Raw genomic sequence first — 288,358 nt, 5'->3', positions numbered from 1 at the left:
AGATCTTCATCTCATCTCCCACAGACTTATACCAGTCCACTGATTTCTGATTAATAGATCCTTAGGGGGTGGGGTAAATTTTTAGGAAGAAAGTAAAACCTTTATTAAAGTGGCACGACTTGCCAAAAACAGCAGACACAATCTCCTTCTTGTAAAGGCAGGTAAACATGCATTTGGTGATGAATCAGTATGGTCATTAAGCATTGACCTTAACTACCTTTATACTGACAATCCACAGTTATGTGAGGTGAAATCTGAGCAGTCTTGAGGTTTCCGTTAAAACTTTCTGGGCCAACTTAAATAAATCACATTTTTTTTTTCCTTTGCACATACATGCCTGGGGGGAAAAAAAATAAAATTGCAGGTACATTTCATGTCACTTGGCTACTTAAATTAACACTATTTAAGGATATTCAGCACATTACATTCCATCAGCTGCGTGGGTGCAAAAGAGATATTGGCAGAATAAGTTTTTTGGGAAAAAAATGTGGTACTTTATTTCATTTTTTAAAGGAAGAGCTAAAGGGTTTTGATTGAGTTGGGTTTTTTTAGTTTGTTTGGTTGTTTTTTTTTTTTTCAGGTGTTAAAATAAAACATCTGGATATTTCTAGTAATTTTCTTTTTTGTGTTTAAAAAAAAAAAAAAAAAAAAAAAAGAGAGACAATGCAGCCACAATTTTTACTTAGTTTAAATCCTTAAATAGTTATAGTTCATATAAGACTGTATCTGAAAAATCTACCATTTGGTCCCTACATTTGTCTTATTGTAATCAAATATATCAGTTCAAAATTACAGTGTCTAGCTGTATGCACTCCTTAAAGATAGCGAATGTGAAATTAAGTTTATAGAATTATAATATAAGAAAGGGAGCCAGAATCAGAGTCCCACACAAAGTCAGACATCTGGAACATTCATAAGACTTACCCATTTTGTGAATTCTACAGCAGATATGTGATCTGGTTCTACATTATATGGCCCACTGGTAAATTTAGCAGAATTCCCAAAGAAGTGTTGGTCAAAACCATACATATTCAAGGAAAAGTGTGGGGGGGAGATACAGAGGATGATTGCATGAACTGGCCCACTCCTGAGGCCATGTTTTAGCCCTCTTTTCAACCATTTCCACAAACTGTGGAGTTGTCAATGAAGACCATTGTGCTTCCTCAAACATAGGTCTTTGGTTTCCCAGGCCCTCCCAAGGGGGCACAGCAGCCCTCTTTGCATGATTTCTTCCCCTCTCCCACTCTCCAGACACACCTGACAATGTTCTTTTACTCATGTGAGTACAAAACCAGTCTCATTTTTCAGTTTCAATAAACATCTTCAGCATGAGCATTTATATGTATTTTGCATTCATTTCTCTTCTGTTAGTTTGTTCAGTCCTCCCTTACACCTATGCCTATTTTCAATATCCAGAATTTTCTCAAATATCTGCTGCATAATGAACCACTTCTTTTTGTTCCTTCTGAACCTGTTTTTGTGTGGCTTCATTTGCTGGCCCTGTTCTTGCATGGGACAAGAACAGAGGTAGATGAAATTCCACCCTACATGACTTGCCTAAGATTGTTCAACAGATTAGGAACAGGTCTGAAGATCAGGTGCTCTCTTTCTGCAAAGTACTTTTCTACTTCTGCAGAAAGGCTTGTTTTACTTTTTTTCTGACTCATTTTTGAAGCTAGAGGAATTTTCTTCCCTATTTTCCATTCAGAAACCTTCATTCGCCCAAAGATGGTCTCCCATCAATTAAAGGACATGTAGCCCTCTTCCTTGCAGATGTTACTCTGGGACAACAAGCTACCCATAGCACTGTTGTCAGAAATTGCAGGCTTGAATTCATCATCTTGATAAAGCAGTAATTGCAGCAATATTCAAAGTGGATCTTGCTTTACATCCTCTTTTGTGCTTTTTCTCCAGTCACTCAGGAGTAGGAGCTGTCCTGATCAGCATCAACACAAGGCCCACTAGTGCTCTGGCTCCTCATCTTGTTTAATGCAGTAAAGGCCAGCAAAGACACTGCCTTTTCATAGAAGTTTCTATCCAAACATCTTATATTGCAGCCCTGCAGTTCACATTTCTATGTATTCATGTTTAAATGAAACCACTCTTCATCTTCTTTGATGGTGTCCTAGCTCTGTGTTGCTCACATCATAGTGCCATATGTGCAGTATGGATGTGTTGTTCCTAGTGTAGCTGTTAAACCCCATATGCTTCAGTCTGTGGGAAAGAAAATATTATATACGCAATCAACAGGCTATTTCCCATGTAAGTTTTCCTTCAATGCATTAAAATGGATTTTCCAGTGAGATTTAATATTCATCATTCTTGACTTATCCAAGAAAATCCAGCAACCATGCTTGAAATGTATTTATTTATTTATTTATTTATTCCCCAAAAGTCAAGGGCAGCATGTGCCACTATGATATGAAAATTCCACATAAATAACAACCAGTGCACAAGAGGAAATGAGGAGAACATGGACTCTACATTTAACATACGTCATCTGATATTTTAAAGTGTTATACATGCATGCCCTCTTTCTGAAGGTTATTCTGCTATTGTATATTGTGGAATTTAGTACAATCAAGTAGCAGATGATGTAACTTAATTCTGCAGTTCTTTACATCTGGAATAATGTTTAAGGTTAATTCCTTATTGTTCCAGAATCAAGCACTATGTAATTCAGAGATAACCTAACACCCTTCCTATGGAAAGAATATAAGCAATGAGACGACATTACAGTAGGGAAGTGATTGATATACATAATAAGTAGACTGTACTCTGTTCAAGTCACTTAATGATGAATTACCACTTTATAAAATGATGCCCTTAAGTAACAGAAGTTCAGGACTCTTAGTTGTCTTTCAGAGTGAGACCTTAGCTGCAGACAGATTTTACAATGAGGTTGTAATTCTAGCGTGTCTAGCATAACTAGTACTCCCTGTATGCCTTGGGAGTACCCAGGCTAATATAAATTGCTTCAATAATATGTAAAAGAACATTTGGGGATTTAAACTGTGACATCCATGTTCTCAGTAAAACCACATGTTTTTTTCTTTGCAAACCTGTTCTTGATTTACAGATTGTAGAAGGTACAATAAAATATTATTATTTAAATGATCACAGTCAGGTGCTTTTTTAAAGTGCCCACTAACTATTCAAAGATACCAGTGTCTATTGTGATCTTCAGAACAACCGAGTTATTCTATTTTTTCTTTATTTGACCGTCTTTGTTTTTTTCCTAACATTCCTCAGATATCTAAAGACAGTTGAAGTCTTCAAAACCATTCAAAGAGAGCCAAGAAGATAGATAATTATCTCAATTTTGTGTCTTGTAAACACTAGTATAACACAATCTTAATGGAAATGATCATTTATTTTAGCATGTCACTTTTGAACATTACTAACTCATGGATGATGGAGTAGATTTTAGGAGCCATACCCAGTCCAATGCTCTTTAACAGATAGTGGTAAGGCACATATATTCAAGCTCCAAAATGGTCAAATTAACTGTCAGTCTGACCAGAAAAAGGAGGCTGAAATACAGGTCTAGCCAAAGTCTGCAGACTGCTTGGGTATGTGTGGAGAACAAATCAGCTGACCACTTCTAGTCATTGTTTTCCTCTGCACAACCTAATGGTGTTAATTAAAACCAAATGAAAAGTAGCAGTGAATGAATCAAAAATTGTTCCTTAGTCTACATCTAGTAAACTTAAAGAGCATCAGAGAGCATTTAACTGCCCACAAGTATGTTCCCTGAAGTGATTTTTGACTCAGGTGAGCCAGGTAGAGTTCAGGAGTTAGCATGGGCCAGGCATCGTTCCTAATGGATAACTGCATATGGCACATCTTGTTTCATACATTAAGACCTTTAAGTAGCATGGTTGTGGCCAGAACAAACCAGTTGGCTTTCAGACTAGGGAACAGGTCCCAGAATTGTTTAGTTTGCATATCTGATTTTCAGTTTACCTCTGAGCCACCTGGAAAGCCTGATACACAGCACTAAGAAGAGAATAATGCAAGACATGATGTGTGAGTGTCTGTGTAAATTCATCTACCATTCCCAGGAAGGGGCAGAAAGGGAAGGGAATAAGAAAACAACACAGTCCTGGGGAGACCATCACTGAAGGGATAACATCAAGAGCACTTGCACAGAAAGGCAGTGATAGAGACTTCTGTCACTTGTTCAGCTTCTCACAGATGAAAAGGTCTGTGCAGCTCTCACAGTCTCTCTTCAGGCACATCAGCCAATATTTGTTCCCAGCACTCTACTGGAAAGAATAAAAATGGCTATTGAAAGTATCTGAATAGCAAGGAAGATAAAGGTGTTGATCTTCTGCCTCTCCGTGACACAGAGGTTTTCCACCAAACAATATGTCAACAGAAAGGCTGAAATTCAAAATGTAGTTTTATTTGGCTCATACTGATGAACTGATGCTTAGCTGTTGGGTTATTGGGGGGGGGGGGGTATTGTTTTTTACTCATCCAATTGCTGAAAACATAGTGGAGATATTTTTGTCAGTTTTTGTTTTTACTATCAGTGATCCAAAAAATCAGCTTAATGATGCAGCACATTCTGGGATTCTCTGGTACTTAGCAAGCTGCAGAACTAGTGAATCATCACAGCAAAAACACTACATTGTCAAAGCAGGTCCACTTGGGCTGATAACTCTGAGATCATAGTTCTGCAGTTAATGAAGGACCTGTTCTCTTTGGATGATGAGGCCAGATGGAGACCACGTGAGCCTGCTTTGGCAGGGACTATGGCCCAGATTCTGAAATCCGCTTGAATATTAGATAATTCTCCAGTGCCAAAGAAAGAAATTAAACCTTCAGTTTCAAATACACTTATCTATCTGTTACTTCTACCAAACTCCTAAATTCCCAAACTGACCTCTTTTTAATTTGGTCCCATAGGTAGAAGGCCTCCTTACTCTAACAGACACAGTGAGGGACTGTGCAAGTGAGAATGTACAGACACAGAGGCACACTCTTTGAAAAACACATTTATAGAAGACAGCATCTCAAGCTGTATGATAATACAGTGCATTAAAATGCACTCCTAATACATTACTTGTTGTGTGACTGAGTAGAAACAGCATATGCAAATTGATTCTAAGCATGCAATGTAATTCCCATGTACATGAGCTGTGCAAATGGGAATTCAAGTTTGTTATGAGCACCAACTGAGACACGATCTTTGGTTGTTTCATTTTTTTCTAACTCTGAGTCATCAGTCTCACTGCCTGATAATGAATTTGAATGTGAGTCTGTATAAGACTTTCTCATTCTCAATCACGTACCCTCCTGTCATCATGTCATTTCCAGGGAAATACAGTTCGAATCACATCTCACAGTGATGAGGCGAGAGATTGCTTTTTCTGGAAGAGGAGGAAATATTTGTCACCTTAATAACTTAAAAATTGATGCTTTCAAGAACTGTCCTCACTGAGCTTGGGAGAATTGTGCCATTTGTGTGGTAAGTTTCATCTTCATGGCAATGGAGAATGTGCCCATCAGGCTCACAGAGGGGGACACGACACAAATGAGTGAAGTGACATTTAATGGTATGCAGCCATGAAAAGCAAATAGAAGATGAATCATCCATTTGCAGGACCCAGTGTTGTCCACTGATGCAATTTGCAGCATGCTCTTCTTAAAATATTATAGTGTCTTGGAGTGGACTGTTCCCGTACCCCTCTCGTTATTCTATTTTTCTCCCACACACATTCTTTCAAGTGGATTTATGAAGTTATAAGCATAAAGACAATGTTTGGCCTGGAGTCACCTGTGGGGGATAGATGGCATCTTTTCTACTAGAAAAAGAATATTCAGGTGGGATGACAGATCTATGGACAGACTGCCTTTTCCCTGGAATAATCCTGAGTCTGCTGTAAAGAGAAAAAGGTGCTCAAGTAACAAATGCAGGATGTACTTCCAAGTCTTTGGAGTCCTAGGTTTGAGAAGCCATGAGAGGACAATAAAGTCTGTATGAACTGAATCCAGCAACTGAGTGACAGCTCTCTTTCTCCCTATATGCATCTCAAGAAATTTTCTTTGAGAACAGCTTAACCCATGACTAATCCCACACAGCCTAATCAGGCCATCAGCACAGTTCATAACATTTCTGATGGGATGTGGTGCTGAACAAAGGAGAGAAAAAAAGAAAAAAAAAATGGCATCCTCAAAGGGAGAAGCCTGATAGCAGCAGATCATGTCCAGCAGAACCAGAGGCACAACTTTCCACTCCTCAGGCACAAACCACTCCTGCCTCCTAATCACAAGTGCACTTCCTGCAGCTGCCTGCACACAGTAGAGAAGACAAATTCCTCCATCTGCCTCTGACACACAACAGTGAACATCTGTATCTGTGTGAACACAGAGCAGCCTCAAGCTGACGGATGGGGAAGGTCCCACGCAAGGTATTCTGATGTCTTCTCTGGAGTTCATGACCCTCAGCTCACTGCCAGTCCAGGACCTGACAGTCTTATCCATGTTCTCCTGGAAGCCCATACAACTTGGTATGGCAACCTGAGCAATTAGGCTGCAAAAGTTCTAGGCTTCGGCCTTTCTCATCCAGAGATCAAGCTGCTTTTAATTGCTTCTTAGATCATCACTGAACCAGTTAAGGACATCCTCCACTCCTGAAGAAGTTATGCTGTGTAACACTGAAGTCTAGTGATTGCAACACTCAGACATGTTGGGGAAAGCCTAGCTAGTGGTATCTATTTATGAATTATTTGTGTGCTGTACCATGGATGGATACTTTAGGCACAAATATCAGGACCCAGGCTTCTTTTTTTCAGTGCCCTAACCACTAGCACAGATGATAAAGTACCTTCTTACCTCTTATTTTCCTATCCCCATGGTTTTGCATTTTCTGAGAGCAGGCCAGGGACAGGATGCAGGAGGGCAGTGATTCTCTGAGAAAGGGGCAAAGTGGGCAGAAAGATGGATGGAGAATAAGTAAGATCAGAGAAAGGCCAGAGGCAAAATCAAGCATGGGAAAAGAGAAAGAAGATTCCTGAGGAGAATACAGTTGATCAGGAGTTGGAAACGGGTTTCAGATCAGATGCAAAAGGGCAGAGCATCAATCTGAAGGGCAGAAGGTAGTAGTATCAGGAAGAAGGAATATGGAGAAATACCACAGGAGTTAGGGGCCTGCAGTTTAATAAGCTGAATCCAGAGAGAAGGTATGAGAAAAGAAGGTAGTGGGGATGGTAGAACAGTAGAACATGCTTCCTTCAAGAACTTGCTAATTAATATCTTACTCCCCTGATTTTGCTTTCTAATAAGTTGCTGAGCCATACTGGCAGAAGTGTATGTCTCCATCGCCCTCTAGTGCCAGGTCCACTTTGGAGATGTGTGACAGCTGTGAGCCGCTTGGCCACGCTAGGAAGCAGGTCTGATGAGCCCCAAATTCTTGATAACCTACATAAAGGGATCAAGAGAAGGAAACTGGGAGATTTTTTTTCCCTCATTGTCAGAAATAAACATAGTAAATTACAGCAAAAATTCTAAAGTAAAAGATAATTGAGCGCAAAGAGGCACACACATGACCACTTAACAAAATGTCAACAGGTAATTGTCATTCAGTGCTGTTTACCTTGCTTCACTTTGTACTTGGTAATATTCATGTTCATTTAGCATTATTTGCATAGACACTGGACAAGAGACATGTGAGAGGTGGTCTCAAATAATAATAAACAATAAAATTTCCCACTTTATTTATTCATTTATTTTTATTGGATATGTAAGTTTATTCTCCTTCCAGGCTTAAAGACCAACTGAAGAAACAGAAGCATGGAAACTGGGCAGTGGAGGGAAAAAGATTTATAGACGGTTTAAAACCCTTTTGATCTTCATTTGGCCATGCTGCTGTGTTGATTTTTTTTATTTGGATTTAGTTTTACTTGTACAACCTTGGTGCTGTCAGAATACTGTGTATTCATGTAAAATGCAGAAATATGTACTTTCAAAATTAATGTTTATGGATTTCAGGTAGTGATGTGGAAACTTTAAGGAAGGTCCTCTATACTCAGGGTTTATTTCAACAGGTACAAATTCCTGGTATTAAACCTACTGCTGAGGTTTGGTTTAGTCTAATTTAGTCAAACCTCTGCTAAATCACAGCAATTCTCAAAATGCCTTTAAAACTTGTAGCACAACCTGTTCCTCAAAGCTGCCTCCTCTCACCCAGCTGTCTTACTGTGATTGCTTAACCCATTGCAGAGTTTTTCCACTTCCCTAAACCAGCTTAAATTCAGCCCCAGAAGTCCTTGGACTCTGAAGGAAGTTGTTGAATAATTTCTGCTCCTTCAAACCAAGAAGTAATTCAAAAATGTGTATCAGCTTGAAGTTCTGACCTACTATGACAGAGGGACTCATCTGGAAACCACAAAGTCTATGTGGCCACTCTGCAGGACCAGAGCTGATACCACTGGGGACAGAGATGGAAACGGACCTTTGTTCAACCCCATGACTCCTGTATTCAAAACAGGAATGAAAACATGTTAGCTGCTCTGGCCACAAAGGACCTTTCAAATGTCCATGGCTGACCACACACCTTACTATTTGTTAATCATCATTTATGAAAAGAAAAGCATGGGATTGATGGCTGGATGAATAACAGCTGTGGGTCATTTCTAGAGCCCAGGGCTCTATGTTCCCACTCATACATTGCAGATTAACTAAATACTATTAATTTCTGATCTCTACCACATCCCCTGGGATGCTGACATTTTTAATCATTCTGAAGCCATAAACCAATCTGGAACAAAACCAGCCTGAAAGCCACTATCCTTCCCTCTTTTTAACATCACAAACCAGAACAACTTAGGTGGAAAGACACCTATAATAATACCAAATTAGTGCTGCTTTTGTGTAAGAATTACCATGTTTTTTACAAGTATTAGGGAGTCATCCAAGCCTCAGTTACATTATGAAAAACAAGAAAAATATTTTTAGAGACGTCTCTCTGAAATCAAAAGACTGACAGGACTTAACTGTCAGAATGGCTGATGCACAGCTCGAAAAATGTGCACACTCCAAGTATGTGTTTTATAAAACTATGTTTAACACTTTATAGAGCTTGAACTGGCCATGCACACTTTATTAAGTATGTGGAAACAGCTGTTCACAATTAAGTTCTTTATTCTTCAAATACCTACTACTGGGCACAGAATAGACTGCCATGTGTAAACCAAGTCAGTGATCTGTATCTCCATATAGACATACTCTACAGTATCTTTAAACTGCTTCTCTTTATAAAAATGTTAGTTTTCCTGAATAGTAAAAAATGGAAACTCAGAGCTTAATTCTCCTCTCATTGTCACCAACATGAATCAAGGCAATGGAGCTGTGTTGATGAAAGCAGATGTAAAACAGAACAATGGTCAGATCCCTAGAGCCCATTTTCATTTTTTGCAAGTTGTATATCTAAAAACTAAAACAAACACCTACTAAGTCTCTACCAGTAAAAAAGGTCAATATTTCAGAGAGCAGAATAGGTTCTCTTTCTGACAGATATCATTTCCACAGCAAGGTGGAATTGTGTCACCACTGTTACACACAAACCATGGGAACGGGCAGCAACAGCCTGGTCAGAAGAAAGCTGCTTTCCTTGACTCTACATACACCTTTTCCCTTGGCATTATTAAAATATGCAGGAATGGAATATTCTGTTACTTCTGCAGAACAAGATACGCAAAGGAAATGGTTTGGCAAGCTTGTTTCCAAGTGTAAAGGGCTTTCTTAGTTCCCAGTAGCCCTGCCAACAAAATTAAAGCTCTTCAAACAACACTCAAGTTGGTCTTTCCTTAGGATGCATTTAAATGTTCCTAAATCCACTAAGGTACTTCCTTTCTTTAGAATTCTTTGTGTCCAAATGTTAAGTAATTACTAAGGATGAACATGTTCCAACAGATGCTTAATACAAAGCTCAGGAAAGTAAAATAACTCCTCATGTGTTGGGAGCCTCAGACATTTGAAGCTGTCTGATACAGCAAGATATTTAAACAGGTGTTCAGTTTGAACAAACACCCAATTCTGTTGGATGCAAAAAAACAGAGTGAAAATCTGAATCTACAGTTTACAGAGGACATGTGTGCTAATGCCCACATTAGTAAGCGAAAGTTCAGTCACTTGTCTGCTTGTTAACTGTGTCCAGCCCTAAGACAGCAGTGACACGGAGCACCAGAAAAGCAGGTTTTGTGGCATGCCTTTCTTTCTGGGACGTGCAATAGGCCCTGCATGCAGCTCTCCTTTGGAACTTAATTTCACCCAGACAGGATAAACACAGCGAAGACCAAAGGAGAGCCAGTATTCAAGCAGTATTCATTGAAAGATATGTTTGGTTGGGGTTTTTATAATGGGATGTGACACATCAAGAAAAGTCATCAGCCAAGAGCATTTGGGATTTTCCATTGCAGCCTGAGCATGTCACTGTAAGGATGAAGATACTTGAAATAATACTGATCACAGATATGTAGAAATCTAGATTAAAGAAGATGTACAGTGGTCATTTTCTTACTATAATATATCACAATCACATATACTTGAATGTGCGATAATAGTTTAATAGGTAAGGGTTTAATACTAGCCATGCGTTAAGCAGCATAGATACAGCTGCTAGGAGACAAGTCTAGGCACAGGGACTGAGTCAGTCAGTGTTTGCCAAACTCATAGAATTTAGCCACGATAATGAAATAACTAGATGTTACCTTGTGTTTTTCATATTAATTTCCTTCATGAAACTATGTTTTAGAATGGTCAGACTAATTCCTCTTTGTTTGCTCTGATGGGCTGAAGTCATGTGAAAACTAGTGTTTCTTTGAAAGCTAGGAAGAAATTGAAGATTAGCTTCAAGGTTCTTGAAAAAGCAACACAAATCTTCATTATGGCAGTAATGAGCATTAATGCACTGTAACTAAAATGGTCTGTTACTTCTTCTTGTTAGAAACAGGATGATAGATGGAGACCATTTCCTTTTTCTGATTACCATTGCAATTCTAATGACTTTGGTGAATAAATACATGATTGAACTGATCTTAGAAAAAAACAAGAGCATAAGGCAGTGATTTGATCATATAACTACCTTTCTCAATCTAGAGACAAAGCTATTTAATTTTAATGGCTAAGGACATGGGTGTTACATAATGGTGAAAATGTTCATATGTCTTACTATGAATTTTGGAGGGAAGTTTTTTGTTGTTTTCATCTCTAACATTACAAGACCTGTTCTAGACAATGGACCTTAAAGGAATAACCTCCACTTCCATGTTTTTGCTCTTCCTCTAACTATTTCTCATTTTCTACTATCTTCCTGGTTTTATTTCAAAATAAGTTTCTAGTTGCATCTTACAAGGATATCTGTTAGTGTCCCAGACCTAGTATCATGCACCACTAGTGTGCAGTGCTTTCATGAGCTTAAGAAAATTATGGGGGTTTGGCACATGACAGTGGTCTTCAAGTTATTGTTCCTTTATAATAACTTTTCCACAACAACTGGAAGAAACGTGAGCTGTGAATTAAGATATAAAGATATACACATATTATCAAGCAAAAAACTACCCTAAGACTGTATGCATATCGGTCCCTTAGGATAAAAAGTGTTCTTCATTTGTTGTAACTATCCCATTGTTGAGTAGTCAAAAAATAAGGAAGTAAAGTTTTCCTGGAAAACAACTGAGGCTCTAAAGCATTAAATTGTATAGCAAAGGCAGTAAACAGTAGCCCCACTATCCAGCTGCACCCTGTGATTAACAAAACAAAACAAAAAATTATTATGATATAGGATTTTTAATATTTATGGTGCTTCTTTAAACCATTTCAAAGATAGATTCAAATTGTTTTAACTATTTTTCTTCTCCAGTACAATTGTAATATCTTAATAACATGTAAAATATATAAGCTAGGTTACCTGCTTTTAAAGGCAGATGATAAAAATGGAAACATTTCTTGCCTCCTTTATGTTTTTTTGTAAATATTTTCTAAATTACCTTCCAAAATATGTGATCAAGATAACATACCTAAGGTTTTCATCAAAACATATTACTGGCATTCCTACGTGAACAGTGGGAAGCTCCATGCATCCCAACACATACACAAAAGTACATAAATCAAATGTATATCAGTTCTTTCCAGTATGATGTCTTCAGTCACTTCCAGCCAAAGCACATTGCAAGTGGACAGGAATTCTGGCTTAGAGGTAAGGTGGAGGAGAAGGACAGCACAAATTAAGTTGTATTACTCAAGTTAGGAAACTTCTAACTCCCAATTTCCTCTCTATCCTATCATCTTGGCTGAATATGAGCCGGCAGTGTGCCCAGGTGGCCAAGAAGGCCAGGACCATTCTGGTTTGTAACAGAAATGATGTGGCCAGCAGAACTAGGGAAGTGCTTGTCCCCCTGTACTTGGCACTGGTGAGGCTGCACCTCAAATACTGTGTTTAGTTTTGGGCCCCTCACTGAAAGAAAGACACTGAGGTGCTCCAGCATGTCCAAAGAAGGGCAACAAATCTGGTGAAGGTTCTGGAACACAAATCATATGAGGAGCAGCTGAAGGAACTGGGGTTATTTAGTCTGGAGAAAAGGAGGCTGAGGGGAGACACTGTTGCTTTCTACGACTACCTGAAAGAAGGTTGTAGCAAGGTGGAGGTTGGTCTCTTCTGCCAAGTGACAAGTGATAGAAGAGGAAATGGCCTCAAGCAGCACCAAGGGAGGTTTAGACTGGATATTGGGAAAAATTTCTTCACCAAAAGGTTTATCAAACATTGGAACAGGCTGCCTAGGGAAGTGGTTGAGGCACCATCCCATGAGATATTTAAAAGACGTGTAGATGTGGTGCTTAGGAACATGCTTCAGTGGTGGACTTGGCAGTGTTAGGTTTACAGTTGGACTCAATGATCTTAAAGGTCTTTTCCAACCTAAATAATTCTATGATGCTATGATCTTTTTTCTGTTTTGTCAAAATACAGTAACATGCGCAAGTGCTTTTAGACTTATCTAATGGTCCATTACCCTACTTTCTAATTCTCAGTCCCGTAGCAGGGTTGCCAAGGGTAGCAATATCAGGAGTGGAAATAACCCCTTACCCAGCCAGACATTGACATTTGTCACATCTCCAGCAATCTCTGTATGCCTAACTGCATTTGATGGTTATGTCCTGGCACTGTCCCTTTAGGCCAGGTAACATACCTGTGGGTTTGTCCTTGAGGAGCCATGTTGAAGCCAGAGTGAAGAAAGAAAGTGACTTCGCACACCTGTATACAGATACCATTTAGGGAACTTTTGTACAGCTCCAGCCAAAGAAGGAAAATAACATCAGCCTTTAGATGTAGAATTTTGTATCAGAAGAGGCATTTAATCCTGAAAGATTTTCACTAAAAATATATATCTTGGTGTATTTTTTGTCCCAGCATCTCACACAAAATATTTAATGGAAAAATCCCTCTACACGTAAATACCTGTTCAGCAATGGAAAATTACATCTCTACAAACAGCCACTGTTGTGGAGTTAGTTCTTGAAGTGATCAAGGAAAGTGTGACCCAAGTGGGACTAATTTGGCCCTTCACATATGGTATATAAACCTATGCATAGGAGACCACTAATTTGGGGAAGAGGCCAGCCTAGCATTAATTGTGTCTCTAGGCTACACATTCTTCAGCTGATGCAAGTGAAAAAGTACAGATGTCATTTTGGCCCATGGACAGATCCCATATTTTTTTACTAATGCCACAGAAAAGCTGATCATGAACAAAGTGGCTAATAAAAAAAAACATATAATATAAAAGCTCTCAAGTTTAAACAATTCACTGTTTCACACCAAAATATCCATACAAATAAAATAAAGAGCAATGGTCAAATTTAACTTGCAGCAAAGAAGTTGCCATATTTTGGCTATAAACTTCTTCATAAAAATGGCACCTATTAATATGAATTTTATATCATATTAAAGTACAAAAAACTCATAAAGAATTATACCATGCAATACAATTTTCCTTTGTGTTGTGTCTTTCCTGTAAACTATGTCCCCAAATCATTTGCAGAATGAAATCATACTATTTAATTTTATGATTTATATTATTAGTTCATATAACTATCAGACCATGTACCTGGGGTTCTCTGTAGAGCTAGTTGCAATGGGCCATGCAGTCACTTTGTCTAGTCTCAACTGGCTAAGCAGACAGAGGCTGGGCCAGCATGAGTGTTCAAGAAAACCTTTTTTGTCCTTTATGTCTCCCCTCTCTCTTCCCCCCAACTTCAGCCAAGAATTAGTCACAGCTGCCTTTCTTCAGGTTTTATAAGCCTATCTTAAGCCCTGCTTCCAAAAGGGAGAAGTCAAGCTCGGGCACTGCAACCCATTTAAATTCCACCAGCACTTACTATTAAGTGCTGTTTAATCATTTATTAAGGGCAGAGTTGTGGAAAGAGGCTGAGCCTTGAAATCCTTCTGCTGCTGTTGCTGCTAGGTAGGGCACTAACAGGGACACATGCTCAGTCTTTAGGACATTTTGCAGAGTGCTCTGTTGCTCTTCTGTGGCTGATTAAAGGAGTCCTGCTGTGACTCCTCTCCTGCATTTGCAGAGCTTTTTGGTGGCATGTATACATGGAGTTCTGAGACTCTCCGTGCTTCAGAATGTATTCCAGTGCTATTGCCCCTCCAAGTATCACAGGAGACAGGAAAAGAGATTTTGCTCAAATTTCATTTTCTCTTGTTTGTCTGACAAAGCCCTTGTTTCAGCTGCAGCACGTAGCAAATGTTTTGCTATATGGGCAATCCAGGACATGCAACACACAACACATCCTTCACCACAAGAAGCAAATTGCAAACTGAGATACTAACTCGAAGAATACCATGCCTGTCCTATCTCTCAGCTTGCTGGCACAGAAGACAAAAGCAAAATTCCCGCTGCTTTCAATGCCAGAAGGCATCATGAACAACTTTTAAGGGCTTTCACCTGGCTGGTTGACCTGATGCTATTTGGAAAAAGAAGACCTTTTATTTCCTAGCTTTGTGCTGCAGAGACAGCTGGATGAATTATTTACTTCCTACCCTAAACCATCCTACGGCGCTGCTGTGCGCTGCCACACAGCTGCCGCTTTCACCCCCAGCGCCGCGGGAAGATGAGAGCAGGATCTTTGGCCGGCAGCCACGTGGTAGCGGACGATGGGCTGTGGCATCAGAGGCAGCAGAGCCAGCAGTGGCACGACGCACGCATGGTCGCACAGCCCCTGCCATCTGCCAAGGGGGCCGAGGCTGGCTCACACCGCTGGAGATCAAAGACTTTGCAGTGGAAGAGTGAGAAAATGGGGCTGGGGGGAAATGCTCCATGGCAGGGGGTTGAAATTTTGGGTTATCTTTGAAATTGTGGCCAGTCTAAAATCTGTTGGGTTGCTCTGATTCCTCCCTTTTAAAAGTATATCTACTTCAGTGGAGTTGAGTCTGAAAAATGTCTCTGCCAGAGAGTACAGACATGAGATGATAATGCCACTACTGAAAAGTAGCCGCCTTACATAAAAGAGAATTATTTTTCAAATCCTCTGCAATCCTGAGCCATTACAATCACGTTATATAAATGTATGCTAATATTGTGATTTATTCAACTGTGCCTCTTTCTCTTTTGCTCTCATTTGCCTGTCACCTGCAAGAGCTTAGTATAAAATTTTGCAGCTATGTTTGTGATTCACAAGCAATAATTTAACATTTTTTTTCTTTTTTTTTTTTTTTTCACTCACACTTCTGGCTCACACAATGATACTGAGTAAGGGTTAGTTTCCCCTGGTGATGTGCAGATCTGCCTAAAGCCCTTGCCACTGCTAACAAATATTCAAGTAATGGTACAGAGATCATCTCTCAGCAACTGCAGCTTGATTTAAATTCACTCACTGCAGCTCCTCATCTCAACTGGTGCCCTGCTGTGTTTAATTGGCCCTCTGAAAGTACATCTTCCTTATATCTTGATTATTTTGAATAGAAGGTGAGAGAGGAGGAGAGAAGTGAGAGGGAGATCTGTGAGGAGTGGAAGAGGACAGAGGAGCAGCAATAGGCAAGTGTTGCAAGCAGTGGTGTGAGTTATTGCAACGTGCTCCTCAGAAATATTATAGGGCATATCCTCAGACAGGGTAAATAAATGTAGACAGGAATCCAGGTAATTGCACTCTTCCTACAAGAAATTGATTAAAAAGTGCTTTGGAATAAATTATTCAGTAAAGTTCATCAATGTTAGTAAATGAAACAGTGCCATGGTGTGTCCTGAAGATATGAACTTCATTGTGTCTGTTGATAAATTTTAAGAATGGCCCTTTGCACAATTTTGTCCTGAACCAGGTAGAATTCATCCAAACAATTCCCAGTTGGGAGCTGACACAGTTCTGGAATTAGAAAAAGCCAGGGTCCATCCCCAACAGTCTGTCTGGATGCAGCCACCTATTCTAGATGGCCACTGAGTTCAATAGGATGAACTCAGCTAATCCAGACCAGGACCTCATGCTCAGAAAAGAGGCTCTAGTGCCATTCTGTTTATAGATGTAAGTGATGGAAACAGTAAATTCCATCTTGAATGGATACTGTGTTATTTAGGACTAGAGATGTCTTTATAGCTCATCAAGTTCACAGACAATTCTCAAAAAGATCAAATTTACAGTCATAGTCTGTTTAAATCTCCCCCAGATTGACAGAGAGCACAAATCTCATTGCACCATTTCCTGGGCAAGTGCTGCAGCCAGGAAACTACTTTTGAAGAGGAAGGGCAGAAATTCTTCCCCCAGAGATGATTGAGGAAAGGTGATCCCTCTGTAAGATAGTGTGGAGGAGTCACAGCCCCAGGAGTTGTTTGGCTGGCTCTCTGCATGGGCTCACCTCTCTGCTCAGCTTGGACTGTTCATGAAGACTCTTCAGTCTGTGCATATCCCTAAACTTCAAGGGCTGGATCCACCTGAGGTACAAACAATACATCTTCCACGGGCTTCAGTGGGAGTACTCACATGCTTCTACACAAGATCTTTAGGTGATCTGTAGAGGTTTGGTGGACTTCTTAACAAAATAAAGCCCCAAGTCCAGCAAAAAATCATATTTCTATGTGCAAAGCCATGTACTGGCACTGTATCTTCATACTACAGGGAAAATCACTACTATAATTAATTTAAGAATGTGTCCTTTCTAAACCACACTTCAATCGGGTTGTATTTTTGAATAATTAAGCTTTAAAAAGAAAGTCTAATGAGACTAATGGCTATCAAATTACTAGATTTTGAAAATCATTGATTATCTCATTTACACTCATATATGGCTGCTAAAATTAATTGATTTCATTTGCATATAGATATTGCATTTTCTTTGACTTTCAGAATGTTTCTCTCCTGAGTTTCTCATCAAACTTTCAATATTCATTTTCACAAAAAGGCAAGTGATCCTTTAACTATGCTCATTTGCATAGGAACTGAGACATTATCCTTCATCTAAATAAGCACTATTTTAATTATCCTTTTTGTTTGAATATGTTCTATCCCAGAGTGCTTAGATATTTCAGCTGTGCTCATCACCATGGTATCTGAATACCTTACCAAAATTATAATAGAAAACTCTAACATCAGATTATTTCAAACCTTTTGCTTTCTCCCTTTTCTCAGAAAAATGTTTCTCTTTTCTACCACATCAGCTAAACCAAGTAATTTTTTCCACCCCTTACCAACTTTCCACTTTTTGCCTCATAACTTTCCCTTCTCCTGCTTCTTCTTTAACTCCCTTGTTGAATGGGAAGGCTGAGCTGTTCATGTATTTGGAAAAGGTTAAGGTGCCAAATGACTCGTCTTTCCCCTACTCTAAAAAGTAGCACTAAGAAAAATAAAAATTCTTTCCAAGAGGACCTATCCCTAACAGCAAAGACAGAAATATAAAAAGAAAACCAGATAACGATATGTCAATATAATACAAATGAAATATGTTGTTGCTAACCATTTATCCAGATATGTCTACTCAGTATCAATAGCGAGCTTCTATCAACAAGAAAGATGCATCATGATCAGTACATTTCTCCCTATCATCTCTTCCTCATACCATATTTCTGATCATCTACTAAACTGCCAGCATGGTTTATTCTCTAATTTTGAAGTTAGAAATTATGCCCATCACTTTACAAAGTATATTAGAACTTTAAATAATAATTAAAGAGAGAATCTCTCTTTTATTGTCAGAATGTCCTCTTCCTTAGCCCTTCCTCCCTTCATCCCTCATTCTGCAAAGAATTGATTTTATTGGTTGGTTGATGTTGGAGTCTTGTCCTTTAATTTTTTTTTTTTTTCCAAATTATAGACAGCAGGCTAGATCAAATAAATAGAGTTAAAATTATGTTCTGAATTTGATGTGTTTGTGGTTATTCCAGTCTCTCCTCGAAGAGGGAGCCACTGCAGAAAAGCCTAATTTCTTGCAGAGTTACACGGACCAAATTGACTGTGCCCTGCGACTGTAGGCTGTAGGTGCCGTGGGAGGCTGTGAGCCCCTGGCTGAAAGAGCTCTACCAGAGAGGACTTTGAAGAGAATTCCTGCAACCAGTCATCAAACCAAGCTGTTCTGCATGAAAGGAATATTTTTCTAATGTTGATAGAGTGACATCTTGAACCAGTAGCTGTTTTTCTTCACCACAGTTTTATTCAAAGATGTAATTTATCAGAAGAAGATGCAGTGATGCCCTGACAATCTTAGTCTCTCCTGACTCCTGGTCCTGTAGTAAAAGAAGGCCTTATTGTTTGGCTATCCACTATTAACAAGGAATAATTCAAGTGTATGTCCATCCAGTCCTTTGCCTCTCTGCCAGGAAGAACGCCACTTTTGCTGGAATAGTATTTGTGATGTGAATACATTTTTCTGAGATCTCAGTGAGCCATGCCATTTTATGAGGTTTTGATCACAAGTAATTTGGATTTAAATCAGGACATGAGTCTATTTTGACTTTCCTGGGTGGTGATGATCTGTGAACTGGATGGCATTACTAGTGCAAATCATATGATAGCTACAAATGATCTACAGCACTGCAAAGTAATGTAAGTCCCAACTTCTAGCATCCTGATACACCTTTCATGTTTTGTTTTCTGTTCTGTCACTACTGGAAGTTACTCTTCTCAAGCAACATGTTAACAGCATGTATATGCTAACCAGGAATACAGCTAAACTAGAAATTAGGAGAATGTTTCAAACCATTAAAAGACTTCAGTTCTTAAAAAATCCATCCATCTGGAGAACTCGGGGTGGGAAACAGCAGGAAACTCAAGATTAAGTTGGTGGGGTTTTCCGGAGATTAGAAAATCCAAATGATTGAACCACTAAGAAAACTGGAGTATATTTAATCCAGTAGATGGTCTGCTGCAGGCTCAGATCAGAAACATATCCAAGTAGAATTACTTTGGGAAAAGTGTTCTGCTGTAGCATGAAGGCCTGAGCATGATTTCAAACATGCTGAATCATGGAATCCTGACTATTTTGACTGACCAACTGTTCATGTGGTTTTTCGGTTTCCAAATTTTAGCTATTATTCCCTTGCCCTTCGTATTAGTTTACCTATGGCTATGCCAGATTTAATGGAACCAGACTGGTCTCATCACAACTAGTTTTGTGTTTCACTGAGAGACTATCTGGGAATCCCTTGTGAGGAATCAGCCAAGGAGTCACGGTCATATATTAGATCCCAGAAATCAAATGACTAGGAATATTTGTTTGGCTGCATCATCTCTACTGAGATAATAGATGTGAACAGAATAAAATAATAAAACCAAAAATGTGTTTGCCTTGCCAAAGGACAACATTCTGAAAATTATTCTCTGTCACTGTCTGCACTGGTTTTGAGTATTATCATCTGTGCTTGCACAGTATTAGAATCGGAGCATGTAAAATCAACTTACCTAAGATGAACAATTATTAGTATCAGATGGTCATCGCATTTTAGATACACAGAGATTAGTTCCTAGAAAACCATGCATGTAAATGATATGCCACAAAGGCAGACTGTATGGACCATAACAACAAATACAATTAGATACCTGACCACTAGTAATTTCACTGGCATTTGGGTCACGTATCATTAGGAGTTGGAGTTGGATAACTTCTTAATATCCATGAGTTCTCCATAGTCTGCAAGAAATATATTTTGGCCTTTTTAGGTAGAGTGCAGAGAATATCAATTTGAGTGGCTATTTATTTCTTTACAGAAAAAAAATGGGGGGAAAAAAGTTTAATCCTATAAATATAAACCCAAAGTCTTCATTCAACCAGACGCATGAACATATGTGTAACCTTAAGCTCATAATTCTTACTATTGACATTTAGTTTAAGAATATTGTTTAAATCAGGCTTTTAATTATTGGTTTTTTTCCCCCCACAACTCTTGTGTATCCTTACAGTGGTCTGATATACCCTAAACTAGATTTCCACTAAATCAGTTATCTCAATAAAGACACTGAAGAGTTATTAGTAATTTTTTTCAGTGGTTTGGGCTGTATTCTTACTCAAAATTCATTTGAAAATCTAGCCACAGAAAATTCTAAATGTACCCCTGAAGAAGAAAGGGGAGGGGGGGGCATTAATCATTTAGCAGACACAAATACACTTTCATGAAAACACTGTATTAGATTTCTCCATAGTGATGATAGTTAAAGGAGCAGAAATATTTTTTGTTGTTGATAATGATTTTCTTTACATAGCTAATAATAAAAGGAGAGGATTACTCCTTTACATGCATGTGTACACATTTATTTGAACAAGGTAATTCACCCTTAAAATAGTTGATTTTCTGTCTGGTTTGTGAGGACATTCCAAAAGAATGAGGACTGACAAAACTCACTGCTCATTTAATGAGAAATGCTGATTATTATAAGTAGTAGAAAATATTTTCATTTTTGTGTGTGAACAGTATGATAGACTGAAATGTATGCAACTTCATCATTTCTAAACAGTAATGCCTCAGATAGGTTTAATGAAGTAAATCATTGGCCAGGAGAGTATCAACAGGCAAAGAAAGGGATGTAGAACAATGAAAAAACTCTGCTTTTTCAGACCAGAATCCTAATCAGAATTTCATCATTACAATTTATAATTTTGATAACATGTGCTGATATCCTAGAGCCAAACAAATTTGGAAAACAGATTATTATCCAATTTACAGTCAAAGTCTAAATATTGCAGATTGATCCCTTTACTTCAAGAACAGCAATATTGTCAAGAAAGCAACCTGAGGCTTCCTGCTTAAAAAGAAAAGACCTGCCTTGGGGTTGCTGGGTTGGTTGTTTTTGTGAATGATAACATTTTCTTATCTTGAAATTGCTCCTTTTCGGAAAGGAAACTGTTAAATCCTGAGAATGTTCATTAGAAGCTCTTGGAGAACTAAATGCAGAGCTAAATGAAGCATGAATACCATCCAGAAATTGCTCTGAGGATGTACTGCGAGCCACAGATTTTAAACAGGCTTTGCTGGTTTGGGTGCAATCCTTGTTTAGGGGTTTGTTTGGGGTTTTTTCAAGTGGAATTACATGAAGGTATCTAGTGGAGTAATGAAGCAAGACATTTTAATAAATATTTCACTGTATGGCATTGATCATCATGGCCAACAAAATTTTTATGTAGACAATGATTTTGGCATGCAGAAATCACCAAAAATGCATGATTTGTCACTGTAAAATGAAGAGGGTGTTTTCTGAGTTCATTTATATGGTCATGTACTCTGCAGTAATAATAATAACATTTAACATGTCTGGGTCATTCCATTACAGAAGTGCAGGCATTATGGACTGTAAATTGTGTCTTTAAAGCACTGGCTCAGCTAAGAGAAAATGTAATGGTCCAGTGTTCCTGCAGGACCTCATAAGGGCGATGTGTCTAAAGGCATCACTGAGGACAGAAGCACAAACCTATAACTGAAGGATTTTGAAAACTGTAGCATGTACTCCCCCTGGCTACTCTATGCTCTGTCATTATTGTATCTAGTGCACAAAAGAAGGAGATTTCTAGCAAGGGCAGCATCATTAAGGACCCTGGCACTGGTTCAGTGCTGCTCAGAAACTTGAGTAGTGTTTTATTGCCACTGAAGGGATGAGGAAGTGCAGACATCTTGAAAAGGTGCAGGAAGAGCTAGGACAACACTTGATTTTTCTTTTCCTTAAGACCTGGATGAAAAGGATAAATGATTTAAATATTTTAAAATATATGACCATTATTTTTTTAATCTGAAACTAAGTGAAAATATTGGAGAAATCCATTTTGGATCATTTATAATATTATTATAATATTATTTATAATATTATTTTTTCCTAAATAAAGATGATTTGTTGCAATTACAATCAAAAAACAATACCTTCTTTCAAATATTTTTAGGTGAGGAAAAGACTAATTTTAGCTGCAAGAGAAAACTTATATTCTGAAAATGTTGAATCAGGCCTAAGAATTAAGGAACAATGTCACAACTACAGAGGCAAAGGGTCTGCCTGTGCCCTCACAGTTGCGAAAAATATAAGAAAAACTTCCTGTACCCTGTAGTCATCATTACTTAATCTGGTCTCAACTATTGAACTAATTGCTAATTAATATTCTGCAGCTACCAAGAGATACCCTGGGTCTCACAAACAGGTCTTTCTAATAATGAATCATTAACCAAAGTGAGACATTTAATCTACTGTAAATTAAATCAGCGCCACTGCTGGTATGGACTCAAAAACTGGTTTCGATCTCTCTTTGGTTCCTAGAAGTGTGTTCTGTTTAATATACAAGCTCACCATGGCTCACATGCTATGGTTGTTCCAATTCATAATAATTAACACTGGGGTTCTCTGAGCATAGGCCTGAAAATAATTTACTATGTGGGATTTTCCATGTTAGAGCAGATTCTGTTCCTGTGCTTGGGACACCAGAAAGATCAAGATACATCCTAAGTAAGAAATAAAGAAATAAAGCCCTTACTTTTCTTAACTCTCGTCATAAAAGGGTCCAGTGTTCAGAGTCCTCTGTGCTCTGCGCAGCAGATGAAGAGAGCTCATGTTTAAAAAAATGCTCCACAGAAAGTTCTCTCTTGATGGGAGCTTCTGCAAACATTTCTGTAGGAAATGCTGAGAAGGATTTGTATTAAAGCCTACTTCCTAGGACTGAGGTTCTGTGTTCTGGGCTGGGACCTGGGAAACCTGGCTACAGTTCTCTCTTCTCCATGTCGGAATTACACTGGGACTCAGCTGTCCAATTCAGCTCTCAAACTAGGACTTGATTACCTGAACACAAACATCTACTGACACTTTATGAGTTTGAGAGTATCTTAAAGCCATAGCTTTAGCCATAGCCATAGCCATAGCCATAGCTCCAGAAGGATGTAGGTCTCCCACAAGTCCTTCATCTCATCTGTGATCCCTGAAGATTCCTGTAATAACAACAGAGATAACAACAGAGCTGACCAGAGTGTGGTAAAACAAATTTGTTATAAGCATTCATTTTATTAGTTTAATAGTCACTGGTCACAATGTTGCACTTGTTCTCACAGTTATGTTATGTTACGGAACACCTTACTTGCTGTATAAATTCCCTGTTTTGCTGTTTATCACCTCTGGGGGATGGATTAAGGTTATTCTTTTGCCATACTGTGTAACACTGGCTTATGATAGGATAAAATTACTGTTCTTGAGACAAATCTGGTATTTGTACTCAACATTGCCGTCATCTTTGTGCTTCGGGAACCATCTATCAGAAACTATTAATAATTACACTCTACTTTTTCTCCTTGGAGAGACAATCTATGAGGGAGGTGAAGGGGACACTTTCCTCCATTCTTTCATCTTCCCTTTCTCCTCCAGGCTTTTGAGAATTTTGAATATCCTTGGGATGTTCAAACCAGTATGTTCCTATTGTTATGTCTCCTGAATATGTTTCATGTCTTTTTTAAAGTTAAACAACTATTTAAGTATACCACCCAAACATCTGCCCCAAGGTGGGATAGTTATAAGTGGCAGTGTGTCGGGGATAGTATGGGCAAGTGCCTAGGACAATAGACACCGTCAGTCTTTTGGAACTTCACCCCTGAACAAGTGTAGAATCATGAAAAACTTGTAAAATGTTTGGAAAAAGTATGCAAAGAGACACAAATCACTGCAATGTGCTGGGACTGGCCCATACCTACTGAGACCTGTACAACACTATTTAGTACTCTCAAAGAGAAGAGAAGGTCTCTGGATCTGATGACAAAATGACAGGCACTGCAGCCATTCCAACCCCAGTGACAGGCACTGCAGCTGAACTTGAGAACTAACCCATGCCAGTATCAGTCATCCCTACACACAAAAAAAAAAATATTGGATGCAAATGTCAGCTCGTTTAGTAAGGGAAGAAAAACCTACTAAGAAGGGGAAGGAGGAAGAAGCGCATGAGGCAAGCTACTCTGAAGCAGGGACATCATGAGAAAAGGAAGAGGAAGAGGCAGAACTCATAAATGAGTCAGTAACCACCTGATCCCTATCCTTGACTGAGTTGTGAGGTATGTGAAAAGATTTCAGCCATTGTCCAGGTGAGTACACTGTCATCTGGCTGCTCTGATGCTGGGATAACAGAGTCAGTAGCCTGGAATCAGAGGATAGGGAAGCCAAGCAGCTGGGATCTCTTTCTAAAGAAGGAGGCACTGACAAAACAATTGGAAAAGGGGTATAAGCCCTCAGCCTCTGGAGGTGACTCTTGTCAGGCATGAAGAAAAGGTAACCCTTCAAGGAAGATGTGATATATGACCTAGGCAAGTGGACCACCACGGAGAGAGGTATCCAGTACCTGAGAGAATTAGCTGTGCTGGAGGTGATTTATGATGACCTGGACAATGAGCAGTTATCCAAAGACCCAGATGAAATCAAGTGCACATGACTCATGTGGCAGAAGTTCGTATGGAGCACACTGTCATCATATGCCAACTCAATGGCAGTAATGACGTGGAAAGACAGAGAAACAGTGGATGAATTGGCTGGTCAACCCTGACAATATGGAGAAAATCTTTATTATTCCCTATGGGACTGCATCTTGGCTGTGCAGAAAATGTCCCAGGGGTTTCAGCAATTCAAAGAGGGTATACCCTACTCCCCACTTGTATGGATCAGTATCTCAGCTATTAGGAGTAAGCATTCCTCTGTTCAAGAGAGAGGATATAGTGGGAACACACCACGGGCCACCCTGTGATTTTACCAGCGTGACCATGGAAAGGACATGAAGAAGTGTGATGGAAAATCTATCTCGACTGTAGAGGCCCGGGTATGTGAGTTGCAGGGAAAATCAAGCACAAAAGGGGGTCCTTCTGGGAAAATTGCTGCTCCAGTTTCCAGTGGGCAGGTCCCTGGACAGAGTAGAAGGGCTGATCTTGTTTCTAATCTTAATAAAGGGACTTCTGATTTATATTTACAACAAGGGGGTAACAAGTACTATGACCAGGACTAGAGGAGCCCTGCCTCCAACCAACTGGAAGAAGGGGACAACCAGATTTACTGGACTGTGTGGATTCAGTGGCCTGGCCCACATGAACATAAGACTCCAGTGGAAACTGGTACACAGTGTACCCTAATGCCACTAAGCTATAAAGTGTCAGAACCCATCTGTATTTCTGGAGTGACAGGGGGATCCCAACAGCTGACTGTATTGGAGGCTGAAGTGAGCCTAACTGGGAATGATTGGGAAAAACACCCCTTGTGTCTGGCCCAGAGACTCCATGAATCCTTGGCATAGACTATCTCAGGAGAGGATACTTCAAGGACCCAGAAGCATACTGGTGGGCTTTTGGTTTAGCTGCCTTGGAGACAGAGGAAATCAAACTGTCTCTCTTGCCTGGTCTCTCAGAGGACCCTTCCATTGTGGGGCTGCTGAGGGACATAGAACAATGGCTGTCGATTGTTACCACAGCAGTGCACCAGCAGTAATATCACACAAACCGAGACTCCCTAATTTCCATCCATAAGATGATTTGTTGTCTGGAGACCCAAAGAGTGATCAGCAAGACTCACTCACCCTTCAATAGTCCTATATGGCCAGTATGAAAATTTAATGGAGAGTGGAGATTAACAGTAGATTATCATGGCCTGAATGAAGTCACACCACCACTGAGTACTGCTGTGCCAGACATGCTAGAACTTCAATAGGAATTGGAGTCAAAGGCAGCCAAGCTGAATGCCATGATATCCTTAATGCATTTTTCTCAATCCCTTTGATAACAGAGTGCAGGCCAAAGTTTTCTTTCACTTGGAGGGGTGTCCAATACACCTGGAATTGACTGCCCCAAGAGTAGAAACACAGTCCCACCATTTGCCATGGACTGATCCAGACTGCACTGAAACAGGGTGAAACTCTGGAACACCTGCAGTACATTGATGACATCATTGTATGGGGTGACACAGCAGAAAAGGTTTTTGAGAAAAGGAAGAAAATAGTCCAAATACTTCTGAAAGCTGGTTTTGCCATAAAACAAAGTAAGGTCAAGAAACCTGCACAGGATGTCCAGTTTTCAGGAATAAAATGGAAGATGGGCATAATCAGACCCCAATGGATGTGATCAACCAAATAGCAGTCATGTTTCCATCAACTAGCCAAAAGGAAACACAAGCTTTTAGGTATTGTGGATTTTTGGAAAATGTATATTCCAAACTACAGTCTGATTGCAAACCCTCTCTATTAAGAGACCTGGAAGAAGAACAATTTCAAGTGGCACACTAAGCAATCGCAAGCCTTTGAAAAAATTAAATGGAAGACAGCTCAGGCAGTAGCCATTGGTCCAGTCCAAGCAGGACAAGAAGTTAAAAATGTGCTCTATACCACAGCCAGGGAGAATGGCCCTACCTGGAGACTCTGGCAGAAAGCACTAGGGGGGACACTGGAGGTCGATCTCTAGGATTCTGGAGTTGGGAATACAGAGGATTCGAGGCTTACCATACTCCAACTGAAAAAGAGATGTTTGCAGCATATGTTTGAGATGCTTTGGAAGTAGTTCGTACTGAAGCACAGCTCCTCTTGGCATCCTGAATGCTGGTGCTGGCCTGGATGTTCAAAGGGAGGGTCCCCTATACACATCATGCAACTGACGGTATGTGGAGTAGCACTGATCACACAGCAGACTCGAATAGGAAACCCCAGTCACCCAGGAATCTTGGAAGTGATCACAGACAGGCCAGAAGGCAAAGATTTCAAAATACCATCATCAGAGGAGGTGATACCTGTTGAAGAGGCCCCACTGCATAATAAACTACCAGAAAATGAGAAGCAATATGCCATGTTCACTGATGGTTCCTGTCATATTGTAGGAAAGCATCGGAGGTGTAAGGCTGCTGTATGGACTCTTATACGACAAGTCACAGAAACTGCTGAAGGAGAAGGTGAATTTACAGAATTGAAGACCATCCAGCTGTCTTTAGACATTGCTGACCAAGAAAAGTGGCCAGTACTCTAGCTCTAAACTGACAAATGCCCTGCAGGGGTGGTTGCATCAATGGAAGTAGAGCAACTGGCAGTGCAGAGGCAAACACATCTGGGCTGCCCCATTGTGACAATATATTGCACTTTTTTTCTTTTATCCTTATTATTCTTTTCCCTTCCTTTTATGTCTGTTAAACTGCCTTTACCTCAACCCACAAGTTTTACCTTTTTTTCCAATTCTCTCCCCCATCCCACTGCGAGGGAGTGAGTGAGTGGCTGCATGGTGCTGAGCTGCCTGCAGAGTTAAACCACAACAGTACTCAAGCTCAAAGAGCAGTTCAGAAGGCTCTTGAGGTAAATAAGGATCATATATTCCTGCCTAAAAGGAAAAAACATTGTCAGGGTTTCTTACTTTAAGATGTAGATCAGTCTGCCACAGCTAAGTGGAATGGTCAAGTAAGAAAATTAAAACAGAGAGATCAGAAACATTAAGATTAGGCAAGCAATGCAAAATACCTTAAGTACTCACTTCTACAAATAATCAGGACCTGCTAATTGTCTCTGCTGTTTTTTAAATGGTGTTTCTGTCTGAAGAAGTAATCCAATTTTAATTGGACAACTTTGTTGTTGGTGGTTTTGTTTATTTGTTTTAAGTTAGGCTACAGATCCTTGTCAGCTGCTCTTAGGAGCAAAAGAGAAATGTTGCCTGCTTAACATCTGCTGTCAGATTATGTTGCCTCTGCTATCAGAAATGAATGCAGAAGACCAATTCAAGTTCCTGTCAGCTGTGATGCCTTTTGGACATGTTTCAATCAAGCAGCAGGCTTTTCTTTACACTTAAAGAATCATTAGAACAGCTAAAGTCTTAGGGAAAACACATTTTGATTGCAATTGTAAACTAATGTCTAATTCATTTAAATTATCATGTATTAAGTAAATATTTGAACTACTTGGAGATCCATCACACATAATTGTAGCTCTATCTTGAGTTTAAATATTTCTCCCTCCTCCAAATTCTAATCAATAGAAAGCAAAACATCTTTTAGAGTTAGTGCTGCAGCAATCCGATATGTTAGTGGATATGCCCACAAATTCTCACTAATGGTTATCTGATATTTTGCATATTAACTATTGATGGTTTCTACATCTCACTGCAAACTTGGTAAATGTTAATGATAAGCCTGAACATACCTCAGACAATTCATTTCCATTTGATGTGTCAGCTAAGTGCAGATTCTGCTGATCCAATATCCAGGCAAATTTTTAAGGTGTGCCTGGACCCCCTGTGTATGGCATAGGGAGTTGCAATGTGACTCTATCTGAACTCTCTTCATGTCAAGCAATTGTAACAACAATCTGAAATCCCTCACAGTGATGAGTAGGGATGAATCAAACTTGATGTTTGAGAAAGGGCTGTATGGGCTCCTGTGTGAATCACCTTTTTCCTATCCAAGAACTCGTCAACAACTGCAGTTCTCTCATTTTCCACACAGAAAGAAACAAAATGTTATGACACCTATTCTAGTAATGTAATTACAACATTTGGTGTTCTCCCAAAGCCTCTATTTCTAGAGCCAAGTGATTAGCCAAGTATCTCAGTTTTCAGTCTCTTTCAGAGAGGCTTCCAGGAGAAAACTTGGAAATGTTTTAGTATGTTACCCCTGCAGGCTCATAAACCGAAGGCAAGTAAAAGTAGTTAATAATCCTTCCTCATTTCTAAAGCTCACTATTTTAAGCCAGTCACATGTCTTCAGATAGCCTGTCTCATTATATGGTTTCAGTGATACTGGTTTCAGCTCTAACGTTGATGTTAATATCCACTTCCCACATCTGCAAAGGGAACCCTCCTACTGTTGGATTTTCTGGGCTAAAAATCTGTAGTGCTGCCTCATTTGAAATCAATTAAGCTGTTAAATCTGAAGTACTCAACCAAATCTGATTTCTGGTTAAGTAGTGTCCAGCTGATCCCAGCACAATAGTGTTGCAATGTTATTTTCTTTTTAGCTAACATCCGAAGTTTTTCATCAGACCTACTTCAGATCTACTACCTTCAGCAGACTGGATGTGTCAGACCTAGTCTACGTGGCTTACCAGGAAAGAATGAAAGAAAATGAGTCATATAGACTGGAGAGTGAGCAGCCTCAGAACACCTGTGTTCAGATGCAGAAAAGCAATTGCGATGAGGAAAGGAGTATTCTTTTCTCTGTGTCTAGGGGAAGAAAAGAAAAAAGCATAATGAACTTAAATGACAGTGCAAAGAAGCAGCAAGAAAGAAATGGTGAGTCTGGCATAATAGATTGCCTGGGAATGTATCTTTAGCAACAGGCTACCCTAATAACTCACAAGAATCAAACACGTTGGTTATCTAGGGCTGGAAGGCTGGAATATGCAATTTCCTAAGATCTTTTCAGCCCTGATTCTCTATGATTTTATACACAGGCTGTCTGTGAACTGCATGCCTGGTAAGTGGGGCATGTTCCAGGTACAGTGGACTAACAGAACAAGTGTTAAGGGTGCATGTGAGGGTTGTGCTGATTGATCAACTCTCAGGTATGAGAACCCTACTCTTTGCAAGCCTAGACTGAGATTTCTGGAGCTAGTAACAAATATTCTAAACTAAATCAAAAGTATTTAAACATTGAACTGAATTTTGATGCTCTGCATTGTTGTTTGGGGCAGAAATCCAGTAAAAAGCCACCTATGTGTTATGTACCACAACACCCAATTTTTATGTACATGACACATAGGATGGAAAATATGTCCTTCCATTAGGCTCCCACCATTTCTACCAAGTTTTTATGTAAAAACTAGTACATCACAAAATAATTTACCTTCTAAACTTCCTGTTAGAGGCAGAGATAGGTGAAAGGAAATATCAAAAACAAAACAAAAAAACAACCAATCAACCAAACAAAAAAATTAAAGAGAGAGAGATTTAAACCTTTCTAAACTCCAGACCTTCCTCAGAACTGACGCAATTCAACTTCTCAGACATAAGTAGCGTTTCCCCTCCGTGTGGGAAGAAGGATGGGGTAGAGGAGGGCAGCATGCCATCCTCACACCTGACAGTGTGGTTCAGTGGAGAGAGCATTAGGATGCTGCCATGAGTATGTTTCGGGAGCAGGCGGGTGCGACGGCGTGTTAGGGGTCCCTGACCAGCAGGCTGGCCCTGTGGGGTGTGGGTGCTGGGTGCTGCTCTGCCCTGTGCCCCCCACCAGCCCCTGCCTGCTCTGGGCAGGGACCTTGTTGGGCACACAGCTGCACAACACATGCAGGGCCACACCGGCTGAACAGAGGGGTCTGCAACTTCAGTGGACTTGGGTTAATAGTTTTTATTTAGTTGGGTCACATTTTTTTTATTTAGGCTTTTCATCTTCACTTAGATCTTAAAAATTATTAATCTAAATCTCTATCGCTGCCTCACAGACATTAAGACCTCAAATCCACAGTCTGTTCAGCTCATTACAAAGAGCTAACAGTGACATGTGTATTCTTTATTGCTTTTTTCTTATTCTAACCACTGTCTGTCCTTAAACTGTGATGAGTAAAACAGGAACTCTCTTTCCAGGATAATGGGGAAACATCTAGAATATCCCATGGATAAATAAAGCATTTCTCTGTAAATTTCTTGAAGAAGATGGACAAAGCAGCAAAACAAAGAGGTCTTTTTTTCTGGTGTGGGAGCACTTTCATTTTCTGAGCGCCATAATCTCACTCCACATATTGGAAAGACACATTATCTTGTTCTCAACTCGGATTACCAGCTCTGAGGTCCTGCTGCAGCAGAGTGGCAGGGTAGGTCATAGGGAGAAGCCAAAACAAACTTCTAAGACAAACTCATTTGTAACCTTAACTATGAAGAATCACTCCTCAATAATGTTAAAAACAAAATCAGTGCCAGTGAGTGGAAAAAGACAGGATAAATACTGTATATGCTGGAGAACGACGTCTCTCTGCTCTGCTGACTCACAACTCAAACATCATAGAAGTCAGGTGACATTACCACAGTGATAAATCTGATCTGTATCTACAGGAGAAGGCTCCTGAGCCAACCCTTTGTTGAATACTGAGGAAATCATTGCCATATGTGAACATTTTTTAGTGGTTCCTTCTGACAAAATACATATTTTCCATTCTTTATTGAGCTGTTTATCTAGACTAGAATTATGATAAACTTCTCAAATGGTTCATTTTCCCAAGATTCATATGGAACAAATTAAGTTTCCATAACAGAAATTACTTAGTAGTAGAGCTATGAGATCCCTCTCTCCTCCTCCTCTCAGACAAGCTTCACAGCCAGACAGATGCAAACGGTCCTGTTTGTGGCTTCCCAGCACTCAGCTCCACGTGCCAGAGAGGCAGCCTCACTCCCCTACGAGGGTGCACAAGGCCGGGTACTGCCATTGAGAGGCTCCGAACCACAACTGCAGTGTGCTGAATCCAGCAGGATCCCATATATTCACTTCTTCCATTCCTTTTAAGGTGGTTTACTCCTCAGTGTACAAAGGAATCTGGATCTGACTCCTAAAAAAGACGCTGAAAGATGGGGAAAGGCATTTGCTTTGTATCTACATGCCTGTATCATTTCAGTCTGAGTACTTGAGTACAAGGACTAGAGATAACACAACTGACTTCTAAGAAAATTTTTGGTTAAATAAGGTATGGATATGAACATACATAGCAGGCCCATTTGTTCTTCAACTTGGTGTCTATCCTTTCATCCCAGATAAGGCTGCCTGACATTTCTTTTTGTATAACCATGTTTTCATTTGAAGCTTGGAGAATCTTTCTGAGATTTCACACTTGTCATCTCTCATGTAACCTTATTTTGTAAAAATTTCTAAGACTTTTTCAAAAACAAAAAGCAGGGAAAAAAAAGTAAAACTGCTAAACAACATTTGAAAAAATGTAGTTGCAAAGCTTTGGAACTCTGTGTTTTGCATGAACCCTATGTGAAGGAAGAGCGTGGCTTTTGTGAAGAATAAACTGTATTTATTCATTTTTATTCCTTGTGAAATACATCCACATCCTAAAAATGTACAAGTCTTTAACAAGTAGTAGTTTATACATACTACATAAAGATTTGCCAGAGTTTCATAGTTGAAATCCCCAGGCAGTCTGTCTTCACTGAGCACGTCCCAGCTCCTTACAAGCTCTGTATGTGGCTGAATCGCATGTGCTTCGCAGCCATTGGAAAAATAAAGTTTTTTAAAAAAAGGTATTGTGCAGCATAGGGCTACAGGAATGAAATCAATTTTCCTCTGCAATGTCTGTCCCCACACGTCCTGAGCTGGAGCAGCCTTGGGCACTGGATGTGGCACCAGAGACCTTGTCTCTCTTGCACCCACAGTCCACCCACTGCTGAAACAGCATCGCAGAGAAGGGGGTTACCTACCTCCTGCTGGACAAGGACAAGAGGTAGATCAGGGCTTTTACAAAAAGGAAGTATATAGAAAAAGGTGGATTTTTTTGGAGAACACTAGGTCTAGATGTTGTCAGGTAATAGAGATGGGGACTAAATCAGGGGAATCATAGAATCACAGAATTACAGAATGATTTGGGTTGGAAGGGACATTTAAAGGTCACCTAGTCCAACCCCCCTGCAATGAACAGGGACATCTGTAACTAGATCAGCTTGCTCAGAGCCCCTTCCAACCTGAGCTTGAATGTTTCCAGGACTGGGACATCTACCATCTCTCTGGTCAACATGTTCCAGTGTTTCACCACCCCTATCATAAAAAATTTCTTCCTTATACCTACTCTGAATCTACTTTCTTTCAGTTTAAAACCACTACCCCTTGTCCTATTGCTACAGGCCCTACTAAAATAGTCTGTCTCCAAGTCTGTCTGGGAAGTACCCAACAAACTGGGAAACCTAGAATAGGAATAGGGGGTAGAGCCTGGGAACAGCAAGGTGTGTCACAGATCCAGCCAGTGGGCATGGCCATGCTGAGAGAAGAGGTGGGGCTCTGTGTGTGCAAATAAACTGTGCTCAGGAGTGAACAAGAAATGGGATGAGAATCCCATGGGCAGAGACTAAGTGTTAGTGCAGAGGAGTGATGCTTACAGAAAGAAATTTGAAGGGTGACTGAAGATTTAGTGAGGGAAAAGGAGCTTTGGGAAAGGAGAGGAGTGAGAATGGGATAAGAATCCCTAAATGGGGCATACTTGGACTTTCTGAGATTTCTGTGATGGTCAGTGAAGAGCTAGGCATGAGACTGAGATAGGACTGAAACAAGAACTGGCAGCCTAAGAGTTCTGCTTAAGGGGCAGAAAAGCTGAACACAACTCTCCTCAGAGCTGCAAACTAAGCCCCAAATCTTTCAGCTCAGTCCTTTCCCTGACTATGTGTTCCATGTCCTGTATATGCATAATCTGCAGCATCCCTATTACATCAAGCTGCCAAGCTCTGCCAGATACAGTACTGCTGATGAGCAATGAGGTATCTCCGTGGGACAGCACAAGGGAATTTCTGGGAAGAGGAGGTCAGCTCCAACCTGTTTAATGTGAATAAAATCTGATATTATTTAGTTCTCAAAACTGAGGAAAACGTCACAAGGTTGGTGAGCTAGGTGATCTTCCATTGGTTGTAGTGCACAGTCTGTACCCCAACCTCTCCTAGGACACTTCTGCCCTATCCTGAGTAATTTTCAGAACCCAAAAGCTTTGGAGGTGTCACAGACCCTGTAAGGTAATTGCCAAGGTCCTGACATGGTCCCTACTGGGTGAGGGGACTCACTCCCTAGTATGCTAGCCAGAGTAAGGAAAAAGCTGGAGGGCCCGAAAGCATTTGGTTATAACAGGGAGATCCATGAAGGAACTGAAATTCATACCTGGGTAATAGGAACATCAGAGTATCATTTCCAGTTGTTCATGACTGGAAATAACAACCCTGGTTTAAATGATTTGCTCAGTTCCTCACTTGATCTTTGTGTCAGAGGCAGGGATAAAATCCAGTTCTACTGAGTGATATTCATCTACTTCAGCCACCATACAACCCGCTTTCTCCCTGCTGTCCCCCGCCTCATTCATTTCACATCTTCCAACTTGTGCAACAAATGAGTCAGGGGACTTAACAGACAACAGATGCTTTCACAGCACAATTCTGATTCATCCCCCTGGCAGAGTGGGAAAAATCATATGTGACTATTTAATTCAAGACTGTAACCTAAGAAAGTGAATGAAAAACCACAGACAACGTTAATTCTGGTATTTTGTTAATTTTGAAATCTTTACATCCACAACCCTAGAAATGCTCTTTTAAGAGTTGTTAGATACTGGGTGGGTTTTTTTGCTTTATTTTGCTGTCTGGTACAACCTAGTTTAGGCTGCACCACATAGAATCAGTTTTATAATCCCAGGGCAACCAGAGCACAGAGATTCACTTGGATTTAACTTTTCTGATTCACTATAGTAAAAAATATGAAAATACTAATTTACTGTGGTGCTATCCAAAAAGAGTCATATCCATACAAAAAGATACCCAAAAGCCCTAGATTAATTTGTACTTCTATATGTACTTAAGATGCTTGTACTTGTTTTGTATATATAATTACATCTTTTTTCTGACACGTGCTTTTACAGGAGCCTTAGTCCTTAAGGAATTTGGAGATCTACAGTCTGGACTGGTGGCAATTGTGATGCACAGCCCATGGAACAGTTCTGATACTACAGATATTCAAAATAGGCTAGATTTGTTATGCAAAGTATACACACACATGCACACACACTAAAATGTCCCAAATGAGTCACATGTTTTCACTATACATTCCAATGGGCTGCAAACATTTGCCATGGAAGATAATAATGCAGTAGATTTCCAGCAGAAAAGTTCTCCGCAAAGGAAGAAAAACAAAGTTCTCAGCAGAGTACATCACACAAAACCTGTCAGTCATGCAAGGGTTCATAGAACTGGAACATTCAGAGCAGATGAGTGTTCATTTTCATACACCTCTAATCCTGTTTTGTTCTCTTGAGTTATTATTTGATGGGGATTCTGCATTCTCATTATCTTCTCTTCCACACTCATGATACACCCCAGAGAGATACAGAGGTTCTGGATAGCAAAGAAAGTAACATCAGCAGACATTTCCTTCCTGACTACAGATATATTCACTGGATTTGATGAACTACAAAGATCTTCCAAGTATCACTGACAGGATTATGACTTCTAAGTAAATCCTTAAAATGCCTCTAATTTAGAGACTCTCTCCCCATACTGCCATTGGTTTTTCAAGGCTATAGAAAATTCTCCATAAAATAAATATGAATAACATTGAAATATTGTGCTCTACATGATATGGCTAGGCTTCTTGAACTGCTAGATGCTGAAGAATTAGAGACAGGGAAAGGACTGTACTGACAAGATCAGCCTCAACCTTAGCTAGTGGTTCCTACCCTGTGACTGACCTACTGAGACAGGGGCTGATTTGGATCCAAAGTCCCATCAGCCAGTTCACAAAGACAGCAAAGATCAGAGCACAGTAAGCAAACGAGTCTTCTCAGACTGTATGATTTTGTCCACTCTTTCATTATGAAAGGAACAGAGGAGTTATTCCTACCATTATTCATCCTAATTTAGCTTGCCAGGTTTATACATTCTTAGTGGTAAACAGAGAAGGAGAGGCATTCATTTAGAAGACCATTCAAAGCAGAAAGCTGACTTACATACTCAGATGAGATCTGTATCACCCTTCATAGAAACGCTTGTGACCAAAGTGCCTGATGCAATGGTACAACCAGCAGGCTCAGAGCTTGGAGAAAGCTCGTGAAAGCTCCTGCCTGAGTTGTGCTGCCTGGAGAACCTGCCAGCTCTCCCCAAACAAGTCAACACAGAAGCCTGTGCAGATTGGACTCAGGTGTCAGCTCACACCCTGAGTTTATCTGACAATACTAAAGGTGGTTTATGAGCATCTGAGTCAGGTTTCACCTCTGATTCACCTTCTGGAAAGATTTTCCTACCACTGAGAAGAAGGAGAGGTTGAGCGATTTCCCAAGTAAATCACACTTGACTTTATGACTACCCTCTCCCTTCCACTCACTCTTATTTACAAGTCAGGCATGCTTTTAGCACAGAAACCAAGCCAGAGAAGTTCAGATTCAGATATCCTCAAGGCTGTTAAACAAAGGTTTGAACTTCAACATCTCTTTAAGTATCATTTGATGGGTCTTCAAACTCAAACAGATTTTTTGCTCTATCATGCAGTGTTTTATTACTTCCAGCAAACTGCTGTATTTGCTATTAGTTGTTTAGTTCTGCTAGAAATATGCATACATTGTCATAAATATGATGCAGTTAAAAAAGGGCCATCTTCTCATACATATTCTCCTCATTATAGAAAATGAAATAACAAGGAAACATCAAGTCAAGAGCAGAAAAGGATTAGGATACAAATTCTTCAGCATGCCTTTCACCAACTCTTACATTTTCACTTTGTAGGCACACAGTGTACATGAAGTACAAATGTCATCAATCTACTGTTTACAGTTTTTCTAACCTGAATGGCTAATAAGTTTAACACATTCATTTTTCAGTACAAATTAAGCCTGTCAGAATGACTCACACTTCTATATAAAGGAAGTTCTAAACATATTTAAGGGGAAATTTAGCTGTCAAAGTCAGTTAGCTTGTCAAAGTTAGAGGAATCCCATGTTTCTTTATGACCTTTCAGAGAACATGGTATTTGGCAGATGCAGACCTGTGCAAGATAAGTCGCTTTTAAACTTGTTTTTGTATGTATGTGTGTGTGAAAGAGAGCAATTACAGACTCCGGAGAGCAATTCTGGAGTAGTTGAAGACATACTTCTTTGTCCTTTACTACTAGCTAGGGCCTTTCTGTAAGTTAAGCTAGTGAGGTCTGAGAAAAAGCTTGCATGCCCATTTTCTCCCTCAGTTATATAAGTTGATATACTGAAAAATATTACTCTCCCTACAAATCTTGCTTCACTGGGGTCCTGAACTATAACAGTACTGTTTGTTGCATTTCAAGATCATCTTTCTTCACTAGTTTCTGAAATGTCTTCTATACATATTGATGCTCAGAATGATCTTTTCCTGAAAAAAAGATCTAGCAAAGCAAAGATCTTGTAAGCTAAACAGGGCTGAAAGCCAAACAACTCTACTTTATAATTTTTCCAACCAAAAGGGAGAAAACTTAGAGTAATGCAGAAGTTCACCAATTTCATTGGTCAGCTACCTAAGAGCCTGATTTTCTATTCAGGCATCATTTCAGTGGAAATATTCTGAGCAACACTTAATGAGTCCCCTCTCCTCGTTGGTGAAAGGAGACTTTAGAAAGACAAGACGATGTGCCAAGAATGCAGAGCAAGTTTGTTGCTTCTCCTGCCATTAGTATACCCCATCTTCCACAAAAAGACATGGAGATACTTCCCATGTCTCTCTGAGCTCACTATGCTGCAGTCAGTTCCTCATTTCCCTGTTCAGGCCTGGAGGTTCACACATAGGATGAATTGTTGCCTAAAAGGCATGCCAGTAAATGCCAGTATGTCTGTCTCCAAAACTCAGGCCCCTGTTCAAGACCAAAAATCACAGTTTTAAATCCTGTTAGAAGGTAATAACATAATTTGAACCGTAAATGCAGAAAGCCTGCAAAAGCCCTGGGCCAAAAAGAAAAAGTAGAAAGAGGAAGTCTAAGTCCAGAGCACAGTGATGAAAGCACTCAGCGAGGAGGAGGAGGGTGCTAGTATGGGAAGGATTATATATTTCTGTAGCAATAAAGGAAAAGGGACCAGTATCCTTGCTGATTTTCAGTGGATAATGCTGCTTCATTCTGGAGGGGTTGACAAGGAGAGTCCCCAGCTCCTTCCCCCAAACTCCACTCCTGTACTACAGTCCACATCCCTGAACTGAGGTTATTTAAAAAAAAAAAAAATCTGAAAAATACAAGAAGTCTGATGTATCTGGAAAGAAGTCTGGTCTACTTTCTAAAGACAGGCTGCCCTCACCTCCAAGTTATATACACAAGCTTCTTCAATTCACTGCCCTTAGGAAGCCCAGGCATGCCCCTTAGGCAAGTGGGATCATGTAAAACAGTTGGAGCCTTTCCCTAGATGCCTAGAAAACTTAACCATTGAAGGCATAGTTCATGCAGAGTATGGGCCCTGTGATTTGCATTTTTGGTCTTTAAACACCAATAAGCCACCTGAATCCTTCCTTAGCAGCCTGTGACCTTTTATGGATTCCCACCCTTGTTTAACCATTAACGCAATATGTCTCAGCATACAGCTGGAGCTGCAGAGAGATGTCACTCTTTGACTTTTCTTTCTTCTCAGCACCCCCTTTCAAAGAACAGAATATTTTCAACAAAAAAGTTCTTCACTTCAGGATCATGAGAAGATCACCTTTTAATCCAATAGACGATTACAGTAAGATGCATGATAATGATGAGGCTAATTAACTAAGTTGATAAGGATCAAAGGAAGTTTTAACATGGTGCTGTCCACTTTATCTGTGGGGAGGTAATGCTGAATTTACCCACTACTGGAATTCTTGCATTTTTAATGGCACAGTTGATCACTTCCATTCAGAAGACACTAAATCAGATGGTGTCCTGAGATGGGTGGGCACAACATCCTTTTACAAGGATAATTTTTGGTTAAAATTGAAGCCCACTTTCAAGCCTACCTTTTTTTAAACTCTCTATTTCTTCTGACTGAGAGTGTTAATAAGCCACTATGGCATACAGCAACAGGTTGTGAGAGATTGCCGTTACCTAATCAAAAGAAGAATTGCTTTTCCAAAAGATTAAATTTAGTTCCTTTTTGGGGGAAGGGAAAGGAAGCTCAGAATCAACTGAACTGTTTCGGGTCAGGCCAGTCACCATGGCAACAAATTTTTCTGATATTAGAAAGTATCACTTGGGAAGTGTGGCTAGTATAATAGCATCATGGATCATATTCATATATTCACTTTAGACGTAGGGCTTAAAGGCACTATGTCCTTTTCTTCTGAAAAAGACTGTGACATAATGCACAACATACAGATCATAGGTGCAAAAAATTATGTATAGCAAAGAAACCAGGCAATCTCAGCTAAATATAGACCTTGAAAATTTTGGCTGGCAGAAACCCAGATTTAGCTACCTAGTAACCTGACTGACACACGTATCTGTCCCAGCCCCTTTTTTCCCCATTGACTACAGTATAACAGCATTTGTCTGCTGTTTAGCTATAATTAGATGTACAAATGCAGATTATTTCTGAGCAGCAGACTATTACCTTGAATAGTGACTGTACTTGAATTGTTTCATTTCTTGTCACATTAGATTGAACTGTATTTAAAATATGCTGGTTTTGCTTTTAACAGTAAGGATAAATATGTAATTCAACTACACTTGGGGATTTTCAGTCTGTAATGTCATTCGTTTCAAATTTTCTCTCTGGAGGTAGGTACGTAACTTCTAAAAGTGCTTGAAAAGAGCTGTTTAATGATATGGTGGATTCATAAATTAAGTCTTTTGGAGGATTTGCTCTGATGACATGAGAAGTATTGGATTCAGTGCAGATATTAGCGATGAAATCTGATGTGTATGAGACAGAAGGTCAGACACACCTATAAACTGCAAAAAAAAGTATTGAAGATTCTTCCTTGTGAGGTAAACAAGTCCAAAATCGACTGGACCAAAGAAGCCTGTTACCTTAACTTCACCAGTTCAATCTAAACATTAAACTGCAGGACAAAGCAATGCACTGCAAATACATAATGTCGTGGTTTAGGCCTGGTTGGCAGCCAACCACAATGCAGCAGCTCTCTCTCCCTTCCCCTCAGGCAATGAGAAGGGACAGAGAGCCAGGCTTGGGGTTCAAGATAGGACTGGGATGGGGGAAAATCCCCCTTTTATGGTCACGAGCAAAAGGCAGACTCGTTAGGGGAAGTAAAAAAGGAACATACATTTATTACAGACACTAACAACACATAACAGAGTAAGACAGTGAGAAGCATTGCCACATCTTGAGAACACCTTCCCCCCACCCCTCCTTTCCTCCCGGGCTCAGCTCTGCTCCCGATATCTCTACCTCCTCCCCCAGTGGCGCAGGGGCAGGGAATGGGGGGTGCAGTCAGTGATGCCACTTCCTTTATCTTCGGTGAGGGGAGTTTCTGGAACTTCTTCCCCCTGCTCCATCGTGGTCCCCCTCTCACAGGAGACAGTCCTCCACAAACTTTCTCCGACATGAATTCCTCCCATGGGCCGCAGCGTTCCCCACACTGCTCCGTCATGGGTCACTAACTTCCTCCGACTGGATTCCCTCCCACGGGCTGCAGCCCTTCCCGAGCTGCTCTGGCGTGGGACTCCCCCGCATGCTGCAATCCTCCCAGCGCTGAATTACAGCAACGGGGCTACCTTTTCCCATGAGACCCTGGCCTTCTTCGGGCACAGAACCTTGATCATTCGAGCAGGAACAACAGGCCACAAATCAATGTCTGCTCCACCGTAGATCTTCATGGGTGGCAGGGGGGGCCGCCCTGCCGTCTCACCACAGGATACAGGGGGGTCTCTGCTCTGGCACACCTCCCCCCCTCCTTTCTTCCTCCGTTCCTCCACTGACCTTGGTGTTCATGCAGCTGCAGCAACTCCTCCTCACAAGTCCCACTGCCCGTCACCACGTCCCTTCTTAAATACGTTATCGCAGAGGCGCAGCCGATTGGCTCAATTTCCCAAACAGAAGTGGAGCTGACGTGGAGCTGGGGGAGCTTCGAGAAGCTTCTCACAGGGGGCCGCCCTGATAGCCCCCTCCCCTGCCACCAAAAAACTCCACCACTCACTCAACCCAGGACACATAAATATGTATCTTACAATTTTTTATACAGGGGAGTAAAGCAAACTTTTCACTGGATACCATATTGTGAGGAAAGGTGAGCCAAATTCTTATTTCTCTTTCATCCATGTAAACCCTGATCTGCCAAATGAAACTCCTCAGAATTTACAAGCTAGTAATGTGAGCTCAGGATACGGCCCAGTATATTGCATGAGGTAATGTTCACCCACGTAGCTGGCTGGAGAGTTTCCTTATGGACCAGGGAAGAACTGCTGGGTCTGTGCAGGAATCACCGGGTGAAGCTCCACTGCTTCTGTTCTGCATGAGGTCAGACTAGATAATCTGAGTGCTCCCTGTTGGCCTTGAAATCTATGAATCTATTAAATGAAAACAAATGTTACAATTAATCAAGATGATTTTCCTCTGCTTTAACCCACAGGGTTAGTCATGAAAAACTGACCTCTCAAGGCATAGCTTTTTATGTCTATTTTGACTGTTGTTTGGTGCAACACTGCCATGAATTAAAGCCACAAGAGGTGTCAATCTTTTGGCTTCAGTTTTGCATCAGTTACCTGACATAGCTGAAATCCCGAAATCCTTACTCTCTTCAGGCTTAGCTGAAGCTCAACTCGAGTTAGACCTTTAGAAGGTCTGAATCAGTAATTTCAGGGACTGGATGCAGTGTTGTTAGGCTGGTAGCATACAGCTGTAGTGGAGACATAAAAGTGTCTGTCAGCTGCAGCCTGCAACAGCAGGATGCTGAATAATAACAAAAGGCATACATCACACATGTGGGCAGAGTTTAACTGCCTAAAATGGAAAACCTGTTGCATCATTTTTGTGTAGAGGATTAAATTATAATAATTGTGTAAGTGTAAACAGGATACACATCATATATTTTTACCCGATCATGTACTCATCACATATTTGGCATGACCATAAGCCGTGTCCAATGCGTGCTGCAAAACACAAGACCCATCTGTGGGAACATAAAGTGCACAAAAATAGAGATGCTTCCATCTCACAGTAAAAATATGACATCTTAACAATATTACCCAATGATTAAGCTATCCTGAAAGTAACCATTCTCAATCATATTAGTTGCTCAGTATAATAGTTCAACTTCCTTCTATGAATTTTTTTAAATTGGAATTGTTAGATCTATTTATCATCTGAGATGTTGAATAATTTACCAACAGTTGAAACCAAATAAAACATACAAGCTGCAAGATATACACACTTTGGTTACAAAATGTGATCTTCATTATCACATAAACCCTTGGAAAATGGGATTTTTGGAGCTGAAGTTTTGGTGTATGCAATGTAGGTTGTTTATTGTGCTTGATACAATGATCTGAGTAAAGATCTTTGCTCTGAGGATAATCTTTTCAAATAAATTTTCAGAGCTTATTTTCCAGACGAGATATAAAGTAAAAATACTTTCTTCATCCTTTTTTCCCTTCATACTTTTATATCTACCAGCCTGTACTATTTTGAATCTCTATAATGGAGTAAGAAATTAGAAACTTTCAGTTATTCCGAGAAAAAAGTAAAAAACAACAATTGTAAAATTGGTTGAATATGAAGAAATATGCATTATATCATTTTTAAATATATTATGGTTAGCTTTTGCTGTCATTCTTTGGGCTTAAGCGTGTGAATTACAAAACATGCTGGTAGAATATGATCTGACAATTCACAGGGGTGAGTTTTAAATGGCAACATCTGCTGTGATTATCAAAACTAGAAATGACTGATACAGGCTTTCCTACCAGATTAAATAAAACCTTCTAATATGACTATCAACTAAATGAATGTATCATTACATAAATGATTCAGAGAATTTTAGCATTTGTATCGAAGTGACTTCATGTATTGCAACCTACAATCTGTGAAAAAAGGCTGAGCTTTGGTGCCCACATGTAGCAACCTTGCAATTTTTTTAGGTGTCATAGGATGTCTGAAACATCCACGTTGGGCTGTCAGAGATGACCTGCCTCTTCTGAAGATAGAGCTGGAGGACAGCCAGGATACTCTAGAGCATCTACCATGGCAAAGACATCAAAGTTTAGTCAGGTGAATTGAGTCTGAGGCATCCAAGTTCGCACTGTATTAACAGAGATTTACTCAATACAGTCACCAGAGTCTGGAGGGTGACTCAGCTTGTCTGATTGTAGACAGATAGTGGCTAAGCAGCCAAATCACTCTCTGGGTTTCAGTGACTGCATTAACTAGATCTCCACTATTACAGGAATCTAGGTACCTCGTTTATGAGTAGATGGGTATACATGGGCATGTAGATTCTTAATCTCAAACGGATTTCCAACCATAAGGCTCGGTACAGCTGCCCAAAACATGTAATGTTGTTTCAGATACCCAGGGCATCACTCATGGCATCTAACTACTTTTCAAGAAAGGCAAAGATCTACAGTATGTCCTGCATTACACCAGCCATCATTACGGGGATGTCTCAGACATATTTTCACATATCAGCTGGTATTAAGAACATAAATTCAGGCAACTGACCTAAGTCCATAATGTTTTGTCTTCTTTCCATGACATCTTCAGCAACTGCCAATACATCCCAGATTGCAAAGACTACAGCCTCTAATAAGGACTAAGCATGTTTAAGGTAAAATTATATGCAGAATTGGACAATTAATTAACCGACTGCTCATCCAGTCTAAGTGTTGGGAAGAACTCAACTCACTAGAGCCTGTAGCCAACGGCAATCACCATCCTCCCTGTCTCATCATCCATCACCACACTCATTTAGTGGTATTTTAAATCTTTCCTGTCCATGACTGCACTGACAAAATAGATTATCAGGGGCAACGAACCTCAGACTGCCCATAAGATGGTCAAATTAATAACTGGGAGGGGGTGCTCCAAAATTGTCAAGGGCAATCAGAATTAATGCTTGAGAGGAAATAAAATCAAGCAGATGAAAACCAAGAAACCGGGACCTTCCCTGAGGGATGACGAAAACACTTTAGAATAATGGCTCAATTATTTAATTCTGAATTTCAGTGAAAATCCTATAAAAGTACTTAAAACACCCCCATTAGCACTAAATGAGCTCATCTTGATTAATGTTATTAAAACAATTGCCAAAGGGTTTAGTAATGATTAAGTCTTTTATCTCAGGTGATAAATTCTTAACATTCTACTAGCTACATTAGAATAAAGCATAAAAATAAAAGTTTATTTTAATTTTCATTTTAGTTTTTCTAATTTATTATCTTCTTTCTTCACCCTCCAATCAGGCCCAACAACACATACACATTTCCACTCTAATCTTAGTAAGTGTTGAACAGGAAATTTATGCAATAATTTTCCCACTGCTTCAAATGGGTACTTAGGTGTTCTTCCCACTAAGTTTGGGTACTATTCAAGGCACCATATTAGAGGATTCCTCTCTCTAATGACTTTTAACAGCTAACAGCATGGTATGGGCTCAGTCAGATAGTCTGACCTGCTGTCTGACTGCATCTTTCTCTTTACACTGATCTACATTAGACATCTTCATCAAATACCTACATTTAGGTGGATGAATTCCAGTCTTCAAACCCTGAGTAGGCACACAATTAGAGTAAGAATCCAAGCCCAGCCAAAGCCATTAAAAAGACCCCTGTTGACTTCAGTGCTGAATTTGCCTAGACTTACTGCACTGGTAATTGAGAATCGCATTGGATAGTTTTCACCTCCATCCCACATTGTCCTGGCCTTTCCCTCTCAGGAACCTCAGAACAACAAAACTGAAACAAGGTATGGATTCTGTGTGTGGCACACATGTGAAAGAGCTAGGACACGGGGGTCCTGCACCATCCAGAATCAAGCCTTCTCATGTGTGGAAAAGGTTCATCCTTGCCCACCTTCATCCCCACCAGGACAGCAGGGAGATAAGCCAAGGGACACAACCATGGTGCTGCCTTCCTCTTCCAGCACCAGTTATGGGCCATGGCAGAGAAAACCATGCTGTCTTTCCAAGCTAGCTCTGCTGCCGCTGTGGATCATGACAGCCAGGGTAACTCTAGCTGTGCTGTCTACAGGAGTTGAGGTCTCACTCTCAGATAATATTAAGTGCTCAGAACCTTGGTATGTAAATGCCATTTCCAGAGGACAAAATATGCAGGAAGTTTTTATTTGCATGGGTCAAACTTCAAAGTGCATAGCTACTCACCTTCTTTGAAGAACTTCAGATGTTCTAATTCCTTTTCCTTCTATATGTGTTTGCATATGCTAAATCCCTTCCCATCATCCCAATTATGAGTGCATATTGGTGTCACCCTGCTGATGCTGGGTAACAGTTTTGCTGCCCTTCAGGTTCAAATGGTGTGGTGTGCATGTCAGAACACCTTGAGAAGATCCTTAGAGTCCTTATTTTTCTCAAGTTCCTTTGACATATCATCAGGCATTTTCCTTCAGTCAGGGCTGAGAGCAAACTGTGACTCATGAGTACTCAAGCTGTGTTGCACTGAGAATGATAGCAGGCTGCTTTTCCTTATCTTCTCTGTTACAGGCTCTTCTGGCTGCATCAGGGCACGCTGAGGTTTGCTCTTGAACAGACATAAAAGGGAAATTTGGGAGGCTTTCTTCTCCAGCGCAGTCAGATGAACTGCAGTCCTTATTACTGAGTGATTATACAAGTATCTCTGTGAAAGCCCTTGGAGACAGCATCATTGCCTTTCTTACTGGTCTTTGTATACATGGCATCTCTTCCTCAGGTACTGGGAGCATGGTGCCTATGTGGCAAGGAGATCTGAGAATCTCCCATCCTCAAGTAAACACAACAGACAGAGCTATAGACAACCCATGAAAAGCAGACACAGTGGACTTACAGCCACCAACTGCAAACCCACATCCTGCATGAACATGTACAGCCTCTGGTGAAGCCTGCATGGCCACAGATGGGCTGTTCTACCTGGTTACAACATGTCTGCATGGACCTCTGTCACACCTCTGCAACATGCTGCAAACCTAGCTTCACACCACACAGTGACTTCAGCTCTTCATCCAAAGCCAGGTAGACGTTGGTACTTCCTTGTGTTTTCACAAGTGGCACATACAGGGCAACCCACCATGGATGGATACAACAATACACAGGATGAGGGTCCTGCTAGCAACTCCCTTTAGTGGCACCAAGAAATAATGGAATGGAAATCTAAAGGTGACCTCAATCCTCTTATGTCCCTTGGCCAACCTGCTTCCACATATTGTTATCAGGTTGTTAGAGATGCTGACCAAGACCTCACTTGATCTGAAGTGACCTTTGCTCAAAGAAGGTTTTTGGTGCTATTTGCGGGCCTGTATATGGAACAGCTCTTGGTCTGTACAAGTGGAAGTGACAAAGAAACCTGAGCCTGTAAATGCAGACCTGGGAAATAACACCAAGGAATTTCATGAAATAAAAAAAAAAAAAAAACAAAAAAACAAATAAGTTTTAATTACTTTCTCTGACTTGAGTACTTCTTTAAAAAGTTACTCATAAGTTGTGCAAAACCTCTGGTTTTCCACTTCCTGACATTTCTTCAACAACTTGAAAGATCTGATGAATTTTCTGGAAATGTATAAAGCGTGAAATGTCCTCAAGTTTCACAGATCTTTTCTTTTCATCCCACGTTTTACAACATGTAGCCATTATTGGATAGCAGTTTGCAATTTGCCTGTTTTCACCAAGACTTTTGCAAAATGTCCTTGTTTGTTGCTGCTGAAAAAAAAAAAACATTGAAATTTCAGTAGTTTCTCCCTGTGTGTCAATGAACTGGCAGCAACATGTGCTTTCTTGCAGCTTTCTGGAAAATTTATCCTACTCTAGTTCACAAACTTTAATTCTTAAGTACTCATTTGGCCTCTGAATTTATTTCTCTCTGGCTCTGTTTAGGCTCTTACTGAAGTCCAGACACTTTTCTCTTTCTCACCCATCTCGCCCCTCTCCAGTTTCTCCTGCTTAAGGGTGGTTTTCTTCTATCCAAAATGAAGATTCCCAGTCCTATGGGTGAACCCAATACAGCCCACAGGAGTCTGTCCAGCCACATCCACACTAACAAGTTAAGCAGAGCCAGGACACAAACACAGACGTCCATCATCTGAACTGGAGGATGGTTACAGCAGTGCCAGGACCATTCTGACCTGGGCCAGCCAGCATCCTTCAAGCAGTTCCTGGGCACAGCTGGGGAGGTCACACAGTGCAAGGACTGGACTAGGTCAGGCACTATTCACTAGCCAAGTTAGATGCAGCCATCATGTTTTGAAGGCAAAAAGACTTTAACAGTACGGATGTTGCCAGATGGCTTCAGGGACAGAGACTGAGACCTCAACAGATATACTCTTGGGGTCCCAGTAGTCCCTTCTCAGAATCTCTGCCCTGCTGCATTTGTGCAAACCAAGCAGGCATACTAGAGGCTGTTAGCCTGTCCTGCCCATTGAATGTGTCTCCATCCTTTGGAAGGACATGTGCCCACATGAGCCTGTGAACAGGTCTGTGAACACTGTTTGAAAAATGGAGGTGTTCTTTCAATTCACTCTGGCATGGGTATTCCTGAACCCTCCTCCCCATCCAGACACTCCCCACACCAACAAAATACCCTTCAGTGTGGCTGGCTGGATTGTGTCAAGTGACTACTGTACTCAGGTGCTGGTAAATTCCCATTGAGAAGTAATGCTGAATTTGGCTGTAGGTGGTTTTCCCCAATTAAAACTAGTAGGTCTATGATTTCTGCACAGGGGGAAGGGAGTGTGAAAAAAAATAGAAGAGCCCCATTCAATTGCACAAGCTTCATGAGCAATTAGTAACTCAGAAGGGAAAGAAATCATGAACCAAATCATAGGAAATGGCAATGGAGCTGCAAAGATGACATCATAGTTTATTGGAATTATTTAAACATCTTAGACATATGTGCAAAGCTCAATGGAGAACTCCAGTACTACATGCCAGTGAAAATCGGCTTTTCATTCAGGATCAAGACAAAAATCCTTCTGACTTCATATTAGAGTGATTTACTCATCTTTTTATACATAGCATCTAAATAAAGCCTCTGTCACAATTAGCTGCGCTGAAACAACCTCGAGTATCACATGATGATGCATATACTTGAGCTGATGTGCATCCGGAGAGAAAGCTAACCAGAACCACAGGATATTTCAGACCTTGGGGGGAGGGAAGTGAGCAACTCTGCTGTGGAAAGTAGCTGGAAGTTATCCAGCTTCCCCAGGCCAGTCAGTCATGAATATCCTGCTTTGGCCGCAGAGGGGTTGTGGAGGAAGCAGGCTCACAACAATTGGGAAAGGTTTGTAACCACAGGAGTCAAATGAATGAAGCCAAGAGGCCACCAAGTGATGCAATTCATGGAAAAAAAAAAAAAAAATAAAAAAAAGGAAAAAAAACCCTTCCTCAGCTCCTACACAGGAGCATTCATCATTCACTGTGACCTTCCAGGAATGTGCTGACAGACACAAAGCGTTTTGTGTGACATTGTGCCAGTGAACTGGAATGACTGCTGCTCGCAGCATTGTTTCCTAACAGCAGGGCACCATCTTCTGGAGGCTGCAGAGGCTGTCTCCGCTGCTCCTGCGGCAGCAAGGAGGGGGGACTGATGCACCATCCCTTTGAAAGCTATTTAGGATCTAAAAAAAAACCCCAAACTGTCTTCAGACCTCATATTAAAACCAGCCGCTGCCTCAGTTAGGCACAGGCGCCTGAGTGCCTGAGAGGGGTGTTGGAAGGGAGGGGGGGGTTGGTTCTGTGCTGGAACCGGTTGGAGCCTGGGGGGAGAGACCTCTCAAAAATGTCATATCTGTGGGGGTGGCCAGCAGATACTGTTGTGCTGCTCATTGGCACAGCACAGCCACTACTGGACAGATGAAAAAAGAAAAAATGTGTATTACAAAGAGAACAAAGTACATTTCTTACCTTCATTGGGCTTTCCTTTATTTTCCAGGAATGAAGATACATCTGTGTATTTGTTGGCCTAAAGGAGGATTAATTCGACCCATCACCTCCAGGTTTGCTGTCTTTGCTGCTGCTATGGTACTTGTAGCGCTGGCAGAAATAAACTGGTATCTCCTTAAGCCACCAGGACCTGATATCAATTACTACTTTCTAGAAAATTTCAGAGTAAAATACACTTTAATTTAGGTGTATTTTATGACAGGGAAAAAAAAAAAACGTGTCTTATATACTGGATACAGTCATATCTGGTGACTTACAGTGAAATTTAGAAGAGAAATTAGAGGCATTAGGATACCATTTTCCATTGATGTGTCCATTAGACTCTTTAGGCTGTTTTGTCTTATTTCTGTTTCCAGAGCTGTGCAGTGCTGTGCCCCTACCACTGCAGCATCACCTGAGAAATACTGCAGTCCTCACAAGCCCACAGACACGTCCCACTCCCCACTCATGGTCACCTGTCGGGAAAGAGGGAAACCCAGAGCTGTGACATCCCGCAGGGCTGCGGGGCAAAGGCAGCGAGAGGAGGAGGAGCACCCAGAGTCACCATCTTGACAAGCAGCCACTTCACCAGCTTTTCATATGGATGGAAATGACTGATGAAGGCACAGTGGAGGGACAGGTAGGGTGACCAAAATTCCCCTGAATTTTCATTGTAAGAAGATCCTTAGGGTGGCCCCAACGTGCCTCTATGCCATAAAGACACAAGCGGTGCTGTACAATAGCACTGATACAGGCACTCATGCAAAACCAGTAGCCAAATAAATATGAAAATATCTTCTGTGAGGCAGGGTTGGGGTGGCAGGCATTTTCCCTTCAGCTGTGCCTCTCTTGGGGACTTTGCTGTCCTGGGTGCTGCCAGTGGGGCTGCAGCAGCACAGGTTTTATAGAGACTGCACTGCCAAGACAAGCTCTGCTTCCTTACGAGCAGAAGATGTGGCCTTGGAGGGTTAGAGGTCATATCAAGCCATGTTTAGTGCAGGTAACAGTGTCTCATTCTTCAGAAATACCTCCAGGGCCCTGTTCATTTCCTTATAGATGGGGTAAACTTTATTCTCTGGTGATGAGCCAGGAAACGGATTGCTGGTTTGGATATGCCTCCAGTGTCATCTCTCAGACCCTCTTTGTAAGGTTAAATGCCCTCCTTTTTCTACCCAGTCCAGACACTAGCTCAATATAATGTCCATTTGCCTGTGTACAAGTAGAGTACATTTTTTTCTTCCCTGTGCAGTGCTGTTGTCCTAATTCTTAGATCATTAAAAAAAAATTAAAAATTACCTGCTCCATTTTATACCTGCAAAACTCATCATTCCCAAGCCCTTTGATGTCTGACATACATGTCTTGCTATTCTGCTCTTATTAAAGCGGAAGCCACATATTTTAGCCAAATTACAATGCCATAGGTACCATGAACAGAAGTGTATCTGTGTATGTCCAGGAGCACAAGCTGCTCACGATCAGCTGAAGGGTGGCTGGGCAGCCAGGTTTCCCCACCCTCATTTTCTATTACCTTCCCTGCAACCCTTCCATCACATCAAATTGTGCGAAGAAAGAGGGAGAAGAAGGAGTAATGCCGGGGCACATGGCATTAGGCTGCCCTCAGCACCGTGGTGTCTGCCTTGCTGAGGACTTTACCTGCCAAGCTGGCCATTCAGAGGATGCAGGACAGCAGAAAAGATGCTGACATGCTGCAACTATGGATGGTGCAGCCTTCGCTGCACAGCGGGTCTGGTTGCTCATGGCCAGACCTTGCGCCTGAGCAGACCTGGGGCTCAGCAGCCTCCCAGTTGGTAGGAGAGGAGTAGAGCCTGCCCAACAGGATGAACGGACATGGGTGGCAAGTTCCTGGGGATCCTGGCCAGGGCTGGGGTTGCATACTGTGGGATTCCCATGTGTCTTGCTGGATTTCAATATGGCAGACTGGAATAGGATCATTTGAACATGAAGAAATAAAATAAACAGTTACAATAAGAGGCACAAGGAGCTCCTGGCTCCACTGTGTCCTCCACAGAGACAGTGGGTCACCTGGCCAAAGCCAGGGAGAGGACACGACGAGGTGATATGAAGACAGAGACTGGGAAGGTAAGGAGTCAGTACAGGAATTGAGTGTAGGATTATAGTCCCGGCTCAGAGAGGTAGGATGTGGGGAAACGGAGGAAATAACAGATGCTACAACCCTCTAATAAAAAGAGAGTAGGAGATGCCAAGATAAACTTACTGTTCTGTCCTTGCCTGGAGCTAAATTTTCAGGGCCATCCAGGTGTTGAAATGATCAATCAGGCAGAGGTAAAGGATTTACAGAACCTCTGTGTAGCACTGTCACTGTAAAACTGGGTGCTCCATGATGTCCAGTAAGATTTAAACAAGCATTTGGGTTGTTCACTTCAAAACAACACATGCTGCTTCATTTCTCACAGTCCAGCTGCAGCCCTCAGCCTCCCACCGCTGCCACTGGCTGCGGTCACAAGGCTGTTCCCATGCCCCTTGCTAGCTTGTTTCTTGGCATCCACTTCTGGGAACCTCCATCCCTGTGCCCTGGGTATCTGGAAGCATGTGATCCTGGGCAAGTGCCTTATACCCTGCATGCCATGGATCAGACTTGCTGGGAACAGTTCCCAGGGACTTCCGCAGTAATTGCCCAGTGGTCTCTTACAGTGTTTATTGGAAAATGGGGAGACAATCAAAGCAAACCTGTAGGGAAGCATAAAAAGATCAGATCTAATCTAAGCTGTGGGTAACAGCCTGGATAGACAGAGTAAAAGCTTCCAGTTACAATTCATTTAAGAGACTAACTTCCTCCTATTGTGTTCCTGATGCAATAGCTGATTTTTATGAGATAATCAGCCAGAGCTCTCCAGTTATCTAAGGGAAGGCTTTACCTCCCAGTGAGCAATGAAATACGAAGCCCACCTGGTGTCAAATGGCATAATTTAACTGGTAGTAGTTTGCACCAGTGGGTATCAGAGAAAGATCTGACTCGGTATCTGCCAAGGCAATGTTAGTGAAAGGTGATATCTGTCCACTACGTAACTATGGGTTGTGGTATCACGGCACCAGAAAGTCTATGAAATAATGAGTATTGTCAGCTTGCATAGGACTTTCATCCCCAGGTATCCCAAGCCTTTTGGGCTTGCTACATCCCATGAATCATTCCTCCCTATGTAAAAACAGCAGAGTTGTGTCTATCTTTTCAAAACAAAAACTATATTCCCACAACCACTTCACTGATTTATGCTGAAGATCTAGAAAACTGACAAAATGCTTTTTAAAAACAAGGTTATGGATATTACAATTTATCAGAAAAGCAGAGCACCACTCTGTAGTAAGGGAATGAACTCTATGTTTTCTTTATCATAAAATCAAAGCACATTGCATTCAATAATTGCCAATTTCTTTTTTCTAATTCCACACATGTTGGGACATGGAAAATTGGGTATGGGGAAGCTTTTAAGGAGGAAATTGCATCTTAAATTTTTTAATATATTCCCATAACTTCCAAGCTTTTCAAGAGTTCCTGATGAATTAGAGGATCTCAGTGCTGAGAGCTGAATTTTAACGACCATAAAAGGACTTAAATTTCAGATGATAGGTGCTCAACCATTCTGAAATTCAGGCATTATTACAATGTTTCCAGTTAGGCACCCAAAGTTATTAGTCACTTCTGAAAACCTTGGCATAGAGTAAAAGAGAAAATCTCCAACTGAGCTAACATCCTTCATGTACAGTCTCGTAAAACAAAAACTAGAAAAAATGTCCTAAAACCCATGAGTGAGTCAATCTCATTCATTGTGACTGTGGTGAGCTGTAAATTATTTTCATTTAATAATAGCTAATACCTGGCTTTTATACAGCTTGGTTTTTTGTTTTGTTTTGTGGTTTTGTTTTTTTTTTTATCAGTGGGCTATAAATGTATTATAATCTTTAAATGCAGCATCATGGAGCCATTAGTACAAGAATTTAGTCTGTGTAGACAGACCATCATAGCAAAAGAATCCAGCTAAACAAAATATACACCAAAGTATTTGCTCCTTAGAAGACAATGGGAAATTTTAAGCAGGCAAAAATTCTGATGTCTTTCTCACATATTATTCTTGAGAAATCATTTCTCGGTCAGATCAAAGACAGTTGTGTTATTATTTACTTCTCTGGTTTCTTTTGGTTCCTCCTACCAAGCCAAAGGGAAGGAGGTTGTATCACAGATCCCAGCATCAGGTTTTCTATCCTGACCTCCAGAGCAAAAAGGCAGGAGGTTGCACCACGGTTTCACAGTGCCTCCCAGGATCGCTTGCAGAGCAGTTGTTTAGGCATTTACCCAAGGCTGCATCTGAAACAATCTCCTGGCCCATAAGCCACGGGAATTGACTCAACAATCAAGGGGCCAAGATTATCTTCAGCACCACTCTCAGCCTGGGGTATTTAAATATCCTGGGGTACTTATTGGGGTACCAGTAGTATGGCTTCAGGAGCAGACTCATTCAGGATGTGTCAGCATCGTGTTTCTGCTGGCCAGGCTTGTTTTACCATGAAGCAACGCGTTGCCAGCCGAGCTACCACATGCCTGCATGGACCTGATCCACAAAGAGGAGCCCTTTGGCAGATGGGTCAGGCTTTTTCAAATTCAAACGTTTCAGCTTTGCACAGCCAGCAAGCACCAGCGCTGGGCTGTGATGCAGAAAAGCCAAAGCGGTGGTGGTTGCCCAAGCAAGGCCACCTTTCATCCAGCGCAGTAGGTCTGTGCCAGATCCATCACCCTGTGGCTTAGATAAGCCCCAAACTGAGCCTAAGCTGTGCTGAGCTCTATTTCTCTCACCACAACATTTTTTCTGTCTGGGGCCAAGTTTCCTGAACAGTCTTACACGTGGTTGAAAGTATGCACAAAGCCACGCTAGAGCTGCAAAAGGAGCCAGTCATCTGGCTTCTCTATCAGGGCCTTACAAAGGTCACTTTATAAGTATTTTTGTAAGTGATGCTATACAGATTTTCTGCACAAACCTGTTGCATCGTAGCTCCTAGCTAAAACCGGTTGCTGGACTAGGCAAGCTGAGGGTTGATTTAGGTGGGGCAGCTCTGTCAGTTTTCAAGAGGTTAATAAATAAAGTCCTTGTGAAATCTTTGCAGACAGACTTGGTGCCACAAGCAGTTATCATTTTGTTCCTGCCACAACCTTATGGCCGAGCCTCCTGACAACAGAGGCAGATGAGCATGTAGGCAGGATCAGGCCCAATGCAACGTCATCTCATAGTCCATCTGAAATAAAAACAGATTCTGACACTGGCACACACAACAGGCAGATCTTAAGGAAGGTAAGAATAAAAAATTTAGGAAGGGAACACAATTTGAAATGCAATCCAGGAAAGAAGGAGGGAGAGGTGAATGAGAAAGAGAGAAATACATAATAGGCAATAATCCATCCAAAATGCCGAAGTAAATGTCCTGGATAGATGCAGCAGTCAATATCATTTTCTAGATGATTTTTTTCTAGCCCAATCTTAGAATTCTGTGGTTATGTGTTAGTTTTATATATTCATTTAGCAGTCAAACCAACCCTCATTTTTACCTAGCTTTAGAAGCTGGAGTTTCATTTGCTTTGCAAATAAGATTTTCTTTTAATGTAAAATGATTCCAGATAAAAAAAACAAGCCCACACCTGACAAATTGTCACATAAAAACTTTAAAAAGCATTTTAACGAGTTAAGGACTACAATATACTTGTATAGCCCATCGTTAAAATAAATAATATTTTTTCATCCCTAAGTGCAAAATATGAAATAGTCACGACAAAATATTTCACCAGAAAGGAACATAAAAACAATTATCCCACTCCTGAAAATAGGCAATGGTTATATTTGACTTATGTGCTTATACCTATTGAATTTAATAAGTGTTTGCTTACCACTAGGGAAGGTCATGCATGTGGTTATTACTAATACATATCAATCAGTTTCACAGGTAAATCAGTAGGTAGCTATTTTGACCAGACATCTGATATTCTCCTTTTTTTTTTTTTTTTTTCAAATTAATAATTGCAATCAGAGTATTATTTTCAGGAACGGTTATTGCTACTATCTGCAGTATTCCCCACTGAACACTCTCTCTTCAAAGGCAATGTTTAGAAATTCACATTAGCCAAAACTCTACCCCCGTGTTTGTCACCAGTACATTTTGGAAATGTTATCCCTGGGTCAACACTCATCTTGCTGCATTTTAATGAATGGTGTGAGCCTTTCTGATTTGCATAATAGCCGATGTTTTCAAATCTAGCTGGAGCTAAGACCATATTATCCCCTTTCACAGGAGTACCTGGATAGCAGTAACCTGGACACCTCACCATTGTCATTATTCAGTGGATGTGATAAGTGCTCAGAGCCTCTGAAAACCAGCCTGCATTTAATAGGTAGCTAAAAATACATAGGCACAGGCTTACTTATGAGCCAGAGCCCTTTAGCCTCCCCACCCTGCCTACACGCCAGTGCCCTCAGCTATTTCATTTTCTTCTCGGTGATAGGGGTTTGGAAGTGCTCTGATATAGAACTGCATCGCTGTCACTTAGCAACCTTTGCTATGTTCCCTAAATTAAGTGTTTTATTGATGTATTCATGTAAGTTCGGCATTTATATCCAAATCAAAGGATTTTTCCCTCTGTCACCAGATAATTAAAGTATAATAATTAAAGTCTAAAATAAACCTGTGAGGACTGTTTCTCACTGATAGAAATAGAAACTAGGGAAAACTGATCTAAGGTTCTGCTGCCAGTTACTGAGATTGCATTTACCTAATTTTTAACCTCTTGCCTGCCTGTTGTGAAAGGACATCACCGAGAAGGGGGGCTCACCCAGAACAACCACCTTGGAAATTGCCTCTTGCCAGAGCCTCTGTCAAGTTTTAGCTACACTTACAGTTTAGTACAGTAAGAATGACTTCAGTGGGGCATATGATTCTTTCCTGACTTATTTGTATCAACATAACTTTTAGGTTGGATGAATTTCGGCGTTATGGTTATTCCCTTTTTTAATATAAATAATAATAATAAAGTATTTTCAAGTATACATGAGAAAATTTGAAGTACCATAACTGCATAAGAGGCTTGTACAGCTTTTAAAATACACATATAGGTAATGCAGTAATAATTTTGCATTCACCAATCCAGTGACTATTTAAAAATATGGCTAGTAGCCCTGAGTGGCTGAAAATGGCTAAAGAGCATGCTCCTCTGCTGAGCAGATTGTGGTCGGTGGTCCTCTGTCTGAACCTCTTGACCCGCTCCACCAGCAACCAGCCCACCCTTGGCTGCCTCTACCTTGACTGGTAGAGACAGTTCAGGGTGGGAAGGGAAACTGAGGCAGGGCTGCATGTGGCTGGAGACCCCTTGTCCCATGGGTTGTCGGGCAAGGAGGGCCTCAAGAGGACCACGGGTGCTGGGTGTACGAACCAGGATGTTGGTGCTCAGGTCCATCAGCAAGGGTCAGGCTGCAGCTGGGACTGAAAGCCAAGAGCTGGCTGAGCTGCCTGCATGGGTACAAGTCCTGCTCAGCTCTCCTCTCAGGAGGGGGTCCCCATCCCCATGAGAACTTGCTCCCGAGCGGCCTGGGGGGCACCAAGCAGGAGACACAGGTGTGGCAGGCTCTTTGAGTGATTTTTTTTCCCACAAGACAACTCTAAAAAAGGAAATGAGAAGCGGTCTCCTTCATGGCTGAGATTCACTCTGGAGGGCTGCTTCTTGCCTGCCGCTCTCCTCCTATGTTGCAACACAGGAAATTTGCTTCTGCTAACACCTGGTGTTGTTTCAAACAGCCAGATGGTCCTAACCTCAGTCTCCTGTAATTGATGGCCTACTTGTCTAACCTTGTAACTATCTCTCACTTTAGACACAGATGCTGCATCTCTCTAAATACTGTTCCACATTAAAACATCCTACCTTCCTGTTTCGCATATCAATCAATGCAGCAATTCTTACAGAAACCAGCAATGGCCTGTGTAAACCAGGAGACAGTGGGTGTAAGCAAGCAGAGATAAAATTATGCAGGCTTAAATTACAAATTGGATGTGCAGTTGAAGGATTTAGACTTGCATTGCAAAATTAGCTGGGACACAACCAGCAAGCAAACAAATATTATTCAGTGACCCCAACAGCAGATCTTCTGGCTATTTGGACTTAGCCCACAAGGGCCAGGATGCCCTCGTATATACTACTCTCTGTCACAATGACTAATGTTAATTTGGTGTTTCTACACACCGCCCTAACTCTCTGCCCATTTCTAGACAATCCAAATAGCCTTATACTTGCAATATCAATTTTCTGGGTTCTTCTGGCAGGTGGTTCTCTCCAGGTCTCTTACTGCAGGGATAACGATGAGACATCCTAGAGGCCACCACAGCAACAGTAGCCACTAGAAAAGCTGTGACACTTTGTGAGTTTGAAGGCCAGAAGCTTTTTACTTGACAAATTAAGGTCTGCCCTGATCTCCCCACTTCCTCTCAACCCTTGTTCTGAACAGACCAGAGGCTGACACAGCACCTGGGACCCTCACAGTGGACTCAGGAAAATGAAGCTGAATTTACTGAGGATACCTTTTGTTTTCTGATGTTAAATGGAGTGTTCTTCCCTCTCTCATGGGCCAGCAAGGACAAAACTTGACTGTCAGGTGTTCAGAAGCTGAGCGACTGGTGGTGGTTCAAACATCTTTCTTGCATATCCCCTCAGTTTCACATTGCAGCATCTCATAGACATTAATATCTTATCCTCAGAACACGCCTGGGACAGGGGAACTTCTATCATCCCCATCTTGTGCATGGAGAACTGAGGCACAAAGCACATTGAAAGATTCACCTTCAGAAGATGTCTGTGTCAGGACATGGGCTAGATCCTGTTCCTGAGTTGGGACCAGGTTTTTGCTTCCCAATAAGTCCTTCTGTCTTGGGCAGATGGTTTTGATCCTGCAATTCCTTTACTTGTGGTATGTCACCACTCATGGTCTCATCTGGATGTGGTTATGTTCTCAAGTTCACTGACAGACACCAGACATGTCACTTTATAAGGTCTGCCCACAGTTATATGACAATTACTATGAGAATAAAGAGATCAGGTGTAGGATGAAGATAGACGTAGTAAAATTTAGGTTTCATGGGACATAGACAAAAGCATAAGGACCTGATTCCCTCTGAGCCCATTTAACTCACTAATGCAGAACAAAACTATCCTGGGAGTACAGCAAGGGGGTAGAGTGGAGAATCAGGAGATGCAAAGGAGGAGGCAGGGAGAGTGACTTTTTCCTTTGGGAAGTAACAAACTGGTAGATCAGATCAGCCGCCCATGAAACTACAGCCTTGGTTTACAAGAATTTACTAAGTCAAAAGAAAATGGAAGTGATTCCACACCAATGATACGTGCAGAGGAACAATCCAGAGCGAGAGGAGAAATGAGCCCTGCAGGGAGGTGTAACATTTGTGCAGGCTCTCAGATTGTGCAGAGAGTGCATTAGAAAACAACATGGCTGTGAACAGCTGAACTGCTCCCTCAGTCACTGTATCTCAATACAATCTGTTACTGACACAAAACAAACAACCCCTCAAAAAAAACCACCCCACCCCATCATGCTTTGAGAAATAAAGAAATTTCTCAAATTATTTCCAGTCACACAGTACATGGATCAGAAATTAAGTCCACAAAAAGGGGCATTGCATTTTCACATGATGTCTGGATCCCTACAGGAAAGTGAGTATGATAATATCAGGACTCCCTCTCTTTCCTCTCAAAATTTTCCCAATACAGATGCTTCAGTTTCTGAGCCTCACAATTTTTCCTTCCAATTGTGGTCTCTGCCAGCTTGAACTCGACAGTTGAGATGGGTAACTGAAGGTTCATATTTTTAACATGATCTGTTGAATTTCTGCTTTCCCAACGTGTGTGTTTGCTCTCAAGTATGATTTTCCGTACATCCACATCCACATTTTATTTCTAAGAAGCCTGTGTTAGCAGAGCTTTTAGATTTTTTTTCTGGCCTTTTTTGCAGAACTGCAGAGATGAACTCAGCCTCCCTAACATGCTTTAATATTGCACAGGCTTGCACTAGACAGAGGTGAAAGCAGTTCAGGACCAGATAGTGCCTCCTCTTGGGATCGAACTGAACTACAGAACTGAATCGCCTCCTCAAGCCCCTAGGAAGAGCCCAGCTCACCCCACAGCCTCTGGAAGGAGTGGTCCCCGTAGCTCGTTATCCGGCCAACCGGGATGCACCCGGGGAAGGGAATTACAGCCTGAACCCAAGACCCAGACGCGGCTCTTCCCAGGTCCATCATGGACACATCAGCAAGCCGGCCGGGCGCAAGCCCAGGTTCCAGCACACAATCGCCTCTCTGGTACGCTGCCAGCACGGCGCGCGGCGTGAGCTCGGCCGGGCCAGCCGGCGCTCCCCCGAGCCACGGCTGGGCACAGGGCGAGGGGTGGCAGAGGCCAGCGATCGCTCCGAATTGGCGGGCGGGCAGCTGGACACTCCCCAGAGCCTGCCCGGTGGCGAGGGGGCTGAAGAACAGTCCCTGCCCTTTACTGGGCGGCGATTTATCTGTGCAGACGTAGCCACTGAGCCTGAAATATAAATAGTTGTATCTAGCAATGGGGAATGGAAACTTTCCCGGTCATTGGTTTTGATGTATTTTTGGCTGCTTTTAACGTAAATCTAAGTTTTCAGTGCTAACGGTCCAAGCTTGCAGAGGATTTTCTCCTTCCGCCACCATATTTTTGGCAAAAGTCAGAAACAAATACATCTGCATCTCCTACCTCTTTGCCTCCAGTATCCTAAAGGTGTGAGAAGGATCTGGAATTGCACGGAAAGCTGTGGCACTCGCTCTTCACACTTCAGATTGCAGTTGTAGCTGTGCGCATCTGAGCAGCCATCCAGATGCTAATGGAGCTGCTCCTGTGTTAGTAAAATCAGAGAAAGGCCTCCACTGCTTAGTTTTTGGATATTTATTGGCTATAAATCAAAGGGCCAGCACATATTGAGGTATCAGGGAAAATGTCTTTTTTTTTGCCTGTGTTAACTGCAATGTTCTAAGATAAAGCTGTTATTTTAAAACATGACCTATTTTCACTTTGCACTAGTCTTCTTAACTGTCCTGAAAAGAAGGATGTTTATACAATTTTGCAAAGAAACATGTCTAATCCATTTACATTTCTTTGTTCCAAAATGTATTCCTCTTGTTGAGATTCCAGCAGACAAGGAAAGCAGACACAGCGGTTACTTTCCAACGTGAAACTTAAAACCACAATCTCCCGCTCAGAAAACACAGAATGAGTCACAGGAAGGGGCCACTTGCTTGCAAAAGTCATTAAAAGCAAGGCAAGGCAAAATGGATTTCCTGTATCAATAAATAGATTGCTGGCAGCAGGCAGAACACCTGACAGTGCTGGAGGCTAAAAACTGGTCTGAGGGTGACCATTAGAAAAGCCAGATCAATTCTTCAGCTCAGAAACTTATCTCCCCAGCACACAGTTTTCTTGGCAGTCGTTGGCTTAATCCAGCAAAGTGCTTAAGAATATGCATAAATTTCAGTCCAGGGAGGGGTGACTTAAGCAGGTTGATAAATTAGGTCTGTATTTATTTTCTGAAGCAAGCCTTATTAAAAAGGATGCACACATGGTACCACAGAGGTGTATATACCGCAGGCGAAAGTTTTGTTTCCCAAGTTCATGAAAAAATAAAGAACCCCTAGTCCTTACCTAAGCTCAAAATTTAGCTGTAATCGCTACTTTGCTTTGCTGTTAGCAGGACCCCTTGGACACTTGGGCTTAGATTTCCCTTTGGTCAATGTTATTCTCTCCTGTTTGGAAAATGAAGCCAAAATGGCCTTCCCACCTCTTCTGTGCAATGCAGACATGTGGGATTTCAGGCAAGACCGCTTAAGAGGCAAAAGGCAGAGCTCCACACCTGACCTGGTATCACCTAGGTTCAGCATGGGGGTGGAAACAAGAAGCTGCTTTTTGGACCCTCTGTTTTTGTTCCCTTTCTCTAGGTTCCTCATAAAAGAAATCTCATTTCTCATTTTACCTTTATTTTTCTCCCTCACATCCCAATGGCTGGAAAGGTCTTGGTGAGGATTCTCTTCCCCAAAGCATCCAGCAGCTGCAATTCCTCTGTACCACTGCTGGGTTTTCCATAGAGCCAGTCTTTCATCTCTCACAACTAGCCTTTTCCTTGCGCACCTCCAATATGCTACAAAATAAAATGAGGGGTTGGATTTTAGTGCAAGCAAAAGAGCTAGGATTAGCTGAGGTTGTGACACTGAGTACTTCCTTTACCACCGTACTTTGCTGGACTTTTATGAAAACAAAAAAGAAAACAAAAAAACCAAAAAAAAACAACAACAAAAAAAAAAAACCACAAAGAAAACAAACAAACAAAACAAAACACAAATACACACACCAAGAACAACCTCCAGGTTTCACCCTTTTATGCATTCACAAGAGTTATGTTAGTTACATTTTTAAGCACTAGCTCTTAGCATCAATGGCTTTCTGTCTCTTGCAATGAACTATCCCGAGCTACTTAATTCAATATGCATTGCAGTTGACATCAAGACTATTTATTTATAATGAAAAAAATTAATGTCTTATTCTGGAGATATTCCTCACCTTCCCTATGGCATCAAAAAACCCCCAACAACTTTATTGTCTTCACTCCACGGGAGGCTTGCTCCATCAGATTTTTCTATCTCTAGTGATAATGAGATACTCCAGGAGCAATGAATATGTCCTTATAAAGTTTGGTTTGCTGATGCAAAAGCACCATTTCTCTGACTTTTAATTAAAAAGGCACCTTCATTTCAAAGCCTGTCTCCCGAGCTCCAGTGTAAATGTTTATACAAGCCAGAGACATACAGAAAATAGAGAAGATTGGGCAGCCTGCAGTCACTGATTCTTCAAATACGGCTGCTCTTGTATTTTTAACACAGAATTTGAGCTGCCGCAGAGCCTTATCAACCCCAAACATCTTTGTTTTCATACCAGCTAACACAAACCTGGCAGTATCACTATGCTGCAGTTAGTTTGCTCAGCAAACCCGGCAGAGGGAGCAAAAGGCAGCACTGTGTTCGCACAGGCAGCAGGAAAGGGTGTTTTCTTCTCACCAGCAGAATGGCCAAAGTGAAAGAAGAAAAAAAAAACAAAACAAAAAAAAAAAAACACTATCTTGTCTCATTGCCATGAATGACAACATTCCTATTCACAACAGATAGTTTTTCCTTAGGTCACACTAGGAATTAGTCAAAAGGAAGATTCAAAAAAATTTGGGGTGGGGTAGGATTCCTGACTGGTCCGTGTTGCTCCAGTCCCCATCTGGTTGCTCTTGGCTTTGAGGTGCTGTTCCCACACCCCAAAACAGACAGAGCCCAGATCCTGGCCTCATCTCCTTCAATAAACTCTTCTGATTTGAAAAGGCTCTGGATCAAACACTGTAGCTGAAGAGCAAAAGTGCTGCACCAGATAGCCCCGGTAAGAGACTGGCAGATCAGACTGAAGCTACAAAAGCCACACTTTACAGAGTTTCAGTAGTTGTGCAAAAGAACTCTGCTGTTATCAAAGCATACAGAAAAATAGAAAAGTCAGAAAAAAAATTGTATTTGCCTTTATTACAATATATATTTCTACCCTTGTTGAATTCAGCGGATCAAAATGTGTTAAATGATTTTTATCATTGCAGTAGCACATACATATACAGAGTAAATACTGTATATAAATAGGCTTTGAAATAATAAACCATATCTCCAAATAAAAAATACCAATACACTGTTTCTTCTCCCTCCCCAAATTAGAACAGTAACATTTTATCTTCAACATAACTAATGCAACAAGTATGGTATTCTTTCCCTCACATGACACAGCTGGAACGGTAAGGTCATCGGCTTCAAGAAAATAAACATTAGTCACTCCTCACTGCTGCATATTCTAGTTTATGTGTATTGTATAAATAGAATATACTGTGATTTAATATGTCTGCATATTTATGTTAGCCAAATATTCTTTCTGTAACAGAAACCAGGATTACACTGCAAGCAAGGCTGAATTTTTTTTTCTTTCACAGAAAGAGTAGGAATTTGTTAAACCATCCCTTTTTCTTCTACATGAATTAACAAAGCAGTTTAAATATTATGCATAAAATTGCTCGGCTACCAAATCAGTATGTCTTACACTGAAAAAGTATGGTGATGTTTCTAACAGGTCTAAACTTTGATTTTCACAAGCATCTTTTCTGTGAGCAAATCTGATAAACATAGTTATAGAAACACACATTCGTTCCACTGTTCAGCTATATTTCAACTTTCAGATACAAAGGGGTACACAGTATGTCAGAAGTAAGGCATTTAGCTTCACAGAATCACAGAAATGTTGGTGAGAAGGGACCCCTGGAGGTCATGCAGTCCAACTTCAAGCTTGAAGCAGAGGATTGCCAACACTAGATCATCAGCCATAGCTCTGTTTAACCAAGACTTGAAAAACGCCAGGATGGAAATTCTGCAGTGTCTCAGGGTTACCAGTGCCACCCTACAACTACAAATCTGATGGAATTAAAATGACCACTCACTCAAACTAACATTTTCATATCAAGTACTAATGGAAACAAACCACCCCGGATTAGCTATTTATTAAGTTATAAATAAACACATCACAGGCTTTAATTGTGGAGAACTTTTAGGGACCATCTTTTCTGCTAGAAGCTACTGTGTGGGGTACCCTAGTAAAACAAATTCTAACTATTGTTAACCCACAAAACTGACAGCCTCTTATTGCAGAGAAGCGTTGGTTTGGGTTTATTTTGCATAATAAATGGATTGAAATAGGCTTCTACCAAAACTAAATTAAAATAGGATGCAGTTAGTATATTCACCCATTTATTCAATCATTAATGACAAATATTAATAGATACTTAAAGGAAAGTGCGGCTATATTTAGAGATGCAACCATCTCAGATTGGCAACCTGCAATCTCTACTGATTGTCTTTCAGAAAATACATACCACGTTTCTTCCACCTTTAAGTAAAAAACTTTCAAGAGAGCTTTCAATCTTTCAATCACTCTGGGTTGATAAACATATATTTCTTCCTCTTTGTCTAATCCTGCCACCTCCAAAATGGGCATACACCTTGCCTGAAGCAGCAATGTTCATGCGATAAGAAAGACCTAGAGAGGGCTCACCCCTGCAAATTTCAGCCATATAAAAGGATTGCACTTATATTCATTACTATTGAAGGCACAGAGAAATCATAAATTGGCCCCCTGATATCCCAGATAAAGTCTGCAGCACTAACAGTTAGAAAACCCTTACTACAGAATTACCACCCTACCTACATTGCTATCATTCCTGACATGCAAACCCAGAATTTGTTGAAACGGAACAAATATGACACAGAGCAGCTGTTCCCAATCTTTTGGGTGCTAACTGACCACAACCACATCTTAAAATTTCTCCTGGACCACTCTGCCTCCCTATTATTATTAAACTCTTAACTGAAAATACGTACCACAGCATCACAGGTCACAAGCTGGCAGAGACCACAACTTGTGAACCACTGTTTTAGCCATATTGAAATACAATATACATGGAATCCCATTATGCCATTTTCAGTGTTTCAGAGAACAATTAGACTTTTAAGGTATTTTAAAAGGGAAAAAAAATAAAGAAAATAGTTATTTCCTAGCTACACGCACATTTGAGAATCATTTGGTATACGGTCACTTGATGTCTACATCAAGTATCGCATTGTGTAAAGGCAGACCATTTGGAAAACATTATCAACTGATCTGCAGTATTGCTTTTAGCACACACAGTTGAGTCTTAAGGCTGTCAAAAGCAGGCAGCAAAAACAGTATCTACAGATTGTGTCTGGACACATAAGAAAAAAAAAAAAGATGAAAGAGGAGATTTAATTAATCTCGGAGGACAGTAAATTGCACTAAAAGTATCCATTCTTTATGATACAAAACCAAAGAAAAAAATCCATACAGTAAAAACCTGAGATGCATCATTCACCAACATCAAAGTTCACATTTTAGACAAAATAATGTTTCAAATAGAAATACTCCATTTTGACAAAGTCCTCAGTGTTCCTGGCTCAGTATCAATCTTGAAACTCTGCACATTCTGTGGGCAAGATGTGTTTATTGAAAAATCACTGACTTCAGTGAGATGGGCACTATGTACAGTAGGCTGTATCTTCCACTTGCACACTTACCTTAATTCAAATAGCTACTCTTGAAGCATGGCATGTCTCAAATTGAGAAAGACTGCCAGAATCTGGACGTCTTATTTCATTTGCTTTCTATTTAGATTACATATCATTTATTTCCTCAGAAAAGTGTTACCATGTCAAACCACTAGGCTGGAATAAATCAACACAGCGCAACTGTCTTTGATAGCTACACTGATTTACAACAGCTGAGGATCTAGACCAGTAATTAACTCTTAAACAAACAGTAGTTGATCAAATAACAGGAAAGAGGAAGAATCATTTGCTCCTTCAGAGAAAGGAATTTTGACATATGGATTGCAATCCCTGTCCATGTCACCAGACAGTATCAGGAATGGTGAGCACCTTCGGCTCCCTTACTAGCAGGGTGTTCTGATGAGACGAAAGACGACTTCAGTGATACAGAAAAGATACAGAGCCACTTTACAACCTTATGGCATATTTAACTGCAACTCCAACATCACTTCACTTTTATTTCACCTTAAGTAATGAAACTGTATGGCACAATTTGAGGAGCTGGGTGAAGAGCTAGAAACCTAACTCCTATTCCTATTAAGACTCCTTCTTGACATCTGGAAACGTGACTAAGTATGAAAAAGCATTTCTAAATGTGCTTACAGCAAAGAATACAATGCTCACAACATCACAGATTCCAGTTGAAATGTCAACAGCAAAAGTCAATAGATGTCCTTTCAATATAAGCTAACTCATTCTTCAAGCTGAGGCCAACAGTTTGGAGATGAAGTTAAGATGAGGCTGGATGTACATCCTGAGTTTCAAAAGGCTGTAGAGGTTCTCTCCAATAGGTGAACTGACTGTAGGTATCAGAACAAGGGAAATCTGACGAATGGCTTCTTTTCAGCAAAGGGAAAATGTGATCTACCACTTCACATAGTCTGACATAGCTGGAAAATAAACAAATAAAAAGAATGCTGAGCCATTTCAGATCTTACTTTGAATTTTTCTAAGTCCCCAACCACTAAGGCATGGCTACTCTTACCATGGACAAGCCACCCTCCTCAAGTGAGTAAAACTAAACAATTTTGGTATCTATTTTCCAGAGAGGATTCACAGTTCAGATAAGAAATCCATTTATTCTGAACAACGATACTTACCTAGGAAGAAACAGATGCCATTTTCTGCCCAGATCACCTGCTAAAATATTCAAGTCCCATATTTTGCTTCTCCTTTTCTGTCAAGCTTGGCTCAAGCAGCTCCCTGCTCAATTATTTGTATTTTATACACATATAGCTCCCTTTCAATTAAGGACACTCTGAACATTACTAAAGGCCATTTCCATTCAGTGTTAAGTGCTACAGTGCCTAAGCATCTTGCTGGAATCCCTGATACCTATTTTCAGATTTTGTTTTCTGGCTCTTCTAGATATGAGCTCCAGGAAAAGGAAATTTTTGAAAAGGCCATGAAAAGGCAGATGGTTTCAGGAAACTAGCTAGCCACATTTTTACACAGACTAAATTGTACACTGATAATTCCTTTACATGATTAAAGAAGATGGAATTTATTAAACTAAATACTAAACAATTTCTTTCTGTCAGTTTTTTTTTGTTAGTTTAGCTGAAGGCAAATGGAAAGTATATTTTACTCTGAATTTTTTGTTTTCTTTGAAATATTCTAAGGAACCTTTCATTAGTAAAATCAAATGCATCTTTGGGCAACTTGAGTCATACATTAGAACAGGAAACTAATTTAGTCTGTAACATACTTGGGATAAGAGATTACTTACGATGAGATGTTTGTCTTTGCATGCTCTTGTATAAGTTCTCCTTTAGGGTTAACTGTAAATATCCTGTTTAAAGAAACCCCGACCTGTTTGTATGAATAAACATCCTAAACAGAAGAGGGGGATTAAAAAAAAAAAAAAAAATCATGATTCTGCCTTTGCACAATAATGTTGATTCTTGCTGGAATATACTACACAGAACACCACAATTGCACAGTAATGGTACTAAATTTACCTAGTTATTGTGCATCTTAAATTCTCCATTATGTTACAAACTAGGTCAGTCTAAAAAAAACACTCATGAAACAGACAACTTGCAGCTAGTTAAGGAGTTGCTGCTTCAGTTTAAACTATTGATCAAAATCAAGTTCATTTTTTCAATAACTTCCCTTGACAGAAAAATAACATTAAAAAAAAAAATCTAATTAAATTTGGTGTAAAAGCACTTGCACTTTCATTTTTCTTTCAGAGAATATTTCATTTCCTGAGTGCTTTCTACCAAGTATCTCGCAACAGTGTACAGAGGTCAAAACATAACTGACATGTAAAACAGTGATTAGTTTGTAAGGACAAGGTCACAAAGGAAGTCGTAACAACCATGTCTACATGGAAACATCTCTTAGCTCCTGAGTTCGGATTTGTGCCATATCCATACATTGATGTTATATCAGAGCAAGGGAGAAAGAAGGGAAGAGCAAGGAACATATGCATACATTTTACAATGTAAACAAGCTTACATTTTACTAATATAAATCATTGGATATGGCTTTAAAAGCTGAGGTGGTGAAGGCTTGCATGTTAATGAAGATATAAAGGTTATTTTTATTTCTAATATTGTAAAGACTGTCCCCCCAAAAATTAAGTAATTTAACAAAAGTGAACAGCAGTCACTTCAAGAATTTAGTATCCTGGCAGTCCATGCACTATCTACACCTGAGACATGCACGAGTACAGAAATTTCACCGAGTTTGTTATCAAACAACAAAACAATAAAACACAAGCAGTACATAAAATTGAGAACATGATGATCTTGATATTCACAAAGTCAATGGCACATGTCACACCTGAAGACTGCACTCCAACAGTAATGAGAGGAGTGAGTTACCAGTAATTCCTTTAGAAACATTATGTTACTGATTCACTTGAAATTTTATTGACGTACGCATGAAAATAATGATTTTATTTCCCTGAGATTCAAAAAAAAATGGAAGTAGAAGTAGACATCATCCATAACACAGAATCACAAAAGCGTTTAAAAAGTTATTTCAGAATCATATGTGTAAAGGTACCTTGATAATACAAATTAAGCTGTGTATTATTACATAACAAGTTAATATAGCAATTGAACAGTGAGGAACTCCTGTCCTCTCTGACGTAATGCTTTTAATGTAATTTGCTAAAAGACTAAGCTGAAAAAGTTGCAATTATAAATGTCAGCAACCCTAACAAAAATATGACAACTGTAGAAACTCTCTCTCTGTCAAACAACACATCGCCTTACATGCAAAGTAGAACCTTTTGATTTCAGTGGGACATCCAAGTTCTTCTGAGTGTACTTAGAGTTTGAAGTCTACATCCCACTACTATACATCTATAAGATTTTCTGTCTGTCCAGAGGTATCTCACTGACAATGTATCAGGGTGGAGTAAAAGGAGATCAGTGTTTTCACACAAGCTTAGGGATTCTTTTACGTAGTTAGGATTTCAACCAGTATTTACTGTTATGCTCATTTAGGCAAATATAATGTAGTTATTTTGCTGCTCTTCCATCTCTCTTTATATCCTACATTGTGAGGTCTTTGAGGAAGAACCTTTATATTTTCCTTTGTACAGGGGCTAATAAAATATTTTTAACTCCCATTTAAAGCTTCTAGGTTCCGACGAAACAGAAGTATGAAACAACAGTAAGCTTTCTGTTCTTTGCAACAGAAATAAATACAGCTGTTACTTACAGCAGGTCTGTTTCCAAAAGCAGCATAAAAAGGTTCTGTGTTAGGATAAAACAAATTTTTTATGTCTGTCAAACACTGAACTTTAAATTTTTCTGGCTTCTTTTCTATCACCTCCCTGAAATGATAAAAAAAGGGAGGCTGAATAAGTACACATGATATACAGCAAAAGCCATTTAATTTTCTTTATTCAACACCTGCTAGATGATCTTACAGAGCCCCCACCCACCTCCAATAAATCTTCATTTGGAAATCACAGTGCCCATGAAGACAAAATAGCATTCCCAAGCTTACATAATGGGCACAGTAAATAAATCCTCTGAAATAAGAGAACTTCCATTGAAACTTATGTTGTAAAGATGGCTACTGAGCAAGGATGGTTGATTACAGGGAATGGCTCCTAAATAAAGACTTATGAAACATAAATTGTCATCAAGTAAACTGCTTCCTGAGAACTGCAGAATGATTCACAGATTATACTACCCTTCACTGCGTATAGCTGCCCCCCCCCCCTTTTTTTTTTTTTAAGGACTGCAATTACCATATGTGCTAGAAGCACCTCAGCCTGTTAAAATACTTCTACAGTCAGGGTTCTTCATCACTGCTAATTAGCAGAAGTTAAGGAATAAAGGAATCTTCTATTTCTCTTCAGTTGCTCTTACAGAACACAGAATTCATTAATGAACAGAGGAGTTCTCATCTCTGGGCAAAAGCCCTTTCACAACAGCTTCTCTTGGCAAGGAGACTGAACAGGTGGCAGAGTCTGGAGTTCCCGTAACATAGGAAGATGCCAGCTTGACACAAAAGCCCTTAAGAAGCTCAGAATCCCACATCCTAGCACCAACACATATGTCAAGGAAGATGTGAATAGTACAGAAGCTCTATAGGAGTAATACAGCCCTTTAGTACAGCAGCTCCATGTATAAACCAAAGTTTGAGAATGTGCAAAAGAGGAATAAAACCATCTTTCCTCAGTCTTGCATATATCTGATCTAGGAGCCCTCAAAACCGCAGTAATTACATCTATGGATAAAAATTAAGTCATTCATTGCCCACACATCACAGCAGTTACAATAATGTACACTGAAAGATGGGCATTCTTTAGTCTAAAAAAGATACTAAAACAAATATCACTTTAAATATATTTCTAGATACGAGGAGCATAAGATAACAGTAACCACCCTTTCATTGCATTTATTATTTAATCAGCTTAAGAAGTGCACTGTAATACCTCCACAGTCTCTTATATTTAGAACATGACTGGTAAGACAGCCTGTAGCACGTCACTCAATCAGGAGAATATCTGAACAACTTTCCATTAAAAATTCTAATGAAATATATCCTGTCACAGCAGCTTTTAACAGCTTAAAATATTTTCAGTAATCACTTGACATGCTTCACTGAATTAGGGAAGAGGTACAATATTCAAAATCTGTGGTACTGTTATTCATCTATTACAGTTCAACACCTAGAAAGAAAAATATTGTCCACATAGAATACCACACTGCAGTCAGGTGTATAAAAAGTTAATGTAAAGTTAAGTACTTTCTTCAAAACCCACCAAGTAATATTCTTCCACAAAAAAATATTTATGCCAGTTGGAACACCTTACAAATCAAGACAAGAGTGATTGTTATTAGCATGTAAATGTTTTTCCCATAGCTAAATATTAACACCCCATGTTAAATGCATGAAGCCAACAGACAATAGCTACTGGTAAACAGTGAACACAGATGTATAGAGGCATGTCTAAGATAAATTAAGCAACATGACCATCTAGTGAATTTTGGTCTTCCTCTGACAAAATTTTTCTTAGTTAATTTTGCACTGGTATGCAAGACAAAAAAGCATTATGAATGATTCCAAGCCCTCCCATAAAAAAAGCTGAAAATTCAGCCTCTACCAACCTGTGAGTTACTTTCTGCTTAAAAGTGAAATTGCATTACCTGTGAAAAGCTGAGAATAAGCTGCTTGGACTCAGCAACACTGGCCCTTGAGGCAGCACAGTTCCTCGTTCATTGACCCAGTGCAAGTATCCTCTGGTCATGTCTGCCATTCCAATAGCACGTGCTGAGCAATACAAAAATTTATATCCATTTCTGTGAACAGAAATAAAAGAATAAATTACTGTAAAAATAAAGCAGGTATTTTGACATTAATAATTTTGTGGATTTATTTTTACATGAATCAAATTATGACTGTTAAACAGACTTCTGTTTAACTTAGACTTATTTAAAAGGAATAAAAACATTTGTGCCAGAAACTTGGATAATTAAAATCTACCTAGTTCCACTGCAGTTAGTGATTTACACCTAAAGAGGGTTCATTTATCTGTGGTTTTCTCAGGATTTACGATTTCTTATGGTTTTTCTACCCACTCCTGCATAGTAGAACCATACTCCTTCAAATTAACTGCAACGGTATCGCACTTGGCATAAAGCAGGCAGTGGTATATTAGCCTTTGCTGTACTAACAGTGTTATACATCTGCCTCTTGGGCTTCTGAAAAAAAAGACTAGTCTATGTACAACAGTAACATATTCCTTCAAGTCAGAGCAAATTTGAACTTCAAAACACAGTATGAGAATTAATTTTTGACTTGACACTGAAATAAAGTTTCAGCAAAACTCACAGGTCACATTTGGTTCTGTTCACGATAGAACAGAGTCCAGTGATGGTAGTTCAACTTAATAGCAATTTACTCTGCAAGTCCTATAAAGAAATTATTGTTCATAAAATAAAGAAATACTGTATTCAGTGCACGCATGGTCATTAAATCTAACTATTGAACATTGATATGGTGTTCAGCTGTAATATGTAGCCACTACATAATTAACTTGGTAATTTGAAAACCAACATGACTCAAATCCATTTTTTTCCCCTATGATTATGATCACTAAAGCTCTAACAATTGACAGAGCTGGCAGGCATAGAAACAACAACTGCAATTAAAAAAATTAACTAACATTTTCACCACATGTAATGCAGAGGTTATACACAGAACTAAATACTGATCAGTATGTGAATTCCCAGGATGTCCTATCTTTCCTGTGACCACATACGTCTATGCAGAATAAAAGCACAGACAAGTGTCTCTGGCATAATTTAGATTCTATCATCCATAATTTATAATTCATCACCTACGTAAAACTAGAAGTAATAAACAAACCTTAGCATAACTCTAGTACACAAAACAAATCATATTGACTAAGAGGGCAGCTGTGATGTGTACCAAAGGCTCTTCAAATATTTATGGTAATTTGAATATACAAGAACAGCTGAATTTAATATAATAAAGGAAAACCAATTTTATTTTCTGTGTAAAGCATAAATATCAACCTGAACAGACAGCAATCAGTAATCCTCCTTCCAAAAGTTAAGATCAGATACCTTATCTGATCCCATTCAGACATTAATTCATCTCCTCATTTCCTTTTTTCTCTCAATTGCTAATCACAAAATTCACCATACTCTGTCTTTGAGACTCCAGTGTACACAGTGGCATGACTACATTGCAAAATGTATCCAGGGAACCAACATTACACCTGTACTCTTGCACTAGCCTTGCTCACCTAGAAGCACTCCCACACATCACTGCATGTGAGTTGCTACAGTCTGATTGTTTTTCCTGTTCATATTTGGACAAAATATTGCCAGTTTTTTGGAATATATTGTTCTAGGTCATACCACGATACTCTCCCTGCTAGTGACATTAACTGACCTAAATCACAGCTGATCTATTCTTGCCCAATATTTCTTCAATAGCTAGTGGAAAAAAATAGCATTTTCAAAATGTCATTAGATCTCAGGTATATTGAGCTATTTTTTGAAGATGCCTGTCCTTCTCCATGGATTACACACAGTATACAATCCACAAGAAAACATGATGAATCCAGGTCCTTCCACCAACACTGGCACAGAAGGTATTTATTGTGAATGTGAATCAACAGGCAACAGTACAAGTCAACTACTGAGTTATACTATAATAGCTCACACTGGCGTTGCCAAGTAAAAGCCTGTTCTTCATGCTCTTCACATGTCTTACTTTCAGTGCCTTTAAATTGCACTATAAGCAATGTTTACTTATCACCTACTCTAAAAATTAACCAATGACACAAAAATATTAAGACTGATCCTTCCTAACTTTGTAATTTAACAATGGAATAACAATAAATATTTTTATACAGAAATAACAAAATAAATTGTATAACCATCAGTAGTAACGATCATTATCAGTATCTCTGAACTTCATCGTTATTTATACAACAAACAAAACAACAAGAATATTAGCAGTGAGTATTCAAAATGGTTCCATTTCTACTCAAGCTAAGACGTTGTTCTGTGCTTTAAGGGTGAGATTTATCTTGCTTGGCTAGAAGCCTAAGGTTTAAACAGATCAAGTCTAAGCTATTTCACTAAACTCCCCTTCTACTCACTGGAAAGAGAGGAACTCCCCCAGATTCATCCCATTTGTTTTAGATTCCATCCCTACATGACTCCAAGAGTCAAGTTTGGCAAGCACAACTCAACCTACAGCGACCACTGTAAGCTAAGCAGTCATTATGTGTTTCGCAATCTCCTCAATGAGAAGAGAAGGTGTTAGTACCTTATGAATGAATGCTGCTGCAACTACCAGTCTGCAAAAAAGTTCCACTTGCTGCAACTGCACAACTCATTCAAATTACTACAGTTTTTGGAACTAACTGGAGCTATCTGTTTGGGACAGTTGGAAAAGCAAATCAATAATCATTGATAAGGGGCTTTTGCTTTTGATACCATAAAGCAGATTTTGCTCTGGATACCATAGAGCAGATGTTTACACTGTGTAAGCATCACTGAAGTGACAAGATTTTGGTGAAATTGTCACCCTTATAGGTCAAGAGAAGTCTAGAGAAATTTTAATTTTTATGTGCAAATGAATAAAGACAAACAAGCTACAGATGCATGAACAGATTTACTGCATACTCACTGGCTCACTTTGTGGTACAACTTTGCGATCCCTTGGTGTGTCCAGTCTTTGCCAAGAGTTGGTAAAATATGACCTAAGGTATCTGACCTGAAGAAAGTAAAAACAATATAACTGAACTGAAAAAAAACCCAGTACTTATAATAACAGTTGAGGCTAATACAAACCCCACTAACTTATTTGGCCAGCAGCAAAGTAAGGTTTTCTGTAGGGTAGTGATTGCAATCAGGAGAGGATGATTTTATTCCCCTTTCTTTTGAAATAGACTGACATGCCCATCCTTGGCCATGTTGTTCTAATTACTCTTATGCCCCAGGAGTTATCTTCATGGATAAGGTTGTGATCCATAAGGTAACATGGAAGTTACAGCTTATAGGCTATCAATCAGATCTGTATAGTAGACCATCCAGTATTAAGCATACTTTTGAGGTTTACATTAAATGTTTTCTAAATAAACCAAATCTACCCATAACAGAAATTTATGGGAAATTGCAAACATGAGATAAGTCACATTCTAGCTTACTTCAAACTAACTTCTCCACATAAAGCCAGAAGCTGGTCAAGTACAAATTATTATGAAACAGTTATACTGGTTTCAATTTATTTCCTGATTTATACAAGAGAAAATTATTTACACTATAATAACATCTAGCAATTCAAACAAATGAGCACCTCACTTCAGAGAGGAAAACATCACGCAGTGGCTTAGGATGGATTTGAAACGGTATTGTAAGGTGAAGTGATTCAGTAACTCTTTGGGCAACAAAACAGGAGAGAGAAGAATGGATCCCATTCACTTCATTGAAGCTTAAGAAAACAAAGGATGGGGGGCAGAGGGAGGTATTAATTTATGTTGGCATCAAAAAGAGTTTGCCCTACAATGGATAAATCACAATGAAGAAAACCGTTTCAGTTTCAATCAAGGATTTTAATTCACCTCAGACTGCTCTTGGAAATAATTTTTCCTTGTTCTTTTTTCTAGTAAGATATAGCGAAGTTTGATTTGGAAAAAAAAAAAAATATTTTTAAACAAAACTAAGCATTTAATTTTAAAAGGTCAAAAGACAATGCTTATATTTTTATTAAGGATTTCCCTGTTTCACTCACAATTGTTTCCCCCAGTGTTAAATAAATAAATAAATAAAAATCAGCAAGTGAATGAATCATTTTGGTCACTCCAAAATTGTGGCATTTACCCAAAATACTAATCTGAAACTTTCCAGTAAATTCTAATTCTGACATTGATTTTGGAGTCTTGTCTTCTAAAGACTAATGCCTCTCACTGAAATGCCCCAGTAATGCCTTTTAAAACCAAATTCACATGTTTCTGCTTTTTAATGTAGCCAGTATACTTCATAAATGTGATGCAGTTAAAAGGTTATGATTTTGCAGAAGGTCCTCCAATACTACTGTAAATACTAGCATGACACACCAATAGGTGACAAATAATGGGCACATATGGCATGTGTCTTTATTAAATTAAGAATTCAGCTAATGATTCTTGCACTGTTTGAAAGCCAAATAAATAAAAAAAAACAACACCCTCAAACACTAGAATACGATGATCCTGTGACTCGAAATTCCCTAATACTTTTTCCTTTAGTCCAAAGGACAACTTGTCCTTGCAGACAAAGCCTCTGCCTGTGCATGAACTCACCGTGTGATTGTTCCATCAATGTCAGAAATAATAACTTTATCATCCCAATTCCACAGGTAAATGGTACCTTCACAGCGGCAAGTGCCTTGATACTGTGTTGTAACACTAAAGGTCACATCATTGGGGCCATTCTTGAGCTTTAAGCTTTTCTGCAAGACATTATCAGCAAGATAATAGGCAAACTGAGCATGTAAAACTGACACAGTGCAAACACAAAGCCACATATGATCATTGCCTTGGTCACCCTGAATCTTATTGCTTTCAGCAGAGCTACTGTCTAAATAACAATAGCAGAGGTTTGCCTTGTGTGATAGACATCAGGCATTGATTTATAGGGCAGAAAAAAACAACAACAAATTTTTCTTCACAGTCAGGGATATTAATTAAAAAAAAAAAAAAAAAAGTAAGAAAAGAATCCCAAAAAGTTCACATAAACTAACGAATTATGGAATAGGGACTATCTGTGGGGGTTTTCCATTCTGAAATACAGATACATATGCAGAAAGAAATGTGGGAAACAAGTAGTTTCATGAACTCTAACAGCATTCACATGGGGATCTGTGTTCTATGGTATTACATCTCTTTCCTATAATAACCCACCTCTCATACCATATGATCTGTTACCTTTCAGTCTCCATCAAATTTCCTTAATTCTCCCACTTCTCTGTCCTTCCCTCACAGTCTCCTGTGTCACTTAGCAACACATTGGGCACACTACTGATTTGATTCTATTTGTGGATTCAACTAAAACCTGCAGGAGTTTAATACTTTAAGTGTCTCTCTTTCTTTGTTATATTTCACTGCAATTGTTCAGTGAGTTAAGGAGTAAAAAGGAGGTGAGCATGAAGAACCACTAATGTGTAACTGATGAGTCTCACCCATTCACAGTTTCATCAAGAACCCATCTAAAAGTAGTTTTTGCTTCAGCTCATTTCTGCAAGGCTTCTGAAGCTGAGAAGTATCAATATATTTCTGTAACCCTTGCTCTGTTTGCTATAGAAGGTACCAACACATCCCATCTGTCTCTTGGGAAAAAAAATCCACATTTCCTACAAACTATTCAGGCAGTAAGTGATGGGCTGTTTAATGCTGTATGCCTTGTTTCCTTCAGAAAATTAATTGGCTGTAGATAAGACGACAAAAAGTATTTCCCTAAAGTAGCCCATTTTTCCAGATCAAATTGGAAGATACAGTACACAAAACTAACAGTTTTGTCACCATTAGTCAAAACACCTCTGTCACAGAGGAAGAGAATTGGCTCCAAAGAAATTAATAGCCTGGCCTCACAGTAAATTCACAAGCAGCTCTTTCAGAAGCTACTAACAGTATTTATGTAAAATGTGACTCTCTGCCCATGAATGAGGGGAAAGGAGATGAGGAAAAAAGAAAAAAAAAAAAAAGAGCAGAGAGGCCTGTAGGTTAACATATACACATTCTACATAATACAAAAAAGGACATGGTTCTAGTACACTTATTCCGGTGACAAATACATACTTCGGAATTTAATTTTGTTATTTTTCTAAATGGGATCCCACGTCTCCCAATATCTGAACCCCAGCACTTCCTGCAAGGTACAACATTCATGCTTAATACTGAAAAGAGAAGGAAAAATATTTTTTAAAAAAAACATGACGAGAGAGAATGAAATGCAAGCTGTAAGAGCCAATTTAGCTTTGCAAGCCTGAGTAACAGTATTGTTCATGTTGTATTAGAAATTACATTTCAGGTCAAGGATGTAAAATTAACTCACGAGCTGGTCAGAAGTGAGTCGAAGTGTTTTTTTGTAACTGATTCCAGACAATAACGAGAGATGACTTGAGTTGGTTTGTAATGACCCGAGGTTTTGTTTGGCAGCTCTAGGGTCTTCATCACTTGAAGAAGATTCATCTCTTATTCTGAAACATTGCACACACAGAAAATTATGTTATCATGTCAGTAAAAGCATCTCAGTATCCATTAAAAATGCATTAACAGTGAGTCACCAAATAAGTCATTGATTCTCTGCTTCTAAGTACTGCCTCACAGGAGGTTATTCACATTATGGCTTTAAATATATCAATGAAGTGCCAAATTTTCATTCACACATGCTGCCTATTACTCATACTTAGATTGTTCTAGTCATTCACTTGTCTATAAACTAGTTTTCATTTCTTAAATTTAACAGATGTAAATTAATGTGCTGTATTGACTCAAAAATCACATACTGGTAAAAAAAAAATACCCATTAGATAACATAACTACAAAAGTTCCTCAGTTCTCAGAAGAAAGAGGTGTTTGTTATGCTGGTTTCTCCTCCCCACCTTCTCTCCTCCTCCACAGGATTTAGCAATTAATTAAAAAAAAAAAACAACAACATGTGATGGAAATTTTATTATATAAAGTAACTCCTCCTCTTCCAATGAATGACTTCAGATCACTGGATTAGTCTTCTCCAGGATTTGCAGGATTACCCCATTCAGGATATGATGATGAAAAGTCTTAAAACCTGAGCTCATTTACAAAATCATGTTTAAATACACATCAGTATAATCTTTTTTTTCTGCTATAACTATTTTTTTTTTTTTTTTTTTTCAGAAATTTGTTAAGGATATTTCTCTTCAGAGATAAAGTTTTCCTGCAGTAAACACATCCATCACCTTCAGTGGAAAGTAAAACAACCTTTCAGATCCTACAAGTCTCATCTTTAAAACAATCAGTGTTTGGCTTCTTATGTCAATTACACCTGAATGTCGTTTAATGTTAGGAAGTCTTGACCCAATAATCAAGGTACTGTATATCATGACTAGCAACATTTAAAAGCCTATCTTATCCTTAGTAACATTAGATATCAAAAGCTTTACACAACATCCCACTTGTCATATTTTGCTTGCAAGCAAAAAAAAAAAAAAAAAAAAATCTTAATGACAGATTTCTAAGGTCAGTTAAAATTTAAACAAAGAATGCCAATTACAGAATCTAGTCTGCTTGAAGTCTTAATCCCATTTTAAAGCTTAACTTTAAACAACCATGTAAGAAACAGACCTATAACGTCGCTTATCCCTAAACTGAACATCAGCCTTTCCAATCTATTCTGTGGCTCTTACAAACTCAGAGAGGCAACTGAGAGAACAGCTAGTCTCCTACAGAATGAGGAATCCTCCTTTGAGCACATTTGCCTGGACTGCAACTGCTGACCTCTAGAAAGAATGACAGTTAGTGCTTTGTTTCATAAAGGTGATCCTTGAACCTAACTTAATGAACATAAAGCATATTTGAATCTGGCTCTTTCAGCTCTAAGTACAGACAACACACAGATAGGCTGTCTTTACAGTAGAGATCAGTATGTACAGAAAAGGGGAGAGAGGAGAGCTGTCCCTGGCTAACTCATCCTCTCCAAAACAAGTTAAAGCTCATGTTATGGAACCCTCCTTGAAGGAGAGATTCTGCCCGTATAGTCTGGAACACGAAAAAGAGACTTCTGCAATCCTTGAAAGAAGTAACAGAAAACCATGATTATTGCCTGTGGAAAAAAACCCCGGAAAGTCTTAGGCCCCTGAACTTTCAAAAATATGCAGCAACAAATTAAGTTGTCAGGCCATAAGTAAAGCAGAAATTTTAGCAGCTGCGATCCGACAACAGCACGGAGTCATCTATAATGTTCCCTTGAAAACTCTGGAGAGACACATATAGCTTCAGAAAACTGGTCCAATTACTGTTTGTTTTCAAGGGGCTGGAATGTGTGTCACAGAGCTGCCAGCCAAACCACACAAACGCCAGAGCACACTCACAAGGTCTTGCCATGGGTAGGGCCTTCTTATCTGCACTTATTTGGTGCAATGAATATCAAATCAAACGTATTTCACTTGCAGTACCTCTTTGTTCAAATATAGGAGGTAGCTTGCTTTTATTTTTAAACAGTAACTTCTGGTCATTTCAGGTACAGATAATTTTGGGGTACCTGTTTGACATGCTCATCTGTGAAGAGTCTTCTCTTGTAAGTCCACTCCCACTCATACCTTGCTCTGGCTTTGTTTCCTGCAAAAATACAAGCATGAGAAGCTGTGCATCTCCTGTTGGACAGAGAGCAAATGTTTTTAGAAAAATATTTGAAAACCAAATTCTCTCTCATACAGACTTGTTAAAAATCTGTAGCATGCTTGTAGGCAAAGGAAAACTTCATGGTTTTCGTAGAGAATAAAGGCTGATAAAAAACTGAAAATTGCAAATATAACTCAAAAGAGAATTAATCTTAAGTTTTGCATAGAAGAAGTACAGAAATATCAGATTTCACATCTAGTACTGTTGAAGCTCTGGGATCAATCCTGTAACTAATCAGTTCATGCACCTCAAATAGCTAGATTTCACCTGAAAAAGCAAAGTATGACTCTGGAGAAGGAAAAAAAATAATACAATTATCTTTCATAGAATCATTAAAATCTTTAATCTAATAAAATTTTCTAAACTGCTTTTACCTTGCACAGATGCTAAGATTTATCAGTTTCATCTCACAAGATTTTTAAATAGTGAATGATTTTCAGACACACAAACAACAGCAACACCTCCCCTTTCTATTTATAGCTGCCACAGCTCAAGAGATAACCAAATACTTTCACTCAGAAATTCTAAAAACTTCAAACTGTAAAAACTAAAATCTCACACTCTGAAGCCCATACCCACAGATCAGTAGAATGGTTATTTCATGCAAGACCACAAAGTTTTAACTGAGGCACAACCATAAAAACGTAGAAGTAATTTTCTCCCCTCAAGTACTAATGCTTCAGTAGTATAAATTAATATGAAGAGGTTTTATTAGTCAACTTTAAAGATTAAGTATGTCTAGACAGGAGATCAATATTGCATATAAAGCTGTGCTTTTTTCAGTGTTCTTTTATGTTCATCCATGGCTTTAGTAGTGTTACCACAAACTTTTAATGCTCAGAAAAGAAATTCAAAAAGACTTTAAAACTAATATATAGTCAATTTTCCATCTTAGATTTTGTTGAATTTTACAGCTTACACTACTCATAAATATGTCTCTTCAACTATCAAAAGAAAGCTGTAGAAAGGTAGGTAATCTGCACAAAAACATTAAATTAGTGGCAGAGCTCTTCAGTTCTAGGTTCCCAAACACAGATTTAATCCATTAGATAATACTGCCTCAGGTTTGTGTAATGAAAACAAACGCAGAACCAAAATACTGCAGGCAAATGTTTCAGGTAGGGTCTGATCCAAAGCTTTATGAAGTCAACAGAAATCAGACTTTAGACCATTTAAACATTTTTTTAAAGTGTATATCCTCAGTCAAATTGAATATTGAGTTACTGTCAGAAGCAAAATTCTGAGGGATGAATATGGAGGTATCCCACCTTCCCACTGCAACCAGAAGTAAATGCTGCTTGCTTCTTAAACTTACCTCTTTAATAGTGCTGTTCCTCCCACGCCATGAAAACCACCACCTTCCACCTTTTTTAGGCATCTTGTCCCTCATTATAGATTCCACAGTGGCCTGTGATATATGGATGGTAACATAAAAAAAAAACCAAACCAAAGGACAACCTGATATACATAAATGAAATAAAGTGCCAAACACACAATTTTAACTGATAATAAATAGAATAAAAGTAAACATACTGTCTGTGGACCATAAATTCTACTAAAGCAAAATCTAATGGTATCCAGAGCTGCTCTGAAGTAACTTAAGCATGAATACTTATGTTTTTTTAAAACAGAAAATGGAAAGAAAAAAAAAAAAGAGATAAAAATCAAAGAAGAAAAAGAAAGCATAAATAGATATTAGTATAATGTCTAGAATGGAGAACCTACTGTTTGGAAGCTGGAGTTACTTAGTGCAAATTATATTAAAAAAAAAAAAGAAAAATATCACTTTATCAAGGAGCTCTCATGCAAAACAGTAACAAACCCACATGCAAGATTGTTATTCTCATTTGAAAATAACTACGAAGTTCATATTTAATCACTGGTTTGGAAAAAAGCAAAGATGTTACCAGCCTTTATGAGTTTAGTATGATGCTATGAATTTGACTGACAATGTTAGAACTGGTTTTTTTAAACCCTGGCTACTTTTCATTTGTTATATATACTAGACCTCAGTAGAGGAAAGTTTCTTTCAATACCTGTACTGACTGGAGCCTTATGCATCATAACAAGGATTGCTGAATTCTTTCACTCAGAGAGCAAGCAAAAGACAAAAGGGTAAAACATTACAGTAAAGGTCGTCACAGTGTTTAGTACGCCCTAGAGTATCTTAACCACTGGCTTTCTGAGATGATAGCTTCCACCATAAGCAAAGTCAACAAAATAAAACTGTGATGTTGACTAGTGATTTAAAAAACAAATAATATATTATTCCAAGAACTCTTAGCAGTTAAGAGAGATGGCTGAGTTCAGCTAACATATGGGAGAGTACATCCCTTCTCCGCTTTCCAGAGCTTCTCCTCACTATACTATCTAAAGTATATGAGAAAAGAAAGAAATGACAGAGGAATACAGTTGAGCAAATAAGCTGAGAACTTTAACAAAAATAAGGAAAACAAGGAGCAGATGGAGCTACCAAGAACAGAATGCCACTACTGAGAACAATGGCTACAATTTAAGGAGGTTCTCAAACATACGGACAAATTCAAGCAGATGTCCTACTGACTTTTAATGAGCTAATACACATATTTACAATTAGACATGCATTTAAATGTATTTTGCAGAACACAAATGGATTTTTTTTTCAAAACCTCCAGTTTTCAATCAATTCATAAAGCCTGTTTTGATAAAGTATCTTAGTATAAAGTATCAATTCCTTAGTTCCATTATTACAGCAAATCAAAACTCTAATTAACAAGTCATTAAGACAACCAGTAAGATGACTGGTAGCATAAATGAGTCATTTTAGTTTCAAAGGTACAGTTCAGCCAAGTAAATCTTCTCAATTACACCGACTGTTTCAGCTATATATAAACTGGCTTCTCCACTAAAATAAATTTGCACTGCCTAGAAAGTTATCTGATTTAGCCAATAAAAAAATATGAACACGCTGAATTTCACACTCATAGAAGACTTTTCTTAACTGATAACCTATATGAATAATGGCATAAGCATAATGCTGTTGAAAGAATTGCCATTTCTCTTAATGTCAAAAATACTCCATACCAATTCTTTCCATTTACCCATCCGAGGCAAAACTCAAAACATCTGGCTCAGGCATCAAAGTGTTTAATTAAAAATGCAGTTACCTTGCATTATCTTTACTGCCACTGAACACTCAATAGGCCCCTATAAAGGTCTGCATCGCTCTGTGGAATTGCCTGACAAATACTGCGTAGGATAACAACACACCTTTTGTAGGCATTTGAGTTCCATGGGATGAATCCCACCTTTGATGATTCCTAGAATATTTGCAGTAAAGCACAAAGCATCTGGCTCTGACATCCTTGGCATTCAAGCCAGGTTTACCAAATGTTTGGGACTTTTAGGATCAATTACTTTATATTGGGATGCTACAGTGCAGCTACCCATGACTGCATACATAGGTAATGTGGCACCAAGAAAGAAATCAATGGTGGAGAGTATTCTGGGCTCTGAAGAAATTTGTATTCCATGCTAATGGCAATAGAGATATCATTTGAATTCATATAGATTAAACCCAAAGACATGTAAAGTGCTGCATACAGCAGAAAGGAAGTTTAGGTTCTAAAATTTATTAAATCCATGGCTAACCAGGATATAAAATAGTGCTGTTGGTGATACTACTTCATTATATACATTTACAATAGTGTGTATTTCTGTCCTGAGCATCTATGTGGCACCAGGTCACATAGAATTGGACTAAACTCATCAATGCATTTAATATAAGCTGACATATACAGCTGTCACATAGTCATAGCTATCTGCCACTACCTACCTGGATTGGTTATGAACAGAAAACTAGTAAGCTACAGGCCTTCCTTACCTAGTAGTTAAAACTTACTCACTAAGGTTAAAATTCTTGGCTTCTGTTTTTATTTGATAATATATGCTGTACACAGATAAAATAGAAAGCAGTCACCAAGTATTAGTGATTAGCCTAGCAAATAAACGCTATTCACAGACCAAATTTAGTCCTGCTTGTTTAGCCCTTATCATAAACTAGGTGAATGGTTATGCGTGGATAAAAAAAAATACTGATGTGCAGATTCTCTTGTACAACAACTCTCTTCCCTGCCTTCATAAGTGGCAGAATGTCACAACTCCTCCTCTGACTAACCTTCATGTTCAATCTCACCTTTGGAAGAGGTTTCTGGAATGCCTGCATTGCCAGCAGAAGGGGACCAGCTGTTGTCCAGTTGTAGTACCTGGGCATGCAAGAGAGACAATTACTATATTTTGTAATCCCAAGATTCCAATTCACAATCTACCTATTATTTATCACCTAGCAGGTCAAAGCCATGAAGCCACAACAGGTCAAACTCTGGCCTGCACCAGTAATAGCAGACCCACCTTATTCCGCAGTATGTTCACAGGTATTTCCAACATATACTTTTCAATGTATGCAAGAGAAGCTAGGTTCTTAAGTAAAAATGGTATTTGTCATGCATTCCACATGTCCTTACTATACCTCATTATCACAGCATGAGCTACATTTTTCACAGGCTAATTTCACTGTTTTTCCATCAAGGCACTACATCAAAATTAGGAGCCGTAGTCTGTAGGATGTCAAACTTTTGCTATTATGTGCTGAACATGGGTCAACTCATACTACAGACAGGAGGACAAATACAGTATTCATCCATCTGTCTAGGGAAGCTGAAGCTCACATGACATCCAGAGACTATGACAGTAACATCCTTATTAAGTACCACTCTCTTCTCAACATATCAGTAGGCAGGTAAATGTTACTATCAAATTCAGAGAACTGTGGCAGGGAAGCAATAAGTGACTCGCCTCAGACTACAGAGAGGATCAGGTATGAGGTTGTAAAATATGCGATACGAACTATCACATAAGGACGCACCAGCCATGTCAGATCTGTATGAGCTACACCTATGACTAAGGGTAGCCTAACCTCAAAGTGCAGCACAATGCCATGATCCCTCCTCTACTCTGTAACATTGTATGCCAAGTGCAAGGAGCAACCAAGTTAAAACATCCTCCAAAAAGCTGCATCTGGCATAGACTATAGTGCTGCACTGCTGCCAGCAGTATGAGCATATGAAATAATGTCACAGCTTTGCAGAAATAGAAGTCTCATACTCAGTGAGTGAAGTTTAACAAGTCTTGAAAAGCAATGTCTCCACAGAGGCATATTAGCAAAATATTCATTATATAGAGACAAACTGCTAGGTACAGAGTGCTTGCAAGCAGACTGCCATATCCCTGTAAATATTAATTATTCAAACTGGCTCAGGGAAAACCTTAGCAAGTTCACATCCTATTTTATTTTTATTCTGCCAATCGAGTGTGAACACTACTAGCATTTAATACTAGCTTCTTGAAATTCAAACTGTGTCAGTTAGCTGCACAGGTTATCTGAAACTGCTCCTTACTTTCAATTTAAAGGGGGAAACAAAGGTAACTAGAAGACAGTTGACTCTTTCTGGATGACTCTCAGCTATGAACATAAAAAAAAAAAAATCTATTTTTCAGCTACAGTTAAGCTCACCTAATGTGCTAAAGTGCCATAGAAGTTTTTTTGTTACAACAGTGAAATGTTTTTTTCCTGAAATATACTTACTTATTTCCAATCTTAACCACAAGGTTAGGGTCATCAATGATAGCAGGATTGTCCACAAACTGCTGATATGTTACTGCATGTTCTAAGAATTCTTCTGTGGGGGGGAAAAATTGCATATGTAAAGCATGCATTTACAGATGCCTGGAGTAGGCCAACCTAAACCTCTTAGCATCTCTCAGACACATATGTTTCCCATTCAGGGTCAGCCCTTTATTACTAGCTGAGATTAGCAGCAATATGGAAGGAAGATGTTCAGAAACTCTCAATTTCAGAAGATGCTGAGGGTTTCTTTGTTAGCTGCTGGGCATCTTTACTGTTCAAAATAGAAGCTGAGTGAAGGCTCAGGAATGGAACTGTTAGGGAGGGAAATCAGGCTTCTAGGCAAGGCAACAAAGTACTTTGTCATGCCTTTCACTGATTCTTTGTGAACTGATGGGCTCAACGTATATGTAAACTCACAGCCAGAAACTTAATAATCACTTGTAAAGCCTACAGCAAAGTGAAAACATCTACAAATAAATATCCTATCCACTGGCTGTGACCCATTTCACAAAGGCTATGTCATTTACAAGTGATTCAGATAACAACACCACTCCAGTAACTCGGAGTAAATTTGATATGTTTTAATAACTACCTCCTGAACAGCAATCAGCATAGCATCAGGTTCATATGATTTTAAGATACCATATAACTGCAGAAAGTGCAAGTCATAACACATTTTCCTCGCATTATGCAGCTGGAAGTCTAAGGTACAAAGAATTGTAAATGATTTAGATAAAAGTCACAAGAAACTGGAGGTAGAGCAGGAACTCGGGTTAGAGCTTCCAACTCCCTCTCCCAGTGTCCCCATTTACAGACAACTTTTTTCATTCCTGACACTGACAGCTGTGAACTTCCTAGCTATACTCTGTACCAACTAGCAAAACTACCATTAACACTATTGTGATACAAAACATAGTACTATCAGGAAATAAAAATACCAATAAAATACTTTTAAAAATGTAGTATATAGTGGATTATTAAATGTGTTAAAACTCGTAAATCCTATAGAAGTCTATTATTTTAAGTATGAAAAATTCTAGGAAATCTATCATTGCAGAGACAATATTTCTCAACACATTCTTGAGTGCAGCCACAGGAGGGCACTGCTTCCACGGTCCAGGATGCTAAAACTTGAATGACAGCACATACCTGTCATTCAGAAAGTCATTCTGTACCTTTGGTTATTTCTTTGTTGTCAGTAAGGCCTCCGCAGAGAGAAATAGCAATGGAGGGCAAATCTCGAATTCCATCTGAGGTGTTTTCGACTCCACTGTCAACACCTGAGCTCCCAACAGACTGCGGAGACTGGCTGGCAGACCGGCTCCCTGTGTCGTTCACGTTCTTGCTTTGGACATTATCCCCACTGGAAAAGAAAAATCAGGAATTCAGTCTTCATATATTCACTCCCAAATTAGCTTCCTTCAACAAGCACCATTTCCAGCTGACACACACTTAGTAAAAAAGAAACAAACAAACAAAAAATTGCTTGGCTTCACCAGAATATTTTAACAAAGTAGCATAGGCATCCTGTACCTTCAAATATTAGATTGCTTCTACTTACTTGCCTAAACTATGCATGTATAATTACAACTTCACTTATTTACAAGCGATAGGAAAAATAAGGCACTAAACTGTACAGTCTTAGTAGACAAAATAATGCTACTCTAGGCAGAGTTTATACTAGTAGAACTATTTCTATAGGAACCAGAATAAACATATTAGTTTATTATTTAATTTATATTAAATAAACTGATAGCTAAACCCAAAGCAAAGAATGTGTATGTTTGTGTATTTACATGTCATGTACATATAAATAAAATACTCTACATATAAATTATGAGGATTAAAATTTTAAGAAACAATAAACCATTATACCCACTTAAAATCTGTGTATAGACGAGATCATTATTACAAAGGGCAGGCTCATCAAACTCTGCTTTCCATTCCAGATTTATATGAATGTATTTGAGAAAGGAATTTTCAATCCAACTTTTTTCTCCATATTACTAATCTTTCTCAGTTTTATTGAAATGCTAATATTACAACAGCTGAGTTTAAGCAAGCAAGAGAGAAAAATATGTAAGCTACTTCAGTTGTTGCTCAATTACTTTAGTCAAATGACTAGAGTACGATGTGGAAAGAGGACTATAAAATAGAGGCTCTAATAAAGATGGGAACAAGTCGGAAATTGTATATTCAGGATGCAATATTTTCATAAATAAATCTGTCATATGTCTTCCAAAAATTATTTTCTAACATTCGTATTTATAGGCGATCACTCAGAGTAAAACAACACTAGAGCAATAATTTTGTGCTAATACTGTTAATAGTAAGATATGTTCTTCACAGTATTAAGCTAGGACATGAGGACAGATATATCCCAAGGCCAATTGCTCTCCCAGGGTATGTAACACTCAAACATCAGTGTACATTACATAACAATCCAAAAAATCGATATATGATGCTTAATTGACCAAAATAGAAAATCAGTTTCAAGCACACATCTCAGGTCCAAATGCAGAGCCTTCCAAAAGCTCTAATACTCTCTTTACAGTGTTTTATTTTTCCTTCTGCCTTCACCTCTGCTTGGACTCTGAAACAGACGTCTTGGAAATTAAGAGTTTGGTTGGAAATTAAGAGTTTGATCTAAATCTGGAAGATGACAAGAGCTCTTTAAATAGCAAAAATATAAGCAAAGGACTTATACTTCTTGGGGAAATAAAGTGCAGCAACTTCTGGATCCATATCAGTGAGGTCATCTAAATAGACACCATCAGCACCAAGATGTCGGCTTCGTTTGTCTGTAAGGGATGGCACAAATAAGCCTATTAATGAGCATTTTCTGAGTAACAAGGCAGAACTGTTATTAGTCTTTAACTATTCATTTTAAGATTGAGAAACCAGACAAGTTATAACAGTTTGTAAATATATTTGTATAAAACGGTACTGCCAAAAATTTCAAAACAAGTTGCTCATATACATTGTTCAGACTTCGAATACACAAAATGGGACAGCAGAGAACTAGTTTTGAGATATGTTGAAGCCTCCCTAACCCAGACAAAACCGATGAGAATTAGAAGTCAGTGGTAGAAAACAGATGTAGAAAAACAGCAAAATTAAAACTGAGTATTTTCACGGGCCTATTAACACAGTAAGACAATCAGAGCATTTTATCTCTGAGAACTAATCTTCAACCCCCTTGGAAAATGAACATGACACAACAGACTATACTATAGGCACTAATACACTACAACTGGCTTGTTATGGAGACAACTCACTGTTCAACACATAGAACTGATGTGTTGTGTGTGCACATGCACCACTGCAGGAGACAAGACAACCCTCCTAGGTCTTTCACTAGTATCAACATACAGAATCATGGTTGTCTAGATGTACCAGTAACAACAGGACAAGTAACCACTGCAGGGCCAAAACCTAATTTGGAATTCATTCTAAAGCCCACGACTTCTCGCTGTCCCAATTTCCAACGTCAAACAGAAAAGCAATCAGAAAAAGAAGTTATGTAAAGACTGAGTAGTAAGCAGAATAACACTGTCATTTTTGTCTTCAAAGACAGTGGAATGCATGGGAAAGTGGCTAAGAAACTTGTGTGTTTACTGATTAAAAAGCAGCTGCCCAAACTAGGCTTATATATGGCTTACATAATTATAGAATAATCAGAGCTCTAAAACATAACATTTGTAAGCAAATAAATTTCATGTGAAGACTATAACACTTATTATAAAATACCATGGATACGGAGTCCAGAAATTAAGAAGTAGAAAAGCAGACGAAGTTAAATTTCAAATTCAGGACAGAACACGTACCACACAGAACTGAAATTGCTCATGTGAAACAAATGCACCTTATTTTATGGCAAATCTGTTGTTTGTGCAAAAGACTTAATACAACTTTGTACCAGAGCAGAGAGGTTCCACAATCACCAGTGACACGTAACAACTTAGTAATCAGAGAAGGTAAGCCAGCAGACCTACAGTGTGATTGTACCAAAAAGTGAAATCTCTGAATCTGTCAAATATGGATGAATTTGGAGCAATTTTTGCAGTCTTGCTCATACACACAGAGCTGCCAGAAATCCCAGACCAAGGAGAATCTTCTACCTTAATACATGGCTCCTGTGAACAGCCTGCTGCACAGCTCAGGTTTTGAAGATTCTTTCCAAAGATTATTCCTTTCCAGATCTGAAAGTGCCTTCAGAGCACAGATTAATTTATATGGCAATGAGATGCTTTATCACCATGAAATTTAAAGACAAAATCATACATATAAAAGTGCAATGTCAACACCTTTACCTTTCTTTCTGGAAGGGGAATCTGTCTTGCCAGCTGGCTGAGCTGAGCAGGCTGCAGCTTGTTTTATTTCTTCATTGGCAAGCAACTGTGGTACAGCTGCTCCTGGAGACTCTATCTCTGGCTTATTTGTCTCAGCTGGTAAGGGGTCACTTTCATCAGCAGTTGCTGCATCTGCTTGTCCAAGGGCAGGTAGAGGAGACACGGTGTTAAACTCCTCTACAGAAGAGCTCTGGATGACCCGAAAGTGAGTGCTTTCAGAAGGACTGACTTCCACCATGCTGGGTTCCTTTGCTTTGAGCAGAGAACTCGCCTGTGAGGAAAAATAAACAGATTGCTGTAAAGAAAAGCTCCTTAAAAATGCAAGCCAGAGTTTAACCTGTTCTGTTCACTCCAGTGCGATCAAATTCTCAAGGCAACCAACTACAGCACAAAGCCACCACTAACTGAGAAGGAGTCTACAGTGTACAAAAGACCCCTCTACTGTGTATTTGCTTGTGCAGAATTCATCTCTATCTTGGGGCCAGGAAATATTTGTTCTGCAACGTGCTCTACAGACTTCATTTCCCACTCACCTGCCTGGGAGCAGATTACAGCTCCCACCCTGCCCTCCTCCCCTCCTGTGCAAATCTGAGCTTTTCTTCAGAATGTAACCCTGACAAGCATGAGAAGGCAGTGCAAACTGGAGTCCTTACACAATCAGGATGCTCTCAGGGACCAGGACTGGGGTGCACTGTCATACATCTACACTCCAGATTTAGATTTTAAATCACTTTATAGAAACAATCCTAGATCTTCTCTGAGTGTGGGACAGGAGGTGTTCTTACAGCAGGAAGCTGAACTCCTAGAGCAGCAGCTGTATAGCTGCTATAACCTTCACGTCATAAAACAAACAAACTCTTAGACAAAGATCAACAGCATCCAAAGCAAAACTCTTGGTTCTGGTATGGCCAGATCAACTCTGAATGGCTTGGATAGGGTCACAGAGAGGGACTGCAGAGGGAAAAGCCTCCAGGAATAAGATTTGCAATACACACCATGCTGTATGACTAGAATAAAAATGAAACACCCAACTCTACTAACAGGAAACCCTAAATTCTAGACTAGAAATGCCAATTTGAAACTCCTGCCTGGACCTGTGCACTTAAATCAGTTCTCTATGTACAGAAAATAGCTCTCAATTTTCTTGTAATATACATGAAGAGGCGAATAATGCAGATGTGATGGGACAGCTCATCTTTGGCTTACTAGAGAAGAGGTCAGAACTCTTCTAAAAGAATTAAGAATTCTGGATTCCCATCCCTGCTTTTGTCACTAGCTACCAACAGTGACTTAAAGATAAATTATAATAGTGCCATTATAATTCTGGTGTCAGAATTATAATGCAAAAGTCTTCTTTCTGAAAAGGATACCCACTTCCTTGGCCTGCAAAGCAGTAATTTTCTTTCTTTATACTCTTCCTGACCCCATCACTCCTGCAGTCCTTTCTGCAGAGAAGCCAGGCTTCAGCAGAAGGGGCCAAACCCTGCACCACCCCTGCCCCCCCAGTTGCAGTATGCCACTGGAACCTGACCTTTATTTCTCACACCCTGAGGCAGGTGTAATCACTAAGTCTTCCCTTTCATGTATGAATGCTCTGGCTCCATAGCTGTCACAAGGAGCCGGCTGGTACCGGACTGACCTGCAGCATACGCAGCTGCACATGGCTACTGTGCAGCAGGGAGACAATGCTGCTGGCACGCTACAGATCCTGCCACCTAACTGGGCCAAATGGCTTCAGGGAGGAGACGGGCACCAAGCCAGTCTGCTCAGCCAAGAGAACAGCATGTCTCAGCATGCAGAGATACAGAACTGCAGGTGTTTCTGGATGCTTATGTACTCAAGCAACCGATTTTAGTTTTTGTGAATCACACTGCTAACACCAACCACCTAATTTCCATCTAAGATCATTTACAAATTCCAATGATTTACCAAAGGACATTGGGTTTGATTTTATATGTTATTTAAGCTTCTAACTTTTGCAAGACTAGGTCTCAGGTACTTCTTCATTTTCTACTGTGTATCATCAGTGTTGAGAACATCCATGGCACAAGGTCCTTTCCTGTACCTCCTAAGGAGCAAGATGCAATTCTCTTAAACAAAACATTGCAATCTGATGTAAAAACAGGATCCATTCCTCCTTTAGCAGTTTGCAATAGAATAAGCACATGTGCCCCACTAAAGCGCAATAGATGCTGGCAGGAATTAAACAAATTACACTCTATACCTTTGCAGCCTGGGGTAGCTCTCCCCATGCCCAGTGCATGTGGGGATTACTCTTCAATCCGCTTCTGTCTGTAGGTTTACTGACTAATTCTGAGTCACTTTGAGGGGTAGGAGGGCGTGAACCTGATGGGCTGAAGTAAAACAAACAAAAAATATTACAAAGCAAACAGTAACCACAATGCACTAAACACTTTCCAAACCAATACCCACCAACCCAAAGCATTTGGAAGTGTGTAAGCATGGAAAAAGTTTAAACAGCTCAGGATCATCTTAGACTAGCATTCAGAGATCTCATCCATTTTTTAGTAAGTGCTGTCACAGGAGTAGGATTTGAGAAGCTGAGAGAGATGGAACAAGAGCACTGGACCTGAACATCTCAGGAGGATTTTTGTTTTTCTATGTGGAAAAGAGAATGGGGATGGTACCAGCAGCAGTAGATGAACAGATTTTAGTATTGTTATAACAGACGTGAAGTGCAGAAATTACTCGCTCGCATCAACAAGACACTTTATGCTGACTAAGTAATAAATTAGTCTAAGGAATCCAGCTGATTTCTTCTTTCTACAGACTTGTTCAGTTCTACCCTTTCATGCACATTTATAGGGAAATCAGCTACGCAAAGAATTTGAGCCCTTCCAGTTAAAAATTATTTAACTGTTTGTTTTGCTGACTACTTAATATAAAATATTTAATTGGTAAATTATCAGTTTGTAGCATATTTTTAATGGGGTAAAGTCACTAATGTGATGTCAAGTCAGCCATAAATAAGTAATGATTCACAGATTTCAAGGACAAAAGTAAAAGTTCTGATTATCTGCTCTGCCTTTCTGCATAAATTAAGTCATAGGATTTCACCCCAAACCCCCTGAACAAAGTCCATTAATTTTTGTCTGAGTCATAGCATGTCTTTGGTATATTTGTACAATCCTCATTTAAAAACTACAAGCAACAAAAGAATCCACAACATTCCTTAATCAAAGGTCTGAACTGAGTTACCTTCACTCTCAAAACCAAAAGACTTCCTATATTTAGTATAAACTCTTCATGTTTGATTTATTCTTTACCTTCTTCTGGATAAAATGAATACCCAAACCAGTTCTGCTCTTTCAATGTAAGGCAGTTTTGCAGAGCTAGCTGGTAAGGAATTCATTGGTCACTGGAAAATAATTACTTTGCACTAACACAAAGCAGCTTTCAAATATCTGTAAATTTCACACCTGGAAAAAGAGCAACCTAATTATCTACATTAGTCCTTGTTTTCATCTACGTTGCAGTAAGATATCCTTTGAATATGGACAAACGCTATGACTTTTTAGCTACAGATAATTATGTCATCCAACTAAACTATAAAATTTATAAGCAATACCAGTGTGGCATAACTTTTTTGGTCCTAAGAATTTCAAGTTTTTATTAGTCCTACCATTTTGACAGATGAGGAAATCAATACAAAGTGATTTTTAAAGTCTTTTTAAACTCTAAGGATTCAAGAAATGTCTGGTGGGTTTTTCAGCAACTTCTACATCACACTGACAAGTTTACAGGATTTACAGCATTTTCCATGTATCTAGGGCCCATTGAAACTGTGGAAGTCAGAAAATTTCAGTAAGCAGTAGTGCTTCTACTGCTGCTTTAAGCCAAAAACATCTAGATTTAAGGAAGTGTTGTCACTGCACAAGCTAATCTATGCACTACACACATTTTAACCTTCAAAATACCTACTGTTTACTTAGAAAAATCTCCAGTCTGGGCTCTGGCTTACGTCCAGCCCAGGTGCACTTACCTAGACAGACAACCTGAGAGAATACAGGCACTGCTTCAGTTTGAGCTAGAACCTCTGTTTTGCAGTGAGAACAGGGATCTCAGGTAGGGGGGGAATCCTTCCTTTTCCATAATTTTCCCTGAAAATACAGTTCCCTTGTGCACACAACCAAGTGGGGAAGAAGCCCAGGCTGCTACTCAGCATCAAGACCCATGGTTTATATTCCCAGACACATACATGCAAATGCCAGAAATACAGCACTTGCATAAGTGTGTATGTTAAAACAGGCAGAGTTCTGCTCTGAGAAGGATCTTGCTGTGAAAGGCTGCCTGATGATCCATGCACACGTCTGGGTTATTGGTTCAGAGTAGATATAGCTACAAGTATAACCATGGTAAATCAGGAATGGGGTGAGCATCTAATCCCCAAAATACTACCCACTCTCCCAAAACAACATTCACAAAATACACGCTGTCTGCTGAACATTTGTCACAAGCACAATGGAAACTTCATAATTCTCATTCTATAGACACAACTTTTCTATACAATAAAATACCGATTCAGTATTTACAAAATGTTAGATCTTCAGAATTCTTTTCAGCTGATTTCTCCTCCCTGTAGATTGGTGTATAAATGCTAATAGAGCCTCAGGGTAGACCAGAATTATCACTGCAATGTCATCTTAATTTAAAAGGCCCAAAGACTGAATCAAACTGCAAACATATATCCACAAGGCAAACGGGGTAAACTATTTTGTTTGTATAAAAGGATACCAAAGCATTCCCATTCCTTATATCATCTGGAACATAAGCTGGAATATTCTATGCCACCCACAAACATTAACACAGGGTTGGTGGCCTCCTGACGAGAGCTGATTTTCCATTACCGAGAAATACATTTACTCTTTTCTTCATATGACATATTGTTGTTTAGTACTAAATAGCTACTCTCACCAACTAATATTCCTCTGGAACAGCAACAATAATCTTGTAGTTTACACTACAAGACACAAATGGCAATTATGCCTACTACAGTCCTGTTTGTATAGTTCTGCTTCCATATGTAATGACAAATGTCTTCTGCTTTACCCACACTGGGACTATTGTGGCTGCTATTCACTTCATAGTACTGCCACCAAAGCAAAATGAAGACTAACAAAGCTCACAGTCACATTCCTTTAATTTTTTTTTTAGCCCAGTTAGGTCAAATTAAACCCTGAATTAATGTTACATTTGCACTAGGGGTCAATAAGGCTGAATACCAAAACCATGTAGGATTTTTAACTCAGACAGTATCCTGCAAATGCATCCATGGACCAGACTCAAAATGGGTTCGTTATTCATTATACCACCAAGACATTTGGGCTGACATATGCCCTACAATTGCCCTGTCTGTAAATGAGACACTCACCCAGCCCAATTTAAGTTCTCTTGCCTTACATAGATTGCTGAGATATTGAAGACCAAACTAGAGCCACCCATCCTGTCAACACTGCACAAGAAGGAAGGGAAACTTCACTTCAGGAATTTAGATCAGCATACATGATTCACACCCCATAAACGCTGAGTATTTGTGTCACAGACCTATGTATTCTTAACAGCTATGATTGGCATTGGATTACAGTAAGTAACTTGGTCTGTAGTTGGCAGGTCTGCAATAACAAACCACCATGATCTTTGTAGTGTTTCCCACTGAAAGCAAAGAGCCACCTAAGAAAGCAGCAGTGTGACTTGAGAAGAAGTCCTGTCTTGAATGAGGCCAAATAAACCAGGGAAAGACAGTCAGAAGCAAAGAGTTCTACCTCATGTACATGTCAAATCACTCACTGAGAGCCTCTGAACCTCCTTTGAGGTGGCCATAATAAAAGTTTCTTGTTTCACAGAGGAAAACAGTTGCAGACACAGAGAGGGCCTTACTCAGACAAATTACTACAGCACTTTAGCTGTGTATCTAGACTGCAGGACAGGTAGAGTCCAGACCAAGGTTCATGGAGCCACCCAGAGCATACCACTGCTCCATCTGAACCTGTGTGCCTGCCCTTCTTTCCAGGAAAACACTGAGGAGAACAGCCTTGAATGTCCCAGGATCTCGCCTTGACTTGGTGCTGCAACATGGTCAGGTTAAAGAGGGCAGATGCAGAAGCTGGGAAAACCTCAAGATTATTAGTTTTGATACAGCCTTAGGCATCCAGTATGGCATCTATGTTGAGATAAGCTATGAGCAATTTAGCTTGATTTATTACTCAAAGCTTCCTCAGCATTAATGGAGAATTACAGAGGTCATATTCAGACAACTTCTTTTAATTTTTTAGCTGAATTGCTGTGACTTCTCTCCATTTACTTAATGGAGATAAAGGGCCTAGTTGCAGAACCTTAGACATCTCAAATTTAAGGTATCATTAAAAGTGTCTGTATCTACTTTTAGCTCTGTAGACAAGAGTCCAATCAGAAGAATCCTATACCACAGCAAAGAGTTAAGTCTGGGTCTCCTAAACCTTAGACATTATGCCTTATCTATTGTGTCATCTTTACTGTACAAGATGCTCCCCCACTGCAATCCAGCAGAGTCTTCCCTTCCCCCAAACCAGGGAACAAAGGAAAAAAACCTCTTTTGGTACTGTGCTCCTCCCATTACAAATTTTGCACTCATTGTTCACTTAACCTGAGGCCTTTGCTTTGCTTTTACTTTTGAAACCTATGCACAAGCAAACAACTCAGGAAAACCATGGGATAAAAAGGTCATTGAAATATACACTGACTGTAAAAAGCCACGTGGAAATGTACATCTCCAGAGGAATGTAAGTTTTCACTAGCTAAATTCTTTCTTTCTTTTTTCATCTTAAGCAACTTCAGTTTTAACCCAGATTTCCACTGGCCTGCTTATATACTAGCCATCTTCATTCAATGGACGATTCATCAAGGTAACTTACCTCCAGACAATGCCCACAAAGAAGCAAAGGAAGTGGGTTTCAGTGTCACTTTCTTTCTAAGTGTCTGGGTTAGCGATAAATGGCAGTTAGAAATTCAAGGAAGTTCACATACTATGAATGTGTTAAAAGCGTAGTAATGTGTTAAAAGGATTAAAGAGCAGCCCAGAAAAGAGGGAGGACAACTGTTCTACCTGTCTGGAGGAGAAAAGTGAGAAGATTGTTGAGGACAAGAGTTAGACAGGCCTCCGTCTGCTGGAACAGTGAGGAGAGAGGATTGCCCTGTGCAATCTATAGGTTTACTGGACAGCACAGCATGTTGGTAGAAAGAAAAACAGGGTGTCATTATTCACAAGTGCTGATTAACATAAGATCTTTGTGCATTAGCTACATGAATGCTGAATTTACATCTAGAGTTTTCAAAATCCAGAATACTGCAATCAAGAAACAAACAGAATGTACAGTTCAAACAGCCATCAAAGGGGCAGGGTATTGACAAATGCTGCCACCAGACTGGTGAAGCTAATCGCATTAAGCTTCACAGTCAGTGGAGAAAGATTCTTCCAGAATGCAATTCAAAACATTAAAATTCGGCTGTTGCTATGAAATAACCTCCTTGCTCTCCCTTCTTCTGTCCCTCAACTACAGAGGCAGTATATTGAGATTAGTCTTCTTAGGATAAGGTCTTGTGAATATTGCTCCACTCCAATAGTCTTCACAGAGGATGACAGGCATGTGCACGGGGCCACACATGTAGAGACTTCACTGGAATTATAATGCAATGCACATTAAACAAAAAATTGTGCCTTTTTTTACACTGTTCCATAGACACAAGAAAGGAGGTCCAAACTGATCTGTTTTGACATCAAAAGTATACACATGGACACAAATACACATACAGAAAAAAGTAAGCTATTTACTATATGTGTTGTTTTCACACAATAAATATGTCTATCTAACTGCAGTTCTATAGATTAGCTTTGAAATGGACACAAAAAGCTCATAGTCTCATTCCTTAAAAAAAAATAATCTTATTTTTATACATCAACTCAAATCTTGTAAGTTCTTAAAAGGATTACACCCAAAGTACTACAGATTTATATACCTGCATTCACTGAAGTCCTTACAAGGTGTGTGCATCAGGCAAAGACTCAGATTTCACAAAATGTTCATCCTCTCATACAGTTGTATGCAAACAGTGACATTAACAGATATAAATATTCTTTAGCATTTGTAGGCTTGCATTTGTACGCGTGCATTTGTTGAATCAAGGACAAAGCTAACCTGAAGTTTTTGTACACTAATTTCCAATATAGAAGGCATTCATCTAGTAATTGACAGTGACCACGTTTGATACCAAAATTTTTAGTAAGACTATATAGCACTAGCATATAAGACAGTAATGGAAAGAGGAAAATTATTTAGAACTGTACTACCAGAAAAAGTACCTTTGAAGAGGTGACCATTCTCCTTCTGAATGAGGGTAAGATGCAGACTGAGAAAATGTAGAAACTGCAGCAGCCTTTATGTCAGATACATCATCAACAAACACATCTGGAACAGGGATCCTAGGTATAGGGAAAGATGTGACGTTTAAAACCATACTTGATTACTGAACTGTCACATACTTCAGATAACAAAAAACCCCTACTGCAGAGAATTAGTATAACCTGAACTAAAAAGAGATAAGAGAAACGTTATCTGACTCACAGCTTCTAGTTCACAGCATGATGGAGGACTGCTCTTGTGTTTTCAATGTCATTTTCATTACTTTTGTTGTTAACATTCCCAACAGCTTTTTAGCCTAAAGTTTTTTCTTAAAGAAACATGTTCATCAGCCATGTTGATAGAAATTACTGTTAGAAGGTATGAAATGGAACATTAACCCAACAAGGAGGTTTCCATTACATATCTCAATTCCACTGTGATACCTTGAATTGTCCAATGGTTCTTCTTCTTCCTCTGAGCTAATCTCTATAGGAAACATGTCTTCATCTTCTGATGTGTCTCCAATGTCTTCTCTTTTTAAGCTGTCTATTTTATGTGTAGACTTCCTTCTCTTTTTCCTTCTTTTTTTCACAGAGCTACAGACTGGAGATGTCTCAGTAGAAGGCTGGGATCCATGGGCTTGGGGTGGTACTTGTGAGGATGCACTGGTGTCCAGGTTTCTTATCCTGTCTATGGAGTTTCTCTTCAGCTGAGCTTCCATTAAAGCAGTTCCCTCAGACAGAATGGGAGATGTGGAGAGATGATAAGGAATCACCTCCTGAGAAAGAAAAATTCAAACCATCCAACATATTAGTTCCTCCACCAGTCATAAATATAATTCTAAAAATCTATGCAGAATTGCCAAAATCTAAGTAATTTATTCATCAGCAAAGTAACAAAGATCGGACATCTGGATGCTAAGTATGATCCTATAGCATATAAAAATTGTTCCATAGCTGCATCTCCTTAGAAAAGCCAGGAACAATACTCTTAAAGAGGATCCTCTGCACATCTAGTACTGGCCAGATTATGGCATGAGTCTCTATCCACCTTCTGCTACATACAGGGCAGAAACAAAATCCCAGTTTATAAACTGAACATTTTGTAAAATACAGTTCTCCTTCACAACTCAGCAGATAGCAGTCAGACAGGTTTATAACTAGGTCACACAAACAGTGTCTTATTCAATCATATATATATACATCTCTAGACACTCACACAAGTATTTCTAGCAATTTTCAGTCACCAAATAATTGTTACCACATGGAAGATTTAAACGTAAAGATATACGGATGAATACTGCACATCCACACATCTCTCACCTGAAAGTAGTAATATAAGAATTTGAAAACTCATCCCACGCCGGACAGTGACAAAAACTATTGGGAACATGTGAAGAGAAATGCCTGTAAAAAGCTATTCTTACATTTTATTATGTGTGGAGTGTTCAAAATGATTGTGGCCATAACTTATATAGGCTAGCATTTAATCACACAGCTCAACAGCAGGCATTCTCATTTAAATGTAATCCCACATGAATAATAGTTGCAAGATCACATCTTTGGTGAGTACCAAAATTACTGTGTACACAGACATTTACAGGGCATGTGCACTTTTACTGGCAGTCTGCTGAATGCGTACGTTCAAAGAAAAGATTTCTGAAAAAAACAGGTCCATGGACATACTAACCTCTGTCGTACACACCTTCAGAGCATGTGAACTCTGTACGTGTTATTTCTGTTCACATGTTGGCACGCACATAAGCTAGGATTTATTTTTCAGTTATGCGATTACCTTCTCTGGATTTTTCCGTATCTCAGCAACTCAAAAAACAAAGTAACTGCATAGGATTGAATTTCCATAGCAGAAAATTGTCCAGAAGCTTTCAAAACTATAAAATGGGTAAAGGTATGTTTTTCAACAAAATTCCTAAACTCAAAACTGATTCTGAAGAGCAGGCATTGAATTTTTAACAAATTAAAATTAGTTTTGACTCTTACCCGATCATTATCCATCTCCTGCACAAAAAAGGCCTCTCCATTGTCTCCTAGTTTCATGTGCAAATCTACAGCCTCTCCATTAATTTCTATGTCAACCTGGAAGACAATAAATATATTTTCATATGAAAATAAAGTTATCTTAGGTACACTGTTCAGCTGTCCTTCCACTGACACTGGGCAAATGCTTCTCAGGGAATTGTAGAAAACCTTATAATAAACATAAAATAGTGAACTTCTGTTTCTCTCCTTATCTCTTCACAAGACCATCAACTGACAAAATATTTCTTCTAACTCGTTCAGCTCATTGTTGTCTTGCTCCTCTACTCAGGAAGGTTTATAGACATTGTATAAAGTCCTGAATCTTTTTAAATGCAATTCTGAATGCCTGACAACACAAATCTTTTTGCTCTTTCAATTCATAGCCTAATTTTGAATTGTGCAAGTACTTCTACAAGCAAATTCTTATATGCTGACTTTCAAATTCATTAAACAGACTTCTCTTTACACTGTGAGAAGCACAAATAAGAAAAACTGTTTTACGTTCTCAACATAATTCACGTGTCTATTTCTTCCACACGTTTATCTCACCACTATACAGCCCCAACTATTTCCATTGCTTCTCAGGAGGATCTCTTTCCTTGCCTATAACCATTCTTGCCACCAATTCCATTTTCACTGTAGTTTTGGGGGACACTTTGACAAGTCTACATTTATATTATATTTAAGGACACAGTATACTAATGGCACAGTAACATTTTCAACTTTTATCCATCGTAAATATCGGAATTCCTTTCTGATTTAGGTAAGAATTTAAGTATGTCTGTGATGACATTAAGATTTTCTGCTGAACAATTATAGCTACATTAGAACCTAGACTGTATGTAGTTACAAATTATTTCATAAAATAATCTGTCATACATTACTCACTGGCAGCTTTGCATCTGGTATCATACTGCCAGGTCATTCAGCCTGGTCACATTTATCTCAAGGTCCTCACTGATTTTTCTAGCTTTAATTAACCTCAACATTCTGTTAGCTGAATATATTACTTCATTATTACCTTCCTCTTTGTAACTATCATTGAACATGTTGAACAAAGAGATCTCAATACACAGACATTAAGGAAATCTAGTATAGGCCCAAATTAGCACATCCAAAATTTTGCTTTATTGAAAACAAACATTATAAATGTCATAACTTGTTTTGGCTTTATTATAGTCAAGCAAAATGGAAAAATCAGTAACAACCATTTTAATTGAACCTTGCCTCAGTTTAGGCACTTTATAAAGAACGTCTAAAGAAAACTTTGACCAGGACACCACAGGACATCCAGTAACTTTCATGTTATTAGAGTTAACCCACAGACAGCACATAGCAAAATTGTGAATTTTCTTACCACTTTCTCCCTAGAACGTAGAACTCCCATTTTCCCAAAGCGTACGTGAAAAGGGGAACACTGAAGATTTCCATCTGGCTGACGTACAACAATTATATCTATACATCCTGACAATGTGGCTGGGTTTAGTCCCTTATAGAGCTCCTTCACAGTTACAAACACTTGCCCTGCTAACTGTCCAACGTAATTCATGGTTTGGACCTGAAAGGTAAAAGATAAATAAGATTTTGATCTCCACTTTGTATTTTAGAGACATTTGAGAGATAGACTACAGCAGCGGGGTATTCTCCTGTTTCACAATTTAACAACTTCACATAGAATCAGGATTTCTCACCTAATTTATTTACAGATGATGCATGTTTGTAGAGAGTTATTAAAAGACAAAAGCGAAAGAGACCTTTTAAGTCAGAGAATTGTAACAACTTTCAAAAGTTCATAAAATCAACTGCATTCAAATCCACTGTCAGACTTTTAGACTGCAGTTCATAAATGTCTCCAATTATCTCTGAAGACAAAAGCATTCATTTCAAAATAACATGTCCTCCTATAATTTATTGTGCCCTCAACATCAAATACACTTTTTCTCATGTATTTCTACAGGCTTTTAAGGACAGTGCAACTGAATGGTTTTAGGCAGATCTAATTTTCCACTACACTGAAGTCAAAGACTATTTTCCCCCCTTTAAAAGGATTTCTCCCATTAAAAAATTATTATAATGCACACGCAGAATAGATAAGCATTGAGGTTCAACAAGCAACCTTCAAACCAGTGTGTCTGAACTTCAGAGTGCTTCTTAATGCAACTTTACCATTCTTGTTTTAAAACAGCCTCTTAGTATCAGCAGGTTTATTAAAAATTAGGCATGTGTTGATGATTGAAGTGATTGGCTTTCCTCCCCCTGCTTCTGGATTTATTTAGTACTTAGCATTCAGTGTCCTGATTCTACTCCATTAAAGCTGTTTATGATCCATTAATATATTTAGTCCCCTGGACGGGACAGCATGCATACTTAGACATACTTAAAAGTTCAAAAAGCCTTTTAAGGGCTCTCAAAACATAAATTAATGTAAGCAGATACCTTCCTGAACAGTACAGATTCTAGGGACTTCCAATGTCTATTGTTTTAATTATTTTTCCAACACCTCTTGCAGATTCTAAAATACTGATTTCAGCAAAGTCCTTGTGCACTCAGTAAAAAGCATATGCCTCACATACAAGTTTTTGCTAGGCTTTACTACATCACCTGGACATCAATAAGAGACACTTGAAGGGTAGGAAATGCTAAAACTCCCACTGATGGTGATGAGAACAGAACTGAGCTCAGAGACAGTCACTTCACTGAGCAGCACAGCATGTGTTAACCAGCATCAGCTGCTACAGTACTCTTTCACCTGTGTTCTTTCATAACCAACAAAAAGATGTGAGAAATGCTGTAAAAATAGCTCCAATTTTTAACTGTGATTTATACTTAGAAACAAAAATCTATTAAAAGAATACAATGAAAGAATTACAATAAAAAAATGGAAAATTAGGAAATGCTATCATTAAGGCCAGTCTCTTCACGTGTAGCTGTTCTAATGAATTAATCATCACCTGTGTTTTCTTCCAAAAGCCTCTCCACCTAGAATGGACTGCAGCTTTGCTTTCTTCTGTTTCTATTGCAATACATGGGTATCAAGACACAAACCATGCTCTGAAGAAAGAATTATATACGTTCCTTTGGACTTTATGATAGTCATCACTACATTGCCTCTGAAAAGTGATGGTGGTCTCCCCACATGACAACTGGGGAGCTGAATTGCAAAAAGATTAAGATTCAAACTAGGCACTAACTTCAGAAACCAAAGAGACTTTTTTGAAGTATTTAGTATACAAGACATTAACTAATGAAAGAAAAATCCCTAAATACTGTTTGGAGAATCATTTCTGCAGAGCCCTCAATTCAAGCATCTAGAAAGTACCACCTACTGAAAAGTCAACACACAAAAACTTCATGGCAGAAAGAGCCATGATTATATTCAGTTCTTCAGCATTAAACTGGTATTGGCACTTCTGGGCTCCAACTATACATTAGGAACATGCCTCTCTCAATGCAAATCTAGTGCTGAATGGTTTCATAGGGAACTGCACTTGAAACTCATGCTGCACCCAATGCTCTGTCATGGAACAAGAGGTTGAAACTGACCTGTAGAGGTCACCTAGTCCAAAAAGTCTGCCTGAAGTGGGGTCAACTTGGACCAGGATGCCCACAACCCTGGTCCTGATGAGTTCTCAATGTCTTCAAGGATGGAGATTTCTCAGTCTTCCTGCACTCCTGTTATGTTTGCCAGTTCTCACAGCAAAAGTTTTCTTCCCAATATCTAAACTGAATTTCCCTTGTTGCAACTTGTGCCTGTGGCCTCTTGTGCTATTACTGTGCACCTCTAAAATTGCAGCTGTGTTTCCTCTATACACCCCAACAGCTAATTGAATACCCTAAAGACTGAATAAAATGAGCTCTCCCAGACTCTCCTTTTAAGTCATAAATTCTTAGCATCCTAATTGTCTTGGTGGCCACCATATGAACTCTTTAAAAAGCTGGCACCAGACAGACACAGAGTTAAGTTCAGAAGTGAGCCTCCAGCTTGACAAAGGTAAGCAAACTTTCAAAATTACCCCTCTGCTTTGGAAAACCACTTCATTTTCTACTGGGCATTTTTCTAACCTAAAGCACAATAAGAAACAATATTCTTATTAAGCAAAGATTAAAATTAAAGATTGCTACAATTAGACTCAAAATTACATGGTGTAGTTCACCCCAGTTAACACTTGGTCTGCTGAAGCAACAAAATTTCTAAGTGCAAAATTGCCACAACTTCCTTGGTGGGGAAGGAGTTGCTGGGACAGTACATAGACCTCGCTGTTTGGGAGAATTATGGGCAAACAATCCAAATATGAGGACTCACACATCCTCTTAACAAGTTACACCAGCAGGTCTCCTAAGCAGAAACTTTTGCAACTATTCTTGTTCACAACAGATCTTAGTCACACTGCCTGCCCTGTCTTAGGACACAGATTATTTTTATACTCATGAATTAAAATTAAGTTAGACACCATCCTCAAACTCTGAGGCCAACTGGCACAGCACAGCTTGCTTCCATACAGTGAAAAACTCTTATTCTTTAAAAATAAAGTGCCTCATTCTGTCAGCTGGTGATGGACACTGCTTTCAAGATAGCCTGAACCTGACCTGTGCAACAAAATCACTGCAGAATTAAAAGACAAACTGGAAGACTAATCACATGAAACCAGACAAAAATGGTTTTATATTTCAAACGTAGCAAACAAAAGATGCTGTAGTTAAAATGGGGGAGAGTTCAGAAATTGGACTCCAATGGATGCAGGCCCTTTATCCTAACTTTTATACATGCCAACCAAAGCTGAGAGTGGAGTCTGAAGTTTGTTAGTTTATACCCCGAATCTAAAGTCAGTCCATTCTATGTCAGTACTCCAGGAAACCGACATTCCTCAAACCCCAAAGAGATTGCATGTGGTTCTGGAGCAACATTTCACTCTGGCCACTCCAAGAAGTCTTTCACTTACTCACCAGACAGCAGCAACTTCAGCAGTAAACATGAGTTTACGTCATGGGTTAAACCCCTAGTGCCTTCCTGTTAATTATACTGACTTTAGTAAACCTTTTGTTCTTATACCATACTAGTGGACATAGAATACAATATTTTCTGATGCTGGAAAAATTCAAAATCCTCTTGATCTAATATTGCAGCAAGTGAGAACAGTCTGTACTGCTTCTGTCAGGATTTTCAAATGGCTTCAGTATTGTTCTTTGCCAGGAAGCACTCCACAGCTCTACATTATGCATCTACTGTGAAATTAAAAGTATTTTCTAGTATAATTTTTAATGTCAGTTTAACTATCATCACCTGCCAGATGGCTCGTAAAATGTCCAACTCTTTTGATTGTTAAAGACAGCAGTAATTTTTCAGAATTGATCATCCTGTGGAAAAATAAGTGAAAAATGAATAGCTAGGTGTTCTCTTATTACTTACGTGGTTTATTAACTTAGCAAAAATTGACCTAACAATATTAATTATTTAAAGTCTCACTCTACTGGATGCCACAGTAAGACCAAATGCACTATCATCCAGATAATCCACTTCTTTCATACGTGTACACTATGTCCTAATTCCACTGAAAAACCTAGTAATTGTACCCTTCGTGGCCCATTTTTTTCAGACCAGCTCTTCCCCACACCATTTCATCTTTCTTTACTATATTTTGTAAAATAAAATACTGAAAGTCATAGGAATTAAAAGGTTCCTTTTTTCCTTTCACAAGATTCAGTGTCTCTTCAGCCATCACAACACAACAAATAACACACCAGATATCCACACACATCTGAATTACTTTGGGATACAAGTGCTATTCAACATGCTCTAAAGACAGAAAGTTTTCAAAGAAAAAACCCCATGATTTAGGTAGCATGCTGTAAGAGTAACTAAAAACTGGAACACATTTCCTTCAGAAGACACAAAATCTCCAGTACAGAAAGTTCTGAAGACCAGTACAAACATCTGTTGGGACTGGTTTAGGAACAGGCAATTGTAATCTTTGGGACTGAGGCTGTCACTGTGCCTGAGTCCAAAGCAGTAAACCAAAGCATATCACATCACAGACCCAACCATTACAGTTTGGTCATCTATACTGAATCTATTTAAATTACAAAATCTGCTTTTGGTATATTTTAGTCACAGGCCAACAAGCACTCTCCCAACATTCCCAGGCACTGCTAATGAGATAAGATGGACTGGGGACTACTCCCATGGCCAGTTTAGAAGTAGTTGCCTTCTTTTAAAGGTTAAGAGAGCTTTGCAGAATAGACATGAACAGATGATGCTAGCTGGTCAGGCCACCAAGAATGGACTTTGGCACCATTTCATTCACTAGCAGAGATGTGACATATAGGTCCTTTTCAGTCCCTTTTCTATGGTTGTACAGTTATGACTCTGCAATGATTCTGTAGCCCATGAGAGGAAGATTTGCAGCAATGGCAAACATAACACAAACCAAATGCTTAGCACAAAGAAAAACAACACATACAGACACCTCCTTCGATTATGCTTTTAATACCTGATGCCATGATAAGACCCTGGTCCACGACTGAAGTGATGGGCATAAGCACAAAACAAATTGACTTTCCCAAGAACTTCTCCATACAACTTGTGAAATGGTGAAAGGGAGCCAAAAATCGATGGGCTCTGCTGCTGACACTGAAACTATGACGATTTTACAAACCTGATCCATCTGGTCTCCTGATCTGCCCTCAGCTTGTTTTGTATATGTAAGCTTGAGAGAGACCGGACTATATTTGGGAATCAGACTGTGGCCCCTTCAAGAGAATTACTCCTCATTTACAGAAAAGTAAATGACAATATTTCAGAGACTCATAGGTAAGTGCTTACTGCCACTCTTTTATTACATATCAAACATTTATTTTCTTGACTCTGAAGCAATTCAGTTTTGTTTGCAGTACTGAACACCAACTCCCTCTACAGCAACTAATGGAATTTTACTACCAATATATTCTTTACCATGAAAAACAGTATCAGAGGTTATGTTCCAAAAAAGATTTATGATAAAAATGTAGTGAAGGAAATACTTCAGATGAAGATTCCCTAGATGGATTTTTTTCAAAATTAGGCTTAGCCTTCATGTCTGTACCACAACCACAGTAATGATGACTTCTTAGCTGCAAAAGCACATAATAAATATCATTCTATTATTTTTAAGAGGTACTTCTGTTTATTAGTAAATTGTCAACACACTGTGAAGTCACTAATGTTGTGTGATAATCACATTCAAACCTCTTAATGTTCTAACTCATTTAAGGTTGAAAACTGGAAATCATTAAGAACTTCCAAAAGCCTTTTTCTTAACTCCCATATCAGTCCAAACCAAGGTCAACATCATGAATTCCTATCTCACTTTTCGGAGTCAATTACCAGTCAGAAACCCAAAGCTGTACATTTCTCAGAGCAAAATCAGAGCCTGGATTTACTTTCTTTAGAGAGGCAGTGAAAGCACTGCACAGGACTTTAGGAGACCTCAGTTTAGGTCCATGCTTTCCAACAAGATTCCCACACAGTCTTAGGGAAGTTACTAAGGCTTAGATCTTAGAGGATGTTTAACTCCCTCCCACTGGCTTCAAGCAGGGTCTATCACTGTGGCTATATCTCAACTGCAGCATGCCAAGCTCATCAGAGTGAGACACAGACAGCACTCTCCTTGCATATTCATTTTTCCTGGGAAAGAAAACCTGGACACATGACCCGGAAGGGAGCCAGAAGCAGACATGACCCTGATTTGGACAAATTGTTGAGGGAGAACTCCAGAGCACTCTGCTGAGCAGCGTGATTCTTGTTGTTATGTAAACAGGAAGGTAAATTCTGTCCAAACCCGATTATGTTCCCATTTTTTCCAGACTTCCCCACAGTCACAGCAGCATGGCACAGGCTGTATTCCTGCAGGTGATTTGACAATACATCTGGTCAGGCAGGAGATGGATGGAATTCACTTGCATGTCCCAAATCAGAAAGCAACATGCAGCGTGTAGCTGGCTCTACACCAGACTAAGAGTATTTTGCTTCCTGCCACATATATCTCCAGAAATATTTTAGGGTTGGGACTATTCTGGGCTTAATTCTATTAGGAACTGTTTGACTCCTATTCCAAGTTAGCCAGGACTAGTGCCAAAAACTATGACTTCTTATAATGGCCAGAGAGTCAAATGGATCAAATGTCAAACATCTTCCAAGCTGCCAGTCCCTCCCAGAACCCACCCACTCACAGCCACTCACCCATGAGGACTGTGACTATGAGATGATCATTCAATTGGTTCTGGTGTTGCACTACCTTTCAAACAGTTGAAACGTTACTTGGTCCAATACTTCATAAAGTCCCCATAAAGGACAGAATATTTTCTTGAGAGCAGCTGAAACCAAAAATTCAAACTGAAGACTCAAAACCTGCTTGTAATGAATCCTCATGTTCAAATGCAGAGAGAACTAGCATAGTCAGGGCTGGCACTCAAGAGTCTAAGAGAATTATTTCACAGCCAATTGAAGTGTACGACCATGGTCCTCACATCAACCTCCCCATCGTACATTCCTAACCTTCCCAAATCTTGCCCTTGTGTCAGCACCGAAAACTAACACCACTAAAGCCATACAAAAATAATTTCCAGCTGGATCAAAAGGATGGTCTGATTCACCACATAGCCATACAATTGGCTAGCATCAACTAAAGAGGAAAGCTGAGAAAGAGTTGGTGGTGGGTAGTACCAGGGACACCTGTTTTGGCATTTCAGACAATCTTGAAATCATACCTCAAGACCTGTCTCCTCCTTTCCCAGAGATCTCCTGGGAGACCTTCCACATTTCCCTTGATCTCTCTCTTCCTCAGTTTCCCAACTGTACAGTGCTTCCCTCCTCATGGAGACACTTTGAGGGAACATATACAAGGACTGACAACCCTTTGGACTGATGCTACATAAATAGGATCAAACTTTATAACAAATTGAAACATACAAACTGATGCCTGAAACTCAGAACTTTTGAAATCACTGGAGAATATATGGTAGACCATGTACAGTGCTGGCCCGTGCTACTGTTCTGATGTCAGAGGAGGAACGTAAGTCAGACTGGATGAATAGCAATAGCTCTACACTGTGCTGATGCCTCATGTGACTTGGCATCTTTTCTTTCAGTGGGATTGGAAAACAAATCTGTTTGTTAGGCTGTAACTTTAAATTTTCCAAGTTTAAAGTAAGCTCTTACTGTATTTCAGCTGGTTTTGACTATTGCTCTGTGTGTGTGTGTTAATAAACAAATGTGTGCACCTGCACATCCTCATGGATGGAAAAGGGCCAAAGACTAAAACTTGCCAAACTCTCTTACAAATAGACCACACTGCCTCAGATAACTAGATATTATCGGGTAGTCTATAATCCTGATTAATGAATTGGACTTATCAGAAAGTACCTAAAACCATCAGAAGCTTTCTTCATGGCTTTATGTTTATAATCATACCATAATTACGTTCAGGGTTTCCCATCTTATCTCCTTCACTGTCTCCCCACTTTTTCTCCAGTTCTGTTTGTGGAATTAGGCTCCTTTTACTCTAACATGAGTACAGCCATTTGAATTCTAACTGGGTGCACTGATGACAGCAACACCTTACCTATGTACACTAAACATTTGCAGGTACTTGTTTCCTAAAACAGCAGAGACACGGATAAAGCCACCCAGAAAATAAAATAAACAAACCACCCTAAAATACCCTCCAGACTGTGAACCAAATCAGAAGTCAACAGATCTACTGAGGTCAATGACTTTACATGTTAAAGGAGAAATGATCTGGTAGTTAGTCTAAAACATCAATGCTGAAATCCTGTTATTACTACAGGCCTCTACATAATTCCACTTTCTGACAGAGATAACAAAAACACTGCACAGTTTTGCCTCCTCCCCACTCTCCACAAGATACATTCCCTTTTACTTTCTCTTGCTGAAGGCAGAGAAGGCACAATGGAAAAACTAATAGCTGTTCTGAGGCAGGGGGAGAATCATATAAAAGAAACCCAAAATATCTGAAAGCTTATCTTCATATGTAGCAATTGCACTTCTGCCAGCCAGGCTCTGCTATGACACCAAATCTCTCTGGCCTGTTACCGCTTTCATTATTGCGTCCGAGGGAAGGCACTAGCGAAGCAGTGGTACCAATGCAGCAATCCGCATCAGCCGTTGCCAGCCAAAGGGAAGCAAAATTTTATCTCGTGTAAAAGGGGAAGTAGCGCACTGAAGGGCACAGGACTGCACCAGCTCACACAGCTCGGCAGGAGCCGGGGCCCCAGACCGACCCCTCCCCGCAGCTGCCCCGCGCTCGCACCTCCCTCTGAAGTTGAACTAGGAACGCCTCAGATTTCCCCTTTCCCTCTAACCCCCTGCACAAAGCGCTGTCAAGCCCAGAACGAACCCAAGAGCTCCCCCACTCACCGCCGCTCCCAACAGCCAGACACCCCGGCAAGGACAAGAGCTCCCTCCTTTCCTTCCTCCCTCCCCCCCCGCGGGGGCTGCCCGGACCCCCGATACCCACCTCTGCCTCCAGCCGCCTCCCCGCGGGCTCCGCTCGCCGCCGCCGCCGCCTTTGTGCGCGCCGCCCGCCGCCGCGAGAAGAGGCGCGGGGGGAACGCAGCTGGGCGGCCGGTGGTGCCGCCCCGGAGGAGGGGCCGTAGCACCCGGGGAGGGCGCGGCGGGCGGGGAGAGGGCCCGGAGCCGGCCCCTGCCTGACCCTCTTCGGCCAGCGGCCCCGCGGGGAGGCCCGGGCAGCCCCCGCCCCACCGGGACCGAGGGCCGGACCCCGGCGGCGGGGCGGCGGTTGGGCACCTCGCGCGGCGGCCGTTGGTGGCGGTGCTGCGTCAGCGCGGGGCGGCGGCGCGCTGAGGGGACCGGCGGGTTGCTTCGGCAGCTCAGGGGAGTATTGTTTTCTTATTTAAGCCATTACCTCAACCTCGAAGTGATAATCGCAGAAAAAAACTTTTTTTTTTTTTTTTTTTTTTATACCAGCTCATTTCAGTCGATGTCAATAATGTTTAACAAAGGAGGGCATCTCCCCTCGGGTTTGTAGGCGGGAAAGCCAGAGCGCGGAGAAGAGACGCGTTCAGCCCGGGCGGGTGGGCAGGTCCCTGCGAGGCACCGGGTTCCCGGAGCACAGCACTCGTGCCCATAGGAAGCGCTTCTTTCAGTGTCATACGCTTAATCGCTGTAAATAAATGCGATGGAATAGGTTTTCCACCCGATCGATAGAAGCTCTCTTCCATTTAAGCCATAGTACAACCTTTAACACTGAGTGCCTTAGGCAGAGATGGGGAAGTGGATGTCCGTGATAAAAATTAACTGACACACGAACCTTCCAGGATTTTTTCAAGTCTGTTCACAGAAGGCAGAAGAGGGTGGTGCCAAATGCAAGACAAATGAGCAGGAAACAGAGTAATGTGAAAAAAAGGACAAAGAATATACACACACACAACAACAACAAAAAAAAAGGGATCAAATTTCATCAGCTGAAGAAGAATTTTAGAGCTGGATTTTGTGCATCTACATGTTCTAGTCCCCAAAATGTACACTCAGCTGAAGCCTGGAAAGCCTACCCTGTCAAGTAACTTGGCACTTAAGCCTTCTCTTTTCTGTTAACTTTCTAGATATACTGTAAAACAATCTAAATGCAATCTCCTCTAGATCATCACCTGATCGTAATCGTTCAGACTGTTTTTCTCCAGCACATCTTCCTTCTCTGGTTCTGTTATCTCTGTCCCCATGTTGGCTAGTCGGTATAGCACAGAACTACAACAGAACCGCTGGGTGACAGAGCCTGCTGCACGCTCACAGACTCGAATCCCTGCTTCTTGTTCTCCTCCATTCCCAGTTACACAGCTACACCAATGAGTTCACCTCGATTTTAGAATAAAAAAGTCAGTGAAGAAAGTTTCTGCCCAGGCACAACAAACAAGGGTGTTGACTTAATCCCAACATGAAAACAATATGCAACTGAGCCCAGAAATACCTACAGGTTTGTTTCCCAGGCATATTGTATCTAATCCCTTGTCAGTGGGCAGTCAGCAGACAGTGAGACACACTGGTAAATAATCCAATCCCTGATGTAAATACAAGAAGTTGCGTCTGTGCTGGCTGTGGATCCTGACCAGTGCTCTGCCCACCACATTCCTGTGGAATACGATCCTGTACTGTGTTCCGTCGAAGGGGGTGGTATCCTCCAGTCATCACCGTTCAGGACTCTTCTTGTTCCACCATGGTCTTTCACTACTATACTAAAATAAAAAGATGATCATAACACACTGAATCAAAACTATGGTCTTCCCACAGCCTCAACAATACCCATCCTTCTCTGCTTCTTTCAGAAGTCCAGAAGCTAGAGCCTCAGCTTTGAAAGTACTGTATTGTGTTTCATTATTCTTCATATCCAACCATCTGCTGCTTGACATAACCCACAAAATAATGCCCTACATTTTCAGTGGTTCCATGTGCAAGATCATATTTTCTCTTCCTATGGAGCAGTGTAAATATAGCCATGATATACACAAGATGCTGTGGAAAGTGCCAAATGCTGGCACAGCAACAGTAAGCTTCCATTAACAGCAGGGCACCATCTCCGTCCTGTGCTTTTTTACTCTGTTCTTACTGATGGTGTGACCATGGTGCAGGGCAGTGTTCCTCAGATTACTTCTCTGGAACAGCCTCTGGCAACTGATTCTGAAATCCTTGCTTATCTTGTGCTGCACCTCACCTCATAACTATTATCACCAGTTACGTCTATATGAAGGATCAAGCACTAGTACATAATCATCCATACACCCAAGCCTTAGTGTGGTTGTGGCTGTGGTTTTGGCTCAGCCCAGTGCAGAGTTTGGAGGACAGCATGGTCAGGGACAGTTCCTAAAATGTAATCTGGAGTTACCCACAAAACTATATGGCCAAGGGGATACGGTCAGGAGGCATACTCGACCCTTTCAAGAGAATAGTTCCTGGCAGTGTCATTTCCAAAACACACTCAGGAATGATGAAGTTCTGAACTATTACCATTTTCTTCCTGTAGCATTTCTCCCCTTGACAGGTTTCTTTCTGGAGGCATTGTGTCGGGCAACACAAGTTTGTTTCTCAAGGTTTGAATTAAAACTGTCCACAAACTTTTGAAGGACTTCCTCATGAAAGTTTTTCTTTCCACTCCTTTGCTGGTCTGTTATATCCATCCATTATTACCTAAATCTTGATTCCTGCCCCAAAGAGCTTATAGTTTACAGATTTACTCTGTGTTTGTACAGTTCTGGAACAGTGGAGTTCTCGCCTATGATCTGGACTCATAGTTACTATGAAAATACAAGTAAGAAAAAAGTTGAGCTGTGTAATCTTCTGTGAATTAATAAAAGTGGGTTAAAAAAAAGAGGTTTACAAGCACAGAAGAGTTTAATAAAACTCAAGAACATATTCCTAGAGAGCATTACATAAGATCATGTGGGGCGGGGGGGGGGGGGGGGGGAAAGGAGCCTTCAGTTCTAGCTTGGGACACTAGATTTTCCTGGCAAGTATGTTGCCAGTGAGCAAAATAACCACTCAAACCAAAATGTTCATTATTTAATGCATTATCAGTAATGTCTGGCATTTCCCCCACTAAAACTGGAGTTCATGTTCAGGCACTTAGTACCTGGGTTATGAATGACTGCAATTGTTAATGCATGCACACTGTGCATGTGAAAATTATTCAGCAAAAAGAAAAGTTGAGCTTTTAGCTTTTAATTTATAATGAACTCATAAGCAAAGGTGGCTCTTAAGTCTGGTGCTGACATTCTCTGTATTAGTATTAAACTCAGAGCAGCTCAGGCAATATAAACTACAAGTTGATCTAGTTTTATTCCAGTGTAAACATCAGAAAGTAGCTGGACTCTGATTCTGTAATTACCTGATTAAATGTCCCACCATCTTAACAAAGGAATAGTTCTCCTAACATAAGTAGGAATCTTTATACAATACTTACGGTTACCTGTGACAATCTACTGAATTCTCTGTCTGGTTCACATTAATTTTTCCCTTTCTTTTTCTTTTCCCTTCAGGTCTAGTTATCCAATGCTTCATTTTGTCCTTCATTTGAAGGCACAATAGTGCTGGCTATTGTAGCATCTAAATCCTGTCATTTAATCTGCTTCTTACTGCTTGATTTATTTGAGATTTTTTTTTAAAAAGTGTGAGTAGATGTTACATAGTTGCAGTCATTTCTAAAACGTTTGCCCCCCCCATGATTTTAACATCTTGACAATTCTGTCTGTCCTGCTGGTTTTGCTTTGTCTCTGTTCCTGAGATCAGCTGTTCCTGCTGTTTCAGAATCGGGTGCTTGAAGATCTGAGTAGTAAACAACTTTGAAAAGAGAAAGAATGCCATCCTTGTCCAACATAAAGCCATACAGGACAGACTTTATTCCATATGAAACCATCTTGCTTTTGGCAGTGTGTTCAATCTGTCGCATTTAGGCAGATGCCTCTGGCCTGCACCAGCCATCAAGTCTTCCCCCCCTGAGCTCCTTGCACTTTGCCAACTTCAGCTTTTGCGTTTTGCTTTCCATATGGTCACAGTTCCCGAGTATTGTAATTGTCTGCTGACACACACACACTAGCCAATACACTTCTGACATCATTTCTTATCTTCCTTCTTTGGCCTCTCTGTTAACAGGTGAGATGATGACGTCATCCTCAGGAGGACTGTGATGTCATCAGAAGTACTATAAAGTTTAAGTCATCAATGAGGCAGGGGAGTGACAGGTGAGAAGAGAAACTGAGAGGATTCTTTTATAAAATGATCAAATGTAGGATTGAAATTTTCCAGGAACTCTTGCAGCTGGAATTAGAGGCAGGATAGGAGGCAGTGGTCATGTGCCAAAATGCTCATCTGTAACATGAACATGCTTATCAGCTCCCATGCCATCAGCACTTGCATTACATAACCAAACTTGATTTTGAACCAAGTACTTTTGGACTTGGTTTTGTGACAGATACACTGTTTCCCCCCGCTCACTGAAAATATAGTCTCTGAAAGGGGATCTGTAGCTGACGAACTACTCGACAAGTTTTTTTTATATTCTTAAAATATAACAAGTCTTGATGATGATGGTTCTCCAAAGAGCCTTTATTTTTTCCTCTAGATCCACATCCAGCCTTACAAAATCAAGAAAACCTCAATGCTTCCTTTATATCTTAGCAACTCTTTCCACAGTCAGAACTCAGTTCTCTGCTACAAAATACTTGGCTACTGAGAAACAGAGGCATCTATTGACTGCTATGATCCAAACAAGGCCAAAGCAAAATAATGTAGGAATATTTAAATTAGGAACAAGAGAGGCTAAATATATCAGCCCTGCTGGAGGTCTACTTGAACCAGTCCAATCTCATCGGAAAGTAATTTAGCTCCAAATCTGTAAATAACCAAGCTTGAGCTCTCTAAATAAGCTTAGAAAATCTCGAGACCTGATAAAGCAAAGCAATCAGTGTATGAGATTAAGGATGTAACTGAAACCATCAACGTGTTCTTTTTTCAGCCAAAGCCCGGAATTCCTGCACAGGCGTGTTCAAACACAGACCTGTACTCTGCTCAGGCAAAATACATATTGATGCTTAAATGCACACACATATAAAAATGAGAGATTGTACTCAACTCCGTGGAAAACCCCTCCATCCTGTTTTGGACTGAAATGCTTTCCAGCCCAAAACATAGCTTTTCATCAGTCCAGTAAATCTATGCATGACCAGCAAAGCTTTTTCCCAGAATACTGTTTTCAGAGCACAGCAAATCAAAAGCAAGACAATCAGTATTATTTGTTTAGAACAAAATAGTACAAAATACACTTTGAGAACTTCAAACAAAGCTGTTCTACTTCCCACGGTATAATCTTTTCTTTATTATTCCTGCAACCTTTGCAAACTAAAATAGCAATTTTAATCCTGAAGAGGCAAATATACTTGGAAACCAACTCCTTCTGTTGAGACAATTGTTGCTTTCCTCTTAGCCTCATGTCTGAAATTTCTACATCAGACTGCCTACCGATATTGAATTACCCTCACAAACAGGTTCTGAAAGTTATTGCTTGGGGGTTGCAAAGTAGCACATCTCGATTAGTTCACTGTACTGTTACCTCCTTGCTATGCAAACTAGTCCCTCCTTCCTGTAGCTAGAAAAGATGTAACAGCTATAGCCAACTTAAGATAATAGGAAGATAAAGAAATATTTTGTATAAAGCTTTTTCTTATGGTAGTCTCAACATGAAGTGCTAGTAGATCTCAGCTTGAAGTTCATTCTGTAACTCCACTGAGAGAGTGAAGCATCTAAAATCAGTTTTATAATAAAAGTAACAATATTTGGTGCTTTTCACGGTGACAGAAAAATTCTTCACTTTTGTGCAGACCAGGATACAAAAGTGTTTTTTCTGTGTGTGGCTCCTGGCGAATGAAGGGTCACTCTGTCCCTTGCTTGTAGTTACAAGAAGCAGGTTTACTTGGCTTTGAAGTCAGAAAATTCTGCTCTATGTCAGGTACTGTCATTGATTTAGGCTGTCATATAAAATGAATGGAAAGGGGTTTAATCTCCCCTCAAGAAAGAGGCAGATGGAGGATTGTGAGGAGGCTGTCAGGAAGAGGGGTAGACCCTGGTTGCTTTCTTTCCCACCAGTGAACTGATGGGGGAGGCATCTGCAATCTTTGCCCAAAATTTCCCCCTCTTCAGCCCTGTTTTACTAATTTTCCGAAAAAAAAGATAATTCAAATCCTTGCTACATTTTTTTTTTTTTCTCTCACTAACACTCAACTTTCATGAATATTTGAAGTGGTAGAATGCAACCAAGTTAGGGCATTTTTTTAAACATCTCTGTGTATCATTTAAAAGGGCACTTTTCCATTTTTCCCAATTCAGCCTGTGCAGTAGGTGTGGATCCTGTGCCTCTGCCTGAAGGATGCCTGCTTTCCCTCCCAAGGCTTTCTGTAATGGTGAGACAGGTATAAGGGTTCAAGACCTTTGGCCCTCAGGTCTTTCCACTCTGTCTTCTCATTTATTCTCGTGTGCCATGCTGTGAGGACACTTTAATATGGCAGCACGGATTTCAGATCTCTCTGATCTTTAACCTCTAGGCTCAGTATCGTGATTCAGGGGGAGGGTGAGATATTGTTTTTGGGATAACCTGTCTCAGAGTCATTTTCTTTACAATTCCATTCTTGGGGATTTTAGTGATTACAGTTTATGCCAAGGACTGGGCTGGTTCTAGACTTAAAGTACAGTTGTGATGATTTCTCCAGGCAAAATTTGAGCTGTATGGGACAATGATAATGTTTAAAAATATATTTGGCTTTAGCAAATGATCTTTTCAGTCTTGCCTGCTGTCAGAGCTGACTTAATCTTACTGTTATGGGCTGATTTGGTCTCAAAAATATGTTGTTACTGATAAAGTTAGTGGTCAAGATTGTGTTGAAATCCTAGAAACAAGTTGAGGCACAGAATTAAATCCTGCATATTCAGTCACAGGACAATAAGTTCTCTTTAATTACTTGCATCAAGCCTGAGCAAAAAATCAGTAAATGTGATTGTTTACGACAGTCGTTCTTATTTAAGCAGTTCACTCTCCTGGTTTAGACTGAGAACTTGTATAAAACTGGTACTTCCAAGTCAGGTATGTTAAATCAGGAACATTGTCATTTATTTCAGTTTCGTAACTGCTATCTTTCTTTACATCTTCTGTAAGGATATGCATATCTATATGACATTATTTGAGGAACTGGCTTCATTTCTATGATTTCTACATGTGGAGTGCTAATAAAATTATTAGATGTGATTGGCTTTGCAAAATCATTAAAATTCATGTTCAGATTTCTGTGAGCAGGAGAGGTATCCCGGGTAACTCAGTAGTAAATCCTTCCCTCAGAATATTCTTGGTGTCAAAATGGTCTCTCCAGAAGTGTTATAGCACTACAATCCCTGAATATAGTAGTGAATGTTATTTTAGAACTGCAATTAAACAGCATTTCATCTCCATCAGTCTAAAAATAATTATTTGGAAAGCTAAACTTAGTTTTGCTGTGACAAAGAGTATATCAGCCAATTTGGAATTGGAAATTTAAGTATTTAATGGAGGAACTACACTCTGTGGATTGAAAGGAAGTATTTCCTTTTTCTGATTCTTGTAGTTGTGTTGAAAGCTGAGGAAAAATTATAACTTTACCCTAACAGAAGGGTTTGGTATTCAAATATTAATATTTGAACAAAGACTCTGAAATATAAAAGTTTTGAAGTATAAAATGCACAAAAGTTTTTGCAAGTGAAACACCTGTCTTAAAGGGGGGGTTATTATGGCTGTCTGGCTGGAAAGAATGATGTATTTGAATGGCTCTTAGAAGGCAATGATCCATTGTAAGGAAATCAAATTCAATATTCACCTGAGGAAGTTGAAACAATTTTAATCAGTCCAGTATTAAATTACTGTAAATGAACGTGTTAATCAAATCTACCAGCCCTGCATATCTCTAGATCCTGCCCTTACATAAAAGCCACTGAGGATCAACTCTGTGTCCATGTATTTCTGTTCACAATTTGAAAAAGCTTACAAGCATTTGCATATACATACACAATTTTTTTTAAACTCATGTTTCAGCGTTATCTTGAGAAAATGGCTGCACTGAAGAATTAACACAGTGAAAATCATTTATCCCTGTTTCATAAATTTGGCAGAGATGTTTCTTAAAACAAGCATTTTGCATAAATCTATGGAAATCATTTACTTCAGTGAAATTAGTGGAATCCATTTCATTAGGTCTAGCGTATTCGGGGGTAGAAAACCTTTGTTCTGACAGTCTGTATGCTTTACATATTCTGTTATGCAAATCTGAGAATTCATCACTTTGCTTCATTCCTGCTACCCTCATTACAGTTTACTGCACAGTTTATCTGCTGTAGACAAATCTACATACCATGAACACTCTCTCAAACCTAGCAGCTTCTGCCCACAAAAGCAACATAAGCTTGTTTTACTATTATTTGCATGTCAGTGACATTGTGTTCCGCGTATCATGCTCAAAGAGAATTCCCATCACAGTGAGTTTAGAGTCTGAAAAGTATCAGGCCACACAAAGCAACATAATCCCATTCAAGCCAGTGAACTCTGTATTATAAAAGCAAAGGATCTTGCTCATTGTCTCAAACAGGTGGAAATTTTTTTAAAAAAAGCAAGACTAGGAACGGGCAAGCAGATAGTGTTTTGTATCAAGCTCTGCCATAGTACAAGAAGAGACAAAGGCCTGGGCAGAAAATACAGAAAATTATTCTATTTAATAGAATAAAAATCAAAGTCATACCCACAGGTAGCTCAGAGTCATGTCAAGGTACATGGCTGCTTCTGATCTGAACTCTTCGAACACCCTGTTTTTCCCCATGCCCACCCCCACACAGCAATTTGGACACAAACAAAAAAGCCTCCCTGTGCAGTCATCCTGGTGATATCAGATGCCCCTCCCCTGCCGCCCTAGGTGACAGCCCAGCTCATTCACCCCGCATGTTTTGCATGTTGCCTGCATGGGGTTGGGATCATGCTTATTGCTCATCTACCTTGTCCAGGTCAGAAGTAATTTATCCTGTGTAATTCTACTTCCTGTGGCAGATTCCATTTGATATGGGTTCCCCACTTTCTGTTTCAGACTGCTAAGGTGTCTGTACAGACATAGGCACAGCTTAGCGCGAACATGTCTTTTGTCTGCAACATCTTCGGGATTTTTTTTATCATTAGTGGTTTGCTAGTTTTCCATGATCTTCCTTTTGTGTAGCATGATTTAAATATAGCGCATCCACATTACAAAATTATTCCTTCTCTTCTTCATGCATTTCTGTACTACATTATGAGAAATCTAGGACAAACAATGTAATAATGATATATAAAAACAAATTCAAAATTTTGCCCAAATAAAACATAACCAGATTCTTCTTAAAGTATAATCTTACTGCAAGAATGAATTATCCTCAGTTCTTTCAAAGTTGCAGTACAAGTTCATGTGACATATTTTGGTAACCCAGGAGATGTTCTTGTAAAGTTCAGAATCTCACCTGAATGCAGTTAAAAATGTTCCCAAAGTTTGGAGAGGAAATATCACATCTGTAGTATTGCTTTACATGTGTTTAATTTTCAGATTTTATGCTGTCCTTTGCTAATTGGAGTTCCTTCCCTGTTTATTTCACTGGCATTTTGAATTCCTGGGTACCTTTCTGTCTGCATAGCTCAGCTACTGAATTGGATGTCCAAACCCAACCCCTGACAACAGCAACCAACCTCAGCCTCATTTCAGACTGCCTTTTTGACTTACCCACCTGTCCAGTTTACATGGCATTACTAATATCAAATTCATCATAAAGGTTAGATCCTCAATTTGTAAAAGTTGACATACCATCAGGGGAATCTTGACCTACATCTCCAGACCCAAGCTGAAAAGCTGCCAGGCTCTGCCAACCAGCTGGCACACCGAGGAGCTATATATAAGTTACCATAGACTCCTGGATCGGGAAGGTTCCTCCATAAACCATGGAGTAAATCCTACACTGCATTGTGTAGGTTGTACGGAAACACCTGAGTGGGATCTACATGAGTATAGATAGCTATGCTAACATTATACTCCACCCAGGATAATACGTCTCCTGTGAGACCTATGCAGGGCTATACAGTGACTCCAGCAGTTCAGCTGAGCAGATGTGACTGCATGGATCTGCTCGGTGCTGGGTAGAAAAGCTGTGGTGCTACCTGTGATTTCAAACCCATCAGCTTCTAAATATTCTGCCCCACCATCACCATAAGAGTAGATCACTCTCAGGAATACAGTCCAGAGTCACTTAAGAATTCATCAGGTCGTTTCCTGGATGTGCCTCTTTTCCTTTCTTCACCAGTCATTTGGCAGTGGGAGTTCTATAAAACTGGGGTGGGAACTGCCATTTTCTCTCTCTCGTTACTTCTCCTGAGTGGTTCTTCTGTCCAATTCATGGCTGCGTCCCAAGACCACCACTTCACTTATGTGCTCTCTGCCTTCCAGGAGAGCAGCGGCAAGGGTGTCTGGGCATATTTTTCCTGGCTTGGGACCTGTCTCACCTCTCGCATTTGCCACATGTTTGCTGATTCTGTGCTCATTTCCTAGGTCAAGCACCAAATTTCCAAAATTTTGTGCTGTTTCCATCCTTATCCTGATAGGACTGTCCACAGGTGAGGGCCACCAGTCTCACAGAGACACCCAACCTTTCACAGCAATAATAAAACCACAGTGGACATATAATAACACAGTGTCCAAAGAGTGACACTTGAACATTTTGCACTGGGTACCAGAAGGTGGACAAGAATTAACCACTGCCTTATCCTGTTTTCCCAAAGACCCACCAGGCTTCAAGCTAGGCCTGTCCTAAGGCACTGGAGTTAAAAAGCAAATAAACAGTTAAATTCCTACGTTTAGATTGCGAGTCCAGACGTTTCGAATCCAACCGGGATCTTTCATCAGTGGAATCTGAAAGAAACAAAAAATAATGAGGAATAATAGAGTTAATTAACTATGCACAGAAGTTAATGTATCCAGGCCTCAGTTATGGTCTTTGAAACCCAGCTGGTCTAATGAATACCTCTCCTGTGTCTCCTTTGTAAGCCACATTGCCCTTGTGTCATCCTCACTTTTTATCTGTACTGAGGGATGTTCTCAACTCTCTCTTTCCGCCGTCTCAGTTTTCAGAGTTTTTGCAGAAGGATTTAATCCTCTGCTAGTAGGATCTGTACCATCAGCTGGAGAGAGCTTGGAAGCAGTGGATCCCTGTGAGCTCTGAATAAGCGTGGACCACAACAAGCTCTCTTCATTCTTTCGCAGGATGGGGATGCCCAATGCAAAGAACAGAGGCAGAACTGTGATCCTACCCTGCTGCATTGGGAAGAGGCCTTTCCATATGGCAACATCCCTAGATCTGTTCGTGCTACAGGAAGACCTCTAATGCCCAGTGGGACAGGAAAAGGAATTCTGTAGAACAAGAGCACATTTCAGCCACTTTCAAGAAACCTGGAGTTCAGAGTCTGAATAGAAGAGCCAGGACTTTATTCCCTGAGTAGTCCCCTGCTGACAGACATCACAGGAGCCTTAACAGCGTGGCTGTACTTTCAGAGACAGAGCCCCAAAGCTGAGCTGGCATACAGTTGCTGTGACCACCTCTTTCTTGATACACAGAAGTAGGAGTGAATGGTGACTTGATTTTTAAAGAAGCCACAGCTGCAAGACACATTGACATAAATTAATATATAGTAAAAAGGGTAAGCTTCCACTGTGGCTGGAGATGGTGGGATTCATACTTAAAACAAAAGGAACAGTTATTGAAGAGAAATTCTATATTTTTTATTTCATAGTGAAATTTTATACTGGAAGGACTAATTCTACAGGATTGATAAATATGATGATATGAGCAAATCATTTGAAAGATTTCCCTTTGGCATTTAGAAAAATTAACATTCAAATGTGGCCAGGTTTTCTGGTCGTGTGTGTTCTGAAAATATTCATATTCCCTCATATTAGAATCTCAGTATTTTTCAAGCACAAATTCCCACAGAAAAAACCAAACTCATTCTACTCTTTATCATTTTCAGGTTACGTGACACCCAGAATACTCTGTGGAATCTTACTGAGCAAATAGAAAAGGCATGAAATGATCCCCTTTCTGAACTTTTTCTTATTTAAATACATTTAAATGAAACAATAACTAATAAGGAGGAATTAGAAATAGAAAAACAGGCATTACAGAAATAAATTCACCCAATTCTGGTAGGTGCAGTTCTTAAGGGTTCCATTAATATTTGTTTCACTTGCACACTCTATTATATGTATAATTAGAATAACATTTTGTGTGGGTGATGTGAAAATTAAGTTTGGGGTGTTACCATCAGAAGAAGACAGTAGAGGTCTGGCACATAGGCCTTCTCTGTTCACAATAATACCTTGTACTTGAGCATTCCATTAGAGATTGCACCACACTATCACAACACAATTTACTGAGTCTCTCAACAACTTTATGTGCCAGGAGGTATTATTAATTCAGTTTTTCAAATGAAGAAACTGAGATACACCCTGATTAAATGACTTATTCTGCATTACAAAGGAAGTCTAGCATCAGAATTAGAAACAGATCTCTTTCCATATGGTCCATTGTTTCAACAATAAGTCTGTTCTTTCTATCATAAGCAGAACAAAAAATATTAGCCTTATTGCACCAGTAATTAAATGAACAGAAATACTCTTGCAGGATAAATTATTAATAGAAATACAGATGCATGTTGAATGCAAGTGCTGGATTTAATATCAATACATTTTCTTGTTGCATGTACCTATTTGGGTTTAAGAGGTATCTTGCTTCTTTGTTGACCAAGATGGTGGCTTGAAGCTATCATAGTAGTTGACTGCTCAGTGATAACACTAAACATTTTAGAACATGAAATATCACAGTTTCATCCCATTTTACACAGTCTGAGGTGTGGGTCTCAGTGTATGTCTTCAGTCTTTATCACTTTTTTAATTCTAGGAGCACTTCTACCTCCCAGGGAGAAGTGCCAGCCCCATCTATGTCTTGACCATGTAAGAAGAAAACTCAGATGTGCTAATTGGATACAGTGTTTGGGGAACAACTGGGTTCATTCCCTGGAACATTTCTGCCCCATAGTTTGGTTACAGCCTCTGGATTTCCCAAAAGAAATCGGGTGTGTAAGACAAGAAGCAGTTAGGGAACCAGTCTGCCACCTGTGTACACTGCTGAGTCCTGAACAGCTGCTTTGAAGATGGACTGGAAGGAGTGGCTGTGAGGGCAGGCTGTATACTAGAAAGTGCCACCTTCTTAGTCCCAACATCAGGAGCACAGTACCAGGGTATAAAGGGGGGGTTGTATTAATTCATCCCTTCTTCCTCTTTCCCCAGCCTTTGCAGTCTGGTCTGGAGCCCACACAACTAGAAAACAGCTCACATGAGTAGATTTATCTGTAAATAACTATATTCATCAAACGACTAGACTGACCATCTTTCCCTTTCCTCCCTCCCTCCCTCCCTCTCTCTCTCTTTCTTGCTCTTTCACTCTTTTGCCCTTCCTTCCTTCCTTCCTTCCTTCCTTCCTTCCTTCCTTCCTTCCTTCCTTCCTTCCTTCCTTCCTTCCTTCCTTCCTTCCTTCCTTCCTTCCTTCCTTCCTTCCTTCCTTCCTTCCTTCCTTCCTTCCTTCCTTCCTTCCTTCCTTCCTTCCTTCCTTCCTTCCTTCCTTCCTTCCTTCCTTCCTTCCTTCCTTCCTTCCTTCCTTCCTTCCTTCCTTCCTTCCTTCTTGTCTCTCTCATTCTCTCTCTTTTTGCTTCTATCTCCTCCATCTTTCTCTCTCTTTCCCTCACTTTTGTTCCCTCTTTCTTTCCCTCTCCTTAATTTTCTTCCTTTCTTAAAAACAGTCAAAGTTCCATGGTTAAATAAATACATCCCAGAAACACAATAATAGGAACTGCCACAGGAAAACAGTACGTTTCATTAGCAGAGAAGTCAACAGTGTATTGCAACAGAGTTGGTAATTGTAGAATAAATAGTGCTGCTGCCTGTGCATTCAGTTAGTCTGAAAAACAGGGATCAGAGACAGTCCTGTAAAACATTCTTTGTGTACTGTTGCAACAACCACTCGACAGTCCAGGATCCCTGCCAGCAGTTTAAAAGTGGAGTTAATGTTGCAGTTAAGTATTTGATCTTTAGAGCTGTTTAATCTCTGCTCCTGCTCGCATTTGAAAAACTACCCTAAGGAGGTTTCATTCAGTCCTGCAGTTAATGGAAAAATTTAGTATTTATTGAATGATATTTTATCCATTGTTTAGAGTGACTGTTATAAATCAACTGTCTGCCTTTCCTCTTCAGTAGTCTTGGAAATGCAAACTGACATGAGTAAGAATTATTTTAAAGCAGACACAACACATCAGATCTTTTCTTCAGCTGTGCCAGTCTCTGTAGCCACCCTGCTGACTTTAGAGAGCAAAGCTAAGGAAGGAAAAGATGACCTTGCACTTCAGCTAGTGAAATAGGACACAAGGGCTATTCCTGTACAAGAAAGCTAAACAGAGTCAAGGCACAGGCAGAGGCACTGGGTCGCTCCCGTCCGTGCCCTGACACTGGAAGAACAGCATTTGGCACGGCTGCAGCTCTGGCCAGCTAGCAGCTCCCTGCTTGGGAGTGAGCACAGAGCATTTCCAACAGGCATCTGAACGGGGCCAATCAGTTTTGAGGGTTGAAGGAGCTAAATAGCATGGAGATGACTAGATCACACTAGGTAGCAGCAAAGCTGGAGGATGGGCACTGTTGCTGTTTAGTTAATTTGTACCCATGTAGCCAAGAGATCCAGATCTCTGGATCTACCTCAGCTTTCTTCATTCCAGGGCTGTGAACATGCCACAAACTCTGTTGCTCAGTTCTCCAGATGTCTAACAAGAATAATATGTTCCTAAACTGTCAGGGTAAATTCATTAATATTCATAAGAAAACTGTAACTTTTGGTGCAAAGCTTGCCTTTTGACCCCTAAAGAGAGGCTTTATGACTTTATCTTGGCCAGTCTGTCAGCATTAAGCCAAGCTGTACTTCTCCCAGCTAAATATGAAGCGTTTAAGAATGAAGAGATTTCATATAGATGTTAGAAGATGGAGTAAAACAAGAGAAGATTCAGAGATAACAGATAATATGGCATGATGTCTGCAGGAGAAGAGATTAGTTTACAGTTCATGCTCTCACTAGAGTGAAAAATACATAAAAATATTGCAAGGAAAAAAATGAAAATATAACTGTAATCCATGTCTTCTTGTGAGAGTTATGGAGTTGTAATGAGCATGAAATGCAACAGGAAATATTTAGGCATTAGGAAAACTTTATAATACCAACAGCAGGCAAGCTCTGTTATGGCTTGCCGGAAAAGGTTGAGATCTTTCAGAGCAGGCTGAACACGCATTTGTCAGAAATGTTTTAATTACAATTGAATTTGCCTGAAGGCATAGAAATGCAATGGATGATCTCTGAGTCTCTTCCAGCTTTGTATTCTATTATTCTGTAACAAAGTGACATGGCAGGATGAGGCTGCATTTTCAGGAGCTCTTTCCTAGCAATGAAATCTCACAGTGGAAAAAAAAACAGAAACTGGTGGTGAAAACCCTGTTACATGAAATGTTTTGAATCTGACTAAGAAAATAGTGCAGAAACAAGTTGTAGGGAAGCATGGCAGAGTAGCCAAGGGACTGGCTGGGTGACCTAAGAGGCTCCTCTGTCTCAAACTTCCCACTCAGTCTCACGACATCACCTGACTGATGTTTAACTCATCACACTGATGCAACAGATGTTGTAAACAAAGTTACTCATTTGTGAATTACTTGGGTAATTTAAATCTGGCTCCTACAGTAATCATGCCTCTTAATGTAGCTAAGTACACACTGTATGTACGCTTCGTTGCTGTTAATACCAGATAGAAACATCATATTTCTTCCCTTGAGGAGCATCTGATTTTACAAAACAATTATAAGACCCATGTCTGATGCCCAGAGATGACTTACATTTTCTCTGTAGAGTGGGTGCCTAGTGCAGAGCAGCTGACCTGTTCTTTCACAGAGACTGAGAGCCAGTACCATTGATGAGGGCATGCTGTCTTCACTACAGAGTATCTTTTAAGAAACAAAGAGGAAGGAGGGCCACCTTCTTTTAAGATAAGATGACAGTCTTAAATTCAGCACATGACAAAATTACCTTTCTAAATGACCTAAAGAAAGAAAACCATTTCCTGATATCTGGAAGAGTCAGGTCTGACTTATAAAGTTTTCCTAGAGATGTATAGCTAGAGTTAGGTAAAGCTTGGGACATCAGTAAATAATGTCAAAGAAATGTAACATCAGGGAGCTCTGTTAGAAACTGCAATAGTGAGTTCCTAGTCAACTGGCCTGACATCTTAGCCCACCAAGCCAAAGAATTGCTGTCTGTATTTACTTCCTATCAAAATATAGCTGCTGGTCTGTAGGAGGCCACATGGGGGTCTACAGCACATGGAGATCAGCACAGTTTAAGCACTTGCAACGTGAAAACATTAGTCAAGCTTTATCGTATGAAGTGGAGGAGACCCAACAAGAAACCAGTTCCGCTTTATCACCTCACTCAAACTTGACCTGCATCATTGCTTTCAAGTTAAAGGAGCCATTATGCTCAAGCATTTTGGTAGCTCCTGGGTCCCAAGGCATCACACGGAGAGGCAGGCACAGGCATAGGGCTCCAAGCAGCTTGGAGCCTCTTTACTCGCCCAGCTCTCACAGCCCGCCTTGCTCTGGAGACAGCCTGGGAGCCAGGGCAGCTCCTGCAGTGTGAGTGCTATGTTCTCCCTGCCCCATCACTGCTGAAAATAGATAGCTGCATTTTTCACTACCTCAAGCTCCTAAATGATTTTAAACTCCAGACATATACTGAATGCTTTGTAAAAATCCAGCCTCTAAATTCAAAAAAGTGAGAATATCCACAGCGTTTCTTTTCCTGGTGCTCCAACCTTCTTGCTGAGTGTCAGTGGGAGAATAGAAACCGTTGAACTGCTGTGATCTGCAGACTAGCCCAGGCACCCTGGTTTGCTAACCACATTTGAAAATGAGTTTGTGTAAAGGTAAAATTAGGGACTGGAGGCAAAACACTACACAGCAGTTAAATTATTTAGACAGGCACCTTGCTGAGTATGTCCCAGCACTGGGTTAGCACACAAGACTCCAGCACCAGTCTTTGAAATACACCCGTCCAGCTTGGTGCCTTATGACAGGTCTGAATTCTTTCTGCCAAGCTCCTCCCATTTCTTAACCTCATGTTAGTCATTCACAGCGAGAATTATCAGCTGTTTATCTAAAATCTTATGACACATCTATTGACGGCTGATAAGGCTGTTTCTTCATCTCCACCAAACCATTCAGCTGGAGGAGCGTGTTCGTCCGCCGCCTCCATTGGCTGATGTGGTGGCCTCACCGCCACGCCTGCTGCTTACTTTTGGCGGATGTTTTAATGACTGCAGTTAACACCACACCTGGGAATGTTCCTCTTAGGAATTACCCCAGGCTACCAAAAGGTGTTTCATGAGGTGATGTTTTCACATCACCCGATCATCACACCCTCCCTCATGGCATTGGCCTTTCCAGACCCCGGGACCTCCCAGCCCTCTCCTTCACAAGGCAGCTTCACCATCAAGCCTGGAAATGGGGGCTGCCAGCTGCAGCCCTCCATCGGACCACCGAGGAAGGCCATACATGCCTTTCACCAGAGGAGGGTTAAAATGACTGCCTTCTCCTCACAGTTAGGGTCAGAAAACTGGCAGGTGCTGTTGCTGCACAAGAGTGGTATCTGCACTGTACACAACCTGGCATCGTGGGCCTACCTTTGTGGGAAGCTTTGGGTCGTCCAAACCACTGCTGTCAAATACAAGGCAGAGGAGTTCAGAGCTAGATCTGGCAGAATATGAGATTTGCACCCAGGAAGAATCTGGAAACTTTTGGTTTTTCATGAAAAATAGAGAACAGTCCAAGCTGGTTCCTGCCGTACTGGTATTCATTCTGAGACACCAGGTACGTGCTTAGTCTTGTACACAGAGGACCCTCAGGAAAGCAAAAAGGCAGGAGCTATTAAGAAGCTCTTGGATTAGTTCAGACATATTCTGGTCAAACAGGTATGGCAGTGGAGCTAAACCCAGAGCAATCCTGTTTACAGGCTTGAGAAACTGGGTTTGTGACACAGGTTGGATCCTCAGGCTCTGCAGCACGCAGAAGTACACAGGAATAAAAACTGCTATAACTGCTGTGCTGCTTCCTGCTCCTTAAATAACACCAGACACAGTTTGTGTGTATTTTCACTTGCTGGTAAATTTTTCCATAGGTCACATAAAAATACCTTACAGAAGCTTGTGGGGAGCTTTTGGAAAGGAGCATTTCCCTGATCCCATTTGTTTTCTGTGTAAATCCGGGCATGAGTTTCAGGGGTGGGGATGGGGTTAGGAAGATGACAGGCACAAAACTGAGTGCTACATGCTGAAAAGCTGTATGAGCCTTTTGTATTGTGAATTGAACCCTTTGTTTGTCTAAGGCAGCTGCCTCTGTAGCATGGCATAAATATCGTGGCAGCAAGTGGGAAGTAATGGTCACATCTGGGGCTGAACTTTAAAAATCAGCTGGACTTTTTATTCTGTTTACTCACTTTGTTTGCTTGTAGACTTTTACTCAGAGGTCTCCCCTATGGGTATGATAGCTAGTTTAGACTGCAGGTGATGCTTCCCATCCTCCCACTCATTGATTTGTGGTAGGACTCCCATCAGAATGCAATTTATTCAGAGCAGATTAAATTTTGCCACAGACGGAAATTTCTTCAAGTCAGTACTGATATCTGAGTACTTATGTATAAGTTACCATCCAAAGTCAGCAAGTGTACCAACAGAGTAATATGCACATCAGATTTCAAGATATGGCTTCATGACAGGTTTGAAAGAGTGATAACAAGCCTGCATTAAAGTGCAAGTGAATCAAAATACACATGGGTTTTTTTCCCACTCTGTCCATCTGGGAAAAAGAAAAAAACAACATAGTTAGGTTTGCTATGATTCTTTCAAACATTTCATGCAGTCAGGTCTTAAAGACTTGCATGCACATTACTAACTGTGGAAAAAAATGTATCATTGTCTCATATGTAGTCTTCATAGGTTTTTTAAAAGGATTTGCTAGCCACAGCCTTTCAGGGAGTAAGTTTAGGTCATTTTGTGGAATGTGGGTATGTTTGTAATATGGAGAGGACAGAACTTCTGTCCCAAGATCAGATTTCTGAAGTGGAAACAACAGGAGAGGAAAAACAATCCTACCTCTGAGGGGTGGATCAGGAAGTTTGGAAACTTCCATTGCAGCTGGCACTATTGCAGACTTTCTGTGCTCTGCTGTACAGCCCAGCTTGCCTCCCTCTGCTTTTGTTTTTTTTTTTAAATATAAAATACAGAAAGCAGTATCAACCTCAGAGTACTGTTATGAAACTGAATTTCTCAATGTTCACAAAGGTTCTGGGTTTCTTGGGTCAGTACACAGGGCTCACATGTAGTAAAGACGTATATGTAAAAGTAAACACAAGATCATAAATAGACTTTGGAAGCAGTTCCCTACTGGGTTTTATCCAGGAGGTCAGAAAATAAGGAGGAGGGGAAAGCTAAGCATGCCTTTCACTGCACGTGATTTGTTTTTCTTACTAACACTACACACTGTTCAGGACTATTTCTAGGAATAAGGAGGTAGTCATAAAAACCAATCAAAATACGCTACAACTTTGCTGACTAGTAGTTAAACAGCATGTGCAGAATGAGGAAGTGTTTGGCTCAAATTCTTCAGCAGAAGCATTGCCAAATGCAATGGGGCAGGAGCATATTATTCCTGTGGTGCAAGCTTAGTATTTATTCATATAGAAAGCTCTAAAAGTCTTTAGAAATATTTTAAAATATGTTAATAATCCCTTAGGCTTAACTGGGCTTTAATTAATACTAAAATAATTGGATTGGCTTTGAAATTCTTCCACCTGGTAATAATATCACGCTTTTAGAGGTTCCCTGCCTCTCTTCCTACTTCTCTCAGTATTTTGCCTAAACCAGGCTCAGTGGCCTGGCATCTGTCACTCTGTTTTGTTAAATGTCATATAGTTTTTCTCCAGGGAGTGCAATTCTATGGGTGAAACTTTACAGATCCCTGTCTGTAGAGAATGTATTTTATGTCACCAGCAGATGCTCCACACAGGGCAAGCTGACCCAACAGAGCAACAGGTCCTAACATTAACTACAGGTGTTTATTTTACACTCCTGAAGATGGCATTGCTGCTAGGCTGGTGGTGAAACAGAGCTGGATTGATACAGAAACAACCAGCTGCCCTCGGGAGTGCTTTGAGACTCTGTTTTCTGGATTTGGAGTTTAAGGACAATATGGAGAGATGGATCTCAAGACTGGCACCACAGACCTCCCTCAGCATCCAGCGACATGGCTGAGGATATCAGAGATCCACCTCTGTCAGTGGAGGATCCTGACTGGTGTTTCTGTTACCTACACAGGGCTTGTTTTCCCCAGAAGTTAAATCAGGGAACACTCAAAGCTCCATTTTGTGAATCATCTTTTATTGAGTGTGTTGGACTTTAAAGGTACTCCTGCATTCAGATGGGTGAAGGATTATTAGCTGCTCTGATACTCCAGACTGGCAGGATCCATTTTTAAATTAGCTTCACAGATTAGGAAGTCAGCAAAAAGTGAGATAGTGTCAAGAGATAATCTGTTCACTGTAGCAGGCTCCAGAATATTTACTTATTTTCTCTTCATTAATGCAATGCCCATAATGTAATTCTTTCTGGGTGAAAGGATTCCTGCAGAGAGCAAGCACATAGATCCAGCTCTTTTTGTTTTGCTTGAGGAGGCAAAACAGGACTACACGTTTTTCAGAGCCTTTCTCACCCAGGTCAGTTTTCATTATGTGACATCAATTGAGTAGAAGGATGTCCTGCCTCTGTGCTGGTTTCTTAGTTGCTTAGTGTTAGCAAGGTAGCATTAGATTTGGAGTTCCCATGGTATACAATGCAAAGATGTTTAATGTAAGAACCCTCTTATATTCAGCCCAGATGTACCTATCTGATTTCAAGGACAGAGAATAGTCCCTCTGACTTCAAGGCCATATTTCTTAAGTGGGATGAGATCCTGGGGCTGCCCCTCTTACCTTAGACATCCCTAACAGAGGTGGTTACATCTGGATTCCCTTTCTAATCAACATCCAGTCATGCTGGAGCATGATCCGTCTGAGCTACTTTCAGATGGCATGACATAGAGCATTCAAACACAACTTGTTTTCTGTAAATGGACCTCTGGCTTGTCTTGGGAAGACCATTTCCATAACTGCCCACTACTCTTTTTCCTTTACATTTTTCACCCTTTTCCCCCACAAGATAGATCTGCTTTTGTACCTTGCCTAAAACATACTGCTTCCATCAGGGGTTGCAACTCCATGAAACAGTCAAATTTTCTTAAGCAAAGCTCTCAGGGGCAATGGAAAAGTGAAAACAAATACAAACACATCCTGAAAATCAGTACAGCAGCCAAAAGATCTTCATTTTGTCAGTATTAAATTATCCCAGGGTTTGCAAAGGAAAAGAATGTGCGTTAAGACACATTTTATGCTGCTGTTTGCTGGTCTTCAGCAGAGTTTAGAAGCTTTAGTTAGGGCCCACTTTGCCACATGCTATACAGGGACAAAAGGAAAAGATTGTGCCAGGGTCTCTCTCTTGTGCAATCCTCCTTAATTTAAGAAAGTGAAGGGTTTCCAAATATTAACATTTGAAAGGCTGGTCAGCCATTCACTGTCTGCTGCTTGTCACCAGCTTTATTAATATCATGAGCAAGACATCATTCATGTAGGCAGTGTAGGATGAGCTGAAAAGTTTGCTTGATGTGTATGGCAGGGTGAGGAACATGCTGCCCAGCTGCCACAAGGTGAGTGACCGGTCAGGAGGTACGTCTGCTCCAGCACTCCCCAGGTCCTGGTTTCAGGGACTCTTGTCTGGGGATTTATAAAGGCCTTTTACAAAGCAGAAAATAAACCATTGGCATTACCGAACAAATAAGGCCACCGTTTTTCAATAGCTGTGAAGCGACACAAGCCAATTAAAGTGCAGAACTGCCTCTGCCATGTGTAAATGTTGTGCAGATCCTTGGTGAGTAGCATCTTCCCTAACCTTAGCCAAAGCCTAAGCAAGCTTACAGTTCCCCCTGTAGGCAGTGGAGAGGTAGAGGCAATATCCAGGATTGATTTACTCCAACAGGATTGTTGTCTTTAGATTGCAGAAATGAATCCTTCTGGGGGTTTGAACTAATCCTCTCTTTCCACTGAACACAAATGCTGTAAAAAAACCCTGCAGCATCTTATTTTGCTCCCTCCGATGTGGGTGGAGATGAAATGAGTCCATGGGAAAGCAGGAGGTGGGAACCCCAGGGAACCTGTGGGAATCCCTGGAGCAGCTGGGATTGAGTCTCCTTCCCAGATGCTGTGTGAGGAAGGGATAATGGCTGATGCCTCTGGCCTTTGGCAGCCATCCTCAGTGGAGGGTGAAGGCTCCCTCCAGCTCCTGCCAAAAGCAAAGGGGAAGCATTGCTGGGCTGGATGCAGCCCAGCTCATACATCTTATATGGGTGCTCAGTGGAATGGAAACCTTTTTGCCACCAGCCAGCACCCCCACCCCTCTGGATCTGTCATTCCTCACCCTCCAACTCCATTTTACTCTCACCATTAATCCCCCATATATTCCCAGACTTTCTTCCAAACCCGGCTCCATCACCACAGGCTGTCCTGCTAATAGTCCTTTCCTACTTACAGACTACAGGAAAAGTGCCGAGCCCATGCAAAAGCTAAATATCTGGGTCCTGCAGTAAGCACTAGGTTAATACTTAGTCCAGAATATTTTCATAGTGCCTCATCCATCCACCACAGAAACTTCCCTCTCCTACCCAGCTGCCTAGACCTCTGCAAAAACTGAGTGGGGAAACTTGACCATTGCCTCTCCTGCTGCACTAACCTGTCACCCATTAGGCACATACTGCCTGCAGGAAATTAGATACCTGTTTTGGGCTTCTTCTGGCAGTCATTAAGTGTCAGTATAGTATGTCTGCCAAACCCCTATTAATAAAGCACCTTTTTGTCTGTTGCAGAGTTATGCCAAGATAAAATGCCATTCCCCTTCTACGATCCATCGTCTTTGTGTTTCACAGGTCCTAACAGAACTTTCTTTTCTGTACCATTTCCTGTTCTGCTGAGATTTGTGCAGTGCTTACGAGAGGAGGAATAATGTAAAAATCAGTGAACTAGTCATATAAATAAGAATTACAGGAAAATACTTGTTCTCGTTTATACCCTTGGGGCCTGACTATCCACAGCCTACTACCCTAGGGGGGAAAAGACAGAAAGAGAGAATGTATATTAATTTTGAGCAAAATGTAAGCTTTATGGCACAGTTTCTATCCAAATGTGTTACTGCAGAAATGTTCTGTGACCATCTTGATGGGCTCCTACTTTACAAGTCTAATACAGCTGCTGGGGGGGTGCAGAAGGGACAGATGAAATGAAAAATAAAGCAAACTTCCTTCTTTCATCATTTAAAATCCCTTCACTTATTGTTACTTTTTAGATAGGAGAGGGGAAAGGTATTATTGTGTTTATAATCTGTTTATTAAATGCATTACCCCTCTCATATACAGCACAACCTCCATGAATCTCAAATTATATTACAAAAGATGTTATTAACATAATCCCCTTTTAACAGATGGAGCCACTGAAAGTTGCAGTGGGTTATTGAAACTCATCCAGCAGCACAAGGGGAAACAGCTTTGTCATCCTGTCTCAGGCCAGCACTGCACTGATTAGGGCAAGAGCTACAGTTCATTTCTCAATCTTAGCTGAGAGTCAAGTCTTACTTGACTTACATTCAAGTTTTGGCCTCTATTGCACATACAATATAAAATTTTCAGGGGAAGGGATTTATGAGTAACCCAAATTTTTTACCAAAGGTCATGTCTGTATTGCTTTAAATTATCTTGATTACAATGACTTTTGCATTCCCACTGACCTTCCAAAAATACCAAAACTCAGCCAGTGAACCCAATTTAACTAAGGACATTTAAATACCTATGGAAAAACTCTCCTTCAAGATTAATCTGTTTTGTTTTAAATTAAACTAATACAAATTAAGGAAACTGTTGTTTTTCAATGGAGTTTTCATACACCTATTTCTTGCAATTCATTTATTTATTAAAGAGTATATTTCCATCCTAAGTGTCCCACTGGAGAAGAGCCCCCCTTCAGATGTCTTTGACTCATAGAAAAATCTCTAAGCAACAGCTGGCAGACTGGAAGTGCTCAGACATTTATGATGAAAGGAGATCCCTGAACTCTAGAGATTGGTCAGAGATATTTACTGGGATAGAGATCCTACAAAACCCCCACTTATACCTCTGTCTCATGTTTCTCTGCCTTCAAGCACCCAAGAAATAATGAGTCCATGGGATCCTAAAATGTTTAGGAAAAGATAGGACAATCCATCATGATTTCCAGACTTTAAAGAAAAAGTAATTATTTTATTAGAAAAACTATGCAGAACTCCTAATTGCTCGTATAAGTAAAAAGTAACCTTGAGATGCCTGATGATACATTATTTGCTTTTTAAAAGGTTACCTCCATCCCACAGCAGATTGCTATACGGAGGATGTTAGCATCAAAGCTGTACTACATGCAGAGGATGAGCAAAGAGAATGATGCTTTATACCACTGCATAATACAGAAAAAACACCCCTGAGATGTAAAACATGGATGTAAAAGTAAATAAATGAAAAGCTTTCATGCTGGTCAGCAGGTATACAAAATATCTGGATGTAAGGATACATCCAGATTAACCGACTGTTTTTTATTTTTTTAAGGATACATCCAATTTAATTGACCGTCCTTGCTGCAGGCTGTTAATTATCACACTGCCTCATTTCTAACAAGAGGAAGATACATATACCAGGCATCAGCCATAAATAATGTGTGTGACCACTGGGGGTCACTTTTGGTTTAGAAATCCTCCACTTTAGAGTCCTTTTGCCAGCAGTACAACTTCTGCAAAAGCAGAAAGGAACGCAACTGAGGTTTGCAACAGGTTCATGAAAATTCATTGGAAAATATTTATTTCATTTTAGGATATTTTGTAGCCCAGAAGGGCTTCAGGGAATTCTAGCAAATTATCTTCATAAAACAGCGATTCTCATTATTTTTTTTTCCATATCACAGAGTTTTGCAATGTGGCTATTGTGTTCTGAAAGACAATAACATTAATAAATCAACAAATTGAAACAACTATAGGATTGGGTTAGAGTGAAAAAGAACATATTTACTGTCGTTGTGGCTAAGTAGACACATTACTGACACTGCATTTAAAAGAAGAAAATGTCAAAACTATTAATCTGATCCATGGATCAGATATCTACCGCTTAAAGGCTCCAAGTTTGTAGCTTTTGCCACTGAAGAAGGAGCGAAGAAAAGTGGCAATACCCTGTGTACTGGATTAATTTGTAGACTAATCCTGAAAATCTTACTCCTCTGAATGGTCATCCTTAGATGATTGATACAATTGACTTCAGAGGAAGAGTGTGTCTGAATAAAAAAGGATTTTTTTTAGACCAGCTGCCAATAGACAGCCTCTTTTTGCAGTTTTTTCTTGTTTGCTCAGGCCCTCATGAAAGGGGGCTGCTTCCTGGCCTCCCTTGCTTGGGAGCAGCCACGCAATCCCTTGGCCCCTTGTGTTCCCCATCTCTGCTGGGCAAAGGACAATTTGCTCATCCATTATAACAATGCATTTCAGCAGCTGTGCCACAAAACCAGCGTTACTCCAAGATCAAGCCAAGGTTTTTGCAGAAATCAGAAGACGGAAGGGAAAAAAGGAAGAGAGGTCAAAAGAATATAGAAACCACATAAATCCCTCCATCAAGCATTTTCTTTTTGGTCTTTCTGAAGGAAGGATGGATAATTTATTATGAATGGGCATGTCTCCATTGCTAGTAACAGTGTCTGCAATATAGTGCCTGCTGTGTTCAAGTAACTGCTCTTTTGTGCTGTGGTCTGTGGTTTTGATGATGAACTTTCTGAGAGACTGTAAAGATAAAAATCACAGCTTGCCACTTGCTGAAGATTTAAAGAGCTATAATTTCTAAGCACTACTACTGAGGGATAAGCGGGCTCCTGACTCCTGCCCCTGAGTGCCATGGCAGTGCCACAGAATTTCAGTTGCTGACACCTAAACAAACCTCATGTACAGGCACACAAATTTCCTGCCCATTTCCCTGCAGGACACAATGCAAAGAGGCTCTGCAAAGCTGACCAGAGACTCTCCTTTGCTGTCAGCTTTGCAGGGAAACCACCTCAAATACGTCAGTGACGGGCAGCAGTGCAGGTGTCCAGAGAGCTCGAGGACAGCAGTGAAGGTGTAGCAGAAGGCATCAGCTTCAACTGGAACAATACAGACAATAGGTTAAAGGAGAAACAGTTTCAGGAACTTATTTTTCTCTCTGCATTTGTATACATGACATTATACTGGTAATTTTGCATAAAAACAGCAGCTGATTTTCCTGTGAGGGTGGCTACTGGTACCAAAAGAGAGAAAATTAATTCTGAGTATGGTCTTGGGGTCACTTTCCTTCCTTATTTCATGACCTGCAATCCTAGTTGGGATGTGCCTTAGTTCTAATACACAGTAATTTAAACTGGGAGCATGGGGGCTTGAGCTGTAAGGCAGTGTGCTCTGTCAGGATGGGCATACGCAATACTTTGCAGTAAAATGGGCTCTTCTCTTTTTGCAGCTCCTTTACCCCACAGGCAAGCACAGATTTGCTTTCTTCTCCCACGCTCAATTCCACACCCATTTCTAGTCCTCAACATATGCAGCTCCATTTGCAATTTCTTAATTATTTCTAGCTCTGTGAAATCCATGAGATCCACAAGACCATTTGTTCCCATTTCCTTAACACCTCTCCCGTGTATATAATTTTGTGTGAAGTGGGAGACAGTACTGCATTTCCTGAACCATTTTGCCATGAATACTCTTCTCCAACCATCTCCCCAGCTTGTGCCCATTAACACCAGAGGATGCATGTTTTGGGATGCCAACACAATGGTCCCTTTTCAGGCGCACTCCGTTGTAGCACCTGCAGCTTTGTGTCTGCCTGGGTGATGGTGGTGAGAAGCACTCAGCTGATGACAGACCAGCCCTTATCTGATTGTTGATTTAGAGTAGACGCTCTCTGGGAGGCTGCAGTGTAAGTGCCAGACTTCTGCTGCTTTTCAGGAAGCCTTTTCTTATCTCTCAGAGACTGGGTACTTTAAATGGAAAGAAGTTTTAACCTTTGCCATGACTGGTGAAAGCTTGACAGATTTTTGAATGCAGATGTTTGAAAGTGGGTAGCAGGAAACAAACATGTATCGCTGCTTTCAAAAATCTCAGATTTTAAGGCAACCCTGATTCTTAGAGATGTCTTTGTGCTTTCTGTCTGTTTGGACTGGGGTTTTCTTATGTGCTCTGCTTTTAGAAGTGTTTTGCACTTGAAACCCAGATCTCAGTGTAGGTTTTGCCTAGTCACTCTGACAGGGCTGCTGAAGTTCACCCCTGGGCTGACCAGTCCTCAGACCATGGCCTTGACATGGTGCAAACTCCTGGTCCGGGTGAGACTCAGCTGTCACAGACCACTACAAGGAGTAGGAGAGTCAGAAACAGAGAGGTTAACACGCCACTAGCATTTATAGCAGCATAAGATAAATAAGTGTTATTAAAGCATTACTCATCATGCAAAGAAAGGTTATAATGCAAAGGCAGTGTAGGCAACAGGAATTGGGGGGTGAAGCAGCTGACAGCCTTGACACTACTTGCCTACCACTTACTGCCCTCACAGACTTTCATCCCCATGGACCAAGCTGAACTTTCAAATCTATATTAAGACAGGGCAGGCTTTCAGAGACACGATCTCCAGATACAGAAGGATTGTTGACCTCCAGCAATCTGCTCTAAATAAAGTGCAGAAGGACTCAGTCCCTGGCCAGTTCCCCAGAGAGGTGCTCTGGGAGCTCCTGGGCGAACCAGAGGGAAGGGTCTGGGTTCAATTTACTGTTTATTTTTCAGTAGGTGGCAAGGCAGCACACGTGCTTGATGCTGAAGGAAAGCAGATCTGCAGTGAATACCTTTGAGCCTTATTTACCCTTGCGAAAATACATCCTCCAGTTGCTGAAGTGTCAGCCCTCCAAAATGGGAGCAAGGGGCTGCAACCAGGCAGCATTTTCTCCCGGGGCTGCTGACCTGCCGGGCATGGCAGAGTAGGGCCACCGTGGGGGAAAAAAGCTCCTGCCTCTGAAAAGCCCAAGGTCTGCTCAGCAGATGGCTTCGAAAAGTCCCACCAAAATAAAACAGAACAGGAGCCCACACCGTGGACCCTGTGCATAGGGCAGTAGTTCAATTCTTGTGCCTAAAGTGGTCCAGATCAGCTGCAGGTCAGAAAGCCGGGCAGAATCAGGCCCCGTGTGAGAGACCCTTCTCTGGGGACGGTCCACGGGACGGGGCAGTCCCAGAGCACAGACCATTCCCATCTGCTGGGACGGCTGGGAGCAGTCCTGCTGTCAGAGAACTGGGGGCATCCTTGCTGTGAAGTGCAGGGAACTCAAGGTGACCACAACCGCCGGGTAAATGGGCTCTGACCTCCAGCTGGTCTGAGCCAGCACAGCATCAGTGGGGCGAGGGCAGCCTCTGGCCCCAGCCTGCTCCTTCCCCTTTATGCTGGGTAACAGTTTTCTTGCAGTGTAAGTCTCACAGTGAGAGACATGCAAATGTTTTTAGCTTTCCAAAGAAACCAATGCTAATTAAATTGTTACCCCCCACTGGAATTTGGTAAATCCAGCACTGCCTGCAGCCCTGGAGAAATGATGGTGGGTTTTTTATTAATGACACAGTGCTTTGGCCTGGGACTGGGCAGAGATTGGCAGAAACTTGCCCTTGAGAAGCCAACGAGTCCGTCCCCCATGACAGCATCATCTGCAGCTGTAGCACTGGCAGCAGATGGCAATTTAATTGCAGCAAAGCTTTGCATTTCTAGAAGACTTCTCCCAGTGGGTCTCAAAATATAATACAAGCTTCAGGTTAAATTAACCTAAAAAAAGTTGGGGAGAGAAAGGAAATTAAGGTTACAGTTTTCAAGTGTGCCCATTTACTTTGGGTACCTAGCACAAGTGGCTCATGGGGGGAGTTTCACAGATGCTCGGCCCTTGCAGTTCAGGTGAAATCTGTAGAAATTCCTCTGAATATGAAGGTCTCAAGCCGGGAACTCAGAGCAGAGCTACCTACAATAAGTGGAAACACTGGAAAATAAAACCTGAATTTTGCATAGAGCCATCTGGGAAGTTTGTATTTGATCTAGGAATTAGCACAGTTCTCCTTGTGTCTGCTATGCTTTGACAGGCCCAGTCTTGCTATAAAATTTGGTGATAAAGAGGGTGGGTGGGTACTTTCAATGTCCCTCCTAGATATTTCTGTAATTAAATATGAACAGCAGTGACAGCATCTGCTAGCTAAGCTACGCAGCCCACACTATTTTATTAGTTATCTGGCAAAAAAATCTTTATGGGGTCAAACTGAAAAAAACACCACCATATGGAGAGCTTGGAGATGTTTTAATAATACTCTATTTTCTCCAGTATGTTTTGGGGTTTTTTTTGCTAAACATGTTACTGGCTTTCAGTGCCCACTGCAAAATGTAACTCTGAAAATCCCCCCATGGCCCAGCCTCTGGGGCTGCTGGGGGGATGCGGCAGGAAGGCAGCAATGCCCAGGGACGAGGGGGTAAGTCAGGGAAGGCACCACATCTCCAGCTGAGACAGCCCTGTCGCCTTGCTGAATACCACTGCTCTTTGCCCCAGGCTGGAGGAGCAGAACCATTCTCCACACATGGCCCAGCAGTGGCCGTTTTGGGCAATATTTGGTTGGAAGAGAAGCCCCACAGCCACCCTGGGGATCCTCCACCCTGGCTGGTGGCTCTCCCTGGAAAGCAGCAGCCTGACGTGTCTTCCCCAGAACCACCCCCCACCATCCTTCACTGGCAAGACAGCGGCCAGCCCTATGCTGATGGTGAGGAAGGGACGAGTTCCTCACCAGTAACACATGGCCCACCTGTCAGATGCTTGCAGACACTGTCACTGTCTGTAGGTTGGCAGAATCTGTCACCAAGGGTTTGTCACCACGGAGAAGAGGGGAGTGGGGAAGAGCCAGCCTTGTTAAAACACCAGTGGCACAGTACTGCCAGGTCTGACTCCTCCATCACGGCCAGACCATTCCCCTGGGGTGGACATGTTATCTCCAACCCCTCTTTCTGTACACCATCAATTTCCCACCTCCCCAGCCATCACCTCCTCCCACCTTTGCAGAGTGCAGTCTGCGGATATTGCCAGTACAGTGCTTTCAAGAGGCAGGGATGGACTGGGGAGGCTTTAATCTGCCCTTCCTAGAGCTATCCAGAACTGGGAAGGAAGCTCTCCCCAATATGAGAAAGTACTGTAGCATATACCAGCCTCTCCCCAGTAGAGATATGGGCTAAACTGGTGCAAGAATGGGCTAGAGGTAGCCACTCTTGCATTATCCATACAAAGTTGTGGCAATGCGCTGTAACAATTGTGGAGGATTTATCATTACTTTACTTTCACAGGAGTTCTAGGAAGGCAAATACTTAAGAAAATGGATAACCTGAATAGTCCAGGAGCAACCTGGGCTTCAGATCACACTGCTCGGGTCAAGGCCTCCCTTCCAAACATTCCCATTTCCAACAACACAGATTAGCCACAATTTTCTATTGAAATATCACACACTGTCACATTGCCAATGACTGGTCAAAGTGGAAAAGAAACAGGGCTTATTATGCAGGTTTTTAAGGTAATCTTTTCTTGGTGCTTAATTTGTGTAGTTACCACAAAGCTGTCTTCCTAACTATCTTTCTGTTTCAAGTCTAAGAGCACTTGTGATTAAATTCTCATACCACTATCCCCATTGTGTTATATCGGCTTCTCTCAGTGGTGCATAGTTTATTTGTTATTTTTTCTTTATTCCTTCTCTAAAAAGACAGAAGTATACAATCTCATTCAAATCCTTAGGAAAAGAAAATGTCTGTATGAAATCATATTTGTGTGGTCCTCTTGCAAAATCATGGTAAATCAGAGGAAGTGTTTTGAGGTCTAGATACTTACAAAAACAAATGCTTCTGGAAGCACTTAACTTTTTAATCATATGCTACATTTCAAAGCCTAGGGTTCATATTTTTATCTTTGCATACCTAGGGAATCTTTCTATCAAAGAGCTCTTTACTATGAATTTTTAATATTCTCAAATATATGTATTCTGTTATCCTCTCCCAAGACCACAATTTTCTCTGTACTCTACAATATACCGACATGCAAAAGCACTTCAGGAAACCTATGGAGGCAAATGGTCCTTCTTTTCTGAAGTCTGTAGCAGAAGCCCAGAGTCAGCAACTCCTAAAGGCCAATAGCAGCAGTTTCAAATGATCTGTAGCACATCTATTTCTATCAGAAATCTAATATGCATTGTATGGCGAAGAACATTGTTTATTTAACTTGTAATAAAACTTACATATTTGTTGCAGAACAGATTGTTCCATGAAGCCGTGGGATCCACGGTGTCCCTTGGCAGTTTAAGAGACTTATATGAGAAGGAAACTTAATAATCTAAAGTATACATCATACAAATGCAATAGTCAAAATGTTGTGTAGGACATCTTCACTTTTAATAAAACTGATAGCCAGAAATCCACTGATGTTTGAAGTTTTTTTAAAAAAATATATCTACCTTCTTTGTTTATATTCAGAGTTTGGTTTATACTGAATGCAGTTTAGATGTTCCTTAACACTCCAACCATCTCCTAACTATTCAGTACCTGTCTCTCCACACCCAGCCCCCATTCTGCTCTGTCTGTCAGGGATTTTCAATGTCAATAGAGTTTCCACTTATGTTTAATTAAGAAGCCAACATCTATAAATTATCTTGCTACCCATCAAGAAAACATTCACCAACACACAAATACTGTTTCTCACCATGAAACCAGTGTCCTGATAAAACAACTGGTAATCCTTTTCATCCTCCCTGCATGTTCCTCCAAAGGTGAGACTATTTTAAATCCACATTCCTATCATCAGCTAAACCAATTTATTCTATGCCTTTTACCTTCAAAAAGCAATTGTCTCTGATAACTCCTTGGGTACTTGCAGGAAATATCTGCTCCATGCTTACACACACATTCATGACTGACCATAAACACTTAGAAACCATTCAAAACATTGACATTTCCAGAAAAATCATAGATGTGTATGTCTATAAAAAGATATAGAAAATTAAGGTTATGAAATGAAATCATAAATACTAATTTCAAGACATATAACTAGGTGTTAATCGCATGAATGCGTTTTCTGAAGTAATTTAAAGCCTTGATTGTACCCTTCCCTCCCCCCCTTTTCCTGAAACTTAAGAGAATTCCCAGACCATTCAGTAGAGCTGTTCCTACTTCCACTCAAAGCTCTTTCAGAGTGAATGTATCCTCTGTCTTACCATCAGAAAAACATACTGACCCACATCCTCTCTATCAGTATTAGGCATCAAGCCCAGATCTTAAAACACAGGACCATGCAACCACTGTTAATGGACCATCAGTGCAGATTGTCTTTCATTAAGGCAGTTTCTATCTTACTAAAATAACTATGGCAAGACACTTCTGTATCTGTAATAGGGGTCTCACTGTCTCTTTTCATGCAGACCTTCAGAACTAACATTTATACTATTGTTTACATCATTTTCCCTCCATTGAACCTAAAAGGTATCTTTCAACAGTGCTGCTTTACATGGCCAGTGAGACAGTGGACAAAACAGTACAGAATCAGCTGGGTTTTCTTGTAACATCTGACATACACAAGAGAAACAAAAGAAAGTTTTCTCCAGTCAATTATATATTTTTTTAAATGTCCACAGGTAGAACTAGAACAGACAGCCTAACCATTAATGAAATACAAAATTCAATGGGAGAGTAAAAAAGTTGATGATACTCAGTTCTATCTAGGTTCACACAGCACAGCTTGTTACTTTTTTCTAGAGCTTTAAGTGTTATTTATGCAACCTTAAGGCATAAGCTCTTACCCAAGACCAAGGGGAGCCAGTGAGGGTCTCTGGCTGGTCTTCCTCCTCAGATGACATCCTGAGCCGATAATTTTCCCCCATTCTTTGCACACACTACTGAAACCACTCTTGGTTTCAGCCATATACAAAAAATACTGTCTTCAAGATTTAGCTGTTGACAACAAAGCTCCAGAGAATATAATTTCCCAGCGATCATGTTTGCTTGCTAATTTTACCTGCTGAGGTTCTTGGAAGCACAGTCAGAGCAAGAAACCTGAGCTCAGTAAACCAGAGCACACTTTCCTTGCAATTGACTCTTCAAGTATCCTAATTAAGTCATAAGGTTCAGTGAAAAATTAGAGCCTGACAAACACAAATTCACTTCCAAATAGTTGATATCCTTACTTTCATATGAGACTTTATGGTCAGAAGGTTTGCTGAGTTATAAATTCTGTGAACAGAATATAAGGAATTTTCACTGCCAACATTTTATTACCATCATTAATCACATTTTGTAAGGATTTTAATGGTTTGATTTTGTTTCCAAGACGGGTTCTTAATGTCAAAATCTAATTCTGCCTTTCTGCACGGCTGCACAACTCCACAACCATAACTGCATGCTTGTGAAGGCAGCACAGCTTTTCTGTTCTGTGCAATCACCTTTGAAAGAGAGCCATTTTCTTTTCCATTGGTCCCTTTTGGTCTTCTGTTTCTGTTTGGTTTGATACCAGAGTGTAGAATCCAGTTATTCTAGATCTCACTCTATGCAACTTCAGACAAACTTGCCCAGAAGTCTAACTTACCTGTTAGACTTCTGGTTCTGTGAGAGGCGACTGCTGAGCCCAGAGTCTTGAAATGACTTCTGGCGGCTGACAGGACCGACAGCTCTGTCTCCAAGATCAGGCCTAAGGGAGGCTTTGTGCCTGAGCTGACCACTAATTCACAGCTATGATTCTTTCAAACTCACAACCTTTAGCATGAATTTTATTATTTATTAATCCTCTGTTTATAAGGCACCCGGCTGCAGTAGCTGGTGATACAAAATTGCTATCTAAACCCCTGAACCCTTCTGACACATCTCTGACTTTGGGCAAAGGCTTACAAATCTTTCCACTGAGTTATATAATGAAAGGGCCTATTTATAGCACTTCACTGCAGGAGAGTCCTAGCGTTAGCTACAAGCTGATAGTGATTATCAAATAAATAAATGTGCCCAGATATGTTTTATATTTAACCACAAGCTATACGAAAATTCATTAAGTAGGAAAATAATTCAGTGATGGAAAAAGAAAAGTTTGAAAATACAGCATTGAGTAGAGAAATAGCTTGTTGGCAGTACGTGATCTCTCATTGCTGTGAGTGTCACTAAGCTGGGCAGCATGTAAAGATAGAGAGGACTAAAAAGTGATAGCCCTCACTGATAGTTGGCAGCCCACCAGGCATCGTCAGCTTGAGGATTAGGGTATCGCAGTCACACAGGCTGTGGCTTGACAGTGTGTTGTTTTCAATAGCAACATCATCATCATCTGTACTTGCCTCTGACATCCTCCTTATCCCAAACTACAACATCCAGGCATTTTTAAAGTCTGAAACAGTTTCCTAAAACAATTTATTCTGGGGTCTCAAGAAGAACTGTGACATCTCAGGTGAGAGGGAAGCTCACTGCTGCATGGAGTTGCCTATAAGCTTTGGAAGTATTGGGAATGAGGTGTTATTCTTGTGCATCAGCCAAAACTAACACAGCTGCCAAACTGCTGCAAATGTCTGACAGGACAGAGGAAATGTCAGTTTGCATCACAAGACAGGCATCAGGTGGACACAATGCACTCTTGGCTCACTCCAGTTACTCACTGGGCCGATGGGAGGCTGCCGGGCTGCCCTCAGCATCTCTCCTGCACTGTCACGCAATGTCATGCTGCCAGCTCGGACCTGCTCCTGCCCCTGAAACTCTGCCTCTCTGCCCACTCGTGCCCGTCCCCATTGGACATCCCATCTGATGGGTGACTTAGGATCACAGGACATTGACTTGGAAGACATCTGGAAGAGATCTAATTTTCAGAAAAACTGATACTTATTCAGACTCTGTCACATTTCACATTAGAAACTCAGAATCTGAAGTGGTCCAAAAGACAAGTCACTCTCCAGTTGAAGGATAACGCTTCCAAGAGAAAACTGCACAGCACTTAACTTACCAAGATGCTCAAGTTACTCGTTTCTGTTGTACACCAAATGTTAAGACTGTGAGCACAGAAAGCCATTTATTAGCTATCTGAAAGATCACATTTATTTTCTGGAACAATTTCGGGGAAGGAAATTCAATACAATCTTTCTCATTTCAGCTAAACAGGGAAATACCACACCTAATGAATTTCAATGGCATTCCTTCTTCTGCTGAAAGGTCTATTCACTAAACTTAAAAGATAGGAACCACTGTTTGTTGGAGTAATTTTCCACTGTCCCACCCATTTCTTCTGTTAAATTTGCTTTCAAGCTGGGATGTGTAAGCATAACAATCTATAAGAAATACGGTTTAGATCAAACAATCTATAAGAAATACGGTTTAGATCACTGTAATACGTTGAGTAATGTTTATTTATAAAACTCTTCAAGAAGTGGCTGTGCATCTTTCCCAGCACGCTGTGTGTCTGAAGCCTTTGTCACATCCTGCACCACCCAACTTCTGGACCTTTCTGCTTTCACCCAGAAGCACTAATAGGCATGAGCATTTCTTCTGTGCAAAATAGGTGAACCCAGCCAACTGCTGTTCCTAGATCAATGCATCTGATTGTCTGGTATCCTATGTCCGAGGGTGACCAACACCAAACACTTCTGATCAACATGCCCAGAAATGGAATAATAACCAGATGTAAAAAGAACTTTCTCCATCATTTTCATAAATTAGGACAGTGGTTCCCAACCTTTTCCCAAGGTTGCCATTCCCACCACCGGCTCCCCTTCCCACCTCCCCTGATGCCATGCCCGTGCAGCCAGGTCACTCTCTCTTCGCCTCCTCCCCAGTGATCCCCCACGACCCCAGCAGCTGCTTTTCCCTCACTCCCTTCGCATTTCCCCACTCTCAGGACTTCACAACTTTGGTTGAAAACACCAACTGGGGAAGGAGCAGCAAAGACACATGTGGAACTTGGGGCTGACACAAAATTCGCAGAAAATATTCTCAGGCTCACAGCTCACATAAGCTTCACAATTGTTTTGGGGGGTTCTGCTCAGCTCTTAGCCTCTGTAAGATCCTGCAGCAAGGAGTTGCATTGGATAATTATGCAGTTTACACAGAAATCTTGATGTCAGTTTTAAACATTGCCTAATGATTTCACTTCATGATGACACAGGGCAAACAGGAGCCAACTTCTTTTTATAAACAGTGTTTTTCCTTCTTTCATGAGAAGGAAAAAAACATTTGTAATCATCCCAGAATATTTAAATATAGCAATATTAACTCATGGTAACCTTTGTGTGAACTTTAATTTGCTGAACTGATAAGATTATGTCATTTTTAGTAGAATAATTGTTCAAATTCAAGATTAATTTAAGATATTTTTAAATACAATCACAACTCTACTGTACTGGGACAGCATCACTCACCTAAAATAGTTTTAACTTTCTCCAGCCTTTTCACATTACTACAGTTGCTGTGGGCAAAGCGTATGGAACTGCTCTGATCTATTTTCTTTCTGTAGAGGCTTTTGTCTCAAAAACACCTATGGCAATTTATAGCACCTAGGTAAATGAAATAGGTCTATATTAAGAAAGCAAGAATAAAATCTACCTTACCCAGCTGCTGGGTTGTAACTCTTCTGTTTTGCATCTCCTGCAGAGGTAAGATTCAAAATGCTGCATGTTCAACCCAAACATGAGCCTAACAGGGGATTTCAGACTGGTACACAGTGCTGCCAACTTGCCCCAACAGAGATGCCATCTTGTCTGGGACAGACCTATGAGTTTTATGGCTGATAAAACAACAGTATTTACAATAATAATTTAAGTTCAGATAGAAGCAAATCACACCATCACCAAAAAACTGGTTCTGTGTGTTTGCAAAAGTATGTTCTGCAGAGGTGTCACATGGTGCAGAGTTAATGCAGCTGTTACCGCAATGCTCAGTGAGCCAATAGCTGTTCTCCAAACTGTTACTGGTCCCTATAGGTAGTAACAAGTAAAAAATCACTTTTCTATCAATCCTGCTGTCTCTAAGTATAAAGAAAATTGTTTAATTGCTGTTAACAATGCCACTCAATAGTTTCTATAGCACCCCAGCACCCACTGCCAGAATTGTCCTTAGTTTGTTCAGAGTTTAAGTGCATAATCAACACATTGGTCATGTAAAAAGTGTGAAGAAATTTCCTTCTGTTTATAATACTATGTAAAACTAAATCTAAAATTTCAATTTTCTTGAGGATTTTCATCAAAACCACATTTACATATGAAGCAGCTTTATGAAGCTGCTTTCTTAAAAGCATGGCAGTTGATTTCAAATGTCTTTTTCTCACTGAGCAGGAGTCTTGCTGTTATATCTGCTGCCCCAGCATTCTCTTACTGAGTATGTCAGCAACGGGCAATGACAGCAATTGGACTATTACATCAAATCTCCCAGATTTGTGTCCTCCACAATCATCAGTGGTTATTTGCGGGCTGTCAAAACAGGACTGGAAATGTTATAAAAGCATTTGCAAATGACCAGAACTACTGAGTATTTCTTCAAGTGAAAACAGTAGTAGCGGTAAGGGGTAGAAGACAGTCAACAAGCAGAGGACGTCTGGGACTAGTTCAACTTTTCCTCAAAGACCTGTGTCTGTAAGGAAGCAGGAAAAAGGAAAGGGTATAGATTTTATTTCACAGTGACGTAGCCACTGTATTTCAGTGACAGCTGATGAAATACCGAGGCTAGTTGCTGCGGGGTGGGGATGATGTGTGAGCAGAGGCCTCTGGCGGGAGCACGGCGAGGCAGAGTGGCGGATTGTGCGTGCGGCGGGGAAAGGCTGTGGTGTGGGGGTGGGGGTGGGTGGGTGCCTGCCAGCCAGCGGGACCGTGCTCGCTGCCGAGTGGCGCGTGGTCGAGCTTTAAGACAATTGCAGCGCGTTACCGCTGAGAAACAGCTCTGGCACCATCACTCCTGGCACCGTGGCAGTGGCTGGGGCGCAGACCCCAGGCAGGAGCGATCCCCTGCCCAGCCCCTGCAGCCCGCAGCCGAGGGCTGGGCCCTGCCGAGCTGGGTGCTCAAGCCAGCCACCTGAATTCCCCCCGCCGTGGAAATCCTGATTCCTTCGCAATGCACGCAGCCCCTGCCCGGGGTCCTTGTGCCCAGTGAATCCTAACGCAGCCAGGAGCCCTACTTGCCTCTCAGCTTCTTCCGTGATGCTGCCTCCATTCCTAGCCCCTACTTCCCTTACTCTCCATTTTCTACCCTGCAAATCTCTCCCCTGACCCTTCCTTTGGGTTGTTTGTCTATTACTTGTATCTGTTTATTTTTGTGTGAGTGACACATTTCATCACAGTGTCACAGATACAACCTTTGAAAAGCAGCTGCCCTCTTGAGCAATATTTAGCAACTGCTTTTAGATGCAGCGTGGGAGCTGAGATCTGTACATTCCCTATCACCACAACAGGAGGCACTTGCTAGGTGAGGAAGAAATCCCTTACATCCTCTAGTGTTCAAATCATCACTAATGCCCAGATGATTAGATACCAAACATTAGTGCTTAAGTGCTTGTGAAGAGTGGTTTGATAGTAGAGAGAGGATGGTAAGAAGGAGAATAATGTCACCTTTCCAGTAACCTTCTCTATATTTGGCTACTGTCTTTTGCAGAAGCTGAATCATAAAATACTTCTACTCTGACACACAATACAGAACATACTAACAATACTATCTGCAGGTGACAATAGTGGATGACTAAACCAGCAAGCATGGAAGGCACTAGAGAAGAAGTTAGAGGCTGTAAAAAGTCTGTAAAAGCATGCAGGCAATGCCTTTTATTTTGTTTGCTACTACATTATCAAGTCAATTCATGTGATGGAGAGCTCTCTCTTCTTGTCAAGTCCAAAGTCAGAAAGGAAATACTTAAAAGATTTGTGTATGTAATGGGCATGGGCCATGTTTTCTCACAAAGGTCACTGGGACTGAAAGCCAGTAATTGCCTCCCATGAAAGGCAAGAAAAGAGAAGGGTGGACCTGGGCCCTGGGTTCTCAGCCCTACACATGCACCTGTGGTAAACAACTGCAGCACAGAGGTGTTGCAGCACAGGATGCCAGTCCCACCCAAACAAATTTGCTTTTATTTATCATTCTTATTTATCTGCGTCACTGTATCACCTCAGAGTCCCAGTTGGACACAAACCCTAAGTTGTCCCTCTCCCTGAAAGCTTGTACTCTAAGGGACCTTACCTTGTAAACAAGGTCAAGGATGAAGAAACTTTTGGATGGAGCTCTGGAGAGTGGCTCTTCCTGACTCATTCACCATTACTTGTTTGGCATCCTGTGAAGAAAATGCCATATTTTTTTACCATGTCGGATGCATAGCTGGTTGTATGATTGGAAGTAACTGCATTTTGGTCACACAGTAAGTGCATGTCCTGTCTTACAACAGGATGTGCTCCATCAGACAATGCGCTGTTCAAGATTGTTTCATCATATACAATTTTTTATGTGTATATTGTATGATGCAGAATGATTGCTCTTGGTCACATGATAGACGTATGTCTGGTGAGACCAGGTCCTGAGATGACTGTCCTATAGACAAAATACACTAGGTAAGTCAGTCGTGGAGCAAAAGGTTAACAGTGAAGCAACACTATGGAGTATGATGGTTTCAGCTCCCTAGCAGCTGCATTTTGTCAAAGTTTTGAAGACTTCGTGGCAAATAAGAATGTTAAGAAAGGATGTGATTTATTTTTATTTATTTATTAGTATATGCTTTAGGCCTTTTTTTCAGTTTCTTGGAGAAAATGGATGTCTAAAGACTTGCAAAGCAAATCTCAGATCCAAAACACATGAAAAGTTAACAGACACTTGATATAAGTTGTTACAGGAAAGGAAATTTCAGCCTGTCATTTCTAGTTCTGAGTTCTTCTATAAACTCTTATACCTTTGAGGCTGAGTTATGTTAGGCCAGTAAGCAGTACGATACTTTCTCTTGATCAGTTCAGGGCATTCCTTAATGCTTTCATCCCTTAATCTACTAACTCTTTTCACCCAACTCTTTTTTCTTCCCCCCCTACAAAAGTGTACTTGATGGTGCTGTACATCACAAGACATGTCCATGCAGCATGAACTTTATTTATAAAGGATGAATTAGACATGAATGTCACACTTTAAAAAAGTTTAAATTAACTAATCAACTGGTGAAAACTGAACAGGTAATACTATTTACATAGAGCAATGCTCACCTTCCTTCCCAAAACTTAAAGTGAATTCTCACTCTGAAACAAGGAAAATGAAATAGAGAAACACACTGATTTCTAGCAGTTACTTTGTAAATAGCAATTTCAGTCTCTCAAACTTACAGAACTTATCTTTTCCCTGTAAATGAACCTAAATTAGCTCTTTGGTGTAGTCATACCAATGTCTGCATTTCAAGGCCAGTACTATAATGGACTCAGCCCTGTAATGGCATTTCATTAGTATAAAATCAATGATCCTCCCATTAGTGTATCCAGCAAGAAAGGACTGCCCAAATATTAGAGGTCTTCTGACAGTGTCCCGGATCATTCTTCCTGCACCTGGACTGAGTGAAGTTAACACTGATTCTATAAAGACAAACAAGAAGTTTGAAACTCAGAGGTTTTTTCCAAAAACCAGACAAAGACCATGGTCATTGACTTCACATTTAGAGCGTACAAAATACTGTGATGCCTAGTGCCATTTCAGAACATGTTTTCAGATTTCCACCTGAATTCCTCAGAGTCGTAGTCTCCATTTCTCACGCTTTTGAAGCACCGTGGCAAGAAAATATCCCCAGAAAGTGTATTGGGAGTGTTTCAGTCCTGTGCGCACTGGGCCCAGCTTGAAGTCTGCAGCCAACGCAACATTTTAATCAGAAACCAGAAAACATCACTGTTCTAGATGTAAGTCACTTGCAGGTCAGTCTCATCATTTGATCTCTGCAGTTACTCAAGGTAATTTCAGTTTCAGGTTTAAATGTTCAGATTTAATTTTAAAATCTACTTTATTGACTCTCTTCCTTATGCTAATAAATCCAGACATATAATTATGCTTCTATCCCAAGAGTCCTGTATGGTAAAACTATCCAATGTGGCACCTGTTCCAAAAATTAAGGCTCCAACTGAGTTCCCACTATTAAAGACATATACTTTACAAATCTGCATATAAAAAGCCTACCTGGATGAATCAGTAGCAGTATACTACAAAACTGTAACAATTCCTGCTGCCTTGTGCCAACTGTTAGATAAATAAAATTTGTAAAATAAAATCTGCTCCTAAATTTACATTTTCTATTTCTGGAATGTACCAGAAGTTTTCTAAAACTTTTGCTTATGAACTTGCATGTGGTCTTTTTTTTGTCACAGAAGTGCACTCATTGACCTCCCTTCTGATCCAAAATTATTTCTGCCATGCGGAGTAGTAAGTTTCTGCACCTTTCCCAGGGATTATGAATGACGTACACCAGACAATAGAATTATAAAAGTCACTTCAGAGTTTGGAAATATGAGCATAAATTGTCTGATTAGATATCATTCTAATAATTAAAAACAGTTCTGTTTCTGTAGAGCCTCTCAAAAGTCATTTCATGAGATGGTGGCAATTAGTCTCTTGTATCATTGAGGAAATGTGTCTCTTTTCAATTAAATATGTCGTCCAGTCAGGAAGAAAAGTGGTCTGTCCTCTTTTGCATTGGCAGTCTGGAATTCATCCCGCAGTCGGAACTGCCATTCGTCTTCCAGCTCTAGCCGGACAACAGTCTGGCGAAGGGAATTGCGATCTTGGCAAATCACACACAGTGTGGCACCTAAACAAACAGTTAAGTAGAAGCACATGTGAGTATCCCCACCACCCCTTCACATGTAGAACTCCACCACTTTCACAACAGGAGAAATAAATGGGCTTGGGAGAAAATTAGGACACTCACGTAGGATTGAGGAGAGCTATGTTCAGCTCCCTGTTTATCAGGGTCTTCTTGTGTAACTTGAGGTATCTCGTATTCATCTAGTAAACTGGACTAACAGTACATTCCCTACTCTTTAGGGTAAGGAAGGGTAAAGCTGTCAGGTCTAAGGAGGTGGTGATGGGTCCTGACAGAAAACAAGATAAAGCCCTACATTCATTACTGTTCTAGCCCTACTGATCATTACCTCGTTGAGTGAAAACCTCACTCAGCGAAACACTTATACCACAAGTCAATTGCCATGATGGCTAAGCCCTTTGTGCTTTGCTGACCAGAAATGGTCTGAACATGTCCTTGAAACTAACAACAAACTTCAGCGCTTTTCAGGTTTCTAAACTAATGTGCTGGCAAAGAAGAGTCTGGTCTGTATGGCTATGGACACAGACGAATCCAGAATGCCAAAGGAATATCATATTTTAGTAAACAATGCTGACACCATTTTAACTTGCTTGCATAATTTCCTGGCTTCTGAGAAAAGTGCTTAATTAAGAGGAAATAATTACCTTACCAGCATTCAATAATCTGAATGAGAAATGGTGAGGTAAGTAGAAATGCCCAAGACAAAAGAAAGCTGGGAATATAATAAAAAGAAACAAGAGAGACAGTCGTGTGGTGTTTAATGCTCATGTGGAGGGCTAGAAAATCAAGTGGACTGCCAAAGGAATTGGAGAAGTCTCGAATCAAATACACTTTGTGCTTTACACTATAAAAATTGTCTGGTTTATGCAAAATGAAATTGATTGACAGCCTCTGGTCACCCAAAAAATGCAGTAAAAAAGCACTGCTTTCATTTGCAGTTGCTCTGATAGCCTTGTTAGGGAAATTACAGGCTGATTAAAATGTGGCCACTGCTCCAGAATGAGCATAGACACTGTGGCTTCAGTGGTGTTCACAGGTAAAAGCGCTGTATACCCCAGTTTGCACTTTGCTACACATACCTACATGAAACTGTATTAACTGCAACAAAGAACACAGCAGTTCGTAACAACTCTGCCTGTTTCGAGAAGGCATTTGCCATGGTGTTCTTCCTCCAGTGACAGTTACAGCTGTGAGTGAAACAAATCCCCAGAGCGCTAAATGCCTAAAACAGCAGCAGAACAATCCAAAAGCAACTTGCAATGTGACTGCCTGCAATACAAATGGAGGTTACTTGTCTCCAATGCCATCCACCATCATAAGGACTACATGGAGAAACTGGCTGTTAGGAGTAAATTTTAAATGAGCCAGCTTCTATTTCCAAGGATAGTAAATAAATTTTGATGGAGGCTTGTCCATCACCCATTTTCTATTGAAAATTAGAAAACCTGCAAGAACACAATAAGTAAATGCTTCATATACAAATATTAAATACTCAGTTTCAAACATAAAGAGTTCTGCATAATGATGAAGATCCACCGTTCCTCCCCACCTAGAAATCTGCAGAACTTATAGCAGTTATATACTGGTTTACTGCATTAAAGATCCAGCATGATCAAGCATCAAAGATGGGTGGGACATATAAAGACAAATATGAATACATGCATTTACATATATATGCATGCATATTTTCATATAAAATAAATTTTCCCCAGGTTCCCAGAGACCAGGTCATATAATTTTCTGTAATAAAATTATTGCAGCTCACCTTTAAGAAAATGAAACTTCTTCAAAAAGCTAGCTACAACAAAGGAGTCACAGAGGTATAGCAGGAGACCACTGAATGTCAAACTGGAGGAACTGATATTCAGAGAATGAGGCCGAGAACTCACGTAGCAAACTGCAATCTGATTGGGAGAGGGGGGAAAAAATGAACATTTTTCAAGCTTCTATTTAAAGCTAAGGCTTAATACCAAGCTTTCAGTAGTTGTGCCTGATTCAACTTCAGACTTGCTTTGCAACTCCAAATACTGTGATCTTTATAGTTCCTTCCTAAACATCCCCCTACTTATTAAAAATCTACATAAAAGCACTATTCATAACTATATGTTAGTTGTTACTACTCGTTACTATTATTAGCATGTTTTAGATACCATAGGGTTTGAAAGCTGCAGTAACAATAGCTCCCCACAACCATAATGCTGTGACCTGCCCAGCACAGTTTATCTACACGTGAGTAAATATAGTAACTATGCAGTTGGACATGAAAAGAACACTTTAGAAATTACTAATTTCATTTACATTACAATAGGAATACTCAAGTCAGTAGTCCTGGGCATATGCATAAATGCATGAGGTTTCCTCTTGTCTAGTTTTTTTTTTTTTTTATGGCTACTCTCCAAATCCACTAGGAACCAGGAGTATTTATATCACTCTTTCATGATTTATAAATTTAAATTAAGGAATATTCCACATAAGGCTTTGTTTACAAAGTACCATTGTACTACTGAGTTGGGGCAGACCGTCATCTGGCATAAATCAGCATGGTTCAGTGGAGGAAGGTTGACACACAGCAACTAAGACTCTGACCCAGGATGCCTATATTTATCCATATTCCTTCAATCCTATTGTATCATATTCCAGCTCAGGTAGCAATTCCAGAACCAAATTGAACTCATTTCATGTGCTTAAATGGGTTAGAGTTGAAATAATGAAATGGATGAAGACAGTAACAGTACAGTGCCCTTCCACACAGTTCAGTTTTCCAAACATGGTGGAAACATAGACCTGTAAGAGCTCAGTCAGAAAGGAAATTAAAAGATACACTTCAAAATGTTCTGGGAGCAGCATATATGGGAAGGTCATTACACAGCTGTTTTGGTAAAGAAGTTTAGTAAATCCGGCAAGACTGAATTTCATTTAGTATTCAGGTCAGGTGAAAAGGTAAGAACAGTTTCTCTCTCCTGAACACCACCACCTTAGTATCACACTACTATCCAACCTACATTTGAGTTTAAGTATGACCTTGGCTTCAGATCCAAACTCATCAGAGAAAGGCAACAGCTCCTGAGATCTAATGTCAGCTTCCCCCATTCTGTTTTCTTGGTATTTGTTTCTCTGCCTCAGCTTATCAGTCAAAAGTGAACTAAAATATTTGTATTTTGAAGTGCTTTCTAAGGGCTAGCTAGTATTTGTAAAACTCTCTTGTGGAAGAAATTTGATGTAGGAAGGGCCAAATTATAGCAGCTGAGAAAACACTTCTTAAAGACAAATGTGCTCTGTGTTAATACAGAATCTAATATAATTCACAGGCTGTATTAGTATATAGGAGAGTTCTCCACGTACTTTATTTGAAGCCTCTAATAATATGTCTATGGGACCAAGAATTTTATTTTAATATTATAGGGATCTAATATCTGATTTTTCAAAGGCTATTTAACTAATATTAAGGAATGTATCAATAAACTCATCCAAAACATAGTCTGTACATTTCTAGAGCTGGTTGAAGATTATTTTGTTCAGTACCTGTGGTCCTAAGTTAAGGTAACAGTCCACAGATAGCACTGGATTGCTATAATTCTTCAGTGAGAGAGGGAAGAAGCGATGGCTGTGATACTGGAGGTATTTTTCAAGGAGCAGTTGAGCAGGTGCTGCCAAGAAGGTATGCTTGCTGTCAGGAGCACAAATGTACTGGGCAGGGGAGATTGAAACTGGAGTGTCAGATACCTATGAGGAAAAAATACTTCTGGTACAGATCAATCCTGAACAAGAAAGTTATACTTATCTGAACTTTGGTTTGTCTAAAATATATCTCTATCCTACAAATTTAAGATTTATATAAAAGCAAAGTCATTCAACCAAAAATATCTGCTATCAAAAAGGTTTCAGCCTCACAGAATTATATTTGTATTTATAGAGTCTTTAAAGTTTCTTCTTTGAACCCAAAGTACTCCTACATAGGAACTCATATGAAGATGAGCAATTCAATAGCTATAGATAAAAAAAAGGTGAATTTGCACCAAGAATACTGTGGATTTCAGAAATAAAAAAACCCACAAAACACAAGGCAGACATACCTCATTACTAGCAACCGGTGATGCACCAAGATACCTCACCTCTCCGGGTTACAGGGTACAAAAAAGGAAAACAGAGTTTTAACAACAATGAAGCAGAGATCTCAGTTCCCACCTTAGACTTAATGTGGAAGGATCGCTGTCCTCCTACTGCAATTTGCTTTTTCATGGCACTGAAGTGATTGAACCGACAGATGAGAAGGCCAGCACTGTGGACACGCAAGTTGAAGTCAACATCATCACATGTAAATCTGTAAAGAATAAAAGCATAGCAGGTCAGAGGAATATTTCTCATCACATACTAACAAATGCAAGGACTCAGGGTCTTTGATCAGCGCTGTAGAAAGGACAGGCATCAAATATACTGACCCTCCACCAGAACCTATCAGCTAGAGAAAGAGGCTTCAGCTTTGTAATAATAAACTGGGTTAGAATAAGTTCAAGACCAGAACAAGGAAAGGAACCACATAGGGAGGGAAAGGACCAGAGACACGGAGGAAAGTGGAAGGAGAAAGGTAGTAAATTGGCAGGGAAAAGACCTAGGAATTAAATTTTTTTTTTGCCTTTTATTACAATAATGCAGTCGTAGAAAATAGCTACATAGAAAACACATACAATACTATACATGTTACTACCCCAAATAAGGTCAAAGAAATTATTTCCTTTGACTTCCACAGAAATGGATGAGGCCCTACATTTGATTTGTCAAATGCAGAGGTCTCTGACTACTCGCTTTTCCCTTAGAATATGAATATCCATTAAATTTTTCAATGTTCCTCTACAGAAATAATGTCATTTTACATTAGAGACAAAAACTATTTGAAGACAAGGAGTCTTTTCTGAATACAACAGAACTGCTGAGACATAGGAATAAACTAAGCAGAATGAGGCCAAACACCCCTGAGCTAAATTTGACCCATTTTGAAAGTAAGATGGAACAGAATAAAAGCTAAACTTCTAAAGCTGACTAAATACAAATACTCTGGCCTTCGGAAAATTCATTCTCAATTCTCCATTTTGAATGTATACATTACACAGCAAACAGGATGATGTGCAGAACCATTGAATTAATATCCAGGGTTTGGCTTTAAGAGAGCTGAGAAACTACTGCAACAGTCAACATCAGTGAGAAACATGGCACTTAATTACAGGTTTTTAAAATTTTGTCTTTGATCTTAGTAATATTTACATGGATATTTGGTAGCCCTGACTGTCAGTGTCTCTGTGTTTTAAAATGTACCTTTTTCCTTGCCAGCGCAGGCTTGGAATGTCATGCAGTACTTCAGGCTCAACTGCACCCACACAGAGGATTACCGCGAGCCACGCAGGGTTTACAGACACAGGCAGGAAATGGGTGGTGTGATCCGGCATTCCTGACATTGTAACATTGCTGCCTGTGTTCCTATCACTTTGCTTTATTGTTGTTCTCTTCATTAGCCCTTCATAATGCTTCATAAGGTAATACAGTTAGACAGCCTGGAAGCACAGTTCTGTACTAGGAGATGCACGGGAGCAAACTTAAAACGCTCTTTTAAAGTGTAAGGCTGGTGATGACAGAAATTTAAGGCATATGTTTATCCACAGAATAATGAAAGTAAAATTGCTTCCCTTCAGTTATAAGTAAACTTGGACTTCAGAAGACATCTTCCTGAGTTGGGAGAGTTCTCCTGAGAAGTACAGTGCCTGATGTTCGGATATCCAAGTCTAGGAGTGTAAAGCCATTTTAGATTATCTGGGGTATCCCACTCAGTTTACTGAAAAACATATGTAGATTTCATGTCATACCTGTCAGCCCCATATGGACTTCTTGCATATTCTGAGGTGCCTAAAGACCGGCTTTAGACAAGTGAGTCCCACCTCTAGTGATGTTTACTTCATTCTGTTGTAATAAATGCTTGTCCCTCAGAAATGGGACCGAACCCACAGTTTATTTCACATAGATCAGTGAAATTCTGTGAGATGATGCACCTAGTGAATACAGTTCTGGTAACTGTGGTAATACTGTGTATTATAAACTGATATATCTTACGTGGCACAATAGATGAAGAAGTGGGATTTCAGAGAGAGCTGGATGTGCAAAACAACCATCCATGTTAACGAGGTTTATTTATTCCTTTCTTCTGATTGTCCTGAGGAGCACACATGCAGTATGCTCCAGTGTTGTGCTACTCAGGGTAAAAAGCCCAGCCATATCTCAATTCCATGTCACAACAAGACTTGGTTATGCACCATTCACCCATAAACCCGTTTCCTTTGAAAGGGAGTGCAGGTGAGCGGGCAGGAGGGGAATTACAGGGTTTGCCAAAAGGCCACTTGGACTAGACAACTGGGGGACCAGTGCTGCAGGGCACACTGCTGAGTGTGTCCCCTGTAATTGAAATATGACTGTTTATTTGGAACTATGGAAAATAATGTATTTTTAGAACCGCTCGCAATTTGGGAAGGATTTGCACCATCAGTAAAAAAACCAAAATCTGTCTTTGTCCCATTAACAACTTTCCCCCCCCCCAAAAAAAAAAAAAAAACAAGAACCTTTGTAAAACTTTCTTTATTTGGTTCATTATTTCTGTTGAAAGATGTTACCGATCCACTTACCTGTTCTGATTGTACTGTACATTCTGTGTCAGATCAACATTCAGCATAATGAAATCATGCACATGGCAGCATGAGAATGGTTCCTTGATCTCAGCCCTGTTTGTTTTACTGGACCATTTCCTCATACCAATTAAGGCATAGTGAGTGACATTGGGAGTTGCTTCAATATGTTGCAGAATTTGCTTCAAGGAAACATTTCTTTCAGTCCATGCATAGTCACTACAATAATTACAAAAATGTGTTAAAGTATATGGAGAATATTCAGAATCTCATTCAGCTGAAGAGCAATACTTAACAGTTGAAAGTAGTTATGAATATCAGGTAGATAACTTCAGTGTTGTATGTACTGTAACTTTGTCTCTCACTCTAATAAAAATTTAACTAGTGTTTATGTGGTGGGGACTGTTATGACAGATCTGAAACTTAGTCTGGATCTTTCAAAATATTCACTCAAATATGTAAACTTTTAAAGTTACCTGGATAATGTTACAAATGACCATGGGAGGGTTGCTGACTTTGTGCCATAACTTAAGTGCAAAGTATAAGATCCTCCTAGCCCACCCCTAGAGTCCATAAATCTCAGTTTTCATTGAGTTTAGTTCTCTTTGAAGGTTTGCTGTAAATCCTGTATAGCACCATTCTGGGAATAGATAAAAATATCTAGTACAAACAATGTCATAAAGTAATGAAAACAAAAAATACTTGTTTGGGGATTTGGGGAGCTAATAAAGGAGCCATAGAGACTGGGACTGTGGCACAACTTGCACAGAAATGTCTTTTAGCTTCCTTAGAAAAATCCTGTTAAAAATGTACATTGAACGCCCATGCTTGCCCAGTGTATCAGGGATTGTTTACAGAGTGTGAAATCTGCAGTCCAAGTTCCAGTTGGAACCAGAGTCAAGCTATACAGCAAAGGCTGCAGGGCACTTAAATCCTCACGAGACAGGAATGAAACCCAGACACTAAACTATGTGCTATGCAAAGGCAGATATCTGGGGAAGGTACTTCTCTCATTAGGAAAATATTATTCTCAGTTTGTACAGGGTAAAAGTTGTAGCATATGAAACGTAATTTTAAATCTGATATGCGGTGAAGGACTAAAAGAGATCAGCTGAATAAAACATATATTACTCTATTTACCTTTTTCTGTCTCCTGAACAATCAACTTCTACAGCATTCCACATAACACAGGAGTCATCTGAAATTACAATGAAAGGCCAAATATCCTGGGGTTTTATCCCCAGCTCCTCCTGCCGATTTCGTTCAAGCTCCAAGTTATGATAAGACAACTCTTTTATCAGGAAGTGCGCAGCACCTGAAAGCAATGACATAAACCATCAGATTAAAAGTAGGGGCAGAAATTGTTTGCTTTTAACTTGGAAGCCCTTTGAAGTGAATATTTCTGCAAACCAAGGTATGAATCACTCTGAAGATTTTAACATCCTAACACTCCCCAGAGCCAAATTACTATGTCACTTGCCAAGCACGTGACTTATCGGACCTCACCGGGAAGCACACAAAATGAAGCCTGACTTCTGTGGTAAAGATTTGCTAGGGTCTTAAGTGTTTAGTGGCTGATTCTTTTAACCTCACAGGTATTTGGCTCCACTAGCATCTCTTAGTGCAAATATCTAGAGATATTAATTGACCAACTGAATAACATGGGAACAATTTCCCCTGACAATCTACTTTGAATGTTTGTCACTACTGCTGTCTGTAAGATATACCACCAGTAAAAGCAAGCTGCTGAATATTTCACAGATATTATATTAGCAGAACCTACCTAAGAGATGTATCTAATCAGTGCATCACTGCCTATGCAAATAGTACATAATTTATTTCCATGATGAAACAGAATAGGCAACTCCTTCTGAATTAACACCCTCGGCTCCCTTTAAAACCAACAGAGTAAGTATTTCTAGGGTACAATTAATCTAACTTGTTTTGGGTGACCTGGATTAAGTGAATTGCATCTTCGACTGTGACACATTGTCTTCAAAGAGAATCCAGATCACCAGATCAGATACACTAGCTACAAGGTGTGTGTCTACATTTCACTGTCAAGTAACAACACCCCAAGGGACCAAGTCATGTGTCTGCATTTGTTGGAACTTTTTGTTACACTTACCTACTCCTGCACTGTTGAAAATGCTTGGAAGAACAAGCATGATGTGGTTGGGCCAATACTTCTTATATATGGCCATTTCATATTCCTTGACAACTAAAACATGCAAATGACTGGCTCCATCCATTGCATGATATAAATTGAAAAGCCCATGTTCATGACGACCAGTGGTGGGAGTAAAAGTGGGGCTTTTTATGTAATCTTCACTCTGTAAATAAAAGAAGTGTGAGCTTCTGTCTTGTTTAAACAAAGAGAACCAGATCCTTCAGGAGAATAAATCAGATTCACTGACACTGGACAAACTGCTACATTTTAAATCAGCTTAATAGGAAAATAAGCAACTTTTACAGAGCTGGGGAAAATAAAACTCTATCACTTAGCTTACTTGACTGGTGAGAGTGTGGTGGACTGGATAGGACTGATAACCTTGACCTGCCAAGTGCATGGGACCTTGAGGCTAGATCTGGAAAAGGATTTGGGTCCATAGGACATAAGTTGGTAAGAAACACCTTGCTCCAAAACTGCAGTACAACCCTTCTGACTGGCTATTACCCAGTCTTGAATGCACTGAAACTCACTAGGTGCCTCCAAGGTTGACAGTACAGCTTCTGAAAGCCCTGTTTCGACAGACAGCCAGGACTGTTCCAGTCTGGGCAACTGATTTTAGCCTGGTTCCTACTAAGGTCATTCAGGACTCAGATTGAAAGTGTGTCTCTTTCCAGAGACTCTCCAAAGGCCTGACAATTCAGCACTCCAGATTTAAGCTGCCAAAGCATGAAATGATGGATTTGATGCCAGTGGAGTTCAAAAAAGGGAATTTAAAGTGGATCAAGAAAAATATTTTATAATGGTTTAATAATCTAAGTCTATATCCCACATCACTTTTCAAGCTTGCAGTAAGATTTCAGGCACCATTTCGGAGCAAGTGAGCAAAAAAAAAAGAAGAAAAGGAAGAATAAATGGTTTTGGCAAAGCCTCAAAGCAGGTCAGCGGCAGAAGCAGGAAAAAAATTCACAAGGACCCAGTGCACTGTTCTGACTTCATAGCCAAGCACGGGTTTACTGGGTGAGGAAGAGCAGGAGGTTTCATCCTCACATTGCACAGTTGCTGCTGTGTTGCTGCCTGACTTCTCCTGTTTCAAGCTTGAACTGGACATAAAAGCCCAAACTGGAGGGTGGTATTGACTCATTATTGTTTTTTGAAAGCAGCTTATTTTCCCCAGGATAGAAGCTTGCTGCTATTCCACAAATTGCTTCAGTCCTCCAAGCAATGCGGCCTGATCACGGCACAGCTTCATCTCAGACATGGATATTAGGAGTCACTGTAAAGGTCAATGTCAGAATTTGCATAGCCTGTCAGATGGATGATCTTACAAAGTGTTTTCTACAAGCATGACATGTGATTCTTTGGACAGTCTTGAATCCATGACAGAGATTCTTTGAAAGCCTTTTTTTTATATGAAAGCAACAGAGCATTTATGCAGAATAAGACAGGATAATCCACTGCCTTCCTCTGCAGTAAAAAATTGCTTCCTCTTAGTAACTGTATGATAAACAAAACCATGTCTCTGAGGCTCATTGCTGAAACCACTCTCACTTTAACATCTTAAACCCATAACCAAAGACCTTTTGCCCCAGATAAGATTGTTTATACCAAAGGATCAACCCTGATAATGAGCAAAAGCAACAGCTTATGTGTGGCTTGATAGTTTTGCCTCATGTCTCTCTTTCTGGGAGAAAATACAAGCTTAGTATCAGGAAACCTTCATTATCTCTTGACAACAGGACCAGAAGTGTAAAGAATCCTAATTCACCAAATTTTAAATTGGGTGGTGTCTCTCTCCCGTATAAGGCCATAAATATAATTATCCATCTACCTTATCTGTGACTAGTGGTAGCCTCATGCTTTCCAATTGTCTTCCTGGTTGACTAAAGACAAAATGATGCTCCTTTGACTTTGGAATGATGAAATGCAGCTGGATCTCTTCTCCCAGCATAGAATAGGAAAAGGCAAATGCATGCAGAGTAGACTCATAAAGCTGAGGATAGGAAAAAATAGGGTAATTCCAGTGGTTAGACTCAAACTACAAGGTCGCAGTGTAGCAAATACAGATTTATAACATTAACAAACAAGACACAGTCACTTACTGTATTGCATTAGATTTGCATTACATTCACTAAGTGTTAAGAAATGCCCCTAGGCTAGAGCATACACTAAAAAAATTATAAATTAAACTATTCCCTCTTTTGAAACCATTGTTTCAGCTTCATCTTGCAGATGGTACCGATACTTACAGGACACTCTCTGCTTTCAGAAATATTGACACATAAAAAAGAGTATTTGCATTGCTAATGACTTCTTCCTCACATCTAATAGGCAGCAAATTGGAGAGTTACTCTGAGTAATAACAGTCTGTACGCCACATATAGACTAATCTATGATGGGCTACTCCTGTAGCATCTTTTGCAGTTACTCAGGTGAAAATGTAAGCAAGTCCCAGTGGGAAAAGTTTATTGGGAAAGTAGTTTTAACCAGTAGTATACGTGTAGAATACAGATCACAACACTGAATAAGCTAGAGTAAATGAGGCAACAATCAGTTCTCTGATGTCCCCAAACCTGCAGTCTGGTCAAGGCAGGCAAATCTCAAGAAATAACAAAACCTGTAAATCAGCTGTTTTTAACACATACTAACTTCTAAGCCAACTGAAATACGGTGAATGTACAGTGATGTTTGGGTCAAGTCTGCTTCAGTTTCTGATCTGCAGAGTAATATCTGGAAATCGTTACCTGGTACCTGGGATTGAAACCCATATACTGATGACACTGTTCACAGTGATGGTAGGTGTTATATGCTGCATACTTGGACAATCTCATCCTAGTTGTTTGACGGCGTGTATACATATCCTCCTGTCTCCTGCTCATTGATCTATCTATTAAAAAAAAAAACAACAACAAAAATGTAACATATATTCAAGGCCAGCATGCATTCCCTTGTGACAAACCTTCTGTCACTGTAATTAGCTTCTAGGAACAATGATGGGATTAAACACATGCAAAACGAACTATGAATTCATTTTGAGCATAGTATGTTTTATAAATTGCTATATACAGCAAAGGGGACTACAAAGAAGTATCTTCAAATTCATGATTGTGATAATTCTGTACAAATTTCACATAAGGCTGAGGTACAAACGAAGCCAGATTATTAGAATTATTATTGTTGCTGTTTTTATTATTGGTTGAATGCTTGCAAAACTAACAAATAGTAAAAAGGAGTCTTATGACAGACATTTGTCATCCTGTGACAGACATCACAGTAGATTATGTGAAATGAACTTGGCAGATTTAGTAATGTCGATCATTAGCAAATCTCCACATATTAAAAAAGAGTCTCCTTTGTGGGACACTGAAGCAAGATGAAATGCAATTTCTGCTGAAAAGGACTTTTGTTATGTTATCTGGCCAAACATTTCACTCAGATTTGCAGCATCAGATCAGGTTGTGCAATGTTGTTTCTTGTCCTCTCAAGTTTTGAAAATCACTAAGAGTGGAGTCTCTCTGGGCAGCCTACTCCATGGTTTGACCACTTTTATTCTGGAAATATTTTTCATGCTATCTAATTGTAATTTCCCATGTTGCAACTTATGTCGGTTGTCTCTTGTCCTTATGCTGTGTATCTATAATAGTTTGTGCCTATAAATTCCCATTAGGAAGTTGAAGACAGCAGTCAGATGCCCCTGCCAGACTTCTCCAGACTGAACAAACCCAATTCTCTTCAATTTTCTCTGTACATCATGTGCTTCAGGCCGCTATCCATCTTGGTGGCTACCCACTAGACTCATTTCTATACTGCCCTAATCTTGTATAGCTGCAGAAAATTATTCCATCCCAAGTGCAAGATCTTGGATTTACCGTTGTTGAAATATAAGAAGTTCCTGTTCCTCAGGTTCCTTCCTGGAGGTTCCATTGCTCCAGCCTGTCAAGGTCTTTCTCAATGTCAGTGTTATCTTCCTTCATATTGACTGCTCCCCCCAGTTTGGTATCATCCATGAACTTGCTGACATTGCATTCTGTCCCTTTGACCAGGTTATTAATGGCAATCTTAAACAGTATTTGCCTCATTATCAGTCTCTGAGTATTGCCATGAATATCCAGTTGTCAGTTAGATTTGTGCTACTCATCGCATTTTGAGCTCAGTGGTCCAGCCAATTTCCCACCCACACTACAATCCACCTATCCAAATCATCTCTCTCCATATTTGGCTATATGGATATCATAGAATGCAGTGACAAAAGCCTTGCTGAAGTCAAGATAAAACCACTGCTCTTCCTTTGTCCATAGTGCCAGTCATCTCATCATAAAATGCAATCGTGTTTACCAATTACAATTTGCCTATGATAGATCCATTCTAGCTGCTCCCAATCACTTTCCTGTCCTTCACGGGTCTGGACATGGCTTACAGGAGAGTTTGCTCTATAACTGTTCTGAGGACTGAGGGTAGGTTGACTAGGCTGTAATTTCTTCGATCCTCCTTCTATCATGTAGAGGAAGGGCATAACATTTTCCTTTTTCCAGCCATCAGGAACCTCCACCAACTGTCGTTACCTTTCAAAAATGATAGACAGGAGCCTCACAATGATGTTGGCCAGCTCCCTCAGCATGCTTGGATACATCCTACCCAGTCCCATGCGCCTGTGTATGTCCAGCTGGCTAATTCAGAGGACTAATTCACACCTCAATACTCCATGCATCTAGATCTGGATATATGCATCTCACACCTTCCAAACTTAAACCAAAACCTAAAAAATAAATCTATAAACACTTTTAAGTACATAAATAATTTTACCCACATAAGTCACTCCGTTGCAACAGAGCAGGACAATGCTACTACATAAAAACATTCAAATACACAAACTTTTTGTGGAATCAGAGCTTTTAAAATGAAAGACTACCTATGTAATATTCCATAAAACATTTATAAACCTCATATTTTAGTGCCTAATCTGGCAAACTTCAAATCTTTTTTCACTATTACTTAGTCAAGCGCAGTTCTGATAATTTCACTCAGTTTAAAAGTTTAACGGGATTCTCACATTAAAAGCAAATAAATACATATATATGTGCACCAATCTACATTTTTCAAATTCTAACCTTCACTGTTTATAGTCTGAAGCTTTGAACAAATCAGACTTGAATCTTCATATTTTGGGTCATGGATAGTGTAGTCAAAAGGCATCTTCTTAAATGTCTCCAAATCTGGCCACATATCTCCAGGCTGATGGTAGTATTGATCAGATTCTTCCTTTATGTCTATGATATTAGAAAATAAGAATTCATGTAATTACAATTTTTAAAGTTCTTTATATTGCTATATATGGCTTCGCTATGCCATTCTGAGGAAGTAATATTATGATGCATCAAGATGTTCACCTTTGAACAAATGTACCTCACACTTCAATGTAATTCTGGCTTTTAAACCGTTGTTTTCAATTTAAGATCTCTGCAATCCTACTGGAGCAGTTGGTGGGATGATGATGAAAACAATGTCAAAGATCTGGTAAGGCTGATCTACCTGCATCCAGGCATTTGGGATCTCTCCACTGACCACTGCGTTTGTGAACTCAGCTGAGGAAAGACATGTTATTCTCACTGAGGAAAAGAAGCCCTTTTAAAGCTTCAGAAATTGCAGTATTAAGTATAGTGCAGAGTTAAAGTCAAATGCTCCTTCCGGTAATAAGAGAGTAAGCAAAGGTAATTCACCCTAGGATAGGAGAAAAATAGTAAGTGGTATTGGTATAATGTGCAGTGAAAATCATGCCTTTTTCTGAAACAGCTTAACTGACATAAAACCCCAGATGTACACAAGTCCTTACAAAATACTTTTCTGCCTTTGTCAAGATGATGAAAGATCTGACAAGAGTAAAATGGACAGTAATGAGGAGTTCCGTTTGGGGGTCAGCTGTAAGCCGCTGTACAGAGCCGTAAGTCCATGTCTGTGAGTATAGATGAAATGATTATTTACAACAGGTGAGACCCTGCCTTCTGGCACCCAAAGTAAATATGAAATTCAAGTGGAATTAGTCAAATGGTGAAATTATCTTCATGTCCTGACTGTGAGTTACCTCTAAAATCCTGCCTAAAATACAAAGGATAGCTTGCACAAACCTCTCCTGTAGCAGACTAGCCACCTTTCCCAGAAGTTTTGCCATAAACCTTGGGTGATAGCTGCCTCTTTCTCGGGCACAGCTCAGTGTGGAGGAAGTCTCCTGGATACTGCCCCAAAAAGCCCTCAGAGACAAGAGCTGAAGCACAGTCCCACAGTAAAATGACTGAACGGCTTCCAGCCAGGGTCTGACGGAGGTAACACCCACCCGAGACTCTCCACAGCTGACTGTGGGCATGCTTTTAGCGCAAAATTAGACATATACCATAAAATATCACCCGTATTTTTCTATGTAATCCAGCCCTTAATTACAGAAATACATCTGAAAACATAGGGGAGTAACACTGTAAATAAAGGAAGTTTGACTAAAATTAGCTATTAGAGAGCAGGAACTGTTTTCCTCCCTCATGTAGTCTTATGTACTTAGAAAATATGACATTGCTCCTCATGGTATAAATCTGCCAGAATTTCACTGATTCTTTTTATATAATTTATCACAAAAATTCATTCCAATTCTAAACTCAAAAACAATGGCTGGTTTGATATACATAAATGTTGTTCACTACAAGAAAAAAAAAGGTATGTGATTTTCTTACTGTAAGAAGACTAAACTCTAAAATGATTAATAAAATAATAAAATACGTTGAAGATCACACAAAAATTTTCTTAAAATATTTCAATAATATAAATTAATTGAAAAGGTGAATGGCATAGAATATAGAGAATACTTTTCAAATTAACATAACAATTTCCTACAATTTCCAGAAGCAAATACTTCTATATCAAGAACTTACTGATGTTGATTTCTTCCTCATCATAAACATCCACTTCTGTCAGTCTAATCAGCATTCGGGACAAAATACTGAGGAACTGCAGATAGGCACCTGTTTTCCCTATCTGTAAATATATAAATTAGAAAATACGAAAGTAAACTTTCATTTTTCAACATGTTACTTTTCCACATATCTGGAAATTGCACCTGCAGTGAAACCAGATATTAATATTCAGCGCTTACATATCCCTGTATTTGTATATTCCTTGGCATAAACGAAATGCTTAAATGCTCAGCACTTTTGTTCTCTCTAAGCAGGAACCTGGTTTAGAAAATGAATTTTATATCACAGGTCTAATTTACAGGCCCACAGATGAGGATTTTCTCTGCTGATGTTGTAGTTTCTACATAGGCAATGAACTTTTAAAAATCCATACAAACTTATAAAATATTCTAAATAAACCTCCTCAAACTACAAGATAACTCATGAATTACCTCAGCCCTTTCATATTTCAATAATTGTCCAGTGCACTGACTGCTACTGAAGTACACTGACTATCCTGAAGAACAAAGTGGCATGCATCTATAGAACTCGTGCAGTCCACTTCCACTCCTGGAGGACATGGTATATATAACAATGGGTTGCTCCACCTCTTGTGCTGTAAATATATTCTTTTCCTTCCACTGTTTTAAAATTATCTTTTAAATGCCTATTTTAAAATTATCTTAACATTGTAACTTTCTCCTTTCTTTTTTACCCCACCAACACACTATACACATTTTCTCTTCATTACACCAAATAGTATTGCTGTCTTTTTACAGTTTTTTCAGCTGAAAGGTATAAGCCACAGCCAATTATTTACTCAATGGATTATTCTGTGTCTTCCACATAAAGTTTGCTGATGATAACATCAAGTAAATAATGTCATAACTAAGAAGACAGCTTTACAAACAATTACACTTGACCAGGAAGCAGTACATAATAGGTTTCAACAAGAAAAAAAGAGACCAGCAAGCTCATGTCACTCTCAAAGGAGATGAACAGGACGTGATTTTCTGTGTGTGTGTATTCTTCAGCCTCAGAATGGCACTGATGTCCAGTTGACAACTTAAGAATAATGTTACACCTGCACAGGGGAGGTTGACATGTAGATCAGTTATGACACATTCTGCTACAACTGTCTGATTTCACAAAGTGGTATCAGATTTTAGACTAAGTTTATATTAGTACTGAATTGAAAACCCAGCTTCACTACCATTAGTGCTAGGACATGGCAGAAGCACAGGGAGTTGAATTACTAAACATAGTACTGAATTTAGAATTTTCCATATCTGTCAAGTGAAATTTTCATTTTTTCTCAACATTTGAGAAACTGAGGCTTTGAAGGTGAAGCAAGAGTGGATAAAGATTTGTTTTGGTCAAAGTTCAGTATCCATTGTTCTTAATAAATCAGACTGCACTTTAAACAGTTGTTTGCCGAGGGTGGAAAAGGGTACCATTATCCCTACTGAGAATCAAAGAAGCCTTTCAGATACATGTGGTAGACCATATGTTGGCACACAGCTCTCTGTTATCCATGAGTAACAGAGAAAAAAAGTGACTTTGAATAGAGGAAATGATAGTATGGACCATAGTCAGCCTATGGACCTGATGTTTCTAACTCCCAGTCTGGGCTTTTATGTAAAACCCATTGAGACTAATGAGAATCTTTCCACTGACTCTGGAACAAGGTTATAAACTTGTCTGCAATGGCTACTGATTGGTAAGCTAAACAAAAACATCTTATCTCCTCATTTACAATCAATGTTTACTCCAGAAGGGAAGAACCTTGAACAACTGAATTTGTAGCATGACCAGATAGGTAAATGCACCTTTAAAAATAACTGTATTGTTTTCTGTATGTACCATCTCTAGGCAAAATGGAATTGCAGAGTGTCTTTGTTTGAAAATACTGAGTAGCTGTCAACAAACAGAGCTTCCACATCTCCCCAAAGAATCCTTGCGTCATCTGTCATCACCTCTCTTTTTGATAGTTTGGGCACTGTAGGTAGAGACAAAGAGATCCTACTATCAGGATACGTACAACTTTGAAGCATAAAGCCCCATATTTGTACATCCTCCATCTCCCAACTGCAACAAAATAGAAGATCCGCAAAGAAATTTTAAACTAGAATCATGATTGGGCTGTAGCTTTACACATCTATAGAGAAGCCTACCACAATGCTGTCTTGATCCTAATTAGTGCCTCTGGGCTTAAGCATGATATAATATATTAACAATTACAACAGCTGGTAAGGAAGTACTCTGAGCAAGGTGTTTTTCTCCATATCCTGTCCTTGCTCTACACGCAAAATCAGCAAACAAGAAAAAAAAAGAAGGAAGGAACCTGGAACTGGGCTGCACTTTTACAATTCCTGAAACAAAATGTACATGAGGGGTGCTGCTACCATAGAGAGCTGTGCTTTCCAGAAAGATGTTCCCCAAATATGTGGCAGTGCCCAGTGACCTAACAGATAAGGCACCTGGGGGGGCCAATATTCCCACATAACGGAAGTATTACTCTAATTTGTTCCTATCCACTTGAATTTGGAAGACAGAAGTCTGATGAATCACTTGGAAGAGGAAAATCCCAGAAGACTAAGAAGTAAAAATCTCAAATCTTATGAAAACTTATGATAACTAAGGAATTTGGGGCCTGCAAAGATTTAGTATTTCATTTTCTATTTTCATCCTTAGTGCAAGGGATGATTTGGCCCATAAAAAACTAAGAATATGTTTACCCTACAGCTCTTCATTCATGAGGAACATATCTGTAGATGAGCAAGAAGAAGGAATATGAATTCAAATTCTTCCCGCAGAAAATTCAAGTGGTACGAAGGTCTAGTTTTTGTGTCAAAGACATACATTATCTAAGAGGAGTGGAAAGCTCTCCAAAGATTTTGACCGCTGAACTGTATTTGCCATAAAAATCAAGGATAAACTGAAAGCAAACTGTCTAAGAATCTGAGAGAGAGATATTTCAGTCAGAGAAATTACATGAGTGCCTCCATGCTTATTCATGGAATTGACATCCAAATGTGAAGTTGCAGCAGGTCTAACAGTAATGAATTCCTTTTTTTTTAACTTGTTCCAGACACCGGACACCAGGACCCCTAGAAGTACCTTACTATTCTTACATGTTGCTATAAAGTGTCATCTTATGTCAGTGTTCACATTCAGACAAATATGGCAAAAGGGGAAATAATTCCATAAGGCTTTTCTATTTTAATTTCCAGGTGAGATAGTTCTTCACATACCACAGTAATGGCTTTCAAAATGGGGTCTGCAAACCAATGGTTATTCACAGAAAACATGCTGATGTCCACAGACAGCTGGTCAAATGGTGCTGTCTCTTCTCCTTGTTTCCACTTGCTACATTCTTCTAAAACACATCTAACAACAGATATATTAAATATTTCCCTAATATTTTTCCTACATAAGCTGAAGGGTATATAACTCCATTGTCATAAGATTTTAATAGGAGTAGGGGAAAACAAAGTAATATGGACAGCAGCTTTCTTCCTTAGAAAGTGTCTTAAGACCGGCTTGCTTCGTTCCCTGGATGTGATTCCAGAGGACTGAGCCATGCTCATGAGCAGCTTCCACACTTAAGGAAAATGGTAGTTCTAAATTGTAATATCCAGTTAAAAACCAAACGTACAAAACCTTGATTTGAAATTTGGGGAACTTTAAGATGAGTGTTTCTAAGAAAAATATTTTAGCCAATTTAGGCTTCCTTATAGACATTTTCTTGGATGCACTAGGGACTAGATTTCTAGCCATAGATATAATACATGTTGTTCATGGTGGTGCATATTTATTCATACTCACTAACCAATGGCTTAACTTCAATGATTTGAACTAACTTGCAGATAAATATTTATATTCTATACCTATCCAGTTTTCGTTGCATTTCCTAAAGCCTCTCATAAAAATAATGCACGTATTGCCTTCTAATGTACATAATTGCCTTCTAATGTACATAATTGTCCAGTTAATATTCATCAAATCTTCTAGCAAAACATTTTGAACAGTACAAAGGGTAAAATGTCTCTGTGAGAGAAGGGTGAGTGTACTTTATTACTAATTACCCTGACAGTGAGAATTATAATTTTGGTTCACTAATGGGCCTAGTTTTCTTCTTCTGCTGATTTCATATTTTTCATTTTAGCCAGCAAATTGCTTCCTGATTTGAATTTAAGTAAAGTAATTGCTGCCCAATAAAGAAAAGAACTACTTTCTAATTTTTGAAAAGATAGTACTCTGGCAGTCTTATACTTTGGCTGAGACATTATTAACACTCAGATAGGTGTTGTCTAATACTTGCCTGTGCTTCTGCCTATAGCTCTTCATTCATTAAGCATTAAGTCCATGTAAAATATTAATATTATCAAACACAAATATGAATAAAACCTATCTCAGGAAGCAAAATTATTTCTTCCTAAAAAGAGAAGGGCAACTCTAATTTATAGATATTTTCTTGTAACTATTCCCTAGAAGAAACACTGTACCTTAAACCAATAAATAGTCAACATATTTTTACAGCTCTTTGTTTGCTTTACAGGAGTTTTTAGTACTTTGGGGGGTTAAAATAGCGAAGAAAGCAAAACTGCTGTCTTTTTCTGCATATTGAAATTAATAGATTTTGATACTTAGGAAGAAGACATGATACTACTAACTTGATGCATGTGAATTTGTTCTGTGTGAAACAGGTATATTCCTCAGAAAGAACTGAGGAACATAAAATGAATGAACATATGATGAGTGTCCTTTATCTAACTGTATGGCCCAATGCAAGACTAGGAAATAACCTGCATGGTGGAGACAGCTGAAGAAGAGATGGAGTTTCACATAAAAGAAGTGATATCAAGGCTGAAATTCACCGCTGTACAGAGGGTCAACAGGAGTCTTATTCAATATATGAAAAAAAAAAAAAAGGTTCAATAGTGAAAAGTGGTGAATACCATTCTCTGGAATGGAGCTGATGAATAAATAAGCTGCCTGTTTAATTAATTAGTTAAATGGCAAGTACCAAGTGTGTGTAGTATGCTCACAGAATTCTCTAAATGACTCTTCTGAGAATCATAGATTTACATTTGTGGCCTATAACCAAATGAATAGCAAAGAAATATTTACTTATTGGCTAATCGGGATATTTAGGGTGGCTTTGCGAATAGTATCTTTGTGGAGTTTGATGCGTATGCATATGAAATTCTAACAAAAATTGCCACAGCCTGTGTTTTCCTTTGAGATGGAAATGAACATCTCTCTACCAGAATGTATTCATTTTTATGCTGCAGCTGAGTATGAAATTCAGTTTCTTGAGCACATAAAACCTCAGTCTTTGGCAAACATGGACAATTTAGATCAAAGGCATGGACAGTGAAAAACTGCTCACTAGAGTACTTTCTCGAATACTTTATTAATGACAGTAACATTTGCAGGAAGTCCCAATATGAAAAGGCCATTTATGCTCTTTCTACATTACTGCACCATAAATTTGGGTGTACAATGGATTACAGTAATTTAACAAATAGCAGTATGGAGTTTCCTTTTGCAATGGATGGGCATAGAAGATTGGATCATGTGGCCAGTTAAATCAGTAACTCTCTTCAGATGAATTCTTTGAGTTGGTGTTACAATAGCTGGCAACATGGGTCTTTGTCTTGGTTTGGATTTATCCTTTTTGACTTCTGAGGTTCACAGGACATATGTGTGCACTCAGTAGCCCTGGTGTCTCTTCCTATCCTGTTGCTTTGTGCTTCAGCAGAACATGAGAGGCACAATATTACCTTTAGCATGTAATGTGTGCATTGAACTAGGAGATACCTTGCTCAGAGATAAGTGCTAAATGTTCTTAGAGAATTTAGAAGTGAAGGATCTTCTTAGGACTATACCCATTTCCATGTATCTTTTAAAAGTAATTTAAAACTCTTGGGTCAGCTACTCATCTTGTAAATATGGCTCTGCTAATGTTGAGCTGACGTTCTTGCATGTATTATTTACAACAGCTTCTATTTCTGTCTGCTGTGCAGAGGAAAAAGAAAAAATAGCTTAATTACAAACTCTCAGCCATCTTCAGATTGATCATAAGAAAGTGGTTATGTGAAGATCTTTGATCCTTATTTAAATGTAAATTAATATTCAACTTTAACAAACTGAAATTATACATGAAATCTATACCTTAAGCAAGCTGTCTTTAAATGATTTAATGGAGAGGGACTGAGAGAAAATGAACATTGCTACAGCTTCATTGTCCTTGAACTGAGGCTAACAGTAAGGAAAGGAAGATTATTTTGCTGGAAAAGATGAAGAAATAAAGTAAAAGCAACTTATTCTCCACCAAAAAAAAACCCTTCAAGTATGAATAATAACAACTAATTTATTTCTTCTGAGATTATGGTAAAATTAAACAAAATAAATCAATAGTAATACCTTGTTCTTATTACACACCTGTGGTGGCCCACTCAGCAGCAGCCTTCTTGGATGGAAGGTGTCCATTCTGCCCTCATTTCTATTATTGTAGTCCATATGGATTGGCTTGGGAACTGTCCATTGGCGGTAGTATAGAGACTGCTCCGTGCAAGTCATCATCTTACTCATAAGAGGACGAAAAGAACTTGCCCACATAACAGAATGATAAGGCAAGAGGGAAGATGATTTGGGAAGTCCACTGCTGTCCGTAGAAGTAACAATGTCATAAACCAGTTTGGGCAGGAAAACTATGGGAGGCTGTTTTGATGCTTTGGTCATGGAGCATTGAGAGGTCTGTAGGATGAAGGAGTTATGAGTAGGTGCAGAGGAGGAAGAAGAAGAAGAGAAAGGTGAGGAGGAGGATAAGGTGATGGAAATGTGGGCACTTTTTATGTTTTGTTTCGTATCCAGCTGTTCAGTTACTGGCGGCAAGTGTTTGCTGATTGTTGTTTGTGCGCCCTTGTCTACTTTCTGCTTCTGCCTTTCATAGTTATTTGTAGTTTCTTCAGTGCTGTTGCTTAGGACTTGGTGGGGGGATTTTGCTGTATCCCCTGCTGCAATTAAAGGAGGAGATGACTCACTGCAGAATGCTGTAACTAAAAGAAAATTTGTATTTCAACACAGTGCAACTATCTCTGCTAGTCAATGACATAGTTTAACAAAAAAAAAAAAAATCATTTAGATAGAGTATCCATCAAACATTGTAATCCCGCTCCTGTTCTTGCTTTCAATGTTTTTCATATAAGGAGTCCTAATGGGACTAGTTTGGGGTATTCATCTTAATGCAGGAAGTGGCTTTTAAAGCACTGAAGTACATAGGAAAGATGTCAGTAATTGTCCTGTCCTCTACTTCCCTCATCCATTCCTTGCTTAAGGTGTTCATCAGATACTTTCATCACACAAGGCAAATACAAAATTACTGCAACCATCATTTAAAAGAGTGTAAGAAAATAAATATTCCCATGCTATTACACCATCAGACTACAGAAATGTCTACACGGACTGACAACTAGAAACAGTTCTCTGAGTCAGCTCTGATCTGACACTCGTGTCTCATCACCACAGCACTCTGAGACAATAGCACCTGGTTCTTAAGTCTCTGGTCCTACATAATGCATTAATGCATTCATACAGCTTTTGGTCAGCTCAGAGCACATCCTGAACTCAGAAGTGTTGGCCTTGAATATGTCACGTAGATCAGCTAATTGCTGATTTTCTGTTAAGAGGTATATTTTTCCTTATATATTCTAATTACTAAGATTTCTTGAAAGTTTAAGGCCTCATTTTAAGTGGTTCTGAGCAAATAGTAAGATATACACTAACTGCATATTAATCCAAAGTAGCTACTAAAGGACATTAGCAATAAATACAAAAAATATCACTGGCAGTATGAATGGTTATAAGTAAAACCACTGCAACATCTCTCAAAATACCAGTATTGAAGAGCACAGAAAGAAAACAAAGGAAAAAAGGTTTCTTTAACACAGACAATTTGAGGCTACAAAGCCACAGGCAGGCCACATGGACACTGTGGAACTGACAAACAGCCGGACTTTAAAGAAGAACAGAACATTTTGATAATTAAAGTGTTGATGAAGCTTATCCAAATGTTTTCAAGCTTTTTGTCCTTTTGTAAACACCACTGTGTTTCTACAAAATAAACCATTGACCAAATATGCATGTCACAATGTTGAAAACTAGAATTAGATCAAAAAGAATTTACTGTCGCTGACAAAAAAAACCCACGTTTTTAAAAGCTGCATGAGATTGCAACTTCTATGAAGTTATGGTACAATTTATATCCCCCACTTCTATTCAACTCTCCTCTTAATGTCACCTACATAAAAAGCATGTAAAGAAATTTATCAGACAAAAGAGCTTTAGTAGTTCTCAACGTTGCCTCATGCTTTCTACATCAATTTACAGATTAAAAAGAAACCAAAGATTTAAAAAACTATCCACCTCCAAAAGATCTTTCAAACAGTGAAAACTTAATGAGTGAACATTCCAGAGCAAAAACAAAAAGAAAAATACCAATGAGAACAAGCATGCTTTTTCTCCTACAGATTTTCAAAAGATTTTTTTTTAAATGTGAAGCATGTTTTCTTTTTCATAAATTGTCATGGCTTCAGTGAACACACTCAGCTATCACAGTACTAACAGGATTCATATCTCAGTGGCACATATAAAAGAAGTGCCCAGTTCAGGTGCCCCATCCAATGATTATTTTTCAAGTAAGAAAAGGTCTTATTTCTTACATTTCAGAAGTCAGTTCCTCATTTTTTTAAAAAGTTACCTTCAGTGATCCCATTAAAATAGGCTTTACCAAAATCTTAGTGATTTATACTTTTTATTATTTATCTAATAAGCTGAATAAAAGGTCTTTTTTTATGTCCTAAATGTAACTTAATAGAGATAATCTTAAGGTCTTACTGGAAGCTTTTGAAGAGAGAGATGACGATGCAGAGTCATGGGAACGAGATCTTTCTCTTTTCATAGGACTTCTCTTTTCTGAAGTAGAACCTGTTTCATGTATGGTAGTAAGGGAAAACAAAACCAAAATATTATTTAAGTAAGCCTGTAAGAAAGCACAGCTACATTGTCGAAGTAGGGAAAACTACACAAGACTTTGTGTGGGTTTTGTCCTCTTTCTGACACTGTTTTCAGTATGGAGAATATCTGTTCTTACCATGTAATATTGGACCAGCCTATGGTCTAATCTAACTATGGTGAGCTGCAATAGCTTCACCAAATCAATGCTGCAGCAGCCACGTAATTTCTAGGCATGTCTCAACCATGTTTTCTCTTTCTACCCATGTCTTACTTTCCTCACTAATCCAGTGTCGGGGAAACCAACAGGCAACGAGCTCTGTCAGTACGTTATGAAATTACCTCCTACCCCATACATTACAGCTTTATGGCCAGATTATATCTCAGCTTTTGGTGATGAAAATCCACATTTGGATGGCCACCAAGGATATTCACTTGAGGTTCCTAGCTCAGGCTACTGAGTTAAAATGCATATTTCTGTACAGTTTTACCATGATAAACAGAGACATAAGCACTGCCAGCAGAAAACTTAAGACTGTAAGTCTATCTCAAATGTTCTGAATTGGACTCTAGAAGAGCATACCATACTTCATGGACTAGGAAAGCAGCCTTGCTATTAAGATGCCTAACAATTTAGGAGCCTATTTGACCCAGATCACATATATTCTCAGCATACTTGACTAAATGGACAGAAGCACTTACATCTGAAGTAGGCCTCTACTGTAGACAATCTGAGTATGATCTCAGGTATTTCATTCTTCTGTGCATAGTACATATCTAATTAACGTAAATATTTTTGTTCTTCTTGTTCTGCTATCCTTATTATCAATGAATAAGAACTTAATAGGTGAACAGTAACCAGCTCTCTTCCTTGTCATAGAAAAGGAAATGAAGGCAAGCAGTTGAGATTTAAATAACTCACAGGGATAAAAATTGCTTGCTTTCCACATTTACAAGGCACAATAGACAGTGAAGAAAAATGTAAAGAACTTAATGATAACTGATAGTGCCCATCAACTATCACTCAAAAAAAGCACCAACAGTTCCTGAGTAAATTATTGTTGTTTGTTTACACATTTACAGGTTCCTAATTGCTCTCTTAAGAAATTATAAACTCACCAACTCTACACTGTTAGTTTGAATTCATGGACATTTTCAAGGAAGACACAGAAATTACTATGGTCAGATATATTTTCTAGCCATACTACTTAATACCTCACAAGGTAGAGACTACTCAGCTGTACTATACACATTTTCCTTGGGAGGAATCTTCATCATCGTCAGGGTGTAAGCCTAGGTTTGGCACCATCAGTCAGGGACAGTTTCGGTGGAGCTGCCCCTGGGTCACTGCTTCCCAGACGGCAAAGCGCACACTTCCCTGCGGCAGGGAGGGCGGCACAGCCCAGCCCAGCCCTCCTGGCAGTGAGCATCACTGGAGGTACCCACTCGAGCTCCACTCTGTGGCTGCCAGAACACACAGGATAAAGAAGGTACAGAGGCAGGGGAGAGAAGGGACCCAAAAAACAGCGAGAACAGACACAGCAGCAGGACTGCAAGAGATTAAAACGTGGCAGCAGCAGTCCCCAGGCAAGGAGGGTGAGAAAACAGGTTCAATGAGAAGAAGCAAAGCTGGGGAGCAGAGGTCACTCAGTGAGGCTAACTCCAGAAACTCTCACCAAGTAGGTATCCATACAATCATGCTTTTTCTAATACAACCCAATCATTTTACAGCTTCTTTTATTATCACTAGTAATAATACCTTCTGTCGCTATTTCTTCATCTTCATTATCAGTGCTGCTTAGTTTCTCTGGGTCACTTTCTAACACATCATTCACAACTGCTTTTTCTGTGTGAATTTCTGAGCTCACAAAGTATGCTGCCAAACCAAGTTCTTGCTCCAAGGTTGTCCTTACCAAAGACGACGAATTTATTAAACGTAGGTCACAGTATCTCAGTGATCTGGAGAGAAACAAGAGGGGCTAGTATGGAAACTCACTATCTATTCCTTTATTTCTTTTACAAACACAGCCAAAGGAGAATTTTTTCATAATCTGCTTAAACTATGGATGAGATAGAACACACAATATCTTTTGTGCTTAGTAAATTTACCACTGTGGTGCAAATACTTTTTTTCTTAATCCAGTTATGCAACTTCATCTAGTGCACTGAACATTAGAATCAGCATAGGAAAATGAATAATCATTTGGGTTCTAAGCCTAACACACAGAATTCAGTTGAACATACAAAAGCATTTAGGGCCCCAGGGCATCCTGTCCGGCTTGCAGTTGCCATTCCAGAAGGCACTGATCTCTCCACACATCCTGTAGCACATATGCCAGCGTCATGCAGATGTCTTGCCTACCCTAAGGTATCTAACATAGCTATACTTTTTTTTTTTTACATACCCTTATTATTTTCTCTAAACTGGGACAACTCTCATAGTACTTTCTGAGCTATTCATATCTTCCTATAAAGAGGAGGTTATTATTAATAATATGGGGGTTGTATTTATGATATAAAAGCTGCCAAAAAATGGAAAGAAACATCTTGACACTGAAATCTGTTTTCTTTCCCCACAAGTAATTACACAGTTAATCTTTAGTCATGTGGTAAGCAATGGATAAAAAAACTGCTGCTGAGAAAATACTGGATCTTCTTACCGTGGCAAAGACTCCCCTTGTGGATCCATACCACTAAAAATCAATATACAAGGCAAACCTTCCAATTCCAAATAGGTCTGTGGCCTCCAATCTACATCTTCAATTTTCTGCCAGACCTGTATAAGGTAAGAAACGTTGTTGGACATATCTATAGGGCACAAATAAAAATACAGAAATATATACTTTTATCATTCATTATATGAATCAAGTTGTACAATGGGTGGATGTTCCACCAAGGGAAGTCACAGAGCAGAGCCAATTTCAACATAGGTAGATTGCACAATTCCTAGAGCACTACAGGTAGCAATCTCTTAGGAGACTGGGACAATATGTTCCATTCTGAAAAGCCTCCCAGCTTCCCAGCTGCATAGCACACACTGAAGCCAGGGCACAGAGGGGTAGAGTGGATATGGTACAAGGGACAGTAAAGCTGAGTAGAAGCTTTGGGGGAGACGAGAGTACAGATGGTTGCTCTTGTGGCAGATAACGTATGGATATCTGAGTCCAAAAAAGAAAATGAGCTAGAAACAAGACTTTTTCACCTTAGAGGAATAAGGGAAAGCAGGAAGTATTCAACATACAAATACCACTGCCCTCACTTGCTACCCTCTGAAGTCTTCGGCTCTCCCCCCACAGCTATCTCTTTTCCTGATAACTTTCTGAGAAGTTCGATAACTAGACCTGTTGTTTGTCTGTTTAGCATCAGGCTATACTGCTTTACTCACACCAGTCAGTCCTTTTTGCTGTAAGACTTATCTACAGATAAGGAGTACACAGTAGGACCAATAGTATGACAACTCAGTCTCTGGCATTTGTACACGTACCACTATTATGTATATCAGAGAAGATAACCAGGATGTGATTCAGAACTAATACTGATTTTCAGAATAAGGTATGTCTAATTTATAGCAGTATTAGGCCCTGGATAACAAATTACTTCATCTAACATGTATTGAATCAGATACGGTACAGAGTGTATCATATATATTATACCATCCTAGAATGTAAATACCTTTTTGCTTTGGTGATCAAATGATGGTAATTTTATAAAAAGCAAGGGAGTATCAGAGGCTTTTGTTAAACAGATGACTCATGATTCTGGACCTATAGGATTTAAATTAATCCATAAACCAACACATGGTCCAGAAAGCATGAAGTCCTGAGCTGTGAATACCAGGGTGCTCTAGGACCCATACCTAGCATCACTGATTTGGTGCCTTCATGCCACCTGCTGGTGACAAGAATAATATAACTCAACTGGTCACTGATTAAAATCTTTTTGCACTATGATGATTTTGTGAGAAAATTCTGCTAAACCTGTGACCATTTTATTTGGCTTTTTTCCTTATTGGTCATGTTGCCTATAGATAAAAAAAGTCAAGCTATTTTGGAGGGTTGCTGCTGGAAGTCAGGTTCTAGCCGGATTAGTCAATACTTCATTGAGTATTAACCAGCAGTAAGACAGTAGAGGTGTCACAGGCAGTATGTTTAAAAGATAAAAGTCATGCTTCTTACAGTAGGGGTTTTTTTTACTAGTAAGACCCACACATTAGCTCATGACCATAACTCTCACCAGTAAAGTCTCCCCACCTACCCATCTAATGAAGCTTCCCAGTATGTGTTATTCTGCAAGTTACCTTTAGTTGCTCCACAAAGTGCTTCCCTATTGTGATTCCAGAATTAGGATTTCCCAAGATTATTTCAAAGTTATCTTCAAGAGCTAGTCTTTCTCTTACATTATACAGACGTTCATATGCCACTGCAGCTAGCGGAGTACATGGAATTCTCAACACTACCATGAGGCCATGGCCACTAGGACATTGTCTTGAAGAGTTTATTAGGTTTTGGGTGATTTCCAGAGTTTCAACTGAGGTGTAATTCTTCATCTGAGAAAGACCACACACTGCCATCATCGCTGCAGAGTAGTGTTGTATGAGGACAAAAGTCCTTATCACTGCACTGTGTAATCTGGGGAACCTGAAATAAATGGTGAATTAAATAGTGAAGTATTAAAAGTTAAAGTTGAAAAGCTCATTTTTACAAAATATAGTAAACTCAGGATTTTCTCCTGTAAAGAATCCTTCTTATCTACTATTCAACTGAATCTCACCAAATTGCAGTTGGGTGGTCTTTGCAAGGCATTATTTCACAATCAGAACTGATGTTGTCTCTTCATTTCTTAGTAAAGATTTACTAAGCAAGTAGTCAGTAATGTTACATCACTTTAAGTTAGCAAGACTTTACTGCTGTTATAAAATTTATCACAGAATATTTGCTAAGGCACTCAGTAATATCATAAAACAAAATTATATTCCCTTATCAATGAGAATAGTATTCTTCATTATGTGTGATTTTTAAGGGGTAGGGAGGGGTGGGGGGGTTGTTTCTCTTGTTTTCTTACTAAAGCCCTGAACCAACTTACTCTTGTTTCCAAGAGGGCTGAACATGTAGGCAGCATCCAATGAGCACTCCAAGTTCCCAAGCCCAGGTACACCCTGTCTCAGTCCCCAATCTATGGAAGGGAGAGACATGGATATGCAATAGCTTCCTGTGCTCTGATTTTCGCAGAAATGAAGCCCAGGTGCACAGTAAAAAGAGGAACTATGGCTTGCTCAGAAAAGTGCCTGATATGTGTGATCAGAGCTCTAAAGCACCCTGTAGGAAGCAGTTAAGTGTGGCCGTGCTCAGTCTCCCACTTAGCAACACAAATTCACAAGCTTTTACTTGTCCTGTCTCATTCATCTTACAGATCCCAAAATGTTCATCCACAGCTGCACGCATGCACATAATGTGTCACTACTCTTGCAGTGATTCTAGACTTGCTCCACAGGTACCAAGGAAAACTGATGTTCTACGTTCAAGATCTGATGATCCTCTGAAGTTTTATCGCTGATTTAAGTGTACAAACCATACTGATATGTCTACTTTTCTTTGTGGTCCAAGTGCAGTAAACACAAATTCTATACATCAAAATCAGGCAGGGTCATCAAGTGAAAACATTGCACAAAAGTAATAAGACATTCTAGATTACATGATGATGCAATGTTAGATTATTATAACATAGAAGTAGATACTGATCACAAGAAGAACATACTCTAAATTGGGCTAAACAGTGGGTGTGTTCATAGTAAGAGGTAGCCTAGACTGATTAGATTACAGGTCAGATATATACAAAAAAAGATCGAAGGAGAAAATAAGAACGAGTGAAATGCCCTTGCATACACAGATGATTTGTGAGACAGCGAGTGAAAAAAAAAAAAATAAGAAGGCTTCTGGTTAGTAACTCAAGTCACTAGAGTTCACCTCCTGAATTTCCTGTGCTAAATAGAGGGGGATACCATACCTCTTTCCCAAAGCCATGACAATTGCTTCAAAAGAGCTGTCATACCGAAGCAGTGGAATACTATGTCCAGAGAGGGTAGAGTCAATGAATTCTGACAGTCCAAAGTATTTCTTGTTTTCATGGTATAAATCTACACCCTAAAGCAAATGAAGCAATAAAAATATAAGGGTACAGTCTATCAATTATTAATTTACAATTGAATAACCACTATTAGCAATCACATTCTCTAATAACACTAATTAGTAATCACATTCTCTAATAAGCATACACCTACTCAGACATTAAAACAAGGAAAGAAACAGAATTAATTTTTTTGAGACAACAGAAGTTTGACCCAATTTTTCCTTGTTTCTTTCTCTCTCTCCTCACATATACACAGACAGAGCAGCTATGTATGGAATAAATATGCACATATATGAATAAAATCAATGAATGTACATATATTTATGCCATAATGCATTGGAGACAGATTTTCAGATGGTTTCCACTAAGGTAGCTCAAAGAGCTACTACAGTTTACATAAGATATAAAAGGAATAAAGAAAAAGGTGAGAAATAACAAGGCAAGCAAAGGGAAGAAGAATTTGCCATAGACTGAACAAGAAAAATATGCCATGCAAACTTCATTCTTGTTTACAAAAATCATGGGGCCTCCACAGTTTCATCAAGTATGTAAATATAAAATAACTTAAAAGCACCTCAAAGCATCCATCTTACATTGCTGTATGAAGAAGGCCAGTGGATCTCATTGTAAGGGCTGATATGAGTGTGCTGTGTCTGCAGCGCATAGGGGAAGGAAGTCACATGGAGAGTCACAATATTTGGCGCCTCTTTCACCTCTCTGCAGTTCAACAGTCTATCAACAAGTCCTGTAGACAGTTCTGTTTGAGGATAAAGGCTATGCATAGCACTGCAAAAAAGAAACACAAAACTCTCCAAAGTGATCAGCACAAGGGAACATTTGTGTCAGTTGAGTAGCTTTAACCTGGATGTGAAATCAAAGTTAAACTTGAACGAGGAAGTTCGCACTCTATTCTTTACCCTGATTCTGTTGCATAGAAGGATGGGAAAAGAAATGAAAATTATTTCACTGCAGCTGAAAATTTCTGTAAATCTGACAAGCTCCCTAGCCAGCAAATTACCAGTCCCTTATAGCTACCAGAATATGAGAGATGAAAAGAAGCTGATGTTTTGGCAGTTACCATCCGACACATAGTCCTGTAATAACTTTGGCCAGATTGTTAGTGCTGCCTTTAAGGAAATGTAACTCTTACCTACAAAAATCAAGGCAGAAAATGACACACAGTAAGTCAGTATAACAGAAAAAGAGAGGGAAACTATCTGTGATAGAACTATTATGTAAGGGAAGAATAGTTATTGTTAGGGCAAATGCCAGCATCATGGAACACCTACAGTCAATGCCTTGCTCCAGTGTAAAACTTCAGTCCAAATTCACGCTTTTACCTGCAGTGACTAAGTCACAAGCCTAGTCACTGCAAGCTCCTTCTGTTACCAGCAGAGAGAGATAAGTAACTCCAGAAATTGGTTGTGCCCACCCATGATCTCAGTCAGCCCCCAGAGATGCCGTGGCTCTGTTGTGACTATATGGGCAATCCCAAGCAATTACATTCCTGTTTTAGGCACCTCATTTAACTGACTTCAGTTAGGTGGCATGAAACCTGCTGTGAAGAATAGTCACTTAGGTATCTGTCATTTACATATATTTATTAGATAAGAGGAAAAAATACCGGAATTAAGCAGCAATACAGGTATTTCCCTACCGCCCAAGGATGTTGTATGAATAAGTGCCTTAAAGGCTGTGACAGCTGTAATAGGTCATGTAAGTTCCTAAGATACAGAGGAATCGAACAGGAAAGCCTCACATGCAACTGGAATTCAGTATGTTCTCCAAGCTCCCCAGTGCCTCAGGAGCCAGAAAGCAAAAGCAGACCAACTTCTCAGCAGGCAAGTTGTTGAGAAGCCAAGGAAACAGGACTCTGAGAAGGAAACAATGAGTTATACAAGTGAGCTGATGGGGAACTTGATAAACATTGGACAGAAACCTCCCTGCTTCTCTGAGGAGTCTACCTGACATTACTATGTATCCACAGAAGCTTTCAATTCTTACAAATCAGTGATTCTGGATAGAAAAAACATTGTACTGGAAAATTTCCAATGACTTTAAGAAATAAGCAGCAGTGTTGGCTCACTAGTTGTCTACTCACTGTGGAGGGGTTTTGAGTGTTTTACAGCCCAGAGGACACTGAGAGAGGATAATGAACTCTGTACTTTAACAGGAAACTTTCCTTTGAACAAATGACAACCAACCAAAAAAAAAACAATAGCTGTGGCTGAAAGAAGAATAATGAGCAAGAAAAGCTGAAATGTTCCACTGAGGCATAATATAATAAGCAGACTAAGAATAAATCATGACTGACCTTAAAAGAAAACATGTTTATTCAATGCATGGGAAGATAGAGTTAGCAGAAAGATGCAAACAAAGATGAAGGAAGGGATAAATCAGAAAGCTGATCTTGAGAGCTAAGGTGAACAATAATATTTTCTCTAAAAACAAGTTACAGTTTTCTTACCTCATTAGATCCCAGTGTGCGTGATCATGGATTAGGACAAACAGTGTATGTGGATTCTGCATAGAGTTTTGTAAAAAGACTTTGAACTTAATCTGGGCCTCTGCATCTAATTTCATAACATACTGTTCCACCCTCTGCTTTGTAAGATGTTCCTTTTCTAATCCGAGTTCTAATAAAATACCTAAAGAAATGGAATAAACGTCAGTATTTCCAGATACAAATGCATTTAACAATGTCCTGTAAATCTAAAATAAAGCTAACTAATGAGCACCTGAGTGCCAGAGATGAAACAAAGTCTGCTGATAAGTCACCTCGGAGGGCGGAACACAAATCAAGAAATCAATTTTCTCGAAGGAACCCAAATCAAGATTTTGAGTGCTGGAGTCAGCAATTGAGCAAATATGAGACAGCAATTTCTGAGCCACTGCTAGCTGGAATGGACGAATCTGATGTCGTTCAATCTCATAACCTGGAAAAAGCCAAAATTCTGTTTAGATACATGCCCAAAGTCTATTCTAATGCAAAATGTTAGTCTGGCAAAGAATGACTCTTTAAGGGACTTTGCTTATGAACAGGAGGTCCAGTTTATGAAAATCTTTATGGAACACGCAAAGAAATCTTTCTGCATTTGGGCATTTTGGTCCTATAAGTCTCTTAAATGTCTGAGAGCTGAAAGTGAACTTGTGCAATGGCATTCTGCTATTACAGAAGTAAGACTTAGAGCTTCAAAGACTACAATACCCAGTGGCATGAAACAGAGCATCCACCAATGTAAATCTGAATATCCCAAGACATCAGTTGCTGTTTGCCTCATGACCTTTGCCTTCAAGACCCTAGGACTCTGCCTGGATGGATCTGACTGCACACCCAGAGACCTGGTCTCAAGTACCTACTCTGTTACCTCTTTAGAAAATCCTCCTTACTTGTACATGCAGCTGTTCCAGTTCCATTCAGTGCTGTTGGTTTATTCACTGAAGCAGAAAGTGATGAAGAGATGTGCCCTTGGTGTTCTTGATAAAATTTCTCCAACAAAAGATCAATGTCACCCTCTATCAAAGTGAAGGAATAGTGGAATAAACATCCATGTTAATAAGAGCTGCACTTCATACTGATTTTGTTTTGTAGATCTTAAAGAGCTTGATATATGCTAGCTAGTTATCCTGCCCTTGGCCTACTGGCTGTTTCATACAGGAACCCTTTTGCTATTTTCTATTACATCTGTTTTTACAGCATATCACTAATAAAATGCAAATCAGCCCAGGGAATGATAAGACCAGCTCTGCAGACTGCTGGCTAGGGCATTTATGTAGGATGGTAGAAAACTTGCCTCAAGTCCCTGATGCAAATCAGCAACAACAAAGACATAAAACTGTCTTAGTTTACGTTCAAACCATGGAGCTATACCATCCACTAATAAGGATTACAAGAAGCTTTGGAAAATATTATAAATATTTTTAAATCTTTAACATTTTTGAGAGACAGAAAGAAAAATAATTCCCTATAAACCTGAAAGATAAATATGAGTTTTGTAGCTACATGCAATGCTGAAGCAAGCAAGGTATGTTTTATTGAACTATGTATATCTGTAAATATATCCTATTCTGTTCAAGAGGGGCCCTGCTTACAGATGAAAGCTATGCAGAGAATACAATATGGCTATCTTCAGTATTTAGTATTTTCTCAGCAGCTGAAAATGTCTGAACATTTCTGCACTGAGCTCGGAAAGGCAGGGTCTGCCCCATGAAGTGCAATCCAGTGGCTATAGATGGCAACTATTTTTAGGATGTTCATTTACTTGTTCTGCTCAAACAATAGCAACAGCAAAAGTGATTCTGAGAAAAATACTTTGAAGATACTAAGAGTAGAAACACTAACATAACTACGTGATGGTTCAAGGAAAATAAGCTTCTCTTAAGTGACTACTCAAAATATGATGACGCATCCAGAAGGGTTCTCATGATCTAAGTACAGATTTACCAATGTGATGTGAATGGCAAAAGGGACTGTGACATACCATTAACACTGACAAATATGCTGCATTTGCTCTAGTGGTGTGATAGTTTAAATTTCCATGTGGCTAGATCTATCCCCAGATAATCCTACCTGTAGTAATCCTCAGCATACTCAGTTAAAAAATGATCCAGTAACCCTGGCGCTCTGCAATTTTCCTCTCCTTCTGATGCACCATGACCAAGTTCACAATATAGCAAGTTGAAAGGGCAAATCTTACCTTTGATAAAATAACTCTGTTCTATCATGGCCTCAATGAATTCTCTGCTTAGAGCAAAAGAATTTATACATTCATATGGATATAGACTTGCACAGTACGTGGGTGGATTTGAATAGCTATGAATAATATGCTCAGCTATTTGCTGGCATATTTTTATGAAACCAAGGGATTTTAGAAACTGATACTTTTAGTAGGAATTTCAGTTCAAATGTACTTTCACAACTCTGTCCCACATTTTTTAATATATTTCTAATAATGTCTTGCTTCTGGAAAAGTAATGAGCACAGATATTTTCTCTGACTTAAAAGTTTCATGGACTTGGAAACATGCCTCTTTATAACGTGTTAGGTACCTGGGCAGAGTGTGCTAAAGAAGGACCCAAGAGTTTCCACTTTCCCTGTGACCAGCTGATAGTTAACTTCTTTCTGGTAGTCTGAAGGAGTGAGCATGCTCTCAGACAGAACTCTTGCCTGATACTTTCCTAAAAGACAAAAAAGGAATTTTGAAAGCACTTCAAACTAAAGTTAAAAATGTTCTAAGTCATAATAAAAATACTACCCAGCTAAATGAATACCACATACACAAAAATGGCAAAGATGAGTCTTTTCTCTCTCCTATACATGTACACACACCAGACACCCGTAAGATAGATTCATGGTTTATAATTCTTTGTGTTTCTTTGCTAGTTTAGGAAATATTTGTTGATGCAGTATATAAAAAGAACATGCAAATAGTCAGAGGAATTGTTAATTACCTTACACTCGATGAATCTTTGAATGGCTATTCAAATAATTTATTTAATTAACAGCATAGCCCTCAACAGGTTGTCAAAGGGAATGACATTGAAAGACCATCTTCGGAATCTAAACAAATGTTCAGTCCTCTGTTTGCAGCAGTATCACAGTCACAAAGAGCAGGAGAGCTTTATGCACTGTGTGTGCTGTAGCTCACTATTATTTGTTTGTAGTAGTGTTGGCTGGGATGCCTCGATGAGAAAATGGGTAACACAGGTTGTGATTTGCTGGGGAAAGACCCAGCTGTGCAACATCAGTTGGGGTTCATCAAAACCCATTACCTGTTGGTCAAAGCTCTGCTTTCTGAGGCAGCTTACTGCAACTCCAGCTAACCTCCTCTGCATTGAATTATTCTGTTTTGCCTGGAGGGATCCTTGGGATCTTACCTGTTATCACAATGCAGGAATCAATGGCTCGGTTTCTAGTGGCACATATGATCACCACGTAGTTTGTCTTTATTAATTTTCCTTCAATGAGTAGCTTAAACATTTCTGAAAGCCCTTCAGCCAGAGAATAGCTGCACTCAATGATATGGACACTATCATTACAGGAGCTAGCTGCCAGGCCCGCCAGCCAGGGAAGCTGGGCTGAAGTCACTGCTGCGATCTGGCTGGGCACCTGAGGAAAGGTCTGTGGAATAGCCTGTTGGTACTGGCGGATTTCAGACAGGTGTGATTCCCGCCATGAACGCATGAATATTTGTTCCAAATCCTCAATCAAAGGGACCTGGTCCGAGGCTAAAAAAAAAAAAAAAAAAAAAAAAAAAAAAAAATAGAGGGAATTACTATAAAACAAACAAAACTGTTGAGTTAAAAACATTTTTTTTTCAAAATACGTACTTTTTTTAGAGATGATCATGTTTCAGATTTATGCATGCATGCATGACTCCATTGCCTTTAGCAGATGTGAATCAGATTTTTCATTTTGAAGTGCCTTTGTGATATTCAAGTAAAGCTGCCCTAGTTGGAACCTGAGTAGCAGTAATTAGAAGTATTTAAGAGGTTGAGTGCTGCCTGTCTCAACATAATACTACTTCTAAACCAAAGACGGTATGCAAGAGCAGTGAATTGAAGCTCTTTTCCTTTACTTTTAACTGCTGAGGTCCCAGATTATAGGAGAAGCTGAACTTTTTTGTTTATATTTCAATCTGTCTGGTCTTCAAGAACTGATTATTTAGTTTCGTTTCATTACCACAAATGAAACTGTTTAATATCACGTCCTAAAACTGATATTTAATATTACCCTGCCCTAATGTTCCCTTTCTCTTTTGTCAGCATGTCATATATTCATTGTAGTCTATCTGGATGTAAAATAATCTTACCTAGTTGAACAAGGTAATAGACAGTCAGTAAGAGCTGCATTTCCTCTGAAATAGGCTGTATCGTGGAGGCGCCATATTGCTCATATGCTCTAGATAAAGACTGGGAATTTCTGTAACAGGTGTACAGCAAAGGACTCACTATCACATCATTAATGTTCCCACAAAGATATGGGAAGTTTCCATGACCTACAAAATAAATAATGTTTGTACACACCACATACATTTTATAATTTGCCATGTATGCATTAAACAGTTTTAACAGTAAACCTTTAAAAATTGACAGCTTTATCACTGGTTAGCAGTATAATGTATCTTTATATTCTTTATATCTCTTACTGAAAAGATCATCTTGTGGGGGGGGGGGGGGGGGGGGGATTTTTACCTTTAAAAATAACTGGTTTTGCTTTACAGATTTTCAGCAAGTTGTCAGGAACTGAGACCGGTTCTCCTGAGCCCACCATCGGAGATGAGGCTGGCCCCACCAACGCAGAATGTGGTAAAGATGATAGGCCTCCATCTAAGATTTTACACATATTATTACTGGAGTCAGGTCTAATAGTGATTTCCTCAAAGAAAAGTTATTTAACATCATCTCATACCCACATTTGCTCTAAGTGTTAGATGCTTTTTACAGTTACATCACACATTTCATGAGCTGTTACTACAACCCATACTATTATGCTAACTTTCTTGGAGGACTAATTATATCACTGTGACCTTGAACATCACACATGCATCTACAAATTTTGAAATGTTTATAGACAAACAGTTCCAGCTATGAATGCAAGAGTAGAGAGACTACACTGTGATATCAGTGCACAAATAGTTATGAATTGTGTGTTCTGTATGACATATTTAGCTTCACTCCTTCTGAACAGGTTTTCTTGCTATAGCAAGAAAGAAAAAATTAAGATTCAGCATGTGCTCAATTTTAACTTCTTTATGGTAATTTTAATATAAACAATAGGGTTTATTTCACTGCATGTTACTCTAATCTGCACCTAGACTATAAAATCCAAGTGCTGAAAACACTGTGACAAATAACTGAAACAATGGATGGTACCTTGACCTGAGTTATGACACTAGTTTTAACATCCCAAAGGTGTTCTGGTGTCTAAAGATGGCCAAGGACACTTTCTGGGATTTATTAATAATGACTTGATGACTGGATCTTAATAAGAATTAAGCTCAGAGCCTCAAAAAGAAATCAATGGAAATGAAGAACATAAATAATTCTGAACATGTAGGTATCAAACACCTTTCAAAACTCTAATGTGAATCTTCATGTGTCTTTAAAATATTGCCTCTCTTCCCCCATTATTTTCTGAATAATGAAACAAACATTTTATTTACCTTGGGTATAACTTACCATTTTTAATTCTGTTTGGAACCTGCGGGTTGAGCTGCAAGTTCCAAGTTTCAGTAGATGATGGAGATTCTGGTGACCAACCTTTATGGCGCTTTTTTGGAGGCCCTGAATTTGTTAAAGTGCCTGAATAACAGTAATATTTCAGAAAAATATTAGAATAAAATGTATTCTGGTTTGTGCATGGTAATTCAATATATTTTGATAGATTGAATGTGTGCATTAAGTACTGTGGTAGACAGGGTCAACTCCATGAATATAATCCTTTTTTATGGTTTTTATTTTACTTTGCTATGTCCTGCTTAAATTTCTAGGAACTTTGTAGTGATGAGAACTCTTAATTATCTAGGTAGACTTCACTTATTTTATACCAATGTTTACTCTGTTCTAAGAATAACATAGTAAGAATGAGGCATGTACCAAGAATGCTTTTAAGTGTTAATATTTTGAAGTCAACAAGGTGGGCATTTTACTCCTCTTATTTCTGAACATGTGACACAGTGTTTCATGTAACTTATTGCAAAATAAAATTATGAAGGGTTTCAGGATAATATTAATAAGGAGTTGAGTTCTTTTTAACAACCTTCCCATTTATGGGATTATTGTTGGTTACCACCTTTGGTTTTATGTTATTCCATATTAATTCCTAGCAAATTACTTCTGCACTTTCCTCCTATCCACGTATAGCTCCAACATATTTGTCTGTAAAAACATAACTTTCTTACACTTTTTCTAGAAGCTCCTGATGATTAATTTCTTGACTTTTCTTTCATTAATTTCTTGAATCTTCTTGTGCACTCCTGAAAACTCCTAGAATGATGCGCTTTCACTAACATCACGTATTTCCAATTACTGAAAGTCAACGGTCCTCCAGGAATTGCTCATCATCTTGCAGGACTGAGCTATTTCTACTTCTGGACATGACTATGCAGAGATCATAACACTATTTCACACTGGCAAGGCTACATCTGCTGGCAGAATGGTTAGTCCCACATAAAATTTAAGATGGAGTAAAAGAATCTTATATAAAAAATAAGGGGGCTAATTTTTCAAAAGATATTAAAATGAAAAATTAATCTGAAGCCTTCAGATCTAGAGTAATATTGCTCACTTGCAAAACCTTACATAAACGTTTTCAAAGACTTTGTCCTTTAAACTTTTACCACGTGAGGGCAGTATTTAGCCATTTGTTCTACTCTTTAATTTTCTGGCATAATGTGACAAAAGTTACAAAATAGAGCAATACAAAGAATTTTTCATTTGAAAATGCCATACTCTTTCCTGCAGATATTTTTACATGTGAAAGTAATCCATCTGAAATTAATTGGTAATAATATGTTAGTGTGTGGAAGAAAGAGATCAAGAACCTGAATGGGCAGAGAAAAGGAATTTGGCTGTGATGCCTGCAGGTAAACTTGGGAAGACTTATTCTAAAAACGAGCTATAGCATGTTTCTAGCCATAGTGAAGACTAACTTTCCTGCTGAAACAAGCCAGTGACACAGAATACAGTTTGTGACAGAAAACAATTAACAGAAATCATTATAATAATGGTGCAGTTAAGACAGTTTCTTCAATATGAAGCCAGCTGTCAAAGTCTAGTGCTCCATTCCAAGGTGTACACCCAAGGTGCAATATAGGAATTATCCTATGAGTGTTTACTTACAAATCTTTCCTAATTCCATTCAAAAAAACTGTTGGTGAGATTGATGCAAACTGACACATTCTTTGAGAACCTCAATTCAGAATCTAGTCTCTACTTCTATTAAAGGAATGAACTGTAAATATAATAATGAAAAATTCCCAATTAACAATCTGAACTGTAACAAAGCTATGGCTGAAAACAGATAAACATTTTTTTTTTCTGGAAATTAACACAGAGAAAAGTGTTATGTTCAGAAAGGACTTGGAACGGAACAGTAATTTCCATTCATACAGGGAATTACAATCATGATACCATTTGTTCGATGCTTCTATGATACCTATGGAATATAGCATTGAGGGTTATTAAACAACAAATCCATACAAATACCTAACACCGAAGGTCTTGTCAGAGCAGATAGGTTATTTTTCATTAACTGTTGTTTAGGTGATTCCTTGCCATTATAAACTGCTGAGTTGAACACTGCTGTTGAAGGGATGTGATCTGTGGCTACAGCTGGGAAGAAAAAAGCCAAAGTATTTACATTAAATATTTCTAGGTCAAGTTCACTAGTTCATATAATAAACTGATCACTTGATCTTTTACTTTAATAGGGCCATCAGGATCTGCTTAGAGAGAACTAAATGCTGAATAAAACAAACACACTTCTGATCTCATACCAGATTATTGTTGCCTGATGTCCAATTAAGTGCCTGGGTAAAATCTGATTCTGAAATTAAATATATATATCAGATCCTTTAGCTTCTTTGAAGGTGGACCCTACCTTTTACATGAAGCGTACTCAAGAACCCGCTAAAAGAGTGAGAGAGGTTGTTTAAAATTTACTAAAAATATGAAACTTCATTCCAATTTAACATAATTTTTCCAAGCTTTTTTTTAACTGCTGAATTAAAAAGAGAGGCTTTCAATTTCAAGCCTAATATGCTTGTAATTCGTGTAGCTTTTTTATATATTTAACCTCTGACAAAAAAAAATGCCAAACTGCTATTATAAAGAGATCGTTGATTTGTTCTGGAGGGGTACCAGTATTACAGATCATAACTGTTTAACAGGCTTCTATCTCAAGTTGCAGGACATTTATTTTATTATTTTCTAACCTTTTATACATAAACCTGAGGGGAAAAAATGGACAGCGACAAGCGTTCAAAGTACAATTCCTTTCTTTATTTGTAATGTATCTCTAAATCTATCCAACTTCTCTTATTTTACGTGGCAGTGTGCTTATTCGTTTGCCCTCCCACTCACACACACAGATACGCGTGCACAGAAGAGCACAAGCAGGTGGACACCCGGCGTGTTTTCCTTCCAGGCGGTACCTGTTTGCTGAGTCCCAGCTGGAGCACTGGGGTTTGCTGCGGGGAGCGGCTCGCTGACGGTGCTTCCCGAGGGGCCCGAACTTTCTGGCAGTTGGAACAATGTGCCCGAGCAGGTGCTGGATGAAGACTGCCGGCCTCTGAACTCTGAACAAAAAAGAAACTTCTTACCCCCCTGACAACAGCGGCATTTGCTTTATCTCTGCATATTTGATTTGATAATTTCACACATGAATTACTTGGAGGCTACAGCACTTGGGAGGGAGGAACCGATGTCTTCAGACATGCCATCCTCATGTTAGGTCGGCCAACCACTTTTTACAGCTGCTCTAGTAATCACCTAGCTTTAAAGAGTCTTTCTTTCAACTGATCTGTCAGGTTTTACACAGACGCCAGTCCCTGTGATAGCTAAGCTTGGATGATGAAAACCAGAGCTTGAGGAAGACAGCTTCATTATCTTACCTGCCCCTTTCCAGCAGATTACAGATCCTTTGGTCAGAGCTCCCTGTGCATTCCTGACGAGATAATACTTTAAGTGTTTCTGTTTCTTGGGCTGAGTGGTCAGTTTAAGATTAATGTGATTTGAGAATTCTGTAAAGTAGCAGAAACCCTTCTTGCCACAGCCAACACAATTGCCAGAGAAGCCTGATAAAATAAACAATACACATAATCCAATGAGATAGGTGGGTCACTATTAATAACATCCAAACATGATTCTTTGCTGAAGAAAAGCTGCATTTTTTTTTTTTTACCAGAGTTAACATATTATTAACATTTTCCTCCAAGAAAATACTACATCAAGTCCGCTGTATTGCACTTAGGCTACTAGATTGCAAGAACAGAGTCCCACGTTTATAGAACAATTCAAATAGGCCATATTTTTCATTTTCTCCCACCAGAAAAAGATCAGGATTCCTGTTTATTACCTACCTGTGAAACATTAAATCAAGAAGTTTCTGACTGAATAGTACTGAATCGCATGCTTAATCACAGCCCTATTCAACACCACAGAAAGTACACACTTCGCTTCTGTTTCAGCTTTCACTGAAATTAAACATGCAAATAAGTCTCAAGAAATTAAGTATTTAATCTATTATATTTAATTAGATCTAAGTATATTTAAGTACCAAGTTCCTACTACGAATGTTTTTATTTTACAGAGGAAAAAATACTGCATCTCTCCTGGGCTATTAATTTAAAGTAGCTTTCTCATTATGGCTAGACTATGTTAGGACTTCACAGCAGTTTAAACTATTTATGATTACGGAAACAAAGTGTCTGCAACTTTATAGACACAACAGAGACATAGTCCTTGCACGTAAAGAAGCTTATTGTACTCAGGCTTGATGGGGTATTTCCAGGGATACTGCCATTTCCTCTCTTCTGAGATACACAGTCTGAGCCTCAAAGAGGGGCCTGTGATGGTGATGTCATTATCATCGTAAATAAATGGCATTCCTTGCACAGCTGACTATCTGCCTTTTGATTCTTAAACAACTATTTTTGTCTATTTTCCAAAGCATCTCCTAAGAAATTTTCATCTTGCATCAGACCAATGCAACTGTCTGAAAATACTTATTATTTACAAAGAAATCCTATAGTGTGCAAAGAGAAGATAACCTTCCCCACAGAAATTTTTTCTCTGTACCCTACAAATGACCTGAAGCATGATGTTTTCTTATATTTTAATTATATCTAATGAACATTTTTATGTGTCATCACTGGAACTGAAATGGAAAGAGTATGTTCAGTGAATTGGAAGATGGCAAAAATAAAGGGGATATAATTCACATAACATATGGACAATAACATTGGAAATAAATAACTGGATTAAAGGATCAATAATGTGGTAGATAAAATTAAGGGCCATTTATGAAAATTATTATTTCAATCACATATTTCAAACTAATTAACTTTTCAAATTAATGGTCAATACCTTTTTCCTTCTGTAAAATACAAGCACTGAAATATAATGCTTTGTAAACACCTGTTGCTTGGTTTACAACCTCAGCACTTTCATTAATTTCCAAATGGCTCAGAAGAATTTATTAAAAACCTAAGTTCATGTGGAAATTGGTCTGGTAGCCATGGGAACAAGTGGCTAACAACTACTGAAAGCTGCCTATTATCTCTCTGATCCTAGTCGGTAGGATGATAAAGGTCATTATGACTCATAAAAATCAGGACAAGTCATGACTCTGCAGAATCCTCTGTGTTATATCAGTCAGCACAAAAGCATCTGTCTAACATCAGAGAGCCTTCAGTAGCTGCAATAAAAGCAACAACAAAAGGAAACAAAATTAGAATGGATGTGGCAAAAGCTGTAGAGTTTGCACGCATTTTATGCAAATTAAGAAATCATGAAAAATGCTTCTGCTAGTAAATGAAAACTTCCCATATGTTTGGCAGCACACTGAGCAAGACCAGCAGCATTGCAATTTTTGCCCGGTTGCCACTTAGAAGCCCTTACGTGTTTTCAAATACAAGCATAAAGGGACCATTCCCAAAAGTAAAATAGAATTACCTGTACATTTTCTAGGTTTTATCATTTTGCCAGGAGTGTCCAGCAACTTGCCAAAGCCACGGCTAGAAACATTTGTTTAAAAGAATTTGGGCAGTAGACATAAAATCTTTTAATGTGGACTTTAGATCAGTCATTATTGGTAACTTTTGTAAAATATAATCTGCCTAAACCAGATATAGCAATAACTTCTACATGAAGTAACCTTTTGCCTTAATCACCTATTTCTGACTCTGCGAACTCTACTGGAAAATTAGTTTACACCACATATAGCATACAGGTGAGGCCCAGTAAGGGTTAAACAGATCTAAATTGTCCACTTGTTTTGAAGAGTCCTTGGAGAACATTTAGAAGCTTATTTTTTAATTTTCCTTCTACATCAAACTGTCTGTCACCTTTCACCTCAAGCAGCCCCAGCTCCTCTGAGTCAGACTAAGAGTTCTTTCTTGCAAGCTCCTGCCAACACCGTTTTTCATCCCATTCATTCTGACTGACACTCTGATGACAACCATTGCTTCGTTGATACAGCTCAGCCCTGACATCACAGATAGAACACAGCATGATCTTATAATTCCGATGCAATAAACTGCTGTTCAATCATTACTCATTGCAGGGATCTGCCAACCTTGCTCACAGCACTTTAGGTAGCAGATTGAGTAACACGGAGATCCCAAACATTTCATCATCCTCCTTTCTCTGAATACCCCATTCACGTGCCATGGCCTGAGGCAGCAGCTGATAGAGGGGACTGCTTGTTTCATAAACAAGCTGCATTAAATATTCTTCCATACATTATAGAGAGGACAAAGGTCAGGGGAGTCAGGGCAGCCATAAGGTGACTCAATATATCTATGTCATGGGATTGATTTCACAAGAGAATTAGAAATCAATGCCTGGACTTTAGGGGCTAAAAGCCTTTCACCTTTAGGTCACCAGTTCATATCCAATTCAGTTCAGTAGTGACTTAAGGCTGTTACCCTCTGCAGACTGTTTAATCAGAAGGTGTTTGATTGTATCTGGTATTTTATCATACGGATTTGCTTGAATTTGCTCACATCACAATCATCAATTGACCACAATTTAAAAAGCTCTTCCACAGTAGGGACCCTGTGCTCAGAAGAAGGACCTTGGACTACAAGGTTATGAAACCTGACCTACTTTCTCACTGAGGAAATGGTTCCTTCGGATCAACAGTGAGTTTGTGCTAGGGATAAAGGACTTCAGGATGGAAGGATATCCATCTAATATTTCATAATATAATATTTCATAATATAATCTTTCATAAATTGGCAGAAAATTTTCTTCCTGCTTCTCTTTTAAATGGATAACAGGCTTTTAAGTGATGTTAATATTTTTGTGGAAAGTTGACAGCTTGCTTAAACAAAGAATGATTATATTTTAAACTTTTCAGCGAAAGTATTTTTTTTAGTTCTACTCACAAGAAAAAGCACACAAACATTGACAATGCTCCACATTTTTCCCACTTACCCAGTACCACTTCATTTGAAGACTGAAGTCCTAAATTCATAAGATAAATGAAATCTATATGGTCAAGCCAGAGCCCTCCACTGTACGGAAACTCACTACTATTACAAAACCCAGTAGAACATTGCATGTTTTAACAGAAGCAACCACAGTCTTTTATACTACAGTGTTTTCATCTTACACACAGTTTAAAATGCAAGCAAATTAATCTTTTCTTCTGTCGTTCTGACCTCAGGGACCCACTGAAAAAAAAAAAAAAAAAGGTTTTCTTATTCCCTGCTAGAAAAGTGGGCAGCTGTTTGGTCTTTTGGGAAGGAAAATGATGTGTGAATAGCTGCTTTGTTTATCATGAGAGACTCTCCTTAAGAGTGAGAACTGGGGAAAAAACCCAAAAGAGAATAAACCTTTGGGAGTGATACATGTTAGCTGCTTTTATTAGGCAACAATAAATACTGCACCATCACAGAAGTGCTTCCTCCATCTAAGCATTCCTTTAGGTCACATGAAACCCAAGAAACAGCTTCCTAAAGGCAAAAGGCCAAATCTGTTTTTCAGAGTAGTTAAATCTGTGATCTAAATTGATTAACAAAATCATATGAGGTGCATGCTCAGATACAGAGAACTTTTCGCTTGCCAAAAATACAGTCTTTTCCAGAGAATGGGATTTTTTTTTTTTCTATGGAATAATAGATCAATTGTAAAACTAAAGAAACTAAACAACCTCCAACAGAAAGGACTTTCAAATCACAAGCACACATGCCTTGATGGTGGGATAACTTACTAGCATAAACAATAAACTGGCACATGCCCCAGAGGCATATCAATAGTCCCTAATGGGAACAAGACCATAAGTCAAATCTGGTCCGGAAACTACCGAAACATTTCCTGTTTTCTTCTGGAATTTTTGTAAACTCCACAGGCATATTCACAAACACATGCAGGCAGACTATGAGAAATCAGGAAACTACTGGGTGATTCATTAGTGTCTTTTCCCTTCAAATAAATTGTTTTGGAAAAGATCTACAATACTGAGTAATAGCTGCCTTGCAAAACCACAGTATATTAAGAGAAAAAGCATGAAATTAAGCAAAAACAATGGGGTTGAAGGGTTACAAGTGATGCTCCTGTAACACCAGTAAGCCTTACTAAAAATGTGGTATATAATCTGACGCATAATGACAGCTCATTTAGATTCAAAATTAATCCAATTCCATTTCCCTCTAAACTTAGAAAGGCTTGAAGGGACCACTTTCCACGTTCTTTCAAAAGGCCAACATGTTTGAAGAGGAACAGCCTAAACTCAGAATACCAAAATTAAGCCTTCTATCCCATCTTTAACAGCAAGACAATAAAAGGAGCTTCCCTTCTTCATAGGAAATGTTTTCAATTTAAATCTATCACAACACAGAGGTCACCATGTTACACTAATAGAGAATTTAAATCAAGAACGGTTCTGTCTTTTATCTCACTATGTGTCAGAAACTGTAAGTCTGTTCATGTCTGCTTCTAATTTTACTTACTCTGATTTGACTTGCATCAGTGTATGAAAGCCAGAATCAAACAATCATTTCTATCTACCGTATGATCTATTGTATGAATAATATGCTATTCTCATGTCAATAAAACATAGTTTTCATTAGATTAGGGACCAGGAACATTATTTTCAGCTACCAGATAAAGACTTTGGATCTTAAAGTATGTAAGTTCTTTCATATTTAAGCTTATAGAATATGTAAAAGTCATCCTACACAATTAGTAAAATTCTTTGCAAAAGAACGTGATTCACTAGTGTTTACGTGTGTAACAACATTCAAACATAAGCATTTAAATAGTTTCAGGAAACTAAAATGTATTAAATAAGCAAGCCGAGGATGCAAGTAGCATTAAAACCTCCCAGTTATATTCCTGTTGCCTTTTTCTGTTCTTGTTTAGCATGCAATTAACAAATACACTACTTCCTCTCTGCTAACAGCCTAAGGAGCTTAAGCTGTTAATAGTTCTAGCACTGAATGACTTGAGTGGTACAACATTCCTGTCTTTATCTTTAAAATGACAACAAGTTGGTGATTTACAACCCTCTTAATTCTTTTACAATCACTGGTCAAATATACTGTGACCAATCCAACTCTGCAAGATCACATGAGGAAAAATGTTACTGTACATATAATTACATTATGCACCTTCACACTACACTGTCATCCCAAATGCCTTGAAGAGTTGCTCAAACTGAGATAACAACTGAGTTCACGTCATATCCTTCAGTGCTTGTGAAAGAAAACTGTTAAAAGACACAACAAATGTTTCCTTTTTGCTATTTATAGCTGAGACTTGGACACAGATATACAATGCAGCATTTTATGGTTAACTAACTGAGAAAATAATACATAAGAGCCTGAGAGTGCCTGACTGAAGGAAGAGTTCTCCCTTCGATTATATACCACTTTTCCCAATATAAATTCTATTCCATTTCAATAACATTAATATTCAGTTCATTCATTCATACGATTGCAGGTCTTCCCTATTTGGGTCGATGTGGATGAGGCTAGTGGACATCAGAAAGGCTATACGAAAAATATATAGGAGGGCCTAGTTTTATGTCAGAAGTTAGACTATTAAATAGATGAAAAGCAAGAAATTGAAGTATCCTACAAACAGTATTATTCAAACACACAGTATTACCTGATAACAGATATGGGGAAAATTTCAACTTATAATAATGCATATTTATTTATATCATGGTAATAGCAAAAAATCATATGTTAGGACCCAGAACCCATGCTATTGTTCAAACACAGTAGAGAATATTACCCCTATCTCAAATAAATAAATCAAAAAGGTCATAAATTTTTGTAGTCCAAACCATCAGCAAACTGTTTACATGCATAGAGTCGCCTGAAAGTTCCACTCGACAGACCTACAGTCTGTCCATGTCAGTATTTGGAAAGCTAAAATAGAGACAGGCAGCAGTTCAATTAGTCCAGTTACCAGATGCACAGTTCCAGCAAGTAGGACATAAACTGATCAGACAATGACTTTAGCCTTGGGCTAACGGATAGAAGATGATGGAGCATTTCTAATGAACTGGCTGCCTCTGCATCTTTCCAAAGCAAACAGCCAGCTCTGAGTTGTTATCTTGTTGTGCATCATCAGTGAGCATTACTGTAGACGTGGAACGGAAATAAGATCTGCTGAACTCACTCTGCAAAAAAAGATTAGCTATTAATTGTAGCCCACAGAAGAATCCACTTACTGCAATCACAGACACTTACCCAACAGGGCATTGCGCCCATTGTCATCTGGCAGGAATCTTTTATCCACAGCACAGACTAAAAGGTGATCAGGTAAATTTGGTGACTTTGCACCAACAAGTAAAAACCCTGATGGTACCTCAATATGTTCATTGGAAATTGAAACCAGTCTCAAATCTTTACCAGCCTGGCAGAAACCTAGAAAAAATCAATTCAATGTATTTTAAATTGACAAGATTTTTTTGTTTAATACTCACTAATGTCTTCACTAAAGGACTTCCTGTATTTTTAGTGAAAAACAAAGCTGTGGCCTCTCAGGTCAAGGAGATCATTTTCTTCCCTGTCTTTCAGTCACCCATAAACAGATGCTACCAGCACAATAAACACACAAAAATCTGAAAATGTACAGCAAGGTTTCTCTTGATGATGTTTTGCAACCTACATATTTATGGGACTATTTACTAACATCATCATAACTTAGCTCAGACATTCAAAAATGGAGATAAGAGTTCTCAATATCTGGTGAATTTTGATGTCTTTTCCTGTTTTTTTCGAATATTTTTTACAGCAACATTAATGAGGTAAACTTTAAATAGAAAAGAGCGATGATAAAGCCATAAGAATTACCACGTTAATTTTAGCAAACGCCATGCCTGCAAACTCAACCTTTTAAAGGTCACCTTGCCTAAGTGAACAGAAGTTCTGTCCTCACACCAGGCGTTCCAATACAAATGCTTATCTGATACACTGGGCAAAGACCCTGTCAAATATAAAAGCAACCAAGAGCAATCCTGCTTTATCTGGGAGGTAATGAACACTGACATTTTTATGATTTCTATATCATATAGATTATCTCATCCTGATGAATTATAGGGGAAATGGCCCCAGTCCTACCCTTTTCAGCAGGGCAAATGCCTTCTGACAGCATGTGTAGTGCATTTCTTACCGTCAGTAGTGCAACACCCTTCTGGGGGAGGCTTCATCTGATAAGAAACAGGAGGACTACTTGATTCTGAGCCTTCTTCCTCCTCCTCTTCTTCTTCTTCCTCATTATCTGCTCTGCTGCCTGCTACAAATTATGTTAACATAAATTACTTAGACAACATAAAATGCTGGCAACAAACCAATGAATGAACAGGGTGACCCAGTTACAGAAAGTATTACAGCAAACTGGATTCTCTCCTCTTGACAATGACTTTACTGTTGCCAACTCTTAAGATATTTGTTGTTTCCTTAAAGCTCCAACTTGCAGTCATGCTTACAATAGAATGTTTTTCATTAAAAAAATAAAGCTTTTAGCTCCTGTGCAAAAAAAAAAAAAGTTCAAAGCCATGACCTAACTGCACCTGAGAAAGTAAAAGAAAATTAAAAGACAAATAAAAAGAAGCCTCAAATTATTATTTTAAAAAATCTCGTTATTTTAAGCTAACCTCACGACTTTTAGAGGCCTAACTCTTGGTGTTTGAACCCTTGCTGATCACAATAACATAACCGTATCCTTTGTTAATAATAATAAGAGCTAATATAAAACAAAGGTCATTACTTCTTAGCACTTTAGAATATCCTGGCAACAGTCCAAGAACAGGTTTTATTAATTAGGGACTGACCATGTCCTTGATGTTGTACAGGAAACTGAAGAAACGGTTTCTGCTTGAAACTAGGTTCACCACAGATGATGCTACAATAAGAACACCTAATTCTCAGACCGTCTGTCTCCTGCCAGAACCCAGAGGTCTGGGCAAAGCACTGCTGCTCCCTGTACAACATCAAGGAAAGGCAGATGTCTAGGATGATGACTCACAGAAGCTTATGCGTGGGCTGTGCTAGTCCAGGAGGTAATACTGAATGCTGGAGAAAAGAATACATGATGTAGGCTTCATTTTTTAGAGGGCTTTAGGTGTTTCTTCTTCAGATTCGCTGCTGTAAACCACTCTTCTTGTGTGCTGTCTACCTAAATCAGCATTTTTACCTGACAGCTTTCTTGCTAAGAGGACTCACGTGCATATTATTGGTAAGTATTTCAACCTTTCAACTAGAGACTGCTTCTTTCATTCTCTCCACTCATAGGACAATAATTTTTTTTCATACATAATGCAGGAGCTCCAGAAAAACATGCTGAGTAATGACTCCATCCCCTGTTACGGCTCAGACACACTCATGGCAAAAGGGACAAAGTTGGGAAGCAGAGGAGTGCAGCTAAATGGTAAATGGGGAGAACACTTCTACAGACAGGCCTAAGGAAAATTTCAGACCAGATCCAGCCTTACATATGACAGAGCTAGGGCACAAGTACAAAGTGAACCCAGTGGCGCTTAAGTCTTAGGCTTCTGTCTTCTTGGCTTCTGTAGGGATGTGTCTGCAACAATCAGAAAGAGCTTTCAGTGGCAAAATTGGGTGATGAACGGCTGCAGATACTTGAGGATCAGCAAGAAGCTGAATAGCTGTTTGGATTTGGGCAAGTAAAGTAACAGTTAGGATCCTATATTATTCTGTTTATCCATCTTTTAGTCTTGAAACAGAAAAACAATGAAGCACACTGCAGTCATCCTCCAAAGCTCAATGCCCACCAGACATACTCTCTTTGCTTCAAATGACTGTGGATGAACTACTCAGAATCCCACAGAATATTCATCAAGGGTTTTTTTTTTCCTATTATCTTTCTCAAAATATGTTTTTATTTTATTGACAAATAGAATCAGCTAAACATGTACTATGGGATAAATGAGAATTAGGGAGGAAGCTGACAAAAGTAAATCTGGAATTTGAAAATTTGTCTCTAAAGGTTATTAAGACTTACACCCCAATCTAGAAAAGGATTTGAAGGGTATGTTTACTTTTAAGTATCTAAACATCAAGTTTCGGTCCTGGTGCACACAGATAAGGACAGAACATTAAACACGACTGTTTTAAGGGCATAGTCTAGAGACAAAAATGCTGAAAGTGAACAAAGGGAAAAGTGAAGCTCTCCATCTTTTCTATTTAAGTCAGGGGTAAGTTATGTGTTTTGACTTAAACTTGACTAACATCCAAATGCAATGCAGAAGGGATGAGTCTGGCTCTCCTCTCCTTCCCCACACTCCCAGCCATGAAGCTCCTTCCTTCCTCTTTGTGCCAGCTCTGACACGTACCAGAGCCTGTGCTGAGCCATCCCAGCTTGCTAACCCAGCAGAAAACTAAGCAAACAAAAGTGACCGGGTTTTTTTATTGGGTTTATGCATTAAACTAGCTCAGTGGAAGATCCAAAAAAAGCCAAAATTCATAAAAAGGGAGAAAATGGGAACATATGGTTAGGCGGAGCGAGGGGAGCAGGATGTGGGATTTTTCCCTTTGAGCAGTGGTAAACTGTTAGGTTTGTTCAGCCACAACAAGTAATTTCATATTGGCCAAAAAAAAAAAAATAGAGACAAGTTAAGACTAAGAAATAGGAGAGCTACAGTGCTTTCAGGTCAAAAATTAAAAGAGTGTAAGAGCAAATATGTACCTATATTACACAAGAATGAGCTGCTGTCACCAGTAAAGGGTGACATTAGGGTTTCTGCTGCTTGTTTTAAAAAAGATCTACAGTTTCTGCTTCCATTTGACTTTTAAAGCAGGTCCTCTTCAAAGAACTCTATGTTTGCATGTATCTGTTTTGCATCTTTTCTTACACAATCCCAACAGAACACACAATCAAGCACTCAGAACCAGAGACAGGATGATGGCAAAAGTGGACTCACTACCATAGTTCTTATGTTGCATGTTACAGAACTAGGCAGTCCACTGACATAACTCGATACAGCTTCATTAGACCAACAGACGTACTGTGAAAATTTTGTCCATTGGATTCATTGATAGATACCATAAACGCCATTGTTTGTTTTAAGTAACTCTTTTCAGTTCTCATAAAGGATTAATTAGACCTTTATGTTATACAGTTGTGATTAAGCCATTTCACATGGAAAATTCTTCTCTCCTTAACTAGAAGTTCTGTGAATATTTTAAAACACATATAATTTTTTCTCAGTGGGACTATTCATAGGGCTGGTATTATCCACAAACTGATTGCAGCATCAGTGCTTAGATTAACAGCCACAAAATATATTGTATTCATGAACAGACTGCCTCCCTTAAATGCAGATCAATGAAGGAACCAGTTAACCACAGACACAAGTGGGTTGCAAAGTTCATGTCAGAACATGGTGCTGCTGTCAGAGATAAATACAACACTCAGCAAACAATCTCACTGCAGTGGAGCCAACAGCCCCACTGCTGCTCTGCATTGCTTTGCCACACCGTTTCCCATCCCTGTCTCACTGAACTCCCGGTGATATTGGTGGTATAGGACTTGGATGCCAACAAAAATGATGCTTGTCATTAACTTTTAAAATCAGTTTCACAGCCCTTTGGCACAAACATAATAAACAGACCTAAAAGATGGCACCCAAGGGCATCTAAGAGCACAAGAGAAAAATTGAAGGAATGTATTTTGTGTGTGAGAAATAAGATGTGATTAGAGAGTCAAAACTGTGAATGTGATTGTGATTCAAATGGGATTTTGATTTCAGAAGTGAAGAGTTAAAGAGCCCCACTGATTTGCACATACTGACTTCTAAAAACTGGCAATCCAGTCCACATGTTTAATTTGCAGTTTGTACAGTAATAACTAGGCCAATAGAGATACGCAAGAAATTTAAACCTGTTAGAGCCAAACAATCTTGCTTTCTATTGTAAAGAGTTTTTAATGGACATTCCTAGAAAGTTCTGGAACATCCAGACCATTTATTGGCATTTGCAGATATGTTCTGCAATTACAAAGGCTAAGAAATTCAAGAAGACTTTAGAAGACCCTCATTAGAAATGTACGACCAGTGACACCACAGCAAACTGCAGGCTTTCAATAAAGTTAAAAGTCTAGCAAGAGGTTTGTTTAAATAATTATAATGTTTTCAGACTGCTTTAAGCAGTAGATGAATTTGACAAGTCTGGAGGAAAGAGGAAACACATCAGTAATAGAAAGGCAGAAAAAAAAAACCTGAATGAAAACATTCTGTCTAAACCAACTTAGGTAACTGTGGTACTTTTAATTTACATAGCTACAAATAATTTTATAGGTAAATGCAATTGTATATATGACTAGAAAGGCATAGATTTATAATATGTTTTTTTTTTTTCAAATCTAGAATGTGCAGACTGGAAAACCATACTCACTGGAAAACACATTTTTGCAAGTTCATTGCAAAAAATGTAACATCTAGTCCACAAGGGACCAATGTGTCCAGTTAACTTGTTTCCAGGCACACTACGGTCTCTTTGGCAGAAATAAATTATTTTTAGTCAAAAATTGTCATGACAAATATGTGATGATATTAGGCTAGTCTCGGTGGCTAGGTACTTTTTTCTGGTTTAGATGGTCATTTATGTATCAAAAGGAGACAAAAAAACGTTTTTTAAACAAAAAAATATAAACAAAAAATAATGACAAGTTACTAAAGGTGATTGATAAAGCTTAAAAAAAAAACATTTCCAATTGTTTTTTTCTTAAACTGACTATCTACTCAATTGTCAGGCTCTCTAGAAATTTTTATTTTGTAACACCATCAGAGACAAATATCCATGATATCAGCCTTATTTACCAGTGGCTGGTTTTGTTGCCAAATGCTACTTTGAACATCTACAGCATGTTATCAGTCCACAAAATTGAAAGCCAAAAAACTTCAGTTGCACTGACCCACTGCACTACCTTGTCTAAATTATTTATATCATATCTGCTTCACCATAGGAAAACACTTGCTATATTGAGGCCCAAGAGGCAGCTGTGACCAAGGACAGTCCGAGCATATCACCATGTCAGAATGCCAGGGCCAAGGAAAGGTAACAAGCAGAGGGGAGGCCAGGGGCTTATACAAGCCCCCAAGGATATCATCCTGCTTCAGATGCCTCCTGGCCCTCAGAGCACAGGGATTCATGTAGCTAGAAGTGAACACTTTAATTCATGATGAGGCTGGAGTACATGATGTCAGCTTGCAGACCTCTCCCACCTGAGGAACAACCTAGGAAAAACTCTGTTATGGGTCCCTTCAGAGATCCCCTCGTCTGAATCTTTCATGAGAGGAATGATCTCTGTCAAACTGTTGCGAGACTTAATTAATTACACTTGAATTCTGTTTCTATTAACTGCAAAGAAAACAGAATCAGCCCCTCAAGGTTTGGAAAGTTCTTTGAAAGCCTTGAAAGAAAGAAATTACAGAAGTGTGAAATCACGCTTTTGTTCCTGAACAATGCTTCTGCTCCTGTAGCATCTTGCCCAACTGATGTCATAATCCATTTTGTGACATCACAGTTGGTTGACATGGAATAGTTTATGAAAACCTCATAGAAAGGTTTGATAGAAGGATGAATTTGTGTAGGGAATGAGCAGCATGTATTTTTAAACAATGAATGTATATGCATTATTATGTCCTATATTAGCAAAAAAAAATTAAAGGAGAGCTGTGAGCATATTTACTTTTTCAATAAATGTTTTCTCTGCTCTTACTATGAGGTAATAGTAGAGTTTAATCTGTGTAAGATATTTTTATCTACTACTACTTCTTGGGCTGAGGTTTCTTTTTCTGTTACTGTGGATTGTTAACCATTATGCATTTTTCATTACATATATATCTAAGCAAAGTATGACAAAGGAAGTAAACCTGGTCAAAAGAAATGAAGCACCACCCTGGTAACATAAATAGCTAACCAATTAAATTATTAAACATAACCTTGCACCAACATGCTAATGTTCTGCACACACCAGTAAACTCACCGAAAACCATGAGACTACTACACACAACAGCACACCAAAACACCAAATTGTGTCATTAGTTTGTTTATCAGATCTATATACTTCATTTAAACTATACTACTTCCAAGAAAATAAAGACTGAGCAAATTAAACTCAAAAAGCAGGCTTCTCTAAACACACACAAAAATCCAATGAGAAATCTCATGTGTTAAATAACAACTTGTGTAGGGTTTACAACAGAACACATCCTAAAGTTTTACCTTTTCAACCACAGAATAACTAAAAATATTATATACAAAGTAATTATAAACCTTCTTAAAAGCTAAAAATATTTCTGCCGTATTTATTCCCAGTGAAAATTAGTCTTAGCAGATATCTTTTATAAATCTATCACGTGTTTACCATCATTTACTGTATAACTTTCAGCAATGTATGATAAATTATAGGATAACATATCTATGTTCCAAATCTCCAAAGATTCCTCCACACACTTAATGGAATAATTCCTAGTACTTCAATTTATGTATATGGACAAATCTGAGCAACCAAATAGCTTAATTTTGTCAAAACAAAAGACAATATAGTTTGTATTTTTAATCCAATTCTAATACATATATATAATTTATAGATCATAAAAAAAACAAGGAAAATCTTTAAATACTTTGGTTTTCTATATTCTGATTTGAAATGTGTGCACTGAGCCTTGGGAGAGCAAAGAGCAGAATTGCCTTTAAGCAGAAATATAAATTCCACTATTTCCTACCTTCCAGTGATGACAGTTGCTGTTCAGCTTCCAAATACAACTGAGAAAAGATTGGTCTGGGAACTAAGTTGTTTGAGCGCAGAGAGGCCTCAATAGAATTATGCAACACTTCTTCAAACCGTGTAGTCTTGAGCTGACCAGCATAAGAATTTCCCATCTTCTCAAAAAAAGGAAACAAAAAAAAAAGACAAGAAGAAAAGGAAAAAGAAATTTCAATTTTAGCACTCAGAACTCTATCACTGCACGTTGATGTCAGACTACAACATTTCTCATGAAAGAGAGAAGCTTCATTGTCCACAATGAAAGGCAAAGGAAAAGAACATTGACTGCAGCAGCCACTGAGCAGATCCTGCTGGTAAATTACAGGAAGTTATCTAAATGTAACAGCTTTCTGTAATTCAGCAGAATGGCAGCAAGCTCTGACACCTTCTAGAAGATGTGGCTAGAAATCTGATTCGAGTAATTCCTTGGTTTATATAGCAGCTGAGGAGATGCATTTTCAATAGTCATCTGTTAAACAGCCTTTCTGTTTTACATGATTTGAACAGAATAAATAATAAAGGATCTGGGGAATAGCACAATTTTGTGTATTTATCTTTGCATGGCCCCTCATAGCTGAAAACTCATGGCTAGAGCAGTTCAACATTTCTTTTAGAGTTACTGTCTCATAAATAATGGAGCATTGCTGTAACTCAGATATTGTGAAATATAATGGCTTTTCCTTCTCACGTTAAGCAATATTTTTCCCTGTAAACATGATTTTTTTTTTTAATTATTTTTTTTTAGAGTGAGACATTGATTATCTATTTGATTCTGCATTTAATTATTAGGAATTTAGTGTTAGTGAAACTACATAATTTGTTCAGTCATTGAGGAGTCAGTCTATTCCAGCTAAATATCCCACATACTTAACTGCCGCCTGCTTTCCACAGCAAATACAATGAACTGGTATAACCAAAAGCCATGTCAGCTTTCTTTTCCTATTACAAAGTAGCTCTTGCCCTGGGCCCCATGTCCTTTCCCTCCTTAAGTAACTGTGAATAGAAAGCATGAAATGCTTCCTGTTTGTGGCAGTAATTCCTAACCACTGAACAGCCCCTCCTCAGCACTGGGCACCGCCTGGGAAATGAGCCTGTTGAGAAGCATCCTGTAGGAATCAGTCAAGCAAAAAAAAACTACTCAGAAACCACAGACTGCTCTTGATAGAAAAGGGGGTTTGAAAGGAACAACATACAAAGCTGACGGTTTGGGTATCTTTTTATGACTTTGTAAAGTGTATTTTACCCATATAATATATACTTGTTTGTGTCATGTTAATACTATATATATAGTTAATACTATATAATATAGCATATTGATATATAAATAGTATTAGTAGAAGCAAAATAAGAATTATAAAACAATGCAAGCAGCATTTAAGAACATGATTTAGATTAAAAGCAGGCACTACTGATAAAATATTTGTGTATATACACAAAATCAAACAGAAAAGTGGCAGTGAGTAGTAGTGATGTATCCATTTGGTGAAGTGTAAATGGGAAGTTGCAAAGCCTGTTAGTGATGTTCTGTGCTAATATGAAACTGAGGATGCATCTTTTCTTCCAACACAAAAAGCAGATTACAGTTCCCTTTCCATACTGATATGAACCCTCTGGCTCCTCTTGCTTTAAGTACTGCTTCACCTACACCAAACACAGCCGAAGACAATGAGAAAAACCTGACATCAGTATTGTCCTCTAATAGCTTTATCAGAAATGTATGCAGGAAACCCAGGGTCAAGCTCTGAAATGAATTCTACTAAATGCTGTTTCTACACAAAAGCACTAGAAGATGTTTAGTTCTAATTCTAATCCATCTTTCAACCGTTATATGACTGTCAGGTACCTTAATAATTATTTGTCTTTGTTACATCGATGTTTAATGTAACAAGAACAAATAATTATCAAGATACCTGACAGATACCTATTTAATTCTTTGTTCGTTTAAATTCCTTCTCATGTTATGAATTCATATTTTCTCCTGTTAGGTTGGAGGCATCTGCAGGCTCAGGGACCCATCTCTACATTTTCAGGGGCAGGTAAAATATGGTCCCACATGACTGTTCATAACAGTCTTGAAAGTCCAGACTAAAGAGAAATAAAAATGCATGAACATGCTCTCAACATGTTAACATTCAAAGTTAGCACCTTCAAGAATGGAAACTGCATTCAGCTATCATCCACACAATTTTATACATAGACTGCTTTATTTAAATACAGAGCTAAAACATGAAAATCCGTATGCCATCCAAAAGACTTTTTGTATTTAAAAAAAAAAAAAATCACTGCTAGAACATGAAGAGAATATCCAGAAGTTTGACTGCAGTGGCAGAGGCTTTATCTTACAAGGGGCTAGATTCTACCTGTTCTTAACATAACCATGCAAATCAGACTGGTCTACCTGATTTTCAATCTTATTCTTGAAAAGTTTCATTAAAGCACATGAAAAATAGGAAGTTTTTAAATTTATCCAGTGAGACAAAACATTCTGAGGCAACTCAGAAGCATTATCAAATAGGCAGGCAGACTGCTTTATGCAATAAAGGCTTACTTGGTCTACTGATCACTATCTGTATCTAATTGTGATGAATGAAAAAACACTGTAATGCTTCTGTTTGTAAACTCTATTCCACAGACATAGTAAGAAATTATTCTGTACAGTTTATTACGAACAGAAATAGATACACCATTTACATGGATTTAACATACTCGCTCAGGATTTATAGAGCCCACTAGTGGACAAAACAGAAACCCAGTGTTTAACCCTGGAGATGTCAGAAACCAGCACCTTATCAATGTGATGTTACAGACAAGGAATCAGTTAAGTTATTTGTGCAAGGGATAGGTCCTGGAATCATTTACAACATAAGCACGCTTGTTTATCCACTGAGGTGCCAATTTAATTATGCGAATGGGTTTGTAAAATGAAACAAAAATATGCTTTCTGTATTTCTACACCTGCTAAGTTCTTGTGTACCTGCGGGATCTTACAATCACAGTGCCAAACACAATCATAAATCCAGGAACATACTTTTGAAAATGTGGTAAGTATTTTATAGCCATTTTTCATCATCAAACACACACCACTGGAACCAGAAAACGGGCATTTCAGGACCATTTTTGCCAGCATCAACCTTTGCCATTGAGAGACCCAGTGACTTTATCAGCTGCAGGAGAAATTATTTCTATGAAGCAAGCAGTGAAGAAGCTGTTTCCCACTAACTCTATGGTGGTTGTCATCCCCTCTTTTCTTTAAAGCTGCTCAGACGATGGTACCTGAATTGTCAGTTGCTGACTCCATGGCGCCAGGAAGCAAAGGCTTTGAGTCCTATTTTCCTGCTTCAATGAACTCAGCGTTCCCAGCCCAGATTTATGTCTTTCTTGGATACAAGTGGGTGGCACAGGCTAAACTTTCAAATGTTTGTGAAATTCCAAGCCATGAACATAGATGGTGACCAGATCTATTAAAAAAAAAAAAAAAAACAACCAACCCACACTGACATAGAAGGATAGCCCTCGACCCCAACTACTGATAAATCAAAGGGCACCTCCCTATCACAGTCAGTTTCCATGGAGAGCACACAGAGAAAAATACTTGCCAATACAAAGGGGAGAAAAAAGGGAAAGACGTGGACCTGGAAGAGCTGCTTAAAACCATGATAAAAAAGAAGAAAACCACTCTGAGGAACTTGAGTGCCTAAGAAACAATTCCAGATACAAATGAAGCGGGTCAGGCCAATGTCTTAGAAACCCATGGATAATTCTGCCAAAAAGAGATGCCAAGTCCAGGCATCTGAAAATGAGAGGAAAAGTATGTTAATCACTAAAGAGAACAGCCCTCAAATTCCAAACAAGGAACTTCAGGATTCATGTGGCAAACAGGGATTACATGAATAAGAAAACTAGGGATCTTCTTAAGGGTTAATGACTGTCACATACAGAGGCAACTTCAAGTTCTACTGCAGTTGAACTAGTCAGGTTTCGAAGAAAACCTGTACTATCCTGCTATGAACCAGTACAAATCCAGCTGTTGAGATTTAGAAAAGGAGTTCGCTCTTGGCCACGAGGGCAGTATCTACCACGAGAGCCATGACAGTGACTGGTCACGATAACACGGAGCAATTGCCATCAGCAGGAGGACATGCAGTCCCATCTCCTAGATCCTGGAGGGAGATCTTTTGCACCATGGAACAAAGATGGTAACACACTAGTGACTTTTTAGTTGCAGTTGTCTGTGATCAAGATCTGTGAGGAGCAATAAGGTTTTGTAAAGACTGAAGATCTAGGACAGCAATTCTGGACAAAATTTATCCTATACCTAGGACAGACTGGGTATCCGAAGGAAAGATATGGACTTTGGACCATGGAAATTAATCCAGGGCTTTTGACAACTCCCATTGAAATAGACTGAAAAATTCTGCCTTCATCAGAAACTGAGTAAACAATATATGTGGGCTGTGTTAAGAAGGCTTGAAAAAATAGTCAAGGGATCTAAGTGGGAAATTAGGACGACATGGTTAACTATTAACAAATTCAGTCTTAGATACAACTTACAAATTATTACAGAAGGAAAAGTTTCATATTGTTGTGACTTTTTTGCATTATAAAATTGTTGTTGTTTCAGCCCAGAGGGCAACCGAGCACCACAAAGGCATTCACTCACCCCTTCCTCATCAAGAATGGGAAGGAGAAGATTAAGTAAAAGGCTCTGAAATCGAGATAAGGACAGGGCGGGATGACTCACCCATTACTGTAACGGGCAAAATCCAGACACATTAGGGGAAGAAGAAGAATATCACTTTAATTCAAACAGTAACAACAACAACACTTAACAGATGGAATAGGACAGTGAGAATCATTATCACATCTTAAAAACACCTCTCTCCACCCTCCCCCCTCCCCCCATTTCTTCCCAGGCTCAGCTCTGCTTGGGATCTCTCTACCTCTTCCCACCCAGAGGTGCAGGGGGCAGGAAATGGGGGTTAAAATCAGTCCACCACTTCTTCCTTCTCAGGAGGTGGGGTGAACACTGCACGTTCTTCCCCTGCTCCACATGGCTCCCCTCTCACTGCAGACAGTTCTCCATGATCTTTCTCCAGTGTGAGTCCCTCCCACGGGTCACAGCTGTTCCCATGCTGCCCTGGTGTGGGTCATCCCTGCGTGCTGCAGTCCTCCCAGTGCCAAATCACAACAGTGGGGGCCACGTCTCCCCTCAAGAGTCCCAGCCTGTTTTGGGTTCAACACCTGCTCCAACATGGGGTCCCCCATGGGCTGCAGGTTGGCCCCTGCTCCACCGGTGACCTCCACGGGTGGCAGGGGGTTGGCCCTGCCCTCTCACCCCGGGCTGCAGGGGGGCTCTGTACCAGTGCACATACCCCCCTTCCTCTTCCTTCCTTCCACTGACTTCGATGTTTGCATAGGTGTCCTCCTCATAACTCCTCCTCACAAGTCCCAACCCCCTCCCAGGTTCCCCTTCTTAAATACGTTATCACAGAGGCACAGCCACTGTCACTAACTGGTTCATCCTTGGCCAGAGGCGGGTGCAACTTGGAGCTGGGGGAGCTTTTGAGCATCTTCTCATGGGGGCCTCCCCTGCTACCAAAAATCCTGCAACACAAACCCTACACAAAATTATAACCAACATTACTACTTTAATATATTAATGCTTCCACCAAAATAGTATAGAAATGGATACATTTTCCCAGTTTAAGCAGCCAGCTTTCATGCTTTTGAAATGGCCTAACAGAGTAATTTCTATTGTATCATTTCTAAGAGGAGAATGATAAGATGCTTCCAAGCTCACTGTTATTCCAAAATAATTTGTTATCACTATTGCAAGAGGCAGTTCATCACTTGCATAAAATGAGTGGGTTTGTTTGGATGAACTATGGATTTAGGTATCAATAAGGCTATCTATTAAAATTTGTCTGGGAGAAGAAAGCATTCTTTACAGCAGGTTAACAATTTGTTCACAGATCAGCACTGGAAAAGTACTGGAAAAGTTGTTAGTGTCATCCTTCTGCTCTTTGAACATGAGTTAGATCCATCCAGTAATATTAAAAATCCATTAATATTTCTAAAATTCAGTAAAGTCTCTAATAATTCTTGAAAACCTGTATTAAAACAACAGTCTGACTAAGAAGAAATAAATCCTAGGGCAAGAACTTGTATGTAAATGTAACTATAAGAATAAAGGTAAATTTGGAGACAGCACAAAACTGAGTCTCTTCAACGGTAGTGATACATACTATAAGATCCTTCTTATGGACTCAGATCAGCTACAAGACTGTGTAATGATGTTTTACTCTTGTATTTCCATGAAGCTATCTGTAATTATAGACAGTGTTTTCCTTAGTTTTGGATTTGGAAGATTAAATTATTTTTAATCTTGTACATTAACATTTGTATTGTGTAAAAGTGATACTGTGTGGTAAATCTATTCCCCTAGGTTATATAAAATTCTTGATTCAGGAGAATTAAAAGAGACTTACTGATATTCACCCCTCACCAGATTCAGCATAGCATTACAGCTTGTATCTTTACTACTAGCCTCAAAACAAGGTTACTACGTCCTGAATGCCTTTTGGGAACGGTCACTGGCCCATCATAACTTCTGAGGTTTGCCTGGGAACTGCTGCAGAGAGTGAGTGCTAGCACCAGAGCTATGCCAAGGCATTACAACAGAAAATTGATTTCTAGCACAGAGGAATTTTTCCTGCAACTGTTTAATTTATTAATACAGCTGTAGCTCATATGGGCAAAGAAAAACTTATTCTTTCAGAAAGCAATCTAGTTGTTCAGGTACCACAAAATTATCACATGTATCACAGAATCATGGAATACCAGGTTGGAAGGGACCTCAAGGATCATCTGATCCAGCCTTTTTTGGCAAAAGCACTGTGGCCCAGCACTTCTATCACTTGTAGAAGTAATTTACATAGTTTTTTATTTGTCGGTACAAAGCCACCTACAGGCGTAGTAAATAGGTGGACCATTGACAATTTCTGAAAAAAAAAAAAAAAAAAAAAAAGTACTACTTTCTGGAAGTCAAATCTGTTTCCCCACAATATTCTGCCAGAATGACTTGGCAGTAAGAGAGAGGAAAAAAGGGCTCAGAAGACTGATGGTTATGATATAATACTGGAGTGTGGGAAATATTTAAATACATTTTATCATTTGAGATCACTTCCAGACCAATGTTTTACTGTTCCTATGATTTTCATCAAAATTTTCAAAAAGTGTTCTGTTTTGTGCTGTTAGTCTTACCTAGACAGAGAAATTCTGAAGTTTCAAAAGTTGCTGAGAAATTAAATTATGCTCCTCTGCTGAGCTTAACTCTATAGTACTAGTAAGATTAAAATCAGTAGTCACTTATGTTTCTGCTGATTGAAATCCACTTTTTCAGTGAAGTACTTTATTCCACAGCAATAAAGCTGTCAGACCATTAAAAAGTCTCTAGTCATATGAATAAAGTTATGGCAGTTCAGTAGACCCCATTTGGCCATTACATTTTAAAGGCAACATAAAACCTTTAACTTAAACCACAGTTACCTTTGACAGAAATTCCAGCTCCTTTTCTGTTACCAGATCTTAGAACTCATATATCTGCTGTGGAATGATATTAGAAATGTTATCTACAGACCAGACCAGACCAGGTTAAACTTAATGGTTTGCTAATAATGCCACTTTGGAAAGTAGTTCATGATTAAATACAGAGACTCTGATTAAGGTTGATGACAGGTCACAGAGAACATAATCCTACCATCTTTATACAGCCAAGAATTCTGCTACTGTTTCCATAAAGAAAATATACTGCAAGAAGACTACTCAGATCTCTCTACCACTTATTTTTATTTTGCGTTTGCTTTTAATTTTTATCTGATATCTTTTGATTTTGAAAATCAGGCTGACTACACACATGGGATTTCTCCTTCATTAACAGTGAGATGATTTCCTCTGCTGACTCATGTTTCCAAGCAACAGGAACGAGAGCGCAGATCGAAAGGTGCCAAGCTTTCAAGTGCACTGGGAAGAGTGGGAAGTGGGAAGACATCACTGAACTTTTTGGCAACTTTAGATTCCAAGCCAAACTGCTTCTATTAATCACTGAAATCAGTTCTCTCACTTACTTCAGAAGGAAATAATCTTTATTCTCAGGAGATTGCTGCAGAGATTAATACAGACACCTTTGCAATGAAATCAAATATATGCAATTTTCTCCACCTACTAAAAAATCAAGCCCAGTTGTTAACTGCCCTCTGTGCCCTTGGAAGAAATCACACAGGTCCTTATCAAAAGGGATGAAAACAGACTTGGACAAATCAATGTTAAACAACCTTAATAAAAATACTCTTAAAAAGCTGTTGCTTTCTTTTTTTCCTTCAGGCAGACAACAAATCAAATTATTTAATGCATCATTATTAATGTGAAATTATTTCATATCCATCTTGGCCACTGGAAAGAGAACTTCAGCTAAAACCAAGTATTTTCTTATTTTCACTGAAATTTTTCAATTGCAAACGAACAAGCATTACCTTTGAGGACAGAGTGTTCAGTTTTCAATGAAAATGCTACAATTCATGCAGGGAGCAGTAGCAAAAATAGCAAATTATTTTCTACACAAAAAGGAAAAAATAATTTCCTGATATGTTTACCAAAAAAAAAGCGTATTTTTAAACTTCTCATACAAATTCAGATTTAGTTTGAACCAAAAAAATAAAGCTTGACTAAATACAAAACAATCTAACTTGTCATAAACTCATTAAAATATACAGCTATGCTTGGAGATCCGGACTAAGGCATGTTGGCAATTTAGTGACAAGGAATCTAAGCTGTGACAGACTACATTGTAGTTTAATGGGGAAATAGAAAACTCCAATTGCAACCAGATTCCTTTAATTATTTAAGGATGAAAGGCTGTTTTGGTTTTAAGACATAGTTTAGTTTTCTTTTACAACTACAGACAACTCAGTCTTCCTTCACCCTAGAAACTTTTATGCCTACTCTCAAATCAGAGTTTATTTTTTCTGAGACATTTAAAGCAATGATTTGTTTAAAAATGGCACTTTATTTTAGCTTATCTTAATATAGAAGAAAAAAAGCCAAAGTTCAAATTGGTCATAGTAGAAAGTCCTTTGTGAAAAGTCATACATTGGATTATTACTCAAATTATTAAAAAAACATAATCACTACTGGGATCAATGCCTGATAAAAATCTGTATCTGCAGAAAGAATTTGGAAGAAATCTTAATTAGACTTTTTGTAGATAACTGAACATCTATTATTAACTTGTTTCTTAATTACAATTTTCACTAGAAATCTATTTTCAGACATAATGATAACACTGATTTTCATGTACTTGCTTTTTTGATTTAGCATGAATCTACTTTTTGTAGACAATCATATGTGTCATTCCTTAATATCCTGACAACTAAGCTAAGTGGCTAAGGAGACACTTCTTAAAAGTAAATGTAGAGCTGGGTGACAGTCCAGTGTTGTAATAATAGTGCAGACTAAGCCTAATATATGATATGGCAGTAAATACATTCAGGCAATGGCACTCCATTCTGTAAATGCTTTTACATTCCCCTCTGCAGGAAACAATGTATTCTGATGCAGATTTCTTTGATTTTCCTGCAGGATCTCATAAACTTTGCAGGTGTTACTGGAGAGAAAATCCCTTATCAGCAGCTTCCAGCACAGTTCAGCTGATATGCTTTACTATTTCTCCGGCACAGAGCCCTGACCCTATGGCTGGTCAGGCAGCTCTGCCTTGGCTCCCATTCGGCTTTTGTGTGGTGCTTTGATCAGCTCCTGGCTTTGGATGAAAGCAATTCTTTTAGAGACCACCTTCAAATTCTCTTAAAAAAGAATTACATACATAAAACCAATTGGGCTTGTTAAGCAGCAGGAAGAAGCCAAGTGGAGGGAGGAGGGAAGGAGGTGCCACAAATCAACACTAGGAAGCAGTGATCAAAGTGGAGACTGGAAAATTAGTAAAAAAAGGTTCCCTAAGTTGTACAGGTCTAGGTCATTCCCTTTTCTAGCTCTGTAAGCACAATGACTTTCTCACTACTACCCAGGAAAGAGATACAACTTTGTTTTCAGGAATTGTTATACTGTTCCAGTATTTAAAGGTTAGTTACGAAAAAGATGGAGACTCCCTTTTTACAAGGAATCAAATGGAAAAGACGAGGGGTAATGTAATGGGTACAAGTTACTCCTGAGGAGATTCTGACTGGGCACAAGAGGAAAATTTTTCCCAATGAGAAGAATCAGCCATTGGTATAATCTCCCCAGGGAAGTGGTGGTTTCCCCAACATTGGACACTTTTAAGATCCAGCTGGGCCATCATGTCTAGACTGTGCTTTTGCCAAAAAAGGTTGGACCAGATGATCCTTGAGGTCCCTTCCAACCTGGTATTCTATGATTCCATGAATTGTCTCACACTTCTCTGTACCTTGAGTACAGCAGCACTTGAGATCTTAGAATAAAGCAGTAGGAAGCAGGCTGACAAGCCAGAAGGGAAGACGTTATCTTAAAATGCATGTTTCCCAAAGAAAATTCTAAGAAATCAGCACTTGGGGTATATTACTTTTTCTTCCAGTTACTGGTGCTATAAACTGTTTCTGAGAATCTTCTCAAAATCCAAAATGAATATACAAAGACTAATCCTACACTGCTTGTACAGGTTAGCTTTTGAGACATCCTCAAAACCAGACTTTTGTTTTCCTTACCCCAACCTCCAGGCTCATTCCTGGAAGCAGTGCGGCGGTGGTCTGTGGGACAGCCACAGGCACACACGCACACCAGGATGTATACAGCCTTTGGAGCCGTCTCTTTCAGAGCAGCAGAGGCAGAGCCAGACAGTCTCCGTGACGGTTCTCCAAGGACATACACAGAGTGCGCATGTTTAGAGGCTTTACCTCATTCACAGAGAAGGGCCTCACTGCTTGAAAGAGATCTGCACCGACTTCTTCTGACAGAGCACACTATGCTATATCTGGATCAGATTTGCCATCTAATGAACAAAGAGTGGGCAGAAATACAATGGGAGCAGTCTAAAATACACTTCACCATCTGTGGATAGCAAATACATCTCTAGGTGAATGCATTACATTGCAAAATAAAACCGAATATCAAGGTATGTTCAATCAGGAGATCAGCTGCACATGTATTATATGTTGAAAATACATTAAATAAAAAACATTCACAAACATAAGTATGCAATCCAAAAGCATTAAACAAGCATCTTTAGTTGAAGAACCACTACAAAGCTCAAATTTCATTAATTTAAGAAACTGAATTTAGCAGTTTGAGATATGAGCTATTTTAAGGGTTTAAAATTCAAGTTGTCTGCAGTTTTTTTCAATATTTCAAGGTAGTTTTCCTGAGAGGAAATCACTCACTCCAAAGACAGAAAGTTACAGACAAGACAGGAGGTACACAAAATGAAGACAAATGTGTATAATTAAAACATGAATATTAGCTTTAAAATGTCTCTTAACTACAATATTTGAACAGTAACCAATATAAGGCAGTGTGAGTAAGTTATCTTATGACATGTTAATGTTTTCATTAAACAGTAACGGTATTTTTCAGTATGGAAATACTAGCTATGTAATAAAAAAATACTGTACCGTAATGAAAGCATCTGCTCCTCTGACATCCAGTAAATTACTCCCAAAGTTTCATATTCTGATTGCACTGCTGAACATCTTACACCTGTGGTAAACTGCCAGTGATTGTATCTTTATGGAGTTTTCCTTCTTTTGATTTAGAAGAGTCTGCTGCTTGGCGAATTGGTTAGGACACTTAAGTCTCCTGAGTCAGCACTGTACGTGACTGAACAACTCAGTCGGGTCACCATGACATGAACACTCTCCTGTCACAGGAAGGTTTCAGAGCTATCTATTCTGCAACTATGGCAAAAACAAAGTAATGAGACCACAATATACCCTGGCAAGCTGTTCTCTAATTTGTGTGCTGGCTTTATTAAATGATAAATGGTTTGACTTTATGTCTTATTAATACAGAAGTGCTGTGCTGGGTCACAGTGTTCCTGGCCAGGCACATATCAATCTATCAGTCTGAAGCTTTATTAACATCAACAATTTTGTTGCAGGTTTTTGGAAAGCATGAAGGTGGGGGTTTTTAAAGAAACGGGGGTGTCCTTTTGGATTACATGGATAACAAAATCACTAAAGTGTATACTGTGGATACTTCATTTTGCCAACAGAAGAAAAGATTAACAGGAGAACAGAAATTGGACGTGTAGCAATCTTACCTTTGTTGGTACTATGCCTGTATCTTCTGAATAAAAGGATAGGAAATCAAAACAATATTTGAGAGATTATGTTCAATATACTGCTGGATATACAAAGTTAATATAAAAATGTATCATGTTTAAACAAATATTGCATCTTTTCAAGATACATCTAGAGCATGTCTACAGAGAATGTTTATTTCTGGTAAAGGTATATTTCTCAAATGTTTCCTTAGGTCACAAACTGCAGTACATCACTTCAGAAGATGAAAGCAATTATTCTGAAAATTGAACTTCCCTTTTTCAATGGCGCCAAGTTATGCAACATTCAGATATGTGCTTGATTTTAAAGTCAGCTAAATATCACAGAAATTAGTAAAATCAAGCACTTACCTAGGCTCTCAGTTGAATTTAGGTTCTGAATAACCTTTGCATGCAGGATACACTGAACTATGAAAAGAGATTATTTTTCAGTACAGCTTGTGACCCTCCACTCTCAGGGTACAGTTTCATGACTGGCTTAAGCTGCTCTAAACACAAATTACAGCTGAAAAGGAATGTCTTTCACTCTTGATCATATATTCCCCCTCTGTTATTCAGTGGCATGGATCTGATATGGTTAAAAACTAGTAATTTTTATAGGGTTATGTTCAGCTAGATCAGATCCCTCATTTAGCTATGAAAAAAGTATACGGCCATTAATATATGCAACAAAAAGGACCAGAAACACGTGGCTAGGGATGGTGGCGAGAGCAGAATTTTCTTCTCCACGCTATGAAAATGCTTTAAATAATATTTTTAAATCTTACAACTACACCTTCTGATTCTTCTTCTGTAACACAGTGGGGAAAAAAATGAATTTTAAAGCCTGCTGAGGAATACCTTGGAGACTTAGGTGATTTAGTGTTTTCACTCAAAAAAAAAAAAAAACAACATGTTAATGGAAAGCTTCCATTTTCTATCTGGTAATTTTTAAAAATATATACTCTATATACACCCAGTTTAAGAAGCATTTGGACAATGCCCTTAACAACATGCCTTAACTTTTGATCAGCCTTGAATTGGTCAGGCAGGTGGACTTGATGATCACTGTAGGTTCCTTCCGACTGAAATAGTCTATTCTATACTTAATTTTTAGATTCAAGCACCATATGAAAGAATATGAAAAAGAAACTGTACAAAAAGTAGTAAGTAATGCTCTAGGAGAGTGACTGGTATGTTTTTCTGTTACTATGGAAGTGAACTAGAAGTTTTATAAATGTTCTATACTTAACGGCAAATATAAGAGACCTCAATCATGTCATTTTCAAGTAGGGTACAAAATCATTCAGCTAGGGAACGCAGAAATCGTTGTCTGCTTTTCTATCAATCAGCACTGTACAATTGTGTACCTTAAACATATTAACCTGACAAGATGACACTGAAAAGATTGTATCGACAGCCAAAGTTTAGAGAAATCCAAAGGAAAAACAAACACTGCAAGAAATACATATAAATGTGTGTAAAAGCACATTATTTTTGGAAGAGTCACATTTAATAATTTATCAGGTGAACAATAATAAAAGCCATAATACTCACATTTTAAAGAGGTATAATTTGATTGATGCCAGTCAAGCATACTCGCCCCATAACTGTAGTGTATACATGAACAAAGGATGCTGCATCGGGTGTTGTCTAGAATCAAGTCTAGGATGCTGCAGTGCCTATCTCTGACTTTGCTTTGGGGTTGGAAATACATCACTCTTTAAGAGTATTAGTATACGGTAGGTGTTAAAGAAGAAGATGTTAACCTGCTATTCAGTAACGGAATGCAGAAAATAAAAGGGGCCTGCCTGCTTTGGATATAGGCATGGAACAGAAGTTCCAGAGGAGAAGGAGAAAGGGTAAGTGAGCACAGAGGGGCCTATTGTGTTTGATTAGTACCCAGAGAAGGAATGACAGGAATGGCTGATGAGCATGGAGATTACATATAAGAGATCCTGTATTCAGAACCAGTGGGAGTTGGTCATTATGTACCTGCTGATGCAACATACATCAGGAATGAGTGGGTCTGTCTGCTGAAATGAGTTGCTGAATCTGTGTGAAATGAGTCCATAATGTAAGTGATGAATTGACAAAACAGTTGTTAGGGGAAAGCTGACCAAGTAATTATTCCAACAAAAGGTATGTAAAATATATAACTTGCACCCTAGGCACTTACAGAAAAGAACCTTCTTTTTTACAGGAATCTACAGGGCATGTTTTACAAAGTTTGAGAAACTGGAATAGAAGTGAATCAAGAAACATAACCTGAGATTTACAAGTTTTTCAGAAGTTCGAAGCACAGACTAAGATACAGGGACAAAAATCATAAACAGCATCATGAAAATATTCTACCAGAACATTCATTATAAGGAAGAACAAGGAAAGAGTTGGTCCACTGTGCAATTAGAAAGAAAAATTAAGAGATTATTGTTATATTTAATGCTCTTTTTCCCAAGAAGATGAGCAGAGGTTATTTGTGATCAAATGTCTGCTTTCTCCAGAAGCTTTATCAGGGAAAAATGGAGACTGCCCCTCCAAAACACCCAACAGCTTAGTATTTGAAGCATTCTGCATGCAGATGGTGTATGAAAGAACTAAAACTGGGTCCTACTGAGCAAAATGCCTAGTTTAGTTGCAAGACAACTACTTTTCTTCTCACAAATGTTTTAAAAATTGTCTCAGGCATATCTGCCTTTTGTGTTTATGCAGAAATACAGAAATGTGTATAAAATCTTATATAAAAAGTCATACATATAGGCTAAAAATACCTACTACGTTGAGCTTTTCAGGGTACTTATGTGGAGCCCAGATGGTCTCTTCCATGAGAAATATGCTCAGTCTTGTACTTTGAACATGTACAAAGGGAGATGTTTAAGATCATCTAGAAATACAGACTGAAATTCAGCTGCTGAACCACAGACATCTTCTAACTTTGAGACAACCTGGGCTATCCTGCCTGGATTCTAGCTGCTGCTCCAAAGAAGCAGAGGTCTGAAGCAAGTCCTCTGTCATATCTGCTAGTCCTTTATTGACATCTCAGGTAAAACAATGAGCCTCACATGAAACGAGGCACCTATATTTAGGTAACTGAATCAGACTGCAGGTATTGACTGATTCACTAGGCAGAAATTTCCATTATAATCAGTAAAATCAATCAAGCTGAGAGAATGATCCAGCTGACCAGCCACTAGTGTTTACTTAGTTCAACATGAGCTGAATCACCCTCCTGGATCCACTGACCACACTGGCTATATCTTCATTGACTACCAGAAGTTGCAGCTGTAGATGTTTACATGAAGACCTCTATATTTAGGAATCTTGGGGCTCCATTCAGTTGCTTACACATAGATGTTTAGCTGTCTTTTATATGCTCCAGGGTATTTGAGACATCTGCGTAAGTCCCACAAACTCAATGTAAGACCTGCAGGAGACCAAGCCAAGCAGAATACATGAGGCCATCTCAGATGTTGAAAGAAGTATCTAAACAAGAAACTGAATCAAATCCTTTAATCTCAAACTAAATCCCACTCTCAAAGTAAAAAATTGGCATGTCTACAAATACATCTACATTGTCAAACGACTTGGTGTATGAAAGAACTAAAACTGGGACCAGTTCACTTCTGGCTCCTGATCACCCAATATTCTACACTGCATACTTACTAGTTTACATGCAGGCATTCTGCACACAGCTTTAGTTCTGCTGGTAGTTAAAATAAGTTTCTCTAGGCAGCAACAGGATTGTGTCAGGTTTGCTCCCACCACCCTACACAGTTCTCCAACAGTTTCACAAAACTTCTGGTGCCGTCACCCACTTGTTCCTACTCCATACTCACTCCATGCTCTCAGGCGTGCAGGACATGCCATGCCATGCAACCAGGAACAGCCCACTCTGGCTAGCTGTGAAACATACTTCAGAGTATTTTCGTCATCTGAACACACATGCACAAAACGTGTGCCTCAGAGGCACAAGAGTCATGTGAAGAGCACTGCAGACACGGCCCATCCATTCTGAAGAATGCTACCCCGAGCAGTGTGGGTGAGAGCCACTGCACAGCAGGGCCCTTGGGCCATATCTCCCTGGACAGCTGTGGGTCCAAAGAAGTTGGGTTCGCAGGATTGCAGTTTTGGATGTTCTGTTTAAATTATTCTAAGTCCTCTGCCTGCATTTTTTTCTTTTTCTTTTTTCTTTTCCTCTTTTCCTTTTCCTTTTTCTTTTTTTCTTTTTCTTTTGTAGTGTTTTAATTTGTTTTGTTCTGTTTCTGTAAGCATAATGTCCTTCCACTGTTTGACTGGGGATAATCTCACTTCTCTAAGGTGCAGAGAATAGTTATACTCAAGATTGCGAGCTATTCCAATCATGCTGCCTGAAAAAACATGTCAGGAGACTACTCTTCAGTTTTTGAAGGTATTAAAGAAAGAGGAGTTTTAAAAAAGATGTTGAGAATTGCAAAATAATGTATAGACATCTACTGTGAAATACTAACAAATGTGAGGGAAACTGAGGAAGTGATTAGAGGGAACTGCTGTTTATAAAGTAACAGGATAGCTGGAATAGGATTGCCTTTCATGTGAAAGTGTATTAAAGGCAAATAAGAACCTTTTTAAATACTGCTTTGTATTTAAAATCATACAAGTGCTTTTGTTTTTCATATCACTGAATTGACAAGGATCTTAACCACGATAGTGTAGGTTTTTAAAATCTCTGAGAAGGAAAAATGTTATTAAAGAGTAAATTAAAAGGCCAATTAAGTTTTATAAAGGAACCAAGTGTTTCAATAATGAGTAATAACAAAAAAAAAAAAAGAAAGCAAGGAAAGGAAATACACACTTGCCAAAAACTAGAAAAACCAATAAATTGGAATCTCTTGCTAATTCCTCTTTAAACACCAACTGTACAGACCCTCGAGACTGAAAAATTAAAATAAACAGGGTCATGCTGACCTTAATGCAAGCAACAGACTTAATTACTGCAACAGACAATAATGAATCATACTGAAGCAAACCTCCCATTCCTTTTCAATAGAATGCATTATTAATCAGACACATTGTTTTTCAACTGGTACAACCTATGCCAGAAAAAAGCCTTCATTTTCTCAGTACACAACACAAATATTTCAGAATGTCTCATTTCTCCACCTCTCTTAACAGTAACTGAAACTGTTGCTGCTTTTATATCTCACCCACATTTCATTTTTATTTATGCATTGCACAAAAGCACCCACTACTTGTTCAGTCATGCTGTACCTATGTGAAAACCTTAAATGAATGTTCAAAGACCATTTTTTAAAAGCTTAAAAGCTACAGCCTGACTGATACTTCTGTATCTATTAACAGCTCTAACTGTTCAAAACACTTCCTTAAGAGTGTTCCTTCATTTCTAGTAATTGTCGTACTGGCAAAAAAACCTCCAAACCTCTAGGCTGAGTAACATCCATTTGAGTGCTTAGAAAAATAGCTCTTAAGAACTCTCAACTTTCTTTGCTTTCATTGTGAAAGACCTCATATGCCAAGCCATGTGATGCAGGATGCTGTACAGTACATTGGGTCAGGAGACAAGATGTGGCCCCATCTTGCACCTGGGGAACAGACACATTACATTCTGTTGTGAATGTGAACTGAAACTAATTGAACAAATCCTGTGCTCAGTGTGTGTGATCCGATATGCTTGGTTAACTCATTGCCTATCTCCAACTTCAAAGACAGCGATGATCTATTCCACTGCAAGCTTTTAAAGATACTTACACAATTTTCACTGTCATTGCCATGTTTTGTACCTATTTCCCAATCCACAATTTATATATATTCCCAACCCCTATACACCCTTGGGAAGGAATCATGTCCATGTGTATCAATGGATGACTTTTTTTTGTACTCCATGAAGCAGAGAGGAATACATATCTCTGCTTGTAAGCAAAACAAATATACCACAGCACAACTATACACAGAACTGTTGTACTATACCACAACTTTCTATCAGACCCTCTTTCTTTCATTACTAGGAATCATCAGTGTTTTAATCTCTTTAATTTATTTTGGGTTTATATACATTTTTCTTAAGAATTCTATCATCTTGTCACTTGATACTGAAGAGCTTAGTGCTGCATACAGGATCCATTAATTGAAAATGCTCACATCAGCATGGTTTTCAATCTCATTTAAATAAAAGCTGTGCCTTCTTACTTTTGAGAAGCACCAGAATCTTCAGTTTTTCTTTCTTCAGCTCATGGATTATGTATCATAATTCCTGAACACTTCAGTGGTTAATGATAGCACTCTGAGAGGACCACAGGGAAGTAAGGATATGTTCTTCCTCCAGTTTACTGTTGGGAAACTACAGTCTGAAGTGATACTAGCATAGCTCCCCCGAGCATCTGCATCCTTATTTACAACTGAAATCCCTGGCAAGTAATGCTACCTATATACTCCTAAGAGTCTGAGTTCAAATACTTGAGTCATACAGGAACTCATACAGTGAAAAAGCTCAGATCCGAGTGCAGCTCTCCTGGAATACCTCTCTGTACTGGATCATCATCTGTTTTAGCACATTACTAAATATTTACCTATTTAGCTTAAATGCTGGTAAATGCATGGAGTTTAGAGGATGTGGAAGAGTTAAACTTTTAATTTCTGTAATTCCACTTGGAAAGCCTAATGATACAGCCATGTAGAAACAACCTTTGAAATAAGTTTTCCAATAAAAAGTGTATTTTTTCCTTATGTAGGTAAATGGTGCTAGAAATTCTCTGTAACTTCTAAATTATTATAAGCTATAGATGAGGAAAAGTAAAGCATACAGCTTTCCTGTTTTCTGTCATCTTTCTCTACAGTTTCTTAATTGATCTGCAATAGAGTAGAGATCAAAACCCACTGAGATCAATAGGGTTTGGGTCAAACCTGACATTCTTGTCAACTGTTTTGTGCATTATCTAAGGTGTTAACCAGAATTTCTGATTATTTTCATTCATTAAAACATTGTATGTTCCAGTAAAAATTCAGCGCCGTATCACTTTCCGTGTTACAGAAATCTAAGAAAAGGTTCTCCTTCTTTAATATATTTAGTTAGTTGTACAACTAGCATCTCACTCCTCTGGTTTGCCAAGCTCTCATAGTTACCAGTCACATGGCTCCACTAGACAGAACAGATCCTGCAAATTTCTACACTGAAAATTAATCACATCTACAAATGTTAACAGTACTGGAACAATGTAGCATTGAAACAATACAAAACACAATGTCAAAAGATTAGAGACTCTCAAATACCTATGCAAGTGTTACCTGCTCTGGGTGTTAGCTACCCCCGAGGTACAGAGGCTCTCCGTCTGACTCCAGGCAAAGCCGACAGATCTCATACAATCTATCAGGTGAAATATTGGCCACGTAACCACAGATATGGTACAGCCTTCAGGTCTGCTCCTCTACTGTGGGTTGTACAGGTAGGTCCTGCTGAACTGAGAGTTAATACAGAACTATTCTAGTTGATACTACAGTGTGTTAGCCAGCATTGCAGTCTCTGTATTAATTTCTCATCACTCAGTTACCGCAGACCCACTTTATCTTGTATAATGGGGAGTTACCTGTGGAATAAAAATTAATAGGCAAATAATCCAAAAATGCTGAAATGCTGCAATTGTGAGCTCAGGGTAGGTTTTAGGTACCCAAATAGACAGGCAAGATAACAACAGACTTCTTTGAATACTACTCCTTTGAAAACTACTTGAAGACTATCAAAAATGTCAGTATCAAGCAACTAAGAAACAAATCCTTGTTTTCATCCAAGGAAAGGTGGGTAAGCAGCTAAATTTACTTTCATTTGCATGTGGAAGGCTATGGAACAAGTTCCAACATAAGAAACAGGATATAAATTGGGCAATACAAATGCTGACTCCCTCTGCATCCGTGGCCTGCAGAGCTGCTTGTGAACAATCCTAATGCAAGCTGCCTTTGGGTAAGACCTGTAAATGCACAGCAGAATAGCATCCACCAGAATCAAGTTCAAAAGCAAATATCTTTACACGTGAGTTCAGAAAGGTTGTGATAATGTCTTACTCAAAACTCTTCCACAGAGTAAATTCTAGCAGGTGGAGACCCAGCTGTTGGTGTTAATAATAGTAAAAATGAAGGTTAAGAAGAACTCAGCTCAGCATGCCTCCTCCAGCCCTGCTGAAATATCTTCTTCCCCTTCCCTAGAGATATGACAAGAGCAGATGACACAGATATGGTCAATTTTACATAACTGTTAGCTAAAAATTGAAGAATCAAAAGATAAGTATAAAGGATTACATATTTATTTTAAATCTCACATTGCATGAGCCAATTTTACAGTACCTACCTCATTACCTATGAAAGTGCTTCAGCTGACTGCAGTTGCTTGTACATAGAGAATATTCTGACATGTTTTTAAAAATCAGAACAGGTCTAGTATTTGAAAATAGCATAAAGTAGTATGAGCAGAGTGGGAATCCAGCTATTTTTATTTTTTCATTACATAAAAATGAGAGGCAGTTATGTGGAAGAGCTACGGACACTATTTTGCAAACTTTGGATCCTTTTTCTCACATTCTGTTTTTGAGTATCAATTCATCATTACTGTAAGTTTTCATATACCTAATTCAAAACAGCACAGCCATTTAACCAAGTTTAGTCTATCAACTGACCCCAAGTGAAAAATAGGAAGGAATTATTTTTGCATTGTTTTCTCATATATGAACAACATTGTGCTTTTCAACTGAGTACATAAAAGCTATAAGCTGTGAACATAGTATGAACAATGTGAAAATACTTTCATTATGCTACCACCATATAAATTTTAATGCAGTTTCCAATGCCTCAAAACTTAGCTTTTAACAGAATACTGAGTGTCAAATTGCAAAGGAAAAGGTCCTACAAAAGAAATAGTATGCTGAAATAGCATAGCAACTATATATGATGCTGTTGACTTTTGGAAAAAGAAGAAAAAATTTAAAAATCAAGCATCTATTATTAAAATGACATGATTAAGTATAATGTTTGCTCTTTTATCCTCAGAATTCATCAAAAAGCAATTTTGGACTCAGGTCTGCCAGAATGATATTAAATTCTTCAACAAAATTAGAACTCAATTTGACAGATGTGTAATTTCTGACATTATGCTGAAAGCAATGTTAAAATCTTTACCATTTTTTGACACCTCATACTACAGAAAAGAAGCTGGAGAGGAAGAACACTGTCATTATAACATTTTTGCCGTATTTGACATTTTGTCTTGCTCTGGTTTGAAGTCATTACTGTATGTTATACAGCACATACACAAAAAGTATTAGTAGGAGAGGCAATCCAGAGCAATAGATCTATACAAAAAGGTATACAAATTACAAGTAGTAACTTTTTTTTTTTACCATAAAAATCTTAAAACAGCATAATGGCAATTATATACTACATAATGACAATCACATTCTCTCTCTCTCTCTCTGTTGTACATATGTGTTGCATAAACCTAATGATTATGGTGTTTATATTTGTAATTATAGTGATCAAATAAAATGGCTATTAAGAATGACTTCTTTGCACCTGAAATTATTTTATATTCCTATAGTAAAAAATGGTCTAGAACTTCAGTGTCTTATTTGAGAAAAGCAACTTCATCAGTGTATTAAGTGACTTTCTTAGTAACTTCTAACATTTGAATTTTTTTTTCTTTCAATAGTAAGCAAAAATGCAAATAAAACTTTAATAATTAAGAGGAAATGAGCCAAGAGGGAAACACAGAACATGATTATGCCACTGGATAAATCCATTATCCGCTTATACTGGAGCGCACTGTGTGCACTTTGGGTCCGTTGTGCTCAAAAAGGACATAGTAGAACTTGAAAAGGTTCAAAGAAAGGCAAGAAGGAAGACTGAAAGGGTTAACAAGCTTCAGGATTACTTAGCTGGCTGGGATTCTTCAAAACAGAAAAGAGGTGACTTAGAGGCATATGACAGAAGTCTGTAAAATCATAACTGGCATATCAAGGGTGCCTAAGGACAGATAGTTCACCGTATCTTCAAGTATAAAAATTAGGACACTCTCATATTATTTTAATGCCATTATTTCACTTAGTTGATAGTGCCTCATATTTTTCAAAAAAGCTGGGCGTTGCTCTCACATTTGAGTATTATCTATGGTACATTGTCCCTGCAGCAGAGAACAGTCCCTCATGATCAAGAAAAATTTGAAAGAACAGAGTTCATGTGACTAGAGGGAAGAATGGAATAGCACTCTAAAACAGACAGCATGAACAGTACAAATGGTATGTCTGAAACACCACAACTGGACATATTGTACCAATTGACATGTTAGGAACAAGCTTTTATGTAACAGTAAAATTCTTGCCTTAAAGGGCTGACTCTTCCACTTCTGCCAGCATCCATTTGTACTGTAATTTTTATAAAAGCTAAATTATTTGCTTAAAGAGGTGGCTCTTTCACATCTGCCAGCAGTCATTTTCCCTGTAGTTATTCATCCAGTATATTTTACACACTCATATCAGTTGTTCAACAGCAATAAACATTTCTTATAAAAGACAGCCTTTTTTCCTAGGCACTTGATAAAGGCTCTTTCAGAAAAATATATATCTTAGCTTTATGGTATCATTTAAAAGCATGAAGAAGATACATTCAGAAACATTAGCACAAGAGCATCAGGCAACAAGCTTAGACTTATAATTAAACTTTGAAAACAACAGTTTTCTTTGATTCTGAGCAGGTCACTTCACCTGCCCACCACAGGGCACCTTAGTCCCACTACTTTGTCCCTTATCTCTGATTTCAGGAGGCTTAACATTATCCTAATTTGTTGTAACACATCCTAATACATTAATGTTATGATTTCAGCTTTTGTTTTCTAAATCTATATATCGTTTCTCACTGTGGAATACAAAATTCTACTTACTGAAAACACAAAGAAAGATTTTCTTGGAAATGCCTGGGATCCCTAAGTACTACCTATTTTGTAAACACTATTACATGACTTCCAGGAAACAATACTGCATTAGAACTTAAATTTTGAAGAATAAAGAAAAACACTATATTAAAGGCACCCAAACAGTAGTTCTATGACAGAATATGGGATAAACCATATATGAAGAATTGTACAGCATTTATCCTATTTAGGGAAACATCCCCGTAAGTACTGAGGAATAATCATTATAACCGTTGCTTGTCTACAAGCTGTCTAAGACTCAAGATCATGATCTCTGGCCAAAGAGTATAAGTCAAGCCCACAAGGGGCCCAGGCCACTTTCAGCAAGAAATACTTTTCTTCATTGTCTCCTGTGTCAAAACTATGAAGAAGAAAAGGGAGGAATAACTGGTTCACACAATTGCAAACCCTGCCTCTACTAGAATTCTGTTATCAAAGCTCTTCCTTTTCTTCTAACACTCTGACTGGTAATTTTTTTCAGTGTTTGACATTGTGGACTTAGAAACTGTATATTATTATCTATTTGTCATCATCTTCTGCATTCATTTAACAGTCTATCTACTACATGAATAGCATCTTTCCATTAAGGTGCTTATTCTTTACCAAACTAGAGCTTTATAAAACTTTTTCTTATTGAATAGGTTTTTATTTTATAAGCAATTTTGAAGCCTTGTTTCTTTCAAATAAATTCTGCTTATCACCCTCTTAATTTTTTAGACAACAGTGTGCTAGTATGCTATTAAGAAGCTTCTTTTAAGCAATAGCTATATCTCAATGATGGATCAATCAGGTGGGTAGGCAATACTTGTACATACAGAGATATCAACATGTATACACACACCCCCCCCCCCAGTCTTACGTGTCCTCAGGCTGAGGCTCAGTTACCAATACATAACATGACATTTGTTTATACAGTAGTTTCCTTCATCAGTTGACATTCATTGCTCTTCTTGAATGGCCTCACAAGAATTTTGCACAGAAAGCAAAGACAAAATATACCCTTTCTGCAATAATACAAATTTTAGTTATTCCTATTAGTTTCTTTTTCTCTATATGTCACATTCAACAGTTCTTAGATGTAAACTCCATAGAAAGGAGTTTATCAGAAGACCCAGAAATGAAGCCCCTGTCGTTAGCACTAATCATTAAGTCAGGCACTTCCTATTCACTTAAGGTTGCTGTTTCACAGAACCCCATCCATTTAGCAGCTGAATGCAAGCAGGGAATATCGTTCCTTTGCTATGTCTATGTTGCTAAATAAAACCAGGCCACAGGTCATTCTGTGACATGCCCATGCCAGCTCTCCTGGATACATGTATTGCCCTATGGCTTTGTGGACATAATCACTATGTGTGATTTGAGACCAACTTTCAATCAATGACAGTGCTGTGCTGCAAGTCATCACAGTGAAGCTTTCACAATATGGAACTAAAGGGCCAAGAAAATATTTTATTGGGAAAAAGACTGATGAGAGAGTATGTGAAGTCCACACAGATTGGAAACAGTCCCTGGTGCATGCCATTCCCAGTCCAGGCATTGTCTGGAAGACTATTAACTGCCACAGGCCAAAACTGTACCAGGAACCACTCTAATCACAAGTTCCAGTGCTCAGGCTCACCACAAGTCATTTTATCTAGCATTGCAGACTCTGCCTTCAAGTCCATGTGCATCCTGGTTACAGTTTTCCTTTTTTACTTTCTCTGATTTCTTTTCTATTCACTGTCTTTTTTAAAACAGTTCTCCAAATGCCCCTCCCCAAAATTATATACACACACCACTTCCAACTACTTCTCCTTTCCAAGAACTGAAGTATTCAGCAATGAAACAACTGACACTTACACACCATTAAGCTTTAAAATTATCATTGTTATGAATGATTTTAAAAGTTGTATTTTGAGATTGTGTTGCAGACCCAGAGGCATGATACTGGTTGTACTGCAGTTGCACATATTCAAATGAAACCATGTGAAGAGACATCATTTTCTTTACCTTTAAACTACATAGACTAAGTAAATACATGAGCAAGTTGAGTATCTTCCTTCTTTATATTAGTAAAGCTTCTATATCAACTCCTGATTTTCTGCAGAGGGATCGTCCAAACAAAGTCTTGTCTTTGCTCCATGCTTTCCGTTACACATAACACCACGGAGGGTGACACACTGCTCAGATCACTCAGCAGCAAAATTGTTCTGGCTATTCCCATTCTCCTCACAAACAGGTTCACATTTTCCATGTGTATACTTATTATTTTGCATATTATAAGCTGCTTTTACTTAATCTCTGCTACTCTGTCCTGTCATTACACAGTATCAGTGAGAACTGACTGTACAATGCTAGCTCCTCATTTTTTGAGTCAAGTCAGACTAGACAGGAGATTCAGGATGCATTAGAAAGAATAAAAAACTGTATGATGACAAAATGGCCTGAGCAGTTTCTCTCACTAAACTATAGTAAGCCTGCTTTTACATTTTTCCTGGGCATAGTAAAAGTTATTTTAATTTCATTTTAACTTAAAATTATTTCAAGCATCTAACCAGCTAAGTAATAACAAACTTCATTTTAAAATATAACTATCAAAGGTAAGAATCTCTTTTTTGCTGGGGAGCTGATACACTTTGCTGCAAAATGTCATCTGAACTTGGGCTGCAACTTCTTTGAGCATTAAACCCATATTATTTACAGCATTTACTTTTCATTACTTTTCAGATTACTTAAATTCCTGTGCACTCTCCTGTGGTACGTAACAGGTTTCCCATCTCATTCTTTCTGATAAATTTGTGACAGAATTTAAGATCTCAGACATCAATATATCTCCAGTTACCCACAATAAGAAATCGCTTCTGAAAGACCATTAGATCAAAAACTTGCTAAACACCATAGGAAACCACTTTTGCAGAAATTATTGTAAAATTCAAGATTGTTTAATCTGATTGCACCATATCATACACACCCATTTTTTCTATGTGACATAGTTCAGAAGTGAGATTTAAACTATCCTCTCATGATGAAAACAAGCATATGTATGAGACAGTGCTATAGAGAAGCCTGGGAAGTCAAACATAAAAAAAAAAAAGAGGAGAATAAATAATAAAAGCAACCCATTTTTTCATTTTAGATTTGTTGCATGATAATTCCAGTGGTTCCCTTACTTCTTTTACTAGAAAAAATAGTGAATCATAGAATCATAGGATAGTTTGGGTTGGAAGGGACCTTAAAGATCATCCCCCCTGCAATGAGCAGGGACATCTTCAACTAGATCAGGTTGATCAGAGCCCCATCCAACCTGGCCCTGAATGTTTCCAGGGATGAGGCATCTCCCACTTCTCAGGGGATCCTGTGCCAGTGCCTCACCACCTTCACCATAAAAATGTCTTCCTTATATCTAGTCTAAATCGACCCTCTTTTGGTTTAAAACCATTACCCCTTGTCCTATTGCAATAGGCCTTACTAAAAAATTTGTCCCCATCTTTCTTGTAAGTCCCCATTAAGTACTGACAGGCTGCAATAAGGTCTCCCCAGAGCCTTCTCTTCTCCCAGCTGAACCCCAACTCCCTCAGCCTGTCCTCACAGGAGAGGTGTTCCATCCCTCTGATCATTTTTGTGGCCCTCCTCTGGACCTGCTCCAACAGGTCCATGTTTTTCCTGTGCTGGGGGCCCCAGAGCTGGAAACAGCACTGCAGGTGGAATCTCACAAGAGCAGAGTAGCGGGGGAGAATCCCCTCCCTCGACCTGCTGGCCACACTCCTTTTGATGCAGCCCAGGATACGGTTGGTTTTTTGGCTATGAATGCAGACAGACAACTCATGTCCAGATTTTTATCCACCAGTACCCCAAGTCCTTCTTGTCAGGACTGCTCTCAATCCCTTCATCCCCCAGCCTGTATTGATCCCAGGGGTTGCCCCAACCCAGGTGCAGGACTTTCTATTTGTCCTCGTTGAACCCCATGATGTTCACATGGGCCAACTTGATCTTGTCCAGACCCCTCTGGATGACATCCCATCCCATAGGCATGTCAACCATACCACTCAGCTTGGTGTTGTCTGCAGACTTGCTGAGGGTGCACTCAATCCCAGTATCTATGTCATTGATGAAGATATGAAACAGTACTGGTCCCAGTACGGACCCTTGAGGGACACCACTTGACAGTGAGCTCCATCTGGACATTGAGCCATTAACCACTACCATCTGAATGTGACCACCCAACTAATACATCATCCACCAAACACTCCACCCATCAAATATACATCTCTCCTATTTAGAGGAGGATGTTGTGGGGGACCATGGTCAATGCCTTAATAAGTATTTCTAGTAAAATTTCTTAACTTTCATTACCTTCCAGACCTCCTAGAACTTCTGTCCCCTCTTCCTGTGCTTCTGAAAACTGAAGAGCTCTTGCCCATCCACTCTTTCCTATGGAAACTTCTCCATAACTCCAGTCATCCTTCTCTCCATTCCAGGACTCCTCTGGTTCTACTCTAAGACCAGAACTGGCCACATTCAAGATATGGGTAGAATAATACAGTGCCAAATACGGCTTTCCTTTTTTCCTTTCTTAGCAATTATTATTTGTTTACTTGCCTAACTGCCACTGAGCTTTGACCTAACAACTTTAAAGCCTGTCTCTTGAGGGAGAACAGTTAATTCAGATCACATCATTATACATGGACATTTATTTGCTATACATATTAGTTTTCATTTTTTTTATAACACTAGACATTAGCTGTCATTTAATTACTAGGTCATTAATTCTACTCTAGAATTAGGGATGGAAATCTACAATGTCTGACTTCCCTTTACAAAAGTTATAATGACATTTCCAGCAGCTTTTGTGATTCTAATTAGGCTTCTCCAGACTGAATGATGTAGAATGAAGGCCTGTACTTAAAACCTGATTTTTTAAAAATCATTTTGACAGACAAGTGATCTACAGCCGATCAGCAGATATACCGAAACAGAAGAGAGACAGGCCAGCCCATCTGAATTTGGAAAAGGCAATTTCTATGTTTCTAAGAATGTCAAATTTTAACTGCTTACTTTAAATTTACAAATAAGTACAATATATCAGAAGGGAGAATCCATTCTCCCACAGCACAGGTTCAGAATAATTTTTCAGTAGTTTTTCCAGTTTCTGCAGTGAGTACCTCTCCCTCAAGCTACACATGTATGCCTCTTGTTTGAACACAAACATGGACATGTTAAATGGAATTAGAGAGTGACCAAACTGAAAAAATTATCTATTTATTTTTTTTCCTAAGTTGATTTTCAGCCAGATAAGTCCATTAAACTATTTAACCATATAGCCACAGGAATGCATATGCCAACTATGCAGCTGTGCAACGGTTTGTGGGAATGTGTACCCAGCAGCAACTGCCTCAGTGATCATGGCCACAGTCACTGGGTGTATTATATAGCAAAACTATTTTTTAAAATATGTTTTTAAATGGTGGTGGGGAAAGAAAGACTGTTCATAAATTCATATAGCACAAAGTTCTGCATGAGTGTCCAGTAGAGACAAATAGGCAATTCTGTAAACCTCAAAGATGGTCTGGAAACTTTATGAGAGAAATTACATTTTTCTCTCATGTCCTTGACTTCTGTCTTCTTACCCCTACCTATAAATTATGCATTCATGACACAACAGAATATGCCTTTGGCTGGCAAACAGCAGTGACATATTCATTAGCTAAATCTGTTATCTAAGCCATTGTTGAAATACAATACTTGTAGACATGTATTACTTCTGATAAAAATTTAAATTCTCTTTAATCTATCTATCTATTTAGCCATAAGATCAGAATTTAACTACAGGATCAGGATCTCACTTTTGCAAACACACCCTGTTGTGTGGAGTTTGTCCTTCTTCATTCATTGGAAATGTCCCCTTGTGTAAAGGTAGGGACAGAGATGTTTGCAGAATCAAGATGCAACTATGACAAGAAAAAATGCAGGAGTAGTAAGAAAAAAGATAAAATATTATAGGAGGTGTTTGTTCTCCATGTCTCCATGTTCTCCATGCTTTTCTAAAAGTAATATAATATTATATTATATATTATAAAATATATTAACCATAGAATACACAAGCTGCAATATCAACATTCAAGATCCATACTCTGAAAGTGAAAAGCATTTACTTTGGACTCTCACTGTAGCTATGAAAATGAATACAAATACCTAGCTGCTCTGAGGTCACTCAGGCATGCTAGCAAATCCGTAGCTCTTCAACTTCTTTACTAGATGAGGATATAGGAATGCTGAGTCATCTAGCAGACCAAAATATCAGTTTTCAAATGCAATATCTGTCCAAATAAATAACAATTTTCCCAGCACATCTGTTACTTGTTATTAAGTTTAGTGTAGCAGCAATAATACTATTATACTTGTTCTTCTAAGTTAAAGTTAACTCATACATTTATATCAAAGTTGTCTCTTCAGTCCTAAATTACAATAAAATGAAATATGGTAGAGAAACACGTTCTCTGTAAACAATTTAATTTCAGACTTTTGAAAACACATTGCACTTACATTTTTAGATATAAAGATGCTACATAACTACATACTGACAAATCTCAGGTCCAATTTCCTCTGTTTAAGAAAGTGTCATTGACTCAGGTTTCTTTTATTTTTAATACTTACCATTCACTTACCATTTAGCTTAAGTATCTGATACTGAATTCGTATAGTTTTTTTACGACAATAATACAATTATGTGTATTGATGTGGCCCAATTTATTAGTAAAGATTTCAAGTATATTCTAATTATTAATATACTCTCAGTAAAATGTGCACAGCAATGAATCCTAAGAGCTGTTTTCATTAAATATTCCTGGAGACAGATTCATAGCCATAAATTCTACTTAGCCCTTAATCCTGCAAAGAATATTTATTACATGGTGTCTATTTAGTTCAAGAATGACAGCAATATTTGCATAATGACATAGGTATTATCATTGGTTATTAATCAATAAAAAAAAACAGTTAAATTTACAGGAATCACAAGCACGGGCCCATTTCTAGTCTGACTTCCTCTCCGTTGCTACCTATTTTAGGCTTAATGAGCTCTCACATGGCTGGGGCCCCAGACTATTACCCTGGCTGTTCACCACTAAAACTTGCAATATCTCTTTGCAAAATTGGGAATTTAAAGAGATCTGATCTCTAAAGAGAAATCTGAAATGACAAGGAAAAAGCAGTATTTTTTGCTTTTGCACATGGGCAACTATAGAAAATACTCAAACTTATTTTCTCACAACATTTTCTGAATAGATTTTTTTTTAAATTGAATTTAGGACAAAGAAACAGCTAGCAATGGTTATTTCTTCACCAGTGTACAAAAAAGGGGGAATAGGCAATACAGGAGCTGATATGTATTAGGTACAGGCTTGTTTTGAAACGGTAACAATTATTTGTTGATGAGGAAAGCAATTGATCATGAAAATAATGGCATAACTCTCCCAGACTTCAAAGTCAATATTTTAAGCATGAATTGCATCAAATATCAGTTCATTTTTTTACTTTAAGAATACCTCAGTACATACAGCCCATGAATCGAAAAAAAACCACCCTCTTTGCAAGTGTTAAAGAGAGGTGGGGTTTTTGGTTTGTTTTGTTTTCTCAGAACAGTTCTCCATAATACCTCAGAGCAAGCAGAAAATAAATTCTTTAAAGGGTAAGGTCTCATTACATATACATTATGAAATAACATTAAAATTGAATCTTGGATGTGCAATCTGTAATTTTTAGGCTTGACTAATCTGCATTTTTAGAAACTAACAGATTGTTTTACTGGTTAGTGCAAATGTTATTGATTCACTTTCTTGCTGAATTAATAGCACTAGCATCGAACAACTCGCTTTCTCAGCCCTCCCAATGTTTTCCTGAAAAGAGGCCCATTACATGGCAGGGGGCAAAGGACAGGCCTAGATAACACTGTTTAGACATTTCTTTGATGTCCACAGGCATCATCCTCGACAACTGACCACTAGAGACAAAAGAGCACTCTTAGGCTGCTGGAAATCCCAGCCATTCTTCTCACCACCTTTTGATATCCCAAGGCTTCTATACCCTGACCTCTGCACTCTGACATCCCTATTTGAAGGATGGTCAGCCATGTCAAAAATTCTTTCCAAATTTAGCCATTAAAATAAAGATTTCTTTTGCTTTTCATAATTGCCTTTTGTCCTAATGTACCAGAGGGAACAATAAGAAAATTTTACAAAAAGAACAGAAGGAAGTGTCAACTAGAAAAAACATTCAATTTTCCAGTTTTGCAACCATTCTCGAACACCCACCTTCTTTAACAAACCACTCTGTCAACAGCTTCTTGATTATGCCATGTTGTGCACATGTACCCGCAGTATTTCTACCTAGTCAGTGTCATACAGAATTCCACTTTAACATGCAGATGTTGCTTGCAAATGTAATTTCACCCAATAAATGTGCACATTTCAAATGGTGTGCATGCTCTAGTTTATGGACTTATATCAGTTTCTATACATTCATATTTTAAAAATAAATGCATTTTTAATGTTTTTCAAAGTGTTTTCCTCCCTACACATGATGTGATTGATAATTGGATCATTTTCCCATTGTCTTCCAGGATATTTAGAGGCAACATTTTCCACAAAACTATCAGAAATGACCATAGGTACTTTTAACCAAGCAGTTTCGTTTTCCCCCTTTCTGAGGGATTAAAAATGAACAAAATGGTCTAGTAGAAATAATACACAACTAGCCAAGACACTAAGGATTCCCTAACATCATTAACAACACAATACATTCTTAACAGCATTTAAACAACATTTTCTGCACAAGGTCAGCCAGGCAAATACCTAGAGAAACACCCTACTCCCCCTCATTATTATGGGAAGGCCTGCTGAAAACCCACTCTAGATACCTAAACAAAATCACATGTGTAAGTAGTAAGTGTAACAAGACAAACTTACTGACAATCAATAAGTATGTACAAATTTGGAGTTCAGCCAAAGTAGTGTCTATATTCAGTCTCTTGTGCTTTGACAACGACTCTGCTAAAATACTGTCCTGCTGTGAAGTTCTATTGCTGGGAATGAGTAAAAGACTGGTCCAAAATTTGATGGATTTCACAGCATACACTCTTCTAAACTAACTTTAATTTAAAAATCTATGCCCAAGTGGCAAACTTTTGCATTGATTTTTTTTTTTTTAACCAGGATTGATACATTTTTTTTCTACACTGACAATATTCTTCCTAATTTATAAGTCAATGACATATCAGTGATAACACAACAGATAAAGAAAGCATACACGCCAGCATTTAAAAAAAAACCCTATTCATATTTTTTAATGCAAACATTGGGATTTATAATGGTTGTTTTAAAGGCAGTTCTAAATCACCTAATATTATCTACACAGCTCAGCCTATGTTTATTTAGTTTAATGTAGATGTCTATTGGAAAAGAACGAAACTGAATTCACAAAAGGAATGGAGTGTGATTAGAATGACCAAGAATCTTGAAACCTTTAGAACCTCTCTTCTCATATTAATTTATTACCACAAAAAAAATAAGGCATATACCAGCAAAAGAGGGAAAAAAGAGGGGCTTTTGAAGTTTTAGAATTCAAGAAGTTCTCAGACAAAATACTGATGACAGCCATACAAAGGCCTGTTAGAATTGGTCTTAGTGGTGTTGGTGGGTTTTGAACTAAATCAGACCCTGAGCATTTTTCCTCAGTGATTACTCCTCATTTAAAAAAAAAAATTCACGTCTACAGTCAGAACAGGAGACTTGACTCTGAATCAGTACAGAGCCCTCAGAGCACCTCCACCATGAATGTGAAACAGAGAAAGTTAAACCAGGGTAAAAAAAGCTTAGTGAACCACAAGTCTGTAAATATTTCCATTTAACTGAATCTTGACCATAGATAACATAAACTACACCGAAACAGGCAACGTATATATGAACTTAAGATCATACAGCAACGAGCAAAGACTAAAAGAACAGTGGGGTAAATTCAGTGCACAATAAGGCCATCGACAAATCTTCCAGTTCTGTCAGTGTCCACTGAGAAGATTACAATCACTTCTATAAAGGCGCATTACTAATCTGATGCTGGAAATTATTCCCCTGACAGTTTTACCCACATCATTTCTCCTGTAAACAATCCCTGACCCTCTGCAGTAGAAAAAGTTAAAACTGTTAAAATAATAGATCTTCACCACCCCCATTCATTTCAAGGAAAACAGATCAGGAGCCGTGCACGGGAGCAGCTCAGCTGGCAGAGTCACCTGTGATAACCTCTGACAGAAGCACAATCAGGAGGCACCAGGGCAGTAACCTTCCCAGCCAGCACAGTTGCAGCCAGAAGAGGCTGTGTGCATAAAGCCTTAGTAAAACACATTAGATCTCATGCACATGCTTTTAGAGATGGCCCTGAGCGCAGGCAAATTCTGTGGCTGCAGTTACACTTAATCCTGATGTAGGTAGAAGACAGAAAATGGAATAGATTATTCTTTTGCAGTCCTGCTATTTGTCAGGCTGTTCTTCATTCAATTCATTAGGAGTTGACAGACTTTCATCATATAATCTAACAAACACAACTGTGTAAGCAATTTCAAATTGGATATAACAAAAGATGCATCTTAAAAAGAAAAATTTATTTCATCCTGGATCCACAGAAGCACACAGTGGAAAAAAACAAACCTGAGGGAAGCTTTCCCTTCAGATTCAGACTTCATTTGCAAAGTTTAGAGGGATTAGCTTGAATTCAAGATAGCTTTTTTTCTTTAGAAAGTGAACGCTTTGCCAAAAAAAAACAAATTACATACAAAAGCAATGCTACCTAGCAGTGAAAAGACTGTGAAGCAATATAGCGAATTTGAAAGGGGGATAATGACATCCATAAAGTTTTGCTTTCTTGTTGCCGTCCTACACACCATTACTTCACATCCAGGCTGGCCTGTCAACATGACCGTACACCTCTACTGCTAAAAGCATCTGTCCCAGGGAGAGATGTCTGGTCTTTACATCAAGGGATGGATAATCACTTGCGTTCACACTGCAGGATCATGTTCACATCATCTGATGCTTGGCCAAAGTGTCTTTGGGCCTCAATCAGGCCTCCGTGGCCCTGACATAATTATTTGTGTGTGGTCTTTCCTCCAGTCAGTTTAATTCAATTATTATGCAAGCTGTATTGCAGCACTTATCAGGGTGACATTTTTTGGCACGGAACTAAAAGCACGCAGTACATGAACTGGAATGTTTCATCACATTACACACAGGGTAAGAGACCTACTTAAACAGTATCAGAAAATTGTGTGAGATTAAGAAAGTCATAAGTAATTGTGTCATCCATTTTGCCTAGTGGGAGCAGCCTTTGAAATAAACTAGCTCCAAAACAATGCTTAAATTTTCTCTTGGAGGAAAATCATTGAATTACTGTAAAAGAGGACTCAAGAGAGGACACCATTCACACAGTGAATGTCATCAGTGGCCTGGAACCTGGGAATGAGCTGAGAAGCCAAGTCACTTGCCCCACTTGCTGCACTCTTTTTCATACCAGCTGATACTCCCAGTTGCATCCCTCAGCTGCCTTTGGCTTCCCCTTGTATATATGAAATGCTGGCTGCGTAACAGAAATAAAAGAAGCATCAGAATGTGCCAGGAAACTTCACTGCATAAAAGAAAACAAGACACACATAAGAAAAGACATATACTAACATCTACAGAAGACTACACACAGTCACTGCCTGAGATTTTACAGATGTTAATATTTTAATACATGTGAAATTGAAAAAGGTAAACTGACCTTTTGAGATTGTAGGGATCCCTTAAGGCACCATAATAATGAAATGATAAAAATGTATAGGTATAATGAAATATTTGCATTTTCAAGGATTATAAAGTCATTATCTAGCTTTTTAATAAGCACATGTTTTTTACAAAATATTGCAGTTTTAATTCTGTAGAAGACTTGCATTATATCTGGAGAATACGATAATTTTCTTTGCACTTTAACTAATCAGCCAAACTGTAGATAAAAACATGTAATTATTTTGATAAATACCCTACATGGAATCATTGCCTTCCCCACATGTGAAGGCACCCCATTAGATAGATATGGCATCCATACAAAAAGCATCCATATGGATGTTATGGCTCGATTACTCAGATGGATGGGAACACAAAATTAATCAGATGAAGCAATATTCTAGACCATACAAAACATAAATGAATTAAGCTATAAAAATATATGGCAGGAGCATAACAGAAAAAAAGAATGATCAGTGGTAGAGCCAAAGATAGGTCCATTAAAGTCTAGCAGGTCCATTAAGGAAAGAGACTCATTAACATAGCTTTCTGAACTGGTATGCCTAAAACCAGTTTTTGCATCAGCAAACCCAGTGCTTGTGTAATAATCCCAAGGAAAAGAGACCCGACTGCCCTTCTATTTTGTCACCAGTCCGAAGTACGTCTTCCCAGAAAACAGCAACACTGACTGTTTTCCTAGTTGTTCCTATTATTTTTCTGGAGACCTTTTTCTTTTTGTACTAAACCTCTGTGTGTGACTTAAATTGGAAGATGTAGGATTGTCAGTGTAAATATTGCTTGTAGATGAGTAGATGAAATTAATAGCTTGCCTTTCAAAGATCCCCACTTTCACTCTCCCAGCCCACCAAGAATTGTATCAAGAATTGTATCAAAACATACTTATATATGATAGTATACAGAGCTTTTTTTAAAAAAGAAAGATTATAATTAAGTTTGATGGAAGAGGAAGGAAATGGCACAAGAATCAAAGAAATGTAGAGCACGAGGTTGGAAACACAGTTTGTAAGATGGAGACTGTGGTGAAGTCTTGGTGCAAAGTAACCTAGGGTCTCTTACTTCTTTATTAAAGCCTCACAGACAAAAGCTTTTAGTCATGGACAACTATGACAGAGCAGCTGATCAAGTATGCAGCTAATCCATGGTAACTTATATCCATAACATATGTTGTCTGATTAGGCTATAAACCCTTGTTTATGCATGTACAATTTGTAAAAGAAATAGCCTGTGGTTCAAGCTGGGGCTGTGTGACCTTTGGTACTAATGTTCATCAGTGGGTTAGCATAGGCAAATGAAAGATACTCTAAAAAATGGAAGTTTATAATTTCACTCATTTCATGTTTCTGTTAATTTTATTGTTGTTTTAGACAGGGAGAAAAAAGGCTGGTTGCTTTTCTAAGTTCCAATACTAAGAAATTTACAGCTGACTGTTCAAAGGTGGTCAAGATACAGTAACATTATAGGGCAACTTCTATTTCATACAGAAAAAAAAATCTTAGTGTCATTTTGAGGACAAACTTCTCAAAGGAAAAATAACAACATGAGGGCTCAGAGTTATAGTAAATGGCGTTACATCAGGCTGGCAGCCAGTCACCACTGGGGCTCCCCAGGGCTCAACTATAGGGTCAGTGCTCTTTAATGTTTTTATAAATTATGTGGATGCAGGAATCAAGTGTTCATTAAGTAAGTTTGCAGACCATACTAAAGTAGGTGGAGCTGTGGACTCGCTTGAAGGTTGTGAGGCATTACAGAGAGATCCGGATAGACTAGAAGGCTGAGCAATCACCAACCATACGAAATTTAACAAGAGCAAGTGCTGGATTCTCCACCTGGGATGGGGTTCTCCTGGTTATACGCACAAACTGGGAGACGAGGCTGGAGAGCAGCCCCATGGAAAGAGATATGGGAGTTTGGGTTGATGGTAAGCTGCGTGAGTGAACAGTGTGCCCTGGCAGCAAAAAGGGCCAACCGTGCCCTGGAGTGCATCAGGCACAGCGTAGCCAGCTCGTCAAGGGAGGTGACTGTCCCACTCTACACCACACCAGTGCAGCCCCACCTTCAATGCTGTGTGCAGTTTTGGGTGCCTCAATATAAGAAAGACATCAAACTATTAAGTGTGTCCACAGGAGAGTGACCGAGATGGTGGGAGGTCTCAAGGGCAAGACTTAGGAGGAGTGGCTGAGGTCACTTGGCTTGTTCATCTTGGAGAAGAGAAGGCTAAGGAGTGATCTCGTCACAGTCTACGACTTCCTCAAGGTGGGCAGCAGAGGGGAGGGTGCTGATCTCCTCTCTGGTGACCAGTGATAGGACGCAAGGAAATGGAATAAAGCTGTATCAAGGGAAGTTCAGACTGGACATGAGGAAAAGGTTCCCTACTGGGAGGATGATCAGTCACTCGAACAAGCTCCCCATGATACTTTTAGTCGTATGATTTAGTTTTAGGTAGTCCTCCGAGGAGCAGGGAGTTGGACTCGATGATCCTTATGGGTCCCTTCCAACTTGAGACTTTCTATGATTCTACTATATAGTATATAGCTTCCTTCCTGTATCCAGATTTCCTCTAAAGAGCTCCATATACAAAAAATGTACAGTATGATGGCTCTCCCATAAGTATTACATAAAAAGAAATGGACTTTGAAAGAGTCTGTTATCAATTTCTCCCAAGATCACAGATAAATGTCTGGGAATCTACCGCAGTAATCTGAACCTGCACATATGGCTGCAGAGCAACACCCAATATGTATTGATGAATTCTGAGGCCTGGTACCAAAGCTCAATAAAAGTCAGAAGGACCTAACCACAGGTTCAGAACCTAGCTATTCAAACCTATCAGTAACTGTGCATTGGCATGCTCTCTGACCTGGAACAATGGTACACATCATCCTCTTCTGTGGTAAGAATTCAAACAGAAGATTTACCAATATCAAACTCCGCAACATTATCTTCCTTGGTGATTTTATGACTCATGCATAGGACACAAGGAGATTGACCCTACTACCCTGAAAGCTGGATACTTAGATTTTTTTTTTTTTTTTCAATCTGAGCAAGATCTAGACAAGCATCACTAGACAAAAATAATTTTTCAACTAATTCAAAATGAACTTTCTAGACAATCCTTTAAATCACATGAGGAAACACATTCTATTACACTCAAGACTATATAAGAGACAGTAAATTCCACAATAATCCATCAACACTATTAAAACTATAGCAAGTTCTTGTGGAACTGCACACTCGTTTCACATTATGAAAGCCTACTTGCATAGAGAATGGACTGCAGTATCAGTAGAAGACCAGAGCTTTCCAAACACCATCTCTCTGATTCTGCACCTGGATTTGCTTCACAGCATTTCAGGGGACTTCTCCAGGTCTTTCCAAGCTCTTCTAAATATAGAATGTGCACTGCACATTGCTTTTTGCTCAGCCACCCTCTTGCATGAGTAGGCCTGGTCGATATCTCATGGCCTCCACCATGCTGGGCCATGTATCACTCACATGGGAATGGACTAATGCTGCTGCCCAAGAAATATTCCTTCTAAATGGTCTTTGAAATGAGGACCCCACAGTGAGGCAGAGTACTACAGTACATCACCAGGATTCCTGTCCTGTTCTTCCAGCATCACATGAACTTCAGAGCAGGAGACATACTATAATGCTGTGCTGTAAGTGTGTAAGGCGCTTGTATCATTACTGGGGGGCTGGATATTGGGTCAAATATTTGTCTCACACTGAGAAGATGAGATTTGGCTTATCTCCTTTCATTTAAGGCTCTCTTGCTTCAAGGCCCTCCTGAGCAGCAGAAACATAATTACCACTGATGTGAACACTATGCTCTTATTTACTTAAAAAATTACAAAAAATGTGGGAAGTCACAGAACAAGGGGGAAAACAACGAAGTGTACACCAACATATACACCCATTGAAAGCATATTTTTAATTGAATAAAATGATAAAACTGAAAACTACTCATGAAAGTCAGATATATTCTAGCAAATCTGAACTGGCCGGCATCTAGATGCATTTCCTCCTCAAATGGGAGTGGCAAATGACTTTTTCATGGATGGCAGGAATGATTGAGCCCAATTTACATCTGTATGTCTATGTGTATCTCCACAGAATAATAATGCATGGGTTTTGAACAATTAGGGCTCAAACCATGTATAGTTCCATCTATAAAAAAATGCCACTGGGATCTGGATCCCTCGCTTAACTAGAGCATCCTTTCCATTACAGTCAAGTCACAAATGTTTTAAAAACAAATGTATTTACAAAATAAATCAACAATTTCATTACCTGTGGGGTGTAAATAATGAAAAAAGCTGTCAGAATGAAAGAATTTTTACAACTTTTCAGAAACTTCCAAATCATTCTTGTGTTCAAAAATATATTCACTACTGTTACTACAAGTAACGTCCTGAATTATTACACCAGTGATATCTACAGTTTTATCCACCACTTTATGCGTATGGTTTGACCGCTTTGTGTATGTGGTATGACTCTGCTACTTTAATCTCTAGTTCATATAGAAACTCGAAGTGTAGAGAGATTTTTAAAACATGTGAAAATGTTGTTCCAAATCAGAAAAGACAATACTTTCCTTCTCTAATGCACTGAACATCTAGTTGATAGAAACAAAATCGGTGCTTTTAAACCTGTCTATATAACCATTCAAGTCCTCTTGCAGTTGATACACTGACCCTGTAGACGATGACTTGCAGGACAAAATCATAATAGTGGTACAGTCATAATCATTAGAAACTAGGTTATCTTTTCAAAGCACTGTATAATGACACTAGAACTTCACAGGACAGGATCAGATCAGTATTTCTATTTTAAATAAACATTTATCCTTGGAAAAGGGATAGGAAGCATTGTGGAAATAAAACTGTCCATCCCAAAAGACCAAATCTATGCATTTTCTCCCTCTCATAAAAACAGAAGACCTAGCCCCACACTTTCCCACTAAGGAGCTCTAAAAACTAAGACAGTTAGGTTAAAGACAACGACACATTTTGCAGGTAACCATTAAAAATAACAAAAAAAGTATTAAGAGTCAACAAGCTAAGTATCAGGATGAATTCTCATAAATACCTCTTTGATGGCAATTCACTGTCAGTACTGCCTATTTTTATGACTGTGATGTTAATATACTTTCTACAAATAATTTTTAATTTCTATCTACTGCATAATTACATAAAATATGCCTCCAACATCGTTATAGGTTGCTTTTAGTACATAAAGTATTGCTGTGCTGTTCAGCTGGGAAAAGGATATTATCTTCATCTAACAATCTGTATTTATATTTTACAGCATTTTTTTCTAAGATATACAATGTCTAAATGGCAATTTTCTTTCACTGTTTCTTCAGAAACATACCACTGGCTATGTTACTTCTTAGACTTCCTTTATTCCTCACAAAAACATTCAAGCATGAAAGGCAACACATGGATAATGGCAAAGGAAGGCAAACTGAAAAGCAAACCAATGTTCTTTGGAATCCTTAGATGTCATTATAATGGAACAGCTACAAATGTCTATAAAATGAGCATAAGTGACACTGTAATTTACTAAGGAAATTTAAATGTATCTCCTGCCACAGTTTGTGTAAGAGAAGTTTTGAAGAGTTAGTCAGATTTGCAGACTGACTGAATCATTAACCACAGTCTAAGTGGAAAAAAAGGAAAGCATTTTCAGCTGTAAAGGCGCAATGCCTTCCCCGTGCATGTGTGTAATTCACGAATGGAGTCATGTTTTTGTGTAAGTAGGGATGCTTGTATGTAGATTTTGGTTATTGTTAGTTACACTACCCTTTTCTGGCCCTTCATGTAGCTGTTATTCACATGGAATAAACCTCTGGTTGTGCCTGATCTCAGCTGAGAGTAAGCAAATGTGTTATTTTGTATGAGGGTGAAAAAAGGAGTGACAGATCACTTATCATTCGCTCTGCAGACTTTGTATTCATTAGAAAAGCCACAATCAATAAGAACCAAAGACAATTTTTCCCTAAAGATAATTATGCCCAGCATCACTAGAGTGTTTAAGAGCCTGACAGGCTTTCATTTATTAATCAGAATCACCTTTCAAAGTTTACAACTTCCTAATCCAAATTTGGCCTTACATAACACATGTTGTAAAATGTTCCTGTTTTATTTTGTTATACAAAATAATACTGTTTTTCTTATGGTTACTTTTACACTGTGTAAGTTGCATAAGTTTCATATGCAGAAAAACTGCAAATGTCAAACCGACTTTGCCACTTTTCACATTTTATAGAGCAATCTCTTCTGGGTTTTGGGGCACATGTATTTTTAAAAGAGAAACTATAGAAGCCTTTGGTTTCTTCTACAGAATATGTCCTTTTAGCTTAACAAGAAAAACAGAATTCAAACCGCTGTTTTTAACTTTCTATTTCACATTAAAAAACTCTTTCCTTATCTTTGTGCATATTATGCACAGTATTACTGAGGTTATAAAATCTCATCTAAGAGACTCCGAACTATTGTATCCAAAGACAGTTTCCTTTAACAAAGTCTTTAAATATAGACACAAATAGACAATAGATTTGAGACCTAAATTAGAAGAAAATTTCGCAAAACTATATATTCACAATACCAAGGAATACAGACATTTTTAACACAAAATAAATGAAGCATTGCTTCAAAAACATTGTGCCTAACAGATATTCACAAAGCAAAGATGATCACAGCATAAGTGAAATTCCATCCCTAAATCATTCTGTTCTGTGCTTGTGCTTATAAGATCTTCTGTCAGGAGCTAATCTCACGTGACAGGCCTGATCCAAAGCCATTTGAAGTCAATGGAATGTCTCTTCCTGATTTCAGGGAGCTCTGCATCCAGCCCTTATAAACTTCAAGAACAATACAGTTCATAGACGGTTGTTTCAAGAGAACAATAGTTAACTATTGTCTAAGTGAAAAAGAATGTTAGCTTCAAATTAAATTTACCTGCAGTAGTAGATTTGTGTTAGGTCTGTTTTGTTATTGTTTTTTTATGCACATAGAACAGTTAAACCTTTCTAAAGTGAAAACACTCCATTTCTTTAGCAGAAGCCACAGCAAATCAAAACTGGAGTCAAATACGAAAAAAAAAAAAAAAAAAGGCAGTTTTGTATGTAGCAAGTTTAATTTTTCTAAAGAAACAAAAGATTGTTTTTAAAGCCTCAATTAATTTGAGATTTTCTTAAACAGCTGTACACTAAGGACAAGACAGAAAAAGGTTTCAAAAATATATCAGGCATTCCTGCAGTTAGAAAACCAAAAGATTAAAAAAAAATAAAATTAGTTGTGTAAGCAAGGGGGTAGGCTAACAGGAAAATAAGTTATTTTGTTTTTTACTGTTTAATAAAAACCCTGATTCTCTACTGACTGAATTAAATTTCAAAGCTAGAGGTGACAACTACCACATGAGATAAGGTGATCAGACTGTTATTTATTGTTTGAAAATAATAACGGAACTGTAAGCCCTGAAATATTAATTAACATAATTGTAAAAACTGGTGAAAGAAAAGTCCCATTGCTGTGATGTGGCTCTTCTCTATTTATATGAAAAATGGGGCAATAATGAGGTAGACCAGCTGAGAGTTTGATGCTGATCCCATGTACACTTGTAACAGTAAATTTACACTGATTAAGACTCAAATCAAAATCAGGTCCACCATCTCCCAAGTTCCCCATGGCAGCAGAGAATGATGGTTTTAACTTCCTCACTCATACACCAAATCAACTCACTACAGCTATTTTAGTTACCTATTGTGGAGATGAAAACATAGAAACTTCCAATTAAACACAAATATTCCAGGATGTCCACCTTTGGATATTGATTCTATGTTTCATAGTGAAAAAAGACATTGAACTCTAAAGACTCTTACTCATAAGACATAGAAGCCACTGTTAATTTTCTTTGTAGATGGTTCAACATGTTTAGCAACAAGCACTAACATTACTGCCACTATTACTTAATAATTTTCAGATGGGTCTATGAGGTGTTAGATTAAAACCAAGGTATCTCATACCTCAAAAAGTACAGTAAATGAGACAAAGCACAAGGAAAAAGCAAGCATCAATTCTCCAATGTACAGATGCTATACCTTCTCTCTCCTTCATCTAAATTTCCAGTATCTGCCATTACAAATAAACAATTCACTTTAGAAATACACCTAACCAAACTGCTAATTTTTTAGGCTGAATGCATGAATCAAACATAACTATAAATTTCATTTCAGGCCAGTACAAAATTATGTTGTTTTTTCCTAAATGAAATGAAACAGTATTTCTCAGATCAAACAGCATACCTTGTTTTGGTATCACAAATATTTTCTTAAAGTACTTGTTGGATCATCTTTTTGACTCAAAAAAAAAAAAAAATCATTTGGGTGTTTTGCCTTTTTTTTCTTCTTGTTGTTATTAAATGCACTTCTGAACTGAAACACAGTCCTAAACAGAAAAATCAAAATTTCATGTAAAAAAGTAAAAAGATATGCAGACTTCAGCTTTTTCATTTATATTTCTTTTTTCTTCTGACATGCACAAATCAATGAATTGTTTTCACTCTAAAACTACATTTTGGGTGAATTAATATATTTAGTTAAGCCTTATTTAGCCATGTATTTCAGGTATCAGAGAATTAACTTTTATAGCTCTACCCTATTCTCTCCTCTTTTTACACAGGCAGCTGGGACACAAACTGCCCACGGCTGAACACTGCTAGCCGGTATCCTGACCCCCGCGGACCTAATCTGCTCCCCTCTTACTCCGTTCCTGTTGCTTGCTGCTGCTGCTGCTTCTAACACTTCTTTAACCTTCAGGGGACCTGGGCTTCCAGTTACTCCCCTGCCGTCTCTGAGCACTTCCAGGTGCTGGTAAGCTTTTCTCTGTATTGTTGCTGCTGCTTCTCCCTATTTTGGCAGATGCTACAGCTTTGCAAGTCGCAAGGATCTTACCTCTGAGACCCTCTTTGTTGCTCTGTCTGTGACCACGTTGGGAGCAGGGAGTGATGGATATTAGGGAAGCATGAGCTTTCCCCTCGCTGTTTAGCAGCGTGGTCTGCAAAGAAAGATAGAGATGCTGCTCTCTCCTCCTCCCCCCTCGCTGTCCCAGTTTACTCCTCCCTCCTTCTTGCTCCCTCCTTCCCATCCACAAACTCTAGTTCTGTCTGTGCTTCAACACAATACGCTACCTCTCAGCACCAGCTACCTAAGGTCAAGAATACAACTCCCCCTCACCCTTCCCCCCTGCCTTTTCCTCTCCAGTCTCATGCATCCTCACCCCTGCTTCCCACTGAATATGGTATCTTCCCAACTAAACATGCCTTATTTGGCTCTAGGGTATAAAGCACAGACAATTTCATCAGCCCTAGGAGAAAAAGATTTATAAAACAGAAGATGCACAGGGAAGACCGGGGATGTGAAGGGAAAGTCGAAGTCTTCTGGAAACTTTGGGGGTTTATCTGTGTGTGAAAGAAATCTAGTCACAGTAGCCAAAGCCTGCCACTTGGAGATTAGTTTAAAAGATCTATACAGATTAAAGAAAAGTGTCCTGGATAGCTAGCTATCTCCCAAATCCAGCTTACCTATTGTTTATGCTCTTTGTTTCTCAATCCTTATCCTAAATGGCTTTTTTTAAAGAAGCTTCCAAACTTTTCCCCTGTAAAGCCAGATCTAAATACCGGTATAATCCGCTGTTACAATAGTGAATGAAAGTGAAAAAGTAACCGGTGGTAATTTTTAAGGTTATGAGCTATGAAATAATCACATTTAAGATCATGGGAAACACAGGCACAAGGCTTCCAACTTTTCAGCTTAAATGATAAATGTGTTCAAGTGGTCTTTTTTAACTTTCAGCAGTTATGATGACTAGAAGCACCTCCAGGTGACCAGTACACAGCTTCCAAAAATCACATATAATTACAGCTAGCCAGCAGGTTCTTCTTAACGACCTAATTTTAGATACGCGATAAACCAGTCCTTCTAAAGTGTTTATGTTTGTTATAGAGACAATGGAGAAAGGTAGGTGATGCTGAAGACTTCTAAAACATCTTGTCTGCTTAATGTTAAACACTTAAGTGGACAGGATCTCCCTCTGGAGGCCTTGAGAGGCATCTGACTCTCTCCGGTGATGTATGAAGATGTATTAGGCACTTACTTCATGAGATGTTTTACTGACTGCCTAAAATTAAGCAGCAAGTTAGCTACCGCAAGGCCAAGGCCAAACACAATGAAGGTGTAATAATTACAAGTTATCTTAAAACTTTAGACATCCTAGCCCATATTTTTTCATTGTTGGTGGCCTCATAGGGCAACTAGGAGGCATGACACATGTAAGGCCAACAGGTGGTCCACAGGGTAGAGAAACAACTGCTTACATTCCCTGGATCATCTCACAGATAGAAGAAAGATATCTTCTAAGGAGGCTCTTTGAGCACAACAGCAACATCTGTCATATCAAAACAATCTGTTGATCAAACTATGTAAAACTCTCGATCAATTTGAAAAGAATCAGAACACAGTCTTTATTTTCATTCAGTGATAGGACAAGCTCACTAACTAGTGCAAACCCCACAGATTTGATTCGGCTTGAAAATGCTTACCTAAATGACTGAAATTAAGGAACTAGTCTATTTCCTCTTTCATAATCATCTCAATCATTTTTCCTGCAAATGACTTAAGAAAATGTTATAATCCAGACTTGTCAAATCTCATACACTCAGCATGAAATTCAATCGAGCAGCTTCTTCTGCCTTCACATCTGCAGCAAGACCTGTATCACAGTACAGTGTCTATCCCCTCTCCCTGTTGAAGGCACAGCAAGTACAGCTCTTGGCAAATTGTTTAAACTTAATCAAATGCATCTGACACTTCCATTCGATACTCAGAAATGATCTACAGTGTTGTGCTGCAGCAAAAGGGCGTGCTGCCTTTTTTCATGCTCAAGAGACTTACACCTCAGTGTGTTCCACCTAATTTAAAGAACCAGCTTAATCTCACATCTCAAAACCAGTGCAGAGCTTTTTCAAAAATCAAGACAAAGTGAAGACCTGAATGTCTGGATAACTTTTGACAGTTAGCCAGAGTGCCAGCATCAAGACTTTCCTTCCTGAGTTGTGGGCTGCAATATGGTTTTTAAGAACTAGTGCCATCTTGCACTATGTACAGAAATATTTCCTACCAACCTTCAGTATACACACTATTTCCCAATAGCCTTTACCAACCCTAAAGGACAAGAATACCATTCGTAAGTTGTAACAGAAAGTCTCTCAGAACTTCCTGTGTGCCACAAAGTTTTCAGACAAGAAAGAATCCTTACAATCATTACTGCAAAAATCTCTGGGTAAGTATGAGTAATCATCTCAAACTGATGCTGTTCATGTTGCAGTTGAGAAGAGAACTGAGTCAGAGCTCATAATTTTGATGAGTTTTTATTTTAAAAACAGGTAAACTTTTAAAATAAAAAAGGTAAAAAGAAAGGAGAGAGAATCAGATTTCTCATCTATTTTGAAGCTAAAATATCTCTGTAAAATCATATAGATGCTTTTTCTAGAACACCAGAGATGTCACATGTCAGCAGAACTTCTGAAGGTCAGAACTACTTCCTGATGGTCAGCAAAGGAAGCTTTAGAATAGACAGGTTATTTGAAAGTAACATATCACCAGGACCAGAGGTTTTTTACCCAAGTACAAAGCAGCTGAACTACTGACTATAAGGTAGGACATGTAACCTACAGCTTAAACCAGCTTCAGTACCAGAAGAGTGGTGTGTATGAGATGGGCATCAATGACTGACTAACAGACTGTCTCTCAGCATATTTGCCAGTCGACTGGAGAAGGTGAACACTGCTGTGACAAGCTTGATACGCTGTACAGTGCAGGATAGTGAAATGACAGAAAATTATTCAGGATACCCAAATATTTACTGTGAAATGTTGCAGGCAGATCTCATAGTAGTGGATGATTGAAAAGGCAGGTTAAATTAAGTAATAATAAATGAAAACAAATTGATGTGCAATAAAAGATTTGCCTTGTAGCTCTAGCAAGCCATAGTGGCACTCAGGGAAGGAAGAAGTCAGAGGCAAGATATAGACAGTATAACTGTTCTGTAGAGATTTGGAGATCAGTGGAAGAGCAAAAGCAGCTGGCCAGAAGAGTTGCCTATCCAGAGAGCAGGCAAAGAAAGAATGGTATGAGGCTGCTCAGGCAGAAGGCAGCAGCCACCAGCACTCATCAGGGAACTAAACCTGGGTCCAGCTCTGCTCAGTCTCTCCAGTGCAGGAGCATACCAGGGGCGATGGATGTGCTAGTGGCATGAAGCGCGATCCTTTCCCATCACAGCAGAAAACTTTCTCTTTTGACAAATGTTTTTGTCAGTGCTCCAGCCAATAGCAGCAGCCACAGAACCAGGCAATCCCAAAGATACTTCCTCCTTGCTACCTGCTTTTCTCCAAGTTCAGGGAAGTAACTCAGCACAGAGAGAATGGAGGGATGTTGTTTCCAAAGCCACACTCCACAGCACCACATTTTGATGCTCTTTTTTCTCTGCTCTTGCTGCAGCTGCTAACTGTATATGCATAATGATGGACTCTTACCCACTTAGTAAAGATGTCTTTGAGAACTGTAGAGAGTTTTCTAAAAACATTAGCTCAATGCTCACTAGCTGCCAAAAAGGCACACACAGTGTTAGGAGAACAGAGAATAAAGAAAAGATCAGTTTGACACTGTATTAAGTCTACACTTGTAGACTTCTTGTATACTGCCTGCATATCTGGTTGTGGGACCACAGAATAATTCAGGTTCAAAGGGACCACAGGAGGGATCTAGCCCACTCTCTCAAACAAGGGTCAGCTATGAGATGAGGCCAGGCTGATTAGGGCTTTACCCAGTTGTGTCTTGGAAACCTCCAAGGACGGAGTCTACACAGCCTCTCTGGGCAGCCTGTTCCACTGCTTTACTGTCCTCATGTTGGGGGGAAAAAAAAATCCCTTTTTTCCCTTTCTTTTTTTTCTTTTTTTTCCCCTTTCAAATTAGTTTTCTTCCTTTCAAATGTCACAGCATTTGAAAAGGCTACAGCAGAACAGGAAAGGAATGTAGAGGAGTGACTACAGATTTGAGATAACTTCCACGCAAAACGGATTACATAGGCTAGGAGTCTTCAAATTGGAAAATAGGTAACTGAGCTGATAAGGATCTATGAAGTTGAGAATAATATGAAAAAAGTGAACTGAAAAGAAGTTCTTCCAATTTCTCATTGCATGAGAATTACAGAACACCCAACAACATGATTAGGGAGCATATTTGAAACAAAATTAATTTGTTTTTTCAAACAACTTAAATTGTAGAACTCACTTCTGCAGAATGGAGCAGCACTCAAAACTATCAAAGGCATCAAAAATTAATCTGGTGAACAGATGGAGTTTGGTCCATCGGTGGGAAGCTCGGATGCAGGATATCTGCAGGACAGGAATTCTCCTAAGTGTTTATTACAAATGGATATTCCAGAAAGGGCACTACTTTACACTTCTGTTTCTTAAACTCTTCCAGAAATTGGATGCTCCTACTGTCCATTGTCATGGACAGAATATAAAAAACATACTTTGGTAAAATATATTCTTAAGAAGCAAAGTTTTCTGTGTACTCTCCTGTGTCCTTTTAATATAACACATTTCTAGCAATTTTCTTAGAAAAGTGAGGTGAAAAATCTTCATACATGAAATATCAATGCAATAATTCTGCAGAGGTAACCAAGTTTCATAAAGATGCTGTATGTTTTAAAACAGTACATCACATAACATTTAAAGATAAAATCACATAGTGAATTTTTATTCATTATACCTTGATGTAGCCATAACATAACGTCCTTAAATATCTCTGCATTTTCATCAGCCATATTTAGAACAACTCTTCTACCTCAGACACTACAAACAGGCTCCGTGTCTTCTTCATAGGCTGTCTGTAAATCATATACCACTGCAAAGATGTAATAAATGGCATTGGTGTGGTGTTAGATCAAAAGTATCCAACTTCTCAATGGAGCTAAACTAGCAAATGGTATTTTCCCTCACAGCTCTCTGTTCCTCTCAACTTCCAATGACAGATCACCAAAGCAGGTTCTTGGCTTCATTAGAACAGCTATGCTATGAACTCCAGAAGCAAAAGACAGTGATTGCCTGTCCAACTTAAACAGCAGAACTGTATTTTTGGCAGAAACACAGGTTTCTGAACAGTGTGTACAGATCTGTGAAACAGCCCAAGGATTGTCATGGCAGCCATGAAATTCTGAGCTAGTCCAGAAGACTCATTCTCTGTATGAACAGACCAAGTGCCTGCTTTACACATCTAACATCAACCAGGAGCCAGATCATTCCATCTCAGGCATCATTTTTTGTGCATGATTTCAATCCATCTATAATCACAAAGATTTAGTGTTCTCCCATTTTATGCAAAATCTAAACAAGCTTTTTCTAAAAATTTACAGATATGCAGTGTGATTAAAATGTTCAAACAAAAGGCAAGTCTGCCTTGAAAAATTCACTTTCTGATATGAGTCAATATTTATTTTGCATTAGTGACCATAAATAATCATTTTACGTGCCTATCACCTATTTTTTAATTTGTATCTGACCAGGCCTCTGGTCTTCTTAAGCCTCTTAATAAACGAGCAAGAAAATTCTCTGTTACTCATGTTACAAACATTACCTGAGGTAATATAAATTATATAAGCAATAACATTTAAAAGAAAAATACTGAATATTCAGTATATCCTTGACCGATAAAGAAAGAGTAGCTTGGGGGTAGGTTTCTGTGAATAGTGAAATATTATGGTAGCTACATAAATGAGGAAATAATTAAATTACACATAACTGAAATATCTATTGGAAATTAAGAAAATCTGCATGATGTATTCTGAAGTTAGCACTGGACATGTTCACAAACTATAAATGACACTAAGCATCAGGCTTTTAGTAACTAATGAAGTTCACCACCGCTTAATCACCACTTCCCTAATTACAACAAAATGCAGTTGATGTTGAAACGCTAGGAACCAAGTCATCTTTGACACCCTTACAGAAACCATGCAAGACACTTCACAGCTACTTAAAACATTCTAGTTATTATCAGAGGAAAGAAATCCTGTCCAGTTTTTATGTCTAGATGTTGCATAAAATCCTTAACTTGCCTCTTCAAAATCACTCCTTTTGAACATATGAATCCCAGATACTCAATATCCAGCCTACAGAGTGATCCACCCTACCAGAACAATTAATTTGGTCCAAAGCCTTTTCTTTCTCTCTCTTTCTAGCATACAGATTTTTGCCCACTCCTCATCTGGAATAGCACTCATAACCAAAAAGCAGTTGTTTTCTAGGGCAGGATGAATACTTATCCAATCTCTTCTAAAAATAAAATAAAATAAATTTAAAAAACCCAAACAAACAACCAAAAAAAACCCCAAAACCCAACAACAATAATCACCATAATATTTCACTGTAACAATAAGAAAATCGACATGCCTTAAGCCTTTTCAGTCATATGGCATGCTTATTACATGGCCAAAATACAGGCATCCCCATGCATGTCAGTAAAGGTAACCAAAACTCAAAGCACATGCCTGCATTTTACTTAGGTAACATGCCAGTCTGAATATTCCTGGAGAAAGGTCATTAAATACAGCTATAAATGAATGCGTCTAAGAAACTAATTGTGTCACCTCAGAAGAATGAAGTAGTAGAAATTACTCCACCTGTTCCAGAGTCAAGTTCAAAGACGTTGTCAGACTACAAAGTCAAACTTACAGAGATATCATCTTTGTTAGATCAAGAAATGTAGTCAGAAAAACAGATTATTTTTTATTAATTGTGAAATGAGAGGAATAGGATTACAGTAATACCATTACCATAATGAGAGCAGCCATGTGGAGAAGAACTTGGGGTTCTGCTGGAGGAAAAACTGGACATGACCCGTCAATGTGAGCTCACAGCCCAGAAAGCCAACTGTGTCCTGGGCTGCATCCAAAGCCGCATGACCAGCATGTCAAGAGAGGGGATTGTGCCCCTCTACTTCACTCTCCTGAGATTCCACCTGCAGTGCTGTGTCCAGCTCTGGGGCCCCCAGCACAGGAAAAACATGGACCTGTTGGAGTAGGTCCAGAGGAGGGCCACAAAAATGATCAGAGGGATGGAACACCTCTCCTGTGAGGACAGGCTGAGGGAGCTGGGAGAAGAGAAGGCTCTGGGGAGACCTTATTGCAGGCTTACAGTACTTAACAGGGATTTACAAGAAAGATGGGGACAAACTTTTTAGTAGGGCCTGTTGCAATAAGACAAGGGGTAATGGTTTTAAACTAAAAGACGGCCAGTTTAGACTAGATATAAGGAAGACATTTTTTATAGTGAGGGTGGTGAGGCACTGGCACAGGATCCCCAGAGAAGTGGGAGATGCCTCATCCCTGGAAACATTCAGGGCCAGGTTGGATGGGGCTCTGATCAACCTGATCTAGTTGAAGATGTCCCTGCTCATTGCAGGGGGGTTGGACTAGATGATCTTTAAGGTCCTTTCCAACCCAAACTATTCTATGATTCAATGATTTGGTGCAATAAAGAAGATACCTCTCCACATTTGTGGGTTTGTTGTTTTTTTTTTTTTTTTTTTTGCTTTGATAGGGTTTAGCATTAGATAAACGTGACATTTCCAATCAAATAATTTGTTATTATTTATTAGAATGTGATCAGGATCACTGATCAGAATCACCTCAAGGTGGAGAAAAGAAGGCTCGGGAGAAACCTCATCATTCTCTACAACTACCTGAAAGGAAGTTGTAGCAAGGTGGGTGTCAGTCTCTTCTCCCAAGTAACAAGTGATAGAACAAGAGAAAATGATCTCAGGTTGCACCAGGGGTGGTTTAGATTGGATATTAGAAAAAATTTCTTCACTGAAAGGGTTGTCAGGCATTGGAACAGGCTGTCCAGGGAAGTGTTTGAGTCAGCATCCCTGGAGGTATTTAAAAGATGTGAACACGTAGCACTTGGGGAAATGGTTCAGTGGGACTTGGCAGTGTTAGGTTAAGGGTTGGACTCAATGGTCTTAAAGGTCTTTTCCAACCTAAATGATTCTGTGATGCTAAGGTTCCTCAGTATTGCAGGCAAAACTGAATTTTGCCATTCCACAATGGCAAATTAGTTTGTTCTGTCAGTGGTAATAGCTACTTTCTATTTTGCTTGTGGTGGCAAAGTGAGAGGAAGGGAAGGACAAGAGAGGTAGAAAAGTCTGCTTAGCTTTGATGCTCTGGGGATGGAAGTGATCCAACTTCACTGGAGGGCTGGGACCTGTTCACGAGGGGTGCTAGTCCCCAGTGTCAAACACAGAAGCACTGGGGCTGGACAAGCACAACATGGGTGGTTGGAATGCAGATGCCTCCAAAATGGCAATGACGACCTGAGTTTTCCCAGTGTCTTCTGCTTTTCCAGTGTCCTCCTACAGTATGTCTCCCAGTGACAAGTAATCTACCTTCCCAGAATTTCTTTCTCCTCTACTCTTCCCTCAGCACAGAACAGGTGCCCAAACATTTCTCAGCCATTTCATGTTCTCACTGCTATAAGGCAGAGGGAGAAACGGGAAGAAAGGATGGCAGTGGCCAGCCCAAACACTTCCCTGTTAAGCTAGAATTACTTTTATGCACCTAGAGACAACCCTGCCATCAGTGAATGTGCCAGATGATAAGCCTCAGTGCACACAAGTTTATCTTGCTCTTGCAAGTAGGTGCTATAGAACACTTTTTCATATTATGAGATAAAAATAAACAATAAAATTTAAATACAAAAACTGAAATGGGGAAATCTTCACCTAAAGTAAAAATAACTTCAAAGATACTTTGAAACTCAAGATACAAAAATAACCATCTTAAGAGAACGTACTTCAACATTTCCGTACATTTAAAGCTGGCAAAATGAAATATATCAGGTAATTTTGCACCTCCTCTGCAACTCAAAACATACAAATAACAAATATAATGCTCTTTTGCAACAGAAGACATCTTCTGTTTATAAATTCCTTAGCATAGATGAAAATTTCCAGCAAGCTCTGTTAAGACCTTTGCCTAGAAACCCTGACTCTCGGATGGGAGATGGCTTGCTGCCAAGTTTCAAAACCAATATTCACCAAACCTTTTCAATAAAAGATACCAATTCTCATGTGCAGCAAGCACTTGCTATTTACATAACCTTAATGTCACCTTAAGGGTATTTTTTCCATCTATGTAATTCCCTTTCTGAATTACAGGTACAAAAAGTAGGAGCTTCAGTTTATATGTCCTAAAATTTACCTCTCCAGCATACCACAGCCATGACTTCTAATTTTACTTCAGGTGTGCCATTCAGGACATCACAAAAGAGAATGCTGTTTAGCACTGTGCTGTTCAGATCTGATTAACTGACATGTTCTTCCTCATACTCATATGTCAAAGTGAAGAAATAAGAGATTTGCCTTCTTAAATTAATGGATAACTATTCACCATGTATACAGGAATAAACTTTTTCAGTGAGATTAAGCTGAGCACATCAAGAAAGACTGTACTATTACCAGAAACAGACTTAAATCATTACATTTTACAGTGTAAAAAATTACACAGCAATGTTCCACACCTTTATGCCTAATTGTTACACAGTGGTGAGAACTTTAATAGGACCTTAGGGAGGCTAGGAAGTTTATACAGACATATTAATATAGAAAAATATGGATGATTCTATGTAGTTTGAACAGATACTTACGGCTATTTCTGTCTTTCGTGATTTTGTACTTTTGTACCTTTGAAGGAAGATATTTCCTCTGTCTCATCTTTTCAACAATACAGGGGCACCTAATGGAAGATCCAGATACAAGATTATTATTTTTAAAGAGAAGATTGCATTTGATACAGAATTGTACAGATTTTTACAGAAAGTGGCCTTGGCTTTAACTGCACTATGTTGGAACTGCTATGTACATAAATAAAATAAATACATATCATATAAGGATCTAAAGGTACTTGTCAGGTGATATAATTCCCAAATTCGGGATTATATATATAGGCAACAAATATTAATAGGCCATTAGTGTAAAAAAAAAAATAATGAAAGAATAGAAAACAGCATTCAAAATAAATTTTTAAATACTACAATGGCACTATAAAAAAACAAAAAAAAAATCCTGTTTTGCATGAAATCCAAACCTTGCACCATTACAATGCTGCATGATGTTCACCAGTAAAAACTTTTACAAAGCAGTCTAATTTCAGCTGCTCAAAATAAAAGTAAAATCTACATGCCTAAGTAGTGCAGAGGAAAATATTGTCACACAAGTGAAACATTTTTAAGAAAATTATGTTTTGACTTTCACATATAGTCCCCCCCAAAAATTTAATAAAACCAGTGTTATAGTATATATTAATGTTAAAAGATCGGATTTAGGAAATGGAATTACTGCCCCCTGGTGGCAGATTACGAATCAATGCACTCGAAGAAAACAGTTTCAAATAGGCAAATCTTTCATTTTAAGAATCATGTTCTGTATGATTAATGTCTGGAGACATTAGAAAGAATACACAGCCATTTTGATATGCAATAAGATAACAGTAAAAGGGGTATAATTTACATTTTCATCTACAAGAGTAATAAAGAATGTGGGATAAATTCAATTATCAGCTTTATAAAATGCAAATAATAACACACTAGAATCAAACTCTTTGATCAACAGAATGCCACAGCCAAAACTCCTGATACTCCAGTCAGTTCCTTCAAAATCTAGTTTTCATTCAAAAGAATAATTAGGCTTTATAATTTTCATGTAAGTATAGAAAAATCTTTCTGAATCTGAATCCATGTGGGGCTTTTCTTCGCTCAGTTAGATTCAGCAGCAGCCAAGGACAGAGAAGCATAGGAACAACAGGATTTGATCTTATGACTGGCTAGAACAACAGAATAGTTAAATGTTGATGCAATGTTTTCCACATGGGTTAATTCAGAAATTCATCTATCCTAATCCTCAAATTATGAGTCATTAGCCTCCCTCCTAATATCTGACTGCCCATCAATCATCAAAATCCTATTCAATGCTTTTTATAGTGCATGGCACATTCCTTACATCACCCCAAACTATAGCAGCCCAAGACATCTATTCCAAACCATTTTGCTGTTCCATCTGGAAAAAAAACCTGCTTTATCTCAGTGGGTTTACACAATCTGTGATTACAATGCTAAACTACATCTTCCAGTTAAGAGTATAACAAAGGGGGAGAAATATTCATTCCTTATGGGACTATGTTTATCACCACAGAGTAGTTAGCAAGGATCATGTTGCCCATACAAAAATGAGTGGGTTTGCATTTCAGTGATGTGTTGCTTCTGTGGCAGGAAAACCTTTTGCATCTGCAGCAGTCTAAGATCTCCATAGAATAATGACAAGCAACATTTGCATGATGTCTTTAACTGAACAACTCAAGGCTTCATGTCTCCTATCACCATGCCTATGAGGAGCTGCAACATATTTTTCCCCCTTTTTTCCTTATAAATTGATTAGAGCATAAAAACAACCCACCTTAGTTCTACACACCTCTACAAGGACAATTATTACCATGCAAGCAATTGATTGAAAATTGGTTACTATGAAGAAAACTCCATCCTCTATCAAGGGATCTGAGGTACCAGTGGTGACATAATCTACTCCAAATGAATGTCTAACCCGAAGGGATATGAAACAGCCAGTAAAATAAAATGAACTAAGTATTTTTTCAAGAGGATAGTGTTATTTGACCTGTCCAGTCTGGCATATCAGAAGATGAATGAAGTTCTTCATGGCTTTGAATTGGCCTCATTCATGGCCTCATATCAGAGTGGCAGTTCTACAGGACATCCAGTGAAGTTCACATTTTTCCAGAGCACTTGCCCTGAGGATGGGGAAGTGACTGGAAATTTCACCAAAAGCGTGGCTGGGGGAAGCACAATAGATCACAAACACTTTAAGCAAAAGAACTCCAGGACAGACTTATCTGTTGTACAATAGAGGACAGTAATTGCCACTGTAAGAAATGCTCAGTTGCCAATTATCAACGGCTCAGACAGGATGCATTGTGAAGCACTTTTTATTATGTTCTTGCAAGACTGGGCACCCCACCAGGCGGATGCGCCTAACAGTCATTGTGCGATGGTTTATATCCCTGTCTCCGGACCACAAGTTCCCTCCCCTGATTCCTCACTGGCTGAGTACTACAGGGTGTAGAGACTTCCGAACTGCCTACCGACACGCCTCTTCATGTACGTGTTCATACACCTCATGCTCATGGAAATGAACCTTGTTTCTCTCCAGGGCAGAGAAGTTAATATGCATGAGCTCATCATGCAAGAGTACTAATATGAAAAGTTCAAAAGTTCAAGTTCCCCAAGCCTTTTGGTACCTCCATCCACCTAAAACTAGTTCCAAGTCATCACAGTTAACAAAAGGACTGATCTGAGGAAACACTAACCCCATAGCCCCTCCCTTCAGGGGATGCTCACCAGATGGCCTCCATCAAAGGATGGTAACTCCTTTGCAACGGAATGAGAAAGAACAAGATGGGCCATTGATGGGCCATATCAAAGGGCGGTAACTCCCTTGTGATTGAATGGAAGGAAGACAGGATGAGCCATCTCTGGTATCTCTTGTACTTGAGATAAGAGAGGAACTAAAACCACTGAGCCATAAAGACAAAGGAGCTGCAAATTAGCCCAGACTTGAAGGACAAGGTGTATGTGACTACAGGACTGAGTCTGCACAGAAGCAAGGGTCAACTAGTGAACACAGTGAAGAAGACTACAAGCCTTCATCTGAAGACCCCTGCCCACGACCACCAGGGAGCACTGCGCAAGTGTGACGGGAGGAATTTGGGATGGGGGGATATGTTAATGATTTCTCAGAACTAATTGTAATATTCCCCCCCTATCCTCGGAGTAGTGATGCATATGTATTAGAGTAGATGAATATGTAATGTTTTATACAATAAAAGGGAGCCCCTTTTGGCTCCAGGTGGCGCATGTCTGTGGTGGAGTCATCCCCCGTGTGCCCAGCGCTGAATAAACATATCTACTTTATAACCTTACTGGTTGTAAAGTCGTGATCCTGTGCCTCATTTCAGCACCCCAGATGGGATGTGCTCTGCTTGGCTGCAGGATCGGCTGAGGGGCGGACATCCTAGGCGCGCCCCAAGTCCTTCTCGGAGGACCTCCGCTCCCCGGACGCTCAGTGCGGGAGCAGACAACGACCATCTATCACTGCGGACAAACGGCATGTTCAGCATTTGGGGCCAGTAAGATGTATGCGTGGCTGGGGCTGCTGGTAAATCGCACAGAGACGTCTGGCATACAGCATAGTCCCCATCTGGGGGGTACCTTGTTGGTATTGGTGGGATTTGCTGACCGATAGCATGGCCACTAGTGATCTTCTGGTAGATCAAGCAAATGTGAGGTTACTGCTGCATCCCAATTTGGGAGCTAGGACAGACCTGCTAATGATTGTATAAGAAGCAGGAGAAGGGTAAGTGGAGCCTCTAAATCGATATCGATATATATATAAAATAACATCTGCAGCTGCTGAAGGGATCCAATGGAGTGATAATTAATGCAAACAGGATAGATATTGTTAATGTCATCTGTTGTAATTCATGATATTTGTTACAAGCTCGTAAAGTTTTTACATTCGGTACCGAACATTAAGTTCTAAAAGTTTTTACATCTGGTACTGTAGAGTGTGTGTTGATTTACATTAACTGGCTTTATACTTGTGGCAAAGGTTTAATGGTTTATGATTTATGTTACACACAAACTTGGCTGTTGTTTTAAATTTGATACATTTTGTGGTGTAAGTGAGAAGTGTGACGGGCCCTTTGTGTGACTGCGTGCCTGCGTGCCTGCAAGACATGAGTGAGACGCAGCACAGCTGCGGAGCGAGTGCAGAGTTCTGATCCGTGGTTCCGTGTTCTCCACGAGGAGAGCGGCCGGATTCGAACAAAGCGAATGACAACTTGGAAAATAGTAATAATTGAACCTATAGTTCATTCCTGGTGCCCCATACACTGGGACATTTTGTGTAACACAATTTTTGGTTTTGAATGTTTTAACTGCAGGTATGATGCTTGAATAAAATTCAGGGACGATTTTTGGTGTAACAAATGTGGGAGAATTTGATCTGACTGGGATAGAATTAAACATTCAGGTCAGCTCAAAAGAGTTTATTGTGGGAATTTGGAAAATATAAAGAATCAATAAGGTGCAGATAATTGCTTTTTTTCCTTTTTTAAAATTACTTAAGGTTTGAGGATTAAAAGTGGGAACGAAAACAGGAAATACCCAAGACAAAGAAGTCTTAAAGAAAACCCCCTTAGGATGTACATTAGCACATGGAAAGACATTGCTGGGTCTAGGGGCACAGAAAATAAAAATACCCTTACCAAATACTGCAATCGGTGGTGGCCACTTTATAAATTGGAAAATGAAGCCAGATGGCCACTAAATGGGACCCTAGACTATAACACCCTTCTACAATTAATGTTGGTTTTAAGAAGAGAAGGAAAATGGCATGAGGTATCACATGCAGACATGTTCTTTACTCTCCGAAATCATCCTGATTGGCAAAGGGACTGCAGTTTAATCCCACCACAAGATCCCCTGGTACTCGCTTCAGAACGAGAAAACAATAGGGGATTAAAAGGGAAACTGAGGTGGTGTTGCTCAGCATGTAGTATTGGCCAGAAGTGTACAAAAATTGGGAAGGCATGCCAAGAATCAGCTTCTGACCTGACAGACCTATATAAGCCCCCCCACAATGGTCACCCTCTCCAGGGCCGCCGCCTTTTCCAAGGCCAAGAGAACAAGAACAAGACTCAGACTTGGACCATACTCCTACCTGCTCTCCCCTGGGCAGCCCGGTGTCTTCCCACACTTGGGGGAAGCGGGCTCAGACAATTCTCCAGGTGCCCCTTAGGGAAGCAGTCAGTCCGGATGGGGGAACCATGCAAATAAAAGTGCCCTTTTCTAGCACGGACTTAGAAAATTGGAAGAGGGCTCTAAGAGTTTCGGTGACTAAGTGTGACCAGGCAATTTAAGTTTATAGTGAACTTGTAAATAATACTGGATGAAGCCTGGAGAGTGCTTAGCAACAGAGAGGAGGAATATAATAAGGGACAGAGGAAAGTGGTGGCAGTGGTAAGTGAAGCGAGGGAAAGGAAATTCAAGAAGGGGTTCCTGGATAGGGATCAGTGTGCATTTTGCAAAGAAAGAGGGCACCGGAAGGCCGACTGCCCGAAGCTGAAGCAGGGTAGTCAGAGGAAGAAAGTAGTGGCACTGATGGGTGAAGATTGATGGGGACCTGGGGATTCCACCCCACTGGATCCACTGGTTATATAAAACTAGGGAAAGAACAAAGGGAAGGGGAATTTTTAGTGGATACAGAAGCAACCTATTCCATTCTTAACCAAGCTTTAATGCCCCTAGGAGAAGAGTATATTATGGTAAAGGGAGCTACTGGCCAAGCTGAGAAAGCCTATTTTTGTAAACTGCTAAAATAGTAATTGGGAAAACAAATGAGTGCTCATAAATTCCTATATTTACCAGAGTCACCCAAAGCCCTTTCGGGAAGAGACCTCCTGGAACAATTGGAGGCCAAAATTGAGTTTAAGAATGGGGAAGTTACTCTGGAGGTAAATGATCAACAATATATACAAATAATGAGCTTACTTCTGACAGAACTTCCAATCGAAGGAAAGATCAGTGAGGATATTACTGACCAAGTATACCCAGCAGTATGGGCAACAGACATACCAGGACAAGCTAAAAATGCTGAACCAGTCATAGTAAAACTGAAAGAGGGACAAAGGCCAGTAAGAATAAAACAATATCCTCAGAAGCAGGAGGATCAGGAAGGTATTCAGCCCATTATTGAAAAATTTTTCTAACAGGGATTGCTGAAAGAATGTGAATCTGCCTTTAACACCCCTATCCTTCCAGTGAAGAAACCAGATGGATCTTACCGGGTTGTACAGGACCTGAGGGCAATTAACAAAATAACTGAGGATGGGCCATCTCTGGTATCTCTTGTACTTGAGATGAGAGAGGAACTAAAACCACTGAGCCATAAAGACAAAGGAGCTGCAAATTAGCCCAGACTTGAAGGACAAGGTGTATGTGACTACAGGACTGAGTCTGCACAGAAGCAAGGGTCAACTAGTGAACACAGTGAAGAAGACTACAAGCCTTCATCTGAAGACCCCTGCCCACGACCACCAGGGAGCACTGTGCAAGTGTGACGGGAGGGGGATGGGGGGATATGTTAATGATTTCTCAGAACTAATTGTAATATTCCCCCCCCTATCCTCGGAGTAGTGATGCATATGTATTAGAGTAGATGAATATGTAATGTTTTATACAATAAAAGGGAGCCCCTTTTGGCTCCAGGTGGCGCATGTCTGTGGTGGAGTCATCCCCTGCGTGCCCAGCGCTGAATAAACATATCTACTTTATAACCTTACTGGTTGTAAAGTCGTGATTCTGTATCTCAGGACCGCTTACCTTCTGGCCACAGGCTAGCTGTGAATCGCTCCTCCTTTATCAGACTTGTTCTGCAAAAACAACACTCTTTCCTTCCAAAAACAACACTCTTTCCTTCCGAAAACAACACTCTTTCCTTCCCTTACACCACAAAGGGCAATCAATCAACAGTTCAGCTATCTAACGAGTTGTGTTTTAAACTAATATTTTTGTCTGACAAGCAGGTTACCTACTACATTGGAAATTTTGAGATTACTGCTGATGCTGACAAATGAGCAAGGCCATAAAACAGTGTTTAGGGAAGATGATCAGAAGTGTGGAAGAAAAGGCAGGAGCAATGGAACTGGGATTTGGGAATGGATCTGGGACCTCCTGCTGGGAGGTAAGTGGCTTAGTTCGGACTAAGCCACGTGGGTTGGCTCCGGTCTGGCCCTAGAGGAACATACCTAGCCCTTTGCCCACACACCTCGTAATTAATTTATTTTTGACATGGGCATGCAATCCCTGTCCCCTCAAGTGAGTGGCATACACAGCTCTGGCTTTCTTATACCAGCACGTTGTAACAGCAGCATATTATTTGTCAAGAAAGCAACACTGATTCTTCTCACACCTATGTACACGATGGTGCTCGGGCAGGGCGCTCTCTCCTCGCTCACGCTGTACAGAGAAGGAGGAAAACCCTCCCTCCTTGCAGTAACCGAAGCCGTGAGAGCTCCCTCGTTTTCAGCCGCTGCAGCGCCCGGGGCGCTCCCCTCGCCGGCGGCCAGGAGGAAGGGAGCGAGGCAGTCCTTGCCCGGGAGGGTGATGGGAGCGCTGGAAACGCCGGTCGGGGCCGATATCCGGAGAGCTCTCCTTCCCCGCGGGCGTTCAGGGGTGGGGGGAACGATCGCCCGCGGCGCTGAGGGGACGGACAGACGGACAGGACAGGCGGGTCTGCCGCGCGGCGGGGGCGGGGCGGCGCCGCGGGGGCCGCTGGGTAAGGGAAGCGGCAGGTTCGTCGCCGTCGCTCGCGCCGCGGCTCTGGCGGGAAGCGGGGGGGTGCGCGCGCGTGCGCGTGCGCACGGGCCGGTCCGGGGGTTCCGCTCTCCCGCCCAACCGTCCGCGGGGCGGGGGGGCGGCCATCGCGGACTGCGGTGAGGGCGGGAGGGCTCCTGCCGCCCCCTCCTCCCGGAGGTGGGGTGGGGATGGCGGCGCCTTCTTCCGACATGGGCTCGTAGGGTCGGCGCGAAGGCCTCTGAGGAGCGCGCTTCGCCGCCGCCGCCTCGCCTCAGGGAGGGAAGGGGCTCCCGCCGCGCTAGGCCGTGGCCGGAGGACGGAGCATGGCCAGCCCCGCCAAGTGGGAGCGTCTGAGGCCGCTGCTGCCGGACACGCTGCGTGTGAGCAAGGTACGCGCCGGGCGGGGGAGGGGAAAGGGCGGGACGGACCTTGGCTGCAGCACTTCGCTCCAGCCGCGGCGGGAGGTTTTAAGGAGATTCCCTAAAGTCCTTCCTCTCGCATGTCCGGCGGGAGATCCCGGGCTTGGAAAGGTGCGGCCGGCCTGGCCAGAGCGGTGCACGAAAGGGGCGTCGTGATGCTTCCCTCCCTCGTCGCTGTTTAGCGGGCTGCCCGGGAAAGGAAAATGCAGTGATGTTAGTGCAAAGGGATGATTTTCTTAGCTGTGTTACCTATAGACTCTTAATCGACTTAAGTAGGTTGTAGCTATGTTTAAGAAAGACTACAACTGTCCTCTGAACATCTGTTACGTTCAGCTGATCTTATGTACAGCTTCCACCGTTACTTTTAGTAATGTTATGAGGTAGCTAACAAAAACCAGGCCTACTTTAAATTCTCTGCAACTGCTTAAAAATGTCTATTAACGTTGACTGGTGGACTAAATGTTACTTGGTAGTATTGCCTTAAAGCCATGAAAAAGTTTGCCTGAGTTTTTACAGTGGTAATTAGAAATATTATTGGAGATGATTTGTAAGAAACAAAGGCTGTTGAGCACAGCTTCTTTATGTAGGTGTTTAGGTGAGCCAACCAGAGGTGATTCTTTCCTGAATCTGCTTCTCATAAATAGGAAGGTCAGGGATGTGGTAATTATTATCAACCTTAGCTGTAATGGCCATGGAACAGTGGAGCTCGAGACCTTGAGTGTAGTGAGGAAGGCCAGTAGCAGGGTACAGAACCTGGGCTCCAGCTTATTCAGCCTTTGGGACTCCACCTTACTCAGGCAACAGGTAGCTGAAATTTTAGAGGAGGCAACTTTGAAAGTTGGAGGAGGCCTGTAAAGGCAGGGATGTTCTATCCTGAGACTCATGACAACAAGTAAATATGTTGAGGAATGGGCACATCTATGCCTGCACTCTGGGTAGGGCAAAAAGAGCTTGTGGAGGAGTTGGAAGCAAGGGCAGGCTATGAAGGAGAAGGATGTCCAGACAGTGTTTTTTTATTTAGGTATGATGCTAGGAAAGCCAAAGTTCTAGAGTTGAAACTAGCAAGGAATGTCAAGGGTGACAAGAAGAACATTTTACTGCTATATTAGCAATAAAGGGGCCCTGGGGATGGGGTTGGTGTGAAACTGTTGCTAAATGGGGCAGGTGATTTAGGAATAATGGACACAGATAAGGCAGAAGTACTTGGCCTTCTTGCATGAGTCTTCAGAACTGATGTCCTCCAGGCTTTGCATCTAAGAGACAGGATTCAAGGAGAAGAACAAACAGCAATGGAAAAGTGTCAAATTAGGAATGTCTTGAGAAATCTCAACCCAAAGTGAGTCCATAGGACCCACTTGGGGTATATCCTGAGAGGGCTGGCTGACATCATTGGGAGGTTGCTGTCATGATCTTTGAGAGGTTGTGGTGGTCAGCTACAGGTTAGTCAGACTCACTTTATTCTCTTGGAAAACCATGAAACAAGTTCTCTTGGGAACTATTTCTGGGCACATGAAGGAGAAGGTGATTGGGAATAGCCAACACGACTATACTTGCAACCTGATTACCTTTGGTGATGAAATGACTGGTTCTGTAGATTCAAAGCCTTGGATGTCATCTACATTAGCTTTAGCAGGACTTTTGAAACAATCTCCTGCAGCATCCTCCTCTTTCAGTTAGGATGTTCCAGATTATAAACCACTAGTTGAGTAAAAATGACCCTGACTGGATCGTCAGGCTCGAGGAGGAGTGGTTAGTGGTTCATACTTTATCCAAAAGTGGATTACAAGTGGCGTTCCTAAGGGTCTGTCCTGGGACCTGTCATGTTGGTAGGAGGAAGACCTAAGATGCAACCTCGTGATGTTTATGGGTGTTCAAGGTGCCATAGACAGCTAGGCATGGGCTGGAGGAATGGGTCATCAGACACCTCATAAATTTCAACCAAGGAAGCTGAAAATTCATGTGTGAAGTCCTGTACCCTGCAGTGGTACTGGCTGGGGGACCACCCTGCTGAAAGGACCAGGGGATTCTGATGGACAGTGTGCTAAATGTGCACCAGCATTGTGCCCTGGCATATGAGGCTGTGATAGCAGGAGCATAGCCAGCAAATTGAGGGAAGTGATTCTTCTTCTTTATTTGGCACGTATTAGGCTGCTCCTGGAATGCTGTGTCCATTTTAGGCCTGCCAGTGCAGGAAGGCTGTTGATAAACTGCTGAGGGAGCTTGTGAAGCCAGAGCAGCCCTTCAGTACTTGCAAGGAAGTTAACAAGAAGCTGGTGCCAGACACTTCGCAGCCATGCATGATGGGAGGCTGAAAGGGAATAACCACAAATTGAAACAAAAGAGACAAGAGGGATTGCAACTTGATATAAAGTGAAACTTTTTTTACTGTGAGGACAGGCAAGCAGTGGAATGGGATGCCTAGAGAGGTGTAGCCTTCGTCCCTTGAAATATTCAAGACCCAGTTGGATAAAACCCTGAGTAAGCTGCTCTGGTGTAATGACTGGTCCTGTTTGGAGTTGGAGGTTGGACCAGAGACCTTCTCAGGTCTCTTACAACTGGAATGGGTCTCAATTTGAAAATACTCCTTTCCTTAAATTGGGGTGAAGGGTGGAATGAAGTACCTGCTTAGTCTCATCCTGTCAGCTTCTTGACCAGAACAGACTCTGTTGCCTGTCTTGCATGGTAATATATAATTGTAATGCTGTATAGTAGCAGTGTATCTTCTGTATGTGAGCTGTTACATGGAACAGCTGAAGCTTGTATCTGTAGAGTTTATACTTGTTGTGACCATTGCCTGAGCATTAGGGAGTTCAGTGGTGTTTCCTGCTTTCAAAACAGGGAGATGTGCTGAGATAAGGGCTGAAAATTCTGACAGGAATTTAATGAGCACGTATCCCTTCTATCCAGTAACATCTGTTGAATTGTCAGCACTCCGACGGCTGTAGCATCTAGAGTTGATTTGGGGATTTCGTCTGAAGAAGCTTCCTGTCTAGATAGCATTTTAAGTCAGTTATTTTTTGTTTTTTTCCCAGCCACCACCACCAGTGATCAACCTGAATGTGGATGATGATGTACAGTTTGTGAGAAGTAAGTTGCTGTGTTCCATGTGTGAAGATTATTCTTGAAGTATTTCATGCTTTTGTACAATGCTGAGTAGATGCTGTAAACAAATGTGAAATTGTTGTGTATCTAATACAGGCAGATCTGGAGGAATGCTGCACACAAAATGAAATAACATATATGAAACAACACATTCTTAATAGTTTTTCCTATTTAAATCTGCTCCAAGTATACCTTTCCACTGCAAAAAAAGAAAATAACATACGGGAAAAGTGAGTTAGAGAAGACTGGAACATCATGCTGGCAAATGTTTGTTTTCAGCTGGCATTAAAAAATATAAATACAAGCTTGAGTGAATTTATGTTGTGTGTTTGTTGTTTTGTTTTGTTTTGTTTTTTTCTAACCAGTCATAGTCTTGCACATCTCACAGTAACACAGTCCAAAACTGAGTTGTTGAACCTGTCATGTCATATTAAAGAGTGCACAATCTTGTAGCCATGGAATTGGTGTGATATACTATGAGTAAAAGTGCATGTCTCATTCATCCTGGGAAAAATACTGAAGATTGGATGAGAGTTTTTTCTAGGAAAGTTTCCATATACATGTACCCATGTGCATGCACACACATTTTCTTGAAGCATTAGACTGGAATATTGCTCAGTGACACAGTTTGATCACATAGGAAATACCTGGTTTGCTTTGCAGGAAAAAAGGCAAGTAGCAGCAGGTTTTCATAGTCTTTCATTGACTCTAGGATTAGTTGAGTGCATGTGTACTGTGTCTTCTTTTGTGCCTTGAAAATACATGTTCTTTTATGCTTTATGCATTCATAAATAACAATCTAAAGTTAAACAACCTGTTCATTGGTAACTTTTATGCTGTTTCTGCAAATATGCTGGTAATGGATATGCATAGCACAGGGATCTCTCTTAAACCCGTGGTGTCCTGGTATCTGTAGATCTTTGTTATATTAGTAAATTAAACAATGTCATGACCAGTTCTTTTGCCCCGAGACCAAATAGTACACACAGAGTTGTTTGATATATTAAGTTCTCATACTCCAGAACAGATTGGTCATGTCCAGGCTGGAACAGTCCCTGAAATCAAGCTAACTCCTGAACCATGGCTGAATGTTATTTGGGAGATCTAGTGGTTAATGTGGGCCAAAAGTGTGTGAAAAAACACTTCAGTGGTGTCATGGAGCAGATGATAGAGCTGCAGTTCTCTGGCAGTGTCCTGACACTATTTATAGTTAACTGAAGGTTTCACTGGTATTCATTCAGTAGTGTGAGCTCATGTCCTATAGAACATAGTTACACAACTATTAATATCCATACTAGCAGTCTGAAGTCCTGAACGTTGAAAGCATGAAGATATGTGCTTGCTATTTAGATGCAATCATTGCAAACAAATGAAGGTATATGTAGTTAATAGACGTTATATGGTGCCATTGCAATGTCAGCATTAAGAACTGCAGTGCTTTCAGACTTTATCTTCATGTTTACTTCATCACTATTGGGTTTTTAAGGAGTACTTCATATTCGTGTAGTAATTTACCCTAAATATTCTATCAAAACTTTACAGGAACTGTAAAGGTCAGAAAGCCTCGATTTGATGCATCTTTGGTCTACTTGACCCGAAAATTCATGGATCTTGTCAAAACAGCTCCAGATGGTGTCCTTGATTTAAATGAGGTAGCAACAACACTTGGAGTACGAAAACGAAGAGTGTATGACATCACCAATGTGTTGGATGGAATCCACTTAATTCAGAAAAGATCTAAGAATCTTATCCAGTGGGTGTGAGTTGGCTTTGAAACTTCTAATTTCTGAAACAATAAAACCCAACAATGTTGAGTAATGTTTATAACTTTGAGAATGTGCTTAAGCATACTGAATTACTTTTAATAGGTGAAAATATTTTAAGTTCTTCTGTATCCTTAGGCTGTCTGAATTGCTTACTGTATTAACAAGTATCAAGTGCAGAAGCACAATGAAGCATATTTCAGCAGAGTCAAGGATGCCAGAGTTCCTGGTTGTTTTCTATTAGTATACTTTGTGTTCAATAAACAGGCTCTTATGTAAATAAACATACTAGACAACTTTCATATTCTTCTAGAGGATCCAATCTTGACCAAGTTGTTGGAAAAGCACCAGAGCATCAAAACATTAAAGATGAGCTTTCTGACTTGTCAGCCATGGAAGAAGCTCTGGATGAATTAATCAAGGATTGTGCTCATCAGTTATTTGAACTAACAGATGACAAAGAAAATGCAAAATATCCTTTTAAATCTGGCATTACTTTAACATGTGGTTTTGGGTGCGAGTACTGAGGTTTCTGGTAATAAGTGTAGGCTGATACCACAGATACGCAGTAATACTTGATAATAAGTTTTATAATAGGAAGCTTTTTGTTTTTTTTATATTCATGTATACTGGTCATGTGCCCTGCTTTGCAGTATCATGCATAATCTAGCCTGTTCTCAGGGCAGTGCTACTTGTCTGACCTTTCTACTGCAGAAGAATGGAAGTGGGGCAATAGTCTTAGCAGCCTGACCATCACCTTGTCCTCTCCATTATAGAGTAAAGTTGTCTCAGGGGCAGGTCTTGGCCTGCCAGTGAGATTGAGATGAGAAAGAGGACCCAAAAGAGAGTCCCAGTGGCGTGTTGCCAGGAAGATATAATGGTACGTTGGTTGTATCCTAATACTGTTGTGTCTCTTGAGAGGGGTTCCAATGCAGTCTTGTCTTTCAGATGGGTTTTGATAATAGAAAAGGGATTTCTTTTAATATGACATAAACGTTGGATTTTGGCTTTTAGTTACAATAAAACACTACTTAGCTCCCTTGTCTGGCAGAATGTTAAGGTCTGTGCTCAAATGAAATGTGCCCGTTTTCTATATGGTATCAAAAAAACTTTTCATTGCACCTTGCCTCTTCTGATTAAGAAAATAATTCTACAGCTTTACAGGAAATTATTTACGTAAATAATTATTGCAAAACAAAGAAGTAGTTTCTCAAGGGCAGTATTCCCTCTGCTTTGTAGACTTTTGACAGCATCTGTGGAAACTGCTTGTCAGATGTGTTTGGTTTTTAAAGTTCAATATCTATTTTTTAAAAGCATCTTCCTTCATAGAAATAAAGAAAAAAGGTTTTTCACTTGTTAGCTAATACTTAATTTTACAAAGCTAGTGTTAAAGCAACCTCAGCTAAACTATTTACCACTTTCCTTAAGTTGGTGTTCTGCATCAACATATCTTAACATCATACTCTTTGCTTCTGCCCATTAGCAAATTATTTTACAGAATCCTTGACCAATGTATACACTAGCTTATGTAACATATCAAGATATCCGTAGCATCCAAGCATTTCAAGAACAGATTGTGATTGCAATCAAAGCTCCAGAGGAAACCAAACTGGAAATACCAGTTCCTAAAGAAGTAAGTTTTATACGTTTCACTCTTAAGGGGAAAAAAGTTCACAGTTTTGACTTTTGCAGCTGCAATCAGTAATTGACTTCCATTTTTTTTTTGTCATGTACAGCAGATATTGGTACTTCATTGTTCTTGTGTTCCACTAAACAATGCTGTAGGGATGATAGTCTAAGAAACTTATTTGCAGTATTTTTCTGTTTACCTAAATTACTAAACAAGGAACATGTCTAAGCTTTAGTTGTTTGGGTTTACTAGAGAGAATGGAACAGCTGTCATAAATGTTACTTATTTCCACTATCAGTTTGTTTGATAATTTACTAGGATAATGGGACTCTCGAAGAACTGTTAATGCCTTGTCTTGGTTTGAGCCCAGAGGGCAACTAAGCACCACACAGCCTTTCACTCCTTCCACCCCAGTGCTGGGAAGGAGAAAATGAAGCAAAAGGCTCCAGAATTGAGATAAGGACAGGAGGTCATGGCCAAAAGACAGGCTTGTTAGGGGAAGAAACAGAACGTCACTTTAATTCAGATACTAACAAAACCAACACTTAACACCCAGGGTGGGATGGGAAAAAGGGACACCACATCCAAAAACCACCTTTCCCCCCACCCTTCTTCCTGGGCTCAGCTTTGATCCTGATTTCTCTGTCTCCTCCCCCAGCGGTGCAGGGGATGGGGGTTACAGTCAGTTTGCTGCTTCTTCCTCCTCGGGAGGTGGGGGGAGCGCTGCACATTCCTCCCTTGCTCCACGTGGCTCCCCGCTCACTGCAGACAGCCCTCCATGAACCTTCTCAGCAGTGAGTCCTCCCCACAGGATGCGGCTGTTCCCAAGCTGCCCCAGCATGGGACATTCCCACGTGTTGCAGTCTTCCCAGCACCAAACTACAACAGCAGGGCCTGCTTCTCCCCTCAGAGTCCCAGCCTCCTTTGGGTGCAGTTGCCTGTCCTGGTGTGGGCTCCTCCAGAGGCCACAGGTCAGCATCTGCTCCACTGGGGACCTCCCTGGGTGGCCAGGGGTGGGGGGGGGGGCGGCCCTGCTGTCTCAGCACAGGACAGAGGGGTCTTTGCTCTAGTGTGCCTCCCTCCCCCCTCCTTCCCCAGATCTTGGTGTTTGCACAGGTGTCCTCATAACTCCTCTTCACAAGTCCCAACCCCCTCCCAGGTTCCCCTTCTCAAATAGGTTATCACAGAGGCGCAGCCACAGTCACTGAGTGGCTTGGCCCTGGGCTAAGGCGGGTGCGACTTGGAGCTGGGGGGAGCTTTGAGAGGCTTCTCATAAGGGACCACCTCTGTAGCCCCCTCCCCTGCGACCAAAAACCCTGCTACACAAACCCAGCCCAGTTTGTATATGAAAATCTACAAAAATTGTAAATCCAACCAGACAGAGCAGTAAGAATAATTTGATAATGATATTAACAGCATGTAAATGCTTCCTTACTGCTTAATGAGTAGACAACTATTGTTATAATATTAAAGTATGAAATGCACAGTATGTTTGACAAAAGAAAACATTTTGGCACTCTAGTAAATCATGTCAGAATGGATTTTTCAGGGAGACGGGAGGCTGTGCCCTGTCCTCACCTCATGATACAACTTGCATCTTCCCACTCAGGTCATACAGAAGAGCCATAGCTTTCCCTCGGCACCCAGTCACACTGTACCTGCATTGGGGCCTATAGGCTGGGAACCCACTGGTTAAAGTAGTGCTGTGAGAGGGGGGAAATAAGGTTAAGATAACAAATGGAACTTTAATTCTGTTTTCCTTCTGCATGCCCAATTTTTATAATGTTCTTAATTGTGTAGCCATCAATTTTGCCTTGCTGTTTGCACAGAAAGGTGGTATCGTAGGAAAAGGTGATAAGAATCAATAGAACCAGAAGACTCAGATCCATTGCATTAGATCTCCAGTGGTTTCACTGGTAAAAAGCTGTGGAGATGAAAAAGATAAGATTTCAGAGCCTTCCTGAAGCAAAAGAAAGCAGCATTTTAAAAGCTGTATTGTAGAGAGAACAGAATATTCTCTCTCTGTTGTCCATTAAATTTGATTTGGTTTGTGCCTTGCAATGTGATGTCCACTGAAGGAAAGTATTAAAAGTAACATGATTTACTTGCTTTGCCATATTACTAAAGCTGCTCTGTGCTCTTGATTTGTTTTCTGATCCATGGCATTGACTTGTCAACCTTTAAATTTTGTTACTCCTCCTAAACGTATCTTGGTCATATATCCAAAGGTCAGTAAAACAACTAAACCAGGATTTGTTAAATTCATGTTCATTAAAAATGAAACCTTGTTATCTTAATGGTGCTTAATAATTGGCTTACAAATCTATGTAATAGTCATAATTTATGTAAAACTAGTAGCACAATTTCAAATAGTTATGTCATTCCTGTATTTGTTCTGTTCTCGATCTGTTTGCTTTAAAATATGTGCAAAACCAGATAACGGATGTGTAAGGTGTGTTCTTTGGTTTATATGCAAGTCACTGTTTTATAGGATTGCATAGAAGTACATGTGAAGAGCACAAAAGGACCCATTGATGTGTATCTATGTGAGGTGGAACAAGAGAAGCCAGGTGCCAAAACTTTTGAAGATATGGATGCTGTCACTTCTGAAACTGAGCCGTCAGTTCCTCCTGATGAAGGTAGTGTCTTCCACTTACATTTTTACCCCCATGTAATATTTCTTTTAATGGCAGTCATACTATTCTGATAAAGTTGAAAACAGTACTGTACAATTTTCAGGGCATGGTATGTGGGCCAAGATGTGTGGGAGTATAGGAAACGCCTGAAAGAGAAGTCTATGCTGTTGTGTTACCTCACAACAGCAGGAGGTCAGAGAGTCGAGCACGTGCACGCACAGCGAGGCACTCTTGTTCCTGACCCTTTCCTTCCTTTGCTCGTTACTGGTTTCCTGCCGGAGCTGCCCTCTGCGGATGGAACAATGTGTGGCAGCTCTCAGCTGCCTTGCTGCAGACTCCAGCAGCTCAGCTGAAAGAGCTGTCGTGAGAGTGAAGGTGCTGCTTCAAACAAGAGGGTGCGCTGCTCTTGCTCATTACTGCCCTGTCTGAGGGAGGGTAGACAGAAGAGGGGATGTAGTATTTCAATCTCCTAAACCAAGATTGGCTGCGTTATAGTCTCTCAGGAGCCCTGATGCTGCAGGATGTTGTGGTTTAAAAATAAACGTGGCGGGAATTGCAGTAGCTCAGAACACAAAAGATGAATTATTTTTAGCAGTGGTGCCTTACAGTTGAGGGGAAGAGTTGACTTTTGAATCTTAGGCATTTTTTTTTTACTTTATTTTACTTGCAAGATAGCTTAAAATTGTATTTCCTACAATGACAGTGATTGTGTTCTTTTTTTTACTTTTCTTTCAAAGTGAGATCTCCAGGGGAAGAAAAAAACCCAACCACCTGAGATGACAGATTAATTACAACTCAGAAATCTAATACAAAATGTAAATATCCGTGTTATAGAGCTTTTCCAAAGCCACTTGGATCTGCAAACTTACTAACCTGAAAAGTTCCAAAGTGTTTTAAATTTAAAGCAGCAGTGGGTTGGTTGAGTGCTTTCACAGGATTGCTTATCTTCCCAAGTCAAAAGACAACATTGCTTTTAGGAGCTTTGTTTTCATAATTGCATGTGATCTGCAGAGCTTTGGGAAAATGGTATTTTTAGCTTATGAAATAATTTTATTTGACAGAAAACATAGGCAATTAATTACTTCTAAAAATGAAGATTTGAAAACTTTCTGGAACGATCCACAATCCTTATGAGAATGTATATAATAAATGCACTTTTCAGTTCTGAGGCTGCACTACTACTAAGCAGGATTGTCAGATAAAGAGTGTAACAAAGAACTGGTGTATCAAAAGACTTTACTACAAGGAACAAAATGTAAATACTAAGAGATATGCCTTACACTGTGTAGATGCTGTTTGCATTGTTTGCATGCAGCTCTGCATCAACTGTGGTATCAACACTGAACTTAAATAATTGGGCTTTTTGTATATATCTGTATCATGTCTAAGTAGTTACTGATGTAGATTTATTGAGATGGTTTGCATTTCTGCCTTTGTACAGCAAAGAAATAAAATAAGCTTGTAAAAATATTAAATAGTCTAATCGGTCAGTCTAATGAAACATGTTTGGTTGTCTTTGTTGGAATTCATTGGGTAACTGCAAACTTTAAAATTGATGTGAAAATTCTAAATCTGTTACCTGTGGTGCCAGCAGTTAGATCAGATTCTTGTGATGCTACAATACTGTAGCAATTTTCAGAAGGAACATTATTGTCAATAACTACTTAAATCAGTTCCTTCCAGTTTCTAGAGTTTAGCATAGCTTTAACCTAGTACCATGATCTCCTTGTGGCTTTAGCTTGCAAAGATATGTAAAATACTTCAGAACTACATTTGTATTCATTCACCCATCTTTAGCATCTGTAAAATGAAGCTTCAGCATTTTGACACTGGGTTTTCCAAGTGAATTAACTGTCACCATACAAATACCATACTTAGGTTCATTTCACTCCAGTACTGAAAAGTATATTTTGTAGTTTATGGGGTGGGGTTGTTTGGTTGGTTGGTTTGTTTTTAATCAGAACTTGGACTCCTAATTTTCCCAATCACACAGTATCAACAACTATCCATCTACTCACAGGTGAAAACAACAAAGCTAATAAACCTCTGAACGTTTTAACAGGCAATTCTACAGCTAGTTTAGACAGATGCTATGAAATGAAATGCCCTATATTGTACTAATAAATACAGGTAAGGTATGGCGGTTGACACTGAAATATACCTAAATACAGATTGAGAGTTAATCCAGTTTGCTAGAAGGTTCACTAGTTCTGCAACCTGCGTAGTAGTATACTATGCAAATTGGGAAATACACCGAGTGCAAGCTTCTGTCAGAAAATAATCTTGACTTCTTGTATTCGTGCTACCAACTTCTAGCTCGAGAATATAGGACTTTGGTGTTGGATACTATTTTTTCTGCATCTCTATAAAATGCAAACTGCCGGCTGAGCTGTTAAATAAAAGCAAAGTGAAAGGCAAGTTTCATGCGTAGATCACAGTAAAAGTGGGGAAGGTACCCCTCCAATGAAGCTGGGGTTGCGGGTTAAAATTAATAAGTCCGCTTCTTTACACAGAAAGGCTGTCCTTTTCCTTCTGCGGCTGGTTTCTTTCCAGATGGCAAACTTGCTATTTGAATTTTTGCATTGCTGTTCTGTTTTGGTGGGGCGAGAGGTCTGTGCCTAAGAGAAATATTGATCCCCCTACACTGGTTCAACAACTCAGGATAATGTTTGCGGTGAAACGTGTGGAAATTTCCAGAACAAACAACTACTCCAGAATGCTAAGCATTAGGGTGGGATTTTGTTACCTGATAATACAGTGTCTTGAATGGTGGAGTAAGGAAGTATACTTCTACAAAGTAACCATCTCATAAATGTTAAGGAAGTCTGTCTTCAAAAGCAGAACATACTTAATTGAAACAATAGGATTTTTCATTTTGAACAGATCTCTGGTGATTCTGTTTTTCCTCCTTTGTGTGGGTTTTCTAGCTGTGGAATTAATTTTTTAACTTCAAGCTACACAACTACCACAGTGAAATGGGAGAAATTGTACTATGACAGTTATACTATAATTTTTTCCTTATATACATTGTTTTAATAGTGCACCTTCAGTGGAACAAATAGACTTTTGAAGATTAAACCACTTTGTTGCTACTACTTGGATACCTACAGGAATATCCACTTGTGATACTGGAAAACAATACACTCTACAAGCTCAGTTTGCTAACTAGATGAAAAGATTAGACTTGGACTTGAGGAAAAGTTCCTGAGTGATGCTGAATTTGTATTTAAATTACAAGCTCACTTAAAAAGTAAATGTGATGGGACCTTACTCTGAGTTTGTATAATAATGCTTGACTTTTGTTCTGAAAGGTTATTAAGATCAAAGTATTTTTGTTGAGTTCATTTCTGTCCATCTTTGGCATATTTGTATGTATAAACACTTCCCTCAGCTATTTGAGGACTCTGCCTGTAATAAATTAAAAAGCTCTAATAACATTTTTGTCTTTCCTTCAATAAGAATGGCTGAGCATCTAAATACATTAATCAGCAATAGCAACAGCCAGGATCCATAATAAAATGGCCTGGTTTTGCTGACTCTGTAACTGGAACAAACACCATAATTTGCAAGTTCAGTCTTTATTTGCTAGGGGAAATTACTCGTCAGAGTTTTCAGATGTGAAATGCAGTTTTTAAATAATGTGATTTGTAAAGAACAGAGAAGATTGCTTTAAATTATGATCTTTGGAAAGCACTTAAAAGACAGCAAATTCCTTCATTTTCAACAATCTGTTGCGTGTGAAGAGCCTCATTTATAAGCATAATTAAATTACGCTGATTTCAGAAGTCACTTTAGCTCTTGTAGTTTTCAGTGGTGAAGTTAGCCTGCTTGCCAGACCATCACCTGGTCCAGAGTAGCTGGGGTTGACTGCAAGCTTTAAACCCTCGCGTGTTCCCCGATCTTCGTGTGTAGGCTGGCTCTGGCACTGTGCTGGGACTTAAGTAACTGCTGAAGTGTTTAGCCGGAGCAGGAATCTGCTAATTTTGGTTCCACTTCTGATTTGCCAGTGGTAATTTGCGAGAAGTGTGTTGAAGCTAAAATCACATCAATTATACTTGCTTGTGTACAGTTTATATAAAGCTACATGAGGCTTCTCGCATAGATGTTTACTGAAGGACTGCAATATTCATTTGTAAAAAAACATGGTGTGTGCTCGGAAGGAAATCTTAATGATGCTTGGAGAGGAAGAGCAGCCTGGCTCTCTCCATGGATCTCCAAGGTGGTTCCTTGCCTTCCTTTCCTCCCACGGCCATCTGACATGGGCTGTCTGCGCGCCTGTAACTGCTCTCCGGACACCTGCGCCCGAACGTGGGCTCACGGTAGCTCCTCACAACGTGATCCATGAATGAGGCAGCATTTGTAATCGCCCCTGGACCAAGGGATGGGGCTGCAGGAGACAATCCTAGGAGTGTAACGGCAAATTCAAAAGATACGAGCTCAGGACATCATTAGCCTTTCACTGACTTTTATTAGGCGTTTCATAGCATCCTGCTTCAAAATGAAAACTTAGCATTAGCATTTCAAATGAAAACTTTAGGAATCTAAAAATCTGCAAGAACCTACTTGAGTTCCTGGAACAGTTTTGCTTTCAGTCGTTTGTAGGTTCTAATGCAAATCCTGCACAGATTTGCTTTTAGATAATGCAATATTCTTTTTCAGACGGACAAGCGATTCTGGTGGTACAGCTGTCATTTTCTAAGGTACTTTTTTTTTTCTCCCCCATCTATAACCATAAAAATGTCACCAGCAGGTTACAGCAGTAGTTGTTGCTTCTCTAACATGCAGCCAAAGCGCATGTCATGAAAAATGAAACAAAAATTGATAGTTCTTGCAAACTAGGAAGGTATCAGATCAGATGTAAAGTTTCAGCAAGCTCAGAAACCTGTTTATGCATATATTATAATTACAAGCCACAAAAATTGTTAAGAGCCTTGCTGGCTCCTAAACCTAGGATAACATCTGTGTGCACAAATTGTGACCTCAACATTAAAAGTGTTCATTTCCAAATGTGAAAATAAAAGTTCTCTGTCAGAAGAAAATTTCAAAGTACAGTAAAAACATTTAGAAATTTATTTGGATAATAAAGATCTAAAGGGAGGTGTAAATTAGAGATGGGCCCAGACCTTTAAGCACAACTTAAGAAGCAAATACCGGCAAACTTGGAGGGTAAAACAAGATCGGTAGGCCCCATGTTTATTATACCAGCCATTAACAGTAAATGCTAAAGCTAGATACAAACTTCTCTAAAGGCTGAGATTTCTGGCTGAGATTTAGTGCGACCAAAATACGTGAGAGACAGCTGGGATTCCAACAGAAGAATTCTGGATTTGGAAATACAAACGGAGGAGGAAATTCCCTCCATAATTTGCAGCAGTAGCTGTTTGTAGGCTGTTACCTACTTTTTTTATTTACAAGCATGCAAAAAGAAGTTCTTGAACATGGGTACATGAAGGAAACATCCTACTAAATACTGCAAGTGCTAAAATTTTAGCATGGCATCTGGAACAAGGGAAGGCATTAGTGCAATTTTGAAAAGGAGGACACACAGTCAGTGTCTCCAGTGCTGTTTTGGTAAGACCCATCTTTCAGCAAACTGATGAGACTGACTTCTGACGTTCTCATCTGCCAGGTTGTACTCTGCCTGTGCTCTGTTTCAGAATTGCCCTTCAAAAAATTTTTGCGTAGCATGAATGAATGACTGAACTCCCGTTTTCCCCTGATGAGACTCATGAATGTTCAGACCATTGCTTATTGACCATTCAGCAGCTCTGAAAGTACTCTAAGTAACACTGGGCACTCAATGATCAAACCCAACTTCCCAGAAGTTAGCTGTGATCTCTCTGTGATCCCTAGAACACCTACAAAAACAGGACAATACCCACATGCTGCCTCCATCCTTCACACTGAAACAAGGTTGCACAAAATTTGAGAACCATGATTTACTTGATAATGCTGCTCCCCACAAATCATCAAAGAATCTTTTTACCAAGCAATCATCACCAATCATCACCAATGCCAGTGATATTTTAGTTTTGTGTAAGAATTTCTCATGGCAAAAATCCCCCTGGTGTTAGAGACAGATTCAACCCTCACTGCCCAGCAATGTGTGCAAGACCTTCAAACTGGTGAGAAGCTATCAGAAGTGATGATTTCTGTCCTTATTCAACTGAAGAAAAAACAAACACCTTTGAAACGATGCAAAATGATCCCATCCTGGGAGACTATTCATGAGGGAAATACAGATATTTGCCTCAAGAACTGCAGAATCAATTCTTCCTGTGATTAGATATTTGAAAACAAAAGGAAAATACTGTGAAAACATTACTGTTGCATTTCTTTTAAGATTAAACAAGTCTTAATTGCAGATTTTTCTTGGAGAACTGAATAAAGGGATAAATACAAATGTCAATCAGTTGCCAAAGTTGACACATAGGTTGGCAGTCTCAATCCACAGATCAGTGGCTTTGATTTGTTCGGAAAGTATCAAAAACACTGACAGCCCCGGGCCACTGAATATCACAAAAGTAAAATATGGATTACTGTGTATTTATTGATTAATTATGTGTTTCTCCCAGTCTGAAAGACTCTAGACTGTATTATAAATTTACTGCAGATTGAAGCTCAGGAATCTTTTTTCTTTTCAAAAGGGAATTAAATTTCTGACATCAGATGATCACTCCATAGAGTCTTAAAAACAAGTATCTTCCAAATGAAAGCATCTTTTATTCCCAATCTGTTAAATACTGTTCCTTTACGCATGGAGAAAATATAGATGGTTATAATCTGGAGAGAAGGGGCAGGAAGGCTGTCCAGATATTGTCTCTATGCTATGTATGTGTCTCTGAGGATCTGTTGCCTAGAAATGAAAACAGGACAACAATAATTGTTTACATAGATGTTGTCTGAAAACTTCTCAGGCATTTATCCTCCCTCTGCTGGCTTTATGCCAATGGACCATTTCTTAAATTGACAAGTGGGAGCTATTTTTGCAGGGTAAGAAGGGAAGTCTGCAAAACAGTATTTATGATTTGGAGAGAAAATGATACAGCTGTAAAGGGAAAAAAAAGTCCCCTCAATGCCACTTTAAAAGTTTTTTTATTATGCTTGAAATCAAAACCTGATCAGGACAGTGTCTGTTCAATTCATCGCTTCTGATCAGTTTAACAAAATCAGGGTTCAACTAGAATTAGTCATTCAGGCATGTTCTTTGTTGACAGCAAATTGTGGCTATGAAATGGGCATGAGTAAGCTGAATAAATGATACTTGGAAATGAATTGTTACATTTCTGTATTTTGTATCAGTAATTCTCAGTTTAAAAGTAATAATAGATTCACAATGGTAACCCTGGTAGTACAGATGATTACTGAGATAGAGAACTATGAGTATCAGAAGGATGAG

General features: G+C 39.4%; 3 protein-coding genes across 6 annotated transcripts; 1 reads left to right on the top strand and 2 right to left on the bottom strand.

The window, feature by feature from the left end:
- Positions 1–62,894: 62,894 nt before the first annotated feature.
- LPIN1 (lipin 1) lies at positions 62,895–119,535 on the bottom strand. Of its 3 annotated transcripts, XM_042803506.1 has the most exons (22): positions 110,710–110,975; positions 101,556–101,756; positions 100,160–100,255; positions 98,603–98,937; positions 98,120–98,239; positions 96,866–96,973; positions 91,988–92,117; positions 89,725–90,034; positions 88,119–88,212; positions 86,587–86,774; positions 85,370–85,463; positions 83,921–83,990; positions 81,280–81,357; positions 81,062–81,154; positions 79,607–79,683; positions 77,420–77,564; positions 75,670–75,818; positions 74,016–74,102; positions 70,994–71,146; positions 69,051–69,165; positions 67,102–67,205; positions 62,895–66,262 (listed from the first exon to the last, which is right to left on the bottom strand). In XM_042803506.1, exons 2-22 carry the CDS (start codon positions 101,745–101,747, stop codon positions 66,103–66,105), a joined length of 2,898 nt encoding a protein of 965 aa, XP_042659440.1. In that variant the 5' UTR covers positions 101,748–101,756; positions 110,710–110,975; the 3' UTR covers positions 62,895–66,102. The 3 variants fall into 3 exon arrangements, with proteins under 3 accessions (XP_042659440.1, XP_042659441.1, XP_042659442.1); XM_042803507.1 differs by lacking the exons at positions 81,280–81,357; positions 110,710–110,975 and adding an exon at positions 119,510–119,535; XM_042803508.1 differs by lacking the exons at positions 81,280–81,357; positions 96,866–96,973; positions 110,710–110,975 and adding an exon at positions 119,510–119,535.
- A 31,308-nt stretch (positions 119,536–150,843) lies between these two features.
- GREB1 (growth regulating estrogen receptor binding 1) lies at positions 150,844–253,887 on the bottom strand. The gene is made up of 33 exons (XM_033004570.2): positions 253,819–253,887; positions 209,787–209,943; positions 203,210–203,332; positions 202,285–202,461; positions 195,472–195,654; positions 195,013–195,156; positions 194,066–194,191; positions 192,038–192,160; positions 191,051–191,185; positions 190,669–190,854; positions 189,734–190,084; positions 188,906–189,034; positions 187,247–187,372; positions 186,595–186,792; positions 186,324–186,504; positions 184,450–184,642; positions 183,734–183,870; positions 182,028–182,367; positions 180,391–180,506; positions 179,490–179,689; positions 177,614–177,703; positions 175,160–175,776; positions 168,689–168,791; positions 166,883–167,041; positions 164,519–164,661; positions 163,606–163,767; positions 161,733–161,937; positions 160,745–160,919; positions 159,605–159,823; positions 157,125–157,260; positions 156,462–156,662; positions 154,705–154,843; positions 150,844–152,924 (listed from the first exon to the last, which is right to left on the bottom strand). The coding sequence occupies exons 2-33, from the start codon at positions 209,941–209,943 to the stop codon at positions 152,761–152,763; spliced, it is 5,838 nt and encodes a 1,945-aa protein (XP_032860461.1). The 5' UTR covers positions 253,819–253,887; the 3' UTR covers positions 150,844–152,760.
- A 17,503-nt stretch (positions 253,888–271,390) lies between these two features.
- E2F6 (E2F transcription factor 6) lies at positions 271,391–282,429 on the top strand. Of its 2 annotated transcripts, none has more exons than XM_033004552.2 (7): positions 271,391–271,798; positions 274,861–274,915; positions 276,473–276,683; positions 277,007–277,165; positions 278,212–278,326; positions 280,815–280,962; positions 281,697–282,429. In XM_033004552.2, exons 1-7 carry the CDS (start codon positions 271,733–271,735, stop codon positions 281,732–281,734), a joined length of 792 nt encoding a protein of 263 aa, XP_032860443.2. In that variant the 5' UTR covers positions 271,391–271,732; the 3' UTR covers positions 281,735–282,429. The 2 variants fall into 2 exon arrangements, with proteins under 2 accessions (XP_032860443.2, XP_032860442.2); XM_033004551.2 differs by having other exon boundaries at positions 271,393–271,798; positions 276,473–276,689.
- The last annotated feature ends 5,929 nt before the right edge of the window (positions 282,430–288,358 follow it).

Source organism: Tyto alba, unplaced genomic scaffold (genome assembly GCF_018691265.1).
Source record: "Tyto alba isolate M040663 unplaced genomic scaffold, T.alba_DEE_v4.0 Super-Scaffold_40, whole genome shotgun sequence".
NCBI lineage: Eukaryota > Metazoa > Chordata > Aves > Strigiformes > Tytonidae > Tyto > Tyto alba.
Note: the sequence above shows the minus strand (reverse complement) of the source record. Positions and strands in the feature narration are given on the sequence as shown.

Bases quoted from the DNA above. Each gene is read 5' to 3' on its own strand.
- LPIN1 (XM_042803506.1), bottom strand. From the start codon at position 101,747: ATGAATTACGTTGGACAGTTAGCAGGGCAAGTGTTTGTAACTGTGAAG. The intron at 98,240-98,602 runs GTATCACAGTGG...CCCTATACCTAG, and splicing joins GAACCATTGGACAATTCAAG to GATCCCTGTTCCAGATGTGT. The intron at 90,035-91,987 runs GTATAGAGTGTA...TTTTCCTCACAG, and splicing joins AGCTACCCCAGGCTGCAAAG to GCGAGTTCTCTGCTCAAAGC.
- GREB1 (XM_033004570.2), bottom strand. From the start codon at position 209,943: ATGGGAAATTCTTATGCTGGTCAGCTCAAGACTACACGGTTTGAAGAA. The intron at 184,643-186,323 runs GTAAGAAAACTG...TCTTTTTTGCAG, and splicing joins GCACACTGGGATCTAATGAG to TGCTATGCATAGCCTTTATC. The intron at 164,662-166,882 runs GTTAGAATTTGA...TTTTTTTAATAG, and splicing joins TCAGACTATAAACAGTGAAG to ATAGATCAATGAGCAGGAGA.
- E2F6 (XM_033004551.2), top strand. From the start codon at position 271,733: ATGGCCAGCCCCGCCAAGTGGGAGCGTCTGAGGCCGCTGCTGCCGGAC. The intron at 274,916-276,472 runs GTAAGTTGCTGT...AAAACTTTACAG, and splicing joins TGATGTACAGTTTGTGAGAA to GAACTGTAAAGGTCAGAAAG. The intron at 276,690-277,006 runs GTGAGTTGGCTT...ATATTCTTCTAG, and splicing joins AAGAATCTTATCCAGTGGGT to AGGATCCAATCTTGACCAAG.